General features: G+C 39.0%; 2 protein-coding genes across 21 annotated transcripts; one reads left to right on the forward strand and one right to left on the reverse strand.

Moving 5' to 3' along the window:
* Positions 1–2,860: 2,860 nt before the first annotated feature.
* SMLR1 (small leucine rich protein 1) lies at positions 2,861–10,556 on the forward strand. Its single transcript, XM_012506041.2, is given in 3 exon segments — positions 2,861–2,958; positions 2,960–3,096; positions 10,326–10,556. Coding segments are annotated over 3 exon segments (321 nt in total). The 3' UTR covers positions 10,412–10,556.
* A 4,558-nt stretch (positions 10,557–15,114) lies between these two features.
* Positions 15,115–240,439, reverse strand: EPB41L2 (erythrocyte membrane protein band 4.1 like 2). Of its 20 annotated transcripts, XM_030809684.1 has the most exons (22): positions 240,273–240,439; positions 132,649–133,130; positions 131,761–131,973; positions 102,770–102,874; positions 84,964–85,006; positions 80,257–80,332; positions 76,719–76,937; positions 75,243–75,330; positions 70,301–70,453; positions 69,683–69,780; positions 65,618–65,790; positions 60,413–60,585; positions 55,471–55,533; positions 53,430–53,576; positions 51,987–52,088; positions 45,667–45,720; positions 44,902–45,465; positions 42,834–42,956; positions 40,915–41,013; positions 39,021–39,101; positions 33,868–33,980; positions 15,115–16,366 (listed from the first exon to the last, which is right to left on the reverse strand). In XM_030809684.1, exons 2-21 carry the CDS (start codon positions 133,114–133,116, stop codon positions 33,873–33,875), a joined length of 3,150 nt encoding a protein of 1,049 aa, XP_030665544.1. In that variant the 5' UTR covers positions 133,117–133,130; positions 240,273–240,439; the 3' UTR covers positions 15,115–16,366; positions 33,868–33,872. The 20 variants fall into 20 exon arrangements, 18 of the variants coding, with proteins under 18 accessions (XP_030665544.1, XP_030665534.1, XP_030665527.1 ...); XR_004029359.1 differs by lacking the exons at positions 53,430–53,576; positions 55,471–55,533 and adding an exon at positions 47,711–47,878 and having other exon boundaries at positions 45,378–45,465; XR_004029358.1 differs by lacking the exons at positions 53,430–53,576; positions 55,471–55,533 and adding an exon at positions 47,711–47,878 and having other exon boundaries at positions 44,690–45,465.
* Between the last annotated feature and the right edge of the window lie 47,919 nt (positions 240,440–288,358).

Consider the following 288,358-nt stretch of genomic DNA (forward strand, 5'->3'; position numbering starts at 1 on the left):
CATCTCTCCATCCTTCCACCTCAGCTACTATCTATACAATAATAAATCCCAAATCTACATGGCAAGACTTGGCCTCTCCATATTTCTACCAGGCTCCGATCGAACACTTTTACACCACTTCCAACTTAAGACTGCAAAATGACATATCTTCTCCCATCCACACCTGCTGCCCAGCATGTGTTGAGGTCTCGGTTTGCAGCACCACCATCTCTGCAGCTAACCATTGCACAGAGGATGACAGCATGGGCACTGGATTTGAGTCCTAACTGTCGCTTATCAGATTTGTTTCTTGGGCAAGTCATTTACCTTCTCTTTGCTTTGCTTCTTCATCTTTATGAGTCTGTTCTACATAAGATTACTGTGAGTATTAAATAAGATTATAAACATAAACTGTTGTATATCCTGCCTGACAAATAGTAAGTGTTCAAAGATTACTTTGTGGTAATCTTTGAATTGCGTGTGTCAGGGCTGTTTGTTTCATTTCTGCAGCTTTCTTGTCCCCTTCTCTCTCCCTCTGCCATCTCTAATCCCAAACTCATTATATCTTGCTACCGTGAGACAGCCTATTCTGATCTCTTCTCGTCAGTCCCTTCTGTAAAGTCCTACCTAAGTGCCCATTGAGCTCAGGTCAGATCATGTACTTCCATGATCAAAGACCTTTAATTGGTCACCTTTGTTCAAATAGCATGGGACAAAACAGGACATTCAAGAGTCTATAAGCTCTGACACCACCCTACTCTTCCAGCCTCAATTCATAAGACACTCTCTGGCCTGAACCCCACATCATCCAGCTACTCTCAATTATTCTGCCCTATCCTCCTTAAACCCTAACCAGCGCTCCTGTCATGTGTTTGAGGAGGGCATTCTTCAGCTATCCACCTTCCAGGCTCAGCTCAAATATCCCTCTTTCTTTTTTTCTTAGCCAGGTCTCATTCTGTCACCCAGGTTGAAGTGCAGTGGCACGATCATGGCTCACTGCAGCCTTGACCTCCCCAGGCTCAAGCAATCCTCCCACCTCAGCCTCCTGAGTAGCTGGGACTACAGGTGTATGCCATGGCACTTGGCTAATTTTTGTGTCTTTTGTAGAGACAGGATTTCACCATGTTTCCCAGGCTGGTCTCAAACTCCTGAGCTCAAGCGATCCACCCACCTCAGCCTCCCAAAGTGCTGAGATAACAGGCATGAGCCACTGTGCCCAGCGCAATTCCATGGCTGGAATTAATCAGTCTCTCTTCAGTGCTTCCACTATACTTTGTTTATATGTTGTTCTGGAAGCTAACATTATTGTCATTTATTTTCCTGTTCCCCTAACTTACCTTTGTTTAGGCATTCAATGAAGGCTTGCTGAATGGAAATGAAACAGGAAGAAAGAATATGACAGTCTGCCTAACAGCTGCCTGACATCTCCCTGGTAATGTCACTTGCTCACAGAGGTTCTTTGAAGATTGACACTTTACAAATTAGCATCCTGTTCAAACTGAAAGAGCACCAGAGAAACATCTCAATGGAAGGCATGCAAGTATAACAGCAATAACAACATTCATGGGTTTGCAGAGTGGGAGAAGAGAAATACGTAAGTGAGTAAATGAATGCTGACTTAAACTCAGGTATTCTGAAGGGTTCCTCCTGAAATTAAGATGTCTCTCTTCTGAAAGAGAAGTTGCTAACTCTTCACTGATCAGGAATGCAGGCATGTACCCTGGAGACCCTCTCCAGTCTTATTATTTTGTAAATTAGGGTGCAAACTTTACAGCTGGGACTAAGACTGCATGACCATGCAAAGTCCCTGATGCAAGAATGTGGGGGGCACTGACAGCGGCTTGTCCTTGATAGACTCCTCCAGCCACCACTAAAGGGTGCCAGGGACAGGGTTAGAACGTGACAGAAGGAATGAGCCCAAGAAGGTGGCTGCCAATTTCTCCTCCCCACATTCTTCCAAATTCTCCAGGGCATCTTTTGAATATGACTCTTTTAGTCAGTTTTCATTTTTAGACCAATATTTTTGGAAAATTTCCACTAAAGCAGTCAATGACAACTCAACATAGTCAACAAGTCAATGTCAACTTTGACACTGGTCCATTGATTGCCCTTTCTTTTCCCAGAAACTTTGGAGTTACCACACAACCCATACCACTATCAATTAGAGGCCACCTTCTAACTGCAAATGGTGGGCCACAGGAAAGGCTCAGTAGAGCAGAGTATGACCTCATGCAGCCCGCAAGGATGAATGCACCTCGGGAAGGAGATGGGGCCACGTCATGGGCCACTCTGCCATGGACACTGTGGCCATTCTCTGTTTGTCTGTCCCCACTCTTAAAGGCCAGGGGCCATGATTTACTCTTCTTTGCATACTCAGCATCTAGTTCAGAGGTTGGGTTCTAGCAGAATTAAATGTTTGTCAAATAAATGAATAAACCAATGGACTTCTCAGAGAAGTATTCTGAGTAGGATATATGAGGAAGAATTTCTATATGTGGGAAAACCCTTGTTTCTCTTTCCTTGGTATTAATTGTATCAACTATGTATAAAGGAAAATTCACTTTTTTCTAGACATAAGTACTTAGGTACAGTGGCATAACTATTAAGAAATGTTTAACTCTAAAATTTAGGAAATACAGGGAAAACTCTTCTATGTCTGAGAATACATAGAAAGAATATATAACAACGAGTTTTGCTTGGTCGGGTAATTTTCATCCCAAATAAACTTATCACCATACTTATCTCTGAAAGAGCTTGGAAGATGGACCTTTCAATTCCTCTACAATTAGTAGCTGAGTTACAGAGTAACCTGCCAGCAATCCTATCAGCATTCATCAGACTATTTAAATAGAGCAAAGTCCACAAAAAGTTCCACTGAGACATGCTGAGCAAAGGCCGGAGCCCCAAAAGAAAACAAGTACAGACTCAGAGGAAAGCTGCCCTGGTCCTGAGTGTGACTTCCATGGTCCCCGTGGGGTCTGTGGTTGGCAATGAGCTCTGTGCTGTCAGCTTTCATGAGGGAGCTCCCTGGCTGGTTCCTGTTCTCTGGGGTCTTCCTCCCCGTGACTTTGCTGCTGCTCCTCCTCATCGCCTACTTCAGGATCAAACTGATTGAGGGTAAGTGTGAGGCCACACAAGGAAGAACTTGGGCATCCTTTCCCACAGCGCATCTTGAAATATACCGATGCACCATCAGTGTTTTCTGGCCAGGAGAAACATATATATATATATTTTTGTAGGTACTTCTCAATCAGTGTTCTCTCAAGTTCCTTGATCAATTTGGCCAAGTTTGATCCTTTCCACTGTGTGGATCTTGTGCTGAGATGTGAAGGCCTGCTGTAGGGGGCCCTCACCTGTAGCACCTCACAGACATACTGTGAATCAGCAATTTTGACATATGGTTGCTTGTCTCTCTCTCTCAAGGCAATAGAGTCATATATGTGAAAACATTGTTCATGGTCTGCCTTCTTTACATGACAGATGTGTTTATGTGGCCATGTGCGTGCATGTCCGTGCGTGTGTATGCACCTATGTGTGTGCACACACACAACTTTCTCATCCACTGAACTTCTGGTCAAGGAATGTTCCAAACATTCTGCTGTCACAGTCTTTGTAAATGTAAAGCCCTGATAGATAAATACTGGACCTTGGTGTAAATGTTCCATGGGATTATAGTCTTAAGGTGGAAAAAACAAAACCAAACCAAATAACTCAGGAAGCTTAAGGTGATTTGGAATGGACGTTTGGGTCTTGGATTGACACTGTTTATTCTGCTATAATTAAAATTAATGAAACTGGGCTTTAACTAGATAGACTAGGTGTTAATACTGTGCCAAGTACACATGACATTAATATCATCAAGGTTAATAACTATTTTAGCAACATCAACAAAGACCAGTCATATTTCTTAATTTGGATAGTGTCATATTAAAACAAATTTGAAAACCCCTCCTCTTTGAATGTCTGTTTATATAATAACATACATGAAGGCATTTCTTGGACTTGCCAAGCTTTTGTGGAAATCTTAAATCACTAATGCTATAATATATAACCTAACAGAAGTACAATGAGGGATATTTGTTCCTAAGATGAGATTTAGAACATAAAGAAATCCTAGGAGACATAGAGAGTACGTCATGGAATCAAGTTTTTCATCATAACTTACTCAAATATCCCCCTAGCCTTTCATTTTTTGTGTGTCTCATTTTTATGAACAGCCCTTTTGTTGAGTGGTCAAGCCATATTCTGCCTCACTCTATAATATTCATGTGATAAATCCTTTTCTTTGTTAAATCAGTTTATCCTCCACTGCCCTAAGACCAGTCTGTTGGATGCTCTTGTCACCCAGCCATTCATTACCACTGAACCCTGGAAGTAGCCTCCAAAAAGGAAGAGAAAATAAGAAATCCCCAAGATCCTAACCATGGCTTCCCTTCAGTGTCTTCCAAGTCGAAACGTTTTTCACAGTTGTTGCAAAGATTCCCATCAGTAACACTCACTGCATCTCAGCCTCCCATTGACATTGAACGTCCCAGGGACAATAAAAGGATGCTGATGTCACCATCGGGGACTTGGAGACTTCCTGTAGTTTCCAAGTTTCATCTCTGGCTGGATGAAATTTTCAATATTTCAAGAACTGCAGCAAGTACAGGTCTAGATAGCCTCATGGATATCAAGATCCCTTATTGGCCTCTACTTCCCAGTTATTATAGGCCGGTTAATTCAGTGAGACATCTGGTATTTGGGATAGACTCTGCAAAAAGAGGGTGAATCTGTTTTACAGTTTTACTCATTCCTGGAAAAACTTCTGTAATATGTAACATGTAAATGGGTTTATGGTATTTTATTTAGACAATTCTGAGGTATAAATGTATCAATCACATTCCTTTAGAATGCCCTGGAAAAGTCAACGTGCAGGGTATGGCCTGGCATCACAGGGGCTGATGCAGGGGAAATGCAGTCCAAGTGCCAGCCCCAGAGGAAGTGCTTCATGTGTGTACATCTCTGTGATGATTGCACGGTGATGCCCTCCTATCTTCAGCACTTCCCTGCCCGTGCAAGTTATCTAGAGATCAAGTCTCAGATAAAAGTTACTACCTTAAGTTTGTAACTCAATACAATTGAAACTGCTTCTGAAGGATTTGAGTGAAGGGAACAGAGGCTCCCAATAACCTCGTTTCTTCACATTTCTTCCCCCTTTCTTTATTCCAAATTCTGACATGCTACTGAGCTTTTCTTGACTTCTAGACTTGCCCACAACTGTTAAGTCTGTCCCTTCCACCTCAGAGCCTTTATTTTTGTAGCATAGAATCTAACCCAAGGGAAAGTGGCATGTCAGCCTCACACGATGAGGGTGCATGCTCACTGGGTAGAGTCGTTACACCAACTTTAAAGCTTACTCCAAATGTATGTCATATTCTGGATAGCGATAATTCTCATTCATTTATTCAACAAATATTTGTCAGTCTATCATATACCAGGCACTGTCCCAGATACTGGGACAGATTTTTACTATGGGTTTTGAAGACTAAGAGAAAATAATCCCAGTTCTAGAAAACCACAGAAGGCATCTGGCAAAATCAGCAGAAGTTAGAGGAGGTGTTGCAAATCTGTATGTTTCTGACTCTGGCCTCATTAAATGTCTGATCAAAGAGCTATAATAATAACCTGGACTTTTCCCTCAGTGTCAGGGCTGAGCACTTCACAGAGGCAGGATCCTCTACAGTGAAGGGGCACCCCCAGCCAGGTTATAAGCCTCCATTTTCTGTGGTTTTTCCCCATTGTCTCCTACTTGGGTTTGCTCTAATTGAAGTGTGCCTGGAGCTTCCAGGCTGCAGGTAGGAATTACAGGAAGAGTGAGTGAGGAGGCAGAAGGAGCTATTTATCATGGCAGAACAAATATGTGTGCATCAGTTACTTAACGCAATGGGGGTCCTATCTGAAATTTATCGTTGGAAAGAATACTAATGACTAGAAACACTACTACTGCCAACCGTCTGGAAGATGCTTAGTGAGGATGTCAAAGGCGTTTAAACCAGAGCAACTCCATCTTGAATAGGGGCTAGGTAAAATGAGGCTGAGACCTACTGGGCTGCATTTCCAGACAGTTGAGGCATTCTAAGTCACAGGATGAGACAGGAGGTCAGCACAAGATACAGGTCATAAAGACCTTGCTGATAAAATAGGTTGCAGAAAGAAGGCACCCAAAACCCACCCACCAAAACCAAGGTGGTGATGAGAGTGACCTCTGGTCGTCCTTACTGCTACACTCCCACCAGCACGACAGTTTATAAATGCCCTGGCAACGTCAGGAAGTTACCCTACATGGCCTAAAAAGGGGTGGCATAAATAATCCCCCCCGTGTTTAGCATATAATCAAGAACTAACCATAAAAATGGGCAACCAGCAGCCCTCGGGGCTGCTCTGCCTATGGAGTAGCCATTCTTTTATTCCTTTACTTTCTTAATAAACTTGCTTTCACTTTACGAACTCGCCCTCAATTCTTTCTTGTGCAAGATCCAAGAACTCTCTCTTGGGGTCTGGATCCGGACCCCTTTCCTGTAAGAAGGACAGCATAGCTGAGTGGATCAAAGTAGTCCTCCCTGATGGCAGGTTTTGTTCTGTTGAGACTGAGCCCAAAGCAAACTGGGTGAGAAAAGTGGGGGACCTGGATGGTGTCCTTGACAGATTCCTGGTCAGGGTAGCAGCTGATGGGCAAGCTGCACTATACATTCCCTCCAGAAGTTTATATTCAAACCATCTTTTGGTTGTATGTCCCTCCTCTCCCACATGGAATCAGTGCATCTATTTTTTTTTTGGAGTAATTCTTGATTATATTTTCGAGTGTTAGCAGTCAACTACAGACTATGGATATTTTCGTTTTTATGTTGATCTGGTCCCTTTAATTCCAAATATGTCTTTCTCCTAAGAAGAAAAACCACCCAAACTCTAAGAACATGTAGCTTTGAAAAAATTATAGTTCTTTCTGGCACCATTTTCCTAAGGGTAAGTAGTACCGTCTTCTCTCCAGTTTGAGGGCAAATGAGATCACTGGACTCGAAATAAAATATCACCAGTTTGTATCTCCATTTTGCAGCATCCACTTAAAAAACTGTCAACAGATGGTCAAATGTCATGTCGTTAATCTTCCAACCAGGATTATGGCAAATGTAATCATTTCTATTTTATTCCTGTAAAAAGAGAGACATTGATAGATTAACTGGCATGTTCGCAGAACCCCAGAGTCCTGCATTCTAAAACAGAAAACCAGCTTGCCTGTCTCATACAGCTGGGTCTGTCAGACAAGAGAGCCATTTTAAGATGCGATGGAAAGCATGTGGAGGTATTGTAATCACTCAACATTAATCCCCACACTTCAAGCCTTAGGAGGTAATGGTGCATGTAAATTTAATTAGTATGTAGAGAACATCAATTTTCTCGCAAAGGAAGAAAGAAAATTCTCTAACATCCCGCACTCTTCAATTTGTGTCAATTTCCTTGAGGAGTAGCTCTTGGGGTGGAAGTGTGTGTCTCGAACTTCCCATAGCCAAACCCTGCATCAGCCACTGTCATGGACATTTTGCATCTTCTAGGTTGGAAGTTTTCATTATCTTATTTCCCCAAGTCCTGAGATTCCCAAACCTCTACTTCCAGGCCACCCCACCCCCAAAACACCATCACCCTGATCAGGAACAAATTGTTGTCTAAAATGACAAACATGGCCAAAAATAGTCATTATTTAATTAAATTTTAAAACGTGTCTACTGAAATGCCTAAATGTTTTTGCACAGAGTTGGACCCAAAAAGAAAGTCAGGTAGTTGACCAGGTCTTGGCCTTCAGCAACGTACATCCTAAAACAAATAACTAAAGTACTGATAATATACAGGTTGGCTAGGCATCTTTCACTGAACTTCATACTCACTCTACTCAACCTCTTGAAGCTTCGGCCTCCTGGTCTGTAAAATAGAAATAACAGCAGGACATACTATAGGACTGGTATGGTGATTAAGCGAGGTAGTACATATAAGGTTCTTAACAGTGCCTGTTCTGAACAACTGTTAGTCATTATTGTACCTGCTGGCTTGAGAATTCTAAGAAGGCATTGTTTGTGTCATTATAGCATTACAGTAGCTATTATTAAAATAGTCTTGGGATAATTAAGTACATTGCCCAAGGTTACCTACCCAGAAAGTGGTAGAAAGAGGATTCGAACCCTGGCTGGCTCCAGAGATGGCCCCTCTTCACCGACGCACCACCTCTGGAGTATCGAGTCCTCAGTAGGGGTTCTATCTGTTGAGTCCTTTTGGTCCAGGCAGATAAACTTACCAACAATTGTGGGACAGTTTTAAACAAGGCAAAAAATTTACAAAATCTTTGAAGAATTTGATCAATCTCTTAATATAACAGGGGTCATAATAATTATTGATGATGGTGATTCCTCCACATAAAGATCTGCCTGAGTCAGATCACATTTCTTTACCTGTGATCTAACCACACTGCATTGCTTGCAGGATTTTCCACAACCACGACCTTGGGTGTTTTCAAGGCCACCTGCCTATCGAATCTCTCTGCACACCCTCAATAGACCCAATGAAATGAAATGACAGCCAAATTGCAAGCTCTTTTAGGTGAGGGAGGAATTATTTTACTTCTCTCACTCTCCACATGGTGCCTAGCAAAGACACTTTATTCACTGGGTAGATGATTCACTGTAGATTGATGAGCTTCCTCTTGGCCTCTCCATTCTAGTTCTCTCTCCACTCTTAAGAGTTCACTTTTTTTCTGTCTCATTATGCAGGACACCCATTTTCAGCTCTACAATCTGTATTCTGGTCCCTCATTCAAAGCACCCTATTGTGCAGTTAGCCATTGGTAATTAAGAATAAAAGGGAATAAATTACTCATATTTCAGTGAGTTAAAAGTCTAAGCCATGGGCCATCTCCAAGGAATACCTTTGAAATAGCGATAATCTATGGAAAGTCAGTGTGACTCAGTAGCTGAAAGTGTGGTCTCTGAAGTCAGACTGCTTGGAATCAAATCCTGAATTCATCAGTTTCTCTGATCTTGGGCAAATTACTTCATCATGATTTCTTTCTGCCCCAGTTTGCTCATCAGTAATTTAATAATAATGATGACTAGCTCATCATGTCAATCACAAGAATTGAATGAGAAAGATTGCAAAGGGCTTCACACAGCGCCTGGCACAGAGCAAGTGCTCAATAAGTATTGGCTATTAAATCTTAAGGCCCATGTAGTCAGGCACTTGTCACTCTCCGAGGCATATGCACCCTCCCTAACATGATAAGCATTTGTGGAGGCCTGGTCAGGGAAAGTGCATGTGTCCTGGGGTACATGGCATACAATGTATCAAGCAAGGGATAAATTGCATGGGCTTTATGTGGGAGCCTAAGAGACCATTTTCAGGTTCAAGCCTATAAACATGTTTATTAATCTCCCATGAGATTAGAAGCTCCTGGTCTCTGGCTTGATTAATTATATTTCTGAAAACAAAACTTTTGAGGGTGAAAGCAGGATCAGTTGTGTATCCTGGTTTCAGGAAGAGAGCTGTGTCTTCTGATGTACAAGGAAGATCCCAACGAATATGTGTCAGGATCTCAAGAGGGATCTCAGGGCTAAAAATCAAATCTAGTTATGGCCAGAAACATAACAGTTGAAGCTAAGGAGCAGATAAAAGTACACAGATGGCACATAATAAAAGCCAAAGGGAAGAGAATGATGGGGGCAGGCAGAGAGAGGGGTTGTGTCAAATGCTACTGAGGAAGAAAACTGGGGATTGGAAAATGCCACTAGATTCAGTAATTTGTTGTCATGGTGAGTTTTAATATTTTAGTAGAGTAGCTTTAGCTGAAATTATATATTAAGGGGTTAAGGAATGAGCAGGTTGCAAAAAGTTGAAATAGAATCATCAGTAAAATATACCAAAAGGTAAAAGGGAGAAAACTAATTTGACTTGTCTGAAGACTGTAAGTGCCCAAATACATTTTTGGGAGAGATGAGCAGGGGCAGACACTGTGACTTGCTGTGGGAGTTTCAACTTAATCAACAAAATCTAAATATACCTAGCATGTAACAATTCTCATTACAGTGGTAGTCTGTTTGCTCTAACCAGGGCCATTCTTTAGAAAGAAGCCTTTAGATTTCCACTGGATGTGGTTGAGGAGAGAAGGATCAATCCTGTTAATAGGACCTGCTTGGAAGACCTGGACTTCTGTGACTTGCCAAGGCCACCAGTGTCAGATATGCTGGCCAATAGCCCTTATGAACTCTAAATGACCAATGGCACTCAGATGTCTCCAAATTATTAACTAATATTTTTCCTTTCAGTTAATGAAGAACTGTCCCAGACTTGTGATCGCCAACATAATCCCAAGGATGGTTCTTCCCTGTACCAGAGAATGAAACGGACGTGACGTTGGGGACTTTCCAATAACTAAAGCACAATGAGTTTCTACTGGTCAGCAAGCAACGGTCAACAGTTCAGCTAATAAAGTAGGTTGATAAACTAGAACCATAGCAAAATAGAAAGAATACTAAGATACTCATTCTGAACCATATTGAAAAGTGGCAGCTATTATCCAAGGGGACTTCTCAGAGACTCAGTAAAACAGCAGCTCTTGAAAAGTACCAAGAATGGATTTCCTGGGTATATACACTGGACACATTGTAACTTTTTAACTTTTATTGTGACTGTGTCTGCTCTAAAGGGCATATTTAAAAAATAAAATTCTGCAGCATCTTACTACATAATCCCATGGGAACCTATATTATTCTGATTTTAGAGGTGAAGAAACCTTGGTAGAGATCCAACGAATAGCAAAAGATGAATGCCTTAGAGAAAGCTCAGTAGATTCCGTATGCAAGAATATTTCCACTTGCTCTTCTTGCAGTTCAGCAACTCTTAAGTGACACTGTTCAGGTACCATTTTTGGACCTGACTTTGCTTCTCTCCTTTTCCTGATTGCTTTCACAAATCATTATTGTCACAAACATGCACAAAGCAAGTGGAGTATCCCCACACTAGGTATGGATCACCCACAAATGTAGCTTTCAGCATGATGCGACCTGGGAATGTTGGCAATTTGGTAATGGGAAGAGGAAAGGACAGAATGTTCACGTAATTCCTGAGGAGAATACAAGTCTTTGCCTGTAATACCAAAATACAGGGAGCTATATCTAACTATGCGGATAAGTCAACATTTCACTACAATTCTTCTCTTTCAGTGGGAGCCCCAAAGAGACAACATAGGTAATTGAAAAGAAACTTAATTCTAGGGGTAGTTAAACTAGACTATGGTTACTGTTGTGCTCCCCATATTCTTCCAGTTAACATAAGTCAAAGATGTTCAATGCATTCTAAGTGTAAGACTTGGTTACATTCCAATCTTTGTGCAGGACACTAACAGGCTGAGTGATCCACTTTATAAAACATAATGAATGTGGCCACCTGTAAGAAATGCACCTGTTTCAGTAGTGACTTACAGTCATACAAAAGGTTGTGTGGATGACCCAAAGCAAAAATATACCACCAGTGCTGGATTTTTTACTGCTTCTTCCCTTCAGCCCCACTCTAAAATTCTTGATACCCATTCCGTGAGTAGTTTCTACTTGCACTTCTTGCATCATATAAAACTTATTGCTAGAATAAAGACACTCATTTCTGCATTTTACTGCACTTGATTACAATGAAAATGTCTGCTGGGGTTTTCAGACCGAACTAATTCAGAGTAACAGTGCTCTTGCCATATGGAAGGAATAACAATATTCTTTCAGTTTTGGGAGAGATCTCTTTTTAGCCCCTGGTGGAAATCAGCTTATGTAAAAATGCTTTCTTTAACAGAAAGTGTGAAAGGACAGATCGTATTCCTATCTCAGGCAGCTGCCAGCCACATTTGTGGCTCAGCTATCAAGGTTTGCTCCATCTTCCTCCAATAATGGGCACTTCAGAAGGCCAGTTCTGGCTCTGGTGGGTGCTGGTCCACCATCTCAGCTATTGTGATAACGGATGAGCTCTACACAGACATGTTTTCAGCACCAAGCACTACCACGTACTTTAGAACAAGGCCCATTTCTTTTCTGCCATCCAATGAGAGTAGAGGATCTCCAATGAAACTGACTAGATGTATGGAGTTTTTTATATGTAGAGAGGGGCAGAAACATGTTCATTTTCCCATGAAGGAACAAGTCCCAAGGGTTTATCATCTGCCTGAAGGCACTGCTAACGAATTTGTCAAATCCTTTAACCGGCACAGCTTTACCAAGCAGCTGCATAGTCAAGCCTTTGCACTTCTCATTCTCATAGGTCCAGTTTAAGATCTCATTCAGGCCTGAACTGCTTCGGTCCTTTGCATTCCTGCTGCCAAAACAAGCTGTCTTGGCCTCCACCTAGACCAAGTCGGCAGTCTCCCTACATTATCCTACATTCAGCTACATTGTATGCTCCAAGGCCTTTCACCAGGGGCCAGAAATGCTCCCACAACCCTAAATGGTCTCACTACAACAGTTCCTAATCTTATTCCAAATACTATAGTATCTGAAACGGTTCACCAATAGGGATGATGTTTCTCCAACTGGAGATCTTCAATAAAACACTTTAATAGGTGCTTTAATTTCTGTCACATTGTTATTATTCAATAAATTTACCAAAAAACATATATATATATATATCGGAGACAGGGTCTTGCCTGTCACTCAGGCTGGGGGGAAGTGGTGCAATCATAGCTCACTGAAACCTCAAACCCTTGGGGCTCAAGCAATCCTATTACCTCAGCCTCTGGCTACAGGACAGGAGTACACAGCCTCACTTGGTTTGTGGTTTTTTTTTTTTTTTTTTTTTTTTTTGGTAGATACAGGGTCTCAGTAGGTTGACCATGCTATTCTTGAATTCCTGGCCTCAAGCTATGCTCCTGCCTCTACCTCCCAAAATGCTGGGATTACAGGCGTGACCCACTGTGACCAGCTAAAAATGTAACAGAATGAACTCAAAGCTGTAAATATTATCTTTTCATCTCTCTTGATAATCATGTTGGTAATTTGGCAATTTGGTGTTGGGAAACTGCAGGTTGATGACTGCTCCACATCCTAAACCTAGCTGATAAAACAGAAATTTGGGCAAGAAAGTGCCCATATTATGTTTTCTGAAATATTATTTGCAAACGTTTTTAAAAAATTATCTGGCCAGGTAACAGCCTCCAGAATTTTCCAGACATAATTTAGCGATTGGAAAATTCAGAAGAGGTAAACACTCCTAGACAGTAAGAACAGCTTTTTGTTGAAATCTCAAGTTCTTTGGCAAGACTGAATATCAGAAATCAGAGTTCACAACTCCGATAACCATCAAAATTCAGAACTCTGATAACTCTCAGAATTCATGACATTAAGCAGATTTTGAAAATAAATTTTCTGATTTCTATTTATCAAAAAGTTATTAGAATTTTCAAAGCATGTTCACAAGATTCTTGCTTTCTGATTTTATAATTGGTGTGCCAATCAGAAGAGGCCTCTGAATTTATCACAATGTAGGCAATGACATACAGTCTAACATGTGAGTGACAAGCAGAAGACAGCAGAAAACATGTATTCAAAAATACCATCCAATGTATAATTATCATCAAACAGATTGGGGATTTAAAAATATTCTTTCCACTTTTCAAATTTTTCATATCCAAGTTCCAAAACCTTATTTGATCTACTTTCCTGTTTATTCTATCATTTAGCCCAATTTACCAGATGAGATTATAACAGCTAGAGAAATATTTTATAATACAAAATATTTTTTTAAAAGACAGCCTTGCTCCTGTAGCTACAGGTGGGAATAATGATCAACATTGTTTCAAGTGGCTCTGTGGGCATTACTTCCCACAGATTCTCTCAATGCCCCCAGGACCCTAAACCCTGTTCTTGCTGTCTCAGCTGAATAAAACTGAGCCCTAATGCCCGCACACCACATTTCTCAGTCCACGGGACCTGTGAAGACAAACTTTCTTCCTGTCACTGCAAATATGGTCTTCAAAACACCCAGGGAAGCTCAACCTATGATTTCAATGTGAGTGTTATACAAACTTTCTGATGAGACATACACTTGCAAAATCACATTTGGTTCCACAATATTTCTAAGGCTTGGCTTGCTGAATCGGATTCTCCAGGGAGTTGTTGTTTTTGTAATAATTATAGAGAAAGTGAGAAAGGCCTTTCACAAGGCGAGAGATAATTTAGTGGAAACAGATCTCAAAGACGACAGTTATGCAAATTGTATTTAATGTACTTACTTTAAATGACTAGAGAAAAAAATTCTATATAACATTTTACAAGAAATGTACCCTGTTGGTTATTTGCTCTATAATAACACCATAACCTGGTGTGCCCCAACAAAAGTTTTACAAGAAAGCATCCCAATCAGACTGGGATGCAGCCCCTCAGTGGCCTAGTTTGCCTGATACACAGAGGGCCAGTGGACACAAAGTAAAGAAGGACATGAAGCAGAGGAGCAAGATTCAGATGGTACAGCTAAAATATTTCCTGAAAACAAAATGAAAAATGCACAAAGAAAACAAGCAAAAATTTCCCTCGGAGAATTCGTAAAAGCTGGAATGGATTATGTAACCAGGCAGAAGGAATCTGGCACGCTCAACATTAGATTTACAAACTTTCAACGTCGCTTTCACCGTTTCAAGTAGTGATGTTGGCAGCATCATCAAATTACAGAAGAGCTGAAAACGGATTTTGAAATGCTACTTTTCACAAAATACTAAGACTTCTGATGAAAAATACCAGTCAAGTTTGTTTTTTTTTTCGAGACGGAGTCTTACTCTGTCCCCCAGGCTGGAGTGCAGTGGCACGATATTGGCTCACCACAACCTCCACCTCCTGGGTTCAAGCGATTCTCCTGCCTCAGCCTCCTGAGTAGCTGGGATTACAGGCGCCTGCCACGACACCCAGCTAATTTTTGTATATTCAGTAGAGACGGAGTTTCACCATTTGGGCCAGGCTGGTCTTGAACTCCTGACCTTGTGATCCACCCGCCTCGGCCTCCCAAAGTGCTGGGATTACAGGCGTGAGCCACCACGCCCGGCCTAAGTTTGTTTTTTTAAACCTTTAGAAAAAGAGAAGTGACAAGTTTAGAGAATAAACAAACTTTATTTTATAACAGTATTACAGGAAGCCAAATATCATTTAATACAACTTGAAGCTGCTATAAATCTAATCTGGCATCGTAACTATACATAGGGTCAAAGGCAAAGGAAAAAATGTTCAATATAGTTAATAAGTCCCTATCAGGTCTCTGGTGCCAGCTTTAAATGGTATAACTTTCTTGTAACCAACAGAACACCACCACAGCCCCCTCCCCCTCTCCCCAGCATCCTCAAACCTGTGTGAATCGTAAAACTATCTGAAAGAGATAGGCCTGCTCAATAACAAAATGTCAGTTTTACATGTGTAGACAAGGAGGTTTAATACAAAGCAAGAGTTCTACCCAAGTGTTCAAATAATGGAAAGAATTGAAATTTGGGTACGTTAAGAAAGAAAGCACTACGGTTTTAAGCTGCCTGAATCTTTTAGTAGAAGGGAAGAAAGTTTTCTCTTTTTCTTCCCTCCTGTTCTGGAATGCTGCTGAAGGGCATGTGTCTGACAAGCATTGGCACTGTGGTGCGGCAGGGTCTCTAAGCACAGTGCACAGTCAGTGAACTTCTTCATAGTTCTCCAGTCCAGAGATTCTGACTCTCTACTAAAAGTAGAAAGTCACAGGACTGGAAAGTCAAAAGGGTCCAATATAAAAAACATCCCTGTGAAATTCTCAAATATTAGAAAATTTTCAAGATGTAAGAAATGATTTTAATCTGTATTAATATTTTCTCATACAGTATATTTGCTGCAATTTGAAAACTCTGTAAATATTTACTATGAGAATTCAATGAAAAGAATCCAGAAGAAGGAAAGCCACTATCTAAATTAGTCACAGAGTTTCCTTTCTGCACAACAGCACCTGTTCAAGTGAACAGCACCTTACCAGCTTGGGCTGGCTTTGTCCACTGTCATTTGATCAAAGTGAGTCATTAAAAGCAGGTAGTTGCACACAAAGTAAACAGAAAACAAAACCAAAACCCCTTAATTAACAACAACAAAAAGAAAGAACCGAGAATATTTAGAAGTGGTTATAAAACAAAATAATATATTAAATGCATGGGAGCAATATAGACCAGAGCTGGTAAGGAAAGGTTTGGTGTTGGCATTTTAATTCTTCAGGCTTCTGGTCATTGTTACCAGTTGTAGCATAAATTCGCTGGAATAGTGGTGTGGCATTAAGACTCGGAACGGTCAAAAAATCTTCAGGGGTTCACAAAGTTGAGTGTTGTTTAAAAAACGACTTTCTAGAAGAGAAAAAAGAAAAAAAAAACCAGAAGGCTTAAATATTCCAAAAACACAGGCTTGAAAAAAATGTTCAGTAACATTCATCAAGTTTTCAATCAAGTAATCAACAGTTACTGTCTGACTAGTCTTACAGTAAATAGTACGTTTACCAGAAGACAAGCATGAGACACTATTCCACTCTTGAGGGCCTTAAAATACCTGGAGAATTGACAAGTACACTAGAAGCAACCGGCAAATAAGAATTCACTGCAAAAGAATTTATTAGCATAAAACACAGACGATTCATATGTAAGAATTTAAAGACAGAAACCAAGGTAGGTTTTAAAGCTATACTCAGAGAAGGGGAAAGTCAAAGTCTGTTTTCTTTGTGCTAAAATGAATGGAAATGGTGCTTCAGGTGGAAAAACACAGTGAGGAAAGAGGCATGGAGGTGAAGAAGTACACAGTATTATGACAGTAAGAGGTATGTTGGGGGAGGAGGCAGAAATCAATGGAAGGAATAGGACGGTGAAGAGATGGACATTACTAAAGTTGAGCATTGGTATAGTGAGTAGTAAATAAAGGTACAAAATATTAGGTCTATTCTTTAATAGACTGAGAAGTACTAGCTTGATCTAATAGACCAAAAAAAAACAAAAATGAATTAAGAAAAAACATTCAGACTAAAAGACCAGTTGGCAATCTACTGCAATGGTCCAGGGCAGAGTACAAGAGCCACGGAGAGATAAAAGACAGGTCAAAGAACCTGGGGTTGGCCAGTCATGCAGGGCATGATAAGCCCCAGAAAGGAGGTTGGGATCGTTTCTTCTTTGGTTTTGAGGAAGAGTTTGTCACGGTGTGATTTATGTTTTGAAAACACTGCTGTGGCTTCAGTGCAATGAATAAGCTGAAACCGGCAAGGAGTAGAGGCAGGAACAACAGTCAGGAGACCACTGCAGGAGTCCAGCTGGATGAGGAAGACAACAAATGTCAGGCATTCCTGGACTTGAGTGGTCACCACAGAAATCAGGTGGGAGAGAAATTTGAGAGGCACCACTAAGAAGAATAATCAGAGTGTGGTGGTTAAGAAGGAAGTATAAGACATGATGATAAGGTTTGGAGTCTGGGACCTCAAAAAAAGGAGAGAACAAAGGCTTACAGCCTGGGTGAAGCATTAGACCTAGGGATATAGATTTGGGCATCAGAACAAGAGATAACTGAAACCAACAGATAGAACTAAGTCTCATGTGAGCATAGGAATAAATGAAAGCCACAGAGTCTTGCAGAAGTCCACAATCAAAGGTAAGTGGAGAAGACTAAAAAAACCCATGATGGTGCAATGGCCCTGAAAGAGAAAAGGGTTTTAAGGTGGCAATTGTTTCATTGTATATTTCAACTTGGTTGGAAGTTTTGGCAAATGATAGGTAATCACAAAGGACAGTGGAGAGTGGTAATTAACGTCTTTTCCAAGAGACACTGCTCCCAAAGTCAATTAGAATGTACACTCTTTTGGTTAGGTAAAATTAAGTATTGCTTTAATGAAAAAAGTTCCTACCATTTAGATTTATCACAGATAATATTTGATTAATCAACTTCATTGTTTTCTACCCTGTTGTCTGCCTTAGGCTATTTCATTACTCATTAGTACTTCTGCTTGATTCTAGGCTGGGGGAAAAACAAATCAATGGAGAAAACAGAAAGTCTTTTTTTAGGTTAGTAATTATGAAAAGAAATGTGGGGGATGATGAAAGGAAATGGATACAACTACCAGTCAAATTGGATTTGGCGGTTATATGAAACCTTCAGTCATGGAACCTGTTCTTGTTCCTTCAGAGCTGATATTTCCATTTGCTTTGTTTAGTAAATATGCATCATTTGTTGAACACTGCTGCCATTTTGCCTAGTTTATGTTATTAAAAAAACAAACCCCTGATGCTATCAGGGCCTGAAAACCTACAGAGACAACAATGTTTAGGATTCTAGTCTCCATTTTCTCTAGGCCCTATGTCACTTTATTTCTTTGCATCTGTTTTCATCAAAAATAAAAATTTCACTTTGTAATGAGTCATAAATTTGTAAAGAAAAGCTAAAATTAAACTTGTTTCAAAGTTATTACAGGAAACTAAGCATATGTTGGAATTGAAGGGATCTTGATCTCAAAAAACTTCAACATTTACTGAGCTAAATATAGAGAAAAAGACATAGTTACCCAAATAAACTCAAAATGTAATTTATTTCCATTAATAAACTTTTTTTCTGGTAATGAATATTATAAATGATAACCTTGATGTGCTCTTAGGATTCCAAACAGCTTTCAGAATAATTTTATTGTCATTTTAATGTTAAAACTTATTTAGTTTCTCATTCTTTAAAAATCAGTAAATCAAGTTTAACTCTGAGTTAATTAGATATTGTGTCAAAACATCCCAGTTCCTTATTGGCGTGGATGAACAAGAAGAAACTTATTGTACGAAGACTTTATTTACATTTCCACTTATCTTTTTTGACTGTTTCTTGCACTTAAACACATGTAGAAATATGTTTCTAAGTACTAAACAGTTAGCTTTTGAGCTAGGAAAAAGAAAAGATAAAGATAGAATCACCAATGTCACTGCTACATAAGCATCAGAAATATTGTACTTTTCTGTCCTCTGGCAGGTGTCTGTGAGAAATAAACTTAATATATGACAATTTTTTACAGGCTAGAATTTGGGACTAAATGATTTATTACATATTCCAACCAAACTGAAAACTAGGCAATGGCTCTTCATGTAAAAGCTGTAAAAGTTTCAAGAACATTCTTTTCTTTCTCTAAGCTTGAATTCTACTCATATTCATAAAGTCTGGGCATCTTTGTCAATACAAACTGGCAGGCATTAATTATAGACATTAATTCAACCTGCTTTCACTTTTACAGTATCACAAGGTTCATCCTGAGTTTGGGTAAGATCATAGCTGTTAAGCGTATGGATTATACTTTATGTATTAGAATTGTGGTCAAGTCAACAAAAATAAAAGCATTCATACCACTGTTCTGTTTCCAAGTGTCACTGTTCCACCCTGGCCTATACAATGTCAGTAAACATTTCTAACTACTATAGTCACATTCCTTAGTCTATGTCCCCCTCTTTTGGCCAATGTGAGAATAGATCAATGTGGCTTAATTTCATCTAATCACAGGTGTAATTCTATGTTCAAGTTCTTCAAGGATATATGTTGGTTGTGTGCCTTGTCTTAAGCCCTCACAGAGGGATCAGAGAGTTATTTATCACTCTCAGTGCACCCAATGAGCAGTGGTGAAAAAGGTCCATACACAGAAGTTCTATGATCTTGCCTGAAAAGCACAATCTTTGAGTTTCTAGAGACAAAGGGCTCATGTATTGATCTCAATCTTGAGTGCTCTACACCAGAAATTGACTCAATAAACTGATTTTAAAAAGCATTTGACAGAAAATACTAGCAATGCTGCCTTTAAGTGGTACGGCACTCATCTAGAGAGAAGTCTCAGTAAAAATGCAAAAATGTGGTTTTCCCCCAGATAATACAACAATGCAAGTAATACAAGAAAACAACATTTCTTCAGATTAATGAACATTCAATTACCACAGAGCAGTAATATAATCAAATATTCTGAAAACAGGAATGAAATATTTACTTAAGGCCGGGTATGGTGGCTGACGCCTGTAATCCCAGCACTTTGGGAGGCTGAGGCAGGCAGATCACGAGGTCAGCAGATCGAGACCATCCTGGCCAACACCGTGAAACCCCGTCTCTACCAAAAATACAAAAAAAATTAGCTGGGCATGGTGGCGGGCGCCTGTAGTCGCAGCTACTCGGGAGACTGAGGCAGGAGAATTACTTGAACCTGGGAGTCGAAGGTTGCAGCAAGCTGAGATCGTGCCACTGCACTCCAGCCTGGCCACAGAGCAAGACTCTGTCTTAAGACACTGCATTTCCTAAGCAAAAATGAACTCTGTGCACTCAGGTATAAAATTAAATTTTAAATATGATACTTTATGGATTTGACAGTTATTTCAAATGCTGAACTTTTCATTTTATTCTTCTTTTATCTTCAATTTGCATATTTGATTTTAATTTCTAAACAGAATTTCCATTGTTTAAATTATAAAAATCAGCTGGGCTTGGTGGTTCATGCCTGTAATCCCAGCACTTTGGGAGGTCGAGAAGGGCAGATCACCTGAGATCAGGAGTTTGGGACCAGCCAGGCCAACATGGTGAAACCCAATCTCTATTAAAGACATAAAAATTAGCTGGGTGTGGTGGCACACGCCTGTAATCCCAGATACTAGGGAGGCTGAGGCAGGAGAATCGCTTGAACCCAGGAGACAGAGGCTGCAGTGAGCTGAGATCACGCCACTGCACTCCAGCCTGGCTGCCAGAGCAAGACTGTCTCGAATAAATAAATAAATAAATAAATAAAATAAAATAAAAATCCCAGAGCCAAAAATGCAAGCATGCTAAATTTCCATTTGGTTAAACCCAGAAAAAAGTCAATTCTTAAAATGTCTGTATTACCATTAAAATACACATGAAGTGTAGCCTGCAGCCCCTGAGGACTGCTGAGTCTCTTTAAGGGAATCATAGAGTCAAAACTGTTTTCATTATCATACTAAGATATTATGTCCTTTTCAGTGTGGTGGCATTTTCACCAATGGTGTAAACAAATAATGGTGAGTAAACCTATTGACAGCTCAGCCTACATTAAGTCGAAGCAAAGGAATCAAACTATATTTGAGGTAACCTTATTCTTTTTTTTTTAGAGGCAGTGTCTCGCTCTGTCACCCAGGCTGGGGTGCAGTGGTGCAATCATAGCTCACTGCAGCCTTGAACTCCTGGACACAAGGGATCCTCCTGCCTCAGCTTCCCAAGTAGCTAGGACTACAGGCACATACCATCACACCCAGCTAATTTTTAAAAGTGTTTTTGTGGACACAAGCTCTTGCTATACTGCCCAGTCTGGTCTCGAACTCCTGGCCTCAAGTAATCCTCTCACCTCAACCTCCCAACGTGTTTGGATTACAGGCATGAGCCACCAGGCCCAGCCTGGCACCTTATTCTTTACCAGTGTGCACTCGCAGTAAAATAGAGAAGACAGTTTCACTTAAGGATGTCCTTGAGGACACAGAAGAAATATTAATTTTCCTACATCTCAAGCCTGAGTGCATCTTTTTAATATTCTGTGTGATGAAATGGGAAGTATGCACACGCCACTCCCGCTGCATACAGAAGTACAACAATGTCTAGAGGGAAAGCATCTATGCGAATGTCTGAACTGTGAGTCGAAGCAGCTGCTTTTTCACAAACCACCTTTCTTACTTGAGAGAATCACTGACAGACAAGGGATGTTATTCAATTTGGATACTAGGTAAACCTTTTATTGAAAATGAAGTTGAGCCTGTCGCCTCAAGAGAAACAGTTGACAGTACTTGTTGCCAATGATAAAATTCAAGCTTTTAGGTGAACATTAGAATTTGGAAAATGGTGTTTTGGCCACCATGAGCTTGATAGCTTCCCGATATTAAGACTCTTGAGGAGATCAGTGGCAGCGAATGACCCTTTTACTGTCTCCATCATTTTACCTTTTCCAGGATGTCATACAGCTTGATCATACAACATATATAGTCTTTCTAGACAGACTTCTTTCACTATGTGATGATTTTTAACTTAATAAATATTTATAAAACTTCTCAGTTTTGACTTATGATAAATTTCAATATATGAACAAAATCTCTTTGGGCTCTTCAATAATTTTTAGGTGTATAAAGTGGTCCTAAGATCATTCAGTTTGAGAACTGCTTATATCCAATCTGCTATCACTAAACTACTGCCGTTTTCTTCTGTCACAGATATTTGTGTATCTGCTGAGTAGAGGGAGAAATTGAATCCAGTGTTTTTCTATGCAGTCATATGAAGCACAGTATCTGTTCTACAATTAATTCAGCAAAATGCTTTTGCTTCTCCTGGTTTGCTGGAACATGTTCATGCTGTTTGGAGCCCTTACCTTCTTAGGAGGCTCCTCCGTGGGTCCTTTAAGGCCCAAGTCCCATCTTCAGGCCTTTTGGGACCGGGTTGACCTTCCTGAGCCCTGTGTCCTCTGAATGAACTGTATTACTCTCAAAGGCCTACGTGCTAATACAACTTTACTTCAAAGAGTAATAAAGATACTGAGCTTCATCTGACTGAAAAGCAAAAAAATACCGGATTTAACTTTTATAGATGTTCCTATATGATATTTTACTCCTGGCTTTGCTTCCAAGTTAAATTCAATCTTACTCTTAGAGATGTCCAGATCAGTCTCCCCAATACTAACTGTCTGAACCAGTATCTTGGTGTCTTTTACAGGGTACTTCATCTAATCTAGAAGCTTTTCAGTCAATCATACACACTACTGATGAATTCATATGACTAAAGGACATGGCATGTAAGACCATCTGCAATTTGCCTTCAACAAATGTTTCCAGCTGTGCTGAGAACTCTATACATAACCACGATGGAGGTTTGCTTTTCCCGACATCCTTCCCATTGTTTTCCCATGTGCTCTTTCTTCCCTCCCCAGTCTGCAACTATCCAGCTTGCCCTTGGTGCTTTGCACAGAGGAGCTTTCCTGCAACCTTTCTGGAGAGCTTTGTCTTGGTTGGCCAATCAGAAACATTTCTCCCGTCAACTTTCGCAGCCCTTTATCTAGGCTTCTCTTCAAACATGCTATTTTTGTGCCCTGAACGTTATTTTTATGCATGTTCCTATGCCTTCCCCTCTCACACACAACTATAATAGTCCCTTGAACATAACAGGCTCATAATATAGATTAATGAATCCAGAAGTGAAAGTACCAGGGACTAATTTGTAATGTAAGACTGAAGAATAAGAGCTTGAGGAAACGAGGGGAGAAAAGAACAACAGAATTGCATCATGTCTTTAGGAAGAAGCACTAATTCCCATGTTTACCATTACTCTCAACTGCCAGTTTTCTTGTTTAAGTAGAAAAACATCAGGTTCGTTTTTCTGTTCTCTTTTGTTGATTAACTATATCTATGATATCCCATGAGGACTCTTACTTCTTTAAAAAACTGGTTTCCTCAAATCACTGAAGCCGTAACACAAGTTTCTAAGAGTAGTAGTGCTGGCCCTAAAGCTGTTAAGGTCTCTGGTTCACTCTGATAGGTCAAATCTTCTGGGAATTTGACATAAAAGCATTCTACAAAATCTTAAAGCTTTTAAATAACAAATGAAATATGGTCAGGCTCCACTCAGTATACTCTATTGGAGCTGAGCTTTTGTCACTTAGGTTCATAAGATGGGTAGTAATGAGAAAACATTTCTCTGTAGCATCAAATAAGAGCTTAAAAATACTCACTAACAAAGCTTTCATCTTTTAGAAAAAAGGAAGGTTAGTGGGAATCAAAAGAAATTTCTAGACCCAACTGTCTCACTTTTTATCTGAGGGAGCATGGGAAAAAAATCACTTTTCCTCAAAGTTAAATAAAGATAGCTTAAAACACTATTCCCTGCCCCCTAACAGTCTCTCTCTCTGTATCTATCTCACACACACACACACACACACACACAATCTAAACCGCATCGTGCCATATTAGTTTAGTTTTCCTCTCACTTCATCCCTCCTACCCTCCACAGATCAACACTGTCCAAGAGAAATATACTGCAAGCAATGAATGTGAGCCACATACGTAAATTTTCTAGAAGCCACATTTCAAAAAATAAAAAGGAACATGTATATGTAATTTTAATGTAGTTATTAAACCCAATATATCCAAATTATTATTTCAATAAGTAATTAATTTAAAAATGAGAAATAATTTACTTTTTTCTCATGTCTGAAATCCAGTAAATATCTTATACTTACAACACAGATGTGTAGCCTGCAGCTATTAATGGGCATTTAAATTACCCCTCAGTTTTCACAATTATTACACAGCTTCAAAGATTATACTTGTTTGTACATTTTTGTATGTTGATCTCATTGTTTCTCCAGGGCAAATATGTTTAAAAGCGGAGTTGGTATGCCACGAAGGTTGTTTTTTGTTTTTGTTTTTTTGAGACAGAGTTTCACTCTTGTCACGCAGACTGGAGTGCAGTGGCACGATCTTGGTTCACTGTAACTTCCGCCTCCCGGGTTCAAGCGATTCTCCTACCTCAGCCTCCCGAGTAGCTGGAATTACAGGCATGTGCTACCACGCCCAGCTAATTTTTGTATTTTTAGTAGAGACGGGGTTTCCCTATGTTGGCCAGGCTGGTCTCGAACTCCTGACTGACCTCAGGTGATCTGCCCGCCTTGGCCTCCCAAAGTGCTGGGATTACAGGCATAAGCCACCACTGCTTGCCCAGGGTCAGAGGCCAGATGGGTACCATATATGCATATAAGGAGACTGGGCCCCAAGGGCCTCAACATAAAGACAGGATATGACAGGCAGTAGCACTGTGGTGACTTAGAGAGCTCCTCCCAGCCTGACGCTGGCCACACCTACTAAGCTCCAGCATCGTAACCACGGGGAGAGCAGGCTCAATGTCCTCAGAGCTTCTGATTTTTCTAAAATTGCTGAGTATCTTCTAATGTTTAAGCATTAATAATTGATTCAAATTCTAAGATATACCCTTTAGGCCAAAACAGAAAATAAAACTGTGGATATGGCCTGCTTGTCTCTAAGCGGTCAGTTCTGTCTTGCCCCTCTCCCCACTTTTGGTGCCATTTTTAATCGTTAATAATTTTTTAAACTGGGGGAAAATGTAGCATTTGTGACTAAGAGGTTAATAACTTTAATCTGAAAAGATTAGTTACCCACCTTTTCAAGTTACTAGGCTGTGTGATAACTGTGAAAACTGAGGGATAATTTAAATGCCCATTAGTCGGGATTATTTAAGTAAACCATCATGCATCCATTCAACTCATCTCTGTAAGAGAAAAAAATAGACACCTGAATAGGAAAATGGACAAAAGACACAAACTGGCAACCAAAAGAAATGCAAATTATATGTGTGTGTCTGTGCCTGTGTGTAGCATATGTATGCGTGTATTCCAACTTCACTAGCATTGAAAAAATACAATCAAAGAAGGTTCTTTCCTCAGTTTAAACAAGGGAGAAACAAATGCTCTTTCCTGATCAGACTAGCAAAGCTTTTTTTTAATGTTTAATAATGTTTAGTTGTTGCCAAGGCTGTGGGGAAACATATGCTCACAAACTGCTAGTGGCGGTCTATGTTTGCAGAACCATTAAGGAGGACAATTTGGTAATATGTCAAAAACCCTTGGTGGGCAAGCAGTGGTGGCTTATGCCTGTAATCCCAGCACTTTGGGAGGCCAAGGCGGGCAGATCACCTGAGGTCAGTCAGGAGTTCGAGACCAGCCTGGCCAACATAGGGAAACCCTGTCTCTACTAAAAATACAAAAATTAGCTGGGCGTGGTAGCACACGCCTGTAATTCCAGCTACTCGGGAGGCTAAGGTAGGAGAATCGCTTGAACCCGGGAGGCGGAAGTTACAGTGAACCAAGATCGTGCCACTGCACTCCAGTCTGCGCGACAAGAGTGAAACTCTGTCTCAAAAAAACAAAAACAAAAAACAACCTTCGTGGCATACCAACTCCACTTTTAAACATATTTGCCCTGGAGAAACAATGAGATCAACATACAAAAATGTACAAACAAGTATAATCTTTGAAGCTGTGTAACAATTGTAAAAACTGAGGGGTAATTTAAATGCCCATTAATAGGGGTTATTTAAGTAAACCATCACTCATCCATTCAACAGCTGCTGAAAAATGATGAGGTAACGACAAGGACCAATAACTACAATGTACTATTAAGTGGAGGAAAAAGCAAGAATCACAATATCAACCTATATAGAAAGAGGGGTGTGTGTGTATGTGAGTGTCTATATGTGTGTATATTTATAAGTACACACATACACACTGGAAAGAAATTCTCTATCTCTGGGAGCATGGGACTTACGGGTCACTGACATTTTCTACTATCTCTCCCTTTTAAAAAGTTATAACCTCTCTTCTATTACCACAAAAAAACAATAAAGATAGTTTCATTTGAAAAAATAATAGTCAGTAATGGTTATGTCCAAGAGCAAGCCTTGGGGAATGAGTGACTACTGCCTGGTCTTAATGTACGCATTAGAGCAGTGGCACCCAGCACCTCTTGTGTGGGGGGAGTTCACATAGATTGTAACTGACTCATTGATAACACCTGGTAGATTTAGCAATCTTAAATGAGAACATTCCACAGCATTTCAGAGTGAAAACTGGCTATGCCTAAAACTCACTAAACCAAAACTGGCTTTTTATTTCTATGCAAAAGAAGTCAGTCCTCATCTGAGGTGTGATTAATCTATATTGAAAATGAAGCAGTAATAAGATGCTAATTTTAGGTATGAGACTAGCACAGCTAGGCAAACAGAATAAAATAAAAATGCAACACATTTGATATGCCTGCAGAACTGAAATAGTCATCTGGAAGTCAATAGGTTTGTTCTCTTTGAAGGTCAGGGGTGACACTCATCAGGGCCCACATGTAAATGAGTGGCTCATGATTAGCTAGAGCTCAGTTCAGCCAACAGGGTTCTTTTTCTCTCATCAAGTCAGATAGGCAGTTAATGTTAATTTCCTGTTTGGCTTATGAGTTCATGTTTTGAAACCCTGCACATCACCCGACTTTGAAACAAACACAAGATTGTTTTGTTTAATTGGCACTCGTGTACCCACAACAGTGGAAAAAGCAACACGACTAATTTAGGGGTATTCATTGCAGGTTAACGGGTGGGATGCCTAAGAGGTTCCAGGGAATGGTGAATTGACCCTGCTTTTAATAATCACAGCACTAGCTCCAATGGCTCCATGACACCTAATGTTCTCCGTCTTCTCAGATGAAGGCAGACAGAGCTCGTGGAAGAGCAAAAGGTCCTGTTACTGGGTTTTCAACTTAATATGTTTTCATGTGTTTTCAACCTGTTACAGGGCTCTCTCCCTACTACCACACTGAAACAGCTCTGACAAAGCCTCCAGGCTGACTTCTGTTCATCAATTTCCCAAAAACATGCTCACTTGATTTTTCTGCCATATTTAATACTTGGTTACTCTCTCCTTCTTGAAGTTATCTTGCCTTGCAGCTTGTGTCACCTCCCCCTTTTCCCTGTTTTCTTTCTGCCTCCTGGCTCCTTCTTCTTTATGGCCTCTGTTCCCCAGACCTCAACTCTGAGCTAGCCCTGGATAACACAGCTCAAAACACAGGCTTCCTCAGTACACAATTCATTCAGGGGACTCACAAATCTCTCTCCTGCTCAGAAGCCTGCTGCACTCTCAAAGCTCTTGTGCTCCCGAATGTGCCATTTCTGCGTTTCACATGCATCTCAAACTCACTATCTCTGGGGTAGAAAATTCTCATTTTTATTGGACTCTTAAGAGCAAAAAGGGTTCATGGCCGACCTTGTAAGTTATAAAAAGTTCTTAACAACCTGCCTTGGAAACAAGCCCTTCTGCTTCTACTATCATCCCCACTTTACAGATGACAGCTCTGGGACAAAGGGATGAGACCAGCCAAGGTCAAACAACTAAGAAGTAGATATGAAACCAGCAAATCTGCTATCCTATGCTCCCTCTTAACATGCAGACGATCCAGGAAACTTCCAATTAATCATGTCATGTTATAAGATGGGGCCTTACAGATTCACTTCTAAGTTTCCTCCAGAATTCCCATGACAGTTGGTCTCTCCAGCCATACCGCAGAACAAAAAATACACCTTTGCTTTAAGGTAGCCAAGCAGAGAAGACCAGCCATAGTAATATGGCCATGACATGCAAAAGACAAAACTCACATATTCCAAGATTCAAATTATAGGTGCCAACATCAACTCCCTGCCCAAGCCAAAAACCTAAATATGATGTGTGATTCTCCTCTGCTCCCCTCTTCCCAATGCACTAACCTCCATAGCCTCATGCTGACTGTCAACAAGTCACAAAGAAGGTAAGTTACATCCTAACCATCTCTCAAACACAGGAGGAGCAACCACATCACTTTCAGGATAGTTTAGCCTCCTCAGCTTGGCTTAGAAGACTCCTTAACATCGGGCCTCTGCCTCCTTCCTCCTGCATCTCCATCACTCTCCTGCAAGTATCCCACAATCCAGCTACATCTGATTTTGCACTGTTCTTGGAGCGTCAGGTTCAATGCTTCCAATCCTGCCTGGAATGGCCCCTTTTACTCCTTTTTCATAGAGCTAACTCCTAGCCAGCACGAAGCTTAAGTGAAACATTTCTGATGCTCTATTCTGATTCAGAGGTCTCTCCTTCTTGTTCCCATTACACGAGGTTCAGAATATATCGCAAAACTTGAAATTCTTCTGCTACCACTGATTTATTGTCTGAAGTGCAGAACTTATTTGATATTTCCATGGGAAAACAGCAGACGATACCCAGTGGGCATTCCATACATATTTATGCAATGAACAAATAAATGAATGGATGAGCGAAAGGATGAGCAGCCACTCTGTCATTTCATCCTTCAGGTGCTCACTGCTTTTGGATGAACAAGAGGCTTCCTTCACTTTTTTACCTTATACCAATTATTACTCTTAGAGTCAGAGAGGCTCCTTTGAAGTCTGGGTTGGGAGAGCTCTCTCTCCTGTGACTCATTCTTTCTGAGACCACACAGATCACACCACCAAGCCTGGAACCCTTCTTCCTCCTGATCGGGACCGTTTGGGAATACCACTGCAGTGGTGATAAGGTCAGCAATATTTTTCATCCGTGTGAGAGCTCATAAATATGCATTTGGGCTAAGCTGGCAGGAGGGAGTAGTCCTTGAAAGGACATTAAAAAGTTACAAAGATTTAGTGAAGTCTCCATCTGAAGTGTGTTTTCTTTTTAACAGAGTTTGCATTTAGCTCCTCTCTGCCTCACAGCTGGCTGCCACCCACTGAGAAAGGTGGACTTGGGAGGTTCATCCTCTGCAGGCTGTTCTTTTACCATCTTTCTGTTTGGTCTCCCCTCCCCCTACTTTCAACACTTGATCAAAAGCTCAGAGCTACTCCGAAGGGCAAGATCAGGTCAGGAGGAGAGCTTTATGTGCCTGAAAAAGGGAGATGGAGCAGATACATTGCAGACAGTTCCCCTTCTTTTTTTTGACATTCAGATATTGTCCTGATCCTGCTCTTTGCCTCGGCCCACCTGCTGCCTCTGTGGGATCCTGGCAGGGCAGCCAGACAGTAGCTGAAGCAGTGAAAACACACTCTTCCCAGATCTGACAGTCACCAGCAAAGGAAATTTTTTAAGAGCAAGCTGCAGCCAGTGGGGGGTGGAGATGCCAAAATGACTTTGAGACACTGAGGTCATTCCTAGTCGTCCTTCAGATTTCAAACTCAAACTTTGCTTCTTAAGTAAACTGGTTTCTAAAGTAAATTGGTTAAATTTATGACAGTTCAAGTCTCCTATTTTGTTCTCTCATAGCATTTTATTTCTTTCAGAAGGCTGATTACATTTACATTTTGTTCATTTGTTAATATTCACACCTACCTTCCTGGAGCACATCCCCTCTGCCAAGGAGGGGGACCATGTTTGCTTTGTCTATCACAGAATCCTCAAAACCCAGCCCTACCCTAGCACATTTAGGCACTCATTAAATACTTTTTGAATGCATGAATGAATCTTTCCAAATTTATCTAGTTTGTTCACCTTATATGTAAGTTTATACTTTAACTTCCTAAATCTGTTTAACAGGGCTTCTCATAAAAGTTAGCCTCTGAGATGGGCAAACTTCAAAAGTTGTGTGTGTGTCTGTGTGTGTCCATTGTAAAAATGAACATAAGGTGTTAAGAATAAGTGATATAATGAATTCATTTAAAAACTTATTAAAATGCCACAAGTGAAGGTGGAGCTACTGGTAATGCTTAGAGTGTCACCAATTTTTTGCTAGTATTCCTGATTAAGAAGCGACTGATTCATAAAATTTAGAGAAAAAAATATCCAGTGCTATTACCTTATGTTTGTATAACACTCACTTTTCTCATTCATTATATTATTCTATCCTTAGAATAAGTCCTATGAGTTAGGAAAGGTAGATCATACCATTCACTGATTTGCCTAATGTCAATATAGTCGGATATCTGACAAGATGAAAGCATAGTCTTCAGTCTTCTGACTCCTAAGTAAGAATGCTTTTAGCCTTCCCTATTTAAAACCATTAGGAGCCAGGCGGGGTGGCGAGCACCTGTAGTCCCAGCTACTCGGGAGGATGAAGGGGAAGAATTGCTTGAACCAAGGAGGTAGAGGTTGCAGTGAGTTGAGATCACACCACTGCACTCCAGCCTGGGAGACAGAGGGATACTTTGTCTCAAACAAAGAAACAAACAAATAAATAAATATATAAATAAAACCATTAGGGAGCCGGGCACAGTGGCTCACGCCTGTAAACAGCACTTTGGGTAGCCGAGGCAGGCAGATCACTTGAGGTCAGGAGTTTAAGACCAGCCTGGCCAACATGGCGAAACCCTGTCTCTACTAAAAAATACAAAAATTAGCTGGGTGTGATGGTGGGCACCTGTAATCCAAGCTACTTGGGAGGCTGAGGCAGGCAGAATTGCTTGAACCTGGGAGGCGGAGGTTGAAGTGAGCCGAGATCATGCCACTGCACTCCAGCCTGGGCGACAGAGCAAGGCTCTGTTTCAAAAAGATAAAAAATAAATAAAACCATTAGGGAAATACATCTCAAAGATAAAAAGATCAATATCCACATATAGCACAGTACATTTACTCAGGCCACTGGATGTTTTATTTTTACTAAAACTGTTAATGATTTCTGCTTATGGGCCCATTATATACCCTGTGTTTAAAATAGAATCTAAGATATGAAGAGTCAGGTCCTAGATATGAATGTCCTAAGATATGAAGAGTCTTATATCTATCTAGATATAAGATTAATATAGAAAAGTCAACTGTATCTCTCTATGTTAGCAACAGCTAGAAAAGATTTGTAAGACCTCATTTGATTAAAAAACTATATAATTTTAATGAAAGACATTAAAGAAGATATACACAAATAGAGACATCTTATGTTCAAGGAAAAGAAGGCAATATTAAAAAGATGTAATTCTTCCCATATTGAACTACAGAGTAGATACAATGCCAATTGAAGTACTGCAGGATTTAATCTTAGAACCCAGCAATCTGATTCTAAAATTTGTATGTAACAGGAAGAGCCAAGAATGAAGAAAAAGAACACTATCGGTGGTGGGGGGAGGGGGTGCAGGGGGATAGAGACACGCATACCATATATCAAGACCCATTATAAAGTTATAGTAATTCTGGCACTGGAGCAGGGACAGACGCATGGACCAATAGAAATAGTGTCAGAAACACCCCCACACATAAGAAACTTGATACAGGATGCTGCAGATGACAGGGGGGAAAGATGGGCTCTTCAATACAGTGCTGGAATGCTGGCTACTTATGTAGGAAACAGACCACTGTTTCTCATCATTTAGAAAAAACGATTTCAGATGGATTAAGAAAAACAATGTTAAAATTTCTACATAAAAAAATATCTTTATCACCTAGGGGTATGGAAAGAACATAAGTCATAAAGGAAAAGCTTGATAAATTCAACAATATTAACCATATTCAACTATTTTAATAATGAAAGACAAACCACAAGCCTGAAGATATTTGCAACATATAAAATTGACAAAAGATCAGTATGTAGAATCTATCAAGAATAAATTAACAATGAAAGAAAGAATGAAAGCAAAAGCAGGCAAGAGCGGTGAACAAGCATTCAAGGTTTTGAAGTTTTTGGCCATCTATATTTTCACAGAAGAGAAAACATGAATGGCTAAGAACCATATGAAAATATATTAATGAAGAAAATGAGAATTATAATCACAGTTGCACATATTCACCAAACTAGCAAAAATTAAAAAGTCAGAGAGGCAGCTGTAAAATGGTAGGAATCCCTGCCTCCTAGTGGATGCAACAGCAGGTGGCTGTGCCACACAAGGTAGAAAATGTGTATCCTGTGACCCAGCCATCCCTGTGGGTTACCTATCTATTGACTGTTCAACATACAGATTATTTTAACAACAGAAAGTAATTTTACTATGTGTTATTGTGTGATAAGACCTGCTTCTTAAAGCCCTAATAGAGAATTATAAACATTTACCCATTTCATCAAGATTTAGTTATCACATGGAAACAGCATAATGTGTTAACTAATTCCCTACTCTTAACCATTTAGATTATTTCAATTTTTTTTTTTTTTTTTTTGCTAATACTAGCAAATATAATACTCTAGTTTCTCTTCAGGGTGTGTAAATCTTTCGCCTTTTACTAATACTAGCAAATGTAAATTTATACAAATAAGAATATTAAAATGTGATAAATACCCTTGTAGGTGAATATTTGTATATATTTCCGATTAAGATAAATTCTTATAAGTAGTTTAATGGTAGACATGTTTAATGTGGATTTTTTTAGATATATTTGTGTCAAATTGTCCTCCATAAAATATTACTAATTTATACAGCAGTATATATTTCCTGCAGCCTTCCCAACACTATTAAAAACATAAGTTGTGCCAAATTTATACGTGAAATCTTGTCCACTGAATTTTTAGTTTGCACTGATTTAAGTAATAGTGAGGCTGGACATTTTTTGTTTATTGATCTTTTAGTTTGCACATAGTTTACTCATTTAATTCTCTGCCCATTTTTCTACAAAAGTGTTTAAATTTTCTTAATGACACAGTAGAGTTCTTAATATATTCAGGATACTATTCCTTTCTCTGCCAAGCACATTAAACTTAATCATTTATTAATCTTTTGCTTTTGTTTCTATTGGCTTAACTGAAGTATTTATTTCCATTTTTACACAGTCAAAGAAATCTTTTCCTTTCTGGTTCATTCTCAGATGTATCTTTTTTTTTTTTTTTTTTTTTTTGAGATGGAGTCTCACTTCTGTTGCTCAGGCTAGAGTTCAGTGGTGCAATGATGGCTCACTGCAACCTCCGCCTCCCAGGTTGAAATGATTCTCCTGCCTCAGGCTCCCAAGTATGGGATTACAGGCGTGCACCAACATGCCCATCTCATTTTTGTATTTTTAGTAGAGATGGGTGGAATTAACTCATCTCCCTCTTATCTCTCCTACAATAAAAATCTCTCATCCAAAGAAGGTTAATAGCATCTTCCAGAAAGGGTCATTGTGAATATTAATTAATGTAACTTACAGTAATGTGCTTGATAAACAGTAAAGCAATATATGAATGTCAATCATTAGCAGCCCCTCAATAAATCAGAGTTATTGATACCACATGACCATCAGTTCACAGAGATTATATACACCTGAGCAGATGCACCTGGGGGTGATAACAGTCTAGAAAGTCAAATGTACTATAGGAAGAAGACATTGATATGAACTTTCATTTCACATCCTTTCACAAGTTCAAGAATACAGAGCAGTCACTAGAAAGGCCACAGACAATGAGGGCTCTCTTACCTTACTTAATCTTCCCCTTCCTCCGCCAACTCTGTTTCTTTGTGTACCACCACTCTTGTGACCGACATGTCAGGGTGCTGCTCTCTGGCTTCCCTGATCGCCTGAGCTAGTGCCTGCCAGGGTCAGGACAGAGAACGGCTGTGAGCTGGGGAACAGCCTCCACGTCACAATGGCAAAACACACGCACACTGATCACCTCGGACCCAACCTCAAGCCAAGAGGCACTCACTTCTTTATTTGAGAAAGCAGGAAGATTTGAAATGGGTTCACTGTCATTTTACAGACTGCTTCTCATTTCCTAAATCTCCCAATCCTTCAGTCCACTTTCAAATAATGACACGTGGAGGAAACATGTTGGCTTTGAATCCCAGGCTTATTATACTCACTGTGAGATTTGGAGAAAACAGTTCTTTGGAGCTTAGCATTCTTACCTGTAACCCGAGACCAATGCTGAGCTGTAACGATCATTTTAAGGTTTTCTGTATGAACTTAAGTAATGCTGTAAAGCAGCCAGCATAGTGCCTGATCTAGACATTCAGGTGATACTAGCTATCACCCAATTGCCTGAAACTGCAAGGCATAGGACCAGGCCTTGCTCATCTTTATCCTCTTAGGCTCTCAGTAATTGTTGGAACTAAAATGTTTGCTGAACTAAAAGACGGCAGGAAAGATGTCTATAAACCTCTAAGACACAGAACTAAAGAGAAGTAGCAACAACATACAATTAGTAAAGCTAAAGAACAGAGACTGACTAGTCTTCAGGTTATAAAATACAGGTCCCTATTTGACAGTTGACAAAACTGCAGGCACAAAGATTAATGGGTCTTTCTCAAGGCCATCCAGCCTGTGAGCAGCAGGATAGGAGCAGGGAGGACCCAGAGGGCTGACTCCAGTGGTTCATGGTCCTTCTTTGGACCACGTGGTACAAAAGCAAAGTTTCTCTGTGTTTTATCAGAAAGTAAACTGTTAAGAGTGCTGCGGCACAATGGAAAGATCCTATTTTTCAGAGGAGGAAAATGGCTTAATTATTACTCATTTTGTTTTTAAAGTATGGGTGAGAAAACAAAACACCAGAGAACAACCCTCGAAGTCTAGGAGAGAATTCTAAAGCCCAGGCGTGGTGGCTCAGGCCTGTAATCCCAGAACTTTGGGACACCGAGGCGGGCGATCACTTGACGACAGGAGTTCGAAACCAGCCTGGCCAACATGGTGAAACCCAGTCTCTACTAAAAACACCAGGCTTGGCTGGCACATGCCTGTAATCCCAGCTACTTAGGTGGCTGAGGCAGGAGAATTGCCTGAACCAGGAAGTGGAGGCTGCAGTGAGCCAAGACTGCACCACTGCACTCCAGCCTGGGCAACAGAGTGAGACTTTGTCCCCCAAAAAAAAAGGCTAGGAAAGAATGCTGAAACAAAGAGAAAATTTTACTAGGACAGAGAATACCATATCTCATAAGGAAACTGCATTTGAAATAAAGCCATGCAATTTTTTCTTTTGCTGTCAGCTGCCTAAGGGGACAACTGCATTTCTTGTTTACATGATAGTTTCTGTCAGCTGTAAGGATACTAAGCAGAAACCCTAAGCCTCGTTTCATTTAAAAAAAGGTAAAGCTACCAAAAAAAAAAAAAAAAGATATCATTTTTATACCAAAAATTTTTTGCACAGAAACTTGGAAGACATTTGAGGGTGCTTAAATTTCCACCAGGGAACAAACTCTTTTGAGTGACCTGTGTCGGGACAATAGAGAAATAAGACATGGAACCAGACTCCAATCTGGGCAGTAGCAGAAGTGTTTGTCAAGGGGGGAGAGTGAATGGCTGGAGGGCTAGCGTGGAGCAGGAGTGGGAGCAGGTATCTGGTTCCAGGGAAGGGCAGAGAAGCTTTTCAGCGTGTTGACTGGAATGGGAATAGGGAAGGGAGAGGAAGCACAGGGGTGCAGTTCTACATTGTGTGTGTGCGTGTCTTCAGAGGGAAGGAGATTGGAATGATCCAAGCCATTTACCACATGCTGGTTTGTGCAGTCCACACTGGGAAAAGTCAAAGACAAGGACAAGCTCTGATGGGAGCCAAATGTAGCTACAGACAAATGATCAAATACTTTGAGTATTTGATCTACAAAGATCTGCCTACAATAAACCAGGGCAATTGTTAAAGGGAAAATGTAGATGATGCCCAAGGGAAGGCAACACATATGAAATACACTCTAATTCACAGAAGGGTTGGGAAAAGCAAAAACTGCTACAGTCATCTTGAAACACATTCAAAATCAGTTTGTTAAAACTCCTTTCATTCCATAATATCAGCATGCAAAATTAAATACTGTAAAATGTTAATTTATTATGGCAATAATAAGGATTATGAGAAAACATCACATCTTACTGCCAAATTGAGCAATTATTTCTTAGAAAGAAATACACTCTGAAGAGAAACTGCAGTGTATTTTACCCCTCCTTGGTATGGAGCTGAAAGTATCGTGACCAGCACAGGGTGAAGAATCTGCAAAGCAAGTTTCTGTAAAAGCATGCCTCTTTGATTTGCCAACACAAAAAAGACTTCTTATTTTCTGTCTGGCCCAGTGAAAGTGTCCTTCCATTTTAAGATGCCTTTTTAATTTTATTTTATTTTTTAATTTTGAGATGGAATCTTGCTCTGTCGCCAAGGCTGGAGTGCAGTGGCGCCATCTCCGCTCACTGTAAGCTCTGCCTCCCAGGTTCACGCCATTCTCCTGCCTCAGCCTCCCAAGTAGCTGCGACTACAGGTGCCCGCCACCACGCCAGGCTAATTTTTTGTATAGTAGAGACAGGGTTTCACTGTGTTAGCCAGGATGGTCTCCATCTCCTGACCTCGTGATCCGCCCACCTCAGCCTCCCAAAGTGCTGAGATTACAGGCGTGAGCCACCGCGCCCAGCCTTAAGATTCCTATTAACGTAGGCAAGGAACTGAAAAAAATGTCAACGTTATGAAGGTCACTATATGATCAACATCGGATTTTGACAGGAAAGCGATTTCATCATTTAATTTTAAGTAGCTCTGTCATCTCATTACAGGCTCAAAGGACAAAGTGAACCCCCAACAGCTTCTGGTGACAAGCAGACCGAGAGCCACAATCACATTTACTCAAAAATGTTGGCCAGGTGTGGTAGCTCACGCCTATAATCCCAGCACTTTGGGAGGCCGAGGCGGGTGGATCACCTGAGGTCAGGAGTTCGAGACCAGCCTGGCTAACATGGTGAAACCCCATGTCTACTAAAAATACAAAAACTAGCCGGGCGTGGTGGCGGAAGCCTATAGTCCCAGCTACTTAGGAGGCTGAGGCAGGAGAATCACTTGAACCCAGGAGGCAGAGGTTGCAGTGAGCCCAGATCGTGCCACTGCACTCCAGTCTGGGCATCAGAGGGAGACTCCAACTCCAAAAAAAAAAAGTTTATGCTACCTCACAAACATAAAAAGGCAAAATCTCTGTTCTCTTCATTTGGATATCTGACCTCAGTTTTAGAAAGGGCTGAAACATGACATCATATACAAAAAAGGAGATTCCTGTCCTTGCAACAGCAGCAGTTAAGGCTGCAGGGTCATCGTGATTTTTTGAGTCAGGTGTGTATGTTATTTTGGCACTTGTATTTCAGATTGTGTTTTTAATATTTGCCATTCAGAAGCAGTACTATCTAGATTTGAATTTTGGGGTAAAACAGGCCAAAATATTCTTTTGCCTTTTATAACAAAATTTTTGCCTTTTGTTATAAAAGGCAAAACAATACACATAAGTAAAACCTGAGTACTGGCATTTTAGTGTGTAAAGGAACTAGGTTCAATGGGGAGAGGCAGGTAGTAGAAACAATGGCTGGGAGAAGACCCTAGTTTTCACTTTCCACCATGCCAAAAAATGTGAGCTTGTGCCTCACATATTCTAGGAATTCAATGAGTGCTTATTGAGAAGAGTCCCAGAGAGAAAGAAGCAGGTTTGCTCCAATTTCTCAGGCGAAACTCAAGACTGTTCCAGTGGATAGTAGAATAAATCCCCTCTGGAAATCTGGAGGCTTGTTTCCACATAAGTCACTCATTTTCCCATGGTAAGCAGACAAGTGTACTAATGTTCTCTAGGAATCTCCAGTCCTATGTCAAAATCCAGAGTCAAGGCAACCTTTTAACCTCTAATAACTCTTAAGAAAATTTTAAAAGTACATTACGAATATGTAAGTCAAATCGTGCTTACAAAGGTCAAAAAAAATTGGGAGTAATTTTCTTCTTAGGCATGAAAAAATCCATTTATCTCTGATCACATATGGGCAGCCTTTCTCAAATGAGGAATTGTGTTCTCTAAAATTTCCTTTCCTGAGCTCAGAATTGTGTCCAAAGCTGTGTAACTATCGTTAGCTCCTACTCCCCAGCTGAGATAGTCAATTGAATATTTATTTTCCTTTTCTTCAAGTTGTTATAAAAGGAAAACAGCTTGGTCTCCTTTAAAGCTGAGTTAAAATCACTTTAAAAAAAATTGTCAGCATCACTTGGGACTGCAGTCTAAAATTAAAACTGCTCTCAAAGTCTCCAGCAGTTCCATTCATCACCTGCGCAAAGCCATGCATGCTGCCAAATTTAACATTAGAATGGAGGCATGATTCTCTTAAAAAATTTTCAGAATCAATGTAAATTTTCACTTTGTAAGAAACCTTGTATTACCTCCCCTCCCCCAATAATCACAATAGGAGAAAACACCTGGAAGTAAATAGCTCAACTTTTCTAATGCCATAAATATACTTGAAAAGTTCCTAAAAGTAGGCATAGGTCAAGCTTAGTGGCTTTCTTCATTTTTTTGGAAACTGGTGCATTGAACTGCCATTCATTTTTAAATATTTGATCACTTGCCTTTAAACCAGGCCCACATGAATCTAATGTTTTCCAGAAATCCTCCAGATTACGTTGATCCAAAAGTGCATGTAAAGCCAGTGGGAAATACAGAGAAATCTGTGTTTTATGCTGATTCAGGGGTAGGAAAGCTTGTATCCAGGCTGTGTCTTTATATCCTGCTTAGGAGGCGGACTTCATCCAGGAAGTTTGGGGAGATGAGGTTTACGCAGGTATGCGACATGATGACAAATGTGAAACTTAGAAAACAAACATGATCATTTCCAGAACTAGAACTTAACTTATTTACCTGGTCATGATCAATATCTCCATCTCCTGTGATCACAATGCGTTTCTCAATTCTTGTTTCAGAAATTCCACCTTTTACAGTCTAAAGGTCATAAAGGAGAAGAAAAAACAGCAATCACTAAAGCACGTTTACATAAAGCAAACAGAGATGGGAGTCCACCTAGACCTGTTGATCATCGTAAGGCCACACACACCAAGCAGCCGAAGACTGGAATTCTAGAAACACTTTGTGCTTTATTTTTAAGCTCAATAGAGAATCCTACTACTAAAGTTATAGAATCCACAAGTATCCCTCAACTAAGAGCAAACTTAAAACTAATTTACCAATATTCAAGATGGCATCTGTCCCATCTTAATCTCACTTGATTAAGATAGGACAGATATTATTTAATCCAAGTAGCTCCTTTAGGGAATTCCGTTATAATTTCCCGAGTTTCTTTACTCCTAGCTGGCCAATTTTTAAAAAGGAGAGTAGGGAGAAATCAGTTATTTGCAGAATTACAAGAAATTATAAGAATTTAGGTATCTGTTTTCGGTTTGAGAAACTGTTTGATGTGATATATATTTTATTCCCATCACAGAAGACTTCTGTATGATGTGATGGTTTTGACTGACGGATTCTGAGCATACAAATTTATTTGCTGATTCTGTTTATTGCATTTAGTGCAATAATTTTAAAAAGGATTTGCTTTGGTTTAAGATATGGAAGATAGGTGAGGTTTTTGTTGAATGTCTGATTTGATGACACCCTGCGTAAGTAGTCATACACGTAGACATGGCGCATGGCTGGACAAAGGCTGCGAGCGGGGCTGGAGGAGGGAGCTCCTGGGGGAAGTGCCTCACAGCGTTATGGGCTCTGTACAAGCTGAGAGTGCCTGGGGCACACTGGATGAGACTGAGGAGATCATCTGGCTGTGACCTTCTAAACAGTCAATAAGCAAATACCACACGGTCCTGGGAAAACACACATCTAACCTTTACAACTCTGATAAATGTACACTCTCAGTCACAAGTGACAGCATTTTACTGTAAGAAACCAGGCTTATCACTATGCTTAACAACTAGATATGCTTTAAAATGAGCACCAACAGTACCTTGCATTTATGCGGCATTTTTAAATTTACAAATTACTTTTGCTGTTTTTTAAATTGTTGTTGAAACATGGGTTGGGAAGGGCAAAAGGGATACCTTTAAGACCTTTAGACTCTTATCCAAAGTAAAAAACAGAAGCAGAAGGAAACAGTGGAAAATAAGGCTGGAGTTAGAAAGCTGATGACTTCAGCATGCATCAGAATCACCTGGAAGCTTCTTAAGCCAATTCCAAGGTTTCAGGAGGACTAGAGTGGGGCCATGCTATTCATACTTCTAACAATGCCCCGGGTGAAGCTGATGCTGCTGATCCAGGGATGACTGGTTACCCAGTGCTAAACATTTAGAGAATTATGCGGGGAGGGACAGGGGAATGCCCCAAATCAGCATACTAGCGATCTTAAATGAGGGAAATTCTACATTATTTGAACAACTTGCTGAAAATTCTGAATGATGGCCTTCATTCATTCGCTTTAGTCAGGAGGGCTGGTTTAATAAAAGTAGAAGCACAAGTTTGTTTTTATAAATTATAAATTGTATTAAATTATTTATGCTTTTGTAGCTATCTTACATATAGCTATTCGTAACATATTTTTACCCCCTTGTACTTCACAAAATCGCAATTTGGTTTAAATGCATTTGTCAATGGAGCCTAATTTCTTGGATACTTTAAACCAAGGCATTTTGATTCCACTGGCACTGTCTGTATCTTACTTGGAAGTGTGTACAGGAAGAGAGAAACAATTCAGAAAAGATTCTGTCTGTAATGTACCATTCTCTCCATATGATCCCCTGCATTGCTTTACCTTGGTGATGTGTGTGGTTGTCGTTGTTGACACAGACTCAGATGTGATGGTTTGTGCAGTCAGTAACGTGCCCGAATCACCACCAGCCCCGCCATCAATCTTTGGATAGTTGGGGGAAAAATACAAAGTAATGCTTAACTTCAGTTATGTTGTCAGAGAAGATCCCCGCCCCATCGAATATGCATCTTTTAAAATCTATGTGGTTTGCGTGTTTGCAGTAGTAATTACCATCCAGGAAGAGTGGCTGGTATTTGAAACCGAGTAGAGGCAAAAGGCTAGGTGCACATGGAGAAGCAAACTCAACTGTGTGAGTGGAGAAAAGAGAGGAGAATGGACATAGGAGGTGGGACTGAAAGCTACAAGGGAATTATGACAGAATTTTTCTGAAGGACATTTGCAGAAGCTAGAAAATGAAACTAGAGAGCCAGGCAGAGAAGTTTCCACAGTGACCAGAAGCGCTGAGTTTGTTTTTTTTTAAGCACAGGTGGGTAAAAATAGATAAACATTTTATCAAATTACCAAGCAACAGAACCTGACTAGGACAAACTGAATCTGCATGATTTGGTTATCTGCTTACCTCTAGCAGATTGTTTTTAATCAACTACATTGTCCCTGTAATAGTTTATATGTTGTGAGCATATATATGGGCACATATATTTCAATACTGCACATACGCATGTGCTCTCTACATATATATAAATCCCATACATATGTTTAAATAGATTTTAACTTGTTTGCTTTGATATTGAAAGATGCAGAAGATTCTAGAGTTTCCAAGGGGAAACAATGAAGCAAATTAATAGCCTAATAGTTTATGTTAAGATCACGAAACATATTTGCCTTCTGTTTCCTGACACTGACACAAGGAAATAACTGGACGGTCCAGAGCCTTTCTGACTGTAAGAGGCAGCCTCTTTCAAACTTGGGTCATGCACCTGTATTTCTTCATTCTGGCAACTTACCACAATATAGACACATGACTAATGCTCCCCCACCAAGCCGTTCATAAGAAACCTATTTGTGCTTATGTGGGATCAATGCACACACAGGGATGCCGTATCCAAAATAATTTTCAGACATGTTTCACACGTGCATGCATTAAATCCTTTAAAAAATATTCTGAGAGGTCAATAACCTGACATCCTCCACCATAATACAATTCTACCACAGAAGGTTCATCTCCTCAGGGGAGAAAATATTTATTTTATATTCTATTTTGAAATGATGAATGCTTTCTCTTTGTTTTGTTATTCTTAAGGTTAAACATCTTAATGCTTATTCCAAATCTTTACAGAACCAATGTGTGAAAACCTAAAATCAAACACACAAATCTGCTAATTATTTAGACACATGGTATCACCATTCACATATGAATGACTACATAGGTCTTTAGAAAATAATTCCACATGAAGGAGAAGCACAGGTGTGTGTGCCTGTGTGTGTGTGTGTGTGTGCATGTGTGTTATTACAAGCAAGAATGAGTTGATTGGGTCAGTCTTCATGGAGTTAGAGAGGGAAAGAAGCCTAAATCACATCCACAATTCGATCCAATAATTATTAATCGATGAATTATATCAGATAAACTTTGCAAGACAATTTGTTTCCTAAGTGTACACAACCATTCTTAGATATGTCAATCCAGAAATGGCTTTCAATCATATGAACAAGATTGATACTGTCTGTCCTAAATAATCATATGTACAGTTCCCCTATAATTACTGGGTTACCAATTTAATTGCAGCTCTCTGTCTCAATCTAAGAGAAGAACATAGCAAATTATGTTGTTGAAGTATAGTTATAAAGTGGAGATACAAAAAGCTACACCAAAGCCAGAAACATGTAAACTAAGAGAAGAATGAAAACATAGATACACTAAGGGAAAAAAGAGCTCGAACAGTCCAAGTCTAGAGCTTTTGTACCTGTGGAGACTCATATGTGATGGTTTTGGTCTCAGTTTGGACAATGGGGACTTCCTTGGTGGAGATTTCTGTCCTTTGTGAGGCATCAGAAATTGTTACCATCTCTGTTTTTACCACTGGTGGCTGAGGTGGAAAAGGAAGGGAAAAATAAATTCTAGAGGTAATAAAGTAAAAGTGTTTAATGGAACCTTCACAAATAATAGTAAGAAACATAACCAAACACACAATCATGCACAAAAGAGTAAAAGCAAACAACCTAAAACAAACAAAAGAAATAAAAGAAAAATTTTCCTTCGAATATATCATATATACACATACATACATGTGTACATAGATACGTACATATATATGAATGTGTGTATGTGTATATACACATATATGAAAAATAAGTTGACATGATGGCTTCCTAAATTATGTTACTCTTTAAATTAAGATGGTCCCAAGCTACTTATATGTCAAGCCTAGTATATAGTGACACACACACACACACACACACACACTCTCTCACTCTCTCTAACTTCGGGTAAGTAATAATAAATTGAAAAGAAAATAGAATGAACTATGTGAAGTGACCTGTCTCTATTTTTATCATAATTTAAAGGACCGCATAGTTTGTGTGAAGGCTCACTGCCTTTAACTGGCACGCCAGCTGGGTAGGCTAAGATTTGTTCTGCCCACAATGCCTTTTCTGCCTTGTTGTTAACAGACACACCATTTTCGGAAAGGATGTCTTCAAGTATTACTGTTTTCAGTTATACTTGTCTAAAATTTGCAGTGTTTCTTCTGTATTACCTAAGTTAAAATGCTCTATCTAAAATTACTCCATCAATGTTACACCAATGCTTTGAACAATTTAAAACATTAAAGGAAATATTCGACGGCTTATTAACATTGTAGTCTGCCGAGTATGCAGGTTTAATATTAATTCAACACCAGACTATACTACTACCAAAATACTGCAGTACCTTCTTTGACAGAACATTCTCAACAGGCATAATTATTTAAAGAGGAGTCACGATATGTTAAATACAGAATAGTTCAAAGTGTTCAAAGACTCTTGAAAAATCTTCTCTAAAGTGAAACAGAAGTTTAAAAATAACATGGTTAAAATCCACTTAATTACTTTAAGACAAAGTCACTTCAACATTTTCCATCCCATCGAAGAGAACAAAATAAATCTCTGTATTGTGGGCATTTAATATTAAAATCAAGAAATATTCCCAAGGAAATAAACCCTCCCTCAGCCTAACTCCCAAATGAGCGATACTGCACCTAGTGAACAAAAAGTTCTCTTCTTTGAAGAGAAAAGAAAAAGATTCATGTCCAATGTATAGATAATCCACAAAACATATAATCATCTGGCAAATACTCCAGAATTGACATCAGGATAGAACGAGAAGCGAGGATATCCTCCTATCAAATAGCCTAGCCTCTGGCTGCCTGGAAGGAAAGAAAGGCTCTTAACAAAACCATATAACCCCTGGAATCCCAAAACAGAAATCACAGCGGCATTCAAGAAATAACATTCTCATCACTGCTGGATACTGCATTCAGAGAACCACGGTAATCAGAGCCTGCTGTCATTTCTAAAACTCTGAAGTTGAAGAATGAGCCAAGAAGTCAAACCCAATCATGACATCAGGGGCACACGCACTCAGCACTGACTATTTTTTTTTTTCAACATTACATATACATTTTTCTAATTAAACCAAAAGGGGAAAAAAAGGCATATAGTGTGAGGAAGCAGTGCAACTGAAGACAAAACAGTTGAAAACACCCAAAACATGCAAAGAAAAATTTAAATGTGAAAAGGGAAGGCAAAACTGATGTGGTGCTTGTAAGAAAGTTTACCCTACAGGTGTCCAGTGGCAGCAGAGAAGCTGGAACCCATGAACTGAGCGGGCAGAAAATCCACAAAGCAGTGCTTCCCCCTTCCTCCCATGAGACAGAAAAACGAGATTCTTGTTGAAAAAAGCTGAAGAACTGGGAGGACAGGAGAAGAAAGGCAGGAGTTCCCCATCTGAGAAGCAGCTCTAGAGTTTGGCTCCCACCTGGGACTCCCATTTACCTCTGAACAACAAATAATTTGTGGCAAAACATCAATGTCAACATGGGACACCTCTCCGTTAACTTTCTGTGGCTCTTCCTCTGCTTCTTCTCCCATGTCTTGCTTAAGAGCGCCTTCGTGTACACTCTTCTCTCCAGGTATCTTTTGGGCACCTACATTTTCCTGGATCACTGTTTCTACTGTGATTACACTGGCACCTGCTTGTGTGACTGGGCTGGCTTCGGGCACTGCTTCCTCCCTCTCTACTACCTTGGCTGCCAGGCAGGGTTCTTCCTCCACCTCTTCTTCATACTCCTGTTCCTCCCTGATGGTGCCCTCGGTCACTCGGTGGTGGGGACGGTACTCTCCCACGTCTTCCTCCTCACTCTCACTGCTGCTGCTGCTGCTCTCAGAAGACAGGGAGGTGGAGTCTTTTTGTGTCACAGGCTCCACCTTACGAATCGCCCCAGGACCACTCCCAGGTGATATCTCTTTACCATTCATTTCTTCTGTGATTACTCTTTCGTCTTTCCCAACCTCTGCCCGCTTCTTCTCCTCCACTATATTCAGAGTCTCATGTGAACTCTGTACAAAAAAAGATGGACGAGGGAAAACAAAAATATATGAATAAATAAAAACAACGGAAACCCAAATTAACCGATGGCAGATTCATGTCATGGAGAAAAACAAAGATGATTATGATGGCTGACTGAAAGGGAAGCGGGGCAAACGTGAGGGCAATGAGAAACGTGAGGCAATGGTGTTAACATGGAAAAAGGGGAGAACCTTAACAGCATCCCTGGCTCCAGTGCAAGGCCCTTCTGACTCAGGAGCACGTGTCTGCGGAACAAAAAGCAACCGAGGACACAAAATCAATACAGTTTTACCTCAACAACCACTGAAACAAACATCTGACACTGCAAAGACAAAACAGCAAGAATCAACATCTACAGAAACCTCTGCTCAAGGTCACATAGAGGACAATCAAGACAAATGCCAAAAAAGCTTACAAAAAGACACAAAAACACAAAAACAGCCAGCATCCTCCCAAAGAAGTAAAATGCTTTTATTATAGATATACCTATAAGCTCTACCTATGTAGTTAAAACCGTTTACAAAAATTGAATTATACCAAAACTGACTCATCATTTTAAAGAAAAAAATTTAACTTTTAAAACCTAGTCAACAGTTTTGATTTTAATCAGACTATAAAGTCTAGCCTGGAACCCTGATTCTTAAATGAACATAGCACCAAGGAGATGGCACTTTTATTTTTTGCTGGTTTTCTTTAGAAAAAAAAAAAAAAGTTTTAATTGGCAAAATTATAGTTAGCCTCAGAAGGCTATTAACATGAAAATGTTCACTCCAGAAATGGTTATTAACATTCCAGTTCGTATCATAGGTCGGCAAAGGCTATGTTATACAACAGGGTGGGTGTCAATGGTGGCTCCAAGTGTTTCCTCTCAACATCTAGCTCCTCTACTAGCATCTTTGAAATCTAAACTGAGTCAAGTTTATTATTTGACATGTTCACTCCTATCCCCTTCAGACATCTACTTCTTGGGAGTAAAGTAATTTACTCCAGTTGAGTAACACAGCACCTAAATGTTCAATAAATATCTGTTGACTGAATACATTAGTAACAAATTACTATGTTATGATATTATTAACTAGGGTGGAAACCTTTTTGTACAGAGGGGTTTTTAAAGCTTCACATTTTTCTCACACTTACAAAACGTCTGCTTTACAATGATAGAACTCAAGCATGGCCAACTTTTTTACTTCTAGGTGGTACTACTGCCTATGATCTAACTTAAAAATAATTCAGCTAGAGCCAGGAGCCCTATTTATTCACGAAAGTGACTCCATTCTGGATGGAGAAGGGCACCACACCACTGAGCCCTCTGGATATTGTTGTGAAGTTGCCAAGGTTCTAACTGGACTGGAGCCTATAACAGACAGCAGGGCTGAGTTCATCTGTCCCAGACACGTGGACAACCATGAGCTGAAGATCCTAACATCACACACACATGTCTCTGCAGCACTGTCAACGTCTACTCACAAACTCTCTTGGACCTGCCCTATTATTCTTAAACACATGGTAAGGGCATGCTTTCATTGACCCAAATTAATACCATGTAAATCACATTACTAACAGAAGACGGCTATCTTTCCAGTTTTATTGAAAACTCAGAGGTTTTCAGATATTAAACTGAAAAAAACTCTCAATCTATTTCGATAAACAGGTAACATTTAACCATGACTACATATAATAAACATATCCAGTGACCAGAACATTTCTGAAACACACATTTCATTATTATTATAGATCAGTGAATTACTATTATTGTTATATCTTAACCTCAATTGGCTGGATAGGTTCTGCCCAAGTTCAGGGAATTCCTTAGGGTCATTCAAAAGCAATTATTTCATGGAGCATGGAAGGCACTTCAGATTTTTTCCATATAAACAGAATTTAAAAAATAACATGCCTTCCTGAAATTTGGGATTTTGAAAATGTCAACTCTGCAAAGCATATCTGGTTGAGGGTTTCCCTCTGCTTAACAGCCCAGACTCTGGAACTTAATGATTTAAATTATTCTCTGAATTTAGGCAGATTTTTTTTTTCTTTGACCAAAGAAGCAGGAGAAACATCCAATCTATATCTTTTCTTCATGTTCCAATTCAGTCATTGTTTCTTGAATGTTTCTCCCAGGAAGAATTAATTTCACCAATGAAAGCACTGGAGGGAATGGTGCCTGAATATTTAAAAAAACGAAAATCTCTCTCATATGTGGCTTTTAGTAACGGGAAACAAAGTAAAATGCACCTCAAGCAAGTGTGAGAAGGGCGAGGAAGAAAGCTTTTCAGAAGGTGCATTAGAGCTCACAACAGCGCCCTCTGCTGTCCAAGTGGTGGCTGAAGTGAAGGTGGCTTTCATGCTATCAGAAAAGCCCTTTTCACTAAACAAAATTGATGTTATCTCCTCTTCTAGGCTCTGGAGAGGTCAGAAAAGAGCAAAGAATTAGCAATAAGTCAGAACAGACAGCAGTGACCTATTGAAAGAAAGGGAAGGTTACACAAGAAAGAACAACAGAACAGCATAAAATGAAAGAAAAGATGAGAATTCTGAAAGATTCTGCAGCAGGCTTATGCAGAGGTTTGTGAGCGCCAGCTTTTCCACCCTGCTTGAGAATCTTTGATTGTTGCGACCTCCAGAAACCAGTGAAAACTGCTTGGCTGATCACCAACTGAGCACAACCGACCCACCCAAATGCCATTTCATATATTCTTGAGGTAGTCCCTCGGCCTTTCTCTGCACAGAATGGCCTCTTCAGTGGCCCCTACAATTGAAATGCTTATTCCTGTGTTACAGCTTGGGCAGTCGTCCCTCTCCTGCCTCCAAGGCCCCTCTTTGTCCTTCTCTGCACACTCTGGGCCTTTCCAGTTTTCTAACCTCCCTGAGGCCCACTTCATAGTCTGTATTTTCTGTAAGGCCTTCCCTCACCACTCCAACTCCTACAATCTCCCTCCTTGATACCACCTTAACTCTCTGTACAACAAACATTCTGACAGCAGCCCACATTCATTCCCTCAGGCGTGCTAAATATGCCACAGAATAAATTACCCTGTCCCCTTTTTTTGCAAAAAACAGGTAAAGAAAAACAATTCAAAATAGGAAGACAAACTCAGAGTTGAAAGCTCAATGAGCAACGTGAAAATTATTTCTCCCTAAATTAAACCATTAAAGCAAATTTAACTTTGCTGTGTCTGGCTCTTAAACAATGGCTCCTAACCTGCCTGAGGGACAACAGAACTATCCTTAGAAACTTGAAATGTCAATACTCAAGAGTCACCATGAGGCACCCCCTCATGTCAGAAGTGTGAGAATAATTCCTAATAAACACCACTATCCAGAATTTTTTTTTTTTTTGAGATGGAGTCTCACTCTGTCGCTCAGGCTGGAGTGCAGTGCTGTGATCTCGGCTCACTGCAACCTCTACCTCCCAGGTTTAAGTGATTTTCCTGCCTCAGCCTCCCCAGTAGCTGGGATTATAGGCGTGCAGCACCACGCCCAGCTAATTTTTATATTTTTAGTAGAGACGGGGTTTTGCCATGTTGGCCAGGCTGGTCTCAAACTCCTGACTTCAGGTGATCTACGCTCCTCGGCCTCCCAAAGTGCTGGGAACACAGGTGTGAGCCACCGCACCTGGCCAATATTCAGAAATCTTAAAGAAAAATCAATTAACACTCCCAAGGGGCCCCTTCATACTGTGAGCTAAGAAGGTTGAGGAGCACAGAAAGTGAGGTGAGGAGGGTGAGGTGAATAGGCACTTGCAATATTCAGCAGAGAAAAAAGCTTTTGGACTGATTTAACTTCATTACCATCTCTATGATTACATCATCCCTAAGGGAAGTGGGGGTGGGTGGGGTGCCCTTCCCAGTGAGAGATCACTGGGGAATTTAAAGAAGTGCCACACATTTCATTATCCAATGACATACCTTCAAAAGTACCTTACAACTCAATGTATATAATCCCTTAGACTCAGGAGAGAATAGTCTATGCAAACTTAAGTCATCATAATTCGTACAACACATTAAGAGGATTACAATAGAGTTATTTACCCATTAAAGATTAAATGACTTGGTTTCCAATTTTCTGCTCTACTCTCAAAATTGTTCAAACTACAGCCACTTTGAAAATTCAATGTATTTTTTTTTTAAAGAAACTATTACTGCTTTTTTAAAAAAGCTATAAAAACCCATATTATAGAAATTTGGAAAAGTGGTCAAATTATATACTTATGCATAATTTTTTTTATTTTACTTTCAATAAGAATTATAATTCAAAGATAAACGAGAACCCCTGCAGAATTAACAGTAAAATGAAGATACAACAAAGACAGAAATTGAAAATGTACTCTGGTAAAGTAAAAACACTCCCGCAGACAAATGCTCACATACTTTCAACTAATAGTAGTATGTTATTTGAAGAAAAACAAAAAAGATACAATGTAGGTGGACAATAAATGTTTGTCGGGCAAACGGATGAATGGATGATTGTAATAAGAACAATCTATATGTATGTCAAAAAAGTATGTATTTTCCTGCATGTATTGGAGAGGAAAAGAACAGAAAAACAAGTAACTTCAAGTACAGATAAACCATTTGGGGGCTTTTCCAGATTTAAATTTCATATTAACATCACTTTAATGTGACTTCTATGACAAGATATTTTATACTGTACATTCCTAAAACATGAGATCCAGAAAAATGATAATAATTGTAAACATCTCCACTAAAATGTCAAAGTTTCCTACTGCAAAAATCCAAGGACATCGCTTTAAATTTGATCGAATGATATCATGTGATTCCTTCTGGAGGACAGGTTATCAAAAATACGTAGTATTTCAAAGCATGTGATATTAAAGTCCTCATTATACACATGGAGATTAATTGGCTTTGGTTTCAGGCTAACCTTTAAAGTATATAAATATGTCACTTGGTTTGGCTTCATGACATTATCTTTCTCATTTGCAATGTTCTGAAAATATTTCATTTCAACTAGACCACAAACTCCTTATTTCTACTTATTTTGCCTCCTTTCCCAACCCCGCTATGTATTCTGATGAATACTCTCTACCAATTAACAGAATCTACTTTGTGGAAGGGAATCACTGTTTCCTTATTAATAATCTCTGCTCTCATTCACAGCCCCTATAATCTATTCCTCATCCAGTGCCAGGGGGACTTCTGTCAGACACAGGTGGGATTCTGCCACTACTCACCTTCAAACTCTCCAAGGCTTTCCCATCACTCCTATTGTACAATTCCGAACTGTTAGCATGGCCTTTAAGACCGTGACATGACCTAGGGTCTAACTTCTTTGAATTTTCCTTCCTTCGCGCTCCCCCTTGCTCACCAAGCCTTGTCATTTGGTCTTTCAGTTCCTGTGTTGTGGCTCTTCCTTACACATGGATACATTTTCCCATGTCCACCTGGTCATCATTAAGGTTTCAACTCAAATGTCATCTCCTCCTGACCACAATGACAAAACCATCTTCCTAATCCCCTCCTAACACAACATTGTATTTCACCTTCTTAACATTTACTTCTTAGTGTCTGAAACTTTCCAAGTACCAATTAGAAAATTTTCTAATCACCAGCCGGGTGTGGTGGCTCGCGCCTGTAATCCTAGCACTTTGGGAGACCAAGAAGGGCAAATCACATGGTCAGGAGTCCAAGACCGGCCTGGTCAACATAGTGAAACCCCGTCTCAACTAAAAACACAAAAAATTTAGCCAGACTTGGTGGCGGCCATCTGTAATCCCAGCTAGACAGGAAAGTTGCTTGAACCCAGGAGGTGGAGGTTGCAGTGAGCCGAGATCACGCCACTGCACTCCAGCCCGGGCGAATGTGCAAGAGTGCATCTCAAAAAAAAAAAAAGAAACTTTTCTAATTAACTATTTCCATGTCTCCTCTACTAGACTCCAAGCTCTCCAGTCCCAGCAAATAACAGACTGACCACCTGGCTAAGTAAAATCAGTAGAAAGAGAAGAATGAGGATGTAAAAGCAATGAAAAGTGAACTTCCTCACCAATGTCAGAAATGTCACACATGCAGGAGCAGAGAGACAGTTGAGGAGCTGCTACGGTGCATCAAAATCTTTGTTCCCATTAAAAATCTTACAAATGAAAACTCAAAAGGTTTCCATACGTAATTAGTTAACTCATAATCTAAGGCATATAAGTGGTTATTTTAACAACATGGCATGCATAAGTATTGTACAAACAGTGCATTTTCACATGAAATCAGTTTCCCAACTGTCAGCCACATACATCAAATTAGGAATCACTTATCACCTAAATTGGTTGATGTTTCTGTATTTCAAATTTTGACTTTTCAAGTGCTTCTGCAATATGGTATTTCTCATCCAACAATCCTATGCTTCTATACACAGGGCATTTAACTTTTTAAATGCTCAAAAATCATTTCAAAAAAATTTTAGTGTGACACACAGGAAAAAAGAAATCTTATGGCTGTGGACAGAAACAAAAGGAAAAGGAGAAAAAGCAAGAGTAGATCCAAGGGTGCAAGGTGAACACCTTGTCCGTCTCCTGAGCTTTTTCTTCAACCGTCCGTGTTGTCGGCATCAGGTACTTCTCCTTCACGGATAAAATATCCTTGAAAAGATGGTCTCCTTTTCTCTATTGTTTTAAACAATAGACATAATCAACAAATAAGACACATACATTACACCTATAGCAACACAAACATAAAACGCTGACCCGGTGTGGGTCAATGACACACACCAGGAGAAGCGGCACATAATGGAAGGTGAAAACCTTGGCATGGCATCAGACCCTTTCTCCAGAAACACAACATTCTGGAATAGACTGCTGAAATTGACATTTTTTATCGTCTTCAGAAAAATCTGAAACTAAGAACTGAAGTTGCATCCAACTTCTTAAGACTCTACCATGCAAGTCTTAATATTTTCAAAAGTTCTGTGCTTCAGTTCAGCAATTCTTTTTGCTCATTTGTTCTTAAAGAGCTTTCTTTTTCAATGGCACAAACTTAGAAATTTAAAGTAACTAACAGCTTTTCTTTTTCAGGAAAGGTGGATAAAAATAGCACTAGAATATCTAAATCAATGTCTACAATTTGGCGACATTCACGCCAGACTAGATGCTGAAAGGAAAAAGATGAAATTGTAGGGTAACATCTTTATACCATTTTTTAAACTACGGATTAAATATAGTATGTATATAAACTGTCCGCTCAAGTATGACAAACGAGCCCATGGAAGTTCTTGGTCAGTAACAGGAGGGATTTGGAAGAATCCTAGAGGCACAGATGTGGATGACAATGAGTGGAGAAATATATTGAGAATATATCCTGAAGGCAATATGTACTCATATCAGTGGTGGGGAGACGTAAAACATGAAAAGAAATAGAATAAGTGAGGAGAAACGTTATGGTTGAAAAAACGTTTTTAAAACACAATTCTAACATTTCTTTACTAGGAAGTTTCAATACTAAGTCGTATTATATATTAATATTTTTCAAGCTTTCAGCAGGGCTCATCAGTCTTTAAAGCTAAGTTAAACTCATTTTCCTCACAGTAATAACCTTAAACCACTCTAAAGATAGTCTATATTCCTTTATTTATTAATTATTTATACTAAGTGAATTTCCCTATTTCAGATATCAGTAACTAAAAAGCTTACTAAATACAGTATGTTAGTTTCTAAATTGTCCTATATAACAATTCATTACTACTACCAATTTACCTGAGTAAAATAGTGAAATTATCCTAAAACTATTTCAAAAGTATTTTGAAACTCATGCAATTTACCTAAGAACTAGGCCAATAACTATTGCATTGTTAATAAATATTTAGTATTTAAAAAATTGTTAGTAATTACATAAAAATAATTAAAAGGGAACATTTTGTAACTTCCCTAGACTCAACATAGGAGATTAACAATTTAAGTTTTATTGAGCAACTGGAGTGAGACAGAGCCAACAAATAGCTAATGACATACCCCTTGTGTCTGTAGGGACAGAGGTGTGATACGTCGTTTTTCCCATTCATTAGGGCGCGGCTCAGGTGTGGATTCCATAAAATTGCGCTTGAGTTCACTAATGCTAGCCTGATGTTTCAGTATGTCCTCCTGGGCTTTATCCAGTTCCTAGCAATATGTAACGTAACAAAGGGGGAAAAAAATCCAAAAGGAAAAAACCCAGTAGGACAAAAATAAAACCAAAAAATAAGACAAAGCAAACTTATGATTAAAAAAAAAAAAACACAGTAAAGCAAGAAAAATGCCAAGTCTCTAAAGCCATATTATAACCTATGAATAAGTTCATGAATTCATCAAAATTTGAAAATAAAGTCAATGCGTTCTTCTTCAATGATTTACATTTTAAAGGGTTATGATTTCTTCTCTGTTTAGGATTTTTAAAGGAATAATTATTTACATTATTAGAAAGATGACATGGAACTGATCATCAAAATTGCTAATTAACACTTCCTTCCAGCACCTGGATTTGAAACTCAGACGATGACTTTGTTCCAGCAAATTTACCTTTCTGATTAAGACTACTCCTGAAATTGCATTCTGTGAACACAGTAAATCAAGTACAAAATAGAGAAAGGTAGAGACCCAGAAGCACACTGGCTGGAAGAAAAAGCCAGACCAGGATCATCCCCCAGCTGGAAAAGCCAAGGTTTTTTGTTTGTTTGTTTTCAGGAAATTCCAGCGGTGGCTTTTAATTCTTAAGGAATAAAAATTACTGCTTCCAGAGGCTGCTTCTGTTTAGCCTCTTTATAAAATAAATGAACCAAAGACTGGTCTCACGTACTTGCCAAGCACAAAAGTGGGGTCTAGCCTCCGCAATCGCCAGATCATCCTTATACAGACAAATATACAAGAAAAACTACCAGGTCCATTTTCATGGGAGCAGGTCCTGATAAATGGTATTTGTGGAATTTTTTTTTGACTGGCTCTGATAAATAGTATTTGTTTTAACCAAATTTTAAATATTTATTTATAATTCAAAAATCATAGGGCCACCTGTGGATTATAGCTTTCATCACACTTTAAGGAACAGGTCATGCAACCAATAAAATTAGATATTCCACATTCATGCACAAGCATAGTAGCTCATCTATGAGCTTCTATAGCCATTTGCAAAAACTCATGAAAATCTAAAAATCTTTGCATGGCATGGAAAAATGACTGTGGCTTGAGATCAGGCACATTTCTTGCATTGGTTCAAAGCAATGTTACTTATTACACTGTACAGCATTTTAGTAAGTTAAGCAAAAATACATTTCCATCAGTTACCAAGCTGCCAAAAGCAACCAAACAGATTAGTCAGATTACTGAGAGCTGCAGTTCTCCATTGAATACACTGCCACATACTACTGTAAAATAAAAAGGGAAAAAAAAAATGTTCTCACGTGACACGGGGAACATATTTTACATTTTACATTCCTAATTGGGTGATTGGGCTTTCTTTTTCTCCTTTACTTCTCTCTCACTTTTGCTTGTTCTTTCTAATTAAAATAATTCCTTTAATTAGCATATTCTCAAACAGAATACTGAAAGTGGACCACATTCCCAATCATGGATTTTAACCAAAAAAAAAAAAACAAAAAAAGTGGGCATAGATCAAGAGTCAAATGATTTACTGCCAGATCAATAAACAAATCTCTGTTCTAGTTAATATATATTAAGGATGAGATTGTGTTACTTCAGGTTGATGCCCTAGAGTTAACCCTTTAGGAGAGAATAGGTTTACTTGTAGAACAACTTCAAGAGTACTGGATAAAAACTTGATTCATTTGACTAAACTTTTTTTTCCCACTTGTCACTTTGAGAACTTCTAGTAGATACAGTCCTGCCTAAGCCACTTGAAACGAACACCGTCAGGCTGGTAACATGCACTCCCGAGTTGAATTACCCCATGCGCTGCATGCACCGTGCTTGAAGAACATTGCCAGCCAGCCTAGGCGTGACCTCCCGTCCACAGCAGCCGGGCAGCCATTAGGACAGAGTTGTTTTCTTAGATTATACAAACCTCCAACATTAAATTGCTATGTCTGACATAAATATTATCCCCTTCTACTCTCAAGGAATTTTTCTGTGAAATTAAATCACACACAGGGGGGAAAAGGCAAATAAACATAAGTGTATCAATGAGCAAGCACCAAAATGACCCAGAGTTCGACAGTCTAAGACATTAAAAGAGGAATACAAATCTTATGAACTTAAAGCCACAACAAACACAACTCATAAATAAACCCTGAGAGTGGACCCTCCCCCCACAATACTAATGGCAGGCAGCAGCCATGAGATGTTTAACTTTAGGGAAAACTCAGCCACCTCTTCCAGCTGTGTTTCCTCTTCTTCCATCTTCGCCTGAAAAGTCACACAGCAAACGGCCAGAAAGAAGGGGAGTATTAGTGGAAACTCTACCATCAGTGCAAAGAAGCTGTATTTGAACTTAAATGGTGAACCAGTGTTACCAACCTTTATTGTGAGGCCCTCAGAAGATGCAGAATATTAAGCCTCTTTGGTCTTTCTTCACCTAGTGTTGTACGAATGATGGAAATGATCCTTTGCAAAGGTGGAATGGAAGATGGAAGCTTCACTCTTTCTCAGTCCCTAGATTATGCTCTGCTTTTGAATATTTTGTACTCAGGAACAAAAATATGAGAGTGCAAAAATGGCACAATTCAATCTGTTCTAATTTGAAATCTCTAAAGCAACTAGTGATGGGGTAAAGTATAATGATGTAAAATTTGTTTTTAGCCTTATATTGGGGAACAAATGTTCAACCTATGATTCAGTTTGTTAAATATGGATTTCTTTTCTGGCTGGGGGAGGGGGATTGGCTTATTTAACTAGTTTCATATTAAAATCATGGGTATTTAAAAATAATCTTTGAAATATAACCACTTACATAAAATTCTTTAAATAAGAACAGTTTTTCATAGTTGGACATTTCTCAATATCGGATGATTCAAAAGAATGAATGTAGAAGTTTAAAACTAACAAATACTGACTGAATTTTGACTCAAGGGAAAAAATGGTGAGAATAAAAATATTGACTCCCTTACCAAAGGCAAATCATTTAACCTTTACAGGTTAATTCTTAATATATATCCTTTTCCTTCTTAATTAGGATGATAGTGTCAAATCTGAGAGTTCAAACGGCTTACCTTTTTAACCATTCATAGTATTTTTCAGAGGTAAGCAAGGACCTCAGTCTTTATCAGATGTGAAAAATGAGACACAGACATTCAATAATCTGTTAAGAAACATCTTCCAACTCCTTGGTCAACACTTAATTCCCTAAAATGTTTATCTTTGATATTCCACAGGTAAACTTTTTAACAATTGTGGTTTCTCCTACAATGCATACTCACTGCATTATCTTTACATTTTTCTTTAGGTTTGCTCTAAATTTTGTGATTTACTCTATGTATTGGTAGTATCCACAGAATATGAGGCACTAAATCACCAGGCCACATTTAACAAAATAATCAAAAATATATTGTACACGTTAATGCTGACTTAGTAGCACAGAGGTAGGATATTTGAAAAAAATTTGCCTTATATAGGGGTAATAATCCTCAAACCAAACACCTAATTTTAAACAAAGAGCACTAAGAGGCCCAATCTTAGTGTTATATAGTCTAAATTTTCAAAAAGCCATGTTTCACTTTTCACATACATTTGTTAAAGACAACAGAATAGTACCTTCCTTATAAAATACCCTACAGTGACTCTTATATATAATACATAATTTAAGGTTAGAAAAAAAAAACTAGCTAAAATTCATCTGGTCTCCAAATACTACAATAATAGGGAGATAAGGAGCTTTTGAGATTAGACTTACAAATGTCAGGAGTAAAGGTTACAGACACATCTTCATAGATGCTAGAACACACTTGGGTTTCCAACAAGAGAAATAACAGTACTAAGGAATTCTACTAATATACATCAAGAACAGTTATGTCCACTGCATCCTAAGTTCTATATCAAAACAAAAAGGTTTCATCCTAAAGGAACAGCATTAATAACTGTTTGCAAAATGGAGAGACCCTGTATGGATTGTTATGGGCAATACAGGTTCCCTCCTCCCCCACACCTTCTGTTACAAATCTAGTTTAATCTAGATATTTGTAAAATAATCCTACAATTTCGCTCCTAACTTAGAATGTGTGGACCTGGTCAATGGTATGAATGAAGGAGAAGTGTCTACACTTATTTCTCATGCACTAAAATATTGTGTGTGTGAAAATGTGCAGGTACTACTATGTTGAGGGTAATCAGTGGTGAAATGTATGCACACATTTACACTCTATATATATTAGGAAGGGTTTAAGATAAAGTGTATTGTGTTGACTCCACAAACTGAGCTTATGTAGGCATGCCAGCAACTACTTCCTCTTCCTCTAGTTTGTCATTCAAGTCACGGTCATAAGAAACATTAAAGGAGGCGGCTTTAGCCTCCAGATAGCAGAGGGATAGAGCTAGAGGAAGAGAAAAGGCAAGAGAAAAAGGAACTGACTGAGAAGCAGACAGAAGTAGCCCAAAGATGAGGATAAGGGAAGGAATGAATGAAGGGGAGGTGATTGGGATATAGTGCTGCACACCAGCGGGGAGGAAGGAGACCCAGACCTTGGGGAGGCTGGGGAAAGCAAGATACCCATCTTCATCAAGAAGGGAGGGGAAGCCGGAGGGAAAACATTTGGAGAAACTGAAGGAGAAGTAACCAAACTCAGAATCACTGTTGTCAGCTGCTTTAAGAGTCTTCTCATGGACGGGAGAAGGACAGTCAGGCTGAGAAGGGGCTATGGCAGAATCCAAGACCAAATCAGGCATAGCAACTTCAGAATCCCCCTGCTCAGATGTTTCACCTGTGGAAAGGTGCTCTAAGCTGTCTAGTGTGATCTGGTCAGCCTCCCCAAAGGGGTCTTCCTCTGAAATGTCTGAAAGCAAGTCCATTTCAGGGACAGGCAATAGGTCTGGGGAAAAAGATGAAGCACGGTGGATGAGAGGTGAAGGTGGGCACATGGAAACAGTCTATTCTCAAGTGCAAACCCATGATTGAATATGAAATTACACAACAGATACAATCAAAGGAAAAACAGATGCAAGAGAGAAAGAGGACAAAAGAAAAAATGAGTAGTTAGTGAAAACGTTTAAAGAAGGGATCATATTAACACAGTGTAGTTAGAAATGAATTAAATGACCCATTTTTAAACAGAAAAGACTAGACTACTTGTGTCACATAAAATTTATACATATTGACTCATTTAATTATTTTCAAACTGGTTGCAAATAGAACCCACGAAACTCAAACAGCATTATTTACTTTTAAACCTGGTTGCTGACAGACATTCAAAGCATTAGCAAAAATGCCAGTGTACCCAGTTGTTTGCTGAAGACAAGCAGGATTTCCTTTGAAATTTAAAAGAACTTTTTCATTTTTTATGGAAAATAACTAGATATATCAAGTTAACTATGCAAAATGGAACAGAGATATTCTGAAATGCTGAGCTCTTCTGTTTCAGATATAAGCAGTCACTCTCCTGGGTGCCTTGTTAGCAAAATTTTTAAAAAACTATCCTGACAACTTGTCAGCAATTGAAAGAAACCTTGTTGGACACAATTTCTGTTATTTCTAACTGAATTCCCCACCAAATAATTTTTCCATATGACAGGCACAAATTCTTTAACGATGGAATGTCGATGATTTTATGTCACTTGCTATACAGGTAGCACTTGACATTGTGGCACAAGACTGGGCCCATGTGGTGGTCCCTGAGACCTTCTCCATGCTGGGCCTCAGAGGCTATCAGTGCAGAAATTCCTGAGGCACTGGCAGCTACTTCATCTAGCAAGTCTTTATACATTTATGTCTTTAAAAAATTTTCAAAGTTAAAATTTAGAAAACACTATACGGCCGGGCGCAGTGGCTCATGCCTGTAATCCCAGTACTTTGGGAGGCCGAGGCAGGTGGATCACTTGAGGTCAGGAGTTCAAGACGAGCCTGACCAACATGGCAAAACCCCGTCTCTACTAAAAATACAAAATTAGCCAGCGTGGTGGCAGGCGCCTCTGATACCAGCTACTTGGGAGGCTGAGGCAGGAGAATCACTTGAACCTGGGAGGTAGAGGTTGCAGTGAGCTGAGATCAAGCCATTGCACTCCAGCCTGGGCAACAAGAGCGAAACTCCGTCTCAAAAAAATAAAAAAATTAAAAAAACAGAAAACACCATGAATCAATATGATGGATTCATTTGTTTTTATCTGTGCTTACTTCTAATGTTGCATGCAAAAAAAAGTCGCTTTGTGCAGACACAGAAAAGAGATCTGAAGAATTCAAAGGCTTCTCAAATCAATATTCAAGTGATGTTACTGCCCAAGGTAACAAAAGATAACAGTGACACATTTGAGAACACAATATGGGTTACTTCTCCATTTCACCATGGTGTACACACAAGATAAAGCCAAAAGCAACACACCATGTTCTCACTCTCTATTCACAAAACAATTACTTTTTCTTGAGAATTTCATTAATTATAGATTATTAATGAATACATTTGTTTATAAAGATTATCTTTGGTGATGTCAAAAAATTCAAGTCAATAATTGAAATAATCAAGAAGCTACATTTTAAAATTTACTTGGACCAAACCAAAAATAAATTTCAAATCATCATAGCTTTTCTACTTTGGGGATTCAATTAGATAAGGTGATTATGAGGACAGTCAAAAAGGCCAGTAAATTGCTTACTTGCATTAAAATAATTTACATTGAAATATTCTGCTTTGAACAACAATCAAAGAAAGGTTAGAGACCACTATGTATATTTGAAAACAGAAATGACCAACGGAGAACAGAGAACAACTAATTTTAAATACTTGATTTCTGAAACAGAAAATACAACAGATATCCTCTAGGTTAAGTAAATGTTTAAAACCACATACTGTGCTAATTTACCATACCTTTCCTTCAATGAGTTGCAAATGTGGGGCTTTAGTTGGGCTTCTCACTTCCCTCCTGCCGTCCCCACCTTGTACCACGGCAATGCTGACAACTCCAGGGCCATAGGCTGAAATCTCCCCAGCAGTGCCAGGAAAATCTTTCATAAGACTTTGGTCCACGTCACCAATCGGAGCTAGCAAAGAGTGACAATTTTGGATTATTTTAGGACATGTGAATTGTAAACTTTATGGAAAATTTCCCCCTTAAGGAAATAAACAGGCAGCATATAAATAGTGAACAGGAACAGAGACACTGCTTGAGCTCTGAAAATACCCACCACATAAAATAAACTAATTTTTAAATGTTTACCAAATTCTGAAAGTATTCTGAATTTTAATGCACTGAACTACACCAGGGTCTCAAACCACCAGGTATTGGAAGGATAAACTCAGATCATGGAACTGACCAGTAGGAGGAGCTCTAAGACCAGCTGAAACACCAGAGTTAAGGCAAACAGAATTACAAGGTAAGCAGTATTTTCACACTTTGGTCTCCTACAATTTATTTCTGAATCTATCTATTGCAACAAATGATTATGCAATTAAGATGATTTGCTCCAATAAGTTTTAAGAATTGCTCCATAAAGGAACCTTTAATTTGAATATCATTCAAAAGATAAAATAGTAAATAAAAAACAGTAAAGGTAAATTTTAGGGATTTTAACTTCTATATTTAATATTTTTTATTTTTTAAGCCCCTTCCTCAATGTCTCAACATGAACTATGGTAAATCTATACATAGACACCTCCCTCATCCCAGAAAACCTGGCCCTCATGTGCTCTCTTCTTCTCTCCTACAGATAGGCAGAAATGTATATTGTATTGAAAATTCTGTCATATTGCAGATCAAACCAAGACTACCTCAAACATCAGCAAGGCAAAGTGAGTAGTAGGTGGCAGGACCTCTGTCCATCTGTAGCTCCTCCCCAAACAACAGAACTACCACAAGGTCATCTCACTTTACATAAAAAGTACTCTACGGACACCATGAAGTTTACTCTGGTTCCATGTCCCAAGGGAAGCCTGGTCAACACAAACACCTTTAGACTGCAAGCTCTTGGAGGGCAGGATTGTGTGTGAACTACCATACTGAACTTGAGAGGCCTCAAGCACTTTGAATACATGTATCCCAAGATACCCCTCAATCCACAGCCTTCACCTGCCCTGTCCAAAATTTAATTCTTTCCCAGACCTTTTTCACAAAACACTCTTCTCATATTTGCTCCCATTTGCTTGAGCTGGGAATGTGAACATCTTCTACGACTCTACCCTTCACCCCTCAACACCAGCAAGTCCAACAAGGTCCTTGTATATATTTCTAAACGTGGCCAGTTCTTTCCATTTCTAATTCTACCACCTCGCCTTGCGGAGATTTTCCCAGCCCTTAAATACTCATACTTTGAATGCCCATATCAAATCATAGTCAGTATTAGAATAAATTTCCATTTTACATTAAGTATAGTTATTTTCCAGCTGTGTTTGTTGTTGTTGTTGTTGTTTGCTTTTGAGACACGGTCTCACTCTGTCACCCAGGCTGGAGTGCAGTGGTGCAATCTCGGCTCACTGCAACCTCCGTTTCCTAGGTTCAAGCAATTCGCGATTCTCCTGCCTCGGCCTCCTGAGTAGCTGGGATTACATGCACGTGCCACCATGCCTGGCTAATTCTTTGTATTTTTAGTAGAGATGGGGTTTCACCATGTTGGTCAGGCTGGTCTCAAACTCCTGACCTTGTGATCTGCCCTCCTTGGCCTCCTAAAGTGCTGTGGTTACAGGTGTGAGCCACCGCGTCTGGCCTCCAGCAGTTTTTTTTTTAATAAAAAAACTTCTAACAAGATTTAAATAATTTTCCTTTGGAAAGAATATGGCTATGATGAATTCTTTTGCTTACAATTACGATTTCTACACACCTATTATACATACTCAGAAATTTTGCAAAATGAAAAAATCTGACCTAGAAATGGCTTCAAATGTAATGTTATTAAAATTTGAATATCAAACTAAAAGTTATTAAAGTAGACAAAATGCTGACTTTGCATACTTTTAAACACTTATTAATTTCAGCATGCAGTTTCTTGTATTTTGAAGCCGATACATTTATTCAGGTCTTAAACATCTGAGAAGCTTGTAGGCCCCGGCACAGAGCCCAAGATACCAAATGGCTAATTGGCCTACTCCCACTAAAGGGAAGACCACCATCGCTTTCACCTGGACCATTCCTAACCAGCCTGCCTGCTTCCTCGCTCAATCTAATTGTTCTCTTGCATCAAATGATTTTTTTTTTTTAAAGATAACACTGTGCTCTTGCGTGCACATAAACCCACATAAACCCTTCAATGGTTTCCTAGACCACATGGAATAAATAAAAACCACATTCTTCACCATGGCCTCCAAGGGCCTGCATGACCTGACCCAGGCTTACCCCTCCCGCCACTTCCTAAGCTCTGACTACACTTGCCTTCTTTCTGTTCCAGGAATGTATCCAGCTCTCCCTCGCCTTATAGCTTCATCGTTGCTGCCTCTGCTACCTGGAATGCTTTATTATTAAATATCTCTTGTCCTTTTCCTTGGCTGCCTCCTTCTCATCCTTCAAGTCTCAACTGACCTGGTTCTTCCTCAGATAGGCCTTCCTTCCCTGATGATCCTATCTAAGTAATGTCCCTGTTCATTATACTTTCCACCTTCAGGAAATCACTTGGTTCCTCAACCCCCAAATGCATCTTGGTTGTTGGTTCTCTTAAATGACTGATTTGTCTTCTTTGGGGTTTGATTTTCTAATCTCGGAGGAGACTCCCTGTCCTAAAACAGCTGTTCTAGATTGATTTTTATTTTGATACTTGATCTTTAGATTGAATCCCGGTTTTCACTTGCTATGTAATCCATAAGAGGATTTATTTTAATTTGCCAAACTTTAAAGTGAGGCTAATATACCTAAATTATTCAAGCCTTACTTAAAAAGTAAACAGGAAAAAGAAAATACAATACATGAAGACTACAACAACAAATGGTATGTTGATAAGGAGTGGTAAAGAAAATAGCTCAGTGCCAGGTTACAGCCTAGCTTTGCTTTGGGGGAAAAAACGGAGAATATAAGCCCTAATCAAAGAGTTCACTGGCCGTCTGGTCATGTATTGGCATTAAAAGCCTCCTATTTTTCACAATAACACAATAATCCTTTTGATGACTTACCCATCTGATGAATTACGGCGTCCAAAACACAAAGAGAAAAATAATGGATTACTGTGCCATGTTTGTTGTTTTTACTTGTAAAAATCATTGTTTTCAGATACAGACCTCCTATAACCCTCTGCACTAACTGCCCATACAAGATGGTGGATTTCCTTGAGCACAGTTTGTATACCTCAAAAAAAAAATGCTGTTTTACTGCTCTTTTTAAATGCTAAACTTTGCAATATAAGAGTTATACAGCCTCATAGTTTCAAACAAATGCTGAAAACTGTGTTCCAGAAAGAGCAATGATTTCTCTCAGGGCACTAAACAACAGTAACTGCATTTATTCGGCACTTGTATAAATTCTCTGTGGCAAGGGGCAAGGCTTGGAAAATATTTACATGGGTTGGCACATTTTTCAGATTTACTTGGAAAAGTGCTCAGTTGTTGAAGAGCTAAAAGATACTTTAGCGGCGATAGTACATTAACAATCAACTGAATTTAAATCATTTCCACAATTCCGGAAATTTGTTTAAAGCACAGTTCACCATCCCCTTGCACATTTCAGGATTTAATAACTATATACCAAAATCCCAACCAACAAATCCTGGCAAATATCTCTATGTGTCCACCTGCATTTGTTTTCCAAGTTTTTCTTCTAGGAAAAGCAGATGAAGGCAATCCATATGAATCCTTCACTATTAAGAAAGCTTTTTAATCTGTTAGCATTATCTGATCTGTTTTACTCCAATTATTTAAAATATGTTATTCGAGCTTATATTTCAGAAAAATGTAAGCAATAAACAAGAAAAAAGTTTCTGCTAATAACTAGTAGTAAAACACAATTTTCAAATTTAGTATTATTATTATATATATATTTTAGTTCAATCAACCAAAAATGTTGGAAAACTATTTCTTTGGGTAGAAAATTATCCATACTAATCATTTCCTATTACAAAGAAAGAATATTCCTTCATAAGGCATTCTAATATAAATTTAACCTTAGCTCTTTTATAAAAAACCTATTATTAACCCATTTTGGACCAGGTAATTTATATATATATATATTTTTTTTTCCATGTATAGTTTATATAAAACTTATTTCATGTGTAGTTTATATAAAACTACAAAATGTAGCTAATTAGAATTCTAATAGAAAAAAAATTCACATTTATACATATTTTCCCTTGGGCTAAAGAACAAATAAACACATTATATTTACTTTCTGTTAAAATGCTGTATGTAAAATGAATCCTTTGAAGCTACTAAAGCTTTCTCATAAGATGGAAAGTTTGGTAAGTTGTTTCACTCATGAAAATTTGCTGATGCAGGGAATGTTTTATGTTCGTCTGAATTAAGGTTCATATGCTACCATACGAAAAAACCCTTAGAATTACATTTTGCCATTAATTAACAGGTTCAGGAAATTGAACCACATAAAACACATCACGATCAAGAGAAATCAGTAAAATGTATGTGTCCAACATCTCATAAATGAGAACTCTTAACAAATATTTGTGTGCGCTGACAATACAGGTTGAGTATCCCTTATCTGAAATGTTTGGGACCAGAAGTGTTGCGGATTTCTAATATTTTTTGTATTTTGAAATATGCATTATATATACTTAGCAGCTGAACACCCCAAATCTGAACATATGAAATCTGAAATGCTCCAGTAAGCATTTCCTTAGAGCATATGTCAGTGCTCAAAGACTTTCTGATTTTGGAGCATTTCAGATTTTGAGATATGGAATGTTCAACCTGTTTTAAAAAAAACAAGAAAAGAAAAAAGTATGACAACTTCAAAAAAGAGTAAAAACTCTAAAACACAAGATTATTTTCTTGTAAGTGTAAGTAATAGCATTTTATTTACTCAGGAAAAAAATGGCTATCCCTGTAGGGTATTTCTGATGGCCTTATTAACTGGATTAACATTTTCTGACCTCATGGGATTAGAGAAAGGTGAATGAAAATCAAAATTATCATAAATGTGTTTACCTCCATCTAGACTCCTGGAGACCCGTTTACTAGAAGTGCGCTCAAAGTGTGGTGCTGGCCTATCTATGAGGGTGCTGGCCTGGCGGGTCTGAGCTTGGGTGCGGCCACTATAGCGAAATTTGGACCCCAAGGTCAGGAACTTGGCTTTTGGTGGCTGCTCTGGAGAAACAAGCCTATAGGAGGAAAAAAAAAGAGAGAGAGAGAGAGAGAAAGGGGAAGCAAAATTAGACTTTATGGATTTTTTAAAAAAAACTTTAAAGCTATGTACTTTCATATCTCATTTTAAGTATGATTACTCAAAAACTAAACTTTCTAAAGAACATTATTTATAAACCCTCCTACACACACAGCTTTATGATGGTGATGAGTAAATCCACATTCATGTATTCATGAATAATGTTCTTCTCCACCTAAGCAAAGAAACAGCTGTTCTCAGTATATCAAAGGTTATTTATTTGTATTAGCTTAAATCATTTATATAAACACATGTCTGAATTTTTGCTTCTAGCTATAAGCACCAAGTAACAATCCATTACCATTAGTAATTCTTAATATTTATGCCTATTTCTCCTGGGGAGAAAACATCTAACTCAGGAATCTGTTCCATTAAGTGATTCTTTCCCATGAAGAACACGCCACACAGTGGATCTGTAGAGATGGCTAACACCCCTTCTTGCCAGCTCAATTCTACTGCTTAATCCCTGGGTTCATAAAGAATGAAATCAAACTTTCTTGATGTCAAATATTTCCAGGATTATATAAAAGCATGTTTTTAGCAAATGGGCCAATCTTTTTGGGAGTTCAACTGAAATTATTTTGCTCTCTTTGATCAAAAGTTGACAAATAACAGAAACATAATCTCAGAGCTCTTAATTTATTAAATAGGAAGACTTTTGTTGACAACTCAAAAACATGAAGAATTCCACCAAAACTTTTCCTATCATTTACTATGGAAGAGTGATTTCTTAAAGAACTCTATCATTTCAAGTATTTCTAGACCTTCTGTACAATTTTTTTAGAAATCACCTTCTGCAATAAAGAAAAAAAAAAAGAATCCCTGCACAACACTCAGAATGGTGACAGCCTCTATTAAATGCTCCAAGCAAGGGTGTCAGCTTTATTTATTTATTTATTTATTTATTTATTTATTTATTTATTTAATTTTTTGAGAAGGAGTCTCGCTCTGTCACCCAGGCTAGAGTGCAGTGTTGCAATCTCGGCTCACTGCAACCTCCACCTCCCAGGTTCAAGTGATTCTCCTGCCTCAGCCTCCTGAGTAGCTGGGATTACAAAGGTACACGCCACCACGCCCAGCTAATTTTTGTATTTTTTTAAGTAGAGACACGGTTTCACCAGGTCAGGCTGGTCTCAAACTCCTGACCTTGTGATCCACCCGCCTCAGCCTCCCAACGTGCTGGGATTACAGGCATGAGCCACTGTGCCCGGCCGTATCAGTTTTATTATTACATTATTGTTCCACTAATATCAATCTAGCTGATTGGCTATCAATTAATAGATCTGTTTATAGATTAATGGCTTCAATCTGCAAGCCACTATAATTTTCTAAAGAAATCATTTGTACCTTTCGTGATAAACTGAAACGGAATAAATTCCACTGATCTGATTCAAAGCAATCTATAGACAAAGTATGACTGGCCCTTTGTGTTAGATATATTCTTTTACAAAGCTTTGTAAGCAACATTATGCAAGGTTTAAAAATCTAAAACTGCTTTTGTTAACCATTATATCAAAAGTTTGCAGGAGCAAATTGGTCTACTTTTAAATTGGAGTCCATGGTACATTAGCAAAAATGAGGAGGCCTGAGACTTTGCACAGCTAATGCATCTCGGAAACTCCTGCTACAAGAATACAAGAAGAGGACAGCACAGAGGTGAGGAATACAGGTCTCAGAATCAGGGGGCCTGGTCCCCATCTCTGATCAGATGCCTGGCTGCTGTGCTCCTCCATAGGCACCGATCTCTAAGCATCAGCTGTCTTGCCTAGGGCGAGAAATAGACTACCACAATATAAAGCAATCAATTCTGTGTCTGACTCTAATAAATGTTCAATGAATGCTAGCACTTGTCATTTCTAAACAGATTATTGCTTTTTTTTTTTTTTTTATCATTATGTGACAGGGAAAGCTGTTGTCTGCCCAGCTGGGACCTATGTCATAAATGTCATCTACTAGCTTTATATGAGCTGGCTCATGTTGTCTAGAGGAGAAATTCGTTATGGCTACCAAGAAAAATTATAAAGTTTTCAAAGATTTATATGATCAGTGTAACTTGAGGGATTCAAGTATATTTTATATTTCTCCTCGAAAATTAACATATTAGTATTGAAAAATAGATATTGGTCAATTTAACTTCAAGAAAGAATCATTTTTGCCAGCTGATAATTCACATTAAAAATAGCAAACTGTGATACCAAACTAAGAATAATGATAATGGTGAAGATAAATCTCATGATATGCCAGAAATGGTTCTAAGTTGTTTCATGTGTGTTATGTCATTTAATTTTCAAAACAATCCTATGAGGTAGATACTAGTATTACTATCATATATGGATGATGGAAGTGAAGCAGAGAGGTTGGGTAACTTACCATGGTCACACAGCTTGTATTTGGTAGAACAGTATTAGACCGTAAGTCCAGAGCAAAAACCTTAAAGATGAAGGATCTAGATACACAGATAGCTAAACTGCAGTGATAGAAAACTGAGGAAACGGAGAAAACAAAGATAAGCAAACTACAGTAAAAAATATGTCCTTGAAGAAAAGTATAAAAAGAGACAAGATATAAGCTAATGATGGTTAGATGATCAAAGATTTTATATATAAAATCTTATAGAACCATATATATATGTATTTGTTGTTGATTTTTAAAGAGCAAGATGTGGACATATTTTTTAAAGAGCAAGATGTGGACATATTTATTGGCCAAAGAAGCTAAAGGTACCCATTAGAGAATAAATAATTTACAAAGCAGGATACTTTGTGAGGCACAAAATTGAGGATCAAAGCAGAGGAATGATTATCTCCTCCTTGAGACAGGAGAAGACGGAAAGAATGAATGGGAGGAGAGAGGAGCGATGCTTCATTAAAGGCAAAAGGGAAGAAGGGAAGGTGCATGAAACCAAGAACACTCATGCACAGCTTCTTCTTTCAGTCATCAGCACAGCGGAGGGAATCAGAAGAGGAAGCAGGGGTGCCTAGGGACTCACGAGGACAATGAGCATTTGGAGTGGCAAAGGAAGTCAAAGGACAAATTGCTTGCCTAGCAGCACTGAGGATCTAGCTCACACTGGAAACTATCTGTAATAGCACTAATCCATAGAGTTGTGCTATTTTTTGTTATATACAGTAACTGCATGTGTCACAACAGTTGTACTATTTAAGGTAGCACTTGGACAAATCAGGTCCAAAAGTGGTGAGGTCAGGACACAGGACTAATCCAGGACTAGCAGACAGAGAAGGTAAATGTGCAAAGAGGAGAGTAGTCTGAGGGGGTCAGAACACTCCTGATAAAGCAGTCAGACCACAGGGTTCAAGTTGGTTTGGGAAAGAAGTTAAGTCAGGAGGCAGCTGATGGTAATAGCGAAGTGAAACCTAAGAGGAGGGATAGTGGAAAGAAGAATGGTAGCAGGCATGAGGCAGTGTGGCTGTGGTGGAAGGAAAGATGGTTAGAGTCAAAAAGTGGAGCTCTGGACAGCTGCAGGGGCAGCTCAGTTCTCAATCATGACAATGCATGGACAGAAACGGACCTGGGAGGGACTGCAGACAAAGGAGATGAGGCAAGGAGGGGAGAAAAGAGTCCAAAGGCAGGGGGTTAATGCATCTGCCACATTCCCCACCACTACCACCTCCTAATTCACAGAGGTTACTAAAAGCGATACCAAGCTGTTTTCTTTCTTTCTCAGAAAAAAAGAGAGACAGAGTCTATGTTCCCCAGGCTGGTCTCAAATTCCTGGGGTCAAGCGATCCTCCCACCTCAGCCTCCTGAGTCAGTGGAATTACAGGTGTGTGCGATCATGCCCAGCTTCCAAGCTGCTTTCCTAAAATTACCTGTAGAAAGTATGATGTTCCACGCACACTTTCCATAGTCTTTTCGCTGCCCGGTGGTTTGGCAGTTTGAATCCAATGGTACTCTCAAACTGTTCCAGCTGGAATAAATCCATAAAACAAATCAGCATATTTCCTTAAGAACTGACTAGAAGCTACTGAAAAGCATGGATTCAGATGTTTCTGTTAAAAGCAATTATTCTTCTCAAAAAAGGTAAATATTGTATATCTAATATAATCATATAAAGATGAATTTCATAGACTGCAATACTATTTTCTACAAAAAGCAAGTAACAACTACTCACATAAACCAACTCTCCTTCAATGTTCACTAAAACTCATCTTATGCTTTCCTAATGATAACAGCTTAATTGATTCAACAAGAAAAAACGAGTCCACACCTTATCACGTTTTCTTTGTTGTAAAAAGTGTGATGGTTGCTTTTTTAAAAAACAGACCAGATATATATATGCTGCAATTTTACCATTAAGAACCCTGACCTTTTACAATGGAAGAATAAATAGTTTATTTTCTTAAAATTTTAGAATTAATGGAAAAGAATTTTTAAATTCATGGTCGTAAAGAGGCTAACAGCAACTGATTAGAATTGTCTTTGCTTACCTCTGCTGGTCTGACTTTAATGTAGAAGTTACTGCGTTTATAGGAAATTTTTAAGATTTTCGGCCAAGCAAAACGATTGATTCGCAGTCTGTCTTTGTAAATGAGAAGTCCATTAGCACATACACCCAGCTTGATGTCCACACCTTCTGAGTCCTGCCAAGCATAACCCAATTAACCATGGTTAGAGCTGTGAAAGTTATACAAATCAAGAAGCTAATTAGCTCCCTCAAATCATGATCAGGAATGCCAGTTTAACAGGGTTTGTATTTAAATTTTAGTGACAGTACGCACGTTAATGAAAACTACGGTGCACACACATACATGTTAAATTTATTCATCTTCAGGGATCAGGTGTGATTTGCCAAAGAGTTATGGCAATGTGACTATAGGACACAGTGTCCTTCAAAAAGTGTAATGCATATGTTCTCAAGCTCCACTGTAGGAGCTAACAGAGAAGAAAGGAAGCAGAACTAGAGATCTTGAAGATATGGGAAATAAAATGAGCTTTTCCTGCAGGCTAGTCCAGCCTCAGGGACAGTCTGTTGGCCTACCCTAAGATGTGTTCAACCATTTTCCTTTAGGTGCATTTACCTCAGATGGACTACCCTAGCTAATAGCTCTTAAAATTATGCCAATATTTTGCAAAACACCAATCCCTCGCAGATAATTTCTCTTCCAGGCTGACAGTGCTGAAATCTCTGAATTCTTTCAAGCAGTTCTTCATTAACTTAGAATGCTGACAACCAGTTCTCATTAGGCATTCCTTTGGCTGGCATGTTTCAAAGGACTGCAGACTATTCTTGAAGTTATTAATAGTTTTCTTTCCCTAGAGCTTTAATTTGGAATCGATGACGATCTAGAATAATCACAGGCCTAAATTATGTTTTAAAAACCAAACAAACTTACAGACAAAAGTGAAAACCTGTCTCCTCACATTTCAAGTAGTGAAGATCTAAGATGCACGTATTCAAAATATACAAATTGTTGTTTATCTCTAAGAGGAGAACTGGCTCTCATTCAACATATGTGAAACTGAAGACTACCGCTCAAAGATATTCACATTTTCAGAAATCACAAACAATACGAAGCAAATTCTTACAAAAAAATGCTGTAACAAACTCCATTATTTAGCCTAACTCCCAATTTAATAAAAGGACAACATTTTGTCTATCTTATTACTCAGAACATTTTGATACCATTTAAATCAGTTTTTTATAAATAAAAGTATAGTATTAGCTAATTGATGCCAGTTGCTTTCTCTGCTGTAACACTTGAGTAATTCATATACACAAATAAAATTACATTAGACCAACTTGAGCCATTTTAAAAAATCCAATCAATTGCTTTACTCACCCTTATCTTGGCAGCCACAACTCTCTCTAGGAATAGACTAAAAAGCTGGGGTGAATCAGGCACAGGTGCCCAAGCAACTTGGCACCAGACCCCATGGTGTGTTTGCCAAAACCATCACTGCCCATGGCCACGGGGAGCAAGGCAGAAGATTGCCTGAGATGGCATGTTCTTACCACAAGTGGGGAGGCAACCCGCATTTGAAACATTGAATGAGCCATCTCTAGTCTGAAGCAATCTTTGGACAGGACAAGGAAGCTATTTTATCTTGAAAATAGACACAACTCAGACTCAAGTAAATCGGTTGATTTTTGTTGTTCTATGTAATTATTTTAGAATTACCAGTATTTGTGTGAATAGAAATGACAGATGAAGGGTAGGAAGTGAAAGAGGAAAAGGCAGGCCTCGAACCTTCATATGTAAGTTATGCCACATGGTATCAAAATCAGAAAAATAAACTAATGAAAAGGAGCACCTTTTCTGCATCGCTCACTGCCCCATATGGAGATGGCTGGCTTTCAAATGAGTTCAGTATAAAGGGAGTTCTCGCAAAGGATCAAGAGAGGAAGGGAGGTCAGGGTGTTTAATACCCAGATTCCCTCCCTACGCGGTCACCTAAGGCTGACTATGTCCCTCTGACAATGGCTCCCCGCAAAACGGCCCTCTCCACACATACCTCTCCTTGGGAGTTTTGGAAACCACTCTGCTCTGCCCTCCCTCCTTCAGACAGACCTAGACAGATTAGGATAGCTGCAGATATTAGCCTGGGGCTACCATGGGTGTCCTGCTTCTCTTACCGTTTCTCTGCACCTTTGTTGAGATTCCTTTTATTTAACACTCTCCAACTCATCCTAACATGAATATGACATTACAAACTCTTCTAATTAAAAAAAAATCTGATTTTAAGGCAATGAAAAATAAAGACACAAAACTTTAAACGACATGAAATATGAAAAGTTCTTTTAAACTGCCACATATATTCTTTTCAGTAAGCCACAAATATCCTGCTTATCAAATATTATCTAAGGAGTCTATTGGATGATAAGCAGAATGAAGGTTATCTTGAATTTTTTTAGTGTTCTGCTCCTAACTACACAGCAAGAAAGAATATTATACTTAGAACAGAGTCCACAATTTCCTACTCTTCTAAGACACAACATTAAAAACAAGAATCCTGAAACCTTACATAGGGCAGCTTTTGCCATTTAAGAGTTGGTTTCTAACTAACGATCAGCAAAGTAGAGCTGCAAGATTTACATGTGGCAAGAATGGCAGGGTCTAGAGGAGGAGAGGTTTGGGAGGTCTTTTTGGTCCCAAACTTATTTTTTCCTTCCTCCCTATTTCTGTTTCTTGGCTAACCTAGCCTGTCCCCATTATACAGAAAATGATATGAAAAACACTGGAGTGTTAAGACAATCTGTTTCACCTCCTACTAGGATTTACCAGACGGTATCAGGCAGATAGACCATTTAACAATACACGGCTTTAAACAAGTCATTCTCTGAACTGTTTTATGTAGCTGTAAAATTTAAAAACATTCAAACTTTAAATGAGATGGTATACTTGTAAAAAATGAGACGGTATGAAAGTACTTTTTAAAATTAAGGGCATACGGCATCTAGTGGTTAAAAGTGATGCTGCCGGAGACGACTTACTGACAGAAAAATCTTACAATAGCAAGTTAAAGAAACTAACAAAAACGATGCTCATAGTATGACCCCATTTTTAGAAGGCATGTGAATTCAACTGCCCAGGGATCTAAAAAAACAAAAAAAAAAAAAAAAAAAAAAAAAAAAGAAAAGAAAAAATGTATTAAGAGTGCTTATTTCTGCATAAAAAGATTTAAGTGATCTTTATTTTCTTCTGTTTGTCTCTATTTTCTGTGATGAACATGTATTAGTTTTGTAATAAAGAAAAATATTTAAATAAAGGAAACCACTGAGGAGAAAAAGAGTGCTTTGTAAAAGAGTGCTTTGGAAACCACTCTGCCCTCCCCTCCTTCAGAAAGACCTAGACAGATTAGGATAGCTGCAGATATTAGCCTGGGGCTACCATGGGTGTCTTGCTTCTCTTAACCGTTTCTCTGCACCTTTGTTGAGATTATTTAACACTCTCCAACTCATCCTAACATGAATATGACATTACAAACTCTTCTAATTAAAAATCTGATTTTAAGGCAATGAAAAAGACAAAATTTTAAACATGAAATATGAAAAGTTCTTTTAAACTGCCACATATATTCTTTTCAATAAGCCACAAATATCCTGCTTATCAAATATTATCTATGGAGTCTATTGGACGATAAACAGAATGAAGGTTATCTTGAATTTTTTTAGTGTTCTGCTCCTAACTACACAGCAAGAAAGAATATTATACTTAGAACAGAGTATGATTAATAACACAATTGCAAGAATTATTAATCAGAGGCCTAGGGAGGAAAGACATCTTTGTGTGGGGAGCTTTCCTAGAGATTTCTCAAATCATATAATCTGGGCTTCTAAACAACATCTACAGATTGGCAGGGTCTTTTAAAAGCACGCAACCATAAGGACATGTTGACTTCGGACATATTTCTTAAAACCAAATCCATATTTCACCTTGCCTGTCATTCTCCTCCTCGACTCTCCCCACTACATAATCATCTAAACTAGAACCATGAAGTAAGTGATATTGTTACTGGCAACCAACTATAGCGATGTGCGCTTACATATTACACTTTTTGACTTATTTCTTTATGAACAGGATTTGTCTATTCATAACTCATACCCTGTGACTGTCGTTAGCACACCGGAACGTGTATGCTTGCAAAAATATGTATGTTATTACATGCCTAATTTATCGTGTAAAGTGGCCTATTAAGTTCTGTTGTGATTTATGTTTCTCAAATCCCCCCTTAAAAATGTAAATAAATATCTTTTAAATAACTTTTAAAATTATTTTTTCAAGCATTATATTTTTGAGATTTTGATCTTTTGGGATTATGGTGTTCAGAATTATGATTGGCTTCCCATGTCCCCATTGTCCCACTCTTTTACCATCTTTCAAATTAGACTGAAGGTGCTTTATCACCCAGAGCCTGGGCCCGCCTACATTATCTTTCACAAAGTACAAAACACACCTACAGGGAAAAGACAACTCTAGGGCTCCTTCATCACACAGAAGCTTTTTGGAAAGTGGTCCCATGCTGCTTTTGCCCTTTTATGGTTGCTAAGGTCTGCTCTCCTCTCCCAAGACAGAGGTGGGAGAGGGAACTGAGACAGACATAGCACTTGGCCTAGCAGAAGCTGCGATGCAGAATAAACCAGGATAAGTGGTGAAAAAAAAAAAAGGCTGACAAGGTGTGTCACAGTAAGTACCTATGAAAGGGAATTAATTAAAAAGACTGGGAAAACAAGTGGTAGGGAGAGAATACGTGGTCCCTCCCACAACCATACACCCCATAATTAGTCACCAAGGAAATATTCCAGAGACCCTCAATCGAAGGCAAATATCCTTTTCCCAAAAATAAGATGTGCTATCCTGAAACTAGAGCCCTCTCAAAACCTCAGTCAACAGACTGCTGTGATGCTACTCCCCGTTACATTTACAGTACCTTGGCATGATGTAGGTCAACGCCATACATGGAAAGCCTCTTTGCATTTTCTAAGAACTGGGAATCGGCTTGTGCTGGAGATAAGCCCCTGAGAATCAAAAGAAACAGTATTATCTTATTAATGGATGCAGAGCAAATGTAGTCAGAATGGGAGGCGTGTCTGCGCTCAGAGGGTTTGGAGGAGAGGAAGTAACCCAGCCAAGTTGGCAGAAAAGTAGGAAATGGTAAGAAAACAACTCTCAACCTCTAATATTTTTCCCTTAAGATCCTATAATCTAAACCTGCTAAACTGTATGGAGGTATACCTCCACTCTTACCCATTTTATCTTAAAAAGTTGCTTTTGATTATTTCCACTAAGGAAAAAAGCCCCAGCAACAGAGTACAACATAAGTACTGGAGAATAAAAAATAGTGATCTCATCTTTCTGTGATAAACACATTCTTACTCCTTCATTTTATTTCACTAGAGTTGATCATAATAAAGATTGAAATTACTTGTATTTGATTTTATACCTATGATAGGTAACACAAATCACATTCTGTCCATACTGAAATTATTTCCATTCCTATCTATATGCCCAGCTAAATAAACTTTAAGCTCCTAAAGAGCAAGATCATGTCCCATTAATTTCACATTCCCCATGGCATGTCAGTACCTGATATTTCATATTAGAATTATACAACAAATGTCTATTGAGTAGAATTTAAGTAAATTAATAAGAAAACATTTAGAGTCAAATACCGTATTGTTTTTTTAAAGAAAAATCAATGAATGTGGCCTGTTTAAAAACCTAATTTTTGAAAGTTCCTTTCAGATCACTTTAGTAAATATTTAATAAAACTATTAATTTTGCAATATAGAACAAATTATCATTTTGTAGCTAGCGTTATAAAAATTTGTGTAAAAAGTCCATTTTCTTTTCACACACGTATAAATGTTCTCAAAGCATAATATGGTATTAATGTAATGTTAGTAATCTTAGCTAAACCAACAGGTCATCTTCCAGTGGAACCACCTGTACATTTCAGTTACTATTCCTACGTCCATCACCACCTACACTGGTCATTCAAATCCTAATGCCTCCTTAACTCCCTAGCTTTCTTACCACATATAGTAATAAGGACAATTATAAGGCAGAAGAAATATAAAGTAAATGTCAAAGAAGTATGTGGGCATGTTTGTCTCCAATGTGTATGTGTTAGGGGAATACAGAGAAGAAGGTGTCATGGGGAAAAGTACATTTTTCCAATACATGAAAACATACGGTCTCACGAGCATAGTTTCTCACATGATAGTTATAAAAATAATGAAAGGATACCTCAAGGGCTCCACGTTGCCTTGATTAGTGCTAGGTGAAACTCCAAAAGGAAAAATTGGATAATCCTGTAAATCGTGCTCAAATGTCTACTAAGTGCTACAAGAGAAGTTATTTAAATCTACCATGGCCATTCTCTCCAGTAAGCAAGGCAGCAGACCTGTGGGTTTTGTGCAGCTCTGCCACCTTCTCTTCCAGCTCCTTAGTCTGAGTAGGGGCAAACTGGAATTCACTGAGGTCGATGCTGCCATGTTCTTCTGGATCATAGTCACCAAGTTCAGCCTGCAGGGTGTAGGATCCCAGGAGAGCATGAGTCACAAAAGAGCAGGGCAGGCGGCCAGAGGCAATGTCCTGCCGGAGCTGAAGGCACAAGAAGTATCTGTGAGGGGCAGAGGGGGAAAGGGGTCAGAGGAGAACCATTAGGTGAGATTGGAACACTCACAGTCCTTAAAAGCTAATACCCCTTTGAAAACAAATATACAATATAGGAACTCTTCATATCCACAGCAAAAATCATCTTCTCTAATAAAAAGCCTCAACTTGTTCCTTGGGCTTCTAAACTTGTGGCTTATTTATAGAAACTGAGTCCAGAAGGCTAATTTATATATGTGTGTGTGTATATATATATATGATTACTATGAAGACTTTTGTAACTGAAGTAAAAATTTCAATCACTTAAACTGTGTCCTTGGATTTCAAACTGTAATAAAAATTAGCATGCCCCTCAAAACACGTAAAGATTAATAGATTAAAAAAAACTAGTCTTAAATCATTTGTAAGAAAAGCTAAGGTCACCCACCCTTTATCATCTTGACATTTCTTCTTTTCCAGAAACACCTTTAACAACAGTTATTGGTAAATCTCTACTTTGAAGCCCTTACTTGTCCACTTACCCCATCTAAAGCAGTAGCTAGCTCAGTTTAGTAGAAAAGGCCTGGGCTTTGAAGCCAGGAAGACCTGACTCTGTATGACCTTGAGCAAGTTAATTTACTTGCCTAAAGGTAATTTCCCACCTATAAGACGCTAAGAACTCTACCTCCCTTTGAAGATGAGCATGAACATTAGATAATATAAATAAAATATCTGGCGCATGCTTAAGAATCAATAACTAGTAGCTATAATAATTAGTGGCTATAATAATGTTTTTCATTCAATGTTCCATGTGGCTCACTACAGTTATAAAAGAATTTCCGTTTTCCATGAAATAAAATGCAGAAACGCGTGATATATACTCTGTGGGTTTTTTCCACCCCCTTTTAAGCCCCACTATCAATTCCTCTTGGTAACATTTTAAAATGTGATTTCTACTCTCTAATTTCACCACTTGCTATGGTCACCACGGATCCTCCCAAATCAACAGCAGAGTCCTCATTCTTTAAGACCTTTTAGAGACTGGCATTCATACTGGCAGCTGGCCATATTAGTCCTGTGGACACTTGCCTGGCCTGGGTTTTAGGGCCCAATCCTCTTCCTGCTCTCTACCCTACACAATCAAATGGGGAGTGCTGGCCTCTGGTCCAGGCCTTGTTGTTACTGGGTCAGACAGCACAACCCAGCACATGGGGCCAGGTCAGTTCAGAACCTGGACTACCACCCAAATACATCATCAGGCAGGGCAGGGACTCTGTTTATCATCACTGTAGTCCCACAGTTACTAGAGGACTTGCCACATGACAAGTGCTCGGTAATTGAGAGACTGAAAGTCTTCTCGCTATCACTACAGTATTTTGAGTATTTTATGTCTTGCAGAAGTTCTCCTTTTAAGGAGGATTATATTTCCTTGACCTGTAGAAAAACATAAGCATAACTGTACATACTTCAGAAAACTGAATTTTCAACCATGGGTCCAGGTTATCCTCAAATTCTCTAATCAACAACAGTGATAGTTCTCCACATTTTATGGAAGTTTTAGAACCTAAACACAAAGATTCCATCTTGTTGCTTCCTTTTATATTATTGTCTCTGCTTTTCACATTAGTCCTTTCCTCTGTTTTCAAAGCCTAAGTCTAAACCCTAAAAACTTCAAACAAAAAATGGCATGAACTTCCTGAATTACCCAACTGTACTTTCACACAGCACTATGAAGCATTCTTCAAACATTATTCGAAATAGTGTTCTTGCCCTTCTCAGAAGCCTACCCCACCTTCTAAATGTTCACTCAAGTCATGGTGAAGATTTCAATCATGACATTTAAGCTTCCAGGCCACAAGTACAGGCAGGTGGCTGGTCTCAGGCTGCACCACTGAGACCTTTAGTTAGCTAAGCAGACTATATTGTTCCTCCACTAGATAGGGAGACTGTTCAAGTTCCATTTATGCGGAAAACCAAAGTACTTACTGATGCTACAAACTTGCAATCACCAAAGGATTATCATTCCCCAAATTGCTGCCAGGAGGAGTGTATGTACAGAGTGTTGGGTCACAAAGCCCCAATTACATGCATTGTTCAGAGGCACTCCTGCAATGAAGCTCTGCATCCTGCACACACCATTCGGTCAGGTTTTATGCTCTCAGTAGCTCACTGTGCAGTTACAAAAGCTACTATTTATTATTTACTAGGTGAAGCTAATTCATTCAGAGCTTAATTAGTACATTCCTATTCAGCAACAAGTAGTTTAAAAAAAAAAAAAAAAAAAGGGCTGGCCTGCTATGTACCCAATATTGGAAAGAAATTTCCATCCTTCCTATTTCACATGGATATTATGCACTCTTAACCACCTCCACCAACTTGATGTCTGACAACAAAACTGGCCTAGCAGAAAGCATCAAAGATACAGGAACTAAAGACAAGCAGACTCTTTTGCTAAGCCCCTCTAGTTTTCTAAAAGTCATGCACTGCACACAGTTGTACTTGACCATGTAAATAACCTTTTAAAAATATGGTATATAAAAATCATCCTTTAAAAAAACAAAAATCAACCGTTTATACTTCCTCTTACCAAAGCTAAGAAATGCTATCCCTGGTACCCAGTGTAATCAGGCTAAGATTTCAAGGTACTTGTTGATTGATTCACAATGTTTCTGGTACCCAGTCTAATTGGGCTAAGATTTCAAGGTACTTGTTGATTCACAATGTTTCTTGGTTGCCATTCAAGTACTCAGAATCAATAAATATTCTCTTGCTCCTAATCAGAATCCTTTCTTTACAATTCAAGTGTATGTTCTTATAGCTCACACAATCTCCAAGGAGATAGAAATGAACTAGCTATTGACTCTACGTAAGAAATCCTACCTTGTTTGGTTCTGGAGGGAGAAGAGAGAAAGAAATTACCAGTTCAATTGGCCTTTTAAAATAATTTCATTTTGCTAACGTCATATCATCTTTGTAATATGAGACCAGTATATAAGCACACCTGAGTTATATACAATAAAAATGACCTTGGTATTAAAATCTCAAATATTAAATATTAGTGACTTTTAAAAGTATAACATAGAAAACAAAGTTGTCAGCAGTATCATTTTTAAAATTTTCATTACTAGAATATAAATGAAGATATAAAAGAAAGTGAATAAAATTTTTGAAACTGGCAACATTTCAAACTATTTTTGGATGTACCCATTTTCAAGGAAACTTCTAAAATTTAATTTAAGAAAAACTGTTTTGGTTTTCAATCCTGAAATTACCACTATGCTCCCAGGGCACAAAAATAAATGAGAGCTGTAAGGAAAGGTTCATTTAAAAATGCAAATATAAAGTACCTGGTGATATCTTCAGTCAGTTGAGAAGGATCAGGAGGATAAAACTTCACATTAAAAGCGAATAGCCAGGGAAGGTCTGTAATTATTAAATATCACAGTTACGCACCCAATTAACAGAAGAATGACTACTGTGATAGAATTTAAAGGTCAAGGATCAAACAGTACAGACTAATCCAACTATAAATCAGCGTGCAGAATTTTTTTATTTAAATAAAATTAAAATTGTTTATAAAATAAAAATGAAATAAAAAATAAAATAGAAATCAATTACATAAATAAGCCACCATTAAAGAGTAATAGGTTCTCTTTCTTATAAACATTTACTGGTACCTCAACATGTGTTTTATATGGTGATCTATTATACAAAAATTTTAATATAACCTCCATGTAATAGTTCTGAGATAAGACTCGATTTAACCACAGGATCTCCTGTTGCCAAATATTCTCTACCCTTTTTTTTTTTTTTTTTTTTTTTTTTTTAAATTCAGGATTTCTACATTGTTGTGAGGAAGGAGAGTAATGATCAAGAGATAATAGCTATTTGAAAAATTATTAATGGGCTATTTGAAGAAGGTGTTAAAAGAGATCCCAAGAAGGAAAAGCATGGTATAATTTCATGATACTTTAGGACAATACAATTATTTCCCAGGTTTTATAGAGTAGGTGTAAGTATATTCGTATATAACATACACTTGGCTGTATTGTGCCATAAAGAATGAATAAGTCAAGCAACCATATCATAAATGGCTTGTTAAAAGTGAAAACACTGCTATTTATATGTAAAATTTAACTGCTATTTTGATAGATCATGTGTAGGATAGCTTTAAAAAAACTATGGGGGAAAGGGCAGGTATTATTTTCCTAATGGAATCCAAATAATCCCACTAGACTGAATTTAGAATTTGACTTCAAGTTCATAATATTTTTAAATTAAAAAAAAAAACCGTGTGTGTGTGTGTGTGTGTGTGTGTGTATATAAGTTATTCTTTTTTTTTCCCCCTGAGACAGAGTCTCACTCTGTTGCCCAGGCTGCAGTGCCGTGGCACAATCACGGCTCACTGCAACCTCGACCTCCCAGGCCTAAGTGATCCTCCCATCTTAGCCTCCCAAGTAGCTGGGACCACAGGCATGCGCTATGATGTCCGGCTAACTTATTTTTTACTCTTTCAGAGACGGGGTCTCCCTATGTTGCCAGGCTTGTCTCGAATCCCTGGGCTTAAGCAATCTTCCCACCTCAGCCTCTCAAAGTGTTGGGATTACAGGCATGAACCACCACGCCCAGCCAAGTTATTCCATTCTATACATATTTAAAGACCTTATGAGATGTTTAATTTATGAACTTGAAGAAAAATTCCTTGAATCCCATTCTCTTGTTCAGTGTGGCATTTTGTCCTTTGTTTTACCATCAGCACACTATCTTTTCACTCAGTCAAATATTTATTAAATGGCTACTATTGTATACAAATGCATTTTTGCTGGATTTTGGCTCAATGCATCACTGATTCAACCAATGAAGTCAATCCTGCTGAACTTAAGAAGCAGATTTCAATTCTGCTTTACACATTTAAAACATAATAATGGGATAGAAGATTTTCCTGAATATCAAGATATATGAGGTTTCCTGGCCTATAGCACCATGATGACTGTCAAATATCCATGCATCGTGTCTGTGTAAGCATTTCTTCAAGGTGACTGCTAATCTCGAATTAAGTAAAGTTATCACAGGATTATCATTTCTTAATGGCTCCTTGTTTGTTTTCTAGGTAATAAGACTAGAACATGCTTGCCTGGACAGGACTCAGAGACATTTCTACTAGACCACATATTTTCTAATATACTTCCAAATCTAAAAGCTGTTGAAAGGTACCAATAATGCTAAGCTTTTTAAAAACTGACAAATAAAAATGGTATACATTTATGGTATATAATATGATGTTTTAAAATACGTATACATTGTGGAATGGCTAAATTAACCTAATTAACATATGCATTACTCTTCACATACTATTTTTGTGGTGAGAGCACTTAAAATCTACTCCCTTAGCAGTTTTCAAGTTAAACTTTTAATTTGATTACATATTATTATCATCATCATAATTTTTACCTAGCTGTTTATAAAGAGTCCTTCTAGCTACAGAAATGTTTACATACTAGTCATATGCAAGCCTTAGACATATAGTCTTATTTATGTTTGAGAAAATAAAGGTTTTAAGGCAAATTTTAAACGAGAATCATTAAGTTGTTGGTTGTCATAGGTAACTCAAAAAAGATTAATATTTGTCTTCGCTAACTGCCTATGAGCTGAAAAATAAAAATAAAATTATAGCAGAGACCAAGGATAGAATAGGCAGGTTTTTTTGTCCATTTTAATACAGAAAGGAAGAGGTAGATACAACTGCTAAAGCTTCATTTCCTCAGCCTGCTTTCATGATGGGTACAGTACAGGATGCCATTTAAAGAACTTGTTCCAACAGTTTTAAAAAGTCTAATCTTACTGTTACTCATATTGCCAAACCACAAGGGTAAAAGTTCTGAAATAACTTTTTGAAACTTCACAGATAATCAAAACATAAGAACATGATTCATAATCGGCAAGAGGTTTGGCTTCCAAAAGTTAGGAAATCTCCATGACTCTGAAGAGAGTGGCACAAAAAAAAAATAACAATCAAACAAGAACCCAAACAAAACCATAGGAAACAACTCAATGGAACATCAATCATGTTTCAGAGGTTGTCCTGTTCTCTCTCTGTTTGGGTCACTTGGCAGGTCTGGTTTTAGAGAAAGTATAAGAACTAAGCGTCTGTAACCTTTTTGAATGCATGCAATTTGCAAAGTACCAACTGCAGAAGGGACAAAGGAAAAAGTTTCAAAGCTCTGGTACTGTTTCTTCCATAAGGCAAGCATAATGTATCTGGTGTCTACTTATTCCTCTTCTTTTTCTCCCTTTTCCATCATGAAGCAAGCATAAATGGATGAAACACCAAGAAAATAAATGCAAGAGAGAGAATGCGGGAAAGCCAGGAATAATAATCAAAGGATAGTGACCAACCACGCCAGCCTGCCTGGGACTGGTTCCAGCTTTAGCATTTAAAGTCTCATATCCTGAGAAGCCCCTCAGTCCTGGGCAAATCAGGAGGTTGGTCACTCTAATCAAAGACGTTTTAAAAAAGGAAAATAAAGATGAGTCTACAGGGAGAGGAAATGGGAAAAATAAGGTATATGCTCAGAATAAAAAAAGAGAGTAGGGAAGCAAAGAAATGACAGGAAGACTACCAAAAAGATAAATAATTCAAGAGAGAAAGAAATAAAGAAAACAAATGTGAAGAACCTAAAATGGGAGCTAGATGGTAGACAAAAAGGGCAAGAAGGGAAAGGACAAATTGGTTTCAGTATTTTGACCTTAGGAATAATAAATAAGGAAGGAAATGAAATCAACAGTACAAAGGGCATCTTGCAGGCTGGCACCTGGAGAAGAGGTTTCTCCTGAGACAACTCTGGGCCCCACGGTTGAGGAGGGCTGTTAGGAATTTACCAGCCTTCAGATTTTATTCTCCAGATCAAAAAATTCCAACTGCCTGTAGCTGCCTACCTTCTCTGCTTCAGTCATTCACAGACCCTGAAGTAGGTATCCAGATTCCCTAACAGAGATTTCTCTCTATTGATCATGTTTCTTGGCACAGATACCAAAAAAACAGCCACAGGCAACACAACCTGCAGAGGCAGAACGTATAGAGAGAACTGAAGCTGGTTAGAGTGGGACCCTTGGAGTCATTTTCAGATTGTACAAGAACAAACGGGAAAAGGGGAAGTAAGGAACAATAAGGCCTAACTACAAGCCCAGGCTCAAAGAGTATGCAAAGTGGCCTTGGATTGTAGAACCAATGAGCAAAGATGGCAGTGACCTCAGAGAACTGAAAAGATTGTTCCCCTTGCTTCTCCCCAAAGAGTCCTCACTCCAGTACATCCAGGAACAGTGTCTCTATATGTCTCTGTGGCCAAAGATGTGCATATTGAACTAATTATACACTTTTCAAAATGAAGCAGACAAAGCAATAGTATCAGGTCTCACTGGAGTAAAATTTAAACAGAAAGTAAAATTTACAGAAAAATAGCTTCTCGGCCGGGCGCGGTGGCTCAAGCCTGTAATCCCAGCACTTTGGAAGGCCGAGGCGGGCGGATCACGAGGTCAGGAGATCGAGACCATCCTGGCTAACACGGTGAAACTCTGTCTCTACTAAAAATACAAAAAATTAGCCGGGCGTGTTGGCGGGCGCCTGTAGTCCCAGCTACTCGGGAGGCTGAGACAGGAGAATGGCGTGAACCCGGGAGGCGGAGCTTGCAGTGAGCCGAGATCGCGCCACTGCACTCCAGCCTGGGGGACAGAGCAAGACTCCGTCTCAAAAAAAAAAAGAAAAGAAAAAAAAGAAAAATAGCTTCTCTTTCTTTCCCAGAAAAAAAATATCAGATGTTACTTGGTAGGACATTCTGAGTGAATATTTAGGAATGTGAGTCTAGAACCTTCTCAAAAGTAAGAGCACCTGAGCCATGTACGAAACAGTCACAATTCCACACAAATATTATTAGTATTATTAACTTCTAAGATGGCATAAATGCAAAATAGAACTGACCATTCTATTACTGATCATTTATATCACAAATAGATATCAAGATATCTTAACTTCAAAGAATGATTATTTATATACTTACTTCTCAGTTGTCTCTTTATTTCTTTAGCAGGATCTAGCCAGTTCTGCATGAGGGAAAAAAAATTAATTCATAAGAAATATTCTAGAGTCTAAAAGGGAACGGTTTACAGTTCACATAATTATTTAAGTGTAAACACATTTTAATAAAGTCCTATTCAAAGCAACCTGCACCTATCAGCATTCCACTGGGCTAAGTATCGCTTTGTTCTTGAGGACATATGTGTGTAAATGTGTTAAGTGTGTATTATAAGTAAAATATTCACATGCTTTTAAGGTGGGTCTCATGGGCCTCATTCTCTTGCATCTAAAATGGTCCAAATGATGAGACATATCTTCACACAGTGTTTATTCTGTAGAACTGCCAACAAATAGCCCCTGCAGACACTGAAATGAGAGCTCTTCAAGGACAATAATGGGTTCTTAATCATGAAGGACAAAGTGTGAAAATTGAAACTGTTGACTAAAAGTATATATACACCAATCAAACACAATTATCTCAACTCCTAAAACCAACTCCTCCTCCTCCTTAATCCTCCCTTTCCCTCCAACTCTGTAATTGTAAGGAAAGGTAAGGTCAGATTGGAGACAATATTTCCCTTCCTGGTCTTAATATAACATCCTTCTTTCTTCTTAACCTCATTCTAAGTTGGAAGTAACAATCGCAAGGAACTCCTTAAGAAAACTTTACTCAGACTGCTGTGCTGGCAGCCCTGGCCAGGGCAATCATGCAAGAGAAAGAAATACAGGGTATTCAAATAGGAAGAAAGGAAATCAAACTGTCTCTGTTTGCAGATGACATGATTGTATATTTAGAAAACCCCATCGTCTCAACCCAAAATCTCCTTAAGCTGATAAGCAACTTCAGCAAAGTCTCAGGATACAAAATCAATGTGCAAAAATCACAAGCATTCCTATACACCAATAATAGAGAGCCAAATGATGAGTGAACTCCCATTCACAATTGCTACTAAGAGAATAAAATACCTAGGAATACAACTTACAAGGAATGTGAAGGACCTCTTCAAAGAGAACTACAAAGCACTGCACAAGGAAATAAGAGAGGACACAAACAAATGGAAAAACATCCCATACTCATGGATAGGAAGAATCAATATTGTGAAAATGACCATACTGCCCAAAATAATTTATAGATTCAATGCTATCTCCATCAAGCTACTATTGACTTTCTTCACAGAATTAGAAAAAACTACCTTAAATTTCATATGGAACCAAAAAAGAACCCATATAGCCAACACAATCCTAAACAAAAAGAACAAAGCTGGAGGCATCACACTACCTGACTTCAAACTACACTACAAGGCTACAGTAACCAAAACAGCATGGTACTGGTACCAAAAAAGATATATAGACAAATGGAACAGAATACATGCCTCAGAAATAACACCATACATCTACAACCATCTGATTTTTGACAAACCTGACAAAAACAAGCAATGAGGAAAGGATTTCCTATTTAATAAATGATGTTGGGAAAACTGGCTAGCCATATGCAGAAAACTGAAACTGGACTCCTTCCTTACACCGTATACACCTTATAGAAAATTAACTTAAGGTGGATTAAAGACTTAAACATAAGACTAAAACCATAACAATCCTAGAAGAAAACCTAGGCAATACCATTCAGGACATAGGCATGGGCAAAGACTTCATTTCTAAAACACCAAAAGCAATGGCAACAAAAGCCAAAATTGACAAATGGGATCTAATTAAACTAAAGAGCTTCTGCACAGCAAAAGAAACTACCATCAGAGTGAACAGGTAACCTATAGAATGGGAGAAAATGTTTGCAATCTATTCATCTGACAAAGGGCTAATATCCAGAATCTACAAGGAACTTAAACAAATTTACAAGAAAAAAATAACTCCATCAAAAAGTGGGTGAAGGATATGAACAGACACTTCTCAAAAGAAGACATTTATGCGGCCAACAAACATATGAAAAAAAGCTCATCATCACTGGTCATTAGAGAAATGCAAATAAAATCCACAATGAGACACCATCTCATGCCAGTTAGAATGGCGATCATTAAAAAGTCAGGGAACAACAGATGCTGGAGAGGATGTGGAGAAACAGCAACACTTTTACACTGTTGGTGGGAGTGTAAATTAGTTCAACCATTGTGGAAGACGGTGTGGTGATTCCTCAAGGATCTAGAACTAGAAACACCATTTGACCCAGCAATCCCATTACTGGGTATATACCCAAAGGATTATAAATCGTTCTTTTATAAGGACACATGCACACATATGTTTATTGCAGCACTCTTCACAATAGCAATGACTTGGAACCAACTCAAATGCCCATCAATGATAAACTGGATAAAGAAAATGTGGCACATATACACCATGAAATACTATGCAGCCATAAAAAAGGATGAGTTCATGTCCTTTGCAGGGACATGGATGAAGCTGGAAACCATCATTCTCAGCAAACTAACACAGGAACAGAAAACCTGCATATTCACACTCATAAGTGGGAGCTGAACAATGAGAACACATGGACACAGAGAGGGGAACATCACACACCAGGGCCTATTGGGGTGTGGGGGGCTAGAGGAGGGATAGCATTAGGAGAAATACCTAATGTAGGTGACAGGGGTTGATGGGTGAAGCAAACCACCACGGCACGTGTATACCTATGTAACAAACCTGCACGTTCTGCACATGTATCCCAGAACTTAAAGTATAATAATAATAAAAAAAAGAAAACAAGTCAATAGTTACATCCGATGGAATTAAATAAACTCTCCAATTAAACAACAAAAAAGGAAGCTTTAAAAAAATGCTAGGAAACTGTTATAGCATCTTAAAGCAAAAAAAGACCAAATTTAAACCACTAGATTCGAACCATCCAAGGACGTTAAATTTTTGTTTTTCGAAGCTACAAGCAAAAGTCCAATAAAAAAATTTAGATTTTTTTGTTTATATTTTTATATTTACATTTTTCTATCCTCAAGTTATCACTAACATAGGAGAAGTGCAGTTTTTGAGGTACAATAAACTAATTCAAATAAATGAGTCTAATAAGTTTTATTCATTCTAAGCAGTGTCCAAAATAATATAACAGGGGTCCTCAACCCCCATCCCACGGACTGGTACCGATCGTGGCCTTTTAGAAACTGGGCTGCACAGCAGGACGTGAACAGCAGGTAAGTGAGCATTACCACCTGAGCATCGCCTCCTGTCAGATCACCACCTGCATTAGATTCTCAGAGGAGCACAAACCCTATTGTGAACTGCACAAGAGAGGGATCTAGGCTGCACACTCCTTATGAGACTCTGGCTAACGCCTGATGATCTGAGGTGGAGCTGTTTCATACCAAAACCATTCCCTCACCCCCGCCCCGGTCTGTGGAAAAATTGTCTTCCACAAAACCAGTCCCTGTTGCCAAACAGGTTGGGGACCACTGTATTATAACATCTGTGCTTAAACAGAATTTTATTCAGATATATAAAGCAAACAATTAAAATGCTTATTAGTACACAGAAAATAACCTGCTGTCTTAATACCATATTAAAATGGTATAACGGAACATTAACTGACACTATTAAAAAGTAAAACAGTAAGATGCTGTGAAAGCAGAGCTGCATGGCCCCTCGGGTTTCACTACTTGTTCATGGCCCGCACTCGGGGTAGCAAGGATCCAAGGTGTGCATGGCTCTGTTCTAACACTGGTTATATTCAAACCTCTCAATAAAGAACTACCAGAGCATGGTCTAGTTTCATATTACTGGTGTCCCAGCTGCATGCAAGACTGATGTGAGGGGCAGCAGGCCTCTCTAAGGGTGCTTCCAGTGCCATGTGAGGGAGCAGCTCTAATTCTCCCTTCAGAAGACAGCCTGCCATTCAGTTTGCATGCACTGCAGCTGCTGTCCCACCCAACAGCTGGCTCACAAATGGCCAGCCTCGATAAGTGCACAAGAATGAAAAACACATCATTCAGCCTCTAGCCCAGGCTGGTTGGAGGCTGGCAGAGAGGTGAGAAAGGGGCAAATGGGTGGAATTTTCACCCAAGGAACAACCATAGCAAGAAAAACAGAATTGGATGGCGCCAAATTGAGAAGAAAAAAAATGTCCCCAGAATATTAACACACAGAAATAAGACAGTAGAGGAGAAAGTGCTGGTCTTAAAGACAGACTGTTCCAAATCCCCAATTTCATTAAGTGTGAGCAGTGATACAGATCCCCGGTACAGAAGAGCAACAAAGGACCCTTCTCTGTTCCAGAAGATGGTGGAAGCTTGTGACCCCAAGGACCAACCCTGTGTCCCAGCCACCTGGCACCTTCTATTCTCACCTAAAGCACCCAGCCCTTGTACAAATTACCTAACGGTTTCCACAGGGCATGGTGAGAGTCAGCTCTATAAACCCAGCAATATGAGTGAAAAGTCAGACAGCCAAATTCAGACTTGGTGTCGTTCTCAGGCCACTTTCCACAACACTGCCAGAGAGATTACTGAAGGCTGAAATGGCTTACTTTCAACCATCCAAAGACTAAGTGGGCGGGGTTTACCTGATGTGATCAAACAGCAGCATGATTTCTTCACCTGGTTTTCCCTTTCCTAACCACATTCACTTTCGCACTGTAAGTTCCATTCCTGCCAAGCATTAGGCTGTCTTCTCACTCCCCAGTACTACAACTTTGCAAGGGCTGGAACAGACCATATTATTTATATCTTCCAGGGTACTTAACACAGTTTTAGGCAATCAGTAAGAACTAAATTAATACCTGCTGACCGATATATGCCCATTGCTTTCCTCCTTCCTCTCCACGCTGTGATCATCTTAAATGATCACAAGTTATATTATTTTTATTACATTTATTTTTACTTGAATATCTCTAATGAGTACTTAGATTGTAAGTGGAGTATAGCATCACAAATTCCTAAGTAAAAAAAAAATGACTTAAATGACTTAAAAGAAATACAAGTTAATGATCTGCATTACCAGTTACAAAGAAATAATAAACAAAACTTTTAAATAAATACAGTAAATAATAAAAATTAATTTCTTGGTTTGACACTTAAGGAGGGCTGAGCGGACCAAGAAGCAGACACAAAAAGATGGAAAATGCCATCAGAGAATGAGAAAAATGCATGAGGGTGTGTGTGCACAACATACAACAACCGCCCTCACCCCATGATACATTACAGTATTCATTGCCAGGTTTAAGACTTAAAGATTCATCTGCTATGGCCACATATATAAACTGTGGAATCAGAAATACACGCAGACAAATTCTGGTTTTCTATCAACTCTAACTTGGGCACATTCCTTGGCTTCTTTAAGCATCAATTTCCTCAAATACAAAATGGGGATCACAACATCTACCTCATAGGGTAGTTCTTTTCAAACAATATTCAAGCCTGAAGAATAAATACGCATACAAGTACTTTCCCCAGCAGATCATCATTAGTAGATCACTATTTGCAATAATAAAACTAAATTATCATCTTTTGGTATATATCTCTTCTTCACATAATTTTATATTTCCATAGGTGATGTGTTATATACATTAAAGAATTTAATCTCTACACGAATATTTCTACCCACAAGAAGTTAATAAATCAGACTTTTGGTTCACAAAATAGGGTCACTGTATTCACAGACAAGATGAAATGAAAACCAAGCCCTTTCTATATGACTAGTCTAAGAGCTTCTATGTACATGTTAAAGTATTATCCAGCTAAGCTTTTCTACTTTTTGGCCGATGGTAAAAATCCACCTGGCAAATTTTTTAAAAGACAGCTTTGTCCATGGACAACTGCCCGGAACATCCTAAAACATTCTCCAGGGAAGGAACCCGGGAAAGTGACAGCTTCAGGCAATTAAAGATCAGGCAAGACAGGGATTTCCTCAGTGTTTCCCAAACATTAAGGTATAAGCAACCATGCAAAACTCGAGAGCTGACCTATATCAGATTTCAATAAAATTTATCTCGGTTTATTAAAAAAAATAAAACAAGGATTTTGCCAACTACTTAAGGGCAGGAACAGTCACTTACTCAATTCAGTATCCTCCTCACTTTCTCCTCTCCACTCCCCAATCCAAACCCAAAACATGAATACAGTAAATATTTATCTCCTGAATGAACATCAGGTAAAATAAGAGACTAATAATAAAAGTTACAAGGAATCCTAAAACAGGCTTCCATCAGAAGTAAAATAAAATTAAAATGTGGCCTTAGAATATCAAGTATTGTTAAATCACCTTCAAACATGAAATCGGGAGGTAATGAACTCAAGTCTGGGGAAATATGTTCCATCTTTATTTTTACTAACTTCTAACTGAAACTTAGCATCACTGTCAATTAGGAACATAGCAGAAAAAAACCTGGTTAATATCAGCAGAACCTCTTTGTCACCTGCAGAAATCAAAAATATTTCCACATCACATTGTAGTAGCTGCAAATCTTAAAATACCATTTATGCTAGCCAATATTTTGACATCACCGTAGCTACTAGATTTGATACTGATGATTAATAAATAAAAACACATACTGATATGGTTTGGCTCTGTGTCCCTACCCAAATCTCATCTTGTAGCTCCCATGATTCCAACTTGTTGTGGGAGGGGCCTGGTGGGAGATGAGTGAATCATGGGGGCAGATCTTCATGCTGTCTCATGATAGTGAATGGGTCTCACGAGATCTAATGGTTTTAAAAACGGGAGTTTCTCTGCACAAGCTCTCTCTCTGCCTGCCACCATCCATGTAAGATGTGACTTGCTCCTCCTTGCCTTCTGCCATGATTGTGAAGCCTCCCCAGCCATGTGGAATTGTAAGTCCAATAAACCTCTTTCTTTTGCAAATTGCCCAGACTCAGGTATGTCTTTATCAGCAGTATGAAAACAGACTAATATACATACCTATTACTTTGTCTCAAATTTTAGATTACTATTTTGGGAATGTTATTTAGTTATTGGCTTTCTTTGTAGCCCTATGTACGTTTGTTATAGTTATACACTGAAAACACTGTTCTGAGAAGCAGCCTATAGAATTCAGCAGACTGCCAAAGGAATCCAAGGCACAAAAAGAGGTGGGATTTTTTTTTCCTGCCTTAAAAGGTTACAGAATTTTTTTTAACCAAGCAGCACAGTGAATAGCTGTACTTATATGTATTTTACACTAAAATCTTTCTACTAGTTAATTAGAGAATCTCCTTAATCTTACTCTTTATCTGCCACAATCTGAGGATAAAAGTCTTGTCTTATGACATTTCCCCTACAACATTTTCATTACGGGTTCCCAGAAAAAGTGTTAAAGATGATTCTCAATTATGCTCTAGTGACAGAAACATCTAGGGAAAAAAAAAAAGCTTAATTATGAATCCTAATACTGTATTTATATTCATAGAATACCAGTGTTAGAAAGAACCTCAGAATATATGGTCCAAATGTCCATATTTGGGGAACGGCCTACCTCTTGCCTCAGCGGCTATGAATATTTGAACACTTCTGGGACCATAAACCACATGGGCCCACTAGGACTCCCCTCCTCCCATGGCTTTCATGACATCTCAAACTCCTGTAATGCTCTCTGCTACATCAAAAGAACAGTTTATCCCTACATCAGTGCTTCTCAAACTTTAAAGGTGCATATGAAGCACCTGAACTTCTAGCCAAAATAAAGTCTATTTCAGCAGGTCTAGGGTGAGCACTAGAGTTCTTCATTTCTAAGAAGCTTCTGCGTGGCGCCAACACTGCTGGTCCTTGGAGCACTCTTTTGAGTAGGATAGCCCTAGAGTTCTTTTTATGTAGAAATTCCTTTCTTTTCCTGAAAGCTCAATATAGAGAGACATTTTTCAAGTCCTACTGGCTTGTCAGCCTTCACTGAGTAAACCTTCTAATTGTTGACAGCTTCCTGCAGAAAGCCCTGGCAGGGCACAGTTTCCACATTCCCATATCTAAGTGTTCCTTTGAACTCCTCCCCATCACAATAAGCAGCTGTACCAAAGAATGCCAGGTCTTTTTATTCTACTTGCTAACCACTTTCACCTGACAAGAGATATGCAACCACAGTCATCAACTGGCATTAGTAGTCTGGGTGTGCAGTTGTCCACAGCAGGGTCCTAACCATGCTTGACCTGGATAACAACCCAAAATACAGTCACAAAATCCATCTTCTAGTTAAGACAAAGAGTCTTTTCTTGACCAAACTTTAGTCAGGCTCCTCTGAATCCTCTTCCCAATTAGGCTTCAACTTGTAGACTTCTGGGTCCATCTACACACCATCCAACTTTAGCAAGAATCCTGTTAATAAGTTGGTTTAGTGGGAATCCCCCACCCTTGATAACTAATTACCCTTGATATTTGATGGGGTTCCTCATCCTCCACCATCCCCCAAGTGATATCAGATCACCCTCACCTGCCTTCAGCAAGAATCCTGTTAACTTGGTTTAGCCAGAATTCCCCTAAGTGCCCCCCGATGTTTCCTCTTAGTAGTTTCCCATCTACTGACCCCCACCCTGCTCCTTGACTATAAATTTCCACTTTTCCTTGTCGTATTTGGAGTTGAGCCCAATCTCTCTTGCCTACTGCAAAACCCCACTGCAAAGGTCCTTATACCTATTACAACAGTCCTGAATAAAGTCGGCCTTACCATTTTAACAAGTGTTAGAATAAATTTTTCTTTAACAGTTTCTTTCCTCCCAAAAAAAACTATCTCATTCATTTAATTCCCCTTTAAGTTAGACCCTAAGACCCCAGAGTTCGAAGTTTCTCAAATGCCTCGCCATGCCTTCCTCACTTGCTTTAGGTGATCTCTAATTTGGCTAGGTAAGAGAAATTAACAAATTCAACCCAATTCACAGTGTATTACTAAAAGTTAAAAGTAGTTTTGTCTAGAATCTGCATTTTCTCACAGGAATTTACAGTGCTGAAACAGATCCCCTTTAATATACCTTTGACTAAATTGGGTTTAAAAGAACTCTACCATTAGTAATGCTGGTGTTAGGAGAAAAGTTACAGGCACTGCATCACAGTGAAACATTCACTACACAGCTAGGAGAATGTGGGATTATAAAGTTTAACTAGATTGAATGTAGAACTTTATTAAAGAATAGTTTATATATGCAAACAGTTTAATATTTGAGCTTTTAGTTCTAGTTTCTGGAACAAAATGGTCTATTAGATGACTGTTTCAACTAATTTTCATAAAGTTAGCCGTGGATATCAACTACATTTCTAACAAGCTCCTTTTTCAATATAGATTGCAGCAAAATGACATTATAATGTCATTTTGGGCCAAATGCCAAACTATTAACATCAAAAATTCAAGACAATATTTTTCCCTTTAAAGAGAGTCCAAAACCCTTAACGATGGTTTCATTTAGACATGAATACAAGAACTATATGGACTTGGAATTCCATATTGAATAACATGTTGCTTGATTCCACATATTTTTAACAACATTTTCCATAGTAAAGTTTATATAAGCACTCTCAATAGACATTAAAAAAGCTTCGACACTAACAATGACAGATTTTCATACCCAGAATGAACTAAAAAGGCTTTCACCTCAGTGTCTCAACCATGAGAGATATAGTACTGTATTAAAACCAAACAAATGTGTAGATTTTCTCTCCATGAAAAATTTGTATACAAATAATTGTGGTTTTCACTCACCTTTACTTTATAATGGGTTGAATTAAGTATCAAAATTTCCCATAAGTACAGATAATATTCGGCATGGAAAGGAAAGATCCTTACATCATTATATTCTGTTGTTAAAACTGCATGGGTTTTAAACAAAGCAGGACTGATTGAGCTGAGTTAGTATAATAGTAATAAATTTCTGTGGGGAAAAAATAGGATACCATACAAATCTATAGTGGAAGAATAAGAGTTGTTTTGCCTAGATGTCTTGAGGACTGGATTTTGTCTACATAAGCAGATAGAAATTTTTAAAAATTACACAACATAAAAGTTATAGCAAATCAGATTATATATGAATAACTAAAGATATTGCTAATTATATTTAAATATTCACTCCTGAAAAGTGAATGTCTCAGAAAGGACACCTCATTCTTAAGTTCCCAAATTTTTTGAGTTACAGCCTATATACAAAAAATGTATCTAATTTTATATGTTCATCTTACCTTTCATAAGAGAAACTACCACATATAATAAGGAATTATGAATTCCTTATTTAGCATTAGTATCTGTCAATAAGAATGCTACAGTAGACACAAACAAATGTACCTTTATCTTAGTATTTTCTTCCTTAATGACCTTAATCTCTCTCCTTGACTTCAGCCATCCCCTTTCACAGCCACACTCCCTGGGTCTTGTCATCATCACATAGCTCTTCACCTCATTAGACTTCATCAGCCCATTCTCAGATGCAACCATTTCCTCTCCCTCTAATTTTCCACTCATGTATCCCCACTGTACCTACTCTTCAACATCTTTGAACATTCATCCTTTGCCCCAGCCATGTTCTCCCAATGTATCAGCCTATTACTGCTTCAGTAATTTTCTTTCCTGTGACCCTGTGAATAATTAGCTTAATTACATCTCATCAGCAACTCCAGATTTCACAATCCTGCATCCTCTTACTATTGCCTCCATGAACATAGTCAACTGAGAACCCTGCTAATACTCCATTTCTCAACTATGATACTCAGGTTGCTAATGGCAATTAGAGAAAAACACACACAAATATATTCTGCTGCCATCCCAAATGTATGACCCCCCAGTCTCAGCAGAACTATTAACAGCAATCCACATACTAATTCTTGGTTGGCTCCTTCTCTTGTCCCACTGCTACCCTAGTCACTCTTAAGCAAATGCTTTTACCCTCTATTTCACAGAGATTGGAGAATGCACTTTGCTCAACTAAGATTTTTTTTAACAACTGCACCACTTTTTACTCTGTTTCTTGCAGACTCAGGATGACATAACATCTTTATTCAAGACTAATCCTCTTCATGACTTTCATCATCATAGTCACTCTCCTCTTTCTTCAAACATACACTTCTCTTGGGTTTTCTCATAGCTAAAGTCAAAGTTATTTCCATCAAAGTAGATCTGCCAACCCCAAAACTCTCAGTAAACTCTCTCCACTGTGCAATATGATAGCCACTGGTCATACGAGGCTATTTTAATTTAAATTAGTTAGAGTAAATAAAATTTAAGTCTATCTCCTCAGACACACTAGCCCTCTTTCAAGTGATCAATAGCCATATGCAGCCAATGGCTGCCATGCTGGACAGTGTAGGTATCAAACATCTCATCATCATGAAAACTTGTACTGGACACTGCAGGTCTACATCCTCTAGTATCATTCTCCCATCTGTTCTTTTCTCCACAGCCAAACATTTCTTTAAACAACAGTTTACACTCACTGTCAAATTTCTTTTTTTCTTTCTTCTTTTTAGGCAGGGTCTTGCTCTGTCACCTAGGCAAAAGTGCAGTGGTGCGATCACAGCTCATTGCTGCCTTGACCTACTGGGCTCAAGTGATCCTCCCACCTCAGCACCCCTCTCCCCTCCTCTGAATAGCTGGAACTAAAGGTATATGCCACTATGCCTGGCTAATTTTTTAATTTTTTTGTAGAGACAGAGTCTCACTATGTTGCCCAGGCTGGTCTCAAATTCCTGGGCTCAAGTGATCATCCCGCCTGGGCCTCTTAAAGTGCTGGGATTACAGGTATGAGCCACCATACCTGGCCTCTCAAATTCTTTACTTTTAAATTTCTTCATCCTTCACCTACTCCCTGATCCCCAATCATCTAGCCAACAGCTTACAAACGTGTCCAACTTGGCAAAATAAAAATTAAATTCCATCTCCACTCCCTAGCATACTTCAAACTGCTGCTCCTCCTCCAAGGTACCTGTGTAAAAGTCTCCATCAAGCTCCCCAGCTACCCAACCCTGAAACCTAAGACTTTTCCTCAACTCTCCCCTCGCTGCCATAGCTAAGAGGTGGCAGTCACAAAGTCCGGCAGACATTACCTATACAGAATCTCTGTCCTTTCCTCTTCACTCCTAGTACCACTGCCCTGGTTTTCATCACCTCTAGACGAGACTACTGCAACTGTTTCCTGACCTTCCTGCCTCTGGTATCAGTCCCCTATCATCTCGCTCCACACCATGAACAAGTTCTTTCTGATACGCAAATTTGACCATGTTACTTTCTACTTAAAATCTAGATTCCTCAGCATGAGATACAAGACCCAAAGAATGATCTTTGCTTATTTTTCCAGCTGCTTTCCCATAAACTCCATTAGCACTCCCCACAAAGTCACCCCAAATTAACCCATGATCTAAGTTAAAACTGTGCTCACGAGAAAACACAGCTGCAACACGAGTCCCTACCTCCCCCTGCCAGCTGCCTATCCCTCACAGGTCTTTCCTATTCAGAGACGCTGGAACTGCCACATCCTCCAGCCCTCCGGACAACTTTAAACTCCGCACCCACATCGTAATCATTCATGCTGGAACAATTACTTTTCTTCTGTGCAAAATGTCCCTTCCCTGCCCACATCCAGAATACTGGCCGTAATTCTCAATAGCTATAATAGAATGCCAACACTAAACTGCTCGTATGATTTCCAAAATTTATAGATCTGCTTTAATATAACAATATAAAATATTCATACCACAGGCCCTTGTCAGGTAGTAAAACTTTAAAGTGTCTCTCCTATCTAGTCCCTAATAAATGTCCAGCTGGTATTTAGGACAGGGTATATTAAGCTCTATCACTGAATTAAATTAGATTACTGGAAAGCTATATACTTGAAAATATCAACCTGATCGAAGGTTAATCTGTTTTCTGGCCCAACATATCTGAGGAATAAGACATACCCCTGCTGGTAGCACAGCCCATAACATCCTTCAACATCCTATATGTAAATTAAATAGTAATGGCACTATTTTTTAACTGGAAAGGGAGGAATTATGGCATACCCAATGAACATGCACTTTTTTTTTTTTTTTTTTTTTTGATATGGAGTCTCGCTCTGTCACCCAGGCTGGAGTGCAGTGGCGCGATCTCGGCTCACTGCAAGCTCCGCCTCCCGGGTTCACGCCATTCTCCTGCCTCAGCCTCTCCGAGTAGCTGGGACTACAGGCGCCCGCCACCACGCCCGGCTAATTTTTTGTATTTTTAGTAGAGACGGAGTTTCACCGTAGTCTCGATGTCCTGACCTCGTGATCCGCCCGCCTCGGCCTCCCAAAGTGCTGGGATTACAAGCGTGAGCCACCGCGCCCGGCCCAATGAACGTGCATTTCTATGTGTATGTGCATATGCGCGCATGCACGCATGTATGTTTACGAACAATGGAGGAAGAAGAGAGATAAATAAGATTCCTAATTGAAAATCTGTCTCCCAGGTGATTCTAACACAAACGAAGAAGTCTCTTTTGAGCAGCACTCATCACAGAATCACCATCAGTAAGTTAGCTCATGCCCTTAAATTTGTTGACAATATAATAGAAACATCAACTGTGAAACTCATCCTAGGAACTCAGTTCACAACGTCCTTCAACACCCTATGTTAAAAGTCTTGCAAGGTGACTTTCAGAATTTAAGAACATGAAAAATCCCTCTGAGGCAAGATGGTATTCTTCTACTTTCCAGTTATGATAGCTACGAAAAACTGTGCCCATTTTTACCTTGACTGACAGAAGGTTTATAACTGTTGGCATTTTCCTTAAAATCTAAAATGCATTTTTTCTTCTGAGTTTTTTGCCTGAATTTGAGTCTTATCACCAACATTTATTGGCTAGGTGACCTTGAGTGACTTCTTTAACTTCCTCTATGCCTCAAATTTCTGCATCTATAAAGTGTAGTGAATAGTACCTACCTCTTAGGGTTATTCTGAGAACTATATGAGGTAACACAGGGAAGGTGCCTGCTGCCTAATCATACCAGAATGATTAGCTGTTAACAGCCATTTCTATTTTATTTGGAATATTTGTATGGTAAAAGCCACCTCTGATTTTTTTAAAAAAACAAGTAAGTTACAAAGAAGTACGCCTGGTTACAAGCCTCCATATAAATACGATACTCACATCAGGAAATAAAGCTATCCCATGCACCCTGCACTGCTGAGACAGATTATACCTAGAGTGGAGTATTTGTTCCATGCAAGCTGCCATTCTTTAAGACACCTCCAAAACTAAATTCATTTATTTACTTGTTCTTTCCATAAGCTATTGAACCTAAAACTCAATATGTCAGAAACTACACTCACGATATCCCCTACCAATCCCCGAATCGAGTCCTCCTACCCTTCTTACTGAACAGCTCCAACCCTCCAGATACCCAGGCCTTAATTCTTGGTATCGGTCATCCTTCATGTCCAATCATTCATCAGATTGAGTCAGCCTCCTTCCTCATTCTCTCTTCAATCATTCGCTTTTCTACTTCCACTGCCAAAACCTTACTCAAGGCTACTTTTGTGCTTTGGGTGTACAGCCCTACTCAAGTCCCCTCTCATCCCATGCCACCCATCAACCAAAGTGACCTTTTTAAAGACAAAACTGGTCATCTCATATCCTTGCTTCAGCCTATCAATGGTTTGCCATTTTTCTTAGCAAAAAGGAAATGTCCCAAGCCTTAACATATAGCCTTAAGTGGCCCTGCATGATCTGAGCCTCGTTGACACCCAGCCTTTCCCCTAGCCTAATCTCATTCTCCCCTTACAAACCCACACCAGGCTTCTTTCCAGTTTTCAAGCAGACAGCTGCTCCAGTCTCAGGGCCTCATGTATGTGCTTCCCATGTCCCATCGCCCAGCCAAAGTCCACTCACACATGAGGTTTCTGCTTAAGCATCACTTCCTCCTAAGCAGAGTCTTCCTGTTAGCATCCTGACTTCTTCCTGCAGAGTAGTAATCAAAATTCACTAACTGCAGAATTAGCTTTTCCACTCTGCCCCCTCAACTAAAACATAAGCAGGGACATTTCTGAGGGCAGAGTCAGGTCCTCACTGTTTACGGTTAGAGCCTCAGCAGTGAGCACGCTGGTTTATACACAGGTAGTGGGATTATTTTTAATTGTAGTAAAAAACACATAACATAAAACTTGCCATTTTAACCATTTATTAATGTACAGTTGAGTAATCTAAACTACATTCTCATTGTCCAACAGATCTCTAGAACTTTTACATCTTGCAAAACTGAAACTCTACCCATTAAACAATTCCTCAACTCCCCCTCCCCCAGCCCCTAGCAACCACCATTCTGCTCTTTGTTTCTATGAGTCTGACTACTTTAGATACCTCATATAAGTGGAATCCTATAGTGCTTGTCTTTTAGTGACTGCCTTAACTCACTTAACATGGTGTCCTCTAGGTTAATCCACGATATAACATGTGACAGGATTTCCTTCTTTCTCAAGGCTGAGTATGTATTGATATGTACATACATATTCCATTGTATGTATAAACCACATTTTCTTTATTCACCCATTAATGGACATTTATGTTGCTTTCATCTCTTGGCTATTATGAATAATGCTGCGATAAACATGGGTAAACAAATATCTCTTCAAGATCTTGCTTTCAATTATTTTGTATATATACTCAGAAGTGGGACTGCTAGATCATGTAGTTCTTTTAGTTTTTTTTTTTTTTTCAAGATGGAGTTTCACTCTTGTTGCCCAGCCTGGAGTGCAATGCCGCAATCTCGGCTCACTGCAACCTCTACCTCCCGGGTTCAAACGATTCTCCTGCCTCAGCATCCCAAGTAGCTGGGACTACAGGCGCATGCCACCATGCCCGACTAATTTTTGTATTTTTAATAGTAGAGATGGGGTTTCACCATGTTGGCCAGGCTGACCTGGAGCTCCTGACCTCATGATCTGCCTGCCTCAGCCTCCCAAAGTGCTGGGATTACAGGTGTGAGCCACCGTGCCCAGCCACTAGTTCTATTTTTAATTTTCTGTGGAACTTCCACACTGTTTTCCAGAGTGGTTGTATCAGTTTAGTACACAGCATCTCCAGTCTCTCCACATCTTTGCCAACACTTGCTATTTTCTATTTTCATGAGAGTGCATATCCTTAAAGGTGTGATATAACACACGGGTAATAAATAGCAGTTAATGTCTACATATACGGAGGCTATACAGATAAGTAAGGCATGGCCTCTACCCTCCAGGAATTCATAGAATAATGGGGAGAAAGAGTAACAAACAAGGTGTGTACTAAATGTGTAGATGACAGACAGAGGGAATTGCCAACTCCCACATCCAGTAGGCAGTTAAGAATATGAGTCTGAGATTCAGTGAAAGCTATGAAGTAGACATAAATTGAGAGTTGTCAAAATAAAAAAATTGTATATCCTAGTATCTAAATAAATACTACTAAATGCTACATTTTCTTATGCAAAACTAGTTATTTCAAAAATATCAGATTTCTTTTTTCTTTTTCTTTTTCTTTTTTTTTTTGAGACAGTCTCACTCGGTCGTCCAGGCTGGAGTGCAGTGGCGTGATCTCGGCTCACTGCAACCTTTGCCCCCTGGGTTCAAGCAATTCTCCTGCCTCAGCCTCCCGAGTAGCTGAGATTACAGGCGCCCACCACCACACCCGGCTAATTTTTGTATTTTTAGTAAAGACGGGGTTTCACCATGTTGACCAGGCTGGTCTTGAACTCCTGACCTCAAGTGATCCACCCGCCTCGGCCTCCCAAAGTGCTGGGATTACGGGCATGAGCCACCGCGCTTAGCCCAGATTTCTTAATGTAGTATATCCTACGCCTACTAAGAGAACATGTTATTCTACATATTGTACAACATACTGAATTGTCCCTCTACTTTACAAAGATTATATTGTATGCTCCTATGAATCTACCAGTATGTGATCTCAAAAAAAGTAGGTAATCCTAGCCAAATTCCCACCACTTTCTCTTTTGCAGCTTTTAGGACAAACAGAAGAGCACATAATTGGAAACATTATCAAGACCACCTTATAATTTACAGTCTAAAAAACCTAGTTTATTTAGTCAAATGTGCTATTACATCTGAAAACAGTACTCTAAACAGAGTTCAATTAAGAATACTCATGTAGTATTCAGCAGGCAGGCATGCAATTTAATTGTCTTTAGTCTAAACAAGGAATTAAACCACAAATTAGATATCAAGTATTTAAGGCTAAGCAAGTTGAGAAAACTTAAAGTATACATAATTATCACTCTTACTATCCTATACTTCATTAGTAGGACATGTAAATACTAACAATGATAGCAATGTAGGCAAATAAAATTCACACTTCTGTTCTTCTATTGATTGCTCTGTTCTACTGACTGTGATTTGAATGTTAGATCATGGCGAGTAATCCCTTTCACTGTGACCAAGTGTTCTTGGTATCCTCAGACAGAATCGTTCCAATGTGCCGCCTTCCCTGCCTTTCGGGTATGCTTTAATACCTAGCATACAGGTGACTGCAAAATATGAACAGATGTGACCAGCTTCTTTACTTATTTAGTACCAAAAGGCCAGATTGAGTGATTGAGAGCCAAAAGTGATTAAAATAATACCATTTAGTCTGTGTTCTCTTTATGCCAGAACATCACTTTTCCACTGATGACATTCTATTCTGTCTGCTCATGATGTAAGTGCAAAGCATGTACACATATGCATGCACACACACAAATACACACATGCCAAAAAGCTACAGGTGGTTTCTCTCTACACAAGATAGTTTTTCAGTATTTACCAAATTTCACAGTTAAGTCATAATAGACACCTAAGTTATTTTAAAGCTAAATTTTAAACTGAGATAAACTAGTTAATAAAAAAATACAGTATGTTCTAAAAAGATACAAATAAACTTGAAATCACTTACTTTCTGCTCAGGGCTTTCCTGAAACAAAAGTCCAAAGTAGTCTTTCTCCAAGAGATTGAGGTGTTCACACACTTTGTCAAATAACACTTGTCCCTTGGCATGTTTCTGGAGAAAAAATAATAACTTTACTTTTCAAGTACTAAAGATTCCAAGACTGCTATAAATATAAGACATCATATCAGATACATGATTTATTATAAATTAACATTAAATATTTGTTTTCTCATTTTCTAACAATATAAAAGTGGTTAATTCTTGAACTTTAGCCCTCCCACCCTGCACACATATACAAAGCATAAAATCTGAAACAAAAGCATAAGCAAGCACCGTCTGCTTTACTGCTACTCCATATAGATATAAAAAGGACTAAAAAGGAAAAATGTTAGCTGTTCATTTTCTTATTTTAAAAATGTTCAAACTGTTTCCATCAATTCCTCAAGGTGGCTCATATCTATAAAGTACACTACTCCCCAGGAAAATCATTTAACCCTATTATTCAGTAGATCCTGACATAATTTATCCTATCAGCACCGGTTTCATGTTTGATTTTTTGTTCCATGATATCTGTAGGATAGAATTTTATTTTCTATATGAGCTATGCTCCTATTTACAATTTCCTAGAAAATGATATGGTGTTCGCTCCTTGGGATAAATTCTAAAAATACAAGATAACGGAAGTGGGACGAGAAATCAACTGCCCCTAAGGACTTAACATATTTTTACCTTGAATATATGTATATATATTTTTTTAATTTAAGAAGCTGCTGTGAACAGAGATGTAAGAGCCTTTGACAGCCATAGAAGAAAAGCTCATTGTCTCATCAATGGCAAAACATAAGCAGAGTGGTGACTCATTTCCAATTAAGATGCACACCCCTGGAACAACCCAACTGTGAGGTCAGGTCAGACACACGCCTCTTCCCCAGACGCACTGATAAAAGCCACCAATGGACTGCTAGTGAAAAAGAAAAAGCCATCAGACTTTTCCATCCTCAAAACGAATGCCCTCTCACTATCAAAATGTGTACTAGTTCATCCAGCGTGTGAAAATTAATGTTCCCCACACATGTACCTTGAAGAGGAGAATCTGGTACTTTTATTATTAAGCCTCTTATGGTAACACTTCTGAAAAGAACAGAATTGCATCAAATTGTAAAGGGAAGAAGGAGAATGCCACACAGATTACATTATTTCAACATAATAAGCAGTGTAAGGCCAGGCATGGTAGCTCACGCCTGTAATCCCAGCACTTTGGGAGGCTGAGGCAGGCATATCACTTGAGTTCAGGAGTTCAAGATCAGCCTGGGCAACATGGTGAAACCTCATCTCTACAAAAAGTACAAACATTAGCCAGGTGTGGTGGCATGTACCGGTAGTCTCAGCTACTCTGGAGGCTGGGGTGGAAGGATTGCTTAAGCCTGGGAGGCTGAGGCGGCAGTGAGCTGTGTTCACGACACTGCAATCCAGGCTGGGTGACAGTGAGACCCTGTCTCAATAAATAAATACACAAATAATAAAAAAATTAAAAATAAAGCAATGTGTCACATACATATTATAGGTTCGCAATCAGGATTTAATAGTCAATTAAATTACTGAGTATGTTTAAGATAGATATGTGCTTGTTTGTCTATATATTAAAAGTATATACAAATACAGTGTAGAGAATAAGAGTACTGGGCTCTGTATGTCAAACACCAAAGTTCTAAATATACTTCCACTACTTATAAGCTATGTGACCCATGGCAAGACACTTAACACCTGCTTGCCTTAATCTGCTCATCTGTGAAATGGGGATAACAGATAGCAGATACCACAGGAGGTGCAGTGAGTACTAAAAGAGTTGCAGTACATAACAATTGGTTATGATGCTATTTGAAATTTAGGGTAAAAAGGATATTTAAAACAACTGATGTCTACAAAAATACACCTCAGCTCAAGGAGAAAACACATTCCAATTCCAACACTAGCTTCAAGTCAACTCTTATTAATAATTCACACGTTCTCATTGGTTTCCATTTCAAAAATAGGAACACGCCCTCATGGGCAGAATTTCCCTACAAGATTAAGAGGAAAAAACATCCACACAGCTCACCACTACAATTTGGCAGTACATGAAGTATCAGCATGATGGCTGGACCAGTTCCTCTATCGGACCTAGTTTCCAAAATAGTAAATTTTGTAGCATTTACTATTACTGCACCGCACCAGTGTGACAAAGTAAAACCACTTAAGTCTCCCTGTCTGTAAAATGAGAGTAATAACTACCTCAGAGCTCACGTGAGAATAAAATTAACCCAGTGAGATGGAATATGCCTCAACCAACCATAGCAGTACTCTACTGTCAACTATTCCTTCACTAGTCCACATCTAACAAACACTAAAATGTTTCTAGATGCTAAAGCTGCTTCTCTACTATTCTTTCCTTCTCTCTCCAGGAAACAGATATTCTCAATGCTTGATGAGATCCTGATTGCACATACACATTACTTAAGCTTCCATCTGCCTCTCCACCCTCAATGAACTCAAAATCTGGAAGGAAAAGCAAAAATGCAACAACACATGAAGCACATGTTGAGAGAGTGATGTACAAAGTGCTATCAGAACACCAGGAATGGAATGAGTAAATGTGACTAACAGAAATCACAGCTGCACCAAGAATATGATATCTGAAGTGAATCTTAGAGGAGGAAATGATTTTTTGAGGTGGAGAAAACAGATATTCAAAATAACTTACTTTTTACTTTGGATGTTTACAGAGACTGAGTGAATTTCTGTTCAAAAGATACTGGAGGATACAGTAAAATGAAAAAAGGAAGCTATCCAAAATAAACAAGCCATGCGATATGACTGCTGGTTACCCTGTCTGACTCTCAGATGACTGTGAGGACTTGCCAAGCCAGCACTCCATCTTTATTGACCCATATGTGTCAGTTCCTATGTTAAGATACCAGGGAATCAACGATGAGCATGACAAACATGGTCTCAGGAAATTTATATGCAACTGGCAGAGGAAGAGAATGAATGGAAAGCCAAAAATAAAGTATTATGTATCTACCAATTTGGACATAATTAGGTACCTGGCCCAACTGGCTCAAAGAAAAGCGACCAGTGGCCTACGAGATAGCCTGATACAAGAGCTCTGCACAATGACAATGTTTTACTCTGGGGATAAGGAATAGCAGATACAATCATGACTTCCCTCAGGGAGATTAAATACAAGAGAGACACACATACACACATAAACATAAACACACACACACACACACACACACACACACACGGTCATGAAGTGGTGTAAACACAGTAGGAAAGACAGCAAGAAGGCAATTAGCAGAAGCCAAAGGTATCAGGAGGCCAACCTATATTTGCCAAAGTTATTTTCCACTGGTCCCACTCATCCCATGAGTTATATACACCCCTCATTTCCAAAAAGAGCAGCAGAGTGGGACAAGAAAAATTCTGCTTGTTGCATGTGATTACTGAGCATCAAAACACCTATTTGTATAACAGACACCCTGAGGAGTTCTGCAATGCAAAAACCCTGTTTCCCATGATTATTCCTCTCACTTGGGAAACCTGATGTTTCCCAGAACTATTTAGCAAAAGAGCCCGTTGGTTTTTAATACAACATTTACTAATGTATTCTACAATAGAATTACTGTATTAAAGACCTAACCTCAAGAAATGAGGTAGGAAAGAATTATAGGTTGAGCATTCCAAATCCAAAAACCCAAAATATGAAAAGCTCCAAAATCCAAAAGTTTTTCAACACTAACATTATGCTCAAAGAAAATGCTCATTGGAGCATTTCGGATTTCCAATTTCTTGAAGTGCTCGAGTATTACAAAATCTGAAAAAACTTGAAATACAAAATATTTCTGGTCCCAAGCATTTCAGATAAAAGATACTCAACCTGTACCACCATCTGACTCTAACGCAGATGTAGACACTGGTATTCACATCTGTTTGATTCAAAAATGCCAAAAGATAATCCAGTTTAAACTGGTCCAAGATTAGATATGCCCAGCTGCCTGGGAGAAGCAAGAAATTCTCATAGACAAAAATCTCAAAAAACATACATTAAAAATCACAAAACAACAAGGAAACCAGACACCATTATTGAGAGACACAGTATTAGAATCAGATCTTCAGAGACTGCACATAATAGAATTATCAAGAAAAAAACACAAAATATATATGTTTTATGTGTTTATAAGAAATATTTTAAAATATGACTAAGGAAAAAGTGACTATGAAAAAGCAGATTTTGAAAATAATCAAATAAAACACCTAGAAATGAAAACTATAGTAACTAAATTATAATCCAAATGGACAGGATATGACAAAGCTGATGAGAAAACCAGTGAACTGGAAGATAGATATGAAAAATAATTATCCAGAATGTGGCTGAGAAAGACAAAGAGAAGGACAATATGAAAGAACTTCACAGACATGGAGAACAGAATGAGGGGTCTACAAACATCTCATCAGAGTCCTAGATGGAGACGAGAGAGAATAAGGGAAAGGCAATATTAAAAGAAACAATGCCATAAAACTTCAAATTAAGAAAGCTCAATGAATCCCTAGCAAAATTAATAAAATTTATTAATCTACAATGATTTTATTCTACTAATTTATTATTTATACTCAACATATAAAAGGTTCTAACACGCATTATTTTTTTAAATAGCTATAATAAAGTCATCAAAACAAGAGGGAACGAAACATAAGCTAGGGAATAAAAAGAAGGACTGAGAAGGAAAATTGTAACAAAAAACACAGAAAAGTCACTCCCCTAAGAAACCTAAAACAGATGTGCTTTGGAGGCTTATTCAAAAAGGCAAACCAAATAAGTAGTACATTTCTTCTTATATTCTAAAAAGCATCAGATTATCAGGTGACACATATTAAATGCTACATATGAATGTTCCAAGTTATAACATTTATAGCACTAATATTCAATCAAACTCGATTGGGTCGGCTCAGACAGCAACACCATCTAGTGGCTCACAACTTTGTCTTCACACTGTTCACAATACACTCCATAAATAATAATTCTCTTTGGGGTGGGGATGAAGAACCAAGGCACAATGCATAATGGTAGCACATAAAAATGTACGGGGGCATGTAAGTTGAAATTGTTCCTCAAAATAGTTCTTCCTTTCCCCCGAGATTCTGGTATGTTCCTTTCTTTCTTGAGAATCACTGATTCTTAACAATATGGAAGAAAAGTACTGCAGTATAATCACAGTGTCCTGGGCTTGACCCCCAGCCCTACTCTTAACAGCTCTGTAACCACAGTAAGTTATGTAACTTCTCTATGCCTCAGTTCCTCTCTTTAAAAGTACCCACCTTATAATGGTGATGAGATAATTAAATGAAGTATGTTTAAAGTGATCAATAAAATGTTTGGCTTATTACATGGATTCATTAAAGCCAGCTGAAATTACAAGACCTTTTTGAGCTGCTCTAAAATAATACTTGATTTTAAATATGATTTTAAAGTTTTCCATTATTTAATCAAACTTCCTTATTTCAGAAATAAGAAAAATAACGTTATAGAAAGTTTATCTAATTTTTCAGTCTGATTTCTGAATTTCTTTTAAAATAATTAAATTATTATGTATGCTCTTAATATATACTAATATTCCACACTCCTATCCAGGAAAGTAATTTTCTCTCATTAACATTGCTTTTTTTAAAAAAATAATCAACAACTTGAATTTTACTGCATAAAAGGACTACAAATACACATTTGTTAACCAAGCAAAATATACACATAATTTTGCTTCATAACTTGCACCTAAGATACCAGTACACATAGTTGCTTCATCAGTTGTCACAGCAATTTTGGGGTATTGCCCCAGATAAAGAGAACCACTTACTGACTTATCAAGACATATTCTAATTTTTTCCCTCTGATTTATTTACAAGTGTCAAAACTACCTCTACTTGTACACAAATCTCCAAATTATCCTTCCCTATGAAGCCTGTTCCAATCTCTCAATATTGCATCATTCTCCTTCAAGAGCATTATTTCACATCTATGGCACTTATTCTTCTATTCTACTCCTTTTGATACTTACTACTTTCAGATACTGAGTTCTTTAAGAAAGAGGACATCTTACTTCAATGCCTCCTACTGAGTAATTAGCTGACTAGTAGGCCAAAAAATATCTGCTGATGGAATGGCTCAATGCCATAAGGCCAGTCAAAAAGTTGGCAGAGTTGAGTCTAGAATTCAGGCCTGCTGGTTTCTTCCACAATCTTCCTTACCTAGCTCATGGACTACCAACCCGCAATGTTCAAGGACCCAAACCAAACACACACTGCCAACTAGTTTCTGGGAGAAGACCAGCACAGACCAACACTTCATTTTCACAATTCTACATTATGCTTATACTCTTCCTTAGTAAACTAGGGCATTTCCAAATACGTTTTGGGAACTAGAGGGAAAAAGCCAATCTGCCCCTTCCTCTTAAGAGTAGGCCATACCTCATCTTTATGCAGAAAGGACAGGGGGTTTCCTAGTCTTGCACATTCCTCCACTAAGACATCACTTTCGCTGTCATTTCTTCTTGCTATCTGAAGCATACCTTTGCTTTGCTTCTCTTCTTACAGTAGAATCTTCATAAGGTACAACCGGTGTCAATCTCTATTCTAATAATATGACATCAAGTTTATTAAACAATAAAAACCATGCGACTGTTAATAAAACTTGCCAAATACACTTCAAAAAGAAATATTTTGAATATAACTTTCTATATTAAATACCAACAAGCTTAGCTATCTATTTTTCCTCTGTCTGCCTCTCCTTAATCCTACTTATACCACTCACTAGCAATATAAAGTTAATGGGTTGAAAACTTTAAAAAAATAAACAAAAAAAGCCCTTTGGTCTACCTTCCAGGTATCAGAGTTTTAGTTTTTTTAAAAACCTACATACTGTATTATAGATACCCAAAGAAGAGAGACAAAACAAGACAATTTAGATGGGCTCAAAATACATTATTCAAAAATTAGAATGCTAGCTTTTGGGAACTTTCATTAAAAAGAAAAAGAGGCAATGAAATCTACTGCAGATGCAGCCCAAGGAAGGCAGACTGGAATCTGACAGGCTGAGCAAAGTCCCCCATCCCTGTGCTGTTATTTGTGGCATTCAACACTGAGGCCAAAACATGACATTTCTGGAGGCCTCTCAACTTGCAGGAATTTGTGCAACTGCTTACCCGGCAGATTGTAGTGAACGCCACACACCACTGGCGTTTTATAAACACCATCACTGTCTCCGTGTAGGGCCCTCCACACTGCAGTTATTGTGTGCTGAGGAGACGATGATGGGAAGCGCACAATGCAATCTATACATTACAGCCCTGAAGCTATGTATTTTGCACTAGCTCCAAACAACACTATGCAAATATAAAAGGCCAAGGAAAGAAAGGTATGCACAGAGCAAACACAACAACTGATACATTGTTGGGGGAGGAGGATGGGAATCCAATAAAACCATACGGAAGAAGAGAGAGTGTCTCAAATAATCCAAGGCTGTGATTTATCAGATAATTATTTTCTTACCTATCTAAGGGAGCTGTCAACACATCTCTTTCCCAAAGTTCATTCAAACCCCAGGAAAAAGAAACCCTGGTCAATTTTGTGTGTGTGTTAAAAACGTAATTCCAGTAGTAAATGAGACATTTATATAGTAAAGAAAGATTCTTAAGAAAAGCTTCCCTATCATTAATAAGAATTAAGTTTGAAAACGTTTTTTCCAAATACTCAAAAAAGATACATATTATATATAATATACAAACATACGCATGTAGATACATAAATATAGAAGACATATACATATATACATATTTTTCTTTTCTAAGAGATGGGGTCTTGCTCTGTTGCTGAGGCTGGAGTGAAGTGGCACAATCCTGGCTCACCGCAGCCTCAAACTTCTAGGCCCAAATGATCTTCCTGCCTCAGCCTCCTGAGTATCTGAGACTATAGGTGCATGCCACCATGCCTGGCTAATGTTTAAAATGTTTTGGTAGAGGCAGATGGGGTTTCATCATCTTACCCAGGCTGGTCTCTAAAACCTCTGGGCTCAAGCAATTCTCCCACCTTGGCCTTCCAAAGTGCTGGCATTACAGGCGTGAGCCACAGCACCCGTCCCTTTCTTTTCTTTTTTTTTTTTGGTAACTGAAAAATTTTTTTCAAACTTAATTTTCATTAATCAGGAAAACTTTGTATATATGTATACAAGTAAACAGTTAAGATAGATAAGAGATTTATGTAAACATGTTGGATTCTTACAACATATTTTTCTTGTATATTATTCCTTAGAGAATAAACCACAAAAAGGAAGGGAGGGAGAAAGGAAAACTTCTCACAGTTCATTAAGGATTGCCACATCTTTTCCATTCCACAGGATTCAGAGGATTATGACAGAATATTGGGGGAATTTTGCAGTGTTGTTGACAGGAATGACACAAAATACCATTCAATGTAGTTTCAGTTGCTAAAAATTAAAATTAAAAAGCTGCTACTTAGAAAAACACACACTAGACTAGAACAGACTGCAAAGATACACTCCAGTAACTGTAACCTGCAATAATTTAAAAGGAAATCCTAGTAAAGCTAGAAGCACACAGGTTCACCTTTAATAAAATCACATAGATACTTTGACACCTCAAGTAGAGAAGTACTTGCCCTTCTTACATGTTATATAAGTAAGGCCCTTATTTCATGAGCACGATGCTTCCAAGCCCACCAAGTCTAGGAGCAGTATTCAATGGAATGTTCTTCCACCCCAGTCTGCTGGGTTTTGAAATATTTCAGAATTCTTAACTGAGCATATAATTAATCTCATAAGCAACTCGGTAAGCTTAAACAAGATGGAAAAATCTATTTCATTTTTATGCTATGTGGAAATGGCACCAAAAAATCTGAAATCCTGCTACCAACATTATTAACACACACACAAAAAAAACACACTGTCAATAACAAGTTGAAGTCTGTGATATGGCCCCTTTTAACAAAGAAAATAAATGCTAATTTTTAGTTTTAAACAATATTAACCTTTTAATATCTCATTCATAACTACACACAAATTTATTTCTTAGGCAGTTGTAGTTTTTATCTCCTGCAGCCCAGAAATTTTCAATAGTTTTCAAGATACAAGAATCAGCTAGTAGACTAGAGTGTGCCCACTTGGAGGACTTCTGTCTCCAAACAGGTATGCAGAAGGCTATTCCAGGAACCAATTCCCACTCTTCACATCTACATTCTAGCTCCACAACAAACCCAAAGCCAACCTCTGGAATGAACATGCAGAAAACCTCAAAAAAGCCCCAGAGCAATGGATCTTAAAGCTTGCTAAGAAAACCATATTTGATGACATGTAAATACCCACAAATTTTATACGAAAAAAGTTTTTTTGCTTAAACAAAACAATAAACACCTCTGTCAGTTCTAGTATGTGTCAGTTGCTCAGCCATTCATAAAATACAGCCCTGCAGGCATTCCATAAATGCCTTCCTTTGGTAATAAAAGTTTAATGGAATAGTATTCTAGCTTACGAGGAAGAATTATCTAAATCTTCATTTGCTCTAAGTGAACAGCTGCTAAATAGCCTGCTAAATTTGCAATTTCTTATCTGCAGAAAACAAATATTTCTACTCTTAGAGTTTATTTCAGTGGGAAATAAGTTCACCTTTGACATTCTACATTTTTGTAACACAACTGGTTATAGCCAATGTCTCTCTTCTGACCCTCCAACAAAAGGATAAGTCCTTGGACACTAGCGATTGGTTTATTCAAAATTACAAGATAAAATATATTATTTTTAAATCTTGTGGGGTTTTTCTTACTTGTAAAAGTACTAAATAGGGTTTAATTTTTCAGTCTAACCAAGTTATTTAAATTACAAAGACATTGCAAATATATAAGTGGCATATGTTTACATTAAGGCCCTTCTAAGCCACAGTTAGTGATAAAATATAAGAATACTAGGAATTTATCCAAGGCATAGGACTTAAGTATTTTCATCAGAAATTTAAGAAAGCTGGTAAAATCCTGGGAAAAACATATAATCAGGATTTTAAAATATAATAACAATTAGAGTTAATATTTATCAAGCCCTTACTACGTCCTAGGCATTGCTCAAAACAAATCATAACCAAATTCAGCTACCCATTAGTTAGCAAACAGCTGTGAAGTAAATGAACCCAAACTTGCGCTTAATAAGACCTCCTCTCAAAGCAGTTCTTAACCCTGGCTGCGTAAATGCTCCAGCCGGCATCAGACCCACTGAATTAGAATCTACAAAAGAGGAACCTGGGCATCTGTAACTTTTTATTTAGACCAGTTTTAGGTTCGCAGCAAAATTTAGCATAAGGTACAGAAGTTTTCCATATATCCCCTGCTTTCACACATGCATAACCTCCCCCATTGGGATAATTACCAACATCCCCCACACAGTGGGTACAATTGTTACAACTGGTGAACCTCCACTGACATGTCGTTATCATCCAGAGTCCACAGTTTATGTCAGGGTTCACTCTTGGTGTCCTGACACCAAGTTTGGACAAATGTACAATGACATGTATCCACGATATATTATAGCATCATACAGAGTAACTTCATTGCCCTAAAAACCCTAAATGTTTTTTAAAAGCTTAACCAACAAATTTTTAAAAGCTTAACCATGAGGCAGTCAGCAAAGAGAATCCCTGTCCCAGCATACAACTATCTGCCTGCATACTCCAAATCCATCAATTTTCAGTTTTCAATCTGGCCAGGCTACATCCCATGGAATATATGTGCTCCTTTTGTCCCTTTCAAAGACCCAGATAGAAAAGCCAGGATAATGAATCAAATGCTCAATTATTCACTTAAAATCCTTTAAAAAAAAAAATGATTGGCTGGGCGTGGTGGTCATGCCTGTAATTCCAGCACTTTGGGAGGCCGAAGCGGGTGGATCATGAGGTCAGGAGTTCAAGACCAGCCTGGCCAAGATGGTGAACCCATATCTCTACAAAAACTACAAAAAATTGCCAGTTGCAGTGGTAGGCAGCTGTAATCCCAGCTACTCGGGAGGCTGAGGCAGAATTGCTTGAACCAGGACAGCAGAGGTTGCAGTAAGCCAAGATCGTGCTACTGCCCTCCAGCCTGGGTGACACAGTGAGACTCCATCTCAAAAAAAAAAAAAAAAAGAAGATTAACACAGCCTGCTAAAGTAAGATTTATCTGACCATCTTCAGTGACAACTATATTTGAGTCTACCTTTGTGAAAGAAATCATCAGGTGGAAAAACACAAGACGACTAAAGATCCTATATCTTACCACAAGCCAGATCCATTGAAACTGTTCTCACCTCTATTAGCCAGAAGTGCTTATTCTTTTAACAACTAACCAAAGTAGAAGACAAGTTACGATGCAGAATAATCTTAATCACTTAAACGCTTACTTTATGGTGGTTGTAAAGCAGAGGGAGATAGGATGTGACACAAAAGGAGAGGTCTCGATGAGTTTCCTAACGGTAGTTGCCTTATACTTCACCACCTGAATTTCTGATTCTTGAATTTGATGACAAGCAACTTCTAGGCAATCTAGGGAAAAATCCATTTCATTTTGAGATATCTCAGTTTTTAAACACTGATCTACTTGGGGCAACAGTGTTTCTATTCAATTTGACATTTTTTCCAAGTAAAAGTTTTTCATTCCTGGTGGATGACTAACAAAGTAAAATAAAAGACAAAGTGACAACAAGGTCTTTGTTCACCACTGGAGTGTGGAGGGAGGGGGACCTGGCTGGGTGAATCTTTAAGGTCTTGCTTGATTTAAAACACACATACACAAAAAATGCTACAACTATGTAAGGAGGAAACTGTGAGGCATCAGAAAGAACCTAGAATCCTGAAGCAGGAAAGTTAAGCAGCTTTGGGTGAACATGGCCCTGAACCGCGCCTTTCAAAAAGGCTGTACTACTGGTAGTGTGCCCACCTGATCCAAAGATGCCAAAAATCCAGCCCTCTATCCTCCTCCCACCCCAAAATGCCTTTATTTTTTTATTTCTCTTGGCTTCAGTAGTGAAATTCTACCACTAGAATTTGACCACTAGATTCTTTAGAGTAAACAGGTATCTTCTTTTAAAATGCAGATATCTCTTAGAAGGCAGTACAGGTAATTCACACACTAAAGTCATTCACTCAAACTGCTGATCCTCTGTTACTTAGCTGCTTATCTGCTAGATTTGAAAAAGTAGGGATTTTGTTTCCAGAGGAAGAAAAAGTAGGCAGGAAGCTTAGAACATTTTTTGTATTATAATACTATAAAGGAACACCTGGATATCATCATGGACCTAGTAACAAGAAAGTCTAAGGGCGAAAAGCACCAAGAAATAGAAAAGTAAATCAGTGTGAAACCCAACCATGAACACAAGAATGAAACCTTTCCCCTTTACTGCACAGGCTCCAACCAGGGGTCAGAGGAGACTAAAAATTCCTCATGGTATCACCAATGCTTGGTCCAGAAATGTTTAATGAATAAAGCCACAAAACTATATATAATAAATAGTGACCCAAACCAAGTGAATAACAGATGAATTGCACCTATTATTTGCCAAAAACCCAAATAACTTTTTTTTTTTTTTTTTTTTTTTTTTTGAGGCTGAGTCTCACTCTGTCGCCCAGGCTGGAGTGCAGTGGCATGATCGCCACTCACTGCAACCTCTGCCTCTCGGGTTCAAGTGATTCTCCTGCCTCAGCCTCCCAGGTAGCTGGGATTACAGGTGTGTGCCACCAAGCCCGGCTAATTTTTTGTATCTTTAGTAGAGATGTGGTTTCTCCATGTTGGCCAGGCTGGTCTCGAACTCCTGACCTCGTTATCCGCCCACCTCGGCCTCCCAAAGTGCTGGGATTACAGATGTAAGCCACCGCACCCGGCCCCAACATATTTTAAGGAGAAAAGCATTTCTATCCTCTTTCATCTCCTCTGACCCACCCCCCAATTAAACACACACGCAAAATAAAACGGACTATCTAGACACCAGCAGGGAATAATAAAGCAAGAAAAGGAAAACTAATGAAAAGCATCTGCAAGAAAACAATGAACTATGTCAAAACAGATGCTACTAAAGCTACCACAATCAAAAGTCTTTTTAGAAGATATCCAGAGAGCCTAATGGTAACTTTGACATGTGCTATATTCAGGGGAAGAGTCCACTTCATTTTAGTATATGATAAAACATACTCATTGTTCAACTTTTATTAAGTAGAAAATAGACTTCCAATTAAAGATGGTAGAATGAACATGCACATTTAGCTCTGCTCCCTACAAAATCTGTTCTAAGACAATGCAGAGTGTACATGTTACTGTGTACATATGCACACATGGATTCTTCCCCAATGCAAGGAACCTGCGACCAGCAAAATTAAGATAAGCAGACTGAAAAAGGATAGGAGGCAGGATTAGTGCATTTGTATTTTATGCTTTCTTTCCCATGGGTGGGAACCGACTTCTCCATATGATTTAGCAGAAGCAAAGAGCTTAATTTATTTAAACCCCAATAAATACACTTGTTTTGCAAGATGGAAGATTCCTAGTTAATGCCAAGCCAAAGAAAGCCTGGATCAAAAATGGCAACACTAGTCCTGTAAATCCAGGAAAGTGGTTTGCCCTGAACAAATGTTTATGGTACATTTTTTTTTATGTCATCCTTGGTATACAAGGATATATTAAAACCTTTTCTTTCTTGTAACCCCCAATTTTTGCTTGGATTCTACTATTTAAGCAGTTTTCAAATGAAAAATGTAATAGGTTAGGTATAGCTGAGTTTTTCCTAAATATATCTTTTTTTTTTTTTTTTTTGGAGATGGAGTCTCACTCTGTCGCCCAGGCTGCAGTGCAGTGGCATGATCCCGGCTCACTGCAGACTCTACCTCCTGGGTTCAAGCAATTCTCGTGCCTCAGCCTCCCAAGCAGCTGAGACTACAGGTGCCCCCTCACCATGCTCAGTTAATTTTTGTATTTTTAGTAGAAATGGGGTTTCATCACATTGGCCAGGTTAGTCTCAAATTCCTGACCTCAAGTGTGATCCGCCCGCCTCGGCCTCCCAAAGTGCTGGGATTACAGGCATGAGCCAGCGTGCTCAGCCCTAAATATATCCTTCTTTGAAATCCAAAAGTTTCTCTTCAATGAAGACATGCATACCAACTCCAGCCTATAGTAACTTGGCACTTCTGTGCTTTTATACTACTTTTCAGTACTATAAACAATACTTTATCAATTTGACTCATATGCTTATGTGTGTGGATGTAAGTGTGTGTGTGTATAAATACCTGCTATTACTGTCTTATATGTAAAGCTTATCTCTGAAAGTAAAATTCATAAATAAAAGGAAAAATGATACCTCATACTTTTCTTTTTATCTTCTCAGCCCAAATAGGAACCAAATCAGTATCTGGGGGATAAAAGTTATTTCTGAACATAGAGGATATATTTAAATAAACACTATTTTGAGAGGAAATTTGTAAAATAGTGTGAAAATATGACTTCCTTAACTTCTCATTTTTCTTAAAAATTATATACCATCACTAAGGGAGACTAGCAACCCTGTCATTAATTTTTTAAAAATGAAAACCCAGGATTTTTGTCCAACTTTTTCTATTACTCACTTTAAACAGCAAGACTTGGCTTAAGTCTGTAACGAATTATAATCTCTTTTAAAAGACGGAGAAGTGACTATAACTGTTAGATAATAAAGAGGCTAGTATCAAACTTCTAGCCAGAGGTGCACACCAAATTTTTTTCAGTATCTTTCATAAAAGTTGCTAAGCACCATATTTCCATGAAAACTTATTTCAAAAACCATGAGCAGCAAACTTCTGTAGGCTAGCACATTCTCTGTAAACTATTTGCCTAGAATGAATTTTGACATTTGATTCATACAGGCTTTCTGTGCTACAGAAGAATAGCTTATCAGAGCAGTCCTATTTGATTCACTTGAAATTGTTGCTGACAGAAATCTGGAAGGAGATATCAATGAATACAACAAGTAGATGGTGGTAACACTCAGATTAAGCTTCCTCTCTGTGCGAACAACTAGACTGATGCACAAAATCAGGTTTAATGTCAAAACAGGCTAAAATGGCATATTCTGCAAATGAAGTACACTTACGAGATGTAGTTTGATTACTAGATAGAATGGAGCTTTTGTCTTCAGGTGCCTCTCCAGAATACAAGAGTCAAAACAAAATAAAAGATAAATTAATACTCCTAATAATAATTTTTCTAACATAGTTCAGAGTTGATGTATAACTCCATTGTAGAGCAAAATTAAATAAATATTTAAATAGCAAACTGACAGATCATTTATCAGTGCTTTAATCATTTAGCTACCTTGCATCACAAAACTATTTTTCTGAATAATCCAGGGATTTTTATAGACTATATTTTATTATGTTATACCACATTCTATCCCTTTAAGCATGAAATGCTGGCATATTACATTATAGAGCTATAAATACTAATGATAAATTCTGTCCATGTTTCCACTTGGCCACAGAGTATGCGCTCCTGCTAAGGGAATGGATCAAAAGAATACACCTAACTCCAGCTTTTGTGCGATAAATTAAACAACATTCACAGGTGGAGACAAGATTCTCAAATCCCTGTCCCCCATATCATGCCTGGCAGCTGGGAAGGTGGAGGTAGGATGAGGAAAGCAAATAATTGATAGAATTTCCTGACAGCTGAAAAACAAAAACTATGTCAGTAACACCATCTTTAATTTGTTCAGAAGAACAGAAAGCAATAGAAGAGAAATCAAAGACTAGAAATAAAACAGTAATAATGACAGAATGATTCTAAACACAGTGGGTTTAACAAAAGATACTGATAATTGTTGTTGCATGAGAGAGTAATTAGATTACATCCTTTCATTTGATGAACTCTGGCAAAGATTTTTTAAATTTTACTGCCTACATATATTTTTTTAAATTATACTTTAAGTTCTGGGATACATGTGCAGAACGTGCAGGTTTGTTACATAGGTATACATGTGCCATGGTGGTTTGCTGCACCCATTAACCCGTCATCTACATTAGGTATTTCTCCTAATGCTATCCCTCCCCTAGCCTCCACCCCCTGACAGGCCCTGGTGTGTGATGTCCCCCTCCCTGTGTCCATGTGTTCTCATTGTGAAACTCCCACTTAAGAGTGAGAACATGCAGTGTTTGGTTTTCTGTTTCTGTTTTGCTGAGAATGATGTTTCCAGCTTCATGCAAGTCCCTGCAAAGGACACGAACTGATCCTTTTTTATGGCTTCATAGTATTCCACGGTGTATATGTGCCACATTTTCTTTATCCAGTCTGTCACTGATGGGCATTTGGGTTGGTTCCAAGTCTTTGCTACTGTGAATAGTGTTGCAATAAACATACATGTGCATGTGTCTTTATGGTAGAATGATTTATAATCCTTTGGGTATATACCCAGTAACAAGATTGCTGGGTCAAATGGTATTTCTGGTTCTAGATCCTTAAGGATCTTTTGCACTGTCTTCCACAATGGTTGAACTAATTTACACTCCCACCAACAGTGTAAAAGCTTTCCTATTTCTCCACATCCTCTCCAGAATCTGTTGTCTCCTGACTTTTTAACAATCGCCATTCTAACTGGCCTGAGTACATATTTTAAAGTAACAAAAATGTGTCCAAACTGATTTTAAAGTACAAATTTTATTCTGAAAATAACTTTTCCCACCATTTCTAACCCTACTCGACCCTGAAGTAATTTTCATTCCAAAATAGAAAAATAATTCAAAGATCTAGTTCCTGTTCTACTACCACCCTCTGATGAGAGTAAAAACTTACTAAGTGGTAAATCACCAAGGAGTTGGCATGGCTGCCAGTGTGTAGCATGCCTATCCAGCAAGAGGTGGATAGTTTCTTCAAAAGTATGTCAGGATGGCTGCTTATAGTTAGAAATTACTTTCAAGTTTAATGCTTTTAAAATACCAGTGATGCAGGGACAAAGTAATCCCCTGGTTGTGAAACCAAACATGGAGAAGACAGAGAAGAAAAAAGCATGTGAGAGAATTCCCCGAATGCTGAGAAATAAAAAGGCCTATCATTCTTTAGTTTCCTCAAGAGAAGAGGAGGCATTATTAGAAAACAAGGGGCAAAGAATAAGAATTATAGTCTCTTCAAGCCCAGCCTACGCCCAGCCAGCAAGCAAGCAACCTGGTCTAATAGCAGCTCCAACAGAAGTGAAAGAACAGAGCTTCCGGGAGCCTGCAATTCCCCCTGGGCTGTGAATGTTAGCTTGTAAAGGGCCAGGGTCACACCATAGTGACTTCTACATGGCTCTCATGCCTAGAGTTTCACAACCTTTTGTAGAAACGTAATAGTTTTCATTTACAATAAGCCCTTGAAGTATTTATATAACAAGTCGGTCTGCTGTTTCCAAGCATCTGAAAAGCAGGGCAATAGTGGACAGCAGTCGCAACGATGAGGGTGGGTGGATTATATACATACACACACACACACACACACACACACACGTCCAAATCTTTGCTTTCTAATTAGAGGGGATGGAGAGAAGACTTAGGAACATAAATAAGCAAATGCTATCATTTATCTTGGATAGAAAGATAATAACTTTATAAATGTACAAGAAAGTACAGGGAAATAAATCAAAAATTACTTTCTATGAGAAGTATTTTAGGCAAAGTCCTCCGTTAAGACTCTATGGGGAGAGAGAAGAAAGTTATTTTTCTAGAGAAACTAATAATAAACCAGGTGAAGAAACAACATCAGCATGAGAAAAATCGAACAATACAAGAGTTTAGCAGTTGTTCAACACAGCAATACAAGAGAGTCTTTCACAAGGCAGTGCATGATTAATTGCCAAACTAATGGTGCAAACAAGTTCCAAGGAAGAAAATAACATTCTGAGAGCTGGATTTGAGTTGGAAATTAAAATAGGCAGGAATCATGTGATGGGGAAAGCAAAATGTGGAGTTGGTAGGGTCAGAAACTGGAAGGAAGGCCAGGCAACTCAGCATGTGTCTGATTAGAGGACCAACTTGACGCAAGAGAAGACTCAGAAAATCAAGTGCTAACAGAGGTCAAAAGATAGCCTGAGGTTATACATGACCAAGTGTGGAGTGGGGAGGAGGGCCGAGGTCCAGCTAAGGAGTGACTTGATTATGAGGCCAGGCTCTGCTGCTGTGAGCTCCTTGTGTTCTTCAAGCTGGACCAAAATATTCTATCACTTACATGGCATGGCAGTCCTTTCCCATTTAGTAAATACAAATTAAGTTTTGAATAGAATTACCACCCTAAATCCTGTTTTAAGCTAAAAGGATAAAGACATTCCACCTTGACCAATGTCACTGGAATTTTAAATTGCACGTAATACATGCCCATTAAATTATTCCTAGTTCCCAAAATGACATATAAATCTGCCACTATTTTTATGGAATCTTACAGAGTGCCGTAACTTCCAGATCCTCTACAAATATGTGGATAGTTGAAACTGTTTAACTAGTAAACTTAGTAAGTGTCAGTACTATAGGTCTGAAATACCACCTTGGAGGGTGAAAAGAAACGACAACAAACAAACAAGCAAATAAAACACACTCAAAGTAATGATAGCAAATTGGATTTCCAAGACCCGAACTCAACACAAGAAAGGCAAAAAGACCTTGACACATTCTGCTTTCTGAGAAATACTTTTATCAACAGAACACTGATGAAGAGAGCCTACATTCTGTTAGCCTTATTCATAACTAAGAAAAAATGGTACTGACATTCCTGTGTGGGCAGAAACAATGCCCTTGATTCTCAGACAAAATCAACATGTGGGAACAACTTTGAGATGCCAGAGGAAAATGTGAGCAACTCTAACTCAGAATGCACATTCACTCAAGCTTCCAAAGTCTTGCAGGAACTTTCACACTTATTTGCAAATTTTAAAACACATATACCGGGTACTTATCAGTTGTAGTAAAACCAGCTCAATTCTAGAAATAGAGGAAGCAAATATTTTCATTCTCCTTGCAATCCGAGAATAGAAGAGAGGAAGTGACTCCCCCAAGATACCCAAAGAGTAAAAAGAAAAGTAAACATAGATCGCCTGACTTTATATCCATGGCTTCAACTTAACCTTATTGTTCCACCCCCACCCTCCCCCACCCCCGCCTTAGAGGAAAGAGCTCTGCTGTTTTAACACACTGAGTATGTAAATGACCTTAGCAGCAATATCATAAAGAGTGCTAGCGTCAAGTCCCTGAAGCAAACATGCAGGATCCAAGAGACACCCAAAAATTCTTTACAATTTTTTTTTTTTTTTTTTTTGAGACAGAGTCTCGCTCTGTCACCCAGGCTGGAGTGCAGTGGCGCAATCTCGGCTCACTGCAAGCTCCGCCTCCCGGGTTCACGCCATTCTCCTGCCTCAGCCTCCCGAGTAGCTGGGACTACAGGCGCCCGCCACCACGCCCGGCTAATTTTTTGTATTTTTAGTAGAGACGGGGTTTCACCGTGGTCTTGATCTCCTGACCTCGTGATCCGCTCGCCTCGGCCTCCCAAAGTGCTGGGATTACAAGCGTGAGCCACCGCGCCCAGCCAATTCTTTACAATTTAACTCTGGAACCAAAGAAGGTTGGCACATACCATTTAAATATCTCAATGAGATAAAAACATTTCAAAAAAATCAAATTATAAAGTTTCTTCATTAAAAAATCTTCAAAGTTTTTTCAAAAAATACTTGAGATCTCAGTTTACTATCAATAGATGATAAATTAATATAGAATGTAAATTGTAATTATCAGTGACAACAATGAAACAGTACCTACCACAAAGATTTGGAACAAATGCACAAAGAGAGCCTAGGCCTCAGGTCAAAATTAACGCATGGCTTAGCAATAAACCTATTGTTACATAAGCCAAAAATAACATTAAAGTTGGGCCATTTCCATAGTATTTTTTTTTACTTAAATATAATCATCCTTTAAAAATGCACTGTTACCCAATGTTTATGTTCATTTATTATTTCCAGCCTTCGGGAATCCAGAAAATTCTGTGTGGCATAAAGATTTTTTATCCACTTAATATTAGCAAATGCCCTCTTTCCTTAAAAGAACACAAATTTGAAAGATGGCGATTTGTTTTTAAAAACAGTGCTGTATTGGTTCCTTGGGCAGTTGTCTTTATCCAATTCCTGGAGTTTAGGAGATAAAGAATAGGCTGATAGCCTACAGGAAAAAGAATGTGGAAACAGGAAGCCATAAAGAGTAGAGGATGAGGGGAGAAAGAAGGGATATGAACAGATATATGGGGATATACACACATAAAATACATATAAATATATAACAACGTGTTAATATAGAGTACACAGAATATACTAATGATATCTATATAGAGTGAGTAATCTAGGAAGCAGAGATGATGTTCAGATGTCAAACAAAAATGCCCCCATGAATTATGTTTTTTGATTTTAAAAAAATTATTCCATTGATATAGCAATATTCACATTAAATGGTTTAAAGGGGGTACTTTTGTTGACCAAAGGTACTGATAAGTAACAAGAACAGGAAAGTGCCTAACATACCCAATGTTCTAATCGCATCACAAAAAAAAATTATCTACAGAGACCACTGATGTGCATCATAAGCAATGCAGTGAATAAAGAAGACCCCCCCCGCCCAGCCCCTTAAATTACTGCAGCCATGTAGCTAGCTACAATGTTCCAAAATCTAAACAGTGCCCTTGACTTTGCTAGGTCCTGTATACCAATGACTTTACAACCTCTGGTCCATTACTAAGCAGCTCCTTTTTGCTATGGATCAGTTTTAATCTTCTCATCCTGGCATTTGAGGCCTTTTAGAACTTCACCATACTCTCTATAAGATCCCTGTCAGCCAAGCTATCACTTCATGACTTCCTGCACAGCCCATGCTTTGAGTGGCTTCTCTCCATTGTTGTAAGCACCCTAACTGAAGACAATTAGGTGTTCTTCAGTGGGCATGTTATATCAAGGTTTAATTGAAAATTAGACACATGTACATACAGAAAGAAAAAGAACAAACAATAACTACAGTCCTCTGAAGAGCCATAAAGAAATACAATATTTGCTAAGAGTAAACAGATGGAAACAAATCTATTCTCTCAAACTAAATACAAGTATTTCTTTCCCATATTCTATTCTCCTTCCTTGAGTGCTCAAAAGTTCATTAATAGCTACAGTTTCCCACAACTACTTCCCCAAATAGTCCTCAGACGGTGATTTCCGGTGTAGAGACACAGAACCACCGATAAGCAGCATCAGCATATCATCCAATCTGCCTAAGGTCAACACTGGAACTGGGAAACATGAGGCTGCTCAACCCTGTGATGGCTGTACATTGGGCTCCACTCCTGAGGAGGAAACAAGAGCAGGTCTGATGAGTAACAGACCCAAACTAATGATACTAAGCAAGCAACGGGAAAACCAAAATAAGAGGAAAACTTGTATAAAAGGAAAATTCATTAAAATGGGGAATATAATTTATAACTTCTGCATTGTTATAATAGCTATTAGGATATTGATGAATTATGGCCTATGTTGAGATGTAAAGTCAGAGCTTAGAATTCAAGTGAACTGCTGGTACATAAGATCTGCTGTGGGATACCATCACTAAAATCTATTCAAACTCCATTTTGCTATGAACTCAAAAGAAAAAGAAAGGATTAATTACTCAACACAAATGCTGCTTTTAAGCTTATTTCAACATGTCCTCCGAAGTTCATTCTTATAATGGCAATATTAAGTAATCATCTATTAAATGAAAAGATACTCTAACTATAAATTAATACAGTCATAAAAATGAAGACTCCTATGCTTTCCCAATCAATTTAAATCTTGGTGAATTAGAAGACTAAACTGCTGCTTTTCGCTTTAGATACTATCTCAACTCTGTTTCAGGCAACACAGTAAGTTGATTCCCTACAGGTAGTAGATCACAGAAGGACTAGTTACATAGATAAGAAATTGTTGTTTTTGTGTCATTCCAAAACGAGATCCGAGATCTAAGAAATGCATATTAAATAAGATGGGGAAAGAGGGGAGTAGGCATAGTGATTAGCATTAGACTTTATTAACTCAAGTGTGTCTGTAATATACTTAATTTCTAAAACAGCAGCAGTAAAAGGGAAAAAAGAAAATTCAAGTAAACAAAGAAAAATAGACAATCCAAAATTAGATGGCAAAACAGAGTCACTAATCTCAGTAGTACTAAAAATAAATGGTCTAAATTTACCGTTAAAAGACAGAATTCTCAAATGTGATTAAAAAGTCATCTCAAAGACATAAGGATACAATGTTTAAACACACACAAAAAAGTCAGAAGATAAAAGGCAGAAGAGAGTCCTGAGAAATTCTAACTAAAATAAAGCTAGTACAATAACATAAGTATCAAATAAAATAAATTTCAAGGTATTATATGATGGTAAAAAAAGAAAAGGCTATCCATGAATATATAATTCTGCACATGTGTGCATCTAACAATCTAGCCTCAAATTTTATAAAGCATAAACTTACAGGAATACCAAGAGAAATTATCAAATCAACAATTACAAGGAAAGGTTTGAACACACCTCTCATTAACTGATAAACTAAGCAGTTAAACAATTTATAGAGATAGATAACATGACCCACATAATTGTCGGACCAAGAGGACAGACCTAGAAACCGGTATCAACAACAAGATCATGCTTTCCAAATTCAGAAAGAACCCTTATAAAAATTGACTATGTATTTCAGTCTTAATAAATTCAAGAATCTCTATTATTTAGACCACATTCTGACCACTATGTAACATAAAACTGGAAATATGAACAAACAAAAAAATTCTCTCTTCCCACAAAACATGCATAAACACAAATGCACACACATTTTGGAAATTTTAAATCACACCTATAAAAAATCCAGTGGTCAAAAATGATACATAATGGGGCCAGACACAGTGGCTCATGCCTGTAATCCCAGCACCTTGGGAGGCCAAGGAGGGAGAATCACTTGAGCCCAGTAATTGAGACCTACCTGGGCAACAAAGCAAGACTTCATCTCTACAAAAGGAATTTAAAGATAAGCTGGGCATGGTGGCATGTATCTGTAACCCCATATATTCTGGAGGTTGAGGCAAGAAGAAGGACTGCCACTGCACTCCAGTCTGGGTAACAGAGAGAGACCCTGTCGAAAAAAGAAAAGAAAAAAGAAGAAAGAAAAAAGAAGAAAAGGGACAGGGAAGGGAAGGGGAGGGGAGGGAGGGAAGGGAGGGGAGGGAAGGGGAGGGGAGGGGAGGGAAATGGAGGGGAGGGAGGGGAGGGGAATGGAGGGGAGGGGAAGGGAGGGGAGGGGAAGGGAGGGGAGGGGAAGGGAGGGGAAAGCCCAAATGGGATAGGATGAGAAAATTAAAACCGAATGGTAATGAAAGCACTATATAGTTGACTCTTGAACAACACAGCTCTGAACTGCATGGATCCACTTACACCTAGATTTTCTTCCACCAAGAAACAGACAGCAAGACCAATCCCTCCTCTTCCTCCTCCTCTTCCTCAGGCAATATGAAGACAATTAGAATGGAGACCTTAATGATAATCCACTTCCACTTAATGAACAGTAAATATATTTTCTCTCCTTATTTTTTAAGAACATCTTTTCTCTACCTTATTGTAAGAATACAGTATATAATACAACACACAAAATTGTGTTGACTGTTTACATTATTGGAAAGGTTCCAGGCAACAGGAGATTGATTATTAGTAGTTACATGTGGGGGCAGTCAAGAGTTATATGCAAAATTTCAACTGTGCAGAAGGCTGGTACCCCCAACTCCCTCCTTGTTCAAGGGTCAACTGTATTTCAAATTTGTACAGTCAATCAGAGGTACTTCAAGGGAAAATTAGAGCCATGAAAACAATGTTTTAAGTGTTAAGAAATTAGAAAAAGAACAGTTATTCCAAAGAAAAAGAGCAAAACAAGATGAAGTGTTATAAAATAGAGTAGATACAATAGAAATGATAAAACCAAGTTGTTTCCTTTGGGAAAAAATCTATAATGGTAAATCTATAGTAAGAATAATTTTAAAAAGGCAAACAACACTAGAAATAAGAAATAAAAATCAAATGCACAAAACAAGAATATTATGAAAACCTTCATGCCAATAAATTTTTCAAATTAGATGAAATGGACAATCTCTACCAAAAATATTAATTGCTGTAACTAACTCGGGAAAAAAAAATTTGAATCAATGATTTAAAAAAACAACAAAAACTACCTTCCACTTCCAGTCTTGTCCCAAAAAGGCTACCATCCAAGAGTTTTACAGTCAAGTTCTACCAGATCACCAAAAATAGACCATCAGTAAATTTATCCAAGGCTTTTCCAGGTAATAAAAGGGAAGCAACTTTATGAGGATAGAATACAACCCAGATAACAAAATCTGATGAAGACAATTTGATAAAAGAAAATTAAAGGCAATATAAGCAAAAGTCCTAAATAAAAATAATACAAAATGAATGCAGAATCATCACTACCAAGTTTACATTAGAAATTCAGATGGTTTAACAGTAGAAAATAATTTAGATTACAACATTAGCAGGTTAGAAAAATACATGATCCTCTTAGTTGATGCAAAAAATACATTTGATAAAATTCACCACCTACTCATGAGTAAGTCTAGAAACTAGAGGAGAAAGTCCTTAATCTGAGAAATAATATTTATTTTTAAAAATTTCAGAGTGATCATATAAACCTAAATAAAACATAAAAAGATGGTGAGGAGTTTGAGACCAGCCTGGCCAACATGATGAAACCCCGTCTCTACCAAAAATACAAAAATTAGCCAGGCATGGTGGCATGCATCTGTAATCCCAGCTACTTGGGAGGCTGAGGCAGGAAAATTGCTTGAACCCAGGAGGTGGAGGTTGCAGTGAGCCGAGATCACGCCGCTGCACTCCAGCCTAGGTGACAGAGCAACCATCTCAAAGAAGAAAGAAGAAGAAAAGAAAGAAGAAAGAAGAAAGAAGAAAGAAGAAAGAAGAAAGAAGAAGAAGAAGAAAAAAAAAAAAAAAAAAAAAAAAAAAAAAAAAAAAAAAAAAAAAAAAAAAAAAAAAAAAAAAAAAAGAAGAAGAAGAAGAAGAAGAAGAAGAAGAAGAAGAAGAAGAAGAAAAAGAGATGCTCAGCCTCATTACTTTTTTTTTTGAGACAACAGTCTCACTCTATCGCCCAGGCTGAAGTGTAGTGGCGCGACCTTGGCTCACTGCAACCTCTGCCCCATGGATTCAAGTGATTCTCCTGCCTCAGCCTCCCCAGTAGCTGGGATTATAGGCATCCACCACCATGCCCGGCTAATTTTTGTATTTTTGGTAAAGATGGAGTTTCACCATGTTGGTCAGGTTGGTCTTGAACCCCTGACCTCAGGTCCGCCTGCCTCAGCCTCCCAAAGTGCTAGGATTACAGGCATGACCCACTGTGACCGGCCAGCCTCATTAATTTTAATGGCAAAAACTGCAGTTACTTTTGCACCAGCCTAATATAAGCTGTAGTACTGTTTTCATGGTTTTGAGTATTCTTCCCATGAGAGGATCATACTTGCCCACTATATTGTTATCAGCCTTGGCCATAAGACTTAATCGGCCAACGAAATGTGAGTTAAAGTAATATATACTACTTCCAAGTAGAAGATTCAAGAACTGTAGTATGGTTCTACCATGTGTTCTTTTCCCTTTATCATGAAACCAGCATATCCCAGGTAAAGGCTATTCTTTCCATCTTGATCAGAAATAACCGATGATGTGGAAAAGAGCCATAACAAACCCAGCAAGCACATGTAACATGAGCAAGAAATAAACCATTTTTATTAAAAGTCATGAAGATTTGGAGATTTTTTGGCTACTGCAACATAACCTAGTGAAAGCTGACAGTGATCAAACAAACGCAAGTTAAAATACTGAGAAGCTATTTCACATACATTTGATTGGTCCAAATTAATAAGTCTGGTAACAAGAATCACTGATGACAATGTGGCAAAATCAAACTTAATGGTTGCTGGTTGAAATGTAAATGGTAAATTTTATCAATTTCATTTATTACTTTGGCAATATCTGGGGAAACTGAAGAAGTAAAACTGGATTCCATCAATCTAGCAATTCCACCACTAGGTATCTACCCTGAAGAAACTCTTACACAAGGAAACACGTCTTAAAATGTTCACTAAAGAACTATTTCTTATAGTATACAAAGAAATTGTGACTCAGGAGGGGAATAAACTAGTTTAGTCAAAGAAATACTATACAACAGTCTAAAGGAATAGATTTATATATCACAAAAAGATACATGCAGGACAAGAAGGAAAAGATGAGAATGAGACTTTGGCAATGTCTTAAATGTTCTATTTTGTTAAAGATCTACAACACTGTAATCCCAGCACTTGGGAGGCCAAGGTGGGCAGATCACGAGGTCAGGAGATTGAGACCATCCTGGCCAACATGGTGGAACCCCATCTCTACTAAAAATACAAAAATTGGCTGGGTGTGGTGGCTCATGCCTGTAATCCTAGCTACACAGGAGGCTGAGGCAGAAGAATCGCTTGAACCAGAAAGTCGGAGGTTGCAGTGAGCCGAGATCACGCCACTGCACTCCAGCCTGGGTGACAGAGCGAGACTCCATCTCAAAAAAAAAAAAAAAAATCTAAAACACATGGCAAAATGGTAACAACTGATAGAAATTTTTGTGCTGGATACACAACCGTCTCCTCTATTATTTTTATATTTTTATATTTTTAAAATATTTAATGATTTTTTTTAAAGAGCTAGAGAACAAAGATTTAAACCATAAAGTACGTTGGTCAGTCTTGTGGTTTAGTGATATAAAGATCTTCAGAAATAAAAGGGCATTCTAGATGATCTAAGTAACTCTATATTCTATAGATGAAGAAACTGAGGTCTACAGAGGTTGAGTAAATGACTCAAGGTCACATAACATCAAGTTGGTTCTCAAAAATCTACATCCCCTAATTTCTAGGATAGGTAGGAAAGACAAGGGACATGCAATCAAATATAATGTAATTGAGTCAAGTTCAGAAAACCATTCTGTCCCTTTCTTTATGGTCTCTCACTCCTATCCCTAAGACCTCTCCTCTCTCCCTGGGATAGAAAGGGAGTCTCAGGAAAGGGCAAAAGAACGTGTTAAAAAGAGCAGAAGAAGAAAAGCAAGCTTTAAGGACTGCCATGGTCTCAATGCATCCCTCCAAAATTAATGCTGAAACCTAATTCCTGTGGTGGTGGCATTAAGAGGTGGTGTCTTACGTGTTCTCACTCATAGGTGGGAACTGAACAATGAGAACACTTGGACACAGGAAGGGGAACATCACACACTGGGGCCTGTCATGGGGTGGGCGGAGTGGGGAGGGATAGCATTAGGAGATATACTTAAATGACGTGTTAATGGGTGCAGCACACCAACATGGCGCATGTATACATATGTTACAAACCTGCACGTTGTGCACATGTACCCTAGAACTTAAAGTATTAAAAAAAAAAAAAAAAAAAAAAAAAAGAGGTGATGTCTTTAGGAAATGACTTAATCACTCTGCCTTCATGAACGGGATTAGTGCCCTTGTAACTGAGGATGAAGGGAGCTGCCTTGTCCTTCCATCAGGTGAGGACACAGCACTTGCCCTTTCCACCATGTGAAGATCCAGAAAGGAGGGGCCATCCTGGAAGCAGAGATCAAGCCCCTTACCAGACACCAAATTTTCTGGTGCCTTGATCTGGGACTTCCTAGCCTCCAGAGCTGTGGGCAATAACTTCATGTTGTTTTTAAATTACCCAGTTGAAGGTGTTTTGTCACAACAACAAAAACTAAGACAAGGATTTTTAATCCTCTTTTGCTACTCCTTTTATTTTTCTTTATTTTTTTTTTTTTTTTTTAGACGGAGTCTCGCTGTGTCGCCCAGGCTGCATTGCAGTGGCGCAATCTCAACTCACCACAAGCTCCGCCTCCCGGGTTCACGCCATTCTCCTGCCTCAGCCTCCTGGGAATACAGGCATGTGCCACCACGCCTGGCTAATATTTTTGTATTTTTAGTAGAGAGGGGGTTTCACCGTGTTAGCCAGGATGGTCTGGATCTCCTGACCTCGTGATTCACCCGCCTCGGCCTCCCAAAGTGCTGGCATTACAGGCTTGAGCCACCACACCGGGCCCTAAAACTTTGGGCAAGGAATTGAACTTCTCTAAGCCTTAAGTTCCCCATTTAACATGTAACACTGAAAATAGCAATGATAATATCTACCTTTATTGATTCTTAATCAATAAAACAAGATAATCCATTAAACAAGATAATCCATTCAAAGTACTTCACACAGTTCTTCAGTAAACATTAGCTATTAGTATATGTTACGTAAATAATTTGTGGAAAGCAACAAACTCTTCTGATTGACATAAAATTATAAGGTACTAGATGCGTTAAAAGATTAAACTGACTTCTGTCAGCACCAGCGCTAATGAACTGTATGTTTTGCAAATCATAGATGTTTTTTAATTAAATGAAACTAAATAAATTAGATGTTAAGCCAGTATCTGTCTCAGGATAAAACGCTTGGGGCTAAGTTTACTGCTGAAACTTCTTCATTCTGAAATGTCAGCCTAGTGCTATCATTTTTCCTCAAGAAAAACATTTTCTAGCCAAAAGCAATATTCCAAATATTTAACACCCATTCAGAATACACACCAACCAGTAAACATGACTAGTGCAGACTGGGAGAATAGCATCCCTGCTTATCCTAAGGTCATGAAATATTATTTGTGACAGAAATGATGACCCACTTCAATGTATTTTTTTTAGTGCAAAACTGTAATAAACTGGCTTATAGGAACTTAGTAAAACACAAAAATCTATTCATCATGCCATGCCACAATCCACATATCAAGCGAGCTCTCACTCAGCTCCCTATCTCACCTCCAGGTCACAGCTGTATTCGGTGCCATCTAAGAGGGTCACTTTACACTGGACAGTTTTGGTCTTCTTGGCGACTTTTTGAGATGCCTTCTCTGCTTTCAGCTCATTGGTCTGCACTTCCTTGGTCTCCCTTTTTGCTGCTCCTCCTTCTAATTTGTCTTCCGGTGTTTCTTTTACCTTCTCTTCTCTCTCCTTACTTACTAATTCAGTAGGCTGTTGAGGAAGAAAAATTAAATTCATACCATAGTCAACCAACTTGCAGATGACAACATACTAAAAGGAAAATCTTTCATAAGAATTAGGATCGTTACTTTAAACACTGTAACTTTCAGATTTTTAAAGACTTGAAAATTCCAATAGAAAGGATATTTCCCCTCATCCTCTTTTCATGGCCAAAATTCTCATTTTGCCAGGTTGGTTATTTGGCATTAAATGAATCAAAGAAACTACATCCCAGCAACTACAATTTAAGTATCATCTCAAATAATAACATTTCCAATTAAAATCTTATACCATGGCAAAACCTAGGCTTTGTTAGGCAACTAAAATGCACACACACAAATCTACTACTTCCTGTCCAGTGAAAACTTAAAGAGGCATAAAAGAGCATTCTGTTTAAAAAAGAGTTGGCAGGGCTCAGAGTACCTACCCCACCTAAACAGGTTACAGACATGAATTTTTTAGTAATTTGCATATATAGTGGACTTTTTTTCAAAGAGTAACAGAGAAAGGCTATGGTAGACCAATCTAAGACCCATTCCGTATACATTAAGCCAAAGCAGTATCTCAGTACAAGAAATCTGGAAATGATCCAAAACAAACAAACCCTTTTTATTATGTTGTTACGCTATCAGGTTTTCATTTCCAGGCAATTATTCCCAAACATACCTGCGTCTCCACTTTGCTCACTGAGGGTTTTTCTTCCTTGACTTCAACTTTAATCTCTTGTTTCTTCTGAGCCATTTCTTCAGCATCACCCTTAGCCTGTCTCTGTTCTTCCGGAAGGGGTTCCTCTTTATCTAAGACCTGTTCTTCAACAACAGCTTGGGTGGGCTCTTTTTTATCTCCTCCATCTTTGGCCACTACTAAGGTATATGACTTTTGCTTCTTAAGCCACGGCGGTATGAACCGAGAAATACCCCTGCTCTCAGATGTTTCCTTCTCTCTCTTCCGGCGGCGTAGACTACTTTGGCTTCCAGCTGCAGGAGATGGCTGGGAACCTTTTTCCTCCTCTGGATCAGAAGACTGATTCTGCTGATTTTCTGCTACTTCTTTAGGTTTTTCCTTGGTTGCATCTGTTCCTAACTGGCTAGAGTCCTTCTTCACTTCAGATGCAGAGCCTACTTCAGTAGTCATGGCCACAGCTTATGCTGTAATCAAAACAAAAATCACAAAATGTCATTTTATAAGTTCTCTCAAATTTAGTTTGGTTGCAAGGGGCATGATAACGAAAGATGGGAGGGAGAGTAACAGATGACAGGGAGAAAGCACATCAAGAAAGAAGATTCAAAAGCACAAGACAAAATGGAGACTGTTGCTCTTTTAGAATTCTCTGTCAGCATCACAGACTCAAAACTAGCATCACAATAGAACTCTGTGTGTTCTGAATTCTATATAGCTAGAACTTAAAATCATCAAGAACTCAAGAAACAGGGATTATTTTTATTTGGTTTCAACTTGTTATAAACAATAATTGATTTCTAAAATCCAAGTTTTTTAAGAAAAATTACTTTTATCTGTACTTGGTATTCTTTATTCTGTAACATGAAGATGTTATCAACAGTGCTAGAAAGCAATGAGACACATTTCACTACAATTTCATACATTAAACCCAAAATCTATCAAAATGCTAGGTATTAGAAAAAACAGTTTTAAGTGTATGTTGTGTAACAGCAAGAAGGTAAAATAATAAAAATGTATTATTCTGTGTTCCAATATTAAATCCCGTAATTCACCATCACTGTTCCAATGCAAAAGTTAATCTTCTGGAAAAGGTACTCAAATTCTAATCAAAACTGCGAACCTCCATCCCACCCAACCATAATCACACTTTTCTTTGTATATATAAGAAAAATATTTAAGGGCCATAATCCAAACCAAATGAAGACATTATGAGGTGGAAAAAATGCATCCGATGATTGCTCTTATCATAACTAATCAGAACAAAATTTAAATAAATTCTGAAAATAACTAAATTTTACATAAGCAAAGAGGGACTTTTAAAGTGTTACAACACGCTGACATAAAGAACAACAGGCAGGGCCTGCAGAGATAGCTGATCACATTCACTCTCCCCTCCCTTGCCAATAATAAGTGCCAGAGTCCTGGCACCCTGGACAATGAGTAGTGTCCCAGCTATCTTCAAAGGTGGTAAAAACTTAGAGACAGACACATGGTGTATTCCTGTAGTGACAGCTACTTGGGAATCTGAGACAAGAAACATGCTTGAGCCCAGGAGTCTGAGGCCAGCCTGAGAAACAGAGTGAGACTCCACCTCTTAAAAAAAAAATTGTGTTAACTTTTTAAGTGGTACAAACTTGAATACGTAAAAAAAAAAAAAAAAAAAAAAAAAGTACACTTGTTTTAAAGCTTTATTAAGATACAATTCACGTACCATAAATTTCACCCTCTTAAAGTATACAGTTAGTGATTTTGAGTATACTCACAAGGTGGTGCAACCATCACCACTAATTCTAGAGCATTTTCATCACTCCAAAAAGAAATCCTGTGCGCATTAGTAGTCACTCTGCATTCCCCACCACCCCCTGGCAACCTTACGAATATATCCAAGAGCAATGGACTGTATACTTTAAAAGGGTGAATTTTGTGATATGTAAATTTTCCCAATAAAAATAACTTAAAAATGTTTTTCACATCTAATATGCAACCACAAAAACAGTCATGTCAATTCGCCTATATAATGGCTTCTACGATGTGGTAAGTCATGGGCACATGAATAAAGACAACCTTTGAGGAGCTAAGGGAGTGAGGGCTACAAATAAGCATACATTAAGTCAATAGCATGTTGCACAAAAAAACACAGGACTAGGCCAGGTGCAGTGGCTCATGCCTGTAATCCCAGCACTTTGGGAGGCCGAGGAGGGTGGACCACTTGAGGTCAGGAGTTCAAGACCATCCTGGCTAACATGGCAAAACCCCATCTCTACTAAAAATACAAAAATTAGCTGAGTGTGGTGGCACGTCTCTGTAATCCCAGCTACTCGGGAGGCTGAGGCCGGAGAATAGCTTGAACCCAGGAGGCAGAGGTTGCAGTGAGCTGACACTGCGTCACTGCACTCCAGCCTAGGCAACAGAACAAGACCCTGTCTCAAAACAACAACAACAAAAAAGCAAAGGACTTAAGCCAGGTTAGGAGAAGAAGAGGGTCACCAGGCAGGCGTTTCTGCAGAAGTTGACATTTGAGTTTATTTTTTTAAATGGGTACTCATTATTCAGACAAAATAGCCAGAATGGAAGGTATGTGTCAGGCATAGGGAGTTGTGTGGAAACATGAGAACATTCCTCATAAAAAAGGAAACCACAGGCACAGAACAATAATCCACTGTACAAGTGAAGTGGGGGCTTATGAGTGAAGATAGGACAGGCAGAAGCTGAACTGGTAATAATGAAGTAAGAAAGGAAGGCAGAAGCGAAAACATAAAAGATTCTGTGTTATTTTAAAGGCAATGTGGGGGTTATTTGAAAAGCAATGAGAAGTTACATAAGTACTTGAAGTAGAGGAGAAATGTAATAAGATTCTCATTTCACTTAGCCCAACCTGGCTGTAAAGCACAGGATGAAAGAAAAGACTGAAGCAGAACGACATCCAGGAGATTGGGTTGAACTGATCTCTGGTTGATCCAGACCTGAGAAGACGATGGTCTATACTACAGCAGAAACATTAAGGTAAAGGACAAGAAATTAATCTAATGATAAGGTAGAGTGGATATGACTTGATATCCAGGCTGAATATAGAAAGTCAAAGAGAGGGAAGAGCTAAGGAAAAGGCCCAGGTCAAGGAAGACTAGGGTGATGGCAGAACCATTCATGGAAATGGGGAACACCTGTAAAAGTGGGTCTGGCTGACACATATAATTCAATTTTGAATTCATTGTGATTGACAAGTTGTGGAGATGTCTAGATGACCCCAAGACACACAGGTTTTGATTGGAGACTAGATACACACTAGAGATAGGGTTTGGAAGTTATCATCACATGGGGATAGCAGGGGATACATCACCTAGAGAAAAAGGGTAGCTTAAACTGAGAGTATCCTTAAAGGAGCTCTTATCACCATCAACATATAAGATCAGGCAGAAGAAAAGGCATGAGGGCCAGCAGAAATACACAGTGAGGCAGGGAGATCAGGAGACAGTAATATCCTTGACAGCAATGCTATGTAAGAGGGAATAGTTAACTATCATACCCACATATTCTATGCTGCTTCTCATTCTCAGGGATTTGAAATTCAAAAGTATGTCTTCGAAGACCCGAGGACAGGTAAACTGGCTCCATATTGCACAGAAAACTCTTTTTCCTTCTTTAACGTACCATTTCCCATGTACCATTTAAGTGGACAATATTATTTACTTTAATCATGAAATAACCAAAGTGTATTTCTAGTACATGCTCTCTAATTACATTCTGAGAGCTGAATAAATGTCCTGGTAAAATTAAAACCAAAATGCCCCCATACTTGTCTAAGCTAACCAAGATAAATTGGCAGCTCTCTAATTACTTTGGCTGTGAGAAATAGTCTGGGAACCAATCAACTAAGGCTGATTTCTGGCCAAAATATTTTAGAAGCAGTGAAATATAAAACTTGAGTTTCCACTATTATGTTAAAAGCATTAATAGTTGTTTATATTTTAATCATAAGGGTTTCCACTCACTGTTTACTGTCTGACACAGTGCCCATAATCTGTTTCTCAAAATATTCTACAAAGTATGTATTATCCCTATTTTACAAATAATAAACAGAAGTCACTTATCCAAGGCCACTAATGGAGAACCACACAGCTGTGTACACCTTCCCTCACACACACTTCATAATGCAATCACAGCTCCATTATGCATGAATGACCTACTCAACCACAGAGTCCTTGGCCTAGTACTCAAAGAAGGTTCCTGCCAGTTAGTGAAAATGACTATGAAATAACATAAATGTATTCTCAGATTTATTCAGAATATTCTCTTAAAAGTAAGAAATTTATAGACGAATTTAAATAACAAAGAAAATCCCATTTGAACGTTATTGCTTGACCATGTAATCATAACTGAGCTGGCTGACAGAAACTGAAGACAAAGTACAAATACAGACATGAAGAGCACCGACAAAACCACATGGTTAAGCCTCACGAAGTCATCCTCGATCACCACTGTATTCGCAACACCTATAAGGGTTAAGAGCCTCAAAAGTGATGATCAGTGTCACCCATCCAAATGGAAGTTACAAGACAGAAAACAATGGAAAAGACTAATTGGATCATTACTCAACATATTCTTGAAACAGTTTCAAGAGTTCAACAGAACTCAAAACAAACCACTACCTTCTCTGTTGATAAAATGGCTTCTTGAACAAATTACCACCATCAAGAAAACATGATTACAGTATAGCCACTCACCCTAATTATCATGCCTATAACCCTGGGTTTCTTTCAGCTGTGGATAAGCCTTTAAACTCTATCACCCATGAAAATGAGAACTCTTGCAGTGGAATGCTGACATTTCCACTAAAATGAAAGCTCCATGAGGGCTGGGGTCTTTCTTTTATATACTGCTATGTTCCCAGCATCTAGACTGGCACATAATAGGTACCTAATAAGTAATTACTAAATGAGTATTGTTCAATCATCTAGTCTAATATCCTCACTTTATTTTATTAACAACCAAACTGAGGATCAGAAAGACCAGGAGATTTGCCTGAGATGGTAAAGTCAGATGGGCAAGCCAAAATTGGAACTAATGTTTCCCAAACTCTGGCAATGCTCATTGACTAATATTTAATTATAATTACCCCAAATCCATCATTAGTATAGTTATATAATACATTAAGTAATGATCTTTCTACTTATCATCAACCAAAAAGAACACTGCTGTGAACAGCCCGCCCATTAGACAAGCATGTGGTTTTGACACAATTACCATGTTGGCATGCTCCATCTGGGTTGATAAAAGTGTTCGTTATTGTGACAGCTTCATGAGAAAATGCATGCATCATTTAACATGCAATGAAGCAGAAAACCATCATCAATAGAGGATCAGTACTGGTTAGGTAAGGAGCTGTGTTACGTAAACCCATTCTTTTTTTCCAACGTTTAAAAAGGGAGGTAAATTCTAATGTGCTATCTCTATCACTAGGCTGAACTGCCAACCATATAACATCATGCTACTTAAAACATTGGCCCTTAATCAGAATACTACAGCAAGCAAAGCAAAGCAGATACACAACCTCACAAACACACAAACAACTTCAAGAAAGGGGTTCATGCTAATTCTTGGGTTCAGATGTTTCCTTAAAACCTTGAGGAAACTGGGACCTTACTATTAATAAAACCCCCGAGCAGGGAACAGGGTAGGTGCTGCTGCCAGCTGAGTAGCTCCCATTCTCTGCTGAGATCACAAGCAATATGAGAGTCTTTGATTTCTACCAAGAGAGCTCAACCCATTTTTTAAGGATCCAAGATTCACAAAATGGGAAGGTATGTATTTCTAAGCTTTAAAAATGGTAGCGAGAGGATGGCGGGAGGCTTTCATTTCAGCTTTGAGAAAACAACAAAACTTTGCAACAAATAACCATTGAACTTAAAACATATTGGCAATGTGTAGACAGTTCTGGCCATTTTCTACATCTGACAAAACTAGTTTTCATCTGCTTGTGGGTAGAGGATATGTAGAGCATCTTGCTGATACCCACAATCACGTGCTTGTATGTTCACCTCCCTGAAGGGCCTATAGCTATTGAAAGAGAAGGTCTTTCAATAATGCACTATTTGATGCCATCAAACGTGAGGAAAAAAAAAAACAATTATAGAAATGATTCAGCAGCCACCTAACTAATTGGGAAATAAAGAGGTGATGCTTCTCAAATATATTCATCATTTAAAAGGAGAAGGGGAAGAGGCAGGAGAGGCAGGGGCAGAGGGGAAGGAGCAAGGAGGGGTAAGGGGAACAAGGAAAAAGAAATATCTGGAGAGGAAGAAGGAACAACAAAAACAGGCAGACTTAGAGCAGAGTGCAAGTAAGTCCTTACCCTCACAGGTTTATGTTTCTTAAGTGTCAGATGGTCCAGAAAATACTATACTTCACATTCAAGTAAGTATAAATACATTCCAAAGGGACTATTTGTTAGTTCATATTATCTGTATGGGAGGATGAACAAGTAATCCAATGCTGCTCACCCTAGTTACCTTTATAACCCACTATATCACTTGTTTATTTATTTTTAGAGGGATAAGGGACCTAATAGACAGAGCTATTACTATAAAGATGTAAACTAATATCCAGTTTAAATTAAACCCACACATACAAAACATATGAACTACAATCTTCGCTAGTTCAAGTCTAGATGGGATCAGGTGACATTCAGAGCATATATTTCTTCCACTCTTTCTCCTTTTTAATAGAACCTAAATTTTGTTCCACTTGCCCCCCTTCCACATGTGTTTCAACAGAGGCTAGCTCCAGATTGGTCTCAAGGGTAGCTCCTATTGGTCTAGGGCAATCATGGTAGTCGCCCACCCCTTGCCAAGAAAATATGCACGAAGTCCACTGGTGGGCTTCTGGAAAAGGATCTCTCCCTCTAACAAGAGCCACAGGAAGAGGAGGCCCCTTCTGCTGTCTCTGAACATTGTATACATAACTCTGTTAAATGCTATTGTCATCTTGAATCCACAGAGAAGAAAAAGCCTGATGACATACTGACACACAACAACGGACACTGGCAAGAGAATCACAGAGAAGAGGACCAGCTCCCTGATGGTGCCACACATGGCCCGGTCCTGTGCTGGAGCTTCCTGTTTGTGAAATCACATACTCCTCTCTGGCTCAATGAGCCAGGGATTTCAGTTACTGTAGTCAGAAACATCTTGATGTTGACTTCTGCATATTCTGAGGAGAGCATTAGAAAATAAGCATTAAGAAACTGAGAGTACATATAGATCTTGGGTCATTATTATTCCCACTGCATTTTATGACCCTCATAACTAAGAGCTATGGTTGTCAAAGTACTCCATTTTTTTCCAAATGATGTTCAATTTTTAAAAACCTAATACTTGAGTTAATATTAGTGAGATAAGTCACTAATTCTTTATTCTAACAACTCTAAATAAGAATGAAACCAAAAAAAAATCTTACTTTATTCAACATATGAGTCCCTTTCTTCATATGTTGGAGACAGGGGTATATGAAAACTAAGGCATACTTTTCAATAACATCCAGTTGCAATAACAATCAAGATAATAATCTTCTTTGTTGAAAGCAAGTCCCTACTGCTGTCATTAAGGATGGAGTCAAGAAAAAGACCTGTGCCAGGTAAAGCATCCTCCACCAGCAACTAAGGCAATCTTGGAAATAGATACAATTTCCTGAAGTTAAAGCTAAACAACCAGAAGCCATACATAAATCATGAAAGACTCTAATATTGGATATCTTTATTCACATAACCATAATGCATATAAACCTTGTAATACTGGCAATCCAATAACACACACTAGCAGAGATTATCTAGAGACATCCAGAACCCTGCTGAGTTCTCATCAATCAATTATGCACAATGAGTTGTATGGTCAGAAATCTTGGTGAACTGCATCTGCTCTAATTCCTTCTCTCAGGTAGAGACCCAATTCTGTGTAATAATCAAAGATGAAGCTATATTCTTTCTTTTCTTTTCCTTTTTTTTTTTTCAGACGGAGTCTCCCTCTGTCGCCTAGGGCTGAAGTGCCATGGCATGATATCAGCTCACTGTAATCTCCGCCTGCCGGGTTCAAGCGATTCTCCTGCCTCAGCCTCCCAAGTAGCTGGGATTACAGGTGCATGCCACCATGCCTGGCTAATTTTTGTATTTTTAGTAGAGATGGGGTTTCACCATGTTGGCCTGGCTGGTCTCAAACTCCTGACCTCAAGTGATCCACCCGCCTCAGCCTCCCAAAATGCTGGGATTACAGGCACGAACTACTGCGCCCAGCCTGAAGCTATATTCTTTCTGTGAGAAGTTACCTATGTCTGAATAAAATAGCCTGGTGGTTTGGAGATGAAGACTGTGAAATAAAACAGGATTAGAATTTCAGCTCTGCTTATTAGCCATGTAACCACAGACAAGTTATTTTAGCCTTGCTGAGTTTCAGCTTCCTCATGAGCAAAAACAAAAAGGATATAAAATGTACTCATTGGTTGATTCTAAGCTTTAGATGCTATAATACATAAAGTGCCTGGCACATAATAAATTCATAATAAATGATCAGCCACTGTCATCACATAGAGATTCTGCCAAGAAAATAACTATATTTGTTTACTAAAAAAAAAAGTAATGGTAGTAATAACAGTAATCACAACAGAAATAATCATGATAATATCAGCTATTTGTTAAACACTGCTCTAGAAACATTGCACACAGCAACTCGAACCTTCTCAACCCTTTTAGGAAGGAACTGAAATTATTCTCATGTTACAGATGAAGAAGGTAAAAAGAGGATAGATGGGTTGGTCAAAGCCATATAACCAATAAAGAGAAGTGCCAGAATTCAAACCCAGGCCGTCCAGCTCTGAAGACCTTGTACAACACTGCCTTCAATCCCAAAACAACTTCACTACCGTATAACTTGCACCTAGCATGATGCCCGACAGTTAATGATTTGTTGAAAAGTGAAATTGATAATTACCACTACCTTTTGGAGCTTTATAATCATTAGCAGCATGTTCTAACGGAGCACTCCTCATGAATTTCAGTGGCCATCAGGATGTGAGTGGGGTCAGTATTTTATCCCCTTCTTTCAAGACAAGTGTTTATTGAGTACTCTCAAAGCATATGCACCAGGCACCAGTAATACAGATGAAAGAATCCTGCTCTCAGTATAGTGGGCGACATAGGTAATAAGATAAGCATTCATAGTCAAACAACTTGTAACCAATTCATAAATCTTGGTAATTTAGATTTAAAAATTACTACTAGTTTGAAAAGCAGCCACGATTTTCTTGTTATCTCTTCAGGAAATCACACAATGAATGGTCCTTCATAGGAAATACTGGTTAAACACTCATAACATACAAAATATTCATTATATGATTTTTGGAGAGGACTAATTCTCCTTCTCAATTTTATTTGGTTTCTATTTGAATTCAAGTAACTTGAATAAAAAAGCCCAATAAAACAAGTCTGGGTGTAAGTTGCCTCAACATCAAAAAAATAAAAAACAAATTTTATTTTTAAATTTTTGGCTAGGCCGATCTAAATAGGTCCAATGGTGGGGAAAGTGACCAATAGATAAACAGAGTTATCAAAAAAAAAAGAAAAAAGCAAGAAACACAAGTGGCACATAAACATATGAAGAGGTACTTGTCACACTCTTAGTAAAAGAAATGAAACTAAAAATTCAGAATGGAGACATCCAAAAGTTTAATCATGCACTCATTGAGCAAGACTACGGGAACGATGGCATTCTCAAACAATTGCTAGCAGAAGAATAAACTGGTATGGGCCCAGTGGAAGTCAATTTGCCAATAGCTTTCAAAATTCCAAATGTGTCCACACTTTAAAGTAGTAATCCTGCTTGTGGTAATGCAGGATTGTCCAATCTTGTGGCTTCCCTGGGCCACAATGGAAGAAGAAGAATGTCTTGGGCCACACATAAAATACACTAACAGCTGATGAGCTTTAAAAAAAAAATTGCAAAAAAAAAATCTAATAATGATCTAAGAAAGTTTACAAATTTGTGTTGGGCAGAAATCAAAGCTGTCCTGGGCCTCATGCGGCCTGCAGGCCACAGGTTGAAAAAGCTTGTGGTAAGGTATCCTACAGATATATTTGTGCATATGTAAAATAATTATGTAAAGGTGACTCACTACAACACTGTAAAAGCTAAGGATCCATGTCCATCAACAGGGGGCCTTATACCACATTCAAACAACAGAATACTAGGCAACTGTAAAGAGAAAAGATGAGAAAGGCTACCACCCCACTTGGGATAATAACTCCAATTATTAAGTACATTGTTAAGTACAAACAGCAAGATTCAGACGGTATAAGTGATAGGTCACTTTAGAGGGATAGGATACCTTATACAGACATCACATCTTATAGGTTGAAAGCAAAGCATGTGGGAGATACACAAATAAAGGATGTGAATATGCATATGTGAATATGCACACACACACACACATTTTCCTTTAAATGAGTAAAGAAACTAGGGAAGAATGCAAGAGAGTAACAACAGTGATTACGGGGAATGGAGGGTGGTGCTGGGTAGATGACTGCCGAGGTACAGATATGGGAGACAATGTTTTTACTGAACAGAAGTTTTCATAAACTTAAGCACTTAAGTACTTTACTAGCAGAACCATATTTATGCATTAAGTGAACCCAGCTTGGTTAGCCAGCTTCCTTGGAGACAACACATGTGCCAATATGACTCCCACAAGCCACAATGCCAATTTGCCTTGTCACACAGCTCTAGCCACACAAATGAACATCGACTCCAGCTCAGCAGTAGCATTAAGATGGCCTAAGCTTTGGATTTCCTAGTGTATGAAGGTTAAGACTGTTTCTATATCCTCAAAGAAACAGATTTCTGCCAGCCTCCACTTCAGTATATTTCACAAACCCACCACTGACCCCCCAACCTAGATTGTTCCCCTAAGTAGTTTAAGCTCAACACCCAAGCTTTTAGTGCAGCAACATTTTTTTTTAAGAAGTGTATCAGTTCTTCATTTAAAAAAATACAGTCGTCCCTCAGTATCTGTGAGGGATTGGTCCACAGATACCCAAATCCACACATACTCAAGTCCCGCTGTCAGCCTTACTGAACCTGTGGACAGGAAAAGTCAGCCATCTGTATCCGAGTTTAGCACCCTACAAACACAGTTATTTTCAACCTGAATTTGGTTGCAGATACAGAAGTTGCCTATATGGAGGGCTGATTAGATTTACTGAAAAAACTCACATATAAGTGGACCTATGCAGTGCAGGCTTGTGTTGTTCAAGAGTCAATTACAGTTCCTGAGAAAACGTTGCTTGTTTTTTATCCTTTTTTCCTCAGTGTGGACTTGAAACAAACAAGTGTCTTTTGCTAACAATAATACTGGTGCATATGCAGGCAGCGTAAAAAGATTATTCGTATTCTCTGCTGGAGGGCTGGGAACGGGGCACTTGGAAATAGAGTTCTCTGAAAGTTGAGGACATTTTTTTTTTTTAAGGCAGAGTAAACAGAATGGGAAGAGTCCTATTAAATGTCTAAGCTGGTCATACATAAACATTCCCCAATCTCTTTCAGCAGCTTCCTCCTCACAGGGAAAAGCAGGGAATAAAATTGGCCTGACAGCACAAGCTTGTCATCAGTTTCCTGTCCACACCTCTTCCCTGCCCATCTGCAACTATATTCATATGAAGAGGGTAAAACTTTTGTGCAGATAAAACAACTACATGTTCCTAACACAGTGTTTGCATCCGGTGGCTTCCTGATAAATATCTTTTGTGATGTTCCTAGTATTTAGGGAACATTTATTTGGGCCACCCCCCTATAATGCTCTATAGAAAAAAAAATGCTAACGTGCAGTTTATTCCAGTGACATCATAACCAAGCTCAAACCAGGGCAGGGCCAATACCAACAAACTCCCATGATCATGACAGATGCCAGCGAGTCTATTTTTCCTAAGCTAACCCCACAACTATTATGCATAAAATGGCTCCCCAGCCCCATCATCAAACTCGTGCCCACTTGGTATCCAACAGTAATCAACAACCAGTCTAATACTATTTTTGTGTGAATCAAACTCTAAAAAATAACAGTAGTGGTTCAGGAGGCATTTCCCAAATAAGCAAACGACAAATCCACCAAGGTTAACTGCACAGGATAAACGCACAGGCTGCAGACGCTGCATTTTAATAGGTCATAAGACAAAAGCTTGTCGAAGTCAATCAACTCCCCCACACTATGACAAGTCCACCAAGCTGGAGCCTACACTGACCTCATACTTTCAAATCCTCTTCTCTATAAGCTTTGGAATGCTGTAGTCAACAGGCATAAATACCTAAACCTCACAAAAAACATAATTCACTTTTTAAATTTTGGCCGTTAGTTCTTCCGCCATTTTAAGTAATTATAGCACTACTAAAGAGTTCTACCAATACATAGCATATATTCTAAAAACTAAGACTATGAACTGAATGACACTTCTGGCTTAAGCAAGCATATCCAAATGTTGGCCCCAGTCCACTGGCTGATCAGCAGAAGGTGCCAGAGAGAATCCAAATTGTGGACCCTCCAAGCCTGGCTTGATAAGAGCAATTTTCCCTCGGCGGGAAAAGCTGTAACTACGATGGAATTATAGACATGCCATTTGGAGTGCTATAAAACCTTTTTTTTTTTTTTTTTAAGTTAAGTATTTCTACTCTGAGGATTCATTTAGTTCAGAACTACTTAGCAAGAACTTCAAATAACTATTTTTTGGTGGTGGTGGCTAGGATAAGTTTTTACTTCAGTGAAATGTATTTGTTTTCTTAGAGGTAAAATTCTTGAAGTTCAACATTAGCAAAAGTGATTTAGTAGAGAATCATGGTGGAGAATATGTCAGGCATTCAATGTCTGGAGTCCACCAAAAAATGCAAGCAAAACCAACGTCAAAGTTTAAAATTTACCTTTCCAATGTAACTTTCCTTGTGATCCTGCTATGATACTAACTACAGATCATCAATATATTATATCATCCGTACAGGAACACTACAAAGCAGATGCAGATTGGCTGTCCAGGTCATCAGCATCACCTCAACAGTTATCATTCATTCAGCACCCACACCCACGTTGCAAATAATTTGAAGAGACAATTCTTCCTTATGACAAAAAAAAAAAAAAAAAACGGAAAATTTAAACTTCTCAAGTACACATGCACCCCCCTCAAAATACCACAAATACTTCAGTGATAGCATCCCTAACAGTGTCAACAATAAAAAAGGAATTGCAGAGGTCATCTGCTAATTACATTGGCCCTGTTTTTCATTTTGTCAGGAAGTCACAATGAAGCAAGGATCTTTTTGAAGACTGATCCTTTTGAAGATTATATAAAGAAAACGCAAGAAGATTTTTTCCCAAGTCTGGATGTCAGAATCTGGGCAATATGCATTTTCACATTTATTCAATGTGACAACCAATTAAATATTCAGTAATAAAAGAAGATGTTGATACCTATTCTTATTCTATCAGTATTTACTTAGGGTGTGACAATATCAAACCGATAACCAGACCTTGGTAACTGTTAATGGCTAATAATCTGCCGGTGCTAAAAACTGTGAACTCAAATCTCTGATAGCTACAGTACAACTTCTTTTAATCAAATAAGTCAGGGTGAAAATGAAGCACGTTATAAGTAAATTGAAAGTTATAACTCTTTAAGATGCTAAAAAGAAAATAACTGCACACTATTAACCTTACATAGTCCTCACTGTGCTTCCAGAAATAATGTCATACTGATTTTGTACAGTATTATGTCATACCACTGAAAAAATTGTGAAACAACCAGACAAGCATATAAAAGAAACCAACTAGCTTCATTATTCTCATAGGTCAAAGCTGAAAAAGCTATCATGTTAAAGATAGCCTGACAAAAGTCAACATTTGCCTAGAAAGATGCAAACAAGTCATCTAAAACTAAACTCGGCCCACTGGAAAAATGTATTTTTCATAGGACTTAGTTCAAATATCACAACATATTCCCTTGCGAAACAGTGTACGTACCCAGATTCCATCTACTCTGTACATTAGTATTTTCCTAATTTTCAGTCCCCTGACTAGTCACACTTTCAATAGCAAACTTCCTCCACAAGCAGAAACAAACAAGCATGTATCACAAAACCCAACCACTGCAACAAAAATGTCCTAATAATCTCCCCCCTTGAAATACATACGCAGCTTTTAAGCACATCAAGCCCGCTGTCTGCTATTTCCTGTCATTGGAAAACTGTGGAAAGCTGATGGAAATCCAGCGTCCAAAAGCTTAACGAGCAAGACTGGCTCCACCCAAGCCAGACCCTGCTGGAGAGGGACATGCTCAGTAGAAAAGCCCAGTTTGGTTCCAAGTCACTTCATTCCTCAGCTAGAAAATGCACATGGGTCAAAGAAAAAAGTCAGCTTCCTGCTGCCTGTTTTACCCAATAAATAAAGACCCCTTCGGCATAGAAACTAGTTTTAATGACACAACTGTAATTCTATAATTTTTATAAAATTCTTCTATCCTAAGATTTTTTTCTCATTTAGTTTTTCTGGTTATGATCTTTGCTTTGCTTTGGGTCTCCATCCTGCAACTCTGTTTTTATTTTTGTCATTTTAATTCATCCCAGAATAGACACCAACAGTATATGTACACAACATAAAGTAGTCCCCCTTATCCTTGGGGAAAGAAGCCCAGTAGATGCCTGAAACCATTGAGAGTACCAAACCCAGTCTCGACCTCCTGGGCTCAAACAATCCTCCCACCCCAGCCTCTCAAGTAGCTGGGACCACAGGCATGCACTGCCACGCCCAGCTAATTTTTTTACACTTCTGTAGAGATAGAGTCTCACTATGTTACAGACCAGGCTGATCTTGAACTCCAGGACTCAAGTGATCATTCTGCCTTAGCCTCCCAAAATGTTGGGATTACAGGCGTGAGCCACCGCTTCCGGCCACCCTCTTACATCCTAACTAAGCACTTATGCACTGTGGCCATAACTTTTGCAGTTTGAGGTGCGACAGCCAAACTAGCACAAATTTATTTTTCTTTTTTCACAATTTCACAGGTTGAAGATTAGGTTCTTATCATAGATCTTAGCAACCTCAGCATGCGATTTTTTTCCTTTTCCTTAAGAACTTTCCCCTTTTCGCTTAATGGAAGCACCTGATGGCTTCTCTTTGACAGATTCAAATGGCCACCATTACTATTCTTGTGATTTTATTAAGTAGAATAAGGGTGATTTGAACACAAGCACTGTGATATCACGATAGTCAATCTGATCACCAAGCCAGCTACTAAGTAACTGACAAGTGGCTGCTTCTACAACACGGAGCCACTGGGCAAATGGATAATTCACGTCCTGCACAGGATGGAGCAGAGAGTGTGATATTTCATCATGCTACTAAAAACGGTTTGCAACTGAAAACTTATGAATCGCTTGTTTCTGGAATTTTCCATGTAATATTTTCAGACCACAGATGACTGCAGGTAACTGAACTGCAGAAAGCAAAACTATGAATAAGGGGAGGCCTACTGTACAGTCTACTCATTTTTATCTATAAATTACTATAGACAAAGTTTCAGATATAGAAAAACTGCAAATACATCATCCATATTTCAACATTAAAAAATAAAATATTCATTTCGACTCATTTATACAAGAATGTCTATTCATTCACCCTGTACATAAAAATGGAGGTGCATTTTAACCTAGATAGTATAGGTACCATGATATAGTTATAAAGCTGTTAAATCCTTGTTTCATATTTCAATCCTAAATTGGGAAGTGACTAAAAATGGCCAGGTGCAGTGGCTCACACCCGTAACACCAGAATTTTGCGAGGCCGAGGTGGACGAATCACTTGAGATCAGGAGTTCTAGACCAGCCTGGCCAACATGGCAAAACCCCATCTCTACTAAAACTACAAAAATTGGCCGGGTGTCGTAGCGCATGCCTGTGGTCCCAGCTACTCAGGAGGCTGAGGCAGGAGAATTGCTTGAACTCAGGAGGTGGAGGTTGCAGTGAGCCAAGATTGCACCATTGCACTCCAGCCTGGGCAGCAGAATGAGACTCTGTCTCAAAAAAAAAAAAAAAAAAAAAAAAAGGAAATGACTAAAAATAATACTACATCCACCTATCATATGACTCTAAAGAAATATGGAAGCAACATAAATGTAAAGTCATTAAAAGAAAATGTGTCAATTCTAAGATTCAGGTCAGCGCAATCTGAGAAATAACTAATGTTCCTTAACTCTACAGTACCAACCCCTTTTTACATTTCCACAATTTAAATTCTGGGGTTTTTTTTCCCCAACACACATATTTGCATTGACAATTCAGGACTGAGATAGACTGTAAGTGCACCTGTGCATTTTTACAACTTTACCCAGCTACTGTGTCACTCTCCTATAAAGCATTAGTAATTATCTGTTCACATTCACCTACAGCGAAGTCTTTAATGGGCCTCTTGTAAATTACAAAGAAAATGCTTTAGATATTTATTAATAGGTAAACAAGATGTCACCAGTACCAATTAGCAGCCAGGCGTGGTGGCTCACACCTGTAATGTAATCCCAGCACTTTGTGAAGCCAAGGTGGGTGGATCAAGAGGTCAGGGATTCGAAACCAGCCTGGCCACCATGGTGAAACTCCATCTCTACTAAAGATACAAAAAAAAAAAAAAAAAAACAGTCGAGTGTGGTGGCGCACGCCTGTAATCCCAGCTACTTGGGAGTCTGAGGCAGAAGAATCACTTGAACCCGGGAGGCGGAGGTTGCAGTGAGCCGAGATAGCGCCATTGCACTCCAGCCTGAGTGGCTCCATCTCAAAAAAAAAAAAAAAAAAAAAAAAAAAAAAAATTTAAAAAGTAAGGTTTGCTTAATGGGAAGACTTGATGAAAGTCTTCACTTTTCTTCTTCACTTTTTCATTTTTTTTTTTAATTTTATTTTGGTAAAAGTTTCCCTGGCACCTCTGAAGAGATTCATCTTTGTCAAAATGGGCAGACATAAAACTTTTTTTTTTTTAAGTCATTCTACATAGTGGAAGTAAATTTTACTATCCATTATAAAGTTTTCATTGGTTCACAAAGGGACAATTTGGTGAGTTTTTTAGTAGAGCCAATTTTATTCAATTCAGAGCATCATCCCTTATGCAGATTAAGTTCTTCCCACCTTTTTATGTTAAATGCGTTTTTTAATAAATACTGCTGGTGTAACTGTAAATTTGTTACAATATACTTAACTTGGAAAAATACTGCCTTTGTGAAAGGAAAATAAATCTTGAGGCCTCCAAATCACTAAGCTAAAGGGAAAAGCTAAGCTAGGAACTGCTTAGGGCAAACCTGCCTCCCTCCTTTCTATTCAAAGTCACCCCTCTGCTCCCTGAGATAAATGCATATCCGATTGCCTCCTTTGGAGAGGCTAATCAGAAACTCAAAAGAATGCAACCATTTGTCTCTTATCTACCTGTGACCAGGAAGCCCCCTCCCCACTTCGAGTTGTCCCGCCTTTCTAGAGCAAACCAGTGTTCTCTTACATATGTTGATTGATGTCTCCTGTCTCCCTAAAATGTATAAAACCAAACTGTGCTCTGACCACCATGGGCACATGTCGTCAGGTATTCAGGGTTCACACTTTCAACCTTTTTTCTGAAATTCATAACTCCATGTAATCCAGAAATGTGAAAACTTCTAACCTACAGCAGCACTGGGCCCTATGAATTCAACAGTGGTAGATCTTCTGGTCCATCCTAGGCATTTCTTAACACACATGTGTCTCCTGCTCTCTTCTCTTACTCTCTTACTCTCCTACTGCTATGAACTGAATTGCATCACCCTAAAATTCCTGTGTTGAATCTAACCCACAATGTGATGGAGGTAGGAGCTTTGGGAGATAGGTTTAGATAAGGTCATGAAGGTGGGGCCCTCATGATGAAATTAGTGTACTCACAAAAAGAAGCACCAGAGAACTTGTGTAGTCTCTCATTCTCTCTCTACCATGAAGGGCACAGTAGAAGGCAGTTGTCAGTAAGCAAAGAAGAGCCCTTACCAGAAATCCCCCAACTTTTAACTGTGAGAAATAAGTACCTGTTTTGTTATGGCAGCACGAGCTAAGATGCCTACTTCTTAGCTATGGAACCCAGTGCTACTGCTCAGCTCCTCCCTGGCCTCAAAAGATCCTACTCAGGAGACCTGTGAATCTCATTGTTCAAAAAAAGGTTGGGAGAATTCAGAGAGGATGAGTTTTGTGGCACTATGATTTTGAAAGAGAACTATTAATAGAGTGAATTTAAAAATTAGACTATTAGAACCTAGAGAAATTGAATCTCAAACTCATATACCCACTTATGAGTGGTAGAGCCAAAATTCACATCAATTTGGTCTGCCTTCAAAGCCAATAGACTTTTCCACCAAGGCAGCCTCTTTTTTTTTTTTTTGAGACTGAGTCTTGCTCTGACTCCCAGGCTGGAGTACAGTGGCGGCGCAATCTCAGTTCACTGCAACCTCTGCCTCCTGGGTTCAAGTGATTCTTCTGCCTCAGGCTCCCGAGTAGCTGGGACTACAGGTGCCCGCCACCACACCTGGCTAATTTTTGTTATTTTTAGTAGAGACGGGGTTTCACCATGTTGGCCAGGCTGGCAAGGCAGCCGTTTTAACACTCTTGTTTTCCAGATAAGTCAAGTGAACCCAGAGAGGTGAAATAACATATGAGGTTACTTGATGGGTTATTAGCAGAGAAGTATACAAACCAGGTCCAGTGTCATTTACTTATTTCCAATATGATTTAAATACATTTGAGTACACAAAATATATAGGAAACATCTACAAATGTCTTAATATTCAAAAATTATTATTATATGAATTTATATCTGTAAGAGGTATTTTAAGAAGACCAAAAAAGGTCATGTTTCCACAATGTCTCATTATTTCATTAAAATGGGAAATTAGGTTTATCTTCCAAAAGTTAATTTTAAAATATTCAAGGAAGTTGGTTAAGGTTAGGAGGGGAACACTTTCCCTACATTTGTGTATGTGAGTTTATGTAGACACAGAATTTTATCTTAAACCCAGTATCATAATTTGACTTTTAAAAATCATCCTACCTCCTACTTTATGAGGACAAAGAATGAGTAAGATATAGAGAACCCAATAATCTGATGAGTCAGTCACTCATGGCTCGAAAACCTTACGAGACACAAACTCTAGGCAGAAAGTACAGTTATCAATATCACAGAAAAGACAATGAGGAAGAATTCCTTTTGCTCATCTCACTTCTGCTCATCTAGCCCCCATCTGTAAAGTGATTATCATCTATCCTACTAAGAAAAGAACCAGACAACACAATTTTCTGGAAAAAAACTAAACCTAAAAAGTACTCAGAAGAAATTTTTTAAAAAACCTCTGACCGGGCGTGGTGGCTCACACCTGTAATCCCAGCACTTTGGGAGGCCAAGGTGGGTGGATCAGCTGAGGTCAGGAGTTCAAGACCATCCTGGCCAACATGGTTAAAACCCCGTCTCTACTAAAAATACAAAAAAAAAATTAGCTGGGCACGGTGGCATGTGCCTGTAATCCCAGCTACTCAGGAGGCTGAGGCAGGAGAATCACTTGAGCCTGGGAGGCGGAGGTTGCAGTGAGCCAAGACTGCGCCCACTGCACTCCAGCCTGGGCAACAGAGCAAGACTCCATCTCAAAACAAACAAACAAACAAAAACTCCTTTTTTATTCTGATTGTACAGGGAATCCAATCTTCCCATCTACCAATCGTCATGCAAGATTACTTTCTGAACAAACATGGGCAGGAGTTTCATGACTCTTCAATATGGATGAACTTCCCAGTCGGTCTATAAAATTTTTTTAACATTTTTAAAAATGGTCCACATTTCATAGGATCATTGATACTGACATATCTGATGTCGGAAGAAAAACTAATTTTTTTCACTAGCACCTTGGCTCTAATGTGCAAGTTCTTCTTTGACCACATACCACAGTTTAACTTCTCTCAGGCTCTAAACCAGAATAATGTATACAACTGCACATGCGTCACCTGCAAAGTTTCTTCCCTACCAGACATCTTAGCCACGTTTGACTCATATGTTCGATTACATTAAAAACAATTACATTTTTAAGATGTATTGTTGAAAAGTACTGTAGATTTATGGGACTCTAGGAAAGAAAGACACTGCATGACCCCAGATTTTTACAAGGGGTATAGAGAGAAAGTGGGAGCAGGTGCAGAAGGAGGAAAATGGACAAAAGAATAAAAGAGTGGTGGCTAAGAATCTCTAATAAAAAAGTTACTATTTTGAATCAAAGAAGCATCTAAAAAGTATTAGGATAAAACTCTTAACAAATCCTTCTTGTTTGCTTTTAATTAACTACAAAAGTCAAAAGCACTACTTTTTAAATTACACAATCAGACCAGTATAGTAATCCAGCAGGTACATTAAACTGTATTATTTTCATTCTACTTTATGTCTAAGAAATATGTGCTGAATTCCTGCTTTACACCAGACACTGGTCTAGGCCCTAAGGACCCAGGGAAAGTTCTTGCCCACAAGAGTCTACTGGACATTTACAGTCTAGCAGGGAAGTCAGACACATAAACAAATCATTACACCATATGTGATAAGGGCTGTAAGAGAGGTACAAGAAGGGCACAAAGGAAATTGTCACCTCCTTTGGGTGGTCAAAGAATGTTTTATAAAGCTTACAATTACAGGATCATTCTTCTCTCACACTTTGAATGAGCAGATGCTACCACCAGGTCATAATGACACCCACCTTGCCTTAGGGATGAAAGAAATAAAACAAAAGCACCTATCACAAAGTCCACTACATACAAAGCAGAAACAACACTCTTGCTAGCAGCTGTATAATACTCTACATATGACTGAGCAAAATGGAATTTGTAAAGAATCAAAGTAGTTCAGAGCTAAAAAGGATCTCAATGTTCATGTACCTCTACCTCTTGCCTTTAATTAGATGGGAAATCTAAGGCCCAGCAGTTAGATTATTTACATAGCAAATCAGTAGCAAGATCTCACCAGGCTAGATGTCAGATTCTTACTAATAATCCCAATGCCTTTTCCTGTAGCAAACTGTCCTGCCTGGATGAGAAGCGGAGACACACTGTTAAGGAGAGAAAAAAGAAAAAAAGAATAGAGACCCTTCATTGTTGTCCAAGGGCCAGAAGAAACAAAACAGCCCTAAGACTAGGAATCCAAGAGACCTACAATGCTCCCTAACTGTGCTCCAACTTCTGTACCCATGAAAAATGCCATAACCTCCCTCCTCCCCCAAAATTGTAAGTCTCCAACAATAAAAGGGCAATTGTCAAGAAATTATCTACTCTTCTTAACCTTAAGGAACATCAAACATATTCAAACAGCTTTAGATATATTCCCATGTTGCCAGTTAGCTACATGTATAAAATAAAAGTAGCAGCTGCTAACCTACCTATATAATGGGATTGTTTTAAAGATCAAAAAAGAATCATAACAGCTACTGGTAAAGTGCAAAACACTAAATGAATGCAATTTACTGTTAAACACAGAATTTCCATGGTCAAAAGAGTCATCTACGCCTTTTCCCCTAAAAGTGGTGGAAGGTATCATTATGGTTTAACTTTATTTTTAAAAAGCAAACATTAATGTATAATAATTTCCTACCAATCCAATGTATCTATTTCTTTCTCAACTTGTAGAAGGAAAATTATATCCCTACCTAACCCACCCCCTATAATTTCCCTTCTTTCTTTTCTCTCCTTTAAGACAGCCACCACCATTCCAAGAGGCTCTGCTAGAACCATATAAACATCAAACGTGTAAACACAAAGCTTTTATCAAAAAACATGTTGTATAAAGTTGAATGCTGCTTCTACTAGGGCAAGCTGGGGAAACGTTAAGGTGTATGTAATAAGCAATGCACAGCTACAAACCCAGAGTGTGCTGGGGAGGTACAGCCCCAAACTGGGGCCCTCTCCTCACTTCACCGGTCTCACTATCCTCCTTCTGTCTGATATATGATCTGCAATGGTGTGGCCACTTGTTGAGAACCCAGTGTACTTCCAATCTTTCATAACTTTATTAGCTCTCCATAATTTGAGACTACAGCTCTGCAGCTTCACTTTCAAAATCTAACTCTCTAAACTTGAACTAGAAAATCCTAACCACAAGTGCCAAGATGTTCTCAATCCACAACCACACCTACTCAAAACAATAAATAAAAAATATCTATTATCAAGCCATTATACTCACCATTACCTCTGCCCATGAAATCTTGATTTTAATACTCTACTTTTGGGTTTTGTAAAGATCCATTCATTCCATGAGGAATTGCTTTGTGCTTGCTGATAGCTGCTGAGGATACAGACCTGTGTAAAATGTGGCTCCAGCGGTGTGAGAGCAGGGCATTTAAATAGCTAACTACAAAGAGAATAAGAGCTAAAATGGAAGCATAAACAATTTAGCGGTTAACAGACTTGATGAAGGAAGAATGCTTCCCCAGGTGACACTTGACCTGACCTTGAAGGATAAGAAGGAGCTTACCGGGCTTATTATAAGTGGGTAGAAGCACACTCCTCACCGTGGGAACAGTAAGTGAAGGACACAGAATCATGGAAGATAAATGCATTGTAGCGAACAGTGAGAACTTCAAGTGCCTGGAACACAGGGTGGGGAGTGGAGGAGATAGGACAAGGGAAGCAACACCCAAATAATGCATGATCAATATGCTAAGCTCAGATGTTTTTACTCTATTCTGCAGGCAGTAAGAAAATGCTATTAACTTTGTATTTCTGGAAGATGACTTTGGCAGCCACGTGAGACCAACTGACACAATGAAAGGAAACTGACTGGCCGGGTGTGGTGACTCACGCCTGTAACCCCAGCACTTTGGGAGGCTGAGGCAGGTGGACCACTTGAGGTCAGAAGTTTGAGATCAGCCTGGCCAACATAGTGAAACCCCGTCTCTCCTAAAAATACAAAAATTAGCCAGACATGATGGCACACACCTGTAATCCCAGCTACTTGGGAGGCTGAGACATGAGAATTGCTTGAACCCAGGAGGCGGAGGCTACAGTGAGCCAAGATCATGCCACTGCACTCCAGCCTGGGTGATGGAGTGAGACTGTCAAAAAAAAAAAAAAAAGGAAACTGGTTAAGATGATGCTCTAGGGATCCAGGAGACTAAGACAGAAGCAATAAGAATGCAAATGAAGAGATGGCATCAATAAATATTTACTGAATAAAATGAATGGGACTTGATAATTAATTGGATTGTGGGAGTAACGAAAAATAAAGCTCCCAAGTTCCTAAGAGTCAAAGGTTAGATAGTGGTACCATGAAGTTAGAAAGATACTTCCAAACAAAGTAAGAAACAGAAAGGAAGGAAGCAAAAGCTTCCACCTTGAATACATTTGGGCTGAAAATGTGTGACATCCAGGTGGAAATTCAAAGATGGTTGAAGGTATGGGTCTGAATGACAGAGCCTGGGTTTCCAGACTGAGATGTGGAATTGCTCAGCCAATGAGTGGTATCAGAAGTAGATGAAACTGTAGAGAAAACAAACAGTAGGATAAATGCTCATCAAAAATCCCCAGGCAGAGAGACCAAAGAACCTATCAAGGAGGCTAAGAAGGATCAGCATTAAGAGAAAGAAAACCAAGAAAGCACTGACAAGAAAGAAGAGTCTAACAGGGAGGCTTGGCCAACAGGGGCAAGGGCAGATTGCTTCAGGGAACAATAAGGGTTAAAAGGGTCATAAGATTGCTGCTAACCTCTAAGAGCAAGTTCAGTGGCTAGGAGAAGAAAAAGCTAATGGCTACAGATAAAATATCAGAAGAGGGGAGGGCAAGAGATAAGTGTAAATTAATATCTGAAGTTTAGCAATGAAGAAAGGGCAAGTAATAACTAAAAAGTCTAGGATTGAGGGGAGATGTTTAGGCTGTTTGTGTTTGGTGCAGTCTTTCGGTGGGAGAGATAGAGAGGAGAGGTTCAACACACAAAGTAGAAAGAAAGGAAAATGAATGCCATGTAGTTCAAAAAAGATGGAGGAAAAGGATCAAAACCAGAGAAGAGTTTAACCTTCAATAGCAGGAGGAACATCCTGACCCCACAGGCCAAAGACAACAGTAATGGGAAATAGACATGGGCTAGGAGAGGAAGGGGATTAAGGAAGCTAGAAAGAATGGGGGGGCGGGGGTGGATCTAACAACTTTGGAGCATTTCGTTAAATAAAATTTATAGGAGGCCATTGTTTTGGACTAGCCTCCTGCACTAGGCTCCAGCAGACCATGCCACACCAGAATGGAGCCAGGTAATCAAACTAAATTTTGAAACAGGGCAGTTGTTTTGAAAGAAATTCACAACAACCAATCCAAAGGGGTAGGCATAATAAGGAAGTCCCCTCTGTTTTAACACCATAAGAAAAGTCACTTTGAAGCAACCAACATGCTTTTGTTCTCTGTTTCTGCTTCCCTCAGCTCTTTTCTGTCTATAAAAGCAACTTCCTCTGTTCCGCTTATCGGACATTCGTTCTATTTTATAGAATGTGGTGTTGCTCCAGTCTTGAATGGCAAATAAAAACCATTTAAAATCTTTAAAATAAATTTGCTGTAATTTTAACAATGTAAAGGAAAAAAACTAAGGAGAAAGGGGGAAATTTTGGAGAAAATACGGTCAACCACTCAGAATATATTCAATGATAATTCTCTTGGCATTTATATAAATATATGGCTTGCAACAGTTAGGCCGAAAAATTTTCAATATGAGAAGTCATCGGTGTTTTAAACTCTTCTTATATAGTAACTTGATTTGTAAATAAATATCTATTAAATAAGTTACCCCAGAGAATAATCAAATGAGTGCCAATCTCCTTATCAGTACAGAGGCAGAAAAGTTGTTAAAAATAATTCACTGAAATTGCAAAGTTTGGGGAGGGGTGTTTTGTTTTCATCATAGTGTGTGCCAAGGGCTTGACTAAGTTTATTTTATTAGATACAATACCTACAACTGTAGCTCCTATTCTCAAACTGTGAAGGCTGTCTCTCAATAAAATGCCAGTTTAAAAGACAAGATAATGAAGACCACCATCACCACCAGAACTCCATAAGAATATGTGAAAGGTTATAAAACAAAACTCCTTTTATAAGGTTGAATCCTTTCCAGGGTGGGCCTTTAAGACATTCTGACAGTGCACACAAATACTATCTCTGGAACAAAACCAAAAAGGCACAGCTGCAAGACATCTTCCACTGAAGTTGTAACTGACTCAATAGCAGTTCTTCCTTTGAGCAAGAGTCTATAAAAGCCAAAAGCAGAGCTATTTTCCCCTACAAACTGTTTAGTGGAACTGTCTTCTACTGATCCAAATCGTAGCTTTATTAAAAAGCTAAAATAGCATGTCCATTTAAATTTGTAAAATAAAATATAAATAAAATTTGGAGAAAAAAGTATATGTGGTTTTCATCATGCAAAATCCCCAACTGAACCAAAATTATGCTCAAATATATAAAGATATACATTTTTAAAATTACAATTTACCACCATCACCAGCAGGAAATTTGAATTTATTATAACAGAATTATTTTTTCAAACTACTAAGGAATAATAGTGATTTTAAAAGTTTAGATGATTGGCATTCATATTCACAACACTGATTTATTTTGAGCTTTATTTCATTTAAACTTACATCTGGATATTTATGACAGCTAAGAATAAAAAAAAAAAAAAGGCATTTTTAAGTCAATCAGGAATAACTCTGACACAAGAAACACAATTTAGGTCACCAAATCAATGCTTTATTTTGTGATGCTTTCAATACTGTAGTAGTTTTGACTATGTTTCTGTAGCAACACCAACAAATACTTCTGCAGCCAAGATGAAAACCAATAACCACTTCTCTAGTTTATTTCTATTATGGCTTCCAACAACAACAAAAAATCAGCCTTTCTAAACCTCATTCTATAAACTTCAAAACCTAAGGCTTAAATATATAACAGCTGCAGTTAACCACAAGTGTCAGATATTCTCCAATTCTTTGGAAGGGAAGTTAATGACAGACAGGGTATAATTCTGTTACCTTTTTGACAACAATTCATTCAGAATAACAAACAAAAAAACAATAGGGGGAAATAAAGTAATGACCAACCAATGACTTACTTGGAACATTATCTAAATTCTAGAGAAACCAAACATGAAAACTTTGTGTCAAAACGTAAAGAACTCAATATTCCAAGAATTACGCAACGTTCTCTGCAAAAGTTTCAGACTTTCTTTCAAAAACCATTTTTTGTTGGAGCCATTGTTTTGAAGAAAATATTTTACTAATAATAAAAGACCTATTTACCTGGTGAGAAAGCTTTCTGCTAAATGTTTCACAAACAAATTTATGCTTCAAAACATCTCTGTAAGGCACGTATTATCAAGTTCATTTTGTAGTCAAAGAAAATGAGGCCCAGAGAAATTAACTTCCCTTAACAAGCATAAAATGCAAAAATCATACAGTGGTTAATCAACAGTCCTGTAGTTAGACAAACCTGAATTTGGATTCTGGCTCAACCACCTAACAGCCATGTGTAAATCCAATTCTAGTTTATGTGAGATACATTCTTGACATCACACCATGATGCTTATATAGCCTGAACTACAAAAAGCAGCCTTTAGGTAAACAGCCTCACCTTCAGGTGTCTCACATTTGCCCACGGACTTTACTATAATAATCAGGACTTTATTCAACCGTTTCCACTCTAGTACCATAAAGTTCTCAAAAAGATTTCATAAGAGAAACCAGGAACCGCAAGTGAAAATTGCAGATGTTTCTATCTTCCAAACACATATATACGTATCAACAGAGGCTTGCCTGGCATTTAATGTTACTGGCTAGATATATGAGTATATGCCTTTCTTCAGAACACCAAGAACTACAGTAATGTGTCAATGAGGATCATGTTTTTGAGAAATGTATCCTTAAGGTGATGGTGATTTCATCCTTGTGCCAGCGTCACAGAGTGTACTTACAACGTAATGGTATAGCCTACTACACATCTAGGCTAGATGGCATAGACTATTACTTCTAGGCTACAAACTTGTACAGCATGTTACTATACACTTGTACACTACTATAGACTTTTTTTTTTTTTTGAGACAGAGTCTTGAGTTCACCTGAAAGTTCACCCAGGCTGCAGTGCAGTGGTGTGATCATGGCTCACTGTAGCCTCAACCTCCCAGGCTCCAGTGATCCTCCCACCTCAGCCTCCCAAGTAGCTGGGACTACAGGTACACACCACCTGCCCTGCTGATTCTTTTTATATTTTGTAGAGATGGGATTGTACCATGTTGTGCAGGCTGGTCTCAAGCTCCTGGGCTCAAGCAGTCCTCCTGCCTAGGCCTCTCAAAGTGCTGAGACTACCGGCGTGGGATACTATGCCCAGCCTGACTACAGACTTTATAATAAACATTGTACATTTAGGCCACATTAAATTTTTTAAAATATTTTTATTCAATGAATTAACCTTAGCTTACTGTCTTTTTACTTTATAAACTTGCATTTTTTAAAGCTTTTTTACTCTTGTAACACTTAGCTTAAAATGCAAACATATTGTACAGCTGAACAAAAATATTCTTTATATCCCTATTCTATAAGCTTTTTTCTATTTTTAAACTTTTTTGTTAAAAACTAAGATAAAAACATACATACTAGCATAGGCCCATACAGGGTCAGAATCATCAATATCACTGTCTTCCACTTCCATATCTTGTGCTATTAGAAGGTCCGCAGGGGCAATAACATGGAGCTATCATCTCCCATGATAACAATGCCTTCTTCTCAAATACCTCCTGAAGGACATGTCTGAGGCTATTTCATAGTTAAAGTTTGTTTTTTGTAAGTAGAAGAAGTATACTCTAAAATAATGATAAAAAGTATAGTAAATACATAAACCAGTAACATAATCATCTATCATTATCAAGTATTATGTACTGTACCTAATTGTATGTGCTAGATCTTTATATGATTGGCTGTACAGTAGGTTTGTTAACACCAACATCACCACAAACATGTGAGTAATGCATTGTGCTATGACATTACCATGGGAACGATGTCACCAGATAATAGGAATTCTTCACCTTCACTATAATCTTATGGGACCTCCATCCTATATGTGGTCTGTTGTTGACAAAAATGTTGTTATGTATTTGGGGAGATCAGAGAAGTCCAAATGAAAAGCTATCTCTATAAACTTGAGGTAACTGTAAATACATTTTCAAAAAGATGCCTAAAGGACTACCAACACATATACCAGGTTTCCCAGAACAGTTCTGGTTTCAAATATTCTGTCCCACTGTCTCCTTAATACATACATTCTAGATCACACTTCTCCTTTCTATTTTTTAACTGAAACAACATAATCAACAGATTTACGGGCTTGGGACCAAGAGATTACTATTAGCTAGAATGGTAAATAGAAGAAACTTTAATAAAACTCTGAAAGGGAGAATGAATTGCCATTGGTAGGAAAAAGGGACAAGAACATTCAAGAGAGATGGGAACAGTCCTAAGGCAGGGTGAAGATGCAGAATGGACAACATGCTCTCAAAGATCTTGGTGATAGTGACAGGAGGCAGCCAAATGCCTAGGCAGGTCCCCAGTGAACCCTCACCTTCAAGCCAAAAAAACTAGCCTGAAAGCTGAAAGACGAGGACTGCTGGTCTTGAATGAAACACACAACCCAGAGTGAGATCTTCTGTTCCTGTCTGCCCATGCTTTCCCAAATGATTCTTTCTGAATAATGCTTTTTAACCAATTGAATGTTGTCTTTTCCAATACTACCTTTGACCTGCCCCTCCCCCACTCTGAGCCCATAAAAGCCCCAGACTCAGCCACATTTGGGGGGACTTTCCCACCTTCAAGTAGTAGGACCACCCCACATCTCCTCTCTGCTGAAAGCTGTTTTCCTCACTCAGTAAAACTCCCTGCCTTGCTCACTCTTCGACTGTCGGTGTACCTCATTCTTCTTGGGTGCACGACAAGAACTCAGGAACCAGTGCGTGGGACAAGAACTCGGGAACCAGTGCATAAGCTAGATTCGACCTGGAAGAGCCAAGTGAATGTGACGTCTCCTGCAGTAGGTAGCATGGCCAAGTGAGGTCCAGATGGGACATTGCCAGCTGAAGGTCCCTGGCTTGCAAAGTGACCAGGAAAAGAATCCTGTGTCATTGGGAGTAGGAGTTGATGAGCTGGGCAGTGAAATGACCACTGTCACTGGATCAGAATTATATACAAAGATAAATCAGAGGTAATGCTGAAACATGACAGCTGGAAAGACTGCTGAGGGCTTTGAAGAACAGAAAAAGAACTTTGGGCTAAAGAATATAGGTGAGAAGCACCTTGAAGATGTTTTTCTTTTGTTTTGCTTTTTTGGTAGCAGCTTGGAGATATACAAGTCACCCATTTTAGGTGTACAATTAAATGGTTTTGAGTATAGTCACAGAGTTGTACAACCAGCACCACAAACAATTTTAGACCATATTTATCACCCTGAAAAGAAACCCTTCCTAACCCATTCTATGGGGCCTGATACAAAAGCCAGACAAAACCACCACAAGAAAAGTAAACTACAGACCAACATCCCTATAAACATACGGGCAAAAATCCTTGGCAAAGTACTGGCAAACCAAATCCAGCAGGATATTAAAGGATCGTATATTGCGGCCAAGTGGGATTTATTTCAGAAATACAAGAGTAGTGTAACAAAAGAAAATTAACCAATAAACCATATTAATAGAAACCAAGCAGGGGAACCCACATGATCACCTCAATAGACACAGAAAAAGCATTCGACAAAAGCCAGCATCCTTTTCACAATAAAAATACTCAATAAACTAGGAGTAATACTTCTCCAAGGAAGATATACAAAATGGCCAATCATAACCTGAAAAGATATTAAACATCATTAGTCATTAGAAAATGGAAATCAAAATCACATTCAGATACCACTTCAAACCCATTAGGATAGCAATGTTTAAAAAAGAAAAAAAAAGAAGTGTTGGCAAGGATTTGGAGAATTCGAATCCTTATCCATTGCTGGCAGGAATGTAAAATGGTGTAGCAGATTCAGAAGGTTCTAGGGAAAGTGAAGAGTGGGAAGTGACTACTTAAGAGGTATAGGATTTTTTCTTTTTTTTTTTTTTTTTTTGAGATGGAGTCTTGCTCTGTTGCCCAGGAGGCTGGAGTGCAGTGGCATGAACTTGGCTCACTGCAACCTCCGCCTCCCAGGTTCAAGCAATTCTCCTGCCTCAGCCTCCCAAGTAGCTGAGATTACAGGCAAGTGCCACCACACCTGGCTGATGTTCTGAGATAGTAGTAATGGTTGAACATTTCAAATGTAATAAAAACCACTGAACTATATACTTTAAAATGGGTAAAATAATAAATTTTATGTTATATGATTTTGATCTCATTAAAGAAAAAAGAAACCTCATACTCCGGCTGTCACATCACAATACCCCCAGCAATCACTAATCTACTTTCTGTTTCTATAAATTTCCCGATCCTGGACATTTTACATAAATGGATTCTTGTATGTGGCCTTCTGTGTCTGGTTTCTTTCACTTATGTTTTCAAGGTTCATACATGTTGTAACATATCAGTACTTCCTTCATTTGTATGCCCCAATAATATTAAATTCTATGGCTATATCAGAGGGTGTTTATCCATTCATCAATTGATGGATATTTGGGTTGTGTCTGCCTTTTGGTTAGTATGAATAGCCACTATGAACATCCATGTATAATTTATTGTGTGGTCATATGTTTTCATGTCTGCTGGGCATATACTTATGAGCAGAACTGCTGGATGAAATGATTACTCTATGTTAAGTTTTTGAGGACACACCAGACTACTTTCCACCATGACTGCACTTACATTCCCACCAGCAGTATACATGGGTTCCAATCTCCTGGGCCTACTGTGGCCAAGCAGGATGAACACTAAATGTTGTTCTGAGGGTCAAGCGTGGTGGCTCACGCCTGTAATCCCAGCCCTTTGGGAGGCCAAGACAAGTGGATCACTTGATTGCTGGAGTTCAAGACCAGTCTGCCCAACATGGTGAAATCCTGTCTCTACTAAAAATACAAAAATTAGCCGGGTGTGGTGGCATGCACCTGTAGTCCCAGCTACTCCAGAGGCTGAGGCAGGAGAATCACTTGAACCCAGGAGGCAGAGGCTGCAGTAAGCCAAGATCGTGCCACGGAACTCCAGCCTGGGCAACAGAGCAAGACTCCGTCTCATAAATGAATGAATGAATGAATGAATGAATGAATGTTGTTCTGAGAAGATAAATTTGGGAGGCTAAAATTGGGAAGGGTAGTCAGTAGAAACAGGGAGAATGCAGACAGAAAGGTAAATAGGCTCAGGTGGGCTAGGTGCAGTGGCTCACACCTGTAATCCCAATACTTTGGGAGCCCTAAGCAGGAGGACTGCTTGAGCCCAGGGGTTCAAGACCAGTCTGGGCAACATGGTGAGATCCCTATCTCTACAAAAAAAAAATTAAAAATTAGCTGAGTGTTGGTGGTACATGCCTGTGGTCCCAGCTACTCAGGAGGCTGAGGTGGAAAAGTGGCTTGCACCCAGGAGGTGGAAGCTGCAGTGAGCCCTGACTGGGCTACTGCACTCCAGCTGGAGTGACAGAGCAAGACCCTGTCTCAAAAATAAATAAATAAAAATACGCTCAGGTGGAAGTACCAGTCAAAATAACAAATAAAGAACAGGTATTAAACACATTTTAGAGGAAATGATCCATAGGAGTTGAAGTCTAAATAGCAGATAAAGAAGAATAACTAAAAAATAATGCCAAGATTCCAGGCCAGAAGACAAGAAGACTGCAAGATTCTGGAACTTTCAGGCATACTGAGTTTGAAGTGATGTAACACCTAAGTTCTTAGAGAAGATTACAGAAATCAAGAGTAAAGATGACAACTTAGGGGTCACCCCAGAGGTATGAGAGATTAACCCTGATCCTATCATTTGCTACTAGTATTAATCTTAAAACTTTTTTCCAAACAAGTGACTATTCCTGAAAAGTTTTAGTAATATAAAAATAGAGAAAACGCACCTTAAAGCCAGGCTTTTCTGCCGGATGGCGGGGGAGACTACAGCAGGGCATCCGAAGGGGCTAGAAATATGTAAAAGTCTGCATAACAAGAATAGCATCAAGGTGCTCTAAGAACTAAACATGGTAGATCAAGTCTACCTTCTTAAGAAGGTATAGTCATCTCCATGTGTCTACTGAAAAAATATTTGGAGGGAAATCTCAGTGGCAAACTAATCTACCTGCTATAACACTAGCTACAAATCAGCTCAACAAGCAAGATAAGTGCTAAGAATGAAGGAAAGGAGGCTGGGCACGGTGACTCATGCCTGTAATCCCAGCACTTTGGGAGGCCGAGGCAGGCGGATCACCTGAGGTCAGGAGTTCAAGACCAGCCTAGCCAACATGGTGAAACCCCATCTCTACTAAAAATCCAAAAATAAGCTGGGCATGGTGGTGCATGCCTGTAGTCCCAGCTACTCAGGAGGCTGAGGTGGGAGAATTGCTTGAACCCAGGAGGCAGAGGTTGCAGTGAGCCAAGATCACGCCACTGCACTCCAGCCTGGGAGATAAAGTGAGACTCTGTCTCAAAAACAAACAAACAAAAAAAGAATGAAGGACAGGAAGCCCAATACCAGATCATTCATTGAACATTCACTCATTCAGCAAATAACTATTGATAGCCCATTAAGTGCCAGACAATTGTGGACACACGTGATAACTGCCTTAAGTACACACACCTAATACATGCTCGTCTGAACAACCTCTATTCTCCCCAGTTGACTACTTGCCTTTCTCCCCTATCAGGTTACAAGCTCCACAAGGCTGTATAATGTTTAAAATAAAATATAAGGTTGACAAATAGGTAGTCACAGCCTCTGCTCTCTCTCCCTCAAAGAGAAGTATGCCTTTATAATCTCAATTTTGAACACAGCTTGACTGATATATTATGGAATGGGCTGAGTAGAAAAAAGAAAAGAATAGCTGCTAAAAGAACTGCGAGAGAGTTGATATTTGGTGGGAGAGAAACTGGTTTAAGGGAGAGGGTTTGAGGTCTGCTCTATACTGTGATGAAGAATCAAAAAAGGTAAGTTGATGAAGATAATTTTTCTTAAGTTTTGCTGTTATAACAAAACCTTTTGCTTCTCTAGAGACCAAAAACTTAAACGGTTTGTCAATTATTTGTCAATGTTGAGATCTGTGTTTCTTTGGTTATCAAAATTAAAACTAGGCCCTGAGTGAGCTCATCCTTATGCAAGTTACAGTATCTGAATAGGGAAAGTGTCAGTGGAACAAAGTGGATAAATTCAAGAAATATTCCATTAGTAGAATGGTAAGACACATGGCCAAAGACATTTGGGAATTAAGAGAGCAAGGGAAAGCTAAAGAAAGAACAATTAGAAATGGGACAGTAAAGCCATTCACTGAAATAGTTAACAAGGAAGGACTAGGCTCTTTTGGAGGCAAGTTAATGAGTTCAATTTAGACTGGGTAACAACAAGACATATAACTAATAAAACACAATAGTGGATCAGCAGGGCACAGCGGCTCACACCTGTAATCCCTGCATTTTGGGAGGCCAAGGCAGGTGGATCACCTGAGGTCAGGAGTTTAAGACCAGCCTGGCTAAAATGGCGAAACCCTGCCTCTACTGAAAATGCAAAAATTGGCCGAGTGTGGTGGTGCATGACTGCAGGTCCAGCTACTCAGGAGGCTGAGGCAAGAGAATCGCTAGAACCCGGGAGGCAGAGGTTGCAGTGAGCCGAGATCACACCATTGCACTCCAGCCTGGGTAACAAAGCAAGACTCTGTCTCAAAAAAAAAAAGCCAATAGTGGAAAGACAAAATGAAGTCAGAGAAAAAACATATCCAGAGGAAGCCTGTAAAAGAGGAAAAGAAACGAAGACTAGATGGGAGAAATACATAACACATAGCAAGATGGTACTCAAATATATCAATAATTAAATGTAAATGGTCTCAAGACACAAATTAAAAGGCAGAGATTGTCAGGCTGGTTTAAAAAGGAAGAATCAATTCTAGTCTATGTACAAGAAACCTATTTTAAAGATAAAAATATGGGAAAAGAGAGATGGCATGAAGCAGCAAACTGTGATATAGAGAATTAACTTTGATTGTAAAATAAAGAGCCCTAAACAGCAAAAATAAAGTGCTTTGTTTAGTGCAAGAGTGAAGGATAGTCTGTAAAAGTCTAGACAAAGATCTCATAATAACACAAATGAGTATGGTTGGTATACTATGCTGAGGACATATAATTAAATGTTCTAAAGGTGCTTATAACCTTATTAATTATACAGGTAATTTTTTTTTTTTTTTTTTTGGGATGGAGTCTCGCTCTGTCGCCCAGGCTGGAGAGCAGTGGCGTGATCTTGGCTCACTGCAACCTCCACCTCCAGGGTTCAAGCGATTCTCCCGCCTCAGCCTCCCGAGTAGCTGGGACTACAGGCGCATGCCACCACGCCCGGCTAATTTTTTTTGTATTTTTAGTAGAGACGGAGTTTCACCATGTTATCCAGGATGGTCTCAATCTCGTGACCTCGTGATCCGCCAACTTCAGCCTCCCAAAGTGCTAAGATTACAGGCATGAGCCACTTACCAAACAGTACAACCTTGGTTCAAGGCCATGACTTGGAAACACCAGTAGTTCTGAACTTAAAATGTCAATTTTGCGGCTGTCATACTCCTTTTCTACCCTGATTTCCACTGCCCCCATCTGCCACGTTAGTAATGTGTACCCCCACAGCTATGTCCTCTTCCACACACACAAAACACAACGGTAGTCATATGGGGGCTAAGTTGCTTAAGAAACCAACCAGTGTGGTATACCAAGGAGACATTTACAGGGGCTTTACAGTTTACAGAGCCTTCACCCTTTCCCAGTCATATTCTTATTTAATAAATTTAAGAGGCTTTCAACATGTCTAATTCATGTTTGATACAGTAGAAAGATCTTACTACTGGGCATCCACATTTTACTTGGCTTACCCTCATAAATCTAATCCTGCAGTATTTTGTTCCTTCACACTCAAAACACATTCGTTAAAACAGCAATGTCCAATATTATTTGAACTCCACTACGTATCTACTTCTTTTTTTATTTTTTTACCGTTCAGCTCTGTTGGACTTGATATAGCTACATCTTTGTACTGGTTTTTAAAGTTTAAAATCATGGCCAAAAATAATAAACATTTTGAGGTGTTCTGCTAATTATTAGGGAAGGTGTCAACAACATGAAGATGCATAAATGCTTAACATGTTGTCTTTGCTTTATTCCTTTTCAGAAGGAGATTTGGTCTTTGTAGAAGAAAAATATAAAAAAAAATTTTTTCAAGCTTTTATTTTGAGAAGACTGTGAAAAGTTCACATCCATGGTTATAATTTGTTTCTCTTGGATCTAAACATACACCCACCCATTGGCTTCAGAAAAGTTACTGGACAGAAATCCTAGGAGAGTGATACTTCCTGGAAGTTTCAATTGGGGGAAAAAAAAGAAAAGAAAGAAAATCTTTCTATGGAGGGACAGCCAGTAGCAAATTATACAAATGTTGAGTTAATACCAATTTGTAAAAATCTATTCTTACACAAAAGATACATTCATTGACTCAACACGCTTCTTCAGTAATTATTAAGAGGGTGATTTGCGAAAAGATTCACACTCGCACATTCGATATGCGTGAGTGTGATAAGATTATGAAAAGATTCTCTTAAATATTAAGCAAAATGGTTCAGTATGAAAAATTTATGTATCCACAGTTTTGCTGGTCAAATTCCTATCACCAGCATCCTTCTCTTTACCACTAAATTGCTGTTGACTGGCTGCCACTCAAGCAATCAGATCCCTAGGGGAAAGCCAGCAATCTTACATCCATACCCCCCACACCCTAATAACTTAGGCTTGTAGTAGGTAGTCAATGGAACATTTTACGAGTTAATCAATAATTGCACCTAATTCATTAAGTGGTGTACAGCTATAAACCAAATCCCAGTAAAACAAACAAAAAATGAACTCAATACAGCCATCATTCCTCATCCTTTCCTCTCTATGGGGACTCACTTTGTTGTCCTTTCTCTGTATGTATTTCTACTACTGAAATTACCAGTTCAAATTCTTTTTTTATTTTTATTTTTTGAGACAGAGTCTCGCTCAGTAGCCAGGCTGGAATGCAGTGGCGCCATCTCGGCTCACTGCAACCTACGCCTCCCAGGTTCAAGCGATTCTCCTGCCTCAGCCTCCCAAGTAGCTGGGACACTACAGGGCCACCACGCCCAGCTAATTTTTGTATTTTTAGTAGAGATGGGGTTTCACCATGTTGGCCAGGATGGTCTTGACCTCTTGACCTCGTGATACACCTGCCTCAGCTTCCAGCCTCCCAAAGTGCTGGGATTACAGGCGTGAGCCACCACACCCAGCCCCAATTCGAATTCTTAGTATTAGTCTGTCTTACTGTGAACTCAGCAGCTCAGTCTTCTTACTCACCTTTGAATCCCTAGCCTGGCACACACTAAGACTGGGCACAAATTTATTTCATAATAAGGAAAAACAAATACCAAAGATAGCTCCTTAAATCAGTTTTCTCAATCTTTGTGTTATTTTACAGTGGTAAGCATAATGAATTTAATTGGCAACAACAAAATTCGCTATTACAATTAAATATTTGATCCTAGTCACCTTTACGATAAATACCCCAAAAAGGTATATATACCACCAGGTGTTACCGCACAGAGAGAAATACAAGCTCATTACTGGACCCAAAAATGACATCTAGCAGCTATAGATAAAAGAAATATGAAATGAGGCTTCCTTGGCCCAGGGAAATTAGGTAATTTTCTAGGAAACCCAACATATATTTCTAAAACACAGGTACTTATAATTGTCTCTGCAAGGCTCTTGTATCGGTTCCAACCCTGAGAGCGCGCCAACAAACAACACAAGGCGGTGTGTAGCAACACGCTGTTTTAAAGGGCGCCTGGGTGCAGGCGGGCTGAGGCTTAAAATGGCGTCAGCACCAAAGAGGATGGGACAGGGGTTTTATAGTCTCCTGTAAACAGGAAGTGTCTCAGTCTGATGTAACTGCTACGTAGTACCCAGACGGCCTCCCTCTCGATCTTCAGGGGGTATGCGTCTTCCAGCCAGCTCTCTTCCTGCTTCTGCTATCTTGCTGACACCGGCTGCTGGTCCAAGTGACCTTGCTCCTTGGGACGGACTGGGCGTGAGGAGGGAGGAGTTATTCATTCCCTTAAGCTTTCAGGCCCCAGGGAGAATCTTTCCTTCCTATCTATTTGGTTATAGAAAAGGTAAAGCAGAGTAGGTTGCCCCAATATTAATTTAAAAAAATATACTGGCCTACCTTCCACCATCAGGGTTACCCTTGGCTCGGATGAAAAATGTTTGAAAACCAACCCAAGCTTCCAGGTATAAGGTTAAAAATAGGCAGTATATGACCAAACCTAACAATAGCTCTGTTACCGATTTTAAGCCACAGTATACCGGGAATAAAACTTGGGGTTGGGAGAAACGTCATGAAGTTATTTGTGAGTTTATGGTACACACATTCACAAATCACAAGGCTGTGAGAGACATCTAGTAGATGGCAAACCAACCCAGCAGGGAGTCTCTACCACTCCAGCAAAATCCACTGGCAGAGTAAGCAGGATGCCAAGAATGTGAAAGACTAAAATGGGCTAAGAGTAATGTAGCTGCTTTTCCAAGATGACCCTGAGCTGTAACATAGTGCGTGAAGGAACCAGGGGCAGTTAGATCTGATCAGAAATCACACTTCAAGGACAAGCTGAGACCCAGAAAAACCACTGTTCTCACTTACCTGATCATCTATCCATGAGCCACACAACTAATGACCTACAGAATTGGGACATGGCTGTGCAACAGGAGAGGGCAGGGCAGAATGTGTCCTGGGGAAAACCTAACGCTGGGACTCACCACTGACACACAGGCTGGACAGAAATGGAACCAGAGGAATGAACAGCCCCTGCAGACTGCATTCTATGAGAAAAGACAGGGCCTTCAGATGCAACAGGTCAAATGGACTTTGCATGGTCTGCCCCAGGCGACAAAAGGACTGTGTCTGCAGTTGTACCTATAAAAGCTGAAGTATGACAGACAAGGACGTTATCTATGACTACACTCAATGAAAGGATATACAGGTTTATATATTATACTTAAACATATAGAAAAGTATATGTACTGTGAAAAACATAAATCTTGGGGCCCCTAAATCAGTAAGCTAAAAGGAAAAGTCAAGCTGGGAATTGCTTAGGGCAAACCTGACTCCCATTCTTTTTAAAGTCACCCCTCTGCTCACTAAGATAAATGCATATCTGATTGCCTCCTTTGGAGAGGCTAATCAGAAACTCAAAAGAAAGCAACCATTTGTCTCTTATCTACCTATGACCAGGAAGCCCCCGCCCCACTGAGTTGTCCCACCTTTGCTTCAAGTTGTCCCGCCCCACCTTTCCAGACAGAACCTATATTCATCTTACATATGTTGACTGATGTCTTATGTCTCTCTAAAATACATAAAACAGGCCGGCCGTGCGTGGTGGCTCACACCTGTAATCCCAGCACTTTGGGAGGCCAAGGCGGGTGGATCACGAGGTCAGGAGATCCAAACCATCCTGGCTAACACAGTGAAACCCCGTCTCTACCAAAAATACAAAAAATTAGCCAGGTGTGGTGATGGGCGCCTGTAGTCCCAGCTACTCAGGAGGCTGAGGCAGGAGAATGGCATGAACCTAGGAGGCGGAGCTTGCAGTGAGCCGAGATCGTGCCACAGCACTCCAGCCTGGGCGACTGAGCAAGACTCCATCTCAATAAATAAATAAATAAATAAATAAATAAATAAATAAATAAATAAAACAAAACAGGCCAGGCACAGTAGCTCATGCCTGTAATCCCAGCACTTTGGGAGGCCTAGGTAGGCAGATCACCTGAGGTCAGGAATTCGAGTCCAGCCTGGCCAATATGGTGAAACCACTCCAGCCTGGGTGACAGAGTGAGACCCTGTCTCAAAAATAATAATAAAATAAAATGTATAAAACCAAACCGTGCTCTGACCACCATGGGCACATGTCATCAGGACCTCCTGGGGCTGTGTCATAGGTGCAGGTCTTCAACCTTGGCAAAACAAGCTTTTTAAATTGACTGAGACCCATCTCAGATATTCGGGGTTCACAGTACATACTATATATCTGAACAAAAAGGTGAAAGGTAGCACTCATAAAAATTAACTTAGCTGCCATACCTAACTTTCCCTTTGTCATGATCTGCCTGATCCTTTCCTCCTCCTAATGGGTCAACCTCACTCCCATGATTTAGACTAGCTCTGTTCAAGCAGTTTGAGTTCAGCCATATTTTGGAACGCTGTCATATCCTCCTTCCCAATTCTTTTCTATCTCCTCCCACTGTCCCCTAAAATTCCAGGTTAACCATATTGGAACACATAAATTCAATAGCACAGTTATGAATAGATAAGGAAACTTGTTTTTCCTGTTCTACTATCTGTATATCGTAAATAAATATTCTTCCCATTGGACCTCAGAGTATTAAGGGAGCCAGAGATACTTTGTCTCTTCTTTGGAGAGGGACTGGCCCCAGTATCTGAGTCTCCTTGGAGGGTTTCCTCTCACTTATACCCCTTAGTTACAAAAGAACATCCATATAAAGAGTTGGTTTCTGCCATAAAGTTTACTGTAACAGGATCTGTCCTGTACCGATTGTGTATTTATCTTTAAAAGACACAGATGGAATGGCATGACCAAGAGCTTGGAATCATTCTATAAAACAAGCACAACTGATGCCCAGACATAAATAAACACTGGAACCCCTGTGTACCTCTGCCCCAGATGACAGGAGTCAGGCCAGCACAGATCAGCTCTTGTTGGAAATCAGTGAGCTGGCTCTCCAGGACGGGTCAGGGCTTATGTGATCAGATCTTTACTTGTTTCAAAGCCTTCTTAAGAGTTATAATATAGACTTGTTACACTTATATGATCCTGGAAAACATCCAAAATGACTAGCCTATGTCTTTCTGATGCACATCTTCTGTAGGCAATAAATGTACACACTTTCTACAAACTGTGAACTTTCAAATGAGTCCATCTAATGAATGAATGAATGCCCTATAGATTAACACTTCCAAAATTAAGTTCTACCACCTTAAGAATTTATGGCAATGCATCGCCCTATTTTGCAAAGGGAAAACAAATGAATTTAAAAGGATAATGCTGTTGTTTTAACCTATGTGAACATATTCACAGACAAGAGACTGGAAATGTTAAACCAAAATGGTAACGGTAATTATTCCTGAAATGTGGGTACCTGGAAATTTTGCTTTATTTGCATTTTTCTGTTACCAAGTTTTCTGCACTGAACATGTGTTATAATTTTCAAAAATTTAAATAAAGTCCATTAAAATTAAAAAATGTAGGGTTTTTCTCCCTTTAACTCTGTACTCCTTAACAGTTTTAAGGGCAGTACAAAACAGGACAACTAAGTCCCAGCAAAGTTATAATAAACTGGTATTGTGCCATGTGGTATAGATTTACCAAAAACACAGAGGTACATTCATACCATTCCTCTTTGAGCTTGGCACTATACACAAGAAATCACTGGACTCTGAGAAGCTTTCAGACACTGTTACATCAGAGGACTTTTCTTTAAGTTAGATTTTAACTGGATTTAAAAGAATGAAAGGAATTTCCTGGATTTTAGCACAGCAATTTCCCAGGAGATTTTTCCCTCAGTTCTTAATACAAGGATTAAAGCCACTTAGCAAATTAGAGAGTGTACTTGCCACTTAAAACGCTATTAAGATCATGTAAATTAAGAGGTCTTTAAAAAGCAATACACATCAACAAAAGACTTAAGAGTTCCTGCTCAGAAGTTGTTTTAACAGTTTCCTATGAAGGTAGTCAAAAAGCATCAACCATCTGAGGTCACATCTAAGTGCAGGGGGGGGATCTACTTTCAGACCACACAGAGCTACGAAGGGATCAGGGAACACATATCTACATTAGATCAAGAAAGAGCCTTTCTTTGTTATATGACAACTGTTACTGTCAAATTTTCTCTACGACTTCATTAAAATATCAAGCACAATACATGCACAATTTAACACAGCACAAGGCAGACAGGGACATATTTTTCAGGACTGCAAAATGGCATCTGCAGAATGTCTCAAAGGAGTGACAAAGGCACTTCTTTAGCCCTAACAAAGAGAACAATGTTTCCAGTGGGACACTACAGGACTATTGCATTTCAGGGGGGAAAAGGCAGTGAAAATTAACACAAAACAGAGCTAAACATGGAGAATGACAGTCTGTAGTGAAGAATTAAAAGAAACTATTGAGGACACAAGTTTCACTCATTATTGTATATAAGAGCACCTAATGTTTTAAAAATCGGGTTATTGCAAATGTTAAGTCTGCAAATAAAATTGTAACTAAAAAATCACAAAATAACATCACTTATCAATTGAATTAATTTTGGATTCATAAGCACTGTATTTCTATAATTCCTGTTAAAAGGTAGTTTATAAACAAGCAATAACAGTATTATGATAAGCAATCTATGTGCATCATTTCATTTAATTTCTCATGACCACTCCATGAGAAATGTACTACCAATGACTCCATTTTACAAGTAAGGAAATTGAGGCTTAGAGATATAACATAGCTCAGCATCAGCCAGATCTGAGTTTCAATTCCAACTCCTTCACTTACTAGCTATGAGACTTTGACTTTCTTTCCAAGATATTTTGAATTCCAAGACTATGAAAATCAAGTAATTTTCACATGGATTAAGGACAAATTCTTTTCAAAAATGGGACAAGAACTTTCCGGTAACACTATACAAAAATGAAGCTAGTTGCTTAATGAATTGGGGGTGTAGGGGAAATTGAGATATACCCACCCAAGATCAACCAAGTAACACTTGCAAAACACTGTTAAAAGAGTAGCTTAAGAATGCCTTAGGAAAAAAACGAAGAGAAGGAATGATGAGAGTTAGGATTAGTTAAAAAATAAATATCATATCTGAATAGACTGGATGGGGAAAGATGATAATCAGGATACTAAACTGATCATTCCTCACTTTATCTGAGGTGTACGTGCTTAGTTATCTTCAGTGGACAGTACTCTAACAAACTATTTGATGACTTCTATATTGTGAAAAAACAACTTCAGCCGTAGTTACAAACAGTAGACTCTGATTACAGTAAATAAAACCAGTAAATAAGTTAGCAACAGGTAAATTTTTCTCCCTGTGACTATTTGTTTCATAAATTGTCAATCCTACTTTGAATCCCAGGACACTGCTACCCAACTCATCTTCCTAACTCCAGTTCTGATCATATCATTCATCTGTGCAGGAAACCTCAGTGACTCCACTGAGTGAGGAAAGCAAACCCAGAAAGCAATTCTTCTACCTCGAATAGAGTCCTCCACACTCTGGCCTGACTCTCCTTTTCCAGCCTTTCTACTCAGTTCTGCCCAGGATGAAAGCTATCATTCTGGAGGTAAAAGCCACTGTCTCCAGGCTCAATCCTCAAGCCTCTTCTCAAAAGACAGCCAACCAAGTAGAATGCCCATAATCACGAGCACCACCACAGAGTCCAGTTACCAGGCTATGACTCTGCCAGACTTCCCTGCCTACCCCAGCTCAATGCTGTTCTTCTCTCTCCCAGATCCCATAGCGTCCCCTACCCCTCTTTCAGAGCTCAGCACTTTTCTACACTCTAGGCCCAATGCACCCATCTTATCCACCTTACCAAGCAAGTCTGTCTTACTTATCTCTGTATGCACCACAGCAACCAAACATACCCTTTTGCACAAAGTTCTACTTAATATATGTTGAGCAGAAAGAAACAATAAGAAAAATCCAGCATGCCTAAGTTTTCAAACCATTCTAGGCATTATAATCTTACTTTTCTATTATCCAAGATAACCATCTTAATGATTCAATAAAGTTATTGTAATATTAAGTCAAACAGCACTCTATTGGAACAAATATTATTTTGGCACATTTGTAGTAAGAAATCTCATGTTGTCTTTTAAGATTCCTATCAAGAAAATGGGGGAAGCATGGTATTTACTATCTTCGCCCTGCATGATTGCTTCTCATGGATTAAGATTGGCCTTCTGGGTCACTAGCTTCAAAAAGATATCAAATTCTACGAAAAGCAAGAAGAAACTAGAAATGTCTCTAGAAAACATGCTAAAATTAATTTGGGAGGGTTATACAATCCTCCTGAATCATATTAATTTTAGATCTGGAAGGGACCCAAGAAAATAACTTAGCCAACCCTTTATTATGCAGATATTAGAGAATCAAAGAAATTTTAGACTGAGCTAACTGACTGAAAGATCAGCTTTTTAGAATATCCTGAGCAAAGGCAGAAACCTAACCTCCTGGCAAAAAATAGTTGCCAGGTATTTCTCATTTGCATAAACATGTTAAATCAACCAGGCAATGAGCTGAAATCAATTAGGTGATAAGCTCACGTTTCTGAATGAATTTACCCCTCAGTGTTTTCTCAAATGGAGCTCACTTTTGCCAAATATACTTTCCTCTTGTTATCTTTGTTTTCCCAATGCACCTCTCACTGCTGACCTTCCAATTTCCTATAGATGTAAATACCGTATAAAGATGTGGAATAGTGGCTTTTTTAAAACAAAAATACAGGCATCACTATAATCTCTCATCTGTGTATAACCTTTACCAGACTGGGGTAGGATCTTCTTCCTTCACTGCTCAAGTGGGTGCTAAAATCACAGCAGAAAATAGGAACATAGAATGCCTGGAAAAGCGAAGGGTGCCTATCCAGGAAAGCTCACAACTGAGGCATAAAACAAGAAATCCGCTCTTACTGTTTTCTTCTGCAACCCCTCAAATATAATTTGTAATGGTTACACATAACTTTTAGGAAGAAAAATACAAGCTGTCTTCCAGGAAATCTGGCCAACGCAACTACCAAAAATCCAAATCTGTACCATACACCAACAGGTTAATGGCACCCTATGAAACAAAATTCACAGGTATTCCTTCCATTTGAGGAGAATAACACAGTAAATAACAGAAATACCACTTGCCCCACAACGGAGCATCCCAAGGAAAAATCGACTCACATTTATCAGTAATAAATTTGCTGGGTAAACCATAGATCTCCTCAGAACTCACACCTGCAGCCCGGGCTATGATCACTGTTACCACCTTGCTTGCTGGCACCGTGCAATCTAAGGACGCCTGGATTAGGATAAACGCCTTAAATACAGTGCTGACACAATCCAGTCCTAGTGCTTAAGTCAGAGGGGCCCAGCCCTGGGTCAGGAGATAATGAGACTGATAATAGAGCCCAAAGGTAAACCTAAATATCCTTAGGAAGCAGCATTGCTTTTCCAATCATGAAATGAATTCCCAAATTATTTTACTTCTTTTTTTCCAGAGCCAAACAAAAACAGATGAAAAATAATTCCAAATGATCCGGAGAGAGTGCAGCTCCATTATTACTTAAATATAATGAATAATAAACAAAGACTAAAGAGAAATGAGATCCTGCTCTAGCAACACAAGAAACTTTCTGCCAAGTATATTCCAACTATACAACTAGACGATTCTCTTTTTTAAGAGAAGAGAGCGTACATGAGTGCATACACGCTATCACTCAAGTGTGCTTAGACTATAAAGTGATGTGGCTGCTTCTCCATGAAGCTCATAGAATCAGTCACGTCTACATCCTGACACTTCCATGGTGAACAAGTTGAGGGACAGGGAGAGCTCCAATGCCTACTCTGAGACAAGCAGCTGAGAGAGAGTAAGAGAGAGAGGGCAAGGGAAAGAGAAAGAGAGCGCGTAAGCGTGAACAAGCATGTGCAGGCAAGCAGTCAGTCAAAACGGAGATTCTTTATATTACATGGAACAAACTTTTTGGTACAACACTAGAGAACAAGTTAAGTACAGCATTATAAGAAGCGCAGAGTGCTGCCAGAAAAAAAAGATTTTTTTTAGTTCTGTTTCTTCCTACTCTTTCTAGTCACTCAGGCCAGTTTCCATCATCTTTCTCCAACACTTAAGCTGTCATCTCTACTGGAGTTTCCCCACCCACCCCATGCCTTTGAAAACCTTCTGGAAAAGAACCAAAAGTATAACCAACTTTGCAAAATGACATTCAGAATTAATCCCACCCTAATATTTGGCTGTTTATCCCCTTCATTTCTTGATCTCTTTCCATTCTTTCTTCCTGTCCTTCTTTCCCTACCTACAAGTAGATCCTAGAAACGAAAGTTACTTCCTTTTTTCCCTGCTCTCCTTAGACTTTCAAAACTAAATTTCTCCATTGCCCCCACGCCAGCTTCAATTCTTCCCTCAAGAAAAAGAAAGCCGAGAAATGCACAAAATTGTCAGTAAGTCTTTAGGATGCCAAATTTAATATTCTAAAGATTTCCGTGGAAGAATATTTCCAAGCAAAACAAAAACTAATGATTCTCAATCATCTATTTTTCACATTCCTTCTCATCTCACCAAATTCACCTGAGCCGTCATATATAGATTTTTCTAGATTTAGACTAAAGTCAAATGCAAATAAAGGTGAATCTGAAGCCATGATTACTGCCTCAAAGAGAACTTTAACGACCTGTTGATTGAAAGTGTGCCAATCATGCCAGACTTGCTTATTCTTCAGAGGCATTCCTTCGATCATCAGTGCCAGCACAACTATAAACTCACACAGAGAAGAGACCTTGCCGTCAAATTAGCCCCAAATGCATTCAGAACGTTTTTCACCAGTCCTAGCAATAATACTGAGAACATACAAGGCCCTCTGCTAGCACTATGGAGTCGAGGGAAAGTGGAGGGGAGAGAGAAGAAAGAAGGGGAATGGCAATACAGCAGCTTTGTCCCTGAGGAGCTGATAACCTAGACTGCTAACACAGACAACCTCGTGGAAAGTTAACATCAATAAACAGGTCAAATTTCAAGGTGACATTAGAATAAATGCCGTAAGTCTGTGTATGAGCAACTGCTAAAGGGATTACACAGCTACAAATTCCTATAGGAATTCAGCAAAATGAAGTGAGTACATTCCAGAGTAAAAGGAATCTGGCATGTGAGATGATAGTTACTTTGGCAAAATCATTTTAAAAGCTTTAATGGATTTATTAGTTTTAATATGGTGGAAAAGAAATACTTCAGATATGACTGTGTGTTTTTAACCTCTATTCCTTTCAGGTTCACATCAAATAACCCTAAAATGGCAACAATCCAGCCACATCATAATGGTTTTCAAACTTCTTCCAATCGCTTGGGCCAAATTAACTAAACAGCTGTGTTTGGGTGGTCTCAATTTTTCACTCAACGTTATAGTCAGATGGATTTAACCCTCAGGGTCAATGATCTTGTAAGTCATCCTAGAGGAAAACAATACTTTATAAATTTTCCCCAGTAGATAAAGTAAAACAGGCAGAATGGTATAGTGAAAAATGTTCTGGAATAGGTGGAACCAATTCTAATTCCAGCTATGAAAATAATAGTAGTTTTAAGCAAGTTATTTTATTTCACTTTACTAAATTTCCTAATCAGTAAAATTAAAGGAGGAGGGATTAGTTATCTCTTTTTAAGTGTCACTTAGTTATAAAATTCTACATTTAAAAAAAAATCACTTGGCATTGCAAAGAGTACACAAAATAACACTGAGTGAAAAATGACAACAAAACCAGAATATGAGCCTCACTTTGTGAAATGCACAAAAATATGTGTTTACTTAAAGATTTATTCCATAAGCCATGAATGTAGTATACAAAGATAAAAACGATATAATATTAACAGTGAAGGTGGAAATGAGGCCAGGTCTCATTTCATTATTTATGCTCTCTATTTCCAATTCTAGTCAATAAACATATAAAAAGATCCAATCCTTTGAATCCAAGCTTGACATTTTGAATCAGAGCTCTTCAGCCTCTTCGAAATACAATGCCAATCAGAGTCGTCTTAGAAACACTGTAAGCCCAGTCTTCAATTAGGGGGAAAAGAGAAAGGGCAAAACCACAGTTTTGTTTTTTCACTACTACTTTTCTCATCTAGTCTAAAATCCCTTTCTCCATCCCCACCCCTCCTCACAAAAACCTCTTGGGAGTGACTGAACGCAAGTAACCTAAACCTGGAATTTCTGGAACTGTATGGTTTTCAAAAACCATCATATTGTCATCTCCCTACTTCTACACACACGCCCAGAATTGGATTTCATACTTATTTTCACAACAAAATCTCCCAGCAGTACTTAAACATTTTCTCTTTTCCTTTTTTCAAAAGCATGGGCAGGTTATATCGGAAAAAAAGAGGAGAATAATTTGGCACCTGTGGAGGTGATGTCATTACCAGCCATGGGTCTGAACTGTCCCTGGAATGCAGCTTGCAGCTTGAATCTCTGAGCCCACCCAACGCTGTTGAACATAAAACACACTCATATTTGACTGGCTCTGCTTAGGAAGCCCTGTACTTACAACTTATCAGCTTTAAACTTTTTATAGAACATAGCATTAAATATTGTCAAGGATCATCCTTGGAAGGCCAAACTTTACAGCTCTAAATCTTTATTTAATATCTGGCAGGCCTGTGAACGACTTGTTCTGCATGCCTATCTATAGACAGTCCCTGCTTCATGATAGGTTGTATTCCAAAAGCCTGATTTTGAGTCATCAACTTGAAAAAAGAACTATACATACTCCCAACAACAGATGGAGTGAAGGCTTGATTGAAGAAGGAGTGGGCACAGTGGGGGAGTAAGATCGACAGGGAATGACAAAAGTGAACCTGGGGGTGTAAGCTCCAATCCTCAATCTGTAAAATGAGGTTAAGGAAATCTAAAACAAAGCAGGTAGAATAACAGTTTCTTGACATAAAGTAAACACCAACAAATGTTAGCTACTGTTATTATTTTCTCTGTTTACAGAAGCAGTCATTAAAGGGAGTATTAATTCCCTAGGCCTACCAAAGGAAGTTCAATTAACCTATTAACACACCTGAAAGTACTTGAAAACCACAAATCCTAACAACACTTAAAAGGAAAGCATGCAATAAGGAGTTCCAACTAGCACACATGTGCTCTCCAGAGGAGAAGTGCACCCTCCATTCATGCCAGATAGTGCAATGCAGAATCCTTACCCCCACCACTCTTCCAGCAAGAAGCCTACCCAGAAATGAGGTGCCTGTAAAGGAGTTGGGGTGTGAACTCTGAAATCCAACAGACTAGGGATGAAGGGCTACAGAAATTTAAGCCTCTGCCCAAATCACCCAACTCCCCACTACACAACTCCCTGGTCACCTTTCTCTTCCTTTTTAGTAGCCACCGAATGTAGCCCTCCTGCTTCCCACTGCCAACATCTGTCCAGGACGGTCATGTACAAACAGGAACTAGACTCTTCACCTTCCAAATTCAGTCTAGAAAGCAACATAAAGCTTTGCAACTTTCTATCAAGATTTTACTATTCATAACAATCAAGAAATGGATAAGAAAAGCCTAAATATGTTTGTCTGTTTTTACTTACATTCCAAAGGCAAAGGCAAAAATCACACTCAGACGTCAATGCTAATATAGATATATTTAAAGTAGTCAAGACAACAGAAAAAGGAAGAAGCTGCAACTTCTGTCTTGCAATTCCCAAAACGGTGCTTACTTGATCTTTTACAGAGTTTTTTTTTTTTTTTTTTACCTTCACAAACCTCTAAAAAGTAGTCAGTTTTCAATTATCTACTGCTGGTGATGTGTTTTATAGGCAATGACATAGCTATGTTCCAGAAAGCTCTCTCCCTATGACCCAAAGCACATCCAAAGTCCCCTCTCCTCATTGCACAGCTTTTACAGACTCACAAGATCTTAGAGATGCCCCAGAACCTGACATTTGTCTAATCTATTTCTCCCAGTCTGACAATGAAGCTGTGTGGAGCCAGAAGTTCAACCAATACCTCTGGGCCATGCTTTTCCCCACCACTCTATGTTTAAAGTCAGTGGAAAGGGGAGTGTTGCAGGGAGCCGGAATCTCAAGCCAAGCCTTCACATATATAATGTATTCCAAATGTAAACATTTCTTAGTTATTACCCATATTCCTGCTCCTTTCTATAGGGCACAGGGCAGAGGACTATGCAAGTGTGTATGCATTCCTACTTAAAAGGCAAATCTCAGTAATCCTGTTTTTTCTCACTATCTCAGTTACCCATTCCCACGGTCATGCCCCAAGAACTGGCTTTCAATTTTTTCCAACTGTGACCCAGAAGGAAATATTTACATCCCAACGCAGTTCACAAATACACAGTAAACACACCCGGTTTTAATGAAAACAACATTTTTAAATGACTGTGTGATCACTCTGATCAAGACTCAAGGCTAAGCTTGGGGAGGAGTTCATGCTAAATCCAGCCCCAACCCTTCCACCAAAAAGCCTTCTCCCTGACAGCAGATTGCCTCAGCCATAAAAAAAGGGGCATCTCTTTCCTCCCCTTCCTTATTTCTTTCCTCCCCTTCCTTATTTCTTTCCTTTCCCAAAGAGAAGTCCTTCTTGTTGTGTGTTAGGTTTTCTTTTGTTTGTTTTTTTTTGAGATGGAGTTTTGCTCTGTCAACCACGCTGAAGTGCACTGGCTCGATATCGGCTCACTGCAACCTTGCCTCCCAGGTTCAAGCGATTCTCATGCCTCAACCTCCTGAGTAGCTGGGATTGCAGGCACCCACCACCATACCCGGCTAATTTTGTATTTTTTAGTAGAGACGAGGTTTCACCAGGCTGGTCTCAAACTCCTGACCTCAAATGATCTGCCTGCCTCCGCCTCCCAAAGTGCTGGGATTACAGGCATGAGCCACTGCACCTGACCAACTTCTCTTTAAGTTCACTTAAGGCTGGGCACAGTGGCTCACACCTGTAATCCCAACACTTTGGGAAGCCGAGGCAGGCAGATCATTTGAAGTCAGGAGTTCGAGATGAGCCTAGTCAACACGACAAAACACCGTCTCTACTAAAAACAAACAAACAAAAAATTTAGCTGAATGTGGTGGCGCACGCCTGTATTTCCAGCTACTCGGGAGGCTAAGGCAGGAGAATCGCTTGAACCCAGGAGGCAGAGGTTGCAGTGAACCGAGATCGCACCACTGAACTCCTGACTGGGTGACGGACTGAGACTCTGTCTCAAAAAAAAAAAAAAGATTCATTAAAAGTTCCACAAGTTAGATTTTTTAGCATTTTTTAAAAATGTTGGTCATGACTCTCTAATACTAGGTTTTGAAAAATCCCGCCCTAGACCTATTACTCTACAATTATCTCAATTTCATGCACCTCAACCTCTGAATATCTATCTTTCCAGCTCAATCCCTCTTCTCCAACAATTCTGTAACCCTGAGGATCCTGTGCCCATACCACCTTCCTAGTGCCCCAGTCTTCACTCTCTTCCTTAAGCAGCTTGGATCCCATGGGCCCCGATCACATCTTAACTCCTTTGCCCCTCCCTACCTCCAGCACACTCGCCCTATTTATGGTTACATTTACCTCGGCCTTACTTCAGATGTGCACCCAAGCAGCCAAATGAAAATAGCCACAATAACTTTTCTCAATTTAAATTCACAGCCACAAACTTTAAGCCGACAGATATGGTTTGGCTCTGTGTCCCCACTCAGATCTCACCTTGAATAGTAATAATCCCCGTGTGTCAAGGGCAGGACCAGGTGGGCAGTTTCCCCAATTCTGTTCTCGTGATAGTGAGTTCTCACAAGATATGGTAGTTTTATAAGGGGCTTCCCCCTTCTTCACTCAGCACTCATTCTCTCTCCTGCCGCCCTGTGAGGAGGTGTCTTCCACCATAATTTTGTTTCCTGAGGCTTCCCCAGCCAAGTGGAACTGTGAGTCAATTAAACTTCTTTCCTTTAAAAATTACCAAGTCTCAGGTATTTCTTTATAGCAGCATGCAAATGGACTAATACAGTAAATTGGTCCCGGGAGTGGGGTGCTGCTGTAAAGATAACCGAAAATGTGGAAGCAACTTTGGAAATGGGTAACAGGCAGAGGCTGGAACAGTGAGGAGGACTCAGAAGACGATAGGAAAATGTGAGAAAGTTTGGAACCTCCTAGAGACTTGTTGAATGGCTTAGACCAAAATGCTGATAGTAATATGGGACAATGAAGTCCAAGCTGAGGTGGTCTCAGATGGAGATGAGGAATGTGTTGGGAACTGAAGTAAAGGTCACTGTTGCTATGCTTTAGCAAAGAGACTGGTGTCATTTTGGCCCTGTCCTAGAGATCTGTGGAACTTTGAACTTAAGAGAGATTATTTAGGGTATCTGGTGGAAGAAATTTCCAGGGAGCAAAGCATTCAAGATGTGACCTGGATTATTCTGAAAGCATTCAGTTGTATGTGTTCACAAAGAGATGGTTTAAAATTTGAATTTATGTTTAAAAGGGAAGCAGAGCATTAAAGTTTGGAAAATTTGCAGCCTGACAATGCAATAAAAAAGAAAAACCAGTTTTCTGGGGAGAAATTCAAGCTGGCTGCAGAAATTTGCATGAGCAACAAGGAGCCAAATGTTAATCCCAAGACAATGGGAAAAATGTCTCCAGGATATGTGAAAGCCCTTCACAGCAGGTGCTTCCCATCACAGGCCCAGAGGCCTAGGAGGGAAAAATGGTTTTGTGGGCTGGGCCCAGGGCCCCCCTGCTCTGTGCAGCCTCTGGACATGTGCCCTGTGTCCCAGCTGCTTCAGCTCCAGCTGTGGTGGTTAAAAGGGGCCAAGGTACAGCTCAGGCCATTGCTTCAGAGGTGCAAGCCCCAAGCCTTGGTGGCATTCACATGGTGTTGACCCTGTGGGCACGCAGAAGTTACAAATTGAGGTTTGGGAACTTCCACCTAGATTTCAGAGAACGTACGGAAACACCTGGATGTCTAGGCAGAAGTTTGCTGCTGGAGTGGAGCCCTCAGAAAGAACTTCTGCTAGGGCAGTGCAGAAAGGAAATATAGGGTTGGAGCCCCACACAGAGTCCCCTCTGGGGCACTGCCTGGTGGAGCTGTGAGAAGACAGCCACTGTCCTCCAGACCCCAGAATGGTAGATTCAACAACAGCTTGCACCGTGTGCCTGGAAAAGCCACAGACACTCAACGCAAGCCCATGAAAGCAGCCGGGAGTGGGGCTGTACCCTGCAAAGCCAGAGGGGTGGAACTTCCCAAGGCCATGGGAGCCCACCTCTTGCATCATCATGATCTGGATGTGAGACATGGAGTCAAAGGAGATCGTTTTGGAACTTTAAGGTTTAATTACTGCCCTATTGGATTTCAAACTTGCGTGGGGCCTGTAGCCCCTTTGTTTTGGTCATTTCTCCCATTTGGAATGGTAAATACCTAATGCCTGTACCCCCACTTTATCTAGGAGTAACTAACTTGCTTGTGATTTTACAGGCTCATAGGCCAAAGGGATTTGCCTTGTCTCAGATAAGACTTTGGACTTGGACTTTTAAATTAATGCTGGAATGAGTTAAGACTTTGGGGGATTGTTGGAAGGACATGATTGTGTTTTGAAATGTGAGGATATGAGATTTGGGAGGCACCAGGTTGGAATTATATGGTTTGCCTCTGGGTCCCCACTCCAATCTCACCTTGAATTGTAATAACCCCTATGTGTCAAGGGTGGGGCCAGGTGGAGTTAAGTGAATCACAGGGGCAGTTCCCCCATGCTGTTTTTGTGATAGTGAGTTCTCACGAGATCTGATGGTTTTATAAGGGGCTTCCCCCTTCGGTCGGCACTCATTCACTCTCCTGCTGCCCTGTGAAGAGCTGCCTTCCACCATGATTGTAAGCTTCCTGAGGCCTCCCCAGCCATGTGGAATTGTGAGTCAATTAAACCTCTTTTCCTTATAAATTACCCAGTCTCAGGTATTTGTTCATAGCAGCATGAGAACAGACTAATACATAGACCCTTAGTGATTCTCAGAAATCCTATGAGAATTCCCTACTCAATCCACACTCCCAGGCTCTTAGAAACTTATTTCATACCTGTACATATTTCACACCTGTACATAAAGCAAAAAACAATTATAGGCTTAAAAAGATTGTAACACTGGTAACTGGATGTTCCCATGTTCTCAGCCATAATCCAACTACAGCTATCCTCCAATAGGAGAAATCTAACTCTGTTTAAGAAACTGTTACCCACCCCCACCAAAAAAAAAAAAAAAAAAAAAAACTAGTCATTTAGAAAAACAGGTAAATCTGCCCCAGTAATATTAATAAGTTTAAGGCCACATAACCATTAAAGAATACAAGAAAATTTACTTTCAAAAAGTGCTTTTGTTTTCTCCCCTTTTATGAAAATGTTTGGTAATATTCTCTCTTAATTCTCTTACCAAATCAGTCCACATGCAACTATGTTCTGCCTCCGTAATCACTGATGGGCATAACAGTTTATTGTCCAAATATAATTTGTTCAGCCATGCAAACATCTGTGCAATCAGGCATGTTCAATTTGCCAGGGACAAGCCCAATGACATGGCCACAAGTGATAAGCACCAATGCTCTGTTAGTGGGCCTTTCGAGGAAAGAAACAGCTTTTCCCGCAGCTATCTCTAGATTGAATTCAAGTGTCTAATAAATGCTTTCATGTAATTCAACAAAAACAAAACATGTACATTACAGAGTTACTATTTATTCTAACCCAAGTCACTAACGGTAACACTAATGCATATAAGCATATAAACGCCAGAGTAAAATGAAGCTGTGTTTCTTCAAATTCAAAGGGCAGTAGAAGTGAAGGCCGGGCGCGGTGGCTCACGCTTGTAATCCCAGCACTTTGGGAGGCCGAGGCGGGCAGATCACGAGGTCAGGAGATCGAGACCACGGTGAAACCCCGTCTCTACTAAAAATACAAAAAATTAGCCGGGCGTGGTGGCGGGCGCCTGTAGTCCCAGCTACTCTGAGAGGCTGAGGCAGGAGAATGGCGTGAACCCGGGAGGCAGAGCTTGCAGTGAGTCGAGATCGCGCCACTGCACTCCAGCCTGGGTGAGAGAGCAAGACTCCGTCTCAAAAAAAAAAAAAAAAAAAAAAAGAAGTGAAGGCTATGGAAGGATGTCTGCCCAAAGAGATAGTAAGAAGCACAGCCCAGAATTCCAGGTGCTACAAGAGTGCCGTCATTGTACAATCACTGCTGGACATCAAGGGCCATTTCTATTGCTTTGAAACTCCTTTCTTCCTGATAGAAATAAAGAATTAATTTTTTTTTTTTTTTTTTTTTTGAAAGCAGTTTCACTGTCACCCAGGCTGGAGTACAGTGGTGCAATCTCAGCCCACTGCAACCTCCGCCTCCTGGGTTCAGGTAATTCTCGTGTCTCAGCCTCCCAAGTAGCTGGGATTATGGGTACACGCCACCATGCCCAGCTAATTTTTGTATTTTTAGTAGAGACGGGGTTTCACCATGTTGGCCAGGCTGGTCTCGAACTCCTGACCTCAAGTGATCCTCCCAATGTGCTGGAATTACAGGTGTGAGCCATTGCACCTGGCCAGAATTAAATCATCAATTTTTAAAAAACACTCAGATTTGAGTGTGTAAATCCATATACCAGCAAATAGGCAGATCATTCTTCAGCTTGGAGGAACCTCAGGTGAAAAACATTAGCACCTCCTGGACCTGCAGATATAGCCAAGACCACACGCTAGCCTGCCAGCCTCCTAGCCTCACTCATCCAGACCTCCAGCATCAAAAAGGAACGTGCACAGCACCAAGATGATCAAGCGAAGGCAACAATTCCTACCTTCACTTACTCAGGAGCCCTCCTCAGCACCCTGACTTTTCATCATCCTACCACCCATTTTCCCTTATTCAGTGTTAAGACTGCTAAGATGTTTGCTTCTTCTTCTCCTCTACCATTCATTCACTCAAAATTTAGAGACTGGCTATTATGTAATCAGCACTGTGCCAGGATCTCATAGCCTAGTAAGGGACACAGGGAGTAAGTGCATAATTACAATCCATTCTGAGAAATATCTACAGAAAGCCATATGCAAAGCAGCATAAGAATAGAGGATGAAATAGGATAAAATTGGAGCCATTCATAAAGGATGGAGGGAAGAAAGGAGATTCCCAAGTACCTGCAAAGGCATCAAGCATAAAAGACCACTGACCACTACTTGCTCTTTTCAATTTTTCAAATTTAGTCAAAATCACAAAGGGTAGGCCCAAGAACTTCTGAGGTAATAAATCAGTCCATTTTTCCACTAACAAGGTGGATATTTTTTAGATATTAACTGAGAAGTTTCTTCAAGATCTTCTGAAAATTCCATGTAACCATCGTATTTCAGCTTTCAATTTACAAATCAACACTTGACTCTACAGACATGTACTTCAAACTTATGTCTTAATCACAACTGCATTCTCTGGTACTCAATATAATTCTGAGAGGCAGACTAGGACCTTCATCCAAGCCAAAACTGTCTTAAGTGAAATTTATCTTTGGTGGGTATTCCTTTCATTCTTTGGCTTCTCTCCCGCCCCAAGCCAAGGTAGTTCAGGTACCACTCTTAACAGGCAGTCAACTATCGTGGCTAATAGAATGGCAGATAACAGTTTAAAGGGTGACTCCCCTAAGGAGGGGTGAAGACAGGAAGCAAGTGAAAGAGAATCCAGTGTACAGTAAATGGGTGTTAAGTTAGGACTGGGTGAGAAAACAGATGGATATCCTCTTCCTCCACCTCTAGAAGAGAAAAACTTTCCAGGCCAAGCACAGTGGCTCACGCCTATAATCCAGCACTTTGGGAGACCGAGGCAGGTGGCTCACTTGAGGTCAGGAGTTCGAGACCAGCCTGGCCAACATGGCAATACCCCATCTCTACTAAAAATACAAAAATTAGCTGGGCGTGGTGGCACGCGCCTGTAGTCCCAGCCACTCGGGAGGCTGAGGCGTAAGAATCACTTTAACCCAGGAGGCACAGTCTGCAGTGAGCCGAGACTGAACCACTGCACTCCAGACTGGGCAACTGAGGGAGACTCTGGATGGGGGCAGGGGGAGCTTCCCTAGTTACTACTGAGTTGTTTTGTTATGAAAAAAAATCTCATGAAGTCAGAGCTTCTAACGGATTAGATTTAGCCTGGGCCCTGTGTTAGCTAAGTCAGGGTTTCTCAACCTCCGCACTACCAACATTTTATTGTGAGGAGCTGTCCCTGTGAACTGTAGGATGTTCAGCAGCACGGCTGGCTACCACATACTAGATACCACTAGCACACCTTCAAGTTGTGGAAATAAAAAATGTCCCCTAGGGAGCATCACCTGGGCTGGGAACCACCATACTAGATGATGAACATCAGGCTACTTATTAACTATACAATGAAGAAGAAACTGATGTTGATGAATAGGACAAAATATTGAGATGAGAAAAAGATTATGCCATATTGGGCTACTGCCTGCATTTTAATGAAAAGCCAATAGATATCCCCAATAGAAGAGGAAAAAAAAATCAAAATTAAGTCCAACAAAGTAAAGCAAAGCAAAGTCTGCAGCATTTAAATAAAAACATGATTGAGTGTATGTGATGCTAATTGCTAACTGAGACCGCAAAATTACACGAAATGATTAAGTACACAGGTGCTCAGGTATGGCGGAAGTGCAACAAAGAAAGAGTTTAGTGAAAACATTAAAACCAAGTCAAACCAACTCTATCTTCATTCCACATATCCAAGCCCATTCTACAAGAATCTTCTTTAACTGATTTGATTCTACAAAATGAACATTTGTAATAGTAACTATTTTGTATTAATAATAATTAGCAACACAAAGACAGGACTCCAAATCCCGGTTCCAACTATCTTCTAACTACATGACACCCTCTCTAAGCTATTTCCCCTATCCAGAGAAGTAAAAGGCGTAACCAATGTAAGAACATGAGCACAGTGCCTGGCACATTGTAAGTACTAATAAATGGCAATTACCAATAGTTACACTTATGATTTTGTAAACATGTTTTTACTACAAAATGGAAGACATTGCCCAAGTGGAACTATGAAGAAAACACACTTCTAATCAGTTAACTAAAGAAAAAAAATATATATAAGACCCAATCCTGTAAAATACATGCCTAAGAGGCCAAAATTTACTTCACTCTAAAGGCAGGAGAAAAACATGGATTACCAACCAAGCACATGGCTATAATAAAAGCAAAATATAAATGCTACTTTTTTTTTAAGTATCACATTATTTCCCACTTGCACTCACTCCAAATATATTTCCCCAGACTTTTATCCAAATCAGCTAAAATACCATTTTCAAGGGGTTGAGATTAAAAATTCACTTTATAAAAGAAATTTTCTATGAAGCCTAATAATCAAGTAGAAAAAAGAGTATTTTCTCACACATATCCAGAGCCAGTTTAGAGTTGCTGTTTTTGCCTCACAGAAGTTGTTTTCCAGCCACAAGCTACTACAGATTGTTCAGACCTTTTGGCAGCAACACAGGAAACTGCCCTTTTCACCCGTTCTCCCACAAAAATGTAGTCAATTTCTAGGCAAGCCCATATCTCAAGGCTACTTTGCTTTATAGAGCCAAATGCACACAACTTTTCATTTAGCATTAAGAAAGGGCCCCAAATATTTTGCATTTTTTGTAAAGAAAATTGAAAGCAAGTCACCAAAGACATACGGGCAAAGTTATTTATTAAATCAGCCCATAAAGTGTGCCACACCACCATTTGAAATTCATAGGGCATTCGGAATCACAGCTGTTTCTGTTTTATCCAAATCGTCCAGGATGCAATGGGCAACACGTGAAGCTATTTCCTGATGCTTAATTGTGCCTTGGTGTCCCACTATTCTCGACTTGCCATGTTCCAAATAAATAGTTAAATTAGGTGTTATTTAAAAAAAAAAAAAAAAAACCTCAGGCAGCCCACTCACTCACCATATCTTTCATTTGAATCTGAGGTTTTTCTACAATACTACGGATCACATAAAGACATCTGAGCAAGTCACAGGATGAAGCTGAAGTTCTTCTCAGATTTCTTATTCAAGTATACAAAATCAACCCACATTTTTCTCCTTCAGTTATTTAAGGGGAGGTGAGGGTAGGAGGTGGTAAATTATGCAACAGCTATAATGTATTTAATTTCTAAAAATGAAGCCAACGCTGCCTTTTAAATGCAAAATTAAAGACGACCCTTTAAAAACCAGGAATCCCTTTGTATTCCATTTGGCTTAAAATTTCACAGACTGGTCATTTATTTAGAACACAAGGAAGTCCAAATGGTAAAAAGGCATCTGTAATCACTCACAAAATGAAGCTGGATACTACCCTGTCCTGGGAGAGTTGAATGCCAAAATTCAATCTGCGACCCAAGCTCCACAATTCATAGATTGGGGAAAAAGAAAAATCAGCACAATATTTTCCAAGGGATGTTTTCTGTCTCCAAAAATGACTTGCAAGTGCAAAAAAGTTCCAATAATGACGCAAAGGCAACCTCTCCAAAAGGGTACAATTTCAGAAACTGTCCAAAAACCCCATACACAAAAATGATAAGCAAAGGAACCTCGATTCAATTACACAAGACTCATTACACTTTGATTCAAGAGAAGATAAAAGAGTATTTTTCAGTCAGAGTCCAACATAAACACTAATGTAAAATATGCTCAAATTCAGAACTTCTTTTCCAAGGCACACTTTAAATTATTCCCGCATAATAAAGCCTATAGATTACACAGGGAAGAAATCCAGAAAGCAAACCAAGGAATTCAAAATAGAAATTCAAAGGAAAATGTTTGGATGTCTGGCAGGTAAAGAGACCTGCTTGCCCATATCTAGGTACAAAAGGCACATCTTGTTATTTTAGGTAATTTTTCCAACTTAAATAAACTGCATAGTGGAGCAGGAACCAACTGTAAACATGCTTTCATTCCCTGCTTGCCTTAACAAAATGTTAGTAAACCAGGCTATCTTTCATCTCCATAAACAAAACAGAATATCAAAGAGATTTCACATTATTGTTTATCAGCTTATCAGCATCATCAAAGTACATCTGTAATTGATACTACTTATGAGAAAGCATCTGTGGAAAGAGCAAGAAGAAAGAGTCTGTGTTGGAAACTCACTCGGGAGGGTCTGAAGGAGTTTTGTGTGCTGTTCATCACTATCATAAAATAGCCTGTAAGACAATCACCAAAAAGTAAAAACACAGATTTCTTGAGTTAATGGTCCACATCTTCACAAGAATAACTTTCGAATAAGTAAACAACAACAGAACAACTGGGCCAACATTATCCAGAGGTCTGGCATAAGAAGATAAAGCACTCAAGTTCACAGTTTAAACATGGGTTTCCTGGCCCACAGTAGAAAACTTCAGCCTGGGGAAGATTTACTTCAAATCAAACTAAACGGGCAATTAAGGAATCTCTTTACTACTGTTACATTTTTAAATTCACCCTATTAGAACACTCATCTTAAAACAAAACTGGACTCTTCTAAAAAACAAAAGAGATGAAAAATATAGAATTGTCACTGATTTCTGTTCATTCTCATCCTACTTCCACCTACATTCAACTAATATTTATTATACAGTTACTATATTAAAAAGCACACAGCTAGTACTGAAGAGGGACAGAATGAGCAAGACAGAGAGATGTACTTACTGCCAAACAGGCTATGTCTGCATCTGTAATTTGCACACAGTAAGTTCAGGTGTTTTATTTGTTTCCTGGTGTTGTTTTTAAGAATGTCTCTGTGGTTCACTTTTTATATGGCAAAAGCACTGAAGGTCCTTCATGTGTCTACATGAAAAAGTCTGGACATTTGGCTTCAATAAAGCCATCACTTTCTTGAAGATAGGTTCCAGCTATGAATTATCTAGGTTTGTGTGCTGGACAGGGTGAAAAGGGCAATGTTCCGTGTAGCTGCCAACGGGCTGAACAATTCCCAGTAGCTTGTGGCTAAAGAAATCTTCTCTGAGAAGAGAACTGTAACTTCCAAGCTGGCTTGGGATAATTGTTTGAAACAATGTGATTTTTTTCCATTCAGTTATTTTCTGTTATACCTTTTCCAGCAAAATTCTTCTGTGGAATTTTAAAATAATCATGTTTTTAAATGATCTTTCCAGTAAAAAGAATGTTTCAAAAATAATGCTTAACAGCTTAACTGAAAACCAATTTCAGCACACACTAGAAAGAGCATTGAATTATTTCTAGTATTCTCCATCAACAATTAACACAGTATTCATTTTGTTCAGGTATTCGCTTCTGGAAAGCTCTTCCTGAAATCATCCTGCAAATATTTATTAAGCATTTAATAAGGAAACACACACACACACACACACAAACACACACACACACTCCACCAGGCTGGTCACTGTGGAGAATACCAAAATGAATGAGAAAAACTCACAGCCCTTAACAAACCAACATAATAACAGAGAGAAACAAGGGGGTCAGAGAACCTGTGTTTTTCATAAATTCCCAGGATGATTCCTGTACATACTAAGGTGATGGCATGTGCCTGTAATCTCAGCTACTCGGGAGGCTGAGGCACGAGAATCACTAGAGCCCAGGAGGCAGAGGTTGCAGTGAGCTGAGATCATGTCACTGAACTCCAGTCTGGGTAACACAGGGAGACTCTCTGTCTCCAAAAGAAAAAAAAAAGCACTACTATATTCACACACAAAAAAAAACCTGGCAATAAATTAGTAAGCCATTATTTACTTTAAGAGACTCACCATTGGGTCTCTTAAATTAGAAAGCCACTATAGTTATATTTAAAATAACACTTGTTCTAAACACTTATTTGCACATGACTTTTTCAGCCATAAATCTGCTGCATAAATGAAGTATACCTAGACATTAAATTGTGTGTTGGAAAAACACTATGAAACTATTATAAAAAGAACTAAACTAGGCGTCGGAAAAGATAAGTTCAAGTCCAACTACCATCACTTAATTTGAGTTACAATAAAAATCCTACCTGTCATATTATCTCATAAAGTTATTAAAATACTTAAATAAAAACATACATGAATATGTTTTGCAAAGTGCTTTAAATTTTAACATTATACCACTGGACTAGGAGCAGCTCAGTGGTTTCAGTATCCCAGCAGGTAAAACCTTGTTGGGAATGAAACAAACTAATATTGGCTGGATTTTAAAAATCAATTTTTAGGCTTCCAGAAAATTCACTGATGAGTAGAAATCATTTATCAGAGTTTGCACATCTCTCAATGGATGGTAACAGTACTTCACGTAGTTTCATTATTGTTTTCATATTTTATATAAATTCTCACCATATTCATAGTTTTTTGTATTTTAGTACATTATGTTAATATATGTAGCTCTATGTAGTTCATATGCAGCTCACTCATTTTAACTCCTATACAGTACTTCATTATAAAATATACTTTATTTTTCCTAATTGAAGGATAGGTTGGTTCCAACGTTTTGCTATTATCAATGTGTCAATAAGCATGCCTTCTGAGTTTCCCTTCACCTACAGGTACAGGAATCTCGAGAGTTCATACCTAGTGCAATTGCTAGCTAGTATGGTATGGTCAGTTTTACACTGCCAAACTGTTCTCCAAGATGGTTATGCCAACTTAGGCTCTCACCAATAATGAATCTTCCCCAACACTGGTATTTTTATACTCATATTATGATGGTTATTAAAACGTCTCTATTTTAACTTACATTTGCCTAACTACTAGTAAGACTCAGGGTTATTGGCCATTTGAGTTTCCAGTTCTCTGGATTGTGTACAATTATGCTCTATTTTGCTACTAGGTTATCTGCCTTTTTCTTATTAATTTGTAACAGTTGTTCATATAATCCAGATTTTTAATCTTTGTAGCATATAGGCTATTTTCAACAGGACTGCCACTTGGCCAAGGCTACCTAAAGGCCTAGCTAGAATAGACCCAAGTACATTCTGACTACAAGTACAGGAGGAGGCAAGCCATGGCTGTTGTACACAGTCAAGGATGTCATCAAGAAACTAGCCTCCATTTGCCCTCCTGCTCTGCCGTCTTTAACACTAGCCTCATTTTCACCTCTGCAAGACAGCTGCTGCAGCTCTAAACATTATGTCCACTTCAAGGGTGGGGGAAGAAAGACCAGACCCCATATTCAAGGAGTAAAACTTTCTCAGAAATCCTAAGCTCACATCTCACTGGCCACCACTGAGACCTCTAAAGGACATCAGATGAGACAGCTATTTCTAAATGGGCACAAAATCAGGGTTGTGTTGGTAAAGAAAGGGGAATAGGTGAGGTAGGCAGCTAGCAATGTCTTTCAAACATGCCTTACAAATGTATGACACCAATGTGAACCTTTTCGTTTCACTGTGGTAATTTTCTTGTATGGAAGTTTATTTTAATAGAATCAAATTTCTGAATCCTTTTCTTTATCATGTTCTCTGTGTCCCCCCCGCCCCCCCCCCGGCCCACTCATCAACAATGCTTATATTTACTGCTAAATATTTTAAAGATTGGCTTCTTGCCTTTAAGTCTAAATGTAATGCATCCATAAATACAACTATAATGCATTTTGTATATGGTATGAAGTAGGGAATGATTTTTTTTTATATAGACCAATCAGTGGATGTTTACCCCATTTATTTAATAGTTTACCTTTCCCTACTGATTTATAACACTGCTCCTATAGTGTAACAAGCTTCGTTATATTCGTTTATATTAAGTTTCTAGGCTTGTATCCGTTTAAATCAGGTTTCCTGGTATAATTCTCTATCCTTGCCACAATAGTTTCAACAGCCTTGATATGTGGTAGGGACAAAATCTTCCCAACTTGTTCTTCAAAATTATTTTGACTATTCTTCAACACATGCTCATTTGCATATTAACTTTAGGATTGGCTGACCCATAAAAACCCTACTTGGATTATGCGTGAATTTTCACTGAAATTACCCATTTATTTGCGGGGAAACTATTATCTTTACAATATCAAGCATTCCCATTTGTGGAAATGAACATTTCTCCATTTATCCAGCCCTTCTTTCACATCCTTCAACATTTCAAGATTTATCCATAAAGACTTTACATATCTTGTTAGATTTCTTCCTAGGAAACAGAGTTTTGCATTTTTAGAAACTAGAAATATGATCTTCATCTTCTTTACATACATTTTCTAGTTGGTTATCCCTAGACTCACTTAAGTTTTGCACACAGTCTATTATATAAACTGCAAAGAATTTTGATTACTCCTTTCCAATATTTATGATCATTTCTATTCTTGTCATATTGTACTGCCAAATTTCAACAACTATATAAATGACTGAAAGTAGTAATTTTGTATCTTGACCTTAAGAAATCTGTGCTATTAATTGCTAGCTTTTGTAACATGTCTTCAACATGTATTTACATATACTGTAAAACAAACATAATTATTTCTTAGTGACAAATACTCAGATACAGACTTTAACAGAAAATCCCTTTACAGGAAACTGTCCTTTGACTAAGTACAACTATAGTAAGCGATTTCAAAAGAAGCAGAGAAAAAAAAAATCCCAATTATATAATCCCATAAAGGCTACAATGTTATAGCTATTTTTAACTGTAACACGTTTCAATTGTTTGTATTTCATTACCAAGGAATTAAACTATATATAATAAATGTGTATATATGCAAAAAAAAAAGAAATCTGTGCTATTATCATATTGCTAAGTATAATGTTGGATTTTATTTTCAAAGACATTATTTAGCATGGTAGAGAATTATACTGCATTCCTAATTTAGTTAGCATTTTCCTGAATGAATATTGGAATTTCATAAAATGCTTTATCTAGCAAAACAATTTTACGTTTTCCTTTTAGTTAACAATCAATTCTTTAAAGAAGTGTGAAATTGTATATTATTTCTTCATTCCTAAAATGAATTACAGTTAATATACTACGTATAATAGATTTTTTTTCTGTTTTACTGGGGCATTACATATATTTATGGGTGACATTTACCTGTAATTTTCCTGTTTTCACTGCTCTGGTCAGTACTGTTACCAGGGTTATGTTGGCTTAAAAATTCAAGAATGCTTTAATATATTTCTATTTTCTGGAACAGTGTGGGAGTTTCTCCTCCATGGCAGTATGAAAACACTTTCCCATAGTCTAGGTCCAACAACCACTATTTTTTAGTCTAATAACCATGGAAACACAGTTACTAATTTCCAAGGTTTTCTATTTTTCTGGAGGAAAACATATGTTTCTATTTTGTTGGTATTTTCAAAAGTATTAACATAGATATATATATTTATATTGTCTTCTAATCTGAGATGGTAAATATTTTTCTCTTCCTTCTTTTTTCTTAGATAAAATGTTAAAGGGTTACTCTTTATTGGGTGATTTGCCTCTCCCACCCTGCCCAAGAATTAGCACTTTGCATTTTTGCTTTTTTTCATACAATTTTTGTTCATATCATTAACTCCCTCGCATTTATGTACATAAATTATTCGTGTTTTTTCTACTGTCTTAAACATAAAGCCGAGCTCCTTTACATTTTTTTCATTTAATATGTCTGTAATTTAAAGCTGAGCATGTGATATCAGTTTCTGCAGCCTCTCTCAAGTTTTGCTATGTAGCGTTCTCACTGTTACTATGTTCTAAATCATCTGCAATTCTACTTTTTACATTCTCCTTGACCCAAAGTGATTCCCTCTATCTACTGCTTCCACACATTTCAAGATATTCCCATCACTGGAGTTACTCACAGTTGAATGAAATGACAGTGAAAAGACTGATGGATTGATTTTTCATGCTAGATATCTGAAGTGTATTTGGTGAGAGATGCCAATCAATAATTTTGGCTCATTCTTTAGATGGGGTCAACCAAGCCATTACTGATGATTTCCATCAAAGTTGCTCAGTTCACTGACGGGGGTTTCCCATGAGTCTTCAGCTCTTCAGCTCTCATTGCGCCAGTAATGCTCTTGGAACAATTTTTTTGTTGTTAAGAGACAGAGTCTTGTTCTGTCACCCAGGCTGGAATGCAGTAGCATGATTATAGCTTACTAAAGCCTTGAATTCCTGGGCTCAAGCGATCCTCCCACCTCAGCCTCCCAAGGAGCTGGAACTACAGGCACGTGCCACCCCACCAGGCTAATTTTTTTTTAAGTTTTTTTGTAGAGACAGGGTCTTGTTTTATTTCCCAAGCTGGTCTCAAACTCCTAGTCTCAAGTGATCCTTCTGCCTTGGCCTCCCACAGCACTGGGATCACAAGCGTGAGCCACCGCACTAGGCTTGGAACAATTCTTAAGTTTACTCTGACCTCTCCCTTTCTTATCACTTCATGGGAGTTTAGTGAGTGCTGTGATCTTTCCACAGAAGGAGCTCATGCAGAAGAATATCATTTCAACAAACATCATTTCAAGACTGCAGGACTTCCTAGGTTACAACATCTACTGATGGCTTTAACTATTAGCAGGTATAGCAAATGATAATTAATGGAAAACATTAAAAAACCCACATAAACTTAAAGAACTGCACACCACTACCCTCTGAACAAAATGCTGGCCAAAACCTCCCAATTGATACAAAACAAAAAAAAAAAAATGAATCAGGGAAGCAAGCAAGGTATACACCCCAAAATATGGCAACTTTTTCAAAATAAAAACCCTCAGGAAAAAGGGAATCCTATTTAAAAATGGCAATAAACAAAAAATTAGGCAGGCGTGGTGGCAGGTGCCTGTAATCCCAGCTACTCAGGAGCCTGAGGCAGGAGAATCCCTTGAACCCGGGACACAGAGGTTGCAGTGAGCCAAGATCGCACCATTGCACTCCAGCCCGGGCAACAAGAGTGAGATTCCGTCTTAAAAAAAAAAAAAAAGTAATAAAAACAATAATAGCAAGAGCATTAGCTAACACTTCCCATGCACCATTCTGTTGTATATACTAATTTAATCCTTACAAAAACCCTATGAAGTAAAAACTATTCTTACTCCCATTTTATAGATGAAACTAAAGCACCTAGTTGGTAAGGACGAACTCAGACAGTCAAGCTCCAGTAGTGCTCCTAATTACCACACTATAAGCTGGCAGTCCCAACCTTTTTGGTATCAGGGACTGGTTTCGTGGAAGAAAATTTTTCCACAGACCAGGGTCGGGGGATGGTTTTGGGATGATTCAAGTGCATTAGATTTATTGTGCACTTTATTTCTATTATTATTACATTGTAATATATAATGAAATAATTACACAACTCACCATAATGTAGAATCAGTGGGACCCTTGGACTTGTTTTCCTACAACTAGGCAGTCCCATCACAGGGGTGATGGGAGACAGTTACTGATCATCAGGCATTAGATTTTCATAAGGAGTATGCAACCTAGATCCCTCACATGTGCAGTTCACAATAGGGTTCATGCTCCTAGGAGACTCTAATGCCACTGACAAGAGGCAGAGTTCAGGAGGTAATGGCCACCTACCCCTTACCTCCTGCTGTGCAGTCCATGGCCTGGAGATTGGGAACCCCTGCTACTCCTGTCACATGGTAACGTGACACTGCATTCTTTCTGCTACATTCTTTCTACTCCTAGTTATCTATAGGAACTATCTATCTCCTATATATAGATAACCCTCCACCAGCTTTATATTCAAATCTTCACGAAGTCTCTAATTAAAAGGAAAAATCTCTCAATTGCTTTATTTTGAATAATAAATTACTAACAGGCTTGAGTTCAAATCCTGGCTCCATATTTATCTGCTGTGCAAGTGATTTAATCTCCTTGCCTTGGTTTCCTCAACTGTAAAAGGAAAATAACTGATAGCACCTATGTCAAAATTAAGTTTGGGGTTCAAATGAATCAAAGCAATCTAGTTATATTACTGTGCCAGGTAAGTAAATTGTGTTCGCTGCCATTATAAAAACAGTGTCATCATCATCATCATCATCATCCAGTGCTAGTGCTCCTAGGTTATTATTTCCTTTCAAACTGTAAATAATACCACTGTACATAAGCCTTTTAAAAATATTTTTTACATGGAATTCTGTAACACTAACCTCTTGGAGATATCGTCGATATTAAGTAATCAAACACGTTTCTGGATAAAATTCTTGTGACATCATCATACCAGACTCAACTCTAGAAGACGATTTCCACAAGGGCAGGAATTTTTGTCTGTTTTCTAAACCACCTTATTTCCATTACCTACAATATTGCTTGGCATCAATATATGTTTGTTGAATAAATTAGTAAAAAGTATTGAATCTCAAACAATATAAAAGAAAATGAATATAGTATGTCCTAAAAAACTAGGTTAGATAAGTTTTACACAATTTTACATAAAGTTTCATAAAATAATGGAAAGTATTCCTTCCATATAATAATGATATATTGCTATTTTTACATGTGTATGTGACTACTATGTAATAAATCCAATATTTAAAGATTTTATTATTTCATCTGCTACCCTAAAAATTTATAAAGACTTCTTAGGATGTTAACGGCCTAATTTATTTCCTATTATTTCTTTCTTTTTTTTTTTTTTTTTTTTTTGAGACGGAGTCTCACTCTGTCACCCAGGCTGGAGTGCAGTGGCATGATCTCAGCTCACTGCAACCTCCGCCTCCCAGGTTCACGCCATTCTCCTGCCTCAGCCTCCCAAGTAGCTGGGACTACAGGCGCTCACCACCACGCCCAGCTAATTTTTTTTTTGTATTTTTAGTAGAGACGGCGTTTCACTGTGTTAGCCAGGATGGTCTCGATCTCCTGACCTCGTGATCCACCCGCCTCAGCCTCCCAAAGTGCTGGGATTACAGGCATGAGCCACTGCGCCCGGCCTATTATTTCTTATTTATTTTCCTGTGTTGTCCTTCATCTTCCCTCCAAAATTAATTCCATCTACTATTTAGTAAGCCAAAGATTTCAGTAGATAAAAATATAGGCTGGGCACGGTGGCTCACGCCTGTAATCCCAGCACTGTGGGAGGCCGAGGTGGGTGGATCACAAGGTCAGAAGTTCGAGACCAGCCTGACCAACATGGGGAAACCCTGTCTCTACTAAAAATACAAAAATTAGCTGGGCGTGGTGGTGCACATGCCTGTAATTCCAGCTATTCAGGAGGCCGAGGCAAGAGAATCACTTGAACTCGGGAAGCAGAGGTTGCAGTGAGCCAAGATCGTGCCACTGCACTCCAGCCTGGGCAACAGAGTGAGACTTCGTCTCAAAAACAGAAGAAGAAAAAAAAAAGTATGTATATATATGTCCCTTTCCTGAAAAGAACTCTATGTCTATAGGAGTATTTAACTCTTTTTTCCCATATCAAATAAATAAACCTTTTTTAAAACAAATATTGGAGAAAACTGTCATTTTCTGAGAGACAGTCAGCCATTATTATTTCACTCATTCAGGATCTGTGTATTGGATACTCCCCCTATGACTCAGGCATTAGGCTGAACACTGGAAAAAAAAAGGAGGAAAGTGGATAAAGCCCTGCAGTCACTATGAAAGATGGACATGGAAACACATAATTTTACAGAGCTCTAGGTCTACAACAGAGGCAGAATCACAGAGGAAGGAGAAGCCAAATGCTGTAAGGGCGAGGGCAGGCCAAAAACTCAGCAGAAAGAACACTTTCTTTTTTTTAACTAAACTCTGAAGATCAGCAGAAGGTTGACAGGTGAGGAGAAGAGAAAACAGGCACAGGGAGGAACAAATATACAAAAGCCCATGTGCGATGAAACAATATGGCATGCTGAAGAAGTAAATGAGTCATTTGATGTCACTCGTGTGCTGGGTTTATGGTTGAGATTGTGGCAGAGCTGCGGGGAAAGAGGGGTGTTCATTATAAGGGGTCTTGTATCCAGGCCAAGGAAGAGGTGTGGCACGGCTAAGCCTTCCAGCTGCAAGAGGTTCCCAAAACTAAGCAACTCTGTCGTAGAATGGCATGTCATAAACCATTCTATGACAGAAATAAGGAGGAGCACAAGCCAAAGCACCACATCAACCACGAGAGCTATTCACCAGCACACAGTAATTTATTTATGCTTTACCAATCAAATTCCCTGACTGCACCAAGAGCTCTTCGAGCGCAAGGACCGACCGTGTCTTACTCAATTTATCTCCCAAATGTCTACTAACATAATTCCCTTACTTAACAAATGCCAAGCACATACGACGCACTAGGTGTTATACTAAACACTGGGTAGTCACAGATCTTAGACTACCCTGTCCCAACTAATCTCAGAGCCTTCTCTGAGGAACTGATACCTGAGAATAAAAAAAGGTTAGTTCTAGAATTTTTGATTCCTACCCTCTCCTTATATCCTCAGTTGATGTTTAACATTAAATCTCCTCTTTAATACACTTTCATTTGGATTCAAAGCCATTCTTCCCTTAATTCCCTTTATTCTCCTAAGAACAGTCTTCTTCCTCTCTATTCTTCATTCCATGGGTATCATTCCAAAACTCAGTTCAGCCCACCATCTTCTCATTGGAGGCCTCACTCTACTCTGCTTATTTCAGGGGTTTTTTTTTTAAGCCATATGCTTTTTAGATTGCTTTTATATAAATTATCTGAGGAGAAATGCAGTGTAGTAGTTAAGAGTAGCAGCCAGATACCCACAAGTTCCAAGACCACTCCTGGTAACGGTGACCGTAGGTGCCTTTCTAAGCCTGTTTCCCCTCTGGTATGACTGGGACAAATGAATCCAATTCCTTTAGTCTTGTTTTGAAGACTAAATGAGATACTACATCCAAAAGTACTTAGCATAATACCACAATAGTGCTAGCTATTTTATTATTAATCATGAAACCAACATCCTAAGGAACTTATGGCATGAATTGTTGCCTTTTTTATAGACTTGTTTTAAAGATGCTCAGAAAAAATAACAGATTTGATCAAGATCAGACAGCGATTATTTCATATTACATTGCCCAAATGTACATTTCTAGCCTTGATCAATCGGCGAAGTCACAGTATCAAACCAAACCAAACCACTGGCCTATAATGATCTCCACTTGGATGATCTACTGTGGCTCTGTCAAAAATTAATCATCTTCCCACAAAACTGACTCCCCCTAGGGCTTCAGAGTTGCCTCTTACTCCATCCTTTCTTTAAAACACATTTGTCCTCATTAGTGTCTGTCATCTATTCCTTGCAAAGGTTGGTAGATTGATCCCTGTCTTTGTTCCTATAGCAAACTCTCTACTCCAAACCCCTCAAGTATGGAAATACTGTACAAGCAGCAAAGCAAGCTCACAGTCAGAAGCTGAACCCATGAGCTGACTTCCTGGTTTACTTCCCTGCCAGCAATCTTGGTCCATTTCAAACTGTATGCAGTACATAGGGGCAAAATGAAATCTAAATGTAAGATTAACCTGTAAGAGTATACAAAAGTCATCACAAAGTGGATCAAAGCAAAGCTGTGCAAAGTCACCTAAAAGAATACCAAACAGCCCCCAGGTCACTGAGACTAAAGACACTACGATTGAAATTATTTAAAAGACTTTTTATACATTTGTAAATCTGAAGAGTGGCCAGCAATGAGGAAATAGAGAAGGAATTTAGGAACTTAGTCCCTTCTAGCAAGAATAGCTTTATTGAGTGGATAGGCAAGGGCAGGGACTAGATTCATTTTGTTGAAGCTGCATGAACAAGAGGAAGCACCTAGCCCAGGAACAAACAGATAACAGATACAAGAAATAACAAGGAACTGCTCATAAGCTTTATCATTATAACCAACCTTCCAGTTCTGATTCAACACCCATAATACACCAACTGACAATGTGCCATGTGGCCAACAAGCAGAACACACACAGTAGACAAGATGATGTGTATATTTATTGGCATTCTAATTCATACCCTCCCATCTCCTCTAAAGGCTCATTATTTGTTTGTGGGAGTTGGGTTTTTGGTTTTTGTTTTTCTTGCTTGGGGGAGAGCAGGAAGGGAATGGTTCAGCTTTCCTAAGCCCTATTAACAAGACGCTGACAAGACTGAATTTGTGTATCTAAAGCAGAGGCTCAAACTCTGGGCTAAAGAGAACTGAACAAAGTAAATGTCACTTTATGAGGGTAGTCACTTTGTACCAATAAACCCATCTTTCCTGGTATACACCACCAATTTAGGCCTTTCACACAAACCATACTGGACATCTCTGCAAATGCTATTCATTTGTTTCAATGCTACTTTCACCATGCCACACCTTAACAGCTACAACGGAATCCCTATGGCCTGCAGATGAAATTTTAACTCCTCTACTCTATATGGAAAGCCATACAGCCCTCTACGGTATGTGCAAGATGGCCCCTCTGCATTCATCTCACCTCCATTCTTCTCTTCCCTCGCCTTTTCTAGCCCCATTCATCAATGTTTCCCAGACTTCTTCCCTTACTACATATTCCTTTAGGTACGTCAATGCATGTAATACATGTTACTGGTCTAAAACTTACTCTGTCATTGTTTTATCTATATAACTCATTTGTCTGACTTACTAAATAAGCTGAAGTACAAGAATGCTTATGACTTTTACAGCCCTCATTCCAAATACATATACTACGTAAGAGATTGAGCAGGCAAAATACATTGGAAAAAACACATTTTTCCTAATAAATGGAAATTATTTGATAACTAAATATTTAAAAAGTTAAATTTTCTATCTATATCAGGGCTGGGTTTGGAGTTATTTTTTTTTTGCTTGTTTTTTTGTCTTTTCTTTCTGCAAGCCAGAACCATCAGGTATAACTGATTCTATTAAATCTGAAATATACTCAGTCATAACAGCAAGCCTTGCAAGTTAGACTCACATCTAAATGTGCATCACCCACATCCAAGTGTGTATTTTAATACAATAAAAGCTGACAATAAGGCAAATAAGCTTCCTTTCCACAGGACAGGCCCCAACATAACTATTATAGCTCCCCCTGGAACACAACAGATTGGGTCTCAGCGGGCTGTTGCCTAGCAAGTCCAACAATTACCCATTACACCTCACAAACCTGCAGAGACTCAAACGTTTGCCAAAAAGATACAAGGCCAATGCTTAATGCAGCCAATGATTAACAGTGGCACCAGGAGCCAACCGTCATAGCAATAGGGCTGGCATCATTCTGAAAAGTTTATATGAAACTTTTATAACACAGAGAATAAATGCTTGAAGGAATGGATACCCCATTCTCCATGATGTGATCATTTCACATTGCATGCCTATAAAAACATCTCATGTACCCCATAAACATATACACCAACTTCGTACCCACAAAAACTTAAAATTTTTAAAAATTTTAAAAATTAAAACCAAACTGCAAGGACTTGAAATATTCCCAAGGAAGGCAAAATGAAAATTTTACATTATAACTTCTCTCATAAGTGCCTAAGCAAAATTCAAATATCCAACATACAATATACTTATTTGGCGTCTGCCGAGATCATTTCAAAAGACCTGACAAAAAGCAAATACCAGTAAACGGAAAGCAAGGTTTCAACATGTTTTAAAATTAGATATCTGAGTTTAAAAGTTAGCAGTTATAATACATGAAGTCAATCTACCCCTCATTACCACTATCAGTAAAAAGACGATGTCAATTCACCAACTAACACTACCAATCTAGAGCAACATCAGGATTACCGACACCTTCTAAGAATTAACGTGTTTTAAAATACTATTTCTGGAGTGAACAAAATGATTATCAGGCCACTTAGAAGAGTATATTCCAAACAAGCCTTTCATGATGGGCACACAAAGCAGTTTTCTAGGCTGGTACAGAACTCATTTCCCCTTCTGAGCCTACCTGGCCATGTTCTATTTATTTGTCATGAATGGATTGGGTCATCCCTTAGTGCAACAATTTTGCTCTCCAAGGAATAAAGCAATTAACTAAAAATATCCCAATGTCTGATGCTCGGGACGTACTAGACTATATAAAAAGTTGACTCTAGCTGTTTTATTATTTTAAAAGAGAAAATGTTAATTACATATATGATCAAATCATTAAATCTGATTCCATACTTTGAACACTATAATACTACATTGTCTAAGTACACATACCTCACTAAAGTAGCCCTCAAACAACACAAGTTTTTTGTTCCCATAATCACAAGAAAAAAAGATCATACAGTCTCTAAATCATATACCAAATTATCTAAATATGTATTAATATTACATAACACCAGTTTCATGGAAAATTCTTCAGGGTACATTACCTACCACAGATAAGTATGTATTTATACATACATGTTTTTCTCTTCATTATTGACCTCCAATCATACTTGCGTAACTAGGTGACTCAAATGCTCTAAGTAACAATTATTTAAAGCAGCATTTCTCACTCTAAAATAATCTACACTTGCCATGTCTTCATTCCTTTTATCCCCATGTATACATACAAATGCTATAAAACCCTTGTTGCATTTTTGAATAGCCAGATTACTAAGGGTACACCAAAATGACTGATCAACTTGGCTTTAGAGGGTTACAAAGAATTCTGCAAAGCTACCACAATTCTCTCTGGGAGATCAGTTGCTTTTATCAAATAGCAAACGTTTCAACCTTCCCATCTTCCACTCAGTATGACTCATCAGTGGTAACAATGGACAGAGAATACTAAAGGGAAAAAAATCTTGAATATTTCATATTTGCATGGGTATTTTCCTCCCTAACATCTCTCTACTTCCCAAAATTCTGGTAAAGAAATAGAAGACTTTGTCTCCTTATAACTTCCTCCTTTAGTGGGCTATACTTGGGAAAAAGCATCAAGGGAATACTGATGTTTTTTTCTGTTTTGCTTAGGACTGAAAAGCATAACAGTTTAGGGTTTTGCAAAAACTTGAAAATATCACACCCACCCTACTTGAGCATTTGTTTAAAAAAAAAAAAAGCATGCTTAATTCCACCGGTCAAATTCTGAAAACCACCTGGCTAAACAGCACATTAATAACTGTCCTTTCAAAAGCTATATTTACATTCTACAATTTCATTCTATAGAAATAATTTTTTAAACACGCAGAAAGGATTCAACATTAGAGCTATCACAGCTCTATTTTTAAACTGCCAAATTAATTCCAGAAATTAAAAGTTCATTCTCCCACCTCAACCCCCATGGAATCCTGAATGTGATTTACATGTCAAAGGCTGACTTAGATTTAATACATTTACTTTGGAAAAACTTAGAGATGCCTGTCAAATTACAAAGCAATTGCCTAAACATTCCAGCGACATTTAACTGCTATCAAACAGCCGAAAGTTGATCTTTAACAGAATACAGCTATTGGTGCCACAATACCTAAAAGCCCAAAGCAAGATCTGATTGTTCTGAGCCCTTTATCCAACAATGAAATCCTCAGGGGAGGATTTTTCTTTTTTTTTTTTTTTTTTTTTTTTAATGCAGCACCCCAGCCTGCACAATTGGATTGTGGCTTTCCACACATGTACAGTTTCAATCACAGTTTCACACACACTAACACTATTCAGGACCACTGTTTGCAGTTCCTCAATGACTTTAACAAATGGTTCAGGGCCCTACTGTTATCTGCTGCCTACCAGGACCCCGTGCTCTATGCTTACAGCAACCCTAAGAGAAACCAGAGGCTCTGCCAAGTGACTCACTCAAGAATAAAGTCAGCAAGAGGCAAAGGCAGTGTGACTGCAGGGCCTGATCCCTTCCTTGACCAATGGACAGAGGAACCTCTCATAGCACGACATGGCCGGGCTGAGATGGGCTGCAGGGCCCTCCTTGGGGATGGAACATCCTGGTCTCACTACTGCTTCTCAGAAAAGCAACTACTTGAGCAAGTGCTCCATAAACTGGCAAATTTCTACCAATAGGTTTTTAATGAAAGTATTTCTCAACTGACTAAATAGCCAGGACCTAGCTAAAAGACTCATATATCTTCTTCAGAAAGCAGAAAGTGACAAATCATTTTTATGTAAGCTTTCTTTTGGATGGTAGTAAGATCAAAGTAAAATATGCAGCCTTCTCTGTATATTTTAGATCCTCGAACAGTAACTCTTTAAAATGTACTGCATTTTTAAATAGACAATTTTTCAAGCGCTTACCTCAGTATGAAACAATTTTCTTAATCTGAATTAAGTTAATCTGAACCATTTATATTATGATTCCACTAGGCCCATTTTGTAAAGATGCATTTGTAGTCAAACATAATTACATGTACACAGCAACAGCTGCTCATAAATTAATTGAGGTCCTCTGCCTAGAGGTACCAAAGGGTCTGATGTATTAAATAGTGTATTGAGAGGCAGGGCATGGTGTGTCTCACGCCTGTAATCCCAGCACTTTGGGAGGCCAAGGCAGGCAGACTGCTTGAGCTCAGGAGCTCGAGGACCAGCCTGGGCAACATGGCAAAATCCCATCTCTATGGAAAAAAAAAAAAAAAAAAGTACAAAAATTAGCAAGGCATGGCAGTGGCATGCACCGGTAGTCCCAGCTACTCAGGAGGCTGAGGTGGGGGGATCTCCTGAGCCCAAGAGATTAAGGATGCAATGAGCCAAGATGGCGCCACTGCACTCCAGTCTGGGCAACAGAGGGAGATCGTGTCTAAAAAAAAAAAGCTTATAGTGAATGGTAAGAAATATTAAAATGCAGCACAATTAAATATCTAGTAGGCACTACCCACCCGAGAAAAGACAAAATGACTGAATCATTGGCTTAAGCATTCAACTTAAAAGCAAATTTACCTAAATGTCAATTTAGACTAATGGATAGAAAAGTAAGCAAACAAGTAAGAATGAGAAAATATACAGAGATTTTTTTTAAAAAAAGCCATTAATAGAGTAAGCTGTAAGTGATAACAATGAACAAAAAATTGCCATAGAAACAGCTGATAGGGTACCAAAAAAGGCTCCAAGATAATCATATATAGTTAGTAAATTCAATTGAATAGTTTTGTACCAAGGAGCATGCTGAAAGAATACAAAGTAACCTATAAATATTAGAATTATCTTATTTAACTGGAAATTTTACTAATAATAAATTAAATCCAACTCCTGGCAAATGTTACAGTTCAAACCTTCCTAATTTCCTCATTCTGTTCTTCTGTCATATGAATTGCCACACAAAAAAAGAAAATAACTTATAAGCACACTAGCTGAAAATTCAGTAGAATTGTAAACATTTACAACCAAAAGAAATAAATAATCCAACCTGTGAGACAGTAATTGTCACTATAAAATGAATCTTTTGACCATGAAGCTCTGATAATATATGTTTTCTATCTCAACCTTTCTCCAGTTCTGAAGGCGGCATTTATCAATGTATACAAATGAGAACTAGAAAAAAATCAGAAAAAGAAATGCTATGTTAATATTAACATTGGCAGAAGATAACATTTTCCTCTTTAAATGCCATGAAATTCTTTCTTGAAGAGGGCATAGCTATACTTACTCCAAAGTGAAGAGGGTATAAAAGGGAGAGGAAGCAAGGCATTTGTTTAAAATATATAGCAAATTTCAAAATGGCTTCAACCCTGAGAAAATATCCCTAAAAACACATTTGAAGAGAAAACTACTCAAAGAAATGCTCATCAGATAAGCCCATAAACCAAGTTTACATCAGTTATAGTCCCATATAGTCTCATATATCATATATAATATTCCTATATATTACCATGTCAAGAACCACAGAGACAGCCCTAGCCAGCACAATAAAGTCTTGCTTGAAGAGGAACTGGTATAGTGGTTTACAAAGCTATGGAAAAATACAAGGGTTTCATCATTCCTTCAGTTTTTTCATCCCTAAGATGAAGTAGCATTTATCTTCTTTCAGCTCCCAAGAATGTAAAGGGAATAAATGAAATAATTTTGGGTCTTTAAAGACAAGTGCTACATAAACCTTCACTTTTTTCCCTCATGATTAAAAACTCGCTTGCATGGAAGGTCACAGTATCTCAGTGGGCCAAAGTAAAAAATAACAATTGGCATTATTCAGTTCACAAAGCATTTTCAGATTTATACTTTAATCTCAAGAACTCTGAGGCAGAGTGACCATCATCCCAGGATATTACAAGGTATGCTCACCTGCTAGGTTAACTTGCCCAAGGCATGGACTCGAGCCTGGAACTTTACAGAAAAGTAACAGAAAAAAATTCTGTTTACTACATCACTTAATCTCTCAAGTCACAAAAGAATTATTATTTGTGAAAAACTGTATGAAAGAGGATGTATTCTTATCTACCAGTCCTGCCAAAATAATAACCAGAAGGTAACAATTTTATATATACCAATGCTGAAGTGTACTAACCTCATAATGGTTCCTCTTTATTCAACGTTACATTTAAAAATCAAAGACTAACAATAACAAAAAAAAAATTTTAAGGCTGGGCACGGTGGCTCACGCTTGAAATCCCAGCACTCTGGGAAATCCCAGCACTTTGGGAGTGCAGTGGTACGATCTCAGCTCACTGCAACCTCTGCCACCCGGATTCAAGCAATTCTCCTGCCTCAGCCTCCCGAGTAGCTGGGATTACAGGTGCTTGCCACCACACCTGGCTAATTTTTGTAGTTTTAGTAGAGACACGGTTTCACCATCTTGGCAAGGCTGGTCTTGAACTCCTGACCTCGTGATCCACCTGCCTCGGCCTCCCAAAGTGCTAGGATTACATGTGTGAGCCACTGTGCCTGGCCAGGATGGCTATAATTTAAAAAAAAAAAGAGAGAGAGAGAGAGAAAAAGACAAAGAAAGGAGAGAGAGAAAGAAGGGAGGGAGGGAGAGGGAAAGAAGGAAGGAAGGAAAGAGCAAAACAAGTACAGGCAAGGAGGTAGAGGAAATAAAAGCCTTATAAGTAGCTGGCAGGAATACAGAATGAATGGCACATCCCTTGTAGAACTGTCGGTTTGTTCCCCACAAATTTAAGAATTACCATATGATCTAGCAATTCCACACGTAAGTATACACTCAAAAGAAGTGAAAGCAGGGACCCAAAAGGATATTTGTGCACCAATGTTCGTAACAGCATTATTCACAATAGACAAAAGGTAGAAACAAAAATGTCCAACAATAGATGAATGGATAAATAAGACATATACATACAATGAATATCATTCAGCCTTAAAAAGGAATAAAATTCTGACACATGCTACAACATGAATGAACTTTGAAAACACTATGCTAAGTGAAATAAGCCAGATAAAGACAGACAAATATTGTATGATTCCACTTTTATGAAGTACTGAGAATAGGCAAATTCATAGAAACAAAAAGTAAAATAAAAGTTACCTGGGGCTGCGAGGAAAAAGGAAGAGGAGTTACTGTTTAATGGGTACAGAGTCTGTGTTTGTGATGATGAAAAAGTTCTGGAAATAGTGGCGATGGTTGCACAGCATTGTGAACATACTTCATGCTTCTGAGCTGCACATTTACAAATGGTTAAAATGGCAAATTTTTTACATATTTTTGTATAGTTTTTAATATATCTTTATATGTATTTTACCACAATAAAAAATGAAACTCAAGGGCTAAATCTATCATCACCAACAATTACTTGAAGACATAAGCATAGAAAGAGCTTATGACTGTTAAAACATCTAATGAATATGGAGAACCATAAAGTCAGCATGTCAGTTTCTGAACATACTATATGGTGTAATACTACTGCAAGTTGACACTAGAGACCTATTTTCTTAACCACACAAAGGGAATGTTAACTATGGTTTCCCATCTATGAGAAACAAATTGAATTTGGGGTCTGAGACCAGTAAACATATTGGGGGTCGGGGGGGACAGTATAATATAATCCAACTCATTGAAAGTTTAGAAATGACGAAAATTGGTCAGGTGTACTGTCACACGCCTGTAATCCCAGAACTTTGGGAAGCCAAGGCAAACAGATTGCCTGAGCCCAGGAATTCGAGACCAGTCTGGGCAGCATGGTGAAACCTCGTCTCTACAAAAGGCACAAAAATTAGCCGGGGCTGCAGTGAGCCAACATGGTGCCACTCCACTCCAGCCTGGGCAACAAATTGAGACCCTGTGTCAAAAAAAGAAATGAAGAAAATTAAACACAAAATTACTTTTCCAAGCTCATACAACTGGTTATAACAAAATAAGGACTAGAACAACTCAGATCTCTTGTCCCCAGACTGGTGCTCTTCCTACACTTGGTTTGGCTTGAACATGTCACTTATCCTCGCTTTCAAGTAATGGCATTCATTTTAAAAAGGTTATTCAAATGTCCTGAAAACTATACTTCAAAGATCACCCTACAACTCTTGAATCTATTTGAAGGTTGTGTTCACTCCCGTATTCCTGTGATCACTAAAGAATTAAGCTGGCACAATATCCTACACGGGTTAGTTCAAAAGAACAAACAAGACTAAACTTAAATCCTAGAAAAATGGAAAATCAATATGCTTAAACAGCTTAAGGGTTTCACTTTCCTAACACGCAGAAGAAGGGAGAAAAGATTCTTCACACCTAACTGCCTGACTACAAAAGAACAATCATTCACACATCCCACATCCACAAGAAAATGACTTGCACAGCTTAAGCATGCTACCAGTTTGGGAGCTCTTAGTTTAGACGAAAAAGTTCAAGATCCCACCTAAGAAAAGCATCTGAGACCTCTGTTGGCTAAAACAACCAATTACACGGAAAGGTATTTGTTAATACTCTTGTTGTGAGACAGTTTCAGGACTACCTAAGGAAGGAAATGCCAAATACAACAGTGAGCAAAGCCAGCAATGACAATGGCAACTGAGACACTATCGCAAATTCTTACAGGTGAATAATCAATGTGTAATATTGGGTTATCACCAGCAAATGAGGAAAGTTTTGAACCTCTGCTGTCCATATCATTCCAAAGAAACTTCAATCACCTCCACACGTTTGTCTCCTTCCTAGATCTAGAGCCTAAATGTAGTCCTACTCTTGTACTTCCCATCCCCCCTTCTGCTTCCTTCCCTGACATACACCAACACCTTCATCTTCAAGATGTGGTCAAAAATTATGATCTTTCCAACTGAAGTCAATAAATATTTACTGAGCTCTTCTGGGATAGATGTAGTAGAAAACTCAAAGACATTTAGTGACCTATTTATGGTTATCCAGAGCCTTACTTTTCAAACTTTCTGTGTAAAAGATTACAATACAGGGTATTGAGTCCAGTTCTGTGACCAGATAGACCTGGATTCAAATCTAAACTTTGACCCTTTATGACTTTACCTCTCTAAATTTCAGCTTCCTTACTTCTATAATATGCATAACAATATCTATGTGTGCTTGTGAGGTTAAATGAGATAAGCAATATGCTTAACAGTCCAGAGTTCAGAAGTGAGAGGTTAGCAATGTCACTGCTAATTATTACTACAAGAGAAAGCACAAATGCTGCCATGATTAAAAAAATGGCACCGAAGTTTGGAGGCCAGAATAGACCCTCTAAGTTGATTAGAGAAGGTTTGAGAGAAACAGTCAAATCTCAGTTACATCTTCAAAGTGAAAAGTGAACAGAGAGACATTAGTTATAACCTGGATCTGGGGCTAATTTGCTTTGTGACCTGGGTGATGGGCAGTGGGGGATCATTTAAAATTTCAGGGTCTCAACTTTCCTACTTGTAATTTCAAAAACTGACTTAAAGGATGATTATAATCTTCTAGAGCTAACATTCTGTAATTTGGTGTAGGAACCAGGTAGGCAAAGTGAAAGGAGGAAGGAATTCCAGGTACAGTTTATGGAATGTTGTAAAATTCTCAAAAATATATAGCTGTATAGAAGACAGGAAAGGATCCCCTAGCTACAGCATAAAATCCAATGGGGGAGAAGGGAGGAGAGAACATGAACTGCTCATTTTTACCTCCACCATAGGTAGAAAGGAGCTACTAGAGGTTACTGAGCAAGAGGGTGGCATAATAAAACAATAACAGCATCTTAAAGAGCAGAAGACGGATGTAATAAAAAAAAAAAAAAGCATAAGAGTAGAATAAACTGGGAAAAGGAGAGTAAGAGGATGAAAGCCAATGAGAAACCAGACGAATGGGATTCAACGATTCTGGGACAATGGGATGGGAATGGCAACCACAGTTCTTGCCCCAAGTTTTTAGACTAATTAGAAGCATTAGCTTAGAAAAGTCCCCTAAAGTCTCTAGGTCTCAATTCCTTCATAAAATAACTTTTATCTCCTCCAACTATGATTCTAAGATTCTGATACAGTTTATCTGGATTGAGGCCCAGGTTTCTTTTAAGATCCCCAAATGTTTCTATTGTACAAGCCAGGGTTGAATACCATTGTCTAAACAAAGGGGAAAAAAAACAGTTATGAGTTAATTAATAGGACATCTGAGAATAGGCCAGAATTGATGAGACAGAATTCTAGGGCACAGCCAGGATAAGCGTACTTATGCACAGACTGAAACAAGGCCATCTTTTCCACTGAGACGGGCAGGAAAGAGGTATGGTTGGGTAAGTCGCTGTTAGGTTGCAAAGCAGAAGTTGTGAGCTGATCACCTCCACCTTCTCCATTGAAGAATCTGTCTCAAATTCAACTATAAGCCAATTCACATTACGATTAGCACTTCAGAAATTTCTGTACAATAAAAATACTGCCAAAAGCAGCTAATGTATTTACTTAGTCCAAAGCAAGCGAACTATTAAACAATCTGAACTTTATTACAACTTTCGTTTCATTTACTGGTTTTCATTCATTCCACAAGCATCTACAGAACGCCTTACTATATGCTGATCATTGGGAATACACGAATAAATTAGGGCTGCTGCCCTGAAAAAATTTATATAAGTGGAGAAAACTGACATTTTTAGGATTTCAAAATCCAACCTGGTAAATGCCACAAAAGACAGAGGTATTAACGCTACTTGTGGGACTTAGAAAAGACTTAGAAAAGCTGACATATGAGCTGTGCCTTAGATGATATGACTCACTTACATAGGGCCTAGGGTTTGAAAAAAAGTGGCTCTAAAGCATATAAATGCTTATAAAATGCTTTAAGAAAAAAATTAGTCTCAGCTATTAATTATGGTAATTTTTTTTCAAAAATGTTATTCATCTTTATACTTTAAAAACCTAAAACTTTTTTTTTTTTTTTTTTTTTTTAGATGGAGTCTCACTCTGTTGCACAGGCTGGAGTGCAGTGGTGCAACCTTGGCTCACTGCAACCTCCACCTCCTGGGCTCAAGCAATTCTCCTGCCTCAGCCTCCAGAGTAGCTGGGACAACAGGCATGCATCACCACGCCTTACTAGTTTTTCTAATTTTTGTAGTGACAGGGTTTCACCATCTTGGCCAAGCTGGTCTCGAACTCTTGACCTCAAGTGATTTGCACAGCTCGGCCTCCAAAAGTGCTAGGATTACAGGCGTGAGCCATCGCACCCAGCCCTAAAAACCTAAAACATTTAAGGATTATATTCAAGGGGGAAAAAATCTGCAAAAATTTACAGTAGACATTTCAGAGAAGAGAGATTTATCAAGCATTATGTCCTTTAAAAATATTTCTTGTGTATATACATACAAAAATATATATAAACAGAGTATCAATAAACACGTATGTGGATCTTCATTTTTATATTTCTTTTTATTTTTAATGTATTTCAGCTTGATTTGTTTTGAAGGCCAAGTACCTTCAAAATAAAAAAGAAATATAAGCAATTTAAGCAATATAATAAAATTTTAAATTTTATCATAGTTATTCCCTATTCAATGCCTTAAATCCTTCATACAGTGATGCAGAAAATAACTACCTCTCTAAAAATATATGCTGGTATTTCTCATTTAAGAAACACCAAGCCTGTAGAGTCTTATATGCGACAATCTAGCGCAGATTTTAATTGTACTAATTCACAATTCATTAATATCATGAATGAGACAGAAATGATGAATCAAATTATTCTAGTTGCTATCACCATCTGGAAAATTCATAGAATAACTTTATTTACTAGATATAACAGTATTCACAGTTAAAGCAATTTCACACATTTTTTAAATGCTGGTTCTTTAAAAATAAGTAATGGTCTACTTATAGTTATAAAAATAATCTTGTAAAGTTATTTCACAAATCAACCATGCCTCCTAACACTGAAAAGGAATACTTTTAACTAAAATACAGTATAACCTTTTATTTACTCCAAAATGTAAGTCACTGGTAAATAAATACAGAATTCCATAATACTTCTTTCATTCTTAGAGAAGAAACGGTTTCTCAAGGCACAGCATTTTGTTTTTATTAGTATGTATGCAGCTGTATTATTTGTACTGCTGCCCAACATTCAGTAAGTGTTCAAAGTATTTCAAACTGGCAATTCGTATTTAATGCCTAACAAAAGAGTCATGATAGTGACTATTGGGAGCATAAGGATAAAACTGAGCCACATTTATTCTGGGGAAAAAACTTACAAAACTGAAAAGAGTGACCATTTTCCACATTAAACTCTACATTAGGAAAAGAAAAGTCAATTTACAAAACCAACATTTTTTTTAAGTGTCAGACAGTGATTTCCCAGAGGCTTAGAAACATGATATAAGTATTATGTTATTCCATTAGAAAACAGTTCTTCACAAATTCAGTTATACATTTAAACTCTCGATGAAACCTCATCTGTTTACCCAAATCGGAGGAAATAAAGCTGTCTGCAGGAAACAAGACAGCAGCTTATTGATCCAGCATTACAAGGTTGACCTTCTCTCAACAAAATGTTTAGCTATGTTATGTTGGAATAAAAGGCAAAGGTTAGGACGCAAACCCCTTCTCACTTCCTCTGGGTATGGACTTTGTAACTGTAAAATACGTGGGAACTCCTAAATTTCCAAATTTCCAATCCTTTAATCCATGGCCCAGGAAACTATCAGAATAGGAAGAAAGTAATGAAGATACCGTTTAACACAAAATTTAACAACACGCAAACCCTTAAAATATTTTGTTCCAAAAATAACTAAATAGCGAAACAGTTTTATAGGTAGTAAAAAATCACAGACCAGAGGCCTTAGAGATCATCTAACTTTACGCTGTTTTCCCATTTGCTGAATTAGGGCCTCAGTATCAAGGTTTCACCGTGCTCTGTAGCACTTTCCTATAATGTAAATGCTTTCTGTGCCACGGTCAATGGAGATTTGATGTTATTCCCCAAAAGAAATACTACTGCCTTTAAATAAACATACTCCTTGCTTCCAAGGCCTGACAAGGTTGTGTCAAAAGGATACAGGAGCCAGTTTGAAGAGGATGGCCAAAGTTGGGACAATCTGAACATCAAAAAGAATGCCTGTAATTGACTGAAACACTGAATATATAAAAATCCTTAAGTCAAAAATGATACTCAAAATGAGAAACACAACCAAAAAAAAAGAAAAACTTGAGGTAACTATTATACCAACAGCTTATTCTGAAATTTGATAAGAGGAAAATTAAGTATTTATCCTGCATTTCAAATAAAAGGCTGTATTTCACAGTAACCAAATAGCCCACATTAATGAGGGAAAGCTATTTTGCTCAGAAAATTGCAACCTAATGAAATTGAAGAAATAATAAAACTTAAAAATTCCATTTTAGGGTATAGAGTGTTAATGTTGCAAGAGTTCTAGAGACTGGCTGCACAACAACGTGAATGTGTTTACCCCTACTAAGCTATATACTTCAAAATGGCTGAGATGGTGGCCGGGTGCAGTGGCTCACACCTGTAATTCCAGCACTTTGGGTGGCCAAGGCAGGCAGATCACCTGAAGCCAGGGATTCGAGACCAGCCTGGCCAACGTGGCGAAACCCCATCTCTACTAAAAATACAACAAATTAGTCAGGCATGGAGGTGCGCACCTGTAATCCCAGCTGCTTGGGAGGCTGAGGCATGAGAATCGCTTGAAACCAGGAGGCAGAGGTTGCAGTGAGCGGGGATTGTGCCATTGCACTCCAGCCTGGGCAACAGAATGAGACTCTGTCTCCAAATAAAAAAGGCTAAAATGGTTAATTTTAGGTATGTGTATTTTACCACAATTCTTTAAAAATCCCATTTTATCACCATTTTGCTTTTCCCAAAGAGATAACTAATTCAGGTAAAATCCCCGATGGATACTAACACTATTATGTCAAAGACGTCAAAGAACTAACTATTTGTATGGTACCAACATCTCGCTCCTCCCAGATTATATGCCAGTATCAAAGGGAAAACTGTAATTTTACAACGGAGATATCTGTCATCACCTTACTCAATCTTAGCTTCACTAATAGTGAGATAACTGCATTATGTGGTGCCTGATATGAAGCAATGTAAACCATACAAATTGGCTATGAAAATACTCTTACCAAAAATGTTTGTTCTGAATCTAATCAAGAATTTAGATCTAAATTCTACTTTACAGAAAATACAGAGTTTAGACGAATGAATTAAATACCCTCACATAGAAACAAGCCAACCAAGAAAAACAAAGATTCTCTAAGACCTGTAACATCTTGCATCTCTCCAACAGGTCACCGTCATGAAAAGGGAATGAAAAAGGAAGGGGAAGAACTATTTTAGATTGTAAGTGACTTAAGTGACATAACCGTTAATTAAATGCAATACGTGCTCCTTAGCAGGATCCCAGTTTGCCAAACACACTATACAAGACATCATGGGAATGATTGGAGAGACTTTAATATAGCACAGATATTAGAAAATATTAGAGAACTACTGTCAACTGATTAATATAATAGTGTGCTGGTTAAACGGGAAACTGTCCATGTTTTGTACAAATACATAACAAAAAAGTTAGGGCTGAAATGTGATGTTTCATAATTTAAATTACTTCAGGAAAAAACATATGGGAAAAAGTTAATGTAAGGAAATAGTGTATCTAGGCAATAATCACCGATGGCTGTTAAAAACCATTAGGCAAAAAAGCTTAATGGGAAATCAAGCTTTTCCCATCAGACTGATGGATGGATCAGTTCAGCTAGAAACACCTGAGCTCACTGATCACTCTTCATTCCAAAAAGAAAACTAATCCTACATTGTATCACTTGATAGGAAGCAGTAAGAAATATACACTAATAACTAGGAAGGATTCTATACTCCTAACTCCCAATTAATCTTGAATCTGATTAAGCCTCAGATCTACTACCAATTTATATGAAATTCAAAAGAGAGAAACACATTAAACAGCACCACAGGTAGGGATGCAATCAACAAACTCCAGAATGTGGGAAACTCTACAGAGCAAGCAATAGTTTCAACAAATTAATTGAATATAGAACAAACAACACAGTTTCAACAAATAAACTGAAAGAAAAAAAAGAGAAACAAAGTACATATTAAGATACTGTGTTCAAGAGACATATAAACCAAACATAATATAGATCTTATTTGGATTCTAACTTAAACTATAAAAGCATTTATGAAACAACTGGATAAATATAAACACACATAGAATATTTGATAATTTAAGAAAGTAAGTTTTTTAGATGTAACAACAGTATTGTGGTTTTCATTTTGTTTAATGCTTACTCATCACAGACCTATTTTAAAAAGGGTGAATGAAGTGATAAAACTGTGCTTTAAGACAATCCAGCATAGAACAGGGAACATGGGTTTGGAAGGTCCACAGATGAAAACTGGCCATATGGGAGTAATTAGTTGGAAGGCGGGTACGTGGGGATTCATTATTCTACTCCATGTTTGCATACACCTCCATTATAAAAAGTACTTTTTTAGAAGAAACTCAGTAAGAATGCGGGGAATGAACCCTAATCCCAGCATCTTCACCTCATCACAGAATCTTCTACTACCTAGCAAAATGAGTACCAGCCAAAAGACCTTAAAATAAAAACTAGCAAAAGATTTACCAGCATTAACAAAAGAAAGAAAAAGATGTAAAACCTACACTACAAGCCTGATACAACAAATGAAAAAATAGAGAAGATTCCAGTGAATAGCAGTGTGACTTCATCCCCATCTCTTAATGCACTAAACATTAGGGGAAAAACAAGGTGGTGAGGAAATGGATGGTATTATTATTCTGCCCTCTTTATTTATACATAGGAAAATTTCCACAATAAGAAGTAAAAACAAATGATTACAAATTCCTTCAAAGGATCACTATAGAACACATTTATTTAATATCCCACATAAATTGGTTGCTTTCTGATTTCACATCTTCTCACTTTTATCCTTCTACTTCTAACTGTCAAGGAAGAAGAGGGGGAAAAAAGAGTCACTAAGGATACTTGCTTACTGGGTGAGAAATCTAACTAGCAAAACCAAAAAGTTTCCATCATTGTGCTAGAAAAATCCAGACTGATTTTACTGTAAAATATCTCACTTGAACTGAAAAGCTGGTTTGTGGTCCACGGAAATTACTAAGACAGCTGCTTTCTCCCTTTCTTTTTTGGAAATGAAGCTGGAGTAGAAATTCTTGTGTAATCTGTATTTGGATGTGGTGTGTGCAGAGGATTATTATCTTCCCAAATTTCTAAGTGGTTCCATCTGTTTTTATGGGGAATTTGGCTTAGGCTGATTTTAAAAATGAAGAACCAAGTAAGAAATCCGAGGCTGGGCAAGGTGGCTCACGCCTGCAATCCCAACAGTTTGAGAGGCCGAGGCGGGCAGATTACTTGAGGTCAGGAGTTCGAGACCAGCCTGGCAAACATGGCGAAACCGTCTCTACTAAGAATACAAAAAAATTAGCTGGGTGTAGTGGCACGCTCCTGTAATTCCAGCTACTCAGGAGGCTGAGGCAGCAGAATCACTTGAATCCGGGATGCAGAGGTTGCAGTGAGCTGAAATCACACCACTGCGCTCCAGCCTGGGTGACAGAGTAAGACTCTGTCTTAAAAAATAAAAATAAATAAATAAATAAATAAATACAAACATCCTTACATTTAGCATTTAGGTATACTCTTTGAGTGGTTTTAAGAAGTAACAAAACCAATGAAGTATTAACAACAACAAAAAAAAATGAACCAGAAGCTGATGAAAAGCCTCTGCATGTACTACCAATTCATAGGATGAAGGCACAGGTTAAACTACACAAGGATGGAATCAGAAAAACAGAACTTGCAGGAAGGATATAGGACAACCCAATTTCTTCAACAACAACAAAAACTGCAAGGAAATATAAAAGAAAGAAGGGGATAGAACCGATAGATTAAAGAGAATTGAAGAGACCTATCACAATCGCAATGTATGTACCTAACTTGGACCCTGATTCAAATAAGAGACTATGAAAGAAACAAAGACAAATGGAAATTTGAACATAGTGAATATGTGATGACATTAAGGATTTACTGTTAATTTATTTAGTTATTATAATGGTATTCTCAAGAGTCTCATCTTTTATAGATACGTACTGAAGTATATGTAGATGGAACGATGACATGCCTGGGAATTGCTTCCAAATAATATAGTAAGAAGTGAAGTGAATAGAGAGATAGATAGAAGAAAGCCAGCCATGAGCTGACAGCTGTTAAAGCCGAATGGCGGGAAAGGAACAGGGAGTCAATATGCTATTCAGTTTAGTTTTGTATATATTTAAAACTTTCGAAATAATGCTTTTTTTTTTTTTTTTTTTTTTTTTGAGACAGAGTCTCACTCTGTTGCCCAGGTTGGAGTGCAGTGATGCAATCACCACTCACTGCAGCCTTGACCTCCTGGGCTCAGGAGATTCTCCCACCTTAGCCTCCCAAGTAGCTGGGACCACAAGCAGTGGTCACCATGCCTAACTAAGTTTATTTTGTATTTTTTGTAGAGATGGAGTTTCACCATCTTGCCCTGGATGGTCTCAAACTCCTGGGCTCAAGTGATCCTCCGGCATCAGCCTCCCAAAGCGCTGGGATCACAGGCATGAGCCACAGCACCCAGCCAATAATGCTTTTCTGTTTAAAAAAAAAAATTGAAATAATGGAAATGGAAGTAAGTTAATAATGGAAACGGAAGTAAGTTAATAATGGAAACGGAAGTAAGTTAATAATGGAAATACAGTTAGCACATGAAATTCTTAAAACTTTTTAATTTAAAAATTAATTTCTAAAACAATTGAGACATTTTCGACAAAAAAGTAGACTCATGGTAAACAAAATTCAGAATCTTTTTCATGTTCAAATAACTTTAATCATCTTAAAATTTCAGCAAGTCACAAAATGGGAATCATAAAATCTTAAGCTTGGAAGACACCTTGGTGGTCACAAAGCTCCATCTCCCAGCCAGTGAATCTTCCTCCCACCTTCCAACGGCCTGTTGCCTGGGTCCTTCAAACCTTGGGAAAGCACTCCATTCCAAGGCAGCCCCATTCCATCGTCAGCCTTCTCCAACTGTTAAAAAGTTCCTCTGCTACCAGGTAGAAAACTTACCTTCTCCAAATTTCTTAGTTTTATCCATGGAAAAAGAATTTTTCAAATTTCAGTGACAGTCCACTGGTGAGTTGTGAAATTAAGTTAGTGGACTATTGACTGGAATTTTATTATTATTAAGTAGAAAATCTCAGAGCACAATACACACAGTAAGGTTAAGAACTAATTTATGAAACTTGTTTCTGTTATTCATACATATATATACACATACACACATCCATACTGAATAAAGGGTCAAGATGTAAAATATATTTCTTCCAGCAGATTTTGTCAAAAAACAAATTAGAAAGGCAGTGCTCAAACACCAGCTCTCAGCAAGTTGCCCCCCAGTAAGTCTTATCCCTTCAGTTATTTCAACGGCTAGTTCTTCAAGTGCTATAGTTTCTCCTCATTTCGACATCCCAGTAACCCTTACATGGTTTCCACTCATCTTTATTGAACAAGTATCTATTAGTGCATACTATGTACCCCTAAAAATGAGGTATCTAAATATTCTAAGTCAATGCAAAATAATCCATTACAGCCCACATTTTACACAAAATATTTCATACATTCATTTAAAAATGATGAGATGCTGGCAGAGATTCTTCTAAGTCACTGAAATCCAGAACTCAAGAGAAAGACTTAGCCTGGAGAGAGATATGAGTTAACAGATTAAAATAGGTAAAGTCTTGGGTGATAAAAATTAGGGCTACGAATCAAAGGCTAAGGACAGAACCCTGGGAAACAGGAAAATTGAAAGGACAGCCAGAGGAAAAGAAGTCTGCAAAGAACAGAAGGAAAAGGAGAACAAAGAGCCAAAACATGTCAGGAGAGACTCAAAGATTTTCAAAGACATCCCAACAAATTTCACGTTATTTATTCCAGCCTGTTTTGTAGCTAATAAGACAATCTAGGAACAGCTTACTCGGTTTCCCTGTAAACTTCTGTGAAATCTGTATATCTGATAAGCAATCCTTGTTTGTTAGCATTAAAAATCACTGGCAAAAATATCCTGGATAGGAGATGACCAAGGTTAAAATTTCAGTAACAAAAACCACAAGAGATTTTTTTCCAAAGTTGTTCATAAAGATATAAAGATACCATGAAAACTTTATCAAATGTTTTGCCAAGATCTACGCCTATATTTTTCTTTCCCTCTTTTTTTTTTTTTTTTGAGACAGTGTGTGACTCTGTCACCAAGGCTGGGGTGCAGTGGCAAGATCATAGCTCACTGTAGCCTCCATCTCTGGAGTTCAAGGAATTCTCCCGCCTCAGTCTCCGAAGCTAATTTTTTTTTTTTTTTTTGGTAGAGACATGGTTTCACTATGTTGCCCAGGCCAGTCTCAAACTCCTCACTGAAGCAATCCTCCCGCCTCGGCCTCCCAAAGTGCTAGGATTACAGATATGAGCCACTATGCCCTGGCTCTTTCCTTCTTAAAGAAAGGACACTCTAAAATCACTTTCTCCACACACAGAGATGAATGAGCAACAGACATATAAATTAGGATTTATTTCAGGGTACCTGAACCACCTAAGAGAAAACAGACACAAAAAGCAACATCACTTGACCACCGTCACACTTAACTAATGAGTGTACTGGGACTTGAGGCTAGAACAATTGTCTTTCTATCCTCTGCTCCTTTCAGAAACAAAAGGGAAAAAACAGTATCAAATACCTGGTTTGTTGAAATTCCGGTCACTACAGATTCAGGATAAACGCCTACAAAAGTCTATACTCAGCAGTACTTACCAACAATGGCCCAATATTCCAATAACACACCTGCCATTTCAAGGTACTCAAGTGGAGACAAATTTTCACCTTTCAATGGTACTGTGAACCACAGGCTTCAACAGCTCCTTTGTAACCTGTCAACATTCCAGATAGACTCAACATTCCATTTCTTTTTTACGTGGGAAGAAGGAAGATGGTAAGGTGGAGGTTATCACCTTATCCTCTACATGCTTCCATTTCCCCTCTTCCCCTTTATAACTAAAGCTGGTAAAGCAACATGAGTAGAATCTCATCAGTGCTTTCCAGTTTCTGAATGAAAACTATCTCCTAATGATTAAATTATACCCTAATGCAATAGTGTAGTATTGGCTCTGATTCAAGATAGTTACCCGTGGGGAGGGGAATGCAAATAGGATCGGGGTTTGATGTCGTTTACATATTCTTAGGGATAATATAAGACAGTAGTTATGGCTATAGGTTCTGGAACCAGACAGCCTGGGTTCAAACCCCTGCTCCACCATTAATTGGCTGAGTGACCCTGAGCAAGTTACTTCAAACTTCAGTGCCTCAGTTTTCTTATAGGATACTTAGGATAATAGTACCTACCACAAAGAGCTACTACAAGAATTAAATAAATAAATATACATAAAAGTGCTTATAGATAACCAGCATGGTGGCACACACCTCTAGTCCCAGGTACTCAGGAAGCTGAGACAGAAGGATCACTTGAGCCCAGGAGTTCAAGGCTGTGGTTGCAATGATCACATCTGTGAGTACCCAGTGAACTCCGACCCAGACAACACAGCAAGACCCCATCTCTAAAAAAAAATTTAAAAATAAAAGTGCCTATGGAACAGTGTCTGACATATATTAAGTATTCAAAACATGGTGCTTATTATCAATATTTTATAATTCAATGTCTTTGCAAGGAAATTATATTAAATAATTATATCTTAATTGAAAGTACAAATTAATATATAAAATAAACTATCTCCAACATAAAAATCCTGCCTGTTATTTAGGAAAAGCACTTCGACCATTAAGTGATTGTCAGCTACAGCCATAATGCCAACGATTTACATAATGATGTCTAAATTAGTGTATCATCAATGTTTAAGGCATGTACTTTCCCCTCCATACTGCCAGACAGAACCATATACAAACAGGTTGCTTTGATTTTATAACTGTAGTCCCATTAAAATTCAGTAAGCTAAAAAAGAATATTTTGCTTGGTCTAGTTCCAACATATTGCCACTAAACTATGTTAGGCAAAAGAAGGCAGCGTGGGAGGAAGAAAAGAAAAAAGAAAAATCGGCAGGGCGCGGTGGCTCATGCCTGTAATCCCAGCACTTGGGAGGCCAAGGCAGGTGGATCACGAGGTCAGAAGTTCAAAACCAGCCTGGCCAAGATGGTGAAACCCTGCCTCTACTAAAAATACAAAAATAAACCAGGCGTACTGGCGGGTGCCTGTAATCCCAGCTACTCAGGAGGCTGAGGCAGAGAACTGCTTGAATCTGGGAGGCAGAGGTTGCAGTGAGCCAAGTTCGAGCCACTGTACCTCAGGCCTGGGCGACAGCAAGACTCTGTCTCAGAAACAAAAAAAAAAAAAAAAAAAAAAGGAAAAGAAAAAAGAAAAATCTAAAAACAATAAAATCTAATATAAACATAAGCAGGATTCATAGGAAAAAAAATTATACAACATCGACTTTAACACTACCTTGAGAACATACTAGAATTTGAAGATCAGTTCAGATTTGGTTTAGAAATTGTTGGGGTTTTTGTTGTATTTTTTGTTTTATGTTCCTTGTTTTTAGCACTGGTTAAAGCATTCTGCATGTCCACAATGCTACATTTAGGTGAAACTGCTTTTACTGACTAAAACAATATTCAGATATTTACTCCAAAAACATCACAACAGTATGTCACAAATGATCTATTTTCTGTTATTCCACAAAATCAGTAATAAATATGAGCTTTATTTGGGAGACCAGGAAGTACATGCCAAGAAAAGGGGAGCAGGGGGAATCTCAACTTATTCACAAATAAAATTATATGATGTCTGGAACTTGTTTCAAAATAAAGATGAGAGTGGGTCAGAGAGTCAAAGGGAAATACAGATGAAACAAGACTGGTCACGTGACTGGTAACTGTTGAAGCCAGGCGAGGATACGCGAGGTTCATTATACTACTATTCTCTACTTCTGAATATATTGAAAATTTTCCATAGTAAAAAGTTTAAAAAAGAAGAACACTTTTCTGTAACTGATAATGGTACATTCTTTCTTCCAAAAACACTTCGATAATCAGATACCACATGGCTTTAAAAAAACCTAACCAAACATGGCTTTAAAAAACCTAACCGGAAAAAAAAAGTCCTTAAAAAAATGCCACATTATCCTTCCCTGCTATTATGTGTTCTACACAGAGCAAGTAACACATAAATCATAGATCTATAGACTATTCTAGAATCTACCCTCTTTCGATTTAAGTTTGCAGCACTGAGGATGAAGGTAAAATGGCCTCAATTGGTAGGAGCCACATCTGCACCACATATGCAGCCCACATCTACGGCTCTTTACTGCAGAGCTGCAAAAGTTTAGAATATCTTCAATATACCTTTATTTTCTTCCTATTTTCGGGCAGAGGGAGGTGGGGGAAGACGAATGTATTCACATTCCCATATGTGTATAATTTAAAACAGACAATCTTGGCATTAAGGAAATTAAGACGTAGGCTTTACTGATGTTGATTTTAATGGCCAAGATCCAGAAACAGTTCTGGTTACAAGTTCATGGATAAATTTGATTTCTTTGCAGTGGACAGACCCAACTCAGTACTTGACATTCTGACCTTTCCCACACACAACTTTTACCCACTTTATTAAGGAAAAAAAGTTTTCCTTTTTCTCTTTAAGAGAAGTGGATTAAAGAAAATTTTCCAAAGAAGATGTTCATTTAGTAGCTTTTCTACCAGAGTGTAGACATTTAGTAGCTTTTCTACCAGAGTCTAGAAGCAATTAAACAGAGTACTGGGAAACAGTAAAAGATTATCATAATAAAAATGGTCCCCCAAAACGAAGGCTGAATATGAACCATTGTCTAGCGTATAACCACTGCCACATTTGCTTTTCAAATACTTGTGGAGGCATTTGGCATCATTTTCCAATAATCCCATAGGACTTTTACTTCCTTGCTTTTTCAGTAGTATTTCAAAATGTTGACACATTTATTGAACTATTTTTGGAAGACCAGCTCTGTCTACCTTCAGGGCTCAAGACACAAATATATAAAAGCTACAGGACATCCCTCTAGCTATAAAACTTGGCAGACTTCCTGAGTTTTCCAAGAAAACTTCAACTGGCAAAGTGCACAGTATAGAGGGAACAACTCTGGACACAAGAGACCTTGGCTGTGCCTGAAGCTCCATTAGTAACTGCTCCAGGACTTTGGTTAAGTTTAAACTCTTCGCTCCTCTTGTCAGACCCGTGGTACAAAATTGTTTTAAAAATCAAATCGGGGCCGGGTGCGGTGGCTCACACCTGTAATCCCAGCACTTTGGGAGGTCAAGGAGGGCAGATCACCTCAGGTCAAGAGTTTGAGACCAGCCTGGCCAACATGGCAAAACCCCATCTCTACTAAAAACACAAAAATTAGCTGGGCATGGTGGCGGGCACCTGTAATCTCAGCTACTCAGGAGGCTAAGGCAGGAGAATCGCTTGAACCTGGGAGGCGAAGGTTGCAGTGAGCCGAGATGGTGCCACTGCACTCCAGCCTGGGCAACAGAGCAAGACTCCGTCTCCAAAAAAAAATGAAAGACTCAAATCATTTAGCATACCAACATACTCTGGGGAAATACTTTCCTTATTTATTCCCTGCAACATCTTCTACATCAATGCATAATAGATTTGAATTTCTAAATCTCTAAAACCCACTGGGCAACTAACTTAACTAACACTGATCACATAACAGGCATTAGATCATCCCGTCATTTCCTCAGACCTCACAGTCACTACTGACTCACTACAATATTCAGAACCTTCCTTTTTGTTTTACCATCCCCAAAACCCATACTCAAAAATCCCTAACATCCGTACCTTCACATTAATGTAAATCCCTAATTATGTCCCACCTAGTAATGAAATTTTCACCCTTACAATATTTAACAGAACCTGCATATGTTCAAAGCTTACTCTAATCCCCAAATCATAATCAAACAATATTCTTTTATTTATTTAATAGAGATGGGGTTTCCCCATGTTGCCCAGGCTGGTCTTGAATTCCTGAGCTTAAGTGATCTGCCTGCCTTGGCCTCCCAAAGTACTGGGATTTACAGGCATGAGCCATCGTGCCTGGTCCAAAGAATATTCAGGTATATGGGTGACAACAATATGTCTGTCTAAAGACAGACAAACCAAGATACTCAATAAATCTAAACTAACGCTGTCACCTCTGATACATAACAAAAACAAATTTGGTGAGTATGTATTGTTAAGTCTAGTTCAAGTATATAATATTTCTAAGAGTTTATAATGAACTCCTTGAAAGACCACAGGAAAAAAATATAATACATTTACTGAACTTTTCCTAGGAAGTAGCTTCTTGACCAATAACATATCAGTCATGCACTCCCAGGCACCCTAAATGTTCACTCAATCACCTGACTTTTCCACCTCCCTCTATATAAATGAAGTTCAACCCAGCAGCTGGCATGGGGAAACAAGTATAATTTTATTATGGCTGCAGTCCTTACCAAATGTGAGTACCATGGCAATCTTGTGGAATTTTGTTTTTAATCAATTTAAATTCCAAAATCCAATATATTTAACATGAGCTAATTTCTGCTTCCTCCCAGAACCACACTAAAATGACAATGAGAAAAGTTGTCTTACAAGGAACAAATTCACAAAAGCAAAGCAAAAACACACACACACACACACACACAAAACACAACAGCAACAATGGGAGGGGTCAGGCCAGCAGATATGTCAACAGAATTTTAGAAGATGGAAAGCAGATGTACAAAGTAACTGACTTAGCAGGGCAGAGGAAGCAGAAAACTGTTACTGTTTTGGTGGGGGGCCTATGAGAAACAAGTTGATTGTTGGAAAAGCCCTGAGAGCCTGAAGAATTGGAGGTTCCAGGTATCTTTGAGGAGTGAGGTGAGAGAAAGAGCATCCTTCAAATGGCTTCAAAAGATGCCTTCAAAATTTGAAGGGAAGGTAATCACTAACAGAATTCTATATACAATCAAACCATAAGAGCAACCAAACTCAGAGTGGAGAAAGACATTTTAAGACATGCAAGCCTCAAGAAACTCACCTCCCATTTACACTTTTTTGGGCAACTACTAGAAGTCTTCATTAAGGAAATTAGGATGTAGCCTGTGTTGTGTTGATTTTTTTTTTCTTTTTTTCTTTTCTTTTTTTTTTTTGAGATGGAGTCTTACTCTGTCACCCAGGCTGGAGTGCAGTGGCGTGATCTCAGCTCACTGCAACCTCCAACTTCTGGGTTCAAGAGATTCTCCTGCCTCAGCCTCCCAAGTAGCTGGGACTACAGGCGCCCACCACCACACCCAGCGGATTTTTATATTTTTAGTACAGATGGGGTTTTGCCATGTTGGCCAGGCTGGTCTCAAACTCCTGACCTCAGGCAATCCAACTGCCTCAGCCTTCTAAAGTGCTAAGATTACAGGCATGAGCCACCACACCCAGCCACTGATGTTGATTTTAATGGCCAAGATCCAAAAACAGTTCTGGTTACAAGTTCATGGATAAACTCCTGACTTTTTGTCAATGAACCAAGAAAGAAATATGGAACCCAGAAAAAGAGGCAAAGGAATTCCCTGCACACAGCTACACAGCAATTCTAGAAATAAAACCAGTCCAGGATGATGGAGGGCCCAGCCAGGAAGGATGGCTTTAACAAAAAAAGAAAATGGAACCAAAAGATTGTATCATGTTTGATCCTACTGGCAAGAATTTCAGTTTCGAACATAGTTTAAAGCTGAACCAAGGATGGGTACAAAGAAAATGAAGAAAATAAGGAAAAGGATAAGGATCAGGATAACTTCAGAATAAAACAAAGTTGTAAAAGAAAGTACATGTAATCAAACCACTTTACATGACTCAGCTTTTGTATATATAAGTTGGAAAACGGAAGAGGGGAGAAAATGGGAAGAGGGAATTAGTAAGGAAGCTAACCAGAGGTAGAAAGTCAAACAGATAATACATTTAAAATGTAAAAATCAAGAAACAGGAGTAAGCAGACCTCGGCAAGGTAGCAGAATAGGCTTTTCTAGTGCTTCTCTGCCCCGCTCGCCCTGCTAACCTCACCCCTGCAGAAACACCAATTTGAACAACTATCTACACACAAAAATATAAATTTTTTTTTTTTTGAGGAGTTTCGCTCTTGTTGCCCAGGCTGGAGTGCTATGGTGTGATCTTGGCTCACTGAAACTTCCACCTCCTGGGTTCAAGCGATTCTCCTGTCTCGGCCTCCTGAGCAGCTGGGATTACAGGCATGCACCACCACGCCTGGCTAATTTTGTATTTTTAGTAGAGACGGGGTTTCACCATGTTGGCCAGGCTGGTCTCAAACTCCTGACCTCAGGTGATCTGCCCACCGCAGCCTCCCAAAGTGCTGGGATTACAGGCACGAGTCACCGTGCCCAGCCACTAAACTTTTAACAAACAATAAAACAAAAATATTCTGTCACTTTAAAAAAATCAAGAAACAAGAAAATCATGTTATTTAGAGACAAAAGACCAGAAAATAAAACCAAAACTAGTGAAAGTAGTTGTGGCGGACTGTCACTACAACAGTTACTACTGTTACTACTTGAGACCCTCATTAGGAGACGGGACAAAGGGACGAACATGGAAATGATAACAACAAAAAAAAAAGAAACTGTTTTAAAGGAAGGGCCAGGGGAAGAAGAGCTCCCTGCTTCTAGAGAGCAAAGGCAGCCCCCCTGAGCTTCCACAGCCCTTCGTATTTATTGGGTAACAAGAACAGGGAGGAGGAGGTAACAATTGGTCAGCTGCTTAATTGATCACAGGTTCATATTGTTACTAACAGGCTTCAGATGTACCTAATCACAAGAAACACTGCACTTGGGGCATGACTGCCTTCAGCATTCCTTCTGGGTGGCATACGCAGTTTGTCAGTTTGCCAACATTCTACATTTATGAGAAAGTTTGTTGCTTACTCATATAGCCTCCAGTGGTATACTGAGTTGATCACAACCCTCATTCTTTCAACCTCCAACGTTTCTCCCTTTTTGTTTTTGAATTAAGAAAGGCAACTACAGGCCGTGCAGCCCTTAATTGCCAGTTGGTGGTCCAGCTGATCTTACAGACGCAAGGGAAACCATGGCCAGCATGGCCACAAACATGGAGTCAGGGGTCTTTGCCTCACCCTGACACTAACAGCGTCTCAGCTTCCTGCATGGTTTTCTTGATCTGTCCCCATGTCATGGGGGTTGAACTCCAGTCAGTCCTCGTTCCATCTTCGCATTCAGATTCAACTGGCTCACAGCTCATATTAGGGGAACCAGGCCTGTAGCTAGAATCCACGGATCTCTCCAGTCTTCCATTCCATGGTCGCACACATCTTGAGGGCACCCACACAGTTTGTTCATCTCCTTATGTTGCTGCCAGCAGACTTGTAACGGGGTTTCTCATTTGTCTGGTTGGTTTTATTTTTTGTGTTCCAGCAGACCTTCCTCGTTCAAGTCCCTATAGGACCCTGTCTCTATCTGTCCCTGTCTGTCCCTGCAAGTTACTGCTAGCTTCTGCTAGTCTCTGCTAGTCTTTGCTAGTCTCTGCTAGTCTTTATCTATCCCTATCTGTCCCTGTCTGTCGCTATGGTCCCTGTTAGTTCCTCTAAGTTGGTGCAAGTCCCTATCTTTCCCTATCTGTCTCTATCTCTATTTGTCCCTACTTATCTCTATTTGTCCCTGTAGGCCTCCTCAGGTCCCTTCAGGTCCCCTCAGGTCTCTTCAGGTCTCTGTTTGTCACTGATAGTCCCTGTTCAGGCGCCACTTGTGGCAAACTGCCACAGTTACTACTTGAGACCTTCAATACAACAGTTACTACTTGAGACCGTCATTATGAGACTGAAGGAAGGGACAAACGTGGAAATAACAAAAAAACAAAAGAAACTGTTTTAAAGGAAGGGCCAGAGGAAGAAGAAAAGAGCTCCCTGCTTCTAGTGAGCAAAGGCAGCCCCTGAGCTTCCACAGCCCTTCATATTTACTGGGTAACAAGAGCAGGGAGGAGGAGGTAAGGATTGGTCAGCTGCTTAATTGATCACAGGTTCATATTGTTACTAACAGGCTTCAGATGTACCTAATCACAAGAAACATTGTGCTTGGGGCATGACTGCCTTCAGCATTCCTTCTGGGTGGCACACACAGTTTGTCAGTTTGCCAACATTCTGCATTTATGAAAAACAGTTTGCTGCTTACTCATACAGCCTCCAGTGGTATACTGAGTTGATCATGACCCTCATTCTTTCGGCCTCCAACAAGTAGTTGCCTCAGGGGAGCAGAAATCTGTCAAGAAGGGAGCTAGGGCACTGGTCTGCTGCTTTTCTTCATAAGCCCTGCAGTACTACCTGACTTTCTAAACCATATAAAGCACCCTGGGGAATGCCATTTGCACTTTAAATGAAAGCAAAAAGTGCAAAACCACAGGAAAGGCAGAAACTAAAGGTTGGGGGAGAGCCACATTTTATTCTGATGTGTTTTATCCTCTGGTATATTTTTCTAATATTGAAAAATCAGGCTAGAAACATTACTTTAAATGTTTCTAGTCTGAAAAACAAGATGAAGGGTACTCCCTGTTCCAGCATGATTCAAGAATCACACAACTAAAAGTAGTACTCAGGTCTGCTTCATAATCATACCTTTACACAAAAAACCAGATGGGCAAACCCCATCAGGAAAGCAATCCTGTCTTTTATAAAAGTTAGATACTGCAGATGCCAACAAATTGCAAAAAACTTCAACTTCCACTGAGTAATAACATCGAACAATTAAAAGCAATAACTGGAACTCACAGAAAAAACAAGGGTTTTAGCCATACACAAGGTGGGTGCCCTTGAGCCATTTATTCAATTTTTAAGCCTCAGTTTCTCATCTGTAAAACGAGCACACCAGCTACTCCAAGATGGTGCTGCAAAAAAGAAGCAGGGTTATTAACATATGTAAAGTACCAATTACAACACCTGGTGTATAGACTGTGCTACAAAACCATTAGCTTCCTTATTTTTTTTTTTACATGTTTATTGATTATCAATGCTTCAGGCCTTACAGGATTACTTACAATGGAACCTAGAACAAAGGTAGAACTAAGCATAAAATGCATGCATCAGGGACAGGTTAAGCAAAGCAGCTGACACGTGAGAGCACCAGAAGCAATAGACGCAGTAGACCCAGTGGACCCAGTGGGCCCAGGGATACACCATCATCTAATTTTTCTAGCCTAAAATAAAGATATTTATATGAAACCTGATTTCTTAATGTTGGCAACTAACAAGTTAAAACACGATGTTGCTGGAAAATATGTGTGCAGGTATATTTCACACAAAGATTTATAAAGGTTACATTTTAATGCCATATGCAGAGGTTTAAACATTATCAAAAATTCTACTCACTAATAGGCTTTTTTCAGCAAGTTTACTGTGGTTATAGAGAGAAGAAGTTAGAACATATGCACACGATTTTACATTTATAATCAGTTACCTCTGGCAACATAACAAAAAAGACTACATTATCCCCGTGTTATTGAAACTAGATTCCAACTGTTTTGCCATATATATGCTCTTTTGTAAATTAACAAAAAGAATGAAGTTAAGACAAGAGTTTCTAAAAGCTCAAACGTTATAGATACTGGACTGAAATTGTTAAAAAGTGGTTTTAACTTGTGATCACCATAGGAAATTACCGTTTCATTTCAAAGACTGTACTTCCACACAGATAATTATTCCTGACCACTGCAAAAAATCTGCTTACCACATATTCACCAGTAACCAACTCACTAGGTCTCTTCTTAACCTAACAATTTTTACAGATGCCAGGCACTCTGTGAAGCATTTTATAAGCATTAGCTCATTTAATCCTCATGTATCTCTGAGGTAGGTATGATTTTTAACCCCTTACTGCAGGAAATGAGGCTTTGAGAAATAATTTGCCCAAGGTCACAATGGCGTATATGGCAGTCTAACCAGCATCAAATAGTGTGGACATGTTACTGATTCCTTCTAATCAATATTCCATCAAAGAAATTTATGAGGAAATAAATGCACATTCGTTAAGTTCAAGGTAAGAATATGAGTGGCCAGGATTATATCAGAATTCAATTTAACCTTGATAATTAGGTAAATGGGGGTCAACTAAATGAATTCAGTTGAATGGAAAGAAGTACAATGGGGGGTAGGGGAGGATAAATGATGAAAAGTGCAATAGGGTGAAAAAATGAAAAAAAGAGAGAAAAACAAAAGAATACTCTTAAAACTTCCATCTTCTAATCTCGAAAATAAGAACTGAAACATCAGTTCTCAACCTTTTCTGTTTCCCAAAACCCTTTCAAAAACCGCTCCTAAAGTTCTCTTTCTCCCTCAACCTGTTTCTCTCATCCACTTGTGCACACACACAGAGATGCTGCACACACACAGAAGTGCATGCACATGGGAACACAATACCTCACTTACAGTCTCAGGCAGTTGATGCACCCATGAGGCCCAAGAACCCCACTCTCCACCCCAGGTCAGGAGTCTGAACCAAATAATCTCCCTCAAGGTAAATGAATCTAGGGTGAAAAACAAGTAGCTTCTGGACAAAAAGAGAAAGAAACAAAGAATTATGGCAGAGTGTAAATCACATTTTAATTTTATGTCTTCAAGCTACTGGGATATGTACACATATCAGTAGAATGTAGGAAACTCTGAAAAATATGAGTGAATTCAGCACTGTTGTTATAATGGCCCAGCCCTGAAGCTCATCAGCAGGTCTGGAAACTTAAATACAAGGGCTTGGAAAAGGTGACTTCAGAGTTGGTAATCAGAACTATATGACAAGCTTTTTAAAACCACAATTATCCTGGAAAAAGGCAACTGAAGGGTAACATAAGTTTTTAAGTATTTGAAAATTATTTCATGAAGGTTGATGGTGAGGCCCTAAGAGCAAAGCAAGAGGAAACTGGTCTCTTCAGAAAGGTTTGGTTTAAATGCATGAACTACCCTACCTGACCTAGGCAATAAGGTCCGATAGATGAACAGTGACAAAACACTTTGGGAGCCTTTCCATGCCTCCAGTTCCTAACCTGGAAAGAACTAAAATGATCCCCATGATGCTGGATTTAGTTATCTACGCAAAATTTCAACTTGGCTATCTAAAGCAAAACCTTACTTAAGATACAGGTCAGATCTAAGGAAAGATTGTTCTTATCCTTCAATTTATTCCAGATTATTTGGGAGACAATCTATGTACTTTTTGACTTTATGGCTCTAATATGCTAGAGTGAAAATATGCAAAATTCAGAGAGGTATCTGTGAAGTGAAAACATGTTTCCATTTTAAAGATAACTGAGAATATGAAATTAGCTCAACTGCAATCTTTGAAGAAAAAATATCCAGAAGCAGTATTAATGCACTCATAGATCACATGAAATCTATCCCAATGCCAAGAAGTAAGAGATATCACTTTAAAATAAGAAAATTCAGAAAGCCTCTAAAATTCTAATTAAAATTAATACTAGCCCAACACCATGGAAATATATAGATTATCTACTCTCCTAGACATGAAAAACATGCATCTAAGAAACTTACAACACCGATCCCAAGCCAACCACAAAACCAGGAGAAACAATACCAGTGGTTAGAAAAGCAAATAAGTATTACCGACATGATATTTCTACATGAAACATTACCCATTTCTACGTCAACTCTATCAAAGAATCTTCACTAAAGATTCTTCACCTCTAATACATTAAAGGTTCAATGAATTAATTCATCAAATATTTATTAAATACAATGAGTAGATGCTTCACATCACGAATACATATAATATTCCCTCTCTCATATGAAATACACATACATACATATACTTTATAGAAAAAGCTACCAAAATCTATTAGCTATAACTATAAACCGGCTGGGCACAGTGGCTCACACCTGTAATCCCAACACTTTGGGAGGCCAAGTCGGGTGGATCACTTGAGGTCAGGAGTTCAAGACCAGCCTGGTCAACATGGTGAAACCCTGTCTCTACTAAAAATACAAAAATTAGCCAAGCATGGTGGCGCATGCCTGTAATCCCAGCTACTTGGAAGGCTGAAGCACGAGAATCACTTGAACTGGGAAGACGGAGGTTGCAGTGAGCCGAGATCACCTCACTGCACTCCAGCCTGGGCGACAGAGTGAAACTGTGTCTCAAAAACAAAACAACAACAACAACAAAAACTATAAATCATTTCTAGATGATAACTGAGATTATTTATTTCCTTCTTGGCTTACCTTTAACTTCTTTTTTTTTTTTTTTTTTTTGAGACGGAGTCTCGCTCTTTCACCCAGGCTGGAGTGCAGTGGTGCGATCTCAGCTCACTGCAAGCTCTGCCTCCCGGGTTCACGCCATTCTCCTGCCTTAGCCTCCCGAGTAGCTGGGACTACAGGCGCCCACCACCACACCCGGCTAATTTTTTGTATTTTTAGTAGAGACGGGTTTTCACTGTGTTAGCCAGGATAGTCTCGATCTCCTGACCTCATGATCCACCCACCTCGGCCTCCCAAAGTGCTGGGATTACAGGCGTGAGCCATCGCGCCCGGCTATAATTTCTAAATAACTCTAATAGCTAACTTGGAGGCCATTTCCCTATGACACCAGACACTGACTCCATTTTAGATTTTAGTCTAGGGCACTGCCCACGCAGAGAAATGATACAAATCTCATAATATCAAGTTGCTGGTTTACGCCAAAACATGGCATCCCAAAGGATGTTCTGTCTAGAATTGGTGACAGAATCGCATACCAATCTTCTATTTGCTCAGACATTCCAAAGACATTAGAACTGTTTGCATGTTGAGAGGAAGAGACTAGGGCTAAGAGTGGATCTGCTGACTCCTAACGGTTCAGCCCTGAGATTCCAAGGTTCTATAAAAGAGCAGTGAATTAGGGTTTGGCTACTACTTGCTGAATGAAAGCTAGCATAAATATTTACTTGAGGCTTTGAAATCTTTAAGGGTACCCAGTGGTTAGGTACAGTAATTCTGAATCTGAAAAAAACAAGCCCACTAGAAATGTTTCTAAATAAAGGTGGGATGGAGGAGGTAGGCACATTTCTTTTGTTTTCTCCAAGTAAACAACACAGATTTTAGAAATGCAAAATGTGACTCAGTGGTATTGATCCCTATAAACTGTTTATTTGCCTTATAAAACTAGTAGCAATTCACACTTTTCAATAAAAAGCCCACACACAGCTTTTAAACAGGCTACTTCAGTTCAAAAAAGAAAGAAAAAGGCCCATGTCTTCAGCTGGGATTACAGGCGTGCGCCACAATGCCCAGCTAATTTTTGTATTTTTAGTAGAGACAGAGTAAAAACAGAAACAAAACAGAACCTTCAAAAATATTTAGCATTCTGCTATATAAAATATAAACTCTATATTCCTAAATGAAATAGCAAAGATACAACCTTTGTAGTTCACCAGCCACAGTAATATGAGAGGGGTGATTCTGGGCAGAACCTGATGTTAAACATAACTGTACGATATTACTAATTACAGAGAAATTGTACCAATAAATATTTTGGTTGTAGACTGCTTTGTCATCTTTGCAAGTATTTTTAGTTGAAAGCAAGTGGTTGGGTAGTACACGTGGACATGGTTCTGATTTTTAAATACCTATTTTTACATTCTGGTCACTGGTTAGGTTTTCTAAACTCAATTCCTTAGAACTAGTAATTTGCAAAGGGTAAGCCACAAGAATGTTACGTTAAGAAGCCAAGGATCTAACTAGCTCAGCAACTCAGATCAGCACAAAGCTCATTTGGAAACCTCCAAGTGCTCACATTATCTAATGATGGACACAGGCAGTCAGTAAATCGTTAAGAACAGGTATGAAAGTGAGCAAACTGCCCTAAAGCTATCTCCTGAAAAACAGCAAGAAATATCTGAACTTCCTTCTTTTATATTTAGATAGTTATTTTTTTGGTGGCCTCTCTTCAGATTCATCCCCTAAATTAAATTTGCTTCTTTCTACTTGGACTTAAATTTCAGATTTGAAATATACATACCCAGTTGCTACAAAATGCTCCCTGGCAGTTTACGTTTTTTACAAAAGTTAGGAAAAATTTTACTGAAATTATAGCTTTGTTAACTGATTTTTTTTAAATCACCTTTAATCTTTTTAAACGATCACCACGCAACGTAGATATCAAGAGTTCGAGGGACATAGCTCAATTTATCCAAATTTTCTTTCGAAGGTTTTTGCAAAAAGTGCTCTCAACTACTTGGACTAGTGGTGAAAGATTAAAGAACTGTTATGACTAAGTCTTTCTTACAGAGGGATGTTTTAAAAGGAAAGAAACCGTCCCTTCCCGTTACTCTAAATGAGCAGCCTCTTGTTCTCAGCAGTCTGTCTGCACACAAGACCACTACTGACTTCAGTGGGAATTCTGCCCAAGAAGTGAGGAAGACAGGATAGGATTAAATAAGCGCTAAATCCACACCATTGTTCCAAGCCATTACCACTTGTACAGTTCTCCAATAACCTCCAAAGAATAGATATCTGAAGTTTGATGGTGGTTCTTAAATTGAATTAAAAGAATGACCACTCGAGCTCTGACAGGTGACACAGCATAGCTCTGTAAAAGTTGTGTCAAACTCACAGCCTGATGGATGTAGCCAGTTGGCCCTTATCACAATTCAAGATTGCATTGCAATGCAGCCCCCATCAGTGGCTGCAACAGCCACCCAGTGATTTCTCACAGCAATGAGCCTGCAAAGGGAAACTGAATAGGATTAAGCACTATTCGTTCCCCACTGAAACCTGTTCAAAGCTTGAGAATTCTAAATCCTAGCCCCTGCAGCATAGAAACTGACTCAGTTTCCCTCAAGTGCTAAGTCCAAGGTGAAATGTGACAGAACACCAACTGAAATGCTAATTCTCAACAGCGTTATAAAGAGACCAGAGAAATACTGTATTCCGTTGAAAAAAACAATAAAAACGTAGGGTGGGGGAGGAAATAAAGCCTGAAAAAATGAGGGGAAAACCGCGAAAGTCGTTTTTTTAAAACAGCTTAAGTAACAGTAACAAGAGGAACAAGACGCCTGGCACACACATGCCGTTTCAGAGGCAAGAAGTTCAAGAAACTGGGGAAAGATGTGATTCAGAAAAGTGAAAATATAGTCACAGCTCCTCTAGATTCCACCTTCCCTCCCACCCACCCAGGGATCTTAAAATTAGGGGCAGCTGTGGTGTTGATAGGGCAATTCAAAGAAAGACTACCCGGGTCCGTAGGGAGGGCTCCATACGCAGACCCCTCCTCAAAATAGACTCTAGGCAGGAGTTCTTCTCACCAAACCTCATTTTATTTATAAAAAAAAAAAAAAAAAAAAAAAAAAAACTTGACCTCAGGGGAAGTGAGCGATCTAGAGAAGCATAACTGATGTCCCACCACAGACCTCAGGCTGCTGGGGGCAGCGTCTGTGCCTGGGGATGGGGTCCCCAGACGCCGACTTCAACCCTGTCGCGCTCCTTTAGGTTCTCCTCGTCCTTCCCCTGCTCACCTAAAAATGCTCCCAACCCTCGGCCCCCAGCGCAGGAGGAGAAAAAAAAAAGCCATCTGTGTTGAGATGGCCTGGGTGTGGGAATTGTAAGGATCCGCGCACGAAACACGCGTCCCTCTCCGCAGCTCCCAGACGGCGCAGGCGGCAGCTGGGGGCGCGGGCGCGAGCGGACACCCGGCCCGACCCGCACCGCGCGTGGGGCTGGCGCGCCGCCCTCGCCCGGCTTCCCGCAGTCCCCACGCGCGCGGCCGGCCCGCGCTTCCCCTCCTAAAACCTTCCTCCTGAAGGGCGACGCCGCGGCCGAGCCCCTCCCCGCGGTGGGGGGGGATGGAGCCGGATTTCTCCCGCTGTTGCTCCACGGGGCCCGGACGCGTGACCTGAGCCCACGGCACCCCGGGAGGGGACGGCGTCCTCCCCGTGCCCCCGCCTCTCCTGGTTCCGCCGGGACGCGGCCCCGGTCCCCCGGAAGAGGGAAGAGGGGAGAGGGGGACCGCGGGGAGCAGCGAAGCCGGGATCCGGCCCGGAGCAACAGGACCCGGACCCCCGGGCAGGAATCGGGTCGGGCAGAGACCGGGAAGGAAAGGAGAGAGGGAGCCGCAGAAAATCCCAAAGCCGGGCCCCCCTCTCCCCGCCCCCCATCCCGGTGGGACCGTCCCGCCACCGCTTCCTGCCCGGGATCAGCTTCCCAGCTGCAGCCAGAAGAAAAATCTGAGCGGCCCCTGCAGCCCCACACTGACCAGTCGCCCGGCCCGTGCAGCCCCGCACTCCTCCTTACCCCGACGCCGCACCTCAGGAGCTTGCTCGCCGCGGGGACCCGTCCCTCTTCAGTCCCAGCCGCCAGCAGCCGCGCCTGCCTCCTCCCTCCGCTAGGTTTCAAATTGAAATTCCCTGGCTGGGGCCGTCAGAGGACTCTGAGCGCCGGCCCCGCCCCCTCGCGGCGGAAGCCCCTCCCGCGCCCCCGCCGGACGAGCCCCCGGGGCGGAAACCCCCGCGGGCGGTCCCGCCCCCGACGCCCAGGCCCCGCCCCTGCGCGGGCGGGGGACCTTTCCCGCGGGATTCGCCGAGCGCGGCCGCGGAGACCCGGGGCTGGAGGACGTCTTTCGCCCTCAGGGCAGCCCGGATGATAGCTAATGCGCCTGGGCAAGGCGTTCTCAACTGCGATTCCCGGCCTTAAATGTCCTCCCAACTTTTAAAAGTTATCTATTCAAAGTGCATTTGCTGACTAAACCTTCATTGAGCGCCTTCCTAGAGGTAGACACTGGAGCAGAGCCTGGAGATGCAGAATAAGGAAAACTGGGTCTCCCTCAGTCTAGAGTGGAAAAAGTGCTTTCACAGAAAGGGCATTGAAAAGGAACCATTTATTCTTCCTGTGGGAGGGACAGGAGGGGTTGGGGAAACCCCGTGGAGGAAAGGCCTCCCCAGAGTAAGTACGATTTCTCTGGGCAGAGGCCTGGGAATCTGGATTGCAGAGCATGACCACGGGTGAAGAAGAGTCTGGAAAAAAACCTAGTTTGGGGCTAAATTGTGGAAAGCCACAAGCGCACACACACACACACACACACACACACACACGCTACCCTTCTGGTTCTTTTCTTTTGTACAATGAGGTCAATATGTTTCAGATTCAATATATTTCATCTTTTTGAAGGTTTGCACGTCAAGCTGGTGTCAAACAACGTGTCCAGCTCACTGCCTCCAGCATCTGCCTCACAGGCACCTCTTATCCTTTTTACTCCTCCCACTTTTATTGAGGTCTTTAGTGATTCCACCACAGCCAAAGTCAAGTTTCCCTTTCTTTCCTAAACAGAACCTTTTCCAAAATTAACAATGTCAAATGAAACCTCAATTACAGTACCTTCCAGTTAACAAAATACATTCACATATTTTATCATCATTTGATCCTCACAATCACCCTATGAAAAAGGCAGGCCTGTATGAGCTCCATTACATCAAAAAGATTTGGGAAGATAAATTATTTGCCAAGGTCCTTCTAGTAAATACTACAAAGAATAATGGTTAAGGTTCATTGTGTGCTTTATGTGCTAGGCATTGTTCTAAGTCCCTTACATGTATGAATTTACTTAATCACAATCCCATATGCTAAGTATACAAGTTAAATTTTATCAGGTGTGCTAAAACAGAGCAGAAATCTGATTAGACAGCAATTCTGGTAAAGGAGACCTGGGAATTTAATGAGAAAATACTATTATTTTCTCATAATAAGAAATATGCAGCAGATTTACAACGAAACTAATGAAACAAACTTCAGGATCTCTCATTTTCGCAAGCCTTGAAACTAACTTTATAATTTTGTATTTCATTTTGTGTTTTTGAAAGAGTTCCTAAAGTCATATAAGCTTTTGGGCCCATAAAACATTGATCCACCCCTGATGGAGCCCCCTTTAAAATGCTAGTGCAAAATAACATAAATATAGGCATAGTCAATAAAATAAAATGCCCTTCTCATAAGAAAGGATATGCTTACTATACTCTCTGTTGAGGTACATGAATCACTCCTATATGCCATCTCTTAAGAGGAAATTTTTCCCTCCAAAAGAAAATATTGATAAGCTAAATTATAACCATAAATGGGTGACCTTGAAAATGTGGGAACCAGCAAGATTTAGCCTAAAGAGATGATTAAAGGTGATAAAAAAACGTTGTCAAATGTCTAAAGGCTATTGTGTGGAAGAAGAATTGAACTCTGTTTTTGGACACAGCCTTACATAGCCCTAGCATTTTAATGGAATGGAACAGATTCAGTGAGGACCTAGCAGGAACTGAGGGCAGAAAAATCAAGTCCCAGGAGCTATAAGGAAGTAAAGAAAACTGATGGAAGGTGGCATCATAGAGATTTTAGCAAACAACAGGTGGTAGTCCAGACAACCAGGGAAGTCTAACAAGAAGAGAAGAGGGATTTGAACAGAAAGAAGGACAAAGTCCTGGAATAGGTGATATCCAAAGACTCAGGCAGGCGGAAGCACTGTCAGGACTACCAGGCTGCAGTTCAAGGGCAGAATGTTAATCCCCAGGAAAACACACTAGGTAGAACAAGATTGGGTCTTCCTGCTAGACACACTGTAGTAACAGGCAAAGGACTGACACAGAGAACAAGAGAAGAGTATAGGTACTAGTCCTGAGAGCTACCACATCCAAATTTACCATAGTAGCCTCAATCCTGGGCACTATGTGCAAGCAAAGTTAGTCTGGAAGTATGGACTAGAAATGTACCCAGGACTTCCTTAGTGCCTTTACTTACCAACTCACCCCCATAGGCATGGCCCCTGGAAGAGCTTGATCTCACTATACCCATGAGTCACCATTTTATCTTTGTGCCTTCTGTGTGCCAAGCCCAAACCAGGTTGGAGTGGCTCTGGGTTGAGGACCTGCCCTTCCTTTACGTGGTCCATAGGCAGCAAGACCTGAAAATGCCCTCTCCTACTATTTCTAAGGCATTCTCAAGCTTCATAGTGAATTCATGCAATCCCAGTTCCACTGCCACAGCAACAAACATATCACACAAATGACTGCAGGAGTCACTCTGTCACCTGGCCAACTTTGGCTCAGTTTCAACTGGGCTACAAGACCCTGCTTTAGTGACTTAAAACAACCGTTTTATTGCTTGTGGTTCTTTGGGGCAGGAATTCAAGCAATGCTCAGCTGGGAGGCTCAACTGTGGATAAAGGATCTAAGATGGCTTCACTCACATGTCTGGCAGTTGGTGCTGCCTGTCAACTGGGGCACCTAATTTCTCCTCCACATGGACTCTCATCATCCAGACTCCTTCTCTCTCTCTCTCTTTCTCTCTCTCTCCCTCTCTCTCCCTCTCTGTCTCCCTTTGTTTTCTGCACGTGCTCCCTCCCTCCATCCTCTATGTGGCCTATCTAGTAGGATAACCCAGACTTCTTTACATGACACCCAGCTTCCAAGAGCACAAAAACAAATGCTGCAAGGCCTGCAAGGGCTTGGCCCAGAAGTCACACAGCATCACTTATGCTCCATTCTGTTGGTCAAAGCAAATCAGAGGTCCAGCCCCAATTCAAGGAGAGGGGTCATAGACTTTGCTTCTTGGTAGGAGTGGAATGTCTGTATAGTGAGGGGGAAAATTGTTGACAGACATCTTGTAAGCAATTCACTACAGACACCATGTTTTTCTAGTCTGGTATTCAAGTTGGCCCTCAAGCAACTCTTTACACAGATTTTTTATCAAAAGCATCACAGGGCCTCCTTTCTATCTAAGACACACTAAGTGATATCATCTTTGGAAAAGCCACTCCCAACTATGGCTAATAACAGGTGTATGCATCTCAAGCCTGCCAAACTGAGGTATTCTCAATTGTAGTTGGAGTTTTGCCACACACACACACACACACACACACACACACACCCCTACTTAATTAGGCTCACTGACAGAGAAACAGGGATGGACTGGCTGATTCCCTTAAGCTGGAACAGAGTCTTCAGAGTTGCTCCTCATGACATCTCATAATCAATTGCTCCCTAGAACTGAAAACAGAAATGGTACAGATCCAATAAAAGTCCCAGAAAAGCTACATTTGGAAAGCATATATGTATATTATTTTAGCGCACGGTGGCACACTCCTGTAATTCCAGCTACTTGGGAGGCTGAGGCAGGAGAATGGCTTCAACCCAGGAGGCAGAGGTTGCAGTGAGACAAGATGGCGCCACTGCACCCCAGCCTGGGCGTCCGAGCCAGACTCCCGCTCAAAAAAAAAACAAAGAGACATCAAAAGAGAAGGCTCCAGGCTCATTCATAGACATAGTCAAAGCAAAGAGGAGACTCTGAAAAGAGCCTAAAGGGCTCTTTAGATTCCTATTTTGCAGGGAATACGCAGAAGTCCTGCTATGGAAATGATTGAGACAGAACACCAAACTTTAATAAAAGTGGACTGGCATGTGACCACCCCACTCCACTACATGCCTGCAGTCAGCAGACTGCCCACTTAATTAGATGTGGGGATGAGGAAGACAAAATGACCTTTAAACAGTGTCATTGGACTTTGCTGGACAGACAGAATTACCGCCACAATACCATAGACAGCTTCTGATGTGGTTTGACAAGGCGAGCCAAATTCCTTGGGCCCACGCTGGGGAGCCCTGCCTGAGGAGCATAATTTGTAAGTGGTCTCAGCAAATGGTGGTAAAAACCCATCAACAGCGACAATCGGAGCAGCAGAAAAGGCTGTTGAATTAAAGTACCAGGGGGAAAGTTAGAAGAGTAATCCGCTGGATTACATCCTTGGAATATTTACATAGCCCAGACTTGATTGGCTAGTGTGTAAAATAGCCCCCGGAAATAGTGGCGACAGTGGGATTGGAGGTGGAATGTTGCCGTTTCTAAGCAAACAAATTCCTCCCTTTGGAAAATGGACCATCTTAGAGAGTGGTCCTTCGTTTATTCAAAACAGATGTGTGGCGGAAGGTTGGTATTAGCAAAGTACCATTCCTCAGTTTAGTTTTGTGTGGTTTCCCAAGGCACACAAATGTGTTCTACTTATTAGAAAACACTTAGAAGGATAGGGGTTTTAAGGTTAGTGTATGCTCTTACTGCTTATGATCCCACTCTCTCCGGAGGAAAACCTTCCAGGAGGGTGCAATCGCTGAGAAGAAAAACACACCCAGAAAATGAAAAAGGACGACTCAACCATAAGTTTTGCAAAGATAGGGACTTCGCTTTCTGTACCATTGTATTTTAGTTCCAAGCACAGCAACTCATAAAGGGCTTCTTCAGTAAATATTTGTTGAACGAGTGAACCTAATTGAAAATGAGTGAGGTAACTGCAGTTTCCTACAATTTGATAGATCTGGTATTCAGAGGAAAATTCCCAGGGCATAACACTTAAAAATGATGAATGTAATTTTTTAAAGCATTTAAAAAATACATGGCTGAGCCTGGTAGAAAAGGTAAAGTAATTGTGAGAGGCTAGAATCTGTGAGGAAGAGCAAATCCCAAAAGATAAGCAAATGCACAGGCTCTGCACACATTGATAAGGCTGTGCCTTGCGCAAGAGCACCCAGTCAAGGTGAAGAGTGAAGCGATGTTTAATCCACACTTAGCTTCTCAAGGCTTGACTCAGCCAGGAAGAAGAAATGTGTTTTTGATATTCATCTGGCAGGGCACGGTGGCTCATGCCTGTAAACCCAACACTTTGGCAGGCGGATCACTTGAGATCAGGAGTTCGAGATCAGCCTGGCCAACATAGTGAAACCCTGTCTCTACTAAAAATACAAAAATTAGCTGGGTGCGGTGGCGTCAGCCTACAGTCTCAGCTCCTCGGGGAGGCTGAGGCAGGAGACAGAAGTCAGTAAGAATACATAAGATTTTAAAAATATAATTAACACTATTGAAATAATGAACATATGTAGAAAATTTCACTCAGCAACTGCAGAATATGCATTCTTCTCAGGCATATAGGACTCTTTATGAAAATTACATAGTAGGCTATAAAATAAGTTTCAACTAACTACCTTCCTTCCTTTCTTTTTTTTAAATTTGAAACAGAGTCTCACTCTATCGCCCAGGCTAGAGTGCAGTTGTGTGATCACCCAACGGTCCCCACAATTCTTCCAGGCTCAGGTGATTCTCCCACTTCAGCCTCCCAAGTAGCTGGGACTACAGGTATGTGCCACCACACAAAGCTAATTTTTTCTTTTTTAAATTTTTTATAGTGACTGGGTCTTACTCGGTTGCCCAGGCTGGTCTTAAACTCCTGGCCTCAAGTAATCCTATACCACCTGGCCTCCCAAAGTGCTGGATTACAAGCATAAGCAACCGTGTTCAGCCAGTTTACAACTTTCAAATTTCAGGTTTAAACCGAAGTCTCAAATTTCGTACAACTGATATAGTATAGCATACCACACACTGACTTCATTGCAATTAGGTAGTGAATGAATAGTAACTAAATGACTTTTAAAACTCCATTTATTTTCAGGAGGAGGGAACTTCCTAATATTTCATGGGCAGAGAAAAAAAACATAATAAAAATTATTAAAATGCTGAGAACAGTGTAATGACATGATTAGAAGGATTGTGGAATTCAGCTAAAACAGTGCTTCGAAAAAAATCATAGCCTTGGATGTATGTAGTAAAAAGAAGGAAGGCTGAAAATTAGTAAGATAATCATCCAACTTACAAAATTAGCTTGAAAAGAATATTCCCTAAGAAAGTAATAAATATAAGAGGAAATTAGTGATCTAGAAAACATTGGGAAGAGAGGATCATCACGTCAAAATTTGGTTCTATGAAAACACTTATAAAAGTAATAATCTCTGGCAAGACCAATCTAGAAAAAAAGTAGAAAAACTAGAAAAGTGAGATGGCACAAATGGGCAATAGTAGGAATACCAAAAGGGAAAAAGAAGAAGCAGCGATTTAAAAGATAACCCAAAAATACTATTAACTTTAAGACAAATGTAAAAGCTTAGGGAAAGGGAAAAATTCTTAGAAGAATTATAAATTGCTAAATTCAACTAAAGAAGAAATAGAAAAGCTAATCTTTTATGTGAACATTATCGAAATTGAGTCAGAAGTTTAAAACTTCCCAAAAAGAAAGCACCAGAGTTAGGTAGTTTGTTGATGAGATCTACCAAACAGAGTCAAGAAACAAGAAATAACAAATTATCCTTGCTCTGCTGCTACAGTACTGTGTGTTCGGCCTACAGACCACTTGGCTTTTTAGGTGATAGCTTGCTAGATCATGAGAAGCCGTATCTGAAACTGAAGGAGAGGCTGCACATCACCTAGAGATCATGTATTTTGAGCTAGATTATGTGACATTTTGGGACTTAGGGTTGTTTTCCTTGTGGAAAAGGTGAGTATGTTCTTTGTGTGGAAAGAAGGGGAAGCAGATGTTTCCCTATCAGAAGAAGAGATCACTGGAGACAAGGCTATGTAATCACCAAATCATATTTTCTTTTCCACTGGAGCACAAAACTATCTATATCTCCCAGCATCCTTTGCATTTAAGTGTGGTCATGTGAGTGGGTTCTCGCCAATGGGATGTGGGTTAGAGATGATGTACGCTGTCTGTAGGCCTAGTCACTATTAAAAAAGTCTCTGGTATGATCTATCACTCTCTGTCTCTTCCTTTATTTGTTAAATGCAGAGGACCCAGAGGAGGACTCTGAAGCCCTAGGGGATAATAGATCCTCTAAAATGTAAGAAGCCTGGATCCCTCAATGACTATATGGAGCAGAGTCCTCCCCTATCCCCACCCATAACCAATACTGAAGTGTGAGTAAGAAATGAGGGAGAAATAAACCCTCATATTGTCGAGCCACTAAGATTTGAGGGGTTTTGTTTTGTTGTTGTTGTTGTTGTTGTTTTTAACAGCAGTTAGCCTACCCTGAAAATATAGCAATGCTAAACCAACTCACCCAGAAAACAGGAAAAGAGGAAACACACTCCAAGTCATTTTATAATTCCAAAACACAGGAACACTACAATGAGGAAAATCTTCAGATCAATCTCAACAACAGGGAAATATGCACAACAGGGAAAATAGCTAAAATCCGAATTAAAGATATTAGCATAATAAAGAAAGAAATGATAAATTGTGATGAAGAGTATCATGGAAATTTGACAGAGTTGGTGGCTTTTGAGAGGAACTTCATGAGCAAAGGTGTTGAGACTTCAAAGAGGAGCTTGAGTTAGTTCCTGATTGCCTATATGCAATAAGGAATCACTACAGATTTCCGGAAGAATTGTCTTTTATTAAATGTTTTATTCATTTATTACTGTAAATATAGCTTTCCTATAAAATCTTACTTAAGCAAAACTTCAAAGTATAATAACTCAATTCATTAAAGTCTAAATTCAGTAACTTGAGCAAATATTTTTATTGCAATGTGCCATAAGCTAAGTAGACTTGCAAGCCGGTCCCTCCCTCCACCCCTCAAAAAAAATGAGTGCTTGGCTTATAACTTCTTAACCCATTGCTCAATTATGCCTAAATAAAAAGAGGTTTGCTGAAATTTTTACATTAAAAAAATTTGGGTTTTCTCTAAGAGCTTCGTATATCCCTTGTGAAAGAACAATACTCATCCTGATATGTTGGTTATGTCAAGTATTTAATATTCCAAAATACCTGCCCCCCCAAAAAAAAAAGAGTGAACTAAGTAGAATCCTCCAAAAGTGGGTGGAGGTGAGCCTTTGGGATAAGTAGGGTCTGACTCTTCATGTGAGCTCAGTGGTGTCAATCATAGCTTTCTTGCCAAGTTAATAACACTAGACATTCTACCACCTGGAGTAGGAACACAGTGGGAGAATTTCAGATGCATGAGGTTTTTCCAAGAAGAAAAGTTTAAGTTGTGAGAATAGGCTGGTTATGAGATCTATCAAGCAAATTCACCACCAGTCTGAACTGATCTGATCTGCCTGGTCAAACACTTTGCCTTGCTTCCTCACCAGTATTTGTTCAGTTCTCCAAAAGCTCTGACCTCAACAAACAGCTTTCCCAGTTGGTTTCATTTCTAGTTCTAATATTTAAAAATAATTTTTTGTCTGTTTTGGAAAAGGCTAACAGGCAAGAGTAGGCTCCCAAAGATAGAAGTCGTATCTAACATCTTATACCACAAAGAAAATTAACCCACTTATACCAAAGGTTGCAAATTTCTTTTTTGAAAAATCAAATCTTGGCAATGACCTTGAGCAGTAGGACATAAATAACCCCCACAACCTTAGCATCCCAATAATGGAACACTAGACATAAATGGATTAATTAATTAATCCAGAAGTTAGCTGAGGTTAGGGTTGGGGAAGACAAAACCTGCAGTGAGGAAGTCAAACTTCCCCATGAGAAGGAGGCATTTATACCATGCATGCAAACGTGACAGAGTGAAAGCAACATATTAATCTGTGTCTTTTTTTCAACAGCTGTATTGTAAAGTTACAATGCATTTAACTTGTCCCTTATTGAATTATATGTAGCTAAAATTTTTTGCTCCTATAAATAATGCTTATAATAAAATTAATATTCTTGTCTAAATGCCTATAAGTAAAATGTACAAGTATATATGTAGGATAAATTTCCAGAAGTATAACTACTGGGTGGAAGAATATTTGAAGAAATTCTTCATATGTGTTGCCATATTTGATGACAAATTTTCATGGCAAATTACCTCATAGGTCACTGGCTGGACTGTGGATTGGCTGGAAGGCTGTGGTTCAGATGTTTGGGGATACAATATGGCTGTGCATATATTGGGGGTGAGAGGTGAGGGTGGCAAATTTAACAAGAATATTCCTGTTCAAGGAATATCCTGGGGCCCATTCCCTCTGTAGAAACTGTAAATACTACAGGTACTGTGTTTGAATAGTTCAATATTATTAGACCCAGGGGAAGATCTGGGTCTTGAATACTCTAGAACACACAAAGAGAGAACAAGGAAACAGGTTCTTTGAATGATTACATTTACTCCAGGCATAATTACTGTGCCAACGCAAAGCTACTTCAAGATGGAGATCTCTTAGGTAGGGTCAGAAGAAGAGTAGACATCTGTGTGTTTAGTCAATTTTGACTTTATTATATTTGGACATTTGAATTTTCTAAACTTGCTTGTCTTTATGCTTTTGAATTTTTTAAATTGGGTTTTGATTTTAGTTTAGATTTATTTTTATTGCTATCTATTTTAAACATCTGCCAGAACTACAGTGAAGGAAAAAAGATAAGGAAAGATTTTGATAAAACCTAAGTAACAGGCCAAGGAAATGGAAAGCCAGTTGCTTCCAGATATAACAGAGACAACATTAGTAGAACATCAGGAGATCCAGAAAACCATAGGAGGCTGACTACTTGGCACAGTTATGAAATAAACCTTGTAGGCCAAAGAAAGAAAATTGAGGATGATAGAGATTTCTCTTTTGCTTTCACACACAAGTTTCTTTAACCTTTAGCAAAAGATGCAATTCATTTTGTAGCTGAGGATCTTTAAATGGATGGTATTTAGAAGAAAATATAGCTAGTTATTTAATTTCATAAATTCAATTCAGTGTCTATAATTTCTCTAAATGTTTCGTAGTTTTCCATGTAGACATCTTTCTTAGCTTTAATTGTACTTGTTGCTAGGTATTTGATTTTTTCATGCTATTATAAATAGTATCATTTTGTACATTTTATTTTTTAAGTAATTGATACTATTAAATGGAAATGCAATTGATTTTAGTATGTGTGCTTTGTACCCTGTGATCTTAATAAATGTACTTTTAATTCTAACAGTTATTCTGTAGACTCTTGATATGGTTTTGGCTTTGTGTCCCCACCCAAATCTCATCTCAAATTATAATCCCCATAATCCCCATGTGTTGAGGGAGGGATCTGGTGGGAAGTGATTGGATCATGGGGGTGGTTTCCCCCTGCTGTTCTTGTGATAGTGAGTGAGTTCTCACGAGATCTGATGGTTTTATAGGTGTTTGACATTTCCTCTTACGCTCATGCTCTCTCTGTCCTGCCACCATGTAAAACATGCTTGCTTCCCCTTCTGCCATGATTGTAATTTTCCTCAGGCCTCCCCAGCCAAGTGGAACTGTGAGTCAATTAAAACTTTCCTTTATAAATTACCCAGTGTCAGATATCTCTTTATAGCAGTGTGAGAACAGACTAATACAACTCTTTTGAATTTTCAGTGTACACTATGATGGTTTTAAAAATCTGCCCACAGGCCTAGCACAGTGGCTCACAACTATAATCACAGCACTTTGGGAAGCTGCGATGAGGGGATCACTTGAGCCCGGGAATTGAGTCCAGCCTGGGCAAGACAGCTGGACCCCATTTCTTTTTTTTTTTTTTACTTCAAGTTCTGGGATACGTGTGCTGAATGTGCAGGTTTGTTACATAGGTACACATGTGCCATGGTGGTTTGCTGCACCTACCAACCTGTCATCTAGGTTTTAAGCCCTGCATGCATTAGATATTTGTACTAATGCTCTTTCTCCCCATTCCCCCCACCCCTCAACAGGCCGCAGTGTGTGATGTTCCCCTCCCTATGTTGTACCCTTTTCTACAAAAAAAAAAAAAAATTCTGCCCACAAATTTTTTAACATAACTTTGTCTGGCAGAGACTAATTTCCTTCCACTGAGTGTGAGCCATACTTGGTAACTTGCTTTTAACTAAAGGGATATGGCAGAAAATCACAGAGTATGATTTCCAAGGCAAGATTGTAAAAGATGTTATGGTTTCTATTTTGCTCTCTCTTAGACCATTGGTTCTGGGAAGTCAGCTGCCATATGGTGAAGACCCTCAAACAGCCCAACGCAGAGGCCCATGTGCCAACGACCAAGTGAGTGAGCAATCTTAGAAGTGGATTCTGCAGCCCCAGGCAAGCTTTGGATAACTGCAACCCTAATTGATGTCATGAAAGACCTTAAACCAAAATCAATCAGCAAAGCCACTCCCGAATTCCTGACCCACAGAACCTGTAAGATAATAAATATTTTTTAGGCCAGGCCCTGTGGCTCATGCCTGTAATCCCAACACTTTGGGAGGCCTAGGTGGGTGGATCACCTGAGGTCAGGAGTTTGAGACCAGCCTGACCTACATGGAGAAACCCCGTCTCTACTAAAAATACAAAAAAACAATTAGCTGGGCGTGGTGGTGCATGCCTGTAATCCCAGTTACTCGGGAGGCTGAGACAGGAAAATCACTTGAACCTCAGAGGCGGAGGTTGTGGTGAGCCAAGATCACACCATTGCACTCCAGCCTGGGCAACAAGAGTAAAACTCCATCTCAAAAAAATAAATAAATATTTGTTGCTTTAAGCTGTTAAATTTTGGGGTAATTTGTTATACAGCAATAGGTAATTAAAATGTGTACTACCCATGTTTTATTTTCAAATAATAGTTTTATTTCATTCTTCTCATTTTCTTCTTTATTCCTTATTCTTCACTTACTGTACTAGCTGGGCCAATGTTGAATAGAACTAATGACAATGTGGCTCTATATCTCATTCCTAGTTTCAAGGAGAATATTTCATTCATTATTAAGTACAATGCCTATGTTTAGCTTTTTGGGTAAATACCTTTTATCAAACTAAGAATGTTTCTTTCTAGTCCTAAACTGTGAAGAGTTATCTTCTCTTTCTTTTTTTTAAATAATGAGCAGCTGTTAAATTTAATCAAATGAGTTTTTTTCTCTGAATCTATTAAGGTGATCTTATATGATTTCTTTCCATTATGAAGTGAATTACATTAATTGATTTTCGAATGTTAAGTCAACTTTGTGCTCCTATAATAAATTCAGTTTAGGCCAAGCATGGTGCCTCACACCTATAATTCCAGCACTTTGGGAGGTGTGAGGATCATTTGAGCTCAGGAGTTGGAGACCAGCCTAGGCAACATGATGAAACCCTGTCTCTACCAAAAAATACAAAAAATTAGCCAGATGTGGTAGCACACGCCTGTAGTCCCAGCTACTCAAGAGGCTGAGGTGGGAGAATTGCCTAAGCCCGGGAGGCAGAGGTTGCAATGAGCTGAGATGGAGCCACTACACTACAGCCTGGGTGACAGAGCAAGACTCCATCTCAAAAAATAAATAAATAAAAAATAAATTCAATTTGATCATAATGTATTACCTTTGTACACACTGCTATATTCAATTCGTTAATACTGTATTTAGAATTTTTGCATTTTCATTCATGAGAGACATTGAACTGTAATATTTCCTTTTTAGTAATGCCCTTAATCAAATTTTGGTATCAAGGTGATGTTAGCCTTGTTAAGTTACAAAGTTTACCCTCATTTTCTATTTTCTGAAAGGATTCTTACAAGATTAGTGTTACTTTTTCTTAAGTGTATAATAATTCACCAATAAAGATATATAGTCTTAGAAATTTTTTGTGGAAAGGTTTTTATTTTTTATTTTTTATTTTTATTTTTTTGAAACAGAGTCTCGCTCTGTCACCCAGGCTGGAGTGCAGTGGCACAATCTCGGCTCACTGCAAGCTCCACCTCCCGGGTTCATGCCATTCTCCTGCCTCAGCCTCCCGAGTAGCTGGGACTACAGGCGCCCGCCACCACGCCCGGCTAATTTTTTGTATTTTTAGTAGAGACGGGGTTTCACTGTGTTAGCCAGGATAGTCTCGATCTCCTGACCTCATGACCGGCTAATTTTTTGTATTTTTAGTAGAGACGGGGTTTCATCGTGGTCTCGATCTCCTGACCTCATGATCCACCCGCCTCGGCCTCCCAAAGTGCTGGGATTACAAGCGTGAACCACCGCGCCCAGCCTGTGGAAAGGTTTTTAATTACCAGGCTTTTTAAATCAAAAAAGGTTTTGGTAAGTTGCGTTTTTAAAGGAATCAAAACTTCTTCTGAATTTTCAAATTTATTGGCATAGATTGTTCATGTTTTTATTAGCCTTTCAATGTCAAAAGGATCTGTAGTGCTGTCTCTTTATTTCTGACTTAGGTCATTGTGCTTTCTCTTCTTGTTGTTGTTTGTTTTGTTTTTTGAGACAGTCTTACTCTATTGCCCAGGATGGAATGCAGTGGTACAATCTTGGCTCATTGCAACCTCTGCCTCCTGTGCTGAAGTGATCCTCTCACCTCAGCCTCTCAAGTAGCTGGGGCCACAGTGTGTGCCACCACACCCAACTAATTTTTTGTATTTTTTGTAGAGATGAGGTCTCCCTATGTGGCCCAGGCTGGGTGCTTTCTCTTTGTTTCTTGATCAGTCTTGCTGGGGGTTTATCGATTTTATTAGTCATTTTAAAGAAGACCTTTTGGCTTTAATTTTTTTCCCAGTGCCTTTTTTTTTTAAGAGACAGGGTGTTACTCTGTTGCCCAGGTTTGGGTGCAATAGTGCAGTTATAGTTCACTGAAACCTCAAACTCCTGGGTTCAATTGATCCTCCCACCAGAGCCTTCTGAGTAGCTAGGACTACAGGTGCTTGCCACCATGCCTGGCTACATTATTATTGTTCTACAGTGACAGGGTCTTGCTATGTTGCCCAGGGTGGTGTCAAACTCCTGGCTTCAAGCAATCCTCTCACCTCAGCCTCCCAAAGCTCTGGGATTATAGGCATGAGCCACCACACTCAGCCCCCTAAGTGTTTTTTGTTTGTTTGTTTGAGATGGAGTTTCGCTCTTGTTGCCCAGGCCGGAGGGCAATGGCGCAGTTTCGGCTCACCACAACCTCCGCCTCCTGGGTTCAAGTGATTCTCCTACCTCAGCCTCCCGAGTAGCTGGGATTGCAGGTATGCGCCACCATGCCCGGCTAATTCTTTTTTTGTAATTTTAGTAGAGATGGGGTTTCTCCATGTTAGTCAGGCTGGTCTCAAACTCCAGACCTCAGGTGATCCACCCACCTAGGCCTCCCAAAATGCTCCCGGCCAGTGTTGTTTTTTTTTTTTTTTTATCTAGTTAGTATCTACCCTTATTCTTATTATTTCTGTCATTTGTTGTTCTTCTAAAATCTTCAAAAAGCTACTTAGATTATTGATTTTTCAGTATTTCTTTTTTCCTTATATATGCATTTATGGCTATAAAATTCTTAACCTTTCATGCATTTTGATATTATATTTTTGCTTTCATTCAGTTAAAAATATTCTTTTAGTTCAAAATCTGGGTGTATTTGGCAGTATTTGATATCAAGACTTATTGTAAAGCTATAAGATACACGATATTGCCAGGATAGACAAATAGGCCACTGGAACACAACGGAGTGTTGGAAACCAGACCCACACATGTATAGTCACTCAATTTATGAGAAAGGTGCTGCTGCAGGGAAACGGAGAAAGAATGTTCTTATCAAATAAATGGTATTGGGTCTATTGGATATCCATATGGAAAAATAAATGAATCCTGATCCATTCTTCCCTGTCCATATAAAAACCAGTTGTGGCTAGATTGTATAATAAACCTAACGAAAATGGAAATATGTAAAGCTCCTATCTACAAAAGGTAACATGAAAGAATGTCTTCATAATTTTGGGATAGGCAGCAATTTCTTAGAATTAACATATGTGTGCATGTACACACACACACACCCCATAAAGAAACAGACTGATCTGTTGAATTCATTAATAATTAAGAACAATTGTTCAGGGGAAGATATCATTAAGAGAATGAAAAGGCAAGTTGCAGGGAGGAAGTAAATATTTGGAATTCACATATCTGACAAAATATCCTTATGTAGAATATATAAGGAACATCTACAGATCAATAAAAATAAGCCAAAACACCCAGTGGAAAATGGGCCAAAGACATGGCAACTTCATAAAAACAGGATACTCAAAGGATTAACAAACATATAAAAAGTTTCTCAACATCTAACTCAGGAATGGAAAACCAAACATCGTATGTTTTCACTCATAACTCATGGGAGCTAAGCTATGAGGATGCAAAGGCATAAGAGTGATACAATGGACTTTGGGGACTTGGGGGAAAAGGTGGGAGTGGGATAAAGGATAAAATACCACAAGTTAGGTACAGGGCATACTGCTCGAGTGATAGGTGCACCGAATCTTACAAATCACCACTAAAGAACTTACTCGTGTAACCAATCACCACCTGTTCCCCCAAATCCTATGGAAATAAAATAAAAAAGAAAAGTTACTCAACATCATTAGTCACCAGAGGAATGCAAATTAACATCATGGTGTATGTATTACCACTATGTAGCCAGCAAAATGGCTAAAAGTAAAAAGAATGAATACTAAATGTTAAGGATGATGAGAGTCCAAACTGGTAAGACTAATCTGGAAAACTGTCTGGCTGAATATACTAAAGCTGGGCATATGCATATCTTATGGCCCAAAAATTCTACTCCAAGGAATATGTTCTAAAGAAATGTGTACATAAACACACCAAAAGACACATATGCAAATATGCATAACAGCAGTTTCGAAATAACTCAAATAACGGAATATGCCCAAATAATAGAATTATGGTATGCTCATATAATCAGTTATAATACAGCAATGAAAATGAATAAATTGTTGCTACAATCAAACATGGATGTACCTCAAAAATCTAATGATGAGTGAAAAAACCCCAATAGAAGAATATACACTATATGAGTCTATATATATATAAAGCACAAAAGCAAGCAATAATAATCTATGGTGATATCAATCAAGGATGATGGTTAACCAAACATTGTATCTTTTCACATGTGCATATGTACAGAAACATATTCCTTCACATGCTGGTGAAGGAATGACTGAAAGGGGGTTTTGGGGTGATGTCAGTGATGTATTTTCTGATATGGGTGGTGGTTACACAAGTGTGTTAATTTTGTAAAAATTCATTGAGTGGTAGGTTTATAATTTGTGCACTTTTCTGTATGAATGTTATACTTCAAAAATTAGCCAAGCATGGTGGCGGGCACCTGTAATCCCAGCTACTTGGGAGGTTGAGGCAGGAGAATCGCTTGAACCTGGAAGGTGGAGGTTGCAGTTAGCCAAGATAGCGCCACTGCACTCCAGCCTGGGCAACAGAGTGAGACTCTGTCTCAAAAAAAAAAAAAAAAAAAAAAAAAAGTTGAATGAAACAAATGCTGGCCGGGCGCAGTGGCTCATGCCTATAATCCCACACTTTGGGAGGCCAAGGCGGGCAGATTACCTGAGGTCGGGAATTCAAGACCAGCCTGACAAACATGGAGAAACCCCGTCTCTACTAAAAATACAAAATTAGCCGGGCATGGTGGTGCATGCCTGTAATCCCAGCTACTCGGGAGGCTGAGGCAGGAGAATCGCTTGAACCCAGGAGGCAGAGGTTGCTGTGAGCTGAGATCACGCCATTGCACTCCAGCCTGGGCAACAAGAGTGAAACTCCATCTCAAAAAAAAAAAAAAAGCTAAGGCAAAGATATACGTCTATACCAACTCTAAGTAGCAGCATTTCTCTGCTTTTATCGTAGGCCTTCCTAGCAGAAAGAATTAAACTGCTCACTCTGTGTGTGTATTTCAAATTGTGTTAAAATATTAAATCCATTTAAAAATAATGCAGATCCTAACCTTAACATTAGGTTGGATAGGGTTGGCCTATCTCCTTAACTCCAACCTGTTAATTACTGTTACCTAAGTAATTACCAACTTTTATTTTCATTTCTGAAAAAATTTTTTAAAAGAAGCAAGCTTGGTTTTCAAAATTAAATGTTGAATATTTTTATCCAGCATTTAATTTTGAAAACCAAATTTGCTTCTTTTTACTTTACTTTTCTTTTGTTTTTGCAACGGTATCTCACCGTCACCCAGGCTGGAGTGTAGTGGTGAGATCATAGCTCACCGCAACCTCCGCCTCTCAGGCTCAAGTGATCCTCCCACCTCAGCCTCCTGAGTAGCTGGGACCACAGGCATGTCCCACATGCCCGGCTTATCATTTTTTTGTTTTTTATTTTTCAAGAGACGGGGTTTCACCGTGTTGCCTAGGCTGGTCTCAAATTCCTGAACTCAAGCGATCTGCCTGCCTCGGCGTCTGAAATTGCTGGGATTACAGGCATGAGCCACCATGACCAGCCTATTTAATGTTTTTCAACAGCAGTTTCACTTTGTATTCAGGGAGATCAATGATGGACTTTAAAATAAATATGTGGTAGAAATGTCCATCTCCAATGTATGTATTTTTTAATTTTCAACATAATAATGTGAATGGGATATGATTGTTCTTGTGAGTAGTTGAGGAATTACAGCAATAACATAATTATGTTTTTGTACATATGCACGTGTGAAGAAATATATTTCTCAATAAATATAGGTTCTAAAGTAAAAAGTATTTTTTAAAAACTCACTCACAGAATATGGGTTGCATAGCCTGTGGGAGAACATATGTAGGCAGAGGAAGGCCTGCCTTATTATATCCTCCTTTTTATCCATCAAGAAAAAAAGGGGCTGGACATGGTGGCTCATGTCTGTAATCCCAGCACTTTGAGAGGCCAAGGTAGGAGGATCACTTGAGACCCAGAGTTCAAGACTAGCCTGGGCAAAAAAGCAAGACACCATTCCTACATGCACAAAATAATAATAAAAATTAGCTTGGTGTGATGGCACGCACCTGTAGTCCTAGCTCCTCCGAAGGCTGAGCCAGGAGGATCCTTGAGCCCAGGAGTTCAAGGCTGCAGTAAGCTAGGATCATACTACTGAACACCAGTCTGGGTGACAGAGTGAAATGAGTGAAATCCTATCAAAAAAAAAAAAAAGAATGAAAGAAAATAAATAGAAAAAGAAAGGGAAAAAGGGATAGAAGACAAATCAAGGCAAAAAATAATAGGCTGAGAAAAGTAAACAAGTTATTTTTTCCAGCCTGATGACATGGTCCTTTTATCGGATCGTGAAACAATTTTAGTAAAGAGAATTACTAGAGGAAAGGATGAAAAAGATCCAGGAAACAATATAATGAAACCACTGAAAACCACTTCTAAATAAGTACCTAACCAATTGTTTGGAATATAATGGTATTAACTCTAAGCAGGTGGAATCTTCTACTGCAATAATATTTACAATGTGTGCCTCCTTTTAATTCTTTTAAAGCTACCCTTGAAAAGCAAGTTTACTATGAGAGGGTTTAAGTCTTAGTTCTCAACAGTTCTTATTGGCTTAGCGCTAACATGTAAGTCATATAAAAGAAGTGTGTGTTTTTGTACTCGCACCAATTCAGATGGAAGGTAGGTGATGACTAATAAAAAGAACACACCTGTATAACAGAGCTCCATCCAAAAGTGTGGTAATCACGGGAGTTTACCACACACACACAATGGCAACAGCCGTGCGTCACTGCCATACTGTTACTTAACTGAAGTTCAAGCTATCCCTTTTGTTGTTGTTGTTATTTTCTGCAGCCTTAAGCTATTATCTCTTTTTAAAACAGAGAAAGCAAAATTTAAAAAGTTTTTCTCTCACCCTCAGTCACAAGCCATTTTTGTTTTTTGTTGTTTAAATCAGACCCCTTCTCTAATCTTCAGACTGTAGCGATTTAAAGCATAAACATTGTCTTTAAATGTCTCATTCCTATTTCTCCACCCTTTTTTCAATTGGTTCCATATTTCTCCTCACCTTTTAGTAACTGTTTTGGGCCAGGTGCAGTGGCTTACGCCTGTAATCCCAGCAATTCGGGAGGCCTAGGTGGGTAGATGACCTGAGGTCAGGAGTTTGAGACCAGACTGGCCAACATGGTGAAACCCTGTCTCTACTAAAAAAAAAAAATTAGCTGGGCATGGTGGCAGGCACCTGTAATCCCAGCTGCTTGGGAGGCAGAGGCAGAGGCAGGAGAATCGCTTGAACCCAGGAGGCAGAGGTTGCAGTGAGATGAGATTGCACCATTGCACTCCAGCCTGGGCAACAAGAGCAAAACTCCATCTCAAAAAAATAAAAATTGAAAGTTAAAAAATAAAAAATAATAACTCTTTTGACTGTTAACAAAAGGGAACATTGCTGTCCATGCCTCCAACCTACAAACCTAGATTTTTTTACTTCCTACTGCACAGATTATCATTCACTTTATCTGAAGTCCAAGTAAATTGTTTAACTATATTGCCAGTGATCTGTGAGTTGACAATTAAGGTACTGCACTTGGCCCTTTGTCCTAGAGAAAATATCCTTTGATGTCAATAAGACTTTTCAGTCTATCAAGTTTGTCAGCCAATTGGTAAACATTTAAAGGAAGAATATGAACATGGGAAGTCACTTTGTCATTATTTATTTTTAATTTCCTTTATAATCTCACAGAAAAGTCTATAATCCTGTGTTTATTATGAGACTATAACCATGTAAACTACTTTGAATTTATGACTTCACAAAGTTTTCAACATCACAAAGCCTAACAGGGGAGAGAGGACTTACTTTATTATAAGCACTATTTAAACAGCAAATAACTTCGATAATTTTAAAGATTTTTAAACAAAATTATCCAAACATCTGGAAGCTATTAAAGAACTGAGGAAATTATACCACAGTTACATTTAGAAAGGCATTTTATGATAAATTCCTTATAAAGTAAGTGTGAAAAACAAAGCTAAATTACCATTTTACTCAAATTTCTCATATTAATTAGGCATATTATAATTTTTTTTTTGAGATAGAGTCTCATTCTGTTGCCCAGGCTGGAGTACAGTGGTGTGATTTCAGCTCACTGCAACCTCCTCCAAGGTTCAAGCGATTCTTATGCCTCAGCCTCTAGAGTAGCTGGGACTACAGGTGTCCACCACCACACCCAGCTAATTTTTGTATTTTTAGTATAGACGGGATTTTGCCATGTTGGCCAGGCTGGTCTTGAACTCCTGACCTCAAGTGATCTGCCTGCCTTGGCCTCCCAAAGTGCTGGGATTACAGGGGTGAGCCACCATGCCTGGCTGCCATATTATGATTGCAATATAAAATTACTCTGGGAGAACAATGGCATAGTGTTTACCTGGGTAAAGAAGGTAGATAATTAAGATTATGAGAGACAGAAAAATGTTTATTTTAATAAAAATGTCAGATATTATTTAGACACATTTTTATGCCTATTAAACGTATTAAATATTACAGTCTTAGAAGTCAGACAAAATCAGCTTTAAATTTCAGCTCCACCACTTACCAGTTACCGGAACTTAGGTGAGCTTCATCAACTTGGAAGTACGATGTTCTCCTCTGTATAGAACAGAGATAACACAAGATGATTAAGTGAGGTCATACCTGAAAGTGCCTACCACTGAGTATGTACTCAATAAATGTTTCCTTCCTTCTTTCTCGTCTCTTCCATTTTGCTTCTCCCTTTCAACATTGATATCAATATGTTACACTGGCTTTTCACTTCACGATCTAAGGGGATGTCCATAAAAGTTTACAAACACTCATATACTTCATATTTTCCCATTGCTACTAACAGTTTAAAACTCTAGACATCCTCAAGAGGATTATGTGCTTATTTTAGGGACTGAAGTATAGGGGAAAAGCTATGAGAGTATATTTTAGTTGGCAGTAGGTCACGATGAAGGAAAAACCTCTTATCTACTGAGCCCTAGTCTGAGTCATACAATACATTAGATTTACAATATTTGCTCATTTTTATCTTCATACTACTCAGGTCTGCCATACTCTTCAGAAGCCCATGTTTCTTTTGCTAAAAAAATGCTCTCATTTGTTTTTATAGATGTGCCTGAGGTACAAACAGTTTTGTGCAGTGTTAGTGAGAAAGTGCACACTGAGTTTTAATCCACTGACTTATAAATAAATGCAGAAGGCCAGGATGGATCTGGGTGGGGGGCTATTTAAAAACAAAAGCTGAAAGGGGAGGACCTAAGGCATATAAATAGATCAAAAGTGGTGTTGCCTGAGAAACTGTTCACTGATTCCCTGAACTGTGGAAAAGAGATGAAAACAATAGCTGAGAATCAGAGCAAGGCCTGAGGCCAGGACGTACAAAAATAAAGAGCAAACTGGATCAGTTTAGGCTGAGCTGTAACTGGAGAGTGCATTGAAAGGGGGTTGAAAATATATCAAAGAACAGGGTGTGGGATGAATGAAGCCAGGTGACTCATAATTTCAACCCTCAGATACAGTGGAACCATATTGACACCAATGGTGAAAGGCAGAAGGAAGCAAAATGGACAAGAAAAAAAAAAAGAAAGAACTATTTATTGAGCATATTGTCCCCAGATTGGGGACAGCTTTTTAAAGCTCATCAATCAGGCTGGACAAATTGGGCCAGAAGAAAGATACCCTTCCACCTACAGTCAGTTCATTCTGGTTAAGGAGCTGTTTCTACTCTTATAACCCATGCCTATCATTGTTCACACCTTAGTATACATGAGTTTTAGGAGTGATGATAGGAAACAGAACAGATTCTATAATTCAGTATATGTAGCTTTCTTTTTTCCTCAGGTATACCTTAACAATGACTCCTGATACTTTCGTTGTTGTTGTTGTTGTTGTTGTTGAGATGGGGTCTTGCTATGTTGTGCAGGCTGGCCTCAAACTCCTGGTCTCAAGCAATCCTCCTGCCTCAGCCTCCTGAGTAGCTGGGATTATAGGCACATGACACCATGCCAAGTGGACTCCTGCTAATTTAAAAAAATATCTCTAATGTAGGTAACAAAGTTAAACTAAAACATTATTCTTACATTTATCTAAGAAGTGTGTTATTTCACCACCATCAGTGTGACCAGGCACACAGTCACCAGCAGGGGCCTCCTGCACTCCCGCAGCTGCATTGCTTCTGCAACTGTGGTGAATGCCCACAGGGAGGCAAGCATCCAGTACCTGCTAGCATCCTGCTGCAGCTGCTGCTACCACTGCTGCTGGCACATGCAAACAGGGATGGATCCCGCTGTCACCACACTGAAACACTTTGGCTGACACCACCCATTGAAGTGTAGTGACCAGTGGTTCAGAAGCACTTCAGCCCTCAAGTACAATGGATTCCTAACCTCAAGGAGTCAGAGAACAATGTGGGACCCAGCACGCCACCCCCAGAATTAAAGCATGCAATCCAGGAGCTGGAAGCTGAGCACTGGCCCCCTAAAATCTTCCAGAAACAAAGCCAGGAGGTTGAATACACCTTATGCCACAACCAAACCCTCAAGGACATCAAATATAATTTTAAAAAATCCAAAGGTCAGCAACTTGAAAGATTAAAGTAACATAAGCCCACAAAGATGAGAAAAACCAGCACAAGAATCCTTACAACTCAAAAAGCCAGAGTGACTTCTTTCCTCCAAATGACCACATCACCTCTCCGGCAAGGATTCTGAACTGAGCTGAGATGGCTGAAATGACAGAAATAGAATTCAGAATATGGATAGGAATGAATATCACTGAACTACAGGAGTATGTTGAAACCCAATCCAAGGAAGCTAAGAATCATAATAAAACAATGCAGAAACTGACAGACAAAATAGCCAGTATAGAAAAGAATGTAACCAACCCGATAGAGCTGAAAAACACACTACAAGAATTAACGCAATCACAGGTATTAATAGCAGAATAGACCAAGCAGAGGAAAGAATCTCAGAGGTTGAAGACTGCCTTTCTGAAATAAAACAGTCAGACAAGAATAGAGAAAAAAGAATGAGAAGGAATGAACAAAACCTCTGAGAAATAGGGGATTATGTAAAGAGACCAAATCTATGACTCACTGATGTCCCTGAAAGAGATGGGGAAAAATGGAACCAACTTGGAAAACATATTTCAGGATATAATCCATGAGAACTTCTCCAACTTAGCTAGAAAGGCCAACATTCAAATTCAGGAAATGCAGAAAACCCCAGTAAAATTCTTCACAAGAAGATCATGCCCAAGGCATGTAATCAGATTCTCCAAGGTCAAAATGAAAGAAAAAATGTTAAAGGCAGAGAGAGGTTCCAAGATGGCTGAATAGGAACAGCTCCAGTCTACAGCTCCCAGTGTCAGTGACGCAGAAGATGGGTGATTTCTGCATTTCCAACTGAGGTACCAGGTTCATCTCACTGGGGCTTGCTGGAGAGTGGGTGCAGGACAGTGGGTGCAGCCCACGGAGCGTGAGCTGAAGCAGGGCGAGGCATTGCCTCACCTGGAAAGCATAAGGGGTCAGGGAATTCCATTTCCTAGCCAAGGGAAGCCATGACAGACAGCACCTGGAAAATCGGGTCACTTCCACCCTATTACTGCACTTTTCCAACACTCTTAGCAAATGGCACACCAGGAGATTATATCCCGCATCTGGCTCGGAGGGTCCCATGCCCACAGAGCCTCACTCACTGCTAGCACAGCAGTCTGAGATCGAACTGCAAGGCGGCAGCAAGGCTCAGGGGAGGGGCCCCCGCCATTGCCAAGGCTTGAGTAGGTAAACAAAGCGGCTGGGAAGCTCGAAATGGGTGGAGCCCACCACAGCTCAAGGAGGCCTGCCTGCCTCTGTAGACTCCACTTCTGAGGGCAGGGCATAGCTTAACAAAAGGCAGCAGAAACTTCTGCAGACTTAACTGTCCCTGTCTGACAGCTTTGAAGAAAGTAGTGGTTCTCCCAGCATGGAGTTTGAGATCTAAGAACAGACAGACTGCCTCCTCAAGTGGGTCCCTGACCCCCAAGTAGCCTAACTGGGAGGCACTTCCTGGTAGGGGCTGACTGACACTTCACACAGCCAGGTGCCCCTCTGAGACGAAGCTTCCAGATGAACGATCAGGCAGCAATATTTATCGTTCTGCAATATTTGCTGTTCTGCAGCCTCCGCAGCTGATACCCAGGCAAACAGCATCTGGAGTGGACCTCCAGCAAACTCCAACAGACCTGCAGCTGAGGGTCCTGACTGTTAGAAGGAAAACTAACAAACAGAAAGGACACCCACACCAAAACCCCATCTGTACGTCACCATCATCAAAGACCAAAGGTAGATAAAACCACAAAGATGGGGAGAAACCAGAGCAGAAAAGCTGAAAATTCTAAAAATCAGAGTGACTCTTCTCCTCCAAAAGAATGCAGCTCCTCGCCAGCAATGGAACAAAGCTGGACAGAGAATGACTTTGACAAGTTGAGAGAAGAAGGCTTCAGATGACCAGTAATAACAAACTTCTCTGAGCTAAAGGAGGATGTTCAAACCCATTACAAAGAAGCTAAAAACCCTGAAAAAAGATTAGACAAATGCGTAAGTAGAATAAACAGCGTAGAGAAGACCTTAAATTACCTGATGGAGCTGAAAACCGTGGCACGAGAACTACGCGACGCATGCAAAAGCTTCAGTAGCCCATTCAATCAACTGGAAGAAAGGGTATCAGTGATTGAAGATCAAATGAATGAAATAAAGCAAGAAGAGAAGTTTAGAGAAAAAAGAGTAAAAAGAAGTGAACAAAGCCTCCAAGAAATATGGGACTATGTGAAAAGACCCAATCTACGTTTGATTGGTGTACCTGAAAGTGATGAGGAGACTGGAACCAAGTTGGAAAACTCTCTTCAGGATATTATCCAGGAGAACTTCCCCAACTAGCAAGGCAGGCCAACATTCAAGTTCAGGAAATACAGAGAATGCCACAAAGATACTCCTTGAGAAGAGCAACTCCAAGACACATAATTGTCAGATTCACCAAAGTTGAAATGAAACAAAAAATGTAAAGGGCAGTCAGAGAGAAAGGTCGGGTTACCCACAAAGGGAAGCCCATCAGACTAAAAGCAGATCTCTTGGCAGAGACTCTACAAGCCAGAAAAAAGTCGAGGCCAATATTCAACATTCTTCAAGAAAAGAATTTTCAACCCAGAGTTTCATATCCAGCCAAACTAAGCTTCATAAGTGAAGGAGAACTAAAATCCTTTACAGACAAGTAAATGCTGAGAGATTTGTCACCACCAGGCCTGCCTTACAAGAGCTCCTGAAGGAAGCACTAAACATGGAAAGGAACAACCGGTACCAGCCACTGCAAAAGCATGCCAAATTGTAAAGACCACTGATGCTAGGAAGAAACTACATCAACTAACAAGCAAAATAACCAGCTAACATCATAATGACAGGATCAAATTCACACATAACAATATTAACCTTAAATGTAAATGGGCTAAATCCTCCAATTAAAAGACACAGACTGGCAAATTGGATAGAGTCAAGACCCATCAGTGTGCTGTATTCAGGAGACCCATCTCATGTGCAGTGACACACATAGGCTCAAAATAAAGGGATGGAGGAAGATCTACCAAGCAAATGGAAAACAAAAAAAAGCAGGGGTTGCAATTCTAGTCTCTGATAAAAATAGACTTTAAACCAACAAAGATCAGAAGAGACAAAGAAGGCCATTACATAATGGTAAAGGGATCAATTCAACAGGAAGAGCTAACTATCCTAAATATATATGCACCCAATACAGGAGCACCCAGATTCATAAAGCAAGTCCTTAGAGAACTACAAAGAGACTTAGACTCCCACACAATAATAATAGGAGACTTTAACACCCCACTGTCAACATTAGACAGAGAAATGGGACAGAATGTTAACAAGGATATCCAGGAATTGAACTCAGCTCTGTACCAAGCAGACCTAATAGACATCTACAGAACTCTCCACCCCAAATCAACAGAATATACATTCTTCTCAGCACCACATCACACTTATCCCAAAAATGACCACACAGTTGGAAGTAAAGCACTCCCCAGCAAATGTAAAAGTACAGAAATTATAACAAACTGTCTCTCAGACCATAGTGCAATCAAACTAGAACTCAGGATTAAGAAACTCACTCAAAACCGCTCAACTACAGGAAAACTGAACAACCTGCTCCTGAATGACTACTGAGTACATAACGAAATGAAGGCAGAAATAAAGATGTTCTTTGAAACCAATGAGAACAAAGACATAACATACCAGAATCTCTGGGACACATTTAAAGCATTCTGTAGCGGGAAATTTATAGCACTAAATGCCCACAAGAGAAAGCAGGAAAGATCCAAAATTGACACCCTAACATCACAATTAAAAGAACTAGAAAAGCAAGAGCAAACACATTCAAAAGCTAGCAGAAGGCAATAAATAACTAAGATCAGAGCAGAACTGAAGGAGATAGGGACACAAAAAAACCCTTCAAAAATTAATGAATCCAGGAGCTGGTTTTTTAAAAAGATCAACAAAATTGAAGATTGCTAGCAAGACTAATAAAGAAGAAAAGAGAGAAGAATCAAATAGATGCAATAAAAAACGATAAAGGGGATATCGTCACCGATCCCACAGAAATACAAACTACCATCAGAGAATACTCTAAACACCTCTATGCAAATAAACTAGAAAATCTAGAAGAAATGGATAAATTCCTGGACACATATACCCTCCCAAGACTAAACCACGAAGATGTTGAATCCCTGAATAGACCAATAACAGGCTCTGAAATTGAGGCAATAATTAACAGCCTACCAACCAAAAAAAGTCCAGGACCAGATAGATTCATAGCCGAATTCTACCAGGGGTACAAGGAGGAGCTGGTACCATTCCTTCTGAAACTACTCCAATCAATAGAAAAAGAGGGAATACTCCCTAACTAATTTTATGAGGCCAGCATCATTCTGATACCAAAGCCTGGCAGATACACAACAAAAAAGAGAATTTTAGACCAATATCCCTGATAAACATTGATGCAAAAATCCTCAATAAAATACTGACAAACTGAATCCAGCACATCAAAAACTTATCCACCATGATCAAATTGGCTTCGTCCCTGGGATGCAAGTCTAGTTCGACATACACAAATCAATAAACGTAATCCATCATATAAACAGAACCAAAGAAAAAAACCACCTGATTATCTCAATAGATGCAGAAAAGGCCTTCGACAAAATTCAACAGCCCTTCATGCTAAAAACTCTCAATAAATTAGGTATTGATGGGAGGTATCTCAAAATAATAAGGGCTATCTATGACAAACCCACAGCCAATATCATACTGAATGGGCAAAAACTGGAAGCATTCCCTTTGAAAACGGGCACAAGACAGGGAAGCCCTGTCACCACCCCTATTCAACATAGTGTTGGAAGTTCTGGCCAGGGCAATCAGGCAGGAGAAAGAAATAAAAGTATTCAATTAGGAAAAGAGGAAGTCAAATTGTCCCTGTTTGCAGAGGACATGATTGTATATTTAGAAAACCCCAATGTCTCAGCCCAAAAGCTCCTTAAGCTGATAAGCAACTTCAGCAAAGTCACAGGATACAAAATCGATGTGCAAAAATCAAAAGCATTCCTATACACCAATAACAGACAAACAGAGAGCCAAATGATGAGAGAACTCCCATTCACAATTGCTTCAAAGAGAATAAAATACCTAGGAATCCAACTTACAAAGGATGTGAAAGACCTCTTCAAGGAGAACTACAAACCACTGCTCAACGAAATAAAAGAGGACACAAAGAAATGGAAGAACATTCCATGCTCATGGGTAGGAAGAACCAATATCGTGAAAATGGCCATACTGCCCAAGGTAATTTATAGATTCAATGCCATCCCCATCCAGCTACCAATGACTTTCTTCACAGAATTGGAAAAAACTACTTTAAAGTTCATATGGAACCAAAAAAGAGCCCACATTGCCAAGACAATCCTAAGCCAAAAGAACAAAGCTGGAGGCATCATGCTACCTGACTTCAAACTATACTACAAGGCTACAGTAACCAAAACAGCGTGGTACTGGTACCAAAACAGAGATATAGAACAATGGAACAGAACAGAGCCCTCAGAAATAATACCACACATCTAGAACCATGTTATCTTTGAGAAACCTGACAAAAACAAGCAATGGGGAAAGGATTCCCTGTTTAATAAGTGGTGCTGGGAAAACTGGCTAGCCATATGTAGAAAGCTGAAACTGGATCCCTTCCTTACACCTTATACAAAAATTAATTCAAGATGGATTAAAGACTTAAATGTTAGACCTAAAATCATAAAAACCCTAGAAGAAAACCTAGGCAATACCATTCAGGACATAGGCATGGGCAAGGACTTCATGTCTAAAACACCAAAAGCAATGGCAACAAAAGCCACAATTGACAAATGGGATCTAATTAAACTAAAGAGCTTCTGCACAGCAAAAGAAACTACCATCAGAGTGAACAGGCAACCTACAGAATGGGAGAAAATTTTTGCAATCTACCAATCTGACAAAGGACTAATATCCAGAATCTACAAAGAACTTAAGCAAGTTTACAAGAAAAAATCAAAGAACCCCATCAAAAAATGGGTGAAGGATATGAACAGACACTTCTCCAAAGAAGGCAGTTATGCAGCCAACAGATACATGAAAAAATGCTCATCATCACTGGACATCAGAGAATGCAAATCAAAACCACAGTGAGATACCATCTCACACCAGTTAGAATGGTGATCATTAAAAAGTCAGGAAACAACAGATGCTGGAGAGGATGTGGAGAAATAGGAACACTTTTACACTGTTGGTGGGACTGTAAACTAGTTCAACCATTGTGGAAGTCGGTGTGGCGATTCCTCAGGGATCTAGAACTAGAAATACCATTTGACCCAGCAATCCCATTACTGGGTATATACCCAAAGGATTATAAATCATGCTGCTATAAAGACACATGCACACGTATGTTTACTGTGGCACTGTTCACAATAGCAAAGACTTGGAACCAACCCAAATGTCCATCAATGATAGACTGGATTAAGAAAATGTGGCACATATACACCATGGAATACTATTCAGCCATCAAAAAGGATGAGTTCATGTCCTTTGTAGGGACATGGATGAAGCTGGAAACCATCATTCTGAGCAAACTATTGCAAGGACAGAACAAAACACTGCATGTTCTCACTTATTGGTGGGAATTGAATAATGAGAACACTTGGACACAGGGTGGGGAACATCACACACCGAGGCCAGTCATGGGGTGGGGGGAGGTGGGAGGGATAGCATTAGGAGATATAGCTAATGTAAATGATGAGTTAATGGGTGCAGCACACCAACATGGCACATGTATACATATGTAACAAACCTGTACCCTAGAACTTAAAGTATATATAAAAAAAAGATAGAAGGATAGATAGGGGATGGAAGAAACAAGACTGACAAGACATTAATTGTTCAAGTGCATGACGAATATATGGGTGTCATTATGCTGCTCTGTCTGCTTTGGGGTGTGCTTGAAATTTTATAACTTTTTTAACACAAGCATTTAACAGCTACATAACATAAATTTTAAAAGGGAAGAATGTGACCATTAAGTGCCTCTGATTATAGTTTTTAAATTCCAAATAAAAAAGCGAATAGAAGAAAAAAAATCTTAAAGGCAGCTACAAAGGGAAGTCCATCAGACAAACAGCAGGCCTCTCAGCTGAAACCCTACAAGCCAGAAAAGATTGGGGCCAATATTCAACGTTCTTAAAGAAAAGAGGCTGGGCATGGTGGCTCATGCCTGCAATCCCAGCACTTTGGGAGGCCGAGGCAGGCAAATCACCTGACGTCAGAAGTTCGAGATCAGCCTGACCAACATGGTGAAACCCCGTCTCTACTACAAATACAAAATTAGCCAGGCATGGTGGTATGCACCTGTAATCCCAGGTACTAGGGAGGCTGCGGCAGGAGAATTGCTTCAACTCAGGAGGCAGAGGTTGCAGTAAGCCAAGATTGCACCACTGCACTCCAGCCCAGGTGACAGAGCAAGACTCTGTCTCAAAAAAAAAAAAAAGAAAAAGAAAAATTCCAACCTAGAATTTCTTAAGTGAGGAAGAAATAAGATCCTTTTCAAAAAACAAGTGCTCAAGGAATTCATTGCCATTAAACTTGCCTTACAAGAGCTCCTGAAGAAAGCACTCAAAATGGAAAGGAAAGACTGTTACCAGCCTCTACAAAAACACACTGAAGTACACAGATCAGTGACACTACAAAGCAACCATGTAAACAAGTCTGCAAAATAACCAACTAACGTCATGATGAACAGAACAAATCCATATATATCAATACTAACCTTGAATGTAAATTGGCTAAATGCCCCAATTAAAAGACATGGAGTGGCACGCTGGATAAAGAATGGAGACTCGTTGGTGTGCTGTCTTCTTTATCCAGTCTCTTGAAGACAGCATACCAACAGGTCTTGGTACTTTATCCAGCTTGTGTATCTCACATGCAGTGGCACACATACACTCAAAATAAAGGGATGGATAAACATCTACCAAGCAAATTGAAACACAGAAAAAAGCAGAGGTTGCAATCCTACTTTCAGACAAAACAGACTTTAAACCAACAAAGACCAAAAAGACAAAGAAGGTCATTACATAATGGTGAAGAGTTCAATTCAACAAGAAAGTCTAACTATCCTAAATATGTATATATATACCCAACACAAGAGCACCCAGATTCATAAAGCAAGTTCTTAGAGACCTTCAAAGAGATGTAGACTCCCACAATAATGGGAGACTTTAACACCCCACTGTCAATATTAGAGAGATCATGAAGATAGAAAATTAACAAAGATATTCAGGACCTTAACTCAGCACTGGATCAAATAGACCTGATAGATGTCTACAGAACTCTCCATCCCAAAACAACAGAAGATACATTCTTCTCACTGCCACTTGGCACTTATTCTAAAATCGATCACATAATCAGAAGTAAACCCTCCTCAGCAAATGCAAAAAAACTGAAGTCATAACAAACAATCTCATGGACCACAGCACAAACAAATTAGAAATCAAGACCAAGAAATTCCCTCAGAACCATACAATTACTTGGAAATTGAATAATCTGCTTCTGAATGACTTTTGGGTAAATAATAAAATTACGGCAGACATCAAGAAGTTCTTTGAAACTAAAGAGGACAAAGAAACAACAAACCAGAACCTCTGGGACACAGCTAAGGCAGTGTTAAGAGGGAAATTTATGGCACGAAATGACCAATCAAAAAGTTAGAAAGGGCTGGGCATGGTGCCTCACACCTGTTATCCCAGCATTTTGGGAGGCCAAGGTGAGTGAATCACCTGAAGTCAGGAGTTTGAGACCAGCCTGGCCAGTAAGGCAAAACCCACCTCTACTAAAAATACAAAAATTAGCTGAGCATGGTGGGATACACCTGCAGTCCCAGCCACTCGGGAGGCTGAGGCACGAGGATTGCTTGAACTCGGGAGGTAGAGGTTACAGTGAGCCAAGATTGCACCACTGCACTCCAGCCTGGGTGACAGAGTGAGACCCTGTCTCAAAAAAAAAAAAGGTTAGAATGATCTCAATTTAGCAACCTCTTATAACATCACAACTAAAAGAAATAGAGAACCAAGAGCAAGCCAATCCCAAGCTAGCAAAAGAGAAGAAAGAATCAAAATGAGAGCTGAATTGAAGGAGGTTGAGACACACAAAACTATTCAAAAGATCAATGAATCCAGGAACTGGTTTTTTTGAAAAAATTAATAATATAGACCACTAGATAAACTAAGAAAGAAGAAAAGAGAAAAGATTCACAGAAACACAACCAGAAATGTCAAGGGGGATATTACCACTGATCCCACAGACATACAAATGACCATCAGAGAATATTATGAACACCTCTAAGCACATAAACCAGAAAATCTAGCAGAAATGGATAGATTTCTGGACATATCAACCCTCCCAAGACTGAACAAGGAAGAAATTGAATCTGCAAACACACCAATAATGAGCTCTGAAATTGAGTCAGTAATAAATAAGCTACCAACCAAAAAAATGCCCAGAACCAGACAGATTCACAGCTGAATTTTATCAGACATACAAAGAAGAGCTGATGCCATTCCTGCTTAAACTAGTCCAAAAAATTGAGAAGGAAGGATTCTTTCCAGACTCATTCTGTGAGGCCAGTATTATCCTGATACCAACCTGGGGGAAACAACAAAAAAAGAAACTTCAGGCCAATATCCTTGATGAACATTGATGCAAAAATTCTCAACAGAATACTGGCAAACCGAATCCAACAGCACATCAAAGTTTTTCTACCATGACAAAGTAGTCTTTATCCATGAGATGCAAGGTTGGGTCAACATAAACAAATTGATAAATATGATTCGTCACATAAACAGAGCTAAAGACAAAACCCACATAATTGTCTCAATAGATGCAGAAAATGCTTTTGATAAAATTTAACAATACTTCATGTTAAAAACGCTCAATAAACTAGGTATTGAAAGGACGTACCTCAAAATAATAAGTGCCCACAGCCAACATCATACTGAATGGGCAAAAGCTAGAAGCGTTTTCCTTGAAAACCAGCACAAGACAATCAGGCAAGAGAAAGAAATAAAAAGTATCCAAATAGGAAGAGAGGAAGTCAAACTATTCCTGTTTTCAGACATGATCCTATATTCAGAAAACCCCATAGTCTTGATCCAAAAGCTCCTTAAACTGCCAAACAACTTCAGCAAAATTTCAGGATACTAAATCAATGTGCAAAAATTACTAGCCCTCCTATACACCAACAACAGTCAAGCTGAGAGCCAAATCAGAATGAAATCCCATTCACAACTGCCACACACTCAAAATAAAATACCCAGGAATACAGCTAACCAGGGAGGTGAAAGAGCTCTACAACAAGAACTACAAAACACTGCTCAAAGAAATCAGAGATGGCACAAACAAATGGAAAAACATTCCATGCTCATGGATAGGAAGGACCAATATCATTAAAATGGCCATTCTGCCCAAAGCAGTTCATAGATTCAGTGCTATTCCTATTAAACTATCAATGACATTTTTTCACAGAACTAGAAAAAACTATTTTAAAATTCATATGGAACCAAAAAAGAGCCCAAATAGCCAAGGCAATCCTAAGTAAAAAGAACAAAGCTGGTGGCATCACACTACCCAGCTTCGAACTATATTACAGGTCTACAGTAATCAAAACAGCATGGTACTGGTACAAAAACATAGACCAATGGAACAGGATAGAGAACCCAGAACTAAGGCTGCACACCTACAACTAGCTGATCTTTGACAAACCTGACAAAAACACACAATGAGGAAAGGATTCCCTATTCAATAAACGGTACTGTGATAATTGGCCAGACATACGCAGAAGAGTGAAACTGGATCCCTTCCTTACACCATATACAAAAATTAACACAAGATGGATTAAAGACTTAAATGTAAAACCCCAAACTAAAAACCCTGGCAGACAATCTGGGCCATACCATTGTGAACATAGGAACAGGCAAAGATTTGATGATGAAGATGCCAAAAGAAATTGCAACAAAAGCAAAAATTGACAAATGGGAACTAATTAAACTAAAGAACTTATGCATAGCAAAAACAAACTATCAACAGAGTGAACAGACAACCTACAGAGTGGGAGAAAAAAACTTGCAAACTACACATCTGACATAGGTCTAATGTCTAGCATCCATAAAGAACTTAAATTTACAAGAAAAAAAAACCCATTAAAAACTGGGCAAAGGGCATGAACACTTTTCAAAAGAAGACATACACAAGGCCAACAGTCATATGAAAAAAAGCTCAACATTACTGATCATTAGAGAAATGCAAATCAAAAACACAATGAGATACCATCTTACACTAGTCAGAATGGCTGTTATAAAACACCAAAACATAACAGACACTTGTGAGGTTGTGGAGAAAAAGGAACGCTTATACACTGTTGGTAGGAGTGTAAATTAGTTCAACCACTGTGGAAGACAGTGTAGTGATTTCTCAAAGGCCTAAAAACAGAAATATCATTCAATCAGCAATCCCATTACTGAGTATATACCCAAAGAAATATAAATAATTCTATTATAAACATACCTGCATGCATATGTTCATTGCAGCACTATTCACAATAGCAAAGACATAGAATCAACCTAAATGCCCATCAATAGTAGACTGTATAAAGAAAATTTGATACATATACACCATGGAATACTATGCAGCCATAAAAAGAATGATATGTTCTTTGCAGAAATATGCATGGAGCTAGAGGCCATCATCCTTAGCAAACTAACACAGGAAGAGAAAACCAAATACTGCATGTTCTCACTTATAAGTGGGAGTTAAATGATGAGAATACATGGACACATAGATGGAAACAACACACAATGAGGCCTATTGGAGGATGGAGTGTGGGAGAAGGGAGAGGATCAGGAAAAATAACTAATAGGTACTAGGCTAATACCTGGGTGACGACATAATCTATACAACAAATCCCATGACACAACTTTCCTGTATAACAAATTTGCACATGTAACCCTTAACTTAAAATAGAAGTTTTCTTTAAAAAATGTGTTATTAAGTAGTACTGTTTAAAAGTATGGATTCCAATCAGATAGATCTGGGTTTAAGACTTGCTTCCTCCTCCTGCATCCTGTGTGACTGTAGGTGAATTACCTAACCTCTCTGAACTTCTGTTTTCTCATCTGTAATCATAAGCATTATCGATAGTATAGATTTCAATTGGAGATTGACACTGCAACACTTCAATAAGACCCAGTCATCTCAACACTATTTTTTTGCTCATCCCTTATTGTATCCATAGACATTGGCTTATTAACTTGACCTTCACAATATTTCCAGATATATTTCCTTTCATCATCTGTACTGCTCTTATCTTGTTCTAAACAACCCTTATTTCTCACCTATTATTGCAATAACCTCCTAACTGGTTTGGATGTTTCTACTCTCACCCACATCCCCTTCAGACTTTTCTCAACACTGTATCCAGCATGAACTTCAAAATAAAAGTCAGATCATGTCAGTTATCTGCTCAAATCCCTTGTAGCTTTCCATGTTACTTAGAGCAGAACTGAAGTCCTTGCAATTTTTTCATAGGGTTTGTCCACCTGCACTTCTCTGTCCTCATTCCCTAGTGTACTTCCATTCTTTTACTGTACTCTATCCTCACTGGTCTTCTTGCTTTTCCTGGAACACACATTCACAACTACCTCAGGTAGATCCTTTGCACTTGCCAAATCCTCTGCCTGGAATGTTCTTCCCTCAGTTTTATGCAAGACTTTCTTCTCCTTCAGGTTTTTCTTTCTTTCTTTCTTTCTTTTTTTTTTTTTTTTTGACATGGAATCTTACTCTGTCACCCAGGCTGGAGTGCAGTGGCACGATCTCAGCTCATTGCAACCTCCACCTCCTGGGTTCCAGTGATTCTCCTGCCCCAGCCTCCTGAGTAGCTGGGATTACAGGTGTTCACCACCATGCCCGGCTAATTTTTGTATTTTTACTAGAGACAGAGTTTCACCATGTTGGCCAGGCTGGTGTCAAACTCCTGACCACAAGTGATCCTCCTGCTTCAGCCTCCCAAAGTGCTGGGATTACAGGCATGAGCCACCGTGCCTGGCCTCCTTCAGGTCTTTATTAAAATGGTATCTCCATGAGAAGCCTTCTCTCACCACCCTATCTAACATTGCATAACCATTCTTCCTTACTCTGCCTTCTCTGCTTTATTATTTTTTGTCAGATGTTTCTTGGATATATCACTCTATATAGTTTAGTTGTTTACCTTTTTAACTGTCCCCACTAGAATAAGCATCCTACAAGGGTAGTGATTCTTATTTTTTTAATACCTAGTTTGTAAAATAGTGCATAGGATATAGCAGTCATTTGATAAATACATACATGTTAAACCAACAAATGAATGATTGGAGAGCCACATGTAGCTCAACTGTGTATTTATCCATATGCCTATGGGACACATATTCTTTTTTCTTAATATTTCCTTTTGTTTTTTTAAATTTTAAGCTCTGGGATACATGTGCAGAAAGTACAGGTTTGTTACATAGGTATACCTGTGCCATGGTGGTTTGCTGCACCTTTTGACCTGTCCTCTTAGTTTCCTTCCCTCACCCCCCAACCCCTAACAGGTCCTGGTGTGTGTTACTCACCTCCCTGTGTCCATGTATTCTCATTGTTCAATTCCCACTTATGATTGAGAACATGCGGTGTTTGGTTTTCTGTTCCTGTGTTAGTTTGCTGAGGATGATGGCTTCTAGCTTCATCCGTGTCCCTGCAAAGGACATGAACTCATCCTTTTTTATGGCTGCATAGTATTCCATGGTGTATATGTGCCACATTTTCTTTATCCAGTCTATCATTGATGGGCATTTGGGTTGGTTCCATGACTTTGCTATTGTAAATAGTGCTACAATAAACATATGTGTGCATGTGTCTTTATAGTAGAATGATGTATATTCCTTTTGGTATATAACCAGTAATGGGATTGCTGGGTCACATCATATTTCTGGTTCAAGATCCTTGAGGAATCACCATACTGTCTTCCATAATGGTTGAACTAATTTACATTCCCAATAGTGTCAAAGCATTCCTATTTCAGCCTCCCCAGCATCTATTGTTTCTTGACTTTTTAATAATTGCCATTCTGACTGGCATGAGATGGTATCTCATTGTGGTTTTGAGTAACATTTCTCTAATGATCAGTGATGTTAAGCGTTTTTTCATATGTTTGTTGGCCGCATAAATGTCTTCTTTTGAGAAGTGTTTGTTCATATCCTTTACCCACTTTTTGATGCGGTTGTTTGCTTTTTTCTTGTAAATTTGTTTAAGTTCCTTATAAATTCTGGATATTAGACCTTTGTCAGATGGGTAGATTGCCAAAATTTTCTCCCATTCTGTAGGTTGCCTGTTCTCTCTGATGATAGTTTCTTTTGCTATGCAGAAGCTCTATAGTTTCACTAGACTCCATTTGTCAGTTTTTACTTTTGTTGCAATTGCTTTTGGCATTTGTGTCATGAAGTCTTTGCCCATGCCTATGTCCTGAATGGTATTGCCTAGGTTTTCTTCTAGGGGTTTTATGGTTTTGGGTTTTACATTTAAGTCTTTAATCCATCCTGAGTTAATTTTTGTATAAGGTGTGAGGAAGGGGTCCAGCTTTAGATTTGTGCATATGGCTAGCCAGTTTTCCCAGCACTATTTATTGAATAGGAAATCCTTTTCCCATTGCTTGTTTTTGTCAGGTTTGTCGAAGATCAGATAGCTGTAGATGTGTGGTGTTATTTCTGAGGTCTCTGTTCTGTTCCATTTGTCTATATGTCTGTTTTGGTACCAGTACCATGCTGTTTTGGTTACTGTAGCCTTGTAGTATAGTTTGAAGTCAGGTAGTGTGATGCCTCTGGCTTTGTTCTTTTTGCTTAGGATTGTCTTGACTATATGGGGTCTTCTTTGATATATGAAATTTAAAGTAGTTTTTTCTAATTCTGTGAAGAATATCAAATATCTTGATGGGAATAGCATTGAATCTATAAATTACTTTGGGCAGTATGGCCATTTTCACAATATTGATTCTTCCTATCCATGAGGATGGAATGTTTTTCCATTTGCTTATGCTATAGGACATATTTTCTTGGGCAACATTGCTTCTTCGTGAAAACTGATTCTGATGTTCAACTATAGCCCATAGGAAAACACCTTCTCAAAATGTAGCCCTCTAGCTATTGGAGATTCCCTAAGGAAGCAGGGAAGGAAAGGGAAGCTCCTAGAAGTCCTCAGTCAAATTAGAAGGCAGGCAGGAAAAGCAAGGTGCCAGTCTCTGACCACATACACACACACACACACACACACACACACAGCTGAGGCCACTATTGGTAGGCAAGGAACAAAAACTGGGTAAGATGAGATCCTCAACCACTTAGCACTTAGGGATAAGGAAATTCCTTTCTGAATGAAGACAGAGTATTAATCACAAAAGTCTCTTCGCTTTGAGGCAAGTTGTCTTTATGTGAGAGATGTGGAAGGGAATTTCATCACAGGAGAGCTGAAGGACTCCAGGACATTCTGTAAATGTCTTTATAAACTTGAATGTTTTAGACAACTTCTGTCTCTTCTCTTTATTCATTCATTCAACTCTGAAATTTTTTTATAACATAAAATCTCATCTGCAGGAGAGTTTGGTAAACATGTGGAGAAGAGCATCCCCATGTCCCTGAGAGTAAGAAGGATAAGAATTGTTTACATAAATGCTATTGTGTAATACCATTGAGTTGTAACTGAAAAGCTGTTTGCAAAGAAAACATTGAAATGATGAGTTACTCTTTGTCTTATTACATTCATTATAATTTCTGAGAATATGTTACCATGGAAAAAGACTTCATGTGAGAGAGAGGCAGAGAGAGAGAAATGAAGGTACAAGAAACAGATTAGGCCAGGCGTAGTGGCTCAAGCCTGTAATCCCAGCACTTTGGGAGTCTGAGGTGGGCGGATCACGAGGTCAAGAGATCAAGACCATCCTGGGTAACACGATGAAACCCCGACTCTACTAAAAATACAAAAATTTAGCCAGGCATGGTGGCGGGTGCCTGTAGTCCCAGGTACTTGGGAGGCTGAGGCAGGAGAATGGTATGAACCCAGGAGGTGGAGCTTGTGCTGAGCAGAGATTGTGCCACTGCACTCCAGTCTGGGAGACAGAGTGATACTTCATCTCAAAAAAAAAAAAAAAAAAAAAAGAAAAAAGAAACAGATTAATCAGGTTAATAGCAAGCAAAGAAAGAGAGGCATTATCCAAATTTGAAAGGAGTAAAATTTTGCATAAGTTGACAGGCAGGAAAAAGGGAGCTGGTAACAGTTAATCTACAGGAAGGCCTTTTCACCTAGAATTATCTTAAAACATGCAGTCCTTACTGCCACTAAAAGAACTAATTATGTGATTTTCTTCAATCTGAACAAATCCTTTTTTATACTGCTCTTTATGGCAGACTATAGTGTGAGTCAGAAATTCCAAAAGCATGATAATCTCCATCCTTTACAGCACCTGTCCCAACATTATGTTAATCATTAGTTGATAATCTTTAAAGCTGAGGGCTACACACCCTCTACTATTGTATCTACAACTCCGGAGTTATGATACCAGATTAAGTTGATCAGATCAGCATTACTTTTCTTATTTTCAAACATTAATTTCAATGTCAAAAAATTTAGAAAAGTAAATTCCAAACAGAAAGCACTATTTTTTTCCTTTTAAAGGGCTTAAATCTACTTACTGATATTTAAATATTTATCACACTGAAAAATGTCCTGCAAGTACATCGTTTTATAGTGACTTCAGACTGATGATACATTCCAAAAACATTCGTTAAATGAGGTTTCTCTTTCACTGTTACCAACTTACCTTTTACTCTCAGTGGTATGATAACCCTCAGAACTACGGAGCAGCTTCAATATTCATTCAGAACTATCATACCTGAAAAGAGGAGGTTTTGTTTTATTGTGGTAAAATATACAGAAAATAAAATTTACCATTCTAACTGTACAATTCAGTGGCATTAAGTATTAGGTTGGTGCCAAGGTAATTGCAGATTTTGCCATTGAAAGTAATGTAATACTTTCTGCTATTTTTCTATCATCCCTAACAGAAACTCTGTACTCACTAAACACCAACTGTCCATTATCCCATCCACTCTCTATTACCCACCAGCTCCTGGTAACCTCTAATCTACTTTCTGTTTCTATGAATTTGCCTATTCCGGGTACCTCATATAAGTGGAGCAGAATCATACAATATTTGTCCTTTTGTGTCTGGCTTATTTCACTCAGCACAATGTTTCAAGGTTGATGAATGCTGTAGATGTATCAGAATTTCCTTCTGTTTTAAGGCTGAGCAATATTCTATTGTATGTGTGTACTACATTTTGGTTATCCTTTCATCCATCGATGGACATTTGGATTGCTCCCACCTTCTGGTTACTGCACAAAATGCTTCACTGAACTGGTGTACAATATTTTGTTTTTAAATGTTATCATATTTACTTTCTCCTGAGTGATTGGAAGAACTTTTACAATTAATTGTTGCCTGGTCTCTTGATAAATCCAGCCCCAAATTACTTAGGAGTATTTAGTAAGTCATTTTCAAAGGTCACTGTTTGTCAAGTAGGAAAACTCACAGTGAGCGGTGAGCAGTTTGTATAGGCCCACATAGGGCAGTGACCTATATTCTGAGCCTGCATGTTAGAATTAAAGCCTGCTGAGTCTTTAATCCCTGCACCAGAACAACTATATCAGACTTTGGATGTGGGATCAGACCTTGCTACTTTTCCAAACCTCCCCTGCTGATTCTGTTATGCAGCCAGGATCTAGAACCTCTGATGTGGAGAAATATGGTATGAATCATCAGAGCTGCAAGTAAAACCACTGAGGCCCTTAGAGAACTAAGAGGGAATCTTATTTCGCAGCCTGTATTGTACATATAATATTAGCTAACCTATAATGGGCCATATAATTGGCTAACATATAATTGATAATTGGTAATATCACTGAGATTGTCCAAGGATATAACTAAAGGGATTCATTTCACTGTTTATGACTACCAACACCAAGATTGGATCAGAGCATTAAAGGATGCGTAGTGGCTCCTGAGGCTGGATATTTGAGCCAGTAAAAACAAGAGAGTGGCCGGGCGCGGTGGCTCACGCTTGTAATCCCAGCACTTTGGGAGGCCGAGGCCGGCGGATCACGAGGTCAGGAGATCGAGACCACGGTGAAACCCCGTCTCTACTAAAAATACAAAACATTAGCCGGGCGTGGTGGCGGGCGCCTGTAGTCCCAGCTCCTCGGAGAGGCTGAGGCAGGAGAATGGCGTGAACCCGGGAGGCGGAGCTTGCAGTGAGCCGAGATTGCGCCACTGCACTCCAGCCTGGGCGACAGAGACTCCGTCTCAAAAAAAAAAAAAAAAAAAACAAGAGAGTGATTCCCCACAGTAAAGGTGAATGTCGTACACTATGTTATGGGCTGAATGTTTGCGTCCTCCAGTATGGTGAAGCTTGAATCCCCAATGTCATAGTACTTGGAGACGGGGCCTTAGAGAGGTAATTAGAGTTAGATGAGTTTATGGGAGTTGGTCCCTGGTCCAATAAGATGAATGCCCTTACTAGAAGAGACACCAGAGGACTTCCTCTCTTCTCAGTGTCTCTGAGGAAAGGCCATGTGAGGGCACAGCAACATTGCAGCTGTCTACAAGCCAGAAAGAAGACCTTTACTAGGAACCAGCCCTATTGGACCTTGATCTACAACTCCTGCCTCCATAATGACAAGAATTTAAATTTCTGTTGTTTAAGCCACCTATGATCCTTTGTTATGGCAGTCTGAGCAGACTAAGACACCCTAGATACCTGTGATATAATAAGAAGTACATACTTAGTTTAGACCCCAGTTACTGACACAGAATTGTGTGTGTGTGTGTGTGTGAGAGACAGGATCTCACTCTGTAGCCCAGGCTGGAGTGCAGTGACACGTTCACGGCTCACTGCAGCCTCCACCTCCTGGGCTCAAATGACCTTTCCATCTCAGCCTCCTGAATAGCTGGGACCACAGGTGTGAGCCGCCATGCCCAGCTAATTTTTAAATTTTTTGTGAAGAACGGTTCTTGCTTTGCTGTCCAGACTGGCTTGAATCCCTGGGCTCAAGCAATCCTCCCACGTTGGCCTACAAAAGTGCTAGGATTACAGACATGAGCTACTGCACCCAGTCCTTGTTGGGCCCCTAGATAGCTTTAGGATGGGAGCTGGTTGCCAGAGGAACTAACCATGTGATTAAAGGGTTGGAAATTTCGGCCCCATTCCTAGATCTCTGAGGAGGGGAGAGGGGCTGGAGATTGAGTTCAATTACCAATGGCCAAAATTTAATCAATCGTGCCTTCATAATGGAACCTCCATAAAACCCCTAAACAATACAATTCAGACAGTTTCAGGGTTGTGGAACACATCTACATGCTGAAAGGGAGGCACACCCCAATTCTACGGGGACAGAAGTTCCTGTGCTCAGGACTCTTCAAGATCTCTCCCTGTGTATTTCCTCATCTGGCTGTTCTTTTCTCTCCTTCAGTAATTAGCAGTGATAATAAATAAAGTCTTTTCCCAAGTTTTATGAACCATCCTAGCAAATTATAAAACCTGAGGAAGGGGTCATAGGAACCTGTGATTAATAGTCAGTTGGTCAGAAGTACTGATGGAAGCAAGATACTTGCAACTGGCATCTGAAATGAGGGCAGTTTTGTGGGACTGAGCCTGAGGAATCTGACACGACTCCAGTTAGTTACTGTAGGAATTGAATTCAATTGTAGGATATCCAGTTGGTATCTGGAAGGTTGGAGAACCGGTTGGCATGGAAACAACCCACACATTTGGTGCCAAAAGTGTTATGAGTAAAAACAGCTTGGAATATTAAACTGACCCTCAAAGGAAAAAAAAAAAAGCCAATAAAAGGATGCTATCTTGCCAGGGCCTTCCAAGGAGCCTCAGAATTGTCTGTTAAGGGAAGGAAAAGGGGAATATTTGATCGACTCGCTATCTCCTGTCCCAACCAGGCAAGGGGACTGTCCATGGGGCATTGATTCCCTCACACTTCCAGTGTGCACTCGCTTGAATGCCAGGTAGGTCTCTGCAGACATCCCACCCTATGCTATCCCAGGATAGGATAGTCCCAGGATAAAACATGAGAGTTAAACAGTACAACTGGACCGAGCTCGATGGCTCATGCCTGTAATCCCAACACTTTGGGAGGTTGAGGTGGGAGGATCACTTGAGGCCAGGAGTTCAAGACCAACCCGGGCAACATAGACCCTGTCTCTACAAAACAAAACAAAACAAACAAACAAACAAAAAAACCCAAAAACTAACTGGATGTGGTGGTGGTGCACACTTGTAGTCTTAGCTACTCTGGAGGCTGAGGTTGGAGGATTGCTTGAGCCCAGGAGGCTGAGGTTGCAGACAGCCATGGTGGCACCATTGCCCTCCAGCCTGGGCAACAGAGTGAGACCCTGTCTCAAAAATAAAAAGCAAAAAAAAAAAAAAACTGAGGAAAGTTGTTCTTGCATGATAAGACATGAAGCTGTTTCCAACAGGAGTGACTGGACTAAAGACAGGCAAAAGGATGTGAGGCCAGGCACAGGAGATGGTCAATGTAGGGAGCTTCTAGAGACTCCAATCAGGTCTGTGAGTTCCAGTCCCCACTCCTAGCTCTAGTCACAGTCTTCGCTTGAACACCCTACCTCCATTCTAAACCTTGATGGCTACAGTTTGATTTTATTAAGAGAGCTTATCAAGAGGTTTCTTGTAATATACCATTTATCCCTTGTCTACCATACTTTCTCCAAGTAACACATAGTTTTGGAAATTCAGGTCAGTTATTTAAAAAACAAAAATAGTAGCTAAGTACAGAGGGTTGTGTGGGAAGCACTTCAACTTCCAGACAACATAAGGCTAAGTGCTGTGACACATTTGAAGATAAGTCCTCATTTTTCATCTTTTAGAATGCAGTCATTTGGAGTCCTTCTCTACTGATGGCTGAAATTACTCATCTAAGGAGAGCCAAATCTGCTACATCCAGAAATGAAACCCACATAACACTTTATCATCTTTCAGACTCTTGACATTAACATATTTTAAATATTTACGTTTTAGTTTTATATTTATTTTGACATTTTATTATATTGCCTGAATGTCCTTTCTGTTCATCTACAACTATATTTTCTTTTTTCCTTAGATCAGGGATTAGCAAATGATGATCCACTGCCTTGTTTTTGTATTATTTGCAAGATGAGAATGGTTTTTATATTTTGAGTGGTTTCTAGAATGTCAAAAAAATAATATTTTGTGTTACATTAAAGCTATATGAAATTCAAATTTAAGCCCATCAATAAAGTTTCATGGGAACATGGCCATGTTCATTCATTCACATACTTTGTATGGTTGCTTTTTCACTGCAAGGGAGACTTAAGTCATTGCAACAAAGACCATATGGCCCTAAAATCCTAAAATGTTCACAATCTGGCCCTTCACAGAAAAGTTTGCTGACCCCTGCCCTAGATGACAAAAGGATGCTTGTTTAGTTTCCTTGGTGTATTATCTAGCCTTAGGCTTCCAGGCACTTGAAACTGCTTTCTAATGAAGATAATAATTCATATGTGTCACTAGAATTGGTTTTGACAAGGCCACTCAAAATCTATTAGATAGGAAATGGTTTTACTAAAGTTGTTTTATAATCTACAAATCAAGTACATAGTGTATGTAAAATAAATGTTTATCAGATAAATTAATGAGTGAATAACTCTGGCAAATCTGGTAGTGTGTGACCTCAGCAAGAAGCCAAGGAAAAGCATACTTGTTTCTGCCTCACATTTGCACAGAGCTTGATGACACATACTTCAAAAAGCATATTCTTATCTGAGATTACAAAGTCTTTAACAATGACTCTATAGGAGTTAAAGTGGAGGGAAAAACACCCTCTTCCTAGAGGGAGTATCATAGAATAACAGAACTGGAATGGAAACATTTCATGCAGCTGCTGACTTTAAGCAGGACTACACTGGAATCATTCCCAAAAGATAAGTTTGTTCTTTAATACTAATAATTAGGCCAGGTGCAGTGGCTCATGCCTGTAATCCCAGCACTTTGGGAGGCTAAGGTGGGTGGATCATCTGAGGTCAGGGGTTCAATTCAAGACCAGCCTGGCCAACATGGTAAAGCCCCCCTCTACTAAAAATACAAAAATTAGCTGGGCGTGGTGGTGTGCACCTGTAGTCCCAGCTACTTGGGAGGCCGAGGCAGGAGAATAGCTTGAACCCTAGGAGGTGGAGGTTGCGGTGAGCCGAAATCGTGACACTGCACTCCAGCCTGGGTGACAGAGTGAGACTCCATCTTAAAAAACAAAACAAAACAAAACAAAACAAAACAAAACAAAACAAACAAAAACTTAATAATTATCCAGAGACACAACTTCCTGGGCTTAGATATTTCAGAATATCACAACTAAACTCTCAAAAATTTCTGAAGGCTGGACGCCGTGGCTCACACCTATAATCCCAGCACTTCAGGAGGCTGAGGCAGGCAGAGTGTCTGAGCTCAGGAGTTCAAAACCAGCCTGGGCAACATGGCATAACCTCATCTCTACAAAAAAATGCAAACATTTGCTGGACTTGGTGATGCGTGCCTGCAGTCCCAGCTACTTGGGAGGCTGAGGCAGGAGAATCGCTAGAACCCATGAGGTGTAGGATGCAGTGAGTCATGTTTGCACCACTGCAATCCAGCCTGGGTGACAGTGTGTATTAGTCTGTTTTCATGCTGCTGATAAAGACATACCTGAAATTGGGAACAGAAAGAGGTTTAATTGGACTTACAGTTCCACATGACTGGGGAGGCCTTGGAATCATGGTGAGAGGTGAAAGGCACTTCTTACATTGGCAACAAGAGAAAAATGAGGAAGAAGCAAAAGCAGAAACCCCTGATAAGCCCATCAGATCTCACGAGACTTATTCACTATCACGAGAATAGCACAGGAAAAAATCAGCCCCCATGACCCAATTACCTCCCCCTAAGTCCCTCCCACAACATGTGGGAATTCTGGGAGATACAACTCAAATTGAGATTTCAGTGGGGACACAGCCAAACCATATCAGAGCGAGACTCCATCTCGAAAGAAAGAAAGAAAGAAAGAAAGAAGAAAGAAAGAAAGAAAAAAGTTCTTTTTGCTCTTCAGCTTAATTCTTCATGCAGTAGTATAAGCATGTTTTTAAAACCATTCATTCAATAACTTTATACACAGCATTTGTCTTAAAGTTTGATAGTTATGTCTCCTTTCTCCTAGTCATCTTATTCTCAGTTTGAGGGGTAGTGTTTGACATGTTTTTGTATGTTTAAAAGTTACCACCATCACTACTATCCCCAGTACTCACTATAATGGGAATTAATAAATTGTGATAGTAAGAATATAGGACTTTGTTTAATCCATTTAGGCTGCTATAACTAAATACAATAAACTGACCTATCTATAACTGAGTACGTAACTGGGTACTATAAATAACAGTTTTTTTTTTCTCACAGTCTAGAGGTAGGGAAGTCCAAGATCAAGGTGCTGGCACATTCAGTGGGTGTCTGGTGAGAGCCTGCTTTCTCGTAGATGGCACCTAATCACCTCTCAAAGACACCAACTCTTAATACTATCACATTGGACATCAGGTTTCAACACATGAATTTTTGGGAGACACAAACATTCAGACCATATTAGACTTGGGGTCTGATATGGTTTGGCTCTGTGTCCCCACTCAAATCTCATCTCGAATTGTAATCACTACATGTGGAGGGAGGTGTACCTGGTGGGAGGTGTTTGGCTCATGGGGGCAGTTTCCCCCATGCTATTCTCAAGATAGTGAAGGAGTTATCATGAGATCTGATGGTTTTAAAGGTGACAGTTTTTCCTCCACTCACTCTCCTGCTGCCTTCTGAAGAAGGTGCCTGCTTCCCCTTCTGCCATGATCGTAAGTTTCATGAGGCTTCCCCAGCCATGGGGATCTGTGAGTCAATGAAATTTCCTTCCTTCCTTCATAAATTACCCAGTCTCAGATATTATTTTTATAGCAGTGTGAGAACGGACTAATACAGAGTCTAAAAGTCAAGATATGAGTTCTGGCTTGAGATGGTGGCTGCCATCTAATGGATGCTTGGTGAGTATTAGTAACTTTTGGTCTTGTTCTCTGTGAACCTGGATGATTTACTGACTATTTCTGAGCTTCATCTATGACATGTGAGAAGAAAATACTTTCTGAGTTGATATGGATATCAAATGATGTTTCTGAAAATGCTAACCTAGGAAGCATTATGTAATTTCAAATTATTGTGACAAAATAAGAATTCAAAAATACAAGAAAAGTGTCTGCAAATGGCAATACAAATTAAAAGGTCAGTCAACTAACTTTGGCTCCTGTCCTCTCCCTGCCCACCACTAGATTTAAGAGAGAGAGGGTCCTTACTCTTGACTCGATAAACACAGAGCTTGGGGTCTATGCTGGAGGCCAGCCTCTTTCATTCAGGTCAGTATGTCACTTTAGCAGGAAACAGGAACCCCCAGTTAATTCCAAATGAGAATTCTGACTGAGCTGGAAAGTGCACTGGAGCTTTTTAAAACAGGTGCACAAAAATTTTATTTTTCAAAAAATGTGCTTCATTAGAAGTAATGATTTATTATGTCAATCATATAATACAAATTACTTTGCCCAATGATATAAGCAAAACACACAGATTTTTCTAAACAGGCTTATTTAATCAGAGGTTAAGAGAACAGCCCAGCTCTGGCTGTTTTATACTAGAATATAAAGACCTAGGGGGAAAGCCCCCTTAAATAGGTATTAATTATTGCAAATCTCTGAAAAAAAAAAAGCACTTGGTTTTAACCATTATTAATACATTTTAGCACATGTTTTTCATAAAGGGGCCATGGTTTTGTTTTAGATTTAAATTTAAGACTTTGTTTTATTTCTGTTTATCTTGAGTTTGAGGGCAATATTTTGGCTGGTCTGTAAAGGTTTTTGTCCCAACTACTCAATACGCTACGGTAGGGCGAAAGCAGCCACGAACAATATGTAAATGAATGGGCATGGCTGTGTTCCAAAATAACTTTACTTACAAAACAAATGTCCAGTCTGCAGACTCTAGTCTTCTGACTCCCATTCTATAGCAATAAGTAGAGATCACAGGAGCCCCTTACGTTTACACAGAAGTGTAAGCAGTACACAATAGTCTTGTCTCAGAGCTATGCCAAGT

Source organism: Nomascus leucogenys, chromosome 3 (assembly GCF_006542625.1).
Source record: "Nomascus leucogenys isolate Asia chromosome 3, Asia_NLE_v1, whole genome shotgun sequence".
NCBI classification, from domain to species: domain Eukaryota; kingdom Metazoa; phylum Chordata; class Mammalia; order Primates; family Hylobatidae; genus Nomascus; species Nomascus leucogenys.

Coding starts and splice junctions, on each gene's coding strand:
- EPB41L2 (XM_030809684.1), bottom strand. CDS start 133,116: ATGACTACTGAAGTAGGCTCTGCATCTGAAGTGAAGAAGGACTCTAGC. Junction 80,333..84,963: donor AATAAAGAGACAACTGAGAA/GTAAGTATATAA, acceptor TAATAATTACAG/ACCTTCCCTGGCTATTCGCT. Junction 42,957..44,901: donor AAATTATTTGTTGTTCAGAG/GTAAATGGGAGT, acceptor TTTCCACCTCAG/CCACCAGTGGTAAAAACAGA.